The 229,829-nt window shown below is 39.5% G+C and overlaps 19 protein-coding genes, 1 long non-coding RNA gene and 1 other non-coding gene across 31 annotated transcripts; 11 read left to right on the top strand and 10 right to left on the bottom strand.

Moving 5' to 3' along the window:
• The first annotated feature begins 8,395 nt into the window (after positions 1 to 8,395).
• On the top strand, positions 8,396 to 14,116 carry aamp (angio-associated, migratory cell protein). The gene is made up of 11 exons (XM_084713961.1): positions 8,396 to 8,726; positions 8,886 to 9,023; positions 9,119 to 9,238; positions 10,277 to 10,416; positions 10,781 to 10,925; positions 11,808 to 11,891; positions 12,301 to 12,416; positions 12,586 to 12,680; positions 13,303 to 13,393; positions 13,516 to 13,670; positions 13,779 to 14,116. The coding sequence occupies exons 1-11, from the start codon at positions 8,636 to 8,638 to the stop codon at positions 13,852 to 13,854; spliced, it is 1,251 nt and encodes a 416-aa protein (XP_084570087.1). The 5' UTR covers positions 8,396 to 8,635; the 3' UTR covers positions 13,855 to 14,116.
• A 5,138-nt stretch (positions 14,117 to 19,254) lies between these two features.
• On the top strand, positions 19,255 to 23,362 carry gpbar1 (G protein-coupled bile acid receptor 1). Its single transcript, XM_084713720.1, has 2 exons — positions 19,255 to 19,497; positions 22,254 to 23,362. Exon 2 carries the CDS (start codon positions 22,292 to 22,294, stop codon positions 23,339 to 23,341), a length of 1,050 nt encoding a protein of 349 aa, XP_084569846.1. The 5' UTR covers positions 19,255 to 19,497; positions 22,254 to 22,291; the 3' UTR covers positions 23,342 to 23,362.
• Positions 23,363 to 25,585: 2,223 nt separating this feature from the next.
• On the bottom strand, positions 25,586 to 31,537 carry LOC146304633 (keratin, type II cytoskeletal 8-like). Of its 2 annotated transcripts, none has more exons than XM_084713673.1 (9): positions 31,312 to 31,537; positions 29,793 to 30,001; positions 29,162 to 29,222; positions 28,882 to 28,977; positions 28,234 to 28,398; positions 27,973 to 28,098; positions 27,658 to 27,878; positions 27,503 to 27,524; positions 25,586 to 26,602 (listed from the first exon to the last, which is right to left on the bottom strand). In XM_084713673.1, exons 1-9 carry the CDS (start codon positions 31,465 to 31,467, stop codon positions 26,372 to 26,374), a joined length of 1,287 nt encoding a protein of 428 aa, XP_084569799.1. In that variant the 5' UTR covers positions 31,468 to 31,537; the 3' UTR covers positions 25,586 to 26,371. The 2 variants fall into 2 exon arrangements, with proteins under 2 accessions (XP_084569799.1, XP_084569798.1); XM_084713672.1 differs by having other exon boundaries at positions 26,460 to 26,602; positions 27,499 to 27,524; positions 31,312 to 31,535.
• Positions 31,538 to 31,774: 237 nt separating this feature from the next.
• On the top strand, positions 31,775 to 36,743 carry LOC146304632 (keratin, type I cytoskeletal 18-like). Its single transcript, XM_084713671.1, has 8 exons — positions 31,775 to 32,200; positions 32,402 to 32,484; positions 32,906 to 33,062; positions 33,153 to 33,314; positions 33,399 to 33,524; positions 34,065 to 34,294; positions 34,716 to 34,750; positions 36,257 to 36,743. Exons 1-8 carry the CDS (start codon positions 31,823 to 31,825, stop codon positions 36,598 to 36,600), a joined length of 1,515 nt encoding a protein of 504 aa, XP_084569797.1. The 5' UTR covers positions 31,775 to 31,822; the 3' UTR covers positions 36,601 to 36,743.
• Positions 36,744 to 37,823: 1,080 nt separating this feature from the next.
• Positions 37,824 to 48,967, bottom strand: arpc2 (actin related protein 2/3 complex, subunit 2). Its single transcript, XM_084713620.1, has 10 exons — positions 48,746 to 48,967; positions 45,893 to 45,927; positions 45,322 to 45,434; positions 42,762 to 42,807; positions 42,284 to 42,470; positions 42,075 to 42,168; positions 41,572 to 41,698; positions 41,372 to 41,472; positions 40,491 to 40,591; positions 37,824 to 38,334 (listed from the first exon to the last, which is right to left on the bottom strand). Exons 1-10 carry the CDS (start codon positions 48,817 to 48,819, stop codon positions 38,313 to 38,315), a joined length of 900 nt encoding a protein of 299 aa, XP_084569746.1. The 5' UTR covers positions 48,820 to 48,967; the 3' UTR covers positions 37,824 to 38,312.
• On the top strand, positions 47,518 to 53,765 carry LOC146304630 (uncharacterized). Its single transcript, XR_014769278.1, has 3 exons — positions 47,518 to 48,543; positions 50,536 to 50,602; positions 52,899 to 53,765. It is a non-coding gene; the product is annotated as an uncharacterized LOC146304630 (long non-coding RNA).
• Positions 53,766 to 57,426: 3,661 nt separating this feature from the next.
• LOC146304629 (C-X-C chemokine receptor type 2-like) lies at positions 57,427 to 58,632 on the top strand. The gene has a single exon (XM_084713532.1). It carries the CDS (start codon positions 57,442 to 57,444, stop codon positions 58,519 to 58,521), a length of 1,080 nt encoding a protein of 359 aa, XP_084569658.1. The 5' UTR covers positions 57,427 to 57,441; the 3' UTR covers positions 58,522 to 58,632.
• Positions 58,633 to 60,546: 1,914 nt separating this feature from the next.
• slc19a1 (solute carrier family 19 member 1) lies at positions 60,547 to 70,818 on the top strand. The gene is made up of 6 exons (XM_084713976.1): positions 60,547 to 60,680; positions 61,934 to 62,566; positions 64,322 to 65,105; positions 67,053 to 67,245; positions 68,958 to 69,099; positions 70,078 to 70,818. Exons 2-6 carry the CDS (start codon positions 62,282 to 62,284, stop codon positions 70,276 to 70,278), a joined length of 1,605 nt encoding a protein of 534 aa, XP_084570102.1. The 5' UTR covers positions 60,547 to 60,680; positions 61,934 to 62,281; the 3' UTR covers positions 70,279 to 70,818.
• A 4,091-nt stretch (positions 70,819 to 74,909) lies between these two features.
• Positions 74,910 to 78,829, bottom strand: LOC146304627 (uncharacterized). Its single transcript, XM_084713232.1, has 11 exons — positions 78,775 to 78,829; positions 77,438 to 77,620; positions 77,223 to 77,348; positions 76,958 to 77,121; positions 76,357 to 76,450; positions 76,143 to 76,259; positions 76,004 to 76,024; positions 75,626 to 75,646; positions 75,493 to 75,519; positions 75,335 to 75,394; positions 74,910 to 75,253 (listed from the first exon to the last, which is right to left on the bottom strand). Exons 1-11 carry the CDS (start codon positions 78,827 to 78,829, stop codon positions 75,234 to 75,236), a joined length of 888 nt encoding a protein of 295 aa, XP_084569358.1. The 3' UTR covers positions 74,910 to 75,233.
• Positions 78,830 to 80,232: 1,403 nt separating this feature from the next.
• cyp4f3 (cytochrome P450, family 4, subfamily F, polypeptide 3) lies at positions 80,233 to 88,389 on the bottom strand. 4 transcript variants are annotated; one of them, XM_084713655.1, is made up of 13 exons: positions 87,978 to 88,389; positions 85,227 to 85,477; positions 84,282 to 84,432; positions 84,073 to 84,126; positions 83,695 to 83,822; positions 82,926 to 83,047; positions 82,691 to 82,837; positions 82,282 to 82,387; positions 82,126 to 82,192; positions 81,250 to 81,609; positions 80,721 to 80,785; positions 80,550 to 80,632; positions 80,233 to 80,473 (listed from the first exon to the last, which is right to left on the bottom strand). In XM_084713655.1, the coding sequence occupies exons 2-13, from the start codon at positions 85,428 to 85,430 to the stop codon at positions 80,272 to 80,274; spliced, it is 1,689 nt and encodes a 562-aa protein (XP_084569781.1). In that variant the 5' UTR covers positions 85,431 to 85,477; positions 87,978 to 88,389; the 3' UTR covers positions 80,233 to 80,271. The 4 variants fall into 4 exon arrangements, with proteins under 4 accessions (XP_084569781.1, XP_084569782.1, XP_084569783.1 ...); XM_084713656.1 differs by having other exon boundaries at positions 85,227 to 85,431; XM_084713657.1 differs by lacking the exon at positions 87,978 to 88,389 and having other exon boundaries at positions 81,250 to 81,383; positions 81,480 to 81,609; positions 85,227 to 85,551.
• On the top strand, positions 82,757 to 92,285 carry LOC146304625 (uncharacterized). 2 transcript variants are annotated; one of them, XM_084713652.1, is made up of 6 exons: positions 82,757 to 82,882; positions 88,762 to 89,249; positions 89,725 to 89,965; positions 90,565 to 90,814; positions 90,905 to 91,523; positions 91,697 to 92,285. In XM_084713652.1, the coding sequence occupies exons 2-6, from the start codon at positions 88,789 to 88,791 to the stop codon at positions 92,103 to 92,105; spliced, it is 1,980 nt and encodes a 659-aa protein (XP_084569778.1). In that variant the 5' UTR covers positions 82,757 to 82,882; positions 88,762 to 88,788; the 3' UTR covers positions 92,106 to 92,285. The 2 variants fall into 2 exon arrangements, with proteins under 2 accessions (XP_084569778.1, XP_084569779.1); XM_084713653.1 differs by lacking the exon at positions 82,757 to 82,882 and having other exon boundaries at positions 88,592 to 89,249.
• Positions 92,286 to 92,965: 680 nt separating this feature from the next.
• LOC146304624 (OX-2 membrane glycoprotein-like) lies at positions 92,966 to 96,802 on the top strand. The gene is made up of 4 exons (XM_084713608.1): positions 92,966 to 93,123; positions 94,396 to 94,737; positions 95,181 to 95,489; positions 95,667 to 96,802. The coding sequence occupies exons 1-4, from the start codon at positions 93,069 to 93,071 to the stop codon at positions 95,879 to 95,881; spliced, it is 921 nt and encodes a 306-aa protein (XP_084569734.1). The 5' UTR covers positions 92,966 to 93,068; the 3' UTR covers positions 95,882 to 96,802.
• Positions 96,803 to 106,401: 9,599 nt separating this feature from the next.
• On the top strand, positions 106,402 to 108,948 carry LOC146304623 (protein jagunal homolog 1-B). The gene is made up of 4 exons (XM_084713995.1): positions 106,402 to 106,541; positions 107,410 to 107,507; positions 107,959 to 108,031; positions 108,136 to 108,948. Exons 2-4 carry the CDS (start codon positions 107,419 to 107,421, stop codon positions 108,523 to 108,525), a joined length of 552 nt encoding a protein of 183 aa, XP_084570121.1. The 5' UTR covers positions 106,402 to 106,541; positions 107,410 to 107,418; the 3' UTR covers positions 108,526 to 108,948.
• A 2,807-nt stretch (positions 108,949 to 111,755) lies between these two features.
• nfkbiz (nuclear factor of kappa light polypeptide gene enhancer in B-cells inhibitor, zeta) lies at positions 111,756 to 116,373 on the bottom strand. The gene is made up of 10 exons (XM_084713621.1): positions 115,708 to 116,373; positions 114,881 to 114,972; positions 114,249 to 114,571; positions 114,056 to 114,161; positions 113,806 to 113,952; positions 113,321 to 113,384; positions 113,062 to 113,231; positions 112,633 to 112,743; positions 112,385 to 112,552; positions 111,756 to 112,016 (listed from the first exon to the last, which is right to left on the bottom strand). The coding sequence occupies exons 1-10, from the start codon at positions 115,781 to 115,783 to the stop codon at positions 111,978 to 111,980; spliced, it is 1,296 nt and encodes a 431-aa protein (XP_084569747.1). The 5' UTR covers positions 115,784 to 116,373; the 3' UTR covers positions 111,756 to 111,977.
• Positions 116,374 to 118,845: 2,472 nt separating this feature from the next.
• LOC146304621 (glycerol kinase) lies at positions 118,846 to 129,414 on the bottom strand. The gene is made up of 21 exons (XM_084713954.1): positions 129,157 to 129,414; positions 127,101 to 127,174; positions 126,890 to 126,996; positions 126,725 to 126,802; positions 126,563 to 126,642; positions 125,488 to 125,625; positions 125,283 to 125,392; positions 125,097 to 125,163; positions 124,762 to 124,779; positions 122,993 to 123,028; positions 122,843 to 122,910; positions 122,690 to 122,732; positions 122,439 to 122,519; positions 122,215 to 122,293; positions 122,019 to 122,115; positions 121,844 to 121,928; positions 121,597 to 121,717; positions 120,584 to 120,727; positions 120,399 to 120,485; positions 119,687 to 119,773; positions 118,846 to 119,465 (listed from the first exon to the last, which is right to left on the bottom strand). The coding sequence occupies exons 1-21, from the start codon at positions 129,247 to 129,249 to the stop codon at positions 119,455 to 119,457; spliced, it is 1,704 nt and encodes a 567-aa protein (XP_084570080.1). The 5' UTR covers positions 129,250 to 129,414; the 3' UTR covers positions 118,846 to 119,454.
• A 418-nt stretch (positions 129,415 to 129,832) lies between these two features.
• trnae-uuc (transfer RNA glutamic acid (anticodon UUC)) lies at positions 129,833 to 129,904 on the bottom strand. The gene has a single exon. It is a non-coding gene; the product is annotated as a tRNA-Glu (tRNA).
• Positions 129,905 to 131,067: 1,163 nt separating this feature from the next.
• inha (inhibin subunit alpha) lies at positions 131,068 to 133,932 on the top strand. Its single transcript, XM_084713953.1, has 2 exons — positions 131,068 to 131,626; positions 132,960 to 133,932. Exons 1-2 carry the CDS (start codon positions 131,338 to 131,340, stop codon positions 133,706 to 133,708), a joined length of 1,038 nt encoding a protein of 345 aa, XP_084570079.1. The 5' UTR covers positions 131,068 to 131,337; the 3' UTR covers positions 133,709 to 133,932.
• A 1,439-nt stretch (positions 133,933 to 135,371) lies between these two features.
• LOC146304618 (gap junction gamma-1 protein-like) lies at positions 135,372 to 145,960 on the bottom strand. Of its 2 annotated transcripts, none has more exons than XM_084713951.1 (5): positions 145,707 to 145,960; positions 138,466 to 138,737; positions 138,033 to 138,258; positions 137,260 to 137,937; positions 135,372 to 136,961 (listed from the first exon to the last, which is right to left on the bottom strand). In XM_084713951.1, exons 2-5 carry the CDS (start codon positions 138,703 to 138,705, stop codon positions 136,948 to 136,950), a joined length of 1,158 nt encoding a protein of 385 aa, XP_084570077.1. In that variant the 5' UTR covers positions 138,706 to 138,737; positions 145,707 to 145,960; the 3' UTR covers positions 135,372 to 136,947. The 2 variants fall into 2 exon arrangements, with proteins under 2 accessions (XP_084570077.1, XP_084570078.1); XM_084713952.1 differs by lacking the exon at positions 145,707 to 145,960 and adding an exon at positions 145,526 to 145,689.
• Positions 145,961 to 152,744: 6,784 nt separating this feature from the next.
• On the bottom strand, positions 152,745 to 184,896 carry stk11ip (serine/threonine kinase 11 interacting protein). 4 transcript variants are annotated; one of them, XM_084713479.1, is made up of 26 exons: positions 184,735 to 184,896; positions 184,395 to 184,462; positions 183,042 to 183,244; positions 182,610 to 182,684; positions 182,375 to 182,470; positions 182,140 to 182,247; positions 181,738 to 181,809; positions 181,505 to 181,634; positions 180,042 to 180,145; positions 179,839 to 179,928; positions 179,490 to 179,531; positions 179,024 to 179,191; positions 178,795 to 178,876; positions 178,120 to 178,632; positions 177,812 to 178,035; positions 177,454 to 177,564; positions 175,280 to 175,517; positions 171,993 to 172,150; positions 171,660 to 171,909; positions 168,759 to 168,868; positions 166,969 to 167,066; positions 164,526 to 164,707; positions 158,269 to 158,353; positions 156,659 to 156,741; positions 155,287 to 155,513; positions 152,745 to 153,957 (listed from the first exon to the last, which is right to left on the bottom strand). In XM_084713479.1, exons 2-26 carry the CDS (start codon positions 184,459 to 184,461, stop codon positions 153,817 to 153,819), a joined length of 3,657 nt encoding a protein of 1,218 aa, XP_084569605.1. In that variant the 5' UTR covers position 184,462; positions 184,735 to 184,896; the 3' UTR covers positions 152,745 to 153,816. The 4 variants fall into 4 exon arrangements, with proteins under 4 accessions (XP_084569605.1, XP_084569606.1, XP_084569609.1 ...); XM_084713480.1 differs by having other exon boundaries at positions 164,526 to 164,704; XM_084713483.1 differs by lacking the exons at positions 152,745 to 153,957; positions 155,287 to 155,513; positions 156,659 to 156,741; positions 158,269 to 158,353 and adding an exon at positions 167,315 to 167,376 and having other exon boundaries at positions 164,564 to 164,704.
• Positions 184,897 to 191,926: 7,030 nt separating this feature from the next.
• igfbp2a (insulin-like growth factor binding protein 2a) lies at positions 191,927 to 213,178 on the top strand. 2 transcript variants are annotated; one of them, XM_084713611.1, is made up of 4 exons: positions 191,927 to 192,432; positions 209,278 to 209,459; positions 211,757 to 211,982; positions 212,515 to 212,650. In XM_084713611.1, the coding sequence occupies exons 1-3, from the start codon at positions 192,033 to 192,035 to the stop codon at positions 211,952 to 211,954; spliced, it is 780 nt and encodes a 259-aa protein (XP_084569737.1). In that variant the 5' UTR covers positions 191,927 to 192,032; the 3' UTR covers positions 211,955 to 211,982; positions 212,515 to 212,650. The 2 variants fall into 2 exon arrangements, with proteins under 2 accessions (XP_084569737.1, XP_084569738.1); XM_084713612.1 differs by having other exon boundaries at positions 192,011 to 192,432; positions 211,757 to 211,897; positions 212,515 to 213,178.
• A 1,846-nt stretch (positions 213,179 to 215,024) lies between these two features.
• On the bottom strand, positions 215,025 to 225,734 carry igfbp5a (insulin-like growth factor binding protein 5a). The gene is made up of 4 exons (XM_084713472.1): positions 224,929 to 225,734; positions 217,358 to 217,578; positions 216,787 to 216,906; positions 215,025 to 216,677 (listed from the first exon to the last, which is right to left on the bottom strand). Exons 1-4 carry the CDS (start codon positions 225,260 to 225,262, stop codon positions 216,540 to 216,542), a joined length of 813 nt encoding a protein of 270 aa, XP_084569598.1. The 5' UTR covers positions 225,263 to 225,734; the 3' UTR covers positions 215,025 to 216,539.
• Between the last annotated feature and the right edge of the window lie 4,095 nt (positions 225,735 to 229,829).

Genomic DNA, 229,829 nt, shown 5'->3' with positions numbered 1-229,829 from the left:
GACTTTCCATAACCAGCAGTGGCAAAATGAAACAAACGTTTTTATCCAATTCTTGCTCATTGCAACATGAAACGCCTTCCACACTGCCTCCTCTAATCCAATATGCTTTTATTTCCATTACTTTAGATTTGATTTTGCGTCTCAGCAGCCACCCACAGGCAAAACTGCGACACCACCGCCTGGTTTAGCTGACTTGATTACTGTAATATGCTAACCAGTTTCTATATGGGCTACATCTGCAGGCAGAGACTGTTATTATTCACCGAGCGCAGGTAGACTACACAGCCCTGCCATGAGTTAAGTCTGCTCTCACCGGTTCCTCTCAAACCCCCCGGGCTCCTTTGACGGCTCAGCGAAGTTCACAGAGAAATTTTGGAAGGACGAGATTGTGGGCCTGAATGGACCGGGCCAACCCACCAAAGAGCAGAAATGGTTAAAACATGAGTAACCTTCATCACTGCCAAGATTTGTGTTACAGCATAGAAGAGAGAGCTTCAACAAACAGTTGTAGCTGAAGGGGAAATATTACCTTCATTTTTGTCAAAGATCAGGTGCACTGTAGTACTATACTACCCTTAGACTATTTATAGTAATATTCTATTATCTACTGCATTATCTAGTTTGTTGGTGTATTTTATCACATTACTTCCATGGGCTCCTGCAGCTCAACAAACTCAACTACCGACATTTCTCCACTGCGTTCAGCTTATTTTCACCCTTTCATCCAATAACTAGGGATGTTAATGATAAATTATTGATTAACTAACAGTGTAGGTTTTGTGTAGCATTTCTACAGAGTTTTTCACAGTCTAGTTTAGTCTGCCTTGTTACTCTAGAAATTGCAATAATTAAATCCAATTTTACATTGTTTGTTATTTTATTATACTGTTTGTTTAAATTGTTTGTGCTTTATGAATTTCACACAACTAATGTACTGCTAGAATTGTTTAAATAAGTCTTAAACTGAGAACTTAAACATGCATGCTGTATCTTTTTAATTATTAATGAGTTATCAATTATTGATTGTGAATGTGTTCAACTATTTATTGATTAATTGCAGCCCCATTTTTAGCTATTTATTCATGTCTTGCAATGCACTGTATTTTTATTCTCCTGTTTTTGTTTTATTCTGTTTTAAGATATGTTTATTCTTATTTTTTAAATACCATTTGAATGTACCTTTTTACAATGTTTTGTGTATGTTATGCCTTTTTATCTTATGTAAAGCACTTTGCTTTTTTTTCAAACGTTAAATTTTTTATTACTATTTTCCTGTATTAGTTCAGCTAGCTACCCCGCAAACTTTCCATGAAATCTTAGCTTAGCTAACATAACGCAACGATAGAAAAAGCGAGGTTAGCTACTTAGACACTCTGGGTTGAGAACCACTGTTTTTGGCTCATACCATTATTATAATATTAGTTTTCACATAGTTCATCATCATTTCTTCTATTCCAGGGCAAACGCCACATTTTCACTGACCCTCCTTCTGTACAGGGAGATCAGTCATCATGCTAAAGGGCGCCTTGGTAGGCCGACTGTCGCCCCCCCCCGCCCCTCAGGTCACTATCATCACTTTTTACTACTGTAACTCTCCCTTTTTTCGTTATTTTTAGTTCACTCGGCCCTGCCATTTTTGTGCTGCTCGGGTACAAGTTGCATTTATTAATCGAGGTCGTTCCTCTTTTGGAGTACAGGGGAGGCCCGTTGGGACAGCCGTATCCATGGCAACAGAGGATTATAATTTCTGTGGATGAGCTACGGAGCCTTGGTTACGTAAGGCGGTCGGTCTTGGAGGCATCTCTGATGTTGTTGTGTTTGAGTAAGCTCTTTAGGCCTAAACCCCATATGACTACAGACCTTACTGCTCCGTATGACTTGTGTATAAATGCAATCATAAAATACATACTTGAGAATCCTTCTGTTTACATGAAGGACATCATTTTCATGTGTTTGTGAGGGCTCGAAAAAACCCAGAAAAGTAATTTACTAACTTCCAGTGGTGGAAGAAGTATTCAGAGATTTCACTTCAGCAAAAGTAGCAAGAGATCACACCACTCTCCAAAATAAAAAAACAATAAAACAGAATAAAAGATGTATTAAAGTGAAGACTCGTGTTGCTACAGATAAGTTACAAATTGTTAAACAACTGACATAATCCTTTCATCATATTCAAAAAGCCATATGCGTCATTGTTACTTTCACTCTATACAAACGCGCAAAGTTTACACTTGTTCTGTCAGGGAGCACGGATCGGTCTTGGACATCTGCATCTGCATTGTTTGTCTATGGGCTTTTGCTGACGCAGACATGCATAAAACACTCAAATGTGTGTATACGTGCGTGTGTGTGAGTGAGTGTGTCCAGAGCAGTGATGTCAAAGCAGGGATTAGATTGGCTTATATTGCCCAGAGCAGCACATTTGCAATTCAGTGAACATCACACTCGGGTTGCCAAATCGCTGATTATGTTAGTTTAACTATTTTGCATCCAGGGGAGTGACCATCCCCTCCTTCCATTTCAGGTTTATATCCAGATATTATTTAGAGCATGATGCCTTTAAAAGCATCTGCACCAAAGTACCTTACATGGCTCTGGCTAAAAACACAGATCCTGAGTAATGATGTTCCAAAAATACACCATGTTTTCTGGCCAGTGGCTGGAAAAAGGAGCAGCAATCAGGCTAGAAAGTCAACAGGCAAGAGCGTGTACAGCCTGCGCAAACTACCGCTCTGCTACCACAGCAGACACATCACACACAGGCTGTGGACCAGACCTCTTGCAGTACACACACAACTGGCTGTTAGTGGTTTGAGAAGGGAAGCCGTCATCTCACCCAACGCGGTCCCACATGAGTCAGACGCAGCGTGCAGACAAAGCAGGCCGACCTCAGCGTCATAAAGAGGCTTCTGCTTTGCCAGCAAGAAAGAAAACACTTATAAACATCTCACAGAGCGTTTGACAGCACAGAGATGGATAGTACTTTGATTACATGTATTTAAAATACACACTTAATTACATGTACTTTTGAGCACTTTGCAATTCATACTTTGCAGGGCAGAGAAAAGTCAAAAAGTCAGTTGTAACAAAATATTTGAATTACATTTATTTACTTGATTCTTAAATAAAACACATTTTTATGCCCAGATCTAGTCTTTGGCTAAATTTAAGCGAATCACACAACACTTCCTGTTGAGTATTTTGTTCATTGTGAACAGAAATGGTCCTCCTCATAGGAAGTAGCTTAGAGAGAGAAGCTGCTTTGGTGTTTGGGGCAAATTTCCTCTAAGATAAAAGTAGGCACACTTACTAAATTACACTGAAATACAACAGAAGAGAAGAGCAATTAGCAAACACATGTTCGACAACTGTTAAATATACTTTCTAGCTTGCAACTAACACGTCCTCATACCTAAATGACAGAACAGTTGATTGCCAATGACTCCTAAAACGACATACATGACCGTTAGAAAGTACCAACAAAAAACGGACCCTACTGGACCTTAGAAAAATTTGGACCTTAAAGGACCAGCCATCCACATGGCTAGTCACATCGCCATGGCAATTGCAGGCGCCCTGTTTGAAGGTGCAGTGAGAAAAAAAAGCACTGGTGATGGGAAATCAGCTCAAATTACCCAGAATCTATTTTTGAATGAATCTGTGAAAAATTAGCAGATGTGATCTTTTCAGTGTCAAATTACCTGTACTTTAATTATTTGTTTCTACATTTCATGTATTTGTAATTTGTAATAATTTGATGTATTTGTGCCCATCTGTATCACTGCATGGGATTGTGCAGCAGCAGCCTCCAGCATTAATCAGTGTTATTATGCGAATTAAGCTCTTTTCTTACATGTTTGCTCGGTTATATTTAAAAAAGAGACATAAAATCTTTCCAGGATGCCATGAAACCGGAGCATTTAAGAGAGAAAAGAGAGCAAAAAGGAGCCATAAAGAGTTCTTGTTAAAAAGAAGCAGAGTCAAGGCTTCTTACAGTCGAGCCAGTTAGTCTAAAACTTTCCATCAAAGCCTCGCTGAGCTGCATGGAGTAATTACCTCTCACACAGCAACAGCTCCCAGGCCTTATTAATGATACTGTTTGTGTGTGCGTGCGTGTGTGTGTGTGTGCGTGCAAAGGTGCATGTCGTGCACGCGCACACACACACACACACACACAATGTCGATGAACATGCCTCCATGTCGTGGTCAGGCAGGCAGAGTGTGTGTGTTTCCATGTGTGTGTGCCTATAAAGTAACAGCACCCCAGAGTGTCCTGCTTTTCAGACATAAACCAGCTTGCCGGAGTGATAAACCGAGAAATGTTGTTATGACGGGTCGCTCCTGGTCTCTGCTGTCCCGATGACGGCAGAGAGAAGCCCACCCAATGTGCTGTTCCAGAGCGTCTGGGTAAAAATAGGCAGATTCAAAAGACTGAGACAAAACCAAACCGGAAATCGCCCAGAGAAAGAAAACCTCCACTGGTGCTGAACAATCCTCCAGTCTGCTGCTACACCTGAAGGCATCATTCCTATCCCCTTTAAATGAAGGTTAAAATGATTTCCTGCCCTGCAAACACATTTTTACACTTGCAAATCAGCTCTCTGTCTGTGATAACAGAATTGTAAATTTGACTAAAATTTGACTGGAAGAAGTACTCAGATCATTTTCTTATTTCGGACCAAAACAACACTGTAAATTCTCCATTAACAGTAAACGTAATGCAAAATCCTACTGAAATAGAATAACAGAAATATATTCAGCAAAATGTACTATTGTAAGTAGCATTTCATAGATGTAGCCAGCTAGTTTTAGGCTTGTTAATGAAGTGGCTTCCTTCAAGGGGTCACAACTTACCAGAGGTGGGACTGGGTCACACATGTGCAAGTCACAAGCGAGTCTCAAGTCTTCACCTTCAAGCCTCAAGCAAGTCTCAAGTTACTGTGGCGACAATCAAAACAAGTCGAGTCGAGTCATCGCTGAGGTCAAGAAAGTCACAAGTCAAGTCATAAGAAATTGAGTTTTATTTTTGTTCATTATCAGCCAAAAGTGTTGTTGCGTTCTTACACTTCTGTCTAGCTAAAGTTTGATCAGCCAGTAAGTTACAAAAAGACCGGTTAACTGGTTAATGGTTAACTCAGTCTAAATGCATTACATTCTCATTCATGTGGTGTCAAGTTAATAAAAGGTGATGCTGAAACGGCTCTAAAAATGATCAGGAATGTTCATTTTCTGCCCAAATGATCTCTTCCCAAGATTTACTGATAAGGCCTATTGTAAATTGGATCACAATGATTTATCATTTTTAAAAAGCGAGTCCCTAGGAAAAAAAAGTTCGGGATAATAATCTGTGACATAATTCTTGAATCCAAATTTTATTATTTTTGGAATAGCACCCTCCGGGATCAGGCCTCGTGTGTGAGCCTCTACTGGTCAGTCGTGCCTCAGTTGGTTGCCAGGTTTGCGCACATTGCACTACAAAAAATATAAAAATAATAAAAAATATAGCACTAAAAAAGTCAAATCCTGTCAGGACTGTCTTTACCAAATTGTTGAAATATTTCAATCTGAAAAACAAAGTTCTGCTATGCAAATTTGTTGTCACTTTTTGGACTTTTGTCATTTCCACAGTGAAATAATAACAACCTGCTAATCTGTGAACATTATGTTCCTGAAAATCTGTTCATATCCTCAAAAAAGATCATAATCACAGAGGAGAACACAAATCAAATAACTGAAAGGGGTGAAATAAGTTCTTTTTAGCTCATGATGTCAGTTTCACTGGGTGTCCTGGTTGCTCAGGGGGGTGAATCACATGTTTTCTCAGGTCATACCAGCTCATGATCTCTGCTGCATATATGGTATTTCCTGTTACTCCCGACCAGACACTGTATATACAGTCTGAGCTCCTGACTAGGATTACACCTGTGTATCTGCCTGACTTTGGTCAGTTATGTTTGATGTGACCGGAGAAGTTTTATTTTTATTTTTGTGGACATTTTTTGAATTTTATTTGTGAACCACGTCGCCTCGAGCAGCCACTAAGCCGAAAAGAATTCCCTAAGTCAGGGTTTTAGTGTCTCATGATGGTCTCATTGCTGTTTCAAAGGCTTTTTCTTGGAAAACAGCGGCATTACTTACCATGTTATGGTATGAAAATGAGCTAATTTAATTAGAAATAAAAAGATCAGCTCTTGGATTCATATTTGTATCATCCTTCAAAATAAACCCTCACCGCTGTAGTAAAAATGTCCAAAAGCTTGATGGATATTCCCAAATTAATCCAACAATGTTAGATGCTTTTAAGTTATGTGAACAGGAGCTGAATGAAGTCCTTTGCTGGCACGATGGCCAGAAGAAAAAAAAACAAAAACGACAGAAACGGATTGATGAAATAAAGCGTCTGTAACCAGCGTTGTAACTAATGTCATCTAACTTTCCAGCGTCGAAGTTCAACGGCCTCTTCCAGCGTTACTCATAACCGAGCGGAGAGTTTATAAATCTCTCACTCACTGCAGATTTAAAATGTCTAAATAACGTACACCCCGATGTTTCCACATCTCACCACATCATGAGATGGTTGTATTTTTCCAGGGGAAGGCTTGAAATGGAGGGCCCGAGCAGCCAGTAAAACTTATTTGGGCATGCAGTCCCTGAGCCCTGCCAGCAGCATATAGCAAGAGACATAAAACCCCCAAAACCTGAAGTAGACAAACTGTGTTAAGTGTTCATAAAATATCTCTGGCCGGGGAACTTTTGAAGGAGAGATTAAGGGAGAGAGGAGGGCTCCTTTTAAATGGAGAACGACTCCGCTTCTAATGTTATTCCTGTGGTTTTACTGCAGCCTCACAAATATCTGTAAATGTGAGCTTATAGAAACTTTATCATCTCATTCCCTCCTGCACAGGGAGGTCAGAGGTCAAGCTCAGCGAACCTGGAGCTGGCAGGGATTCATTCTGGACGGGATATTTGCTTGAGGACACTACAGGAGTGTGGAGCTGAGGTGGTGGAAATTGAAAACCGGCCCTTGGTTTGATTTGACAGAGGTGATGGGGAGGACGTGTCACCCTCACTTTTCAAAAATCCTGCTTTCATCCACCCAGCAGTTTCATCTGAGTGTCCAAGTGGGGTCAGATTTGGGGGAGCATGGACTTTTTTCAGCTTCTGAAGGGGGGGTATGACAGAAGAAATATAGGGAAATTTGTCTTGGACTCATGTGCCAGACACAGAGCTGCCTTTATCGTAATTATAAACACACATACAAAATAAAAAAATGCATTATAGCCAATTTTATCAACTTTCTGCCACTAAATTTGTGTGTCTGAGTCCTCATTCACTTAGGAATCAGACACTTTTATGCACTATAGTGGCTTCAAGAATTCCTGCAATGGAATGAGAGTGGAACGCCTCAATAACACTCTTTTAACTTAAAAATCCCACAATGCATTACTTAACCTCTGCCGTGTTAATAACAGGCGTGTAATTGCAGTTATGTGACAGAATGATGATTATTCATAAGTGTCTGAACTCTCAGTTTACTACAGTGAAGGCCGCTGAGAGTTAATAAAAGAGATGTGATTTATGCAACATAATTACATTGTAAGCGAAAGGAGAGTATGGTGATCAGGCAGAAAAGGGACACGTTATTACCAAAACACAATGAGGAACAAGTGGCAGCGATATTCTAAGACTGAGTGACTGACCAGAAAATTTTGCACATGCAAGGATTTTTGCTTCCTGGGCTAAAAATAGCACAAAAATAGAAACTGCATGAAAAGAAAACGCATCACCCGTGTAATGCTCGTAATGGCGATGATGGAATTGACTATTATTATCACTAATAGCTGTGGAAGGACTTTTCTTTATCCCACAATGATGCTGTGAGGATGTATGTGGACAGTGACACTTGAAATCAACAGGGGCAAATACTGTACAACACATTAAAGAAAAAAATTATAAGTAGATATACAAACAAATATACAAAATGAGCAATTAAGCATACTCTGGTAACTTACTCTGATATTGTTAGTATTGTATAACGTTTTGTATAATTTATTTGGACTTATACCATAGCTTAACAAATCTATTTCTCTCCTTGTGAAAGCTAATACAAAACAACCTGTAGTGTCATAGTATTAGCAGGTTTGGACTCGTATTAGGCCTATGATTTGACATATCTTGTTATAACATCCTGTTATATCCTGTTAGTGTTAATAACAATGTGTAAGATGATAAATAACATAGTAAGGGGTCAAAACATATTTATAAATTAGCTCCAGCTATTGAAACACACACACTCTGTACTTTTTAGCAGTATTTTCATGTATTCACTATTGTAAAACGCCGCCATCTAGTGGACACTGAGGTAAACGACGCTGACGCTGTGACCTACGTCATCATTTTGCGTCCGTCTCTCCAGTCGTCGCAACGTGAGGAAAACATGGGCAGGCAGATAGTTTGACATTTAAATACTGTTTATCTAAATTCACAGAACACTAAACGAGACGTTTGTGAGCGAAAGTGTAACTTTTAACCACGTTAGGACTCAAAGCGAGGTCGGCTAAACCAAAGTTAGCTACTAGCTTTGCGAGCGCGGTTACTTTTCTGTTGTTTTACTAGCTTTTAGCCTGCTAACAGCATGGATAACACGGAGGAAAATGCGATTGAACTCCATGGAGATGAGGAAATTATTGAAGTCATCGACCTGAACGAGGCGGAACCTGGTCCAGGTGGGTAGAAAAATGTTTATGGTCACTTTTACACCCAACCATACCTGTGACAGCCAGTATCAGGACATGTATTTGTTTTTGATAGCTGGAATTAGACATGAATTCAATTGAGTACTCACCTTCCATCTTCGTTGTCTTTCTTTTTTCTGCCGCTGTCAGATGACTTGGCTGATGACCTGGGGGACGTTGACTTTGAAGACGCTGCAAACGCAGATGATGAAGGCTGGGAGACAGAGGACGAGATGGAGGCTGAGGCTGAGCAAGATGACAGCGAGCTCACCTTCTCCAAACACACTGGTAACCCAGTGCCTTGCCTTGTGTTTACTTGTGCTTTGTCCTCGCGGAGATTCAGTCTGTTGAACTGTTGAATTGTTTCCCCCTCCTCTGTCCAGGCTCAGTGTTTTGTGTGAGTCTGGATCCTGCGACAAACAGCATGGCAGTGACAGGAGGAGAGGATGACAAGGCCTATGTTTGGAGGGTGAGCGATGGAGAAGTGCTGTTGGAGTGCACAGGTGAGTGTTAAATGCAGACTGAGGGCTGGGTTACACTTATGGTCACTTTATTTTGCCAGAAGATGAAAACTGTAGACGTGACAGAAAGCCACACTGAGAATGAAATTATAAGACTTTATGTTTTGGTAACAATAAATATAGGAAGAGGAAAATATAAAGAAATAAATAAGCAAGTATTGTAAGTCAAAATGTATTAATAGAAAACTGACACTAAAATATGGAAAAATATTATAAAAAATATATACAGTATCTGGTTAGGAGTTTACTTTGCTGAGTTTCAGCAGTTTAAACAACTTCCCTCTGTCCTCCAGCTCTGTGTGATCACCTGAATTACATCTTGATGCAACTAAACTGACTAAATAAAGGTAGCTACAGGTTGTTGAATCCAGTTTTGTCGTGTGATAGACTACATATTTGAAATGACAGAGTTTAATAGTGGCAACAGAGAGTTTCTGACTGTGACTGAGAAGACTTGCCTCACCGATCTCCAAACATTCAGTTTTCCTTGTTTGTGCAAACAACGAAAGGTTTGCATCTGAATTAGATGCAAATGCAAGGGTTTATCTTTAATAGAAAACTGAATGTAATAGAAACCTTTGTACTTTTATTGTTTCTCTCAGGTTGGAATAAATATATTCTTTCTGTGCATGTCAGCCCCACATGGGGGTAAATAATGTGGAATAAACAAGGTTCTGTGAGGAACAGGAACATGACAGAAACTTAAAAGATTTAAAGACGCTAATATTGTTCCCAGGATTTGATGTGGGTCCACCTTGAAAGTTACTGGTGGTTGGCAAACTCTGACCACTTCTTCTTTTATATTTCTGGCTGATTAGATGTTTCACAGCCAGTTTGAACTGACACTTAAGGGCATCTAAACTGATAAACTGATCAGTTTATGTAGCATCCATGTAATTGGTTAAGTTGGAGTTTCTAATCATAATCATTTCAGTTGGATTGAAGAAATATTTTATTCTGAAATAAATCACAAAACTCTACAGAATCTACAAAAGCATTTGCTCCTCTTTGTCTCCGCAGGTCACAAAGACTCTGTGACGTGCGCCGTGTTCAGCCACGACTCCTCCATGGTGGCTTCGGGCGACATGAGCGGCCTGATTAAAGTCTGGAAAGTGGGAACCAAAGAGGAGATCTGGTCCTTCGAAGTGGGAGATCTGGAGGTAAGAGCTTCAGCAGAGAGAGAGTGTATCCAAAAATGCTGCATCAGCCCGAGTGTGTGTTTGTGTGTCTCTTTAGTTTGTGCATCTGTTAGCACTTGTGTGAAGTTTTTTTTATTGGGCCTGAAGGAATTTATGAGGAAATTAGGGAGGATGACCGCTAAGGCTGAGAATTTGTGGTCTTATGGAGGAAGCGAACGATCAGACTTTCTCGACCACGACTGCTGAGCTGCCCTCTAGCAAGGCACGTGATTATAATAAGATCTGCTCGTTTGCTTTTAGTAGAAATGTGCAGTGGAAATTAGAGGGAAATAATGTGTGTAAAGTATCTGTTAATTTGCGGTCGTCTGCCCTGCTTCCTCCTCAGTGGTTGGAGTGGCATCCCTGCGCTCCGGTGCTGCTGGCAGGAACAGACGACGGCAACGTGTGGATGTGGAAGATCCCCTCAGGAGACTGTAAAACCTTCCAGAGCTCTGCGTGCCAGGCCACCAGCGGCAAAGTCCTGCCTGACGGTGAGAGATGGCAAAACAAGACACAAGCTCACTCACAGAAAGAAAAAAAATGGAGCTACAGGATGATTTACAGGTTTTAAAACTAACACATGATTATATACACAATACATACAAAAAACGCAGGACAACGTGCACAAAAGCAAGCAATAAATTCTTAATATAGCTAATTTTTTTTTCTTCAAACAAAGAAACCTTGAGCATCTTCATCAATTACACCAGGGAGTTTGAATTTCACCTCACTGTATCCCACAATCCCTCTGGACTTTTTTTTATGAAATTGATAGTGATACAATACAACTTTTTTTTTTTTCAGGTGTACCTCATCTAGCTAAAGTAGATTTATATAATTTTATTTATATAGCACTTTTCAAGCTTAAGCACCAAGAATCTTCTAGATTAAAGGATTTACAGAACAAAAATTCAACGCAGATAGAAGTGAAAGTGCAAAATATATTACATGTAAATCACTAAAATGTGGATAGAGAAATAAGCTCATATAAAGCAGGTTAAATTTAAGTAAAGCAGAAACATGCAGGATGTAAACAAACACAAATCTTATATATGGCCAACTGAGTGCCAATAAAAGAACAAACTCTTCCATTAAAAACAGATAAAAATGCAAAATATATTGAAGTGCATAAAAAGAAGTACGAAAACGATGATACGAAAACAAGCACAGTTCAAATATGCAGTGACAATTAAGTTAAAATAAATGCTATAAAACAGAAAATAAAAGAAGTAATAAAAGAAAATATGAAAGCGGTAATAGAAAACAAAAACATCAAAACACCTGCTAAAACAGAACTTAATTTCAAATATTAAAACCTCAAAAGTAAAAAATTAGCCTATTTTTCTGGAATTATTATTATTTTTTTTTTACAGGTAAGCGGGCTGTGGTGGGTTATGAGGATGGAACGGTACGTGTGTGGGATTTGAAGCAGGGAAACGCTATCCACGTCATTAAAGGTGAGTCTTGCAGCTTCATCTTGCTGGGAGCTTTGCTCCAAACACCTATTTTTTCCTCAGAATTTTTCCCATAAGTCTTTTAAAAAATACTGAATCCTGCACTCACTTTCCAAATGGTCATTTTCAGCCAAGAGTGCTGAATATGTCTTCAGGTTGGTCTTTTAAATCACTAGCTGCTGCCGCCGACTGGTGGTGTGAAGGCTGTACAGCTACTGAGGCACACAGACACAGTCCCACCTGAGCTGTAACTGATGACTCGTCTGGATTCACAGATCTTGGAGCAAAATAATTACTTTACATTTAAGCTACAGACTGTATCAGAGCTTATGTTGTGTTTGCTCATTAAGAATGAAGTGTGAGTGACAAAATACACATCACTGTTACGTTAAAGTTTTGTCTCATTCAACAGGTCAGGACGGACACCAGGGGGCGCTGACCTGCCTGACCTGCAACAAGGACGGCTCTCTGGTGCTGACGGGTTCAGTGGACGGTTGTGCCAAACTCATTAATACCGTCACAGGCAAGGTGGGTGTCAGAGCCTGTCGTCACTGATACGGCCTCATGTTGTTCTGCTTGGTTCAGTAGTCTGACAGCTAAACACAGGAACAATCTGCAGATGGTGCAAAATATTATTATCCGTTTTTGTTTTTTTTAATGAAATGCATTTCCTCAAAAACGCACTGTGTGTGTGAAGGTGGTGGGATCGTTCTCTGCAGAGGGAGGCAAAGCCAAAGGATCGAAAGACGAAGAAGAGTCCAACTCTGTTGAATCTGTGGGATTCTGCAACGTGTGAGTTGTAAAGGATTGTAAACATGAGAAAGTCACCTGCTACGTAAAGTAATTAGACCTCACGTGTCGCTATTTGGACAGGAAATTGACTTTAAAACTGCAGATAAGAGTCCATATTATTGTTACCAGGTCAATCCAGGTTACATTATGTAATCATTTTAAATCCAACAAAACAAAACAAGTAGAAACATTTGCAGCTTAGTGGTTACAAATTCTCAAAGTTCAGGATTTGCTGCTAATTTATGCATCGTACATAATATGCATTTTGTGACCGTGACTTTGAGCATCAAGCTTCAAATCAGGTTGATTAAACTGCTGATCTAGTCCCCTGCCTTTGTCTCATCTGAATCAGGAACTTCTTTCACTTAAGTGCTGACAGGCAGGTGTGTGAATCGAGCATCTGTAATGCCTTTTTATAACGGTTTGAATGATACAAAAGTCCATGCAGTGGTTATAAAACGTGTTTCCCCCGACAGCTGAGTCCTTGGCTGTAATTCAAGCTGGAGTTGCAGTTTATTTTGGAGTCACCTATTACGGAAAATGAACCCGTGACTCTGCAAATACGCGTGCCGGGCATCTGCGACATTTTTTTGCATGTTTCATCCGTCTTGTCCCTCTCCAGCCTGCCTCTCATCGCTGTAGCGTACCTGGAGGGGACTCTGGCCATATACGACCTCTCCACACAGGTCCTGAGGCACAGGTGCCAACATGAGGTAAAGCACAAGAGTTTGTGTTTTTGTCTCAATTCCTGCACATATTATCACCTCTCGCGTTTGAAATGTCAGCTTTTTGCAGCTGCTGTTGACACCTAAAAACCTTCTCCGCGTCCCTCCAGGCTGGCATCGTTCACCTGCAGTGGGAGGAATCTTCTTCTGTGGTGTCCACTTGCTGCTTAGACGGAGCGCTGCGCTTATGGGACGCTCGATCTGGCAACATGGTGTCCGAGTACCGCGGTCACACTGCAGAGATCCTCGACTTCACCATCAACAGGTCAGACTTTGCTACAAAGCTCCGTCTGTCCTTAAATTGAGGTATTGGTCCATTATTGTGACCAAAATACCACTAAATTATATTGATTTCTCTCTTGATCTCTTTCAGAGAAGCGTCTGTCGCAGTCACCGCTTCAGGAGACAACCAGGCAAAAGTCTTCTGCCTCCAGAGACCTGATCGATAAAGAGCGCAGAAAGAAGAGAAGATATTTCAGGAGAAACAGCAGCAGAGACTTTCATTGAGCAGACTTTTTTACTCTCCAAATACTGGAGAACGTGTGTCCTCTTTCCTCAGGATTTTAAAATCTTACACCGTCTGTCCTGTGTCTCACATCTGATTCTTTAAAACAAGCTCGATCCTTCAAGAATCTGAGCGTAAACAGAGAAAAAAATCAAAGAGTGATACGTTACAGTGCTTCGATTATGACATCCCTTTTAATGATCTGTCCAAAATGTTTCAGCGATAACTCATAAGACAGAAAATTCATTCAGCTTCCTTTAATTTTTCTGTTTGTTTGATTAAAAGAAGTCATACTTTACCATTTGCCAAAGTACGTGTGGTCTTCCAGCTCTCAGACAGATTGTTCAGTCAGAAATAATCTCCAAATGTTTTGATGTAAACTCAAGTGTAAATACCAAATAATAAATAATATACCTCCTTCTGGGAAAGCACAGAGTTTCATTTTCAAGCGAGGTCTGGTTCGTTCGTGACTCATGTCCACCCCCACCCTTTTAAAACACTTAAACCTCAGAGAAAATAGTTTATCGTTGCATCTATTTCCGTCTCTGTGCATCAGCTCAGACCAGAGGAAGCAGTGAAGTGGTCATTTTGTCGGTCATGGCTGAGAAAACAAAAATGCAATCTACTGTAAAATCTTTCTAAATTCAAGTGAGCTCCCTCCTTGTTTAGACTGCGGTTTGATTCTTTTTTTTTTTTTTTAAACTCAGATCTGTTTAATTTATTTTGTCAGATAGATAATGGGCAAAGGGAGGAGATGAGTCAGTCTGGAGACGACAGGACTCTTAAGGAAGTAAATCTTCCAAAACTGCAGCAGAGATATGATTAAAGGTAGAAAATTGTGAACCTGAGGATTTGGTCAGTAAAATCAATTGATCCTATGTAACACAGTGTTATTGCTGCTGTCTGTTTTCCTGACAGGTCTGACTTGGCGCCATGGACATAGAAATGATGATTAAGATGTGTGGGTATATAGGCACCAGTCGTATGGAGCCACAAAACTATAAACTAAAATAAAACGTAAGAAAAACGTCTGAAAGTCACGAAATAAAGCTTCCACCAATCACAGCACTCCCCTCTCCCGATTCAGTGTTTTGTTTTATTATTCATTACTTTTTTACATTTAGATTTTTTTCATTTTGTCACAGGTACTGAGAAGAGCACATCTGTCATTGTTATTGACATTCATCAATTTTAGAATTATTTTCTGTTTTGACTGTCTGAGCTCCAAAAAGCTTTTGCTTGTTTGTGGAATACCGCCCACGAGCACTTCTTCATCTAGAAATAAAGCAGTGTTTTGTTTTTTTAAAAATAATTTTTGTAATCCTGAGCCTTTTTGGTAAGGTTAGTCAGAACACAGAGGGTGGTTTTATTCTCCCACGAACAAGTTGCCTTTGAAGTCAGGCAGCAGTCTCAAAAATGGCCAACGAAATCCTGGAGGGACTGAAAATAGAGCAACCAGGACACTGTCTCACTTTTCCTACCATCAGGAAAAACCAGCCACTCGTCTTTTACACAGACTAAGCTGCAGGTCATATTTATGTGTGACTCAGTGTTTGTTAACATATATAGTTATGTATGTTAAAGAATAAGAATCTAATGAATGGCTTCACTGCTGTTTCAAGGCTAAACCTTGTCCTCTTTTGTTGCTGTTCTGCTATTTTTCTGTCCTCCTTGTCCTCTTGTCTCTCTGTTAGGTTGAGGACAAACATTGGTTTCCTGTGCACAAGTGCTTCTTCCTTGTACCTGGATTCTCAGATACACATCTTAATGTGCACATGCACCACTCGCACACACAGGAAGGCGTTAATACACCGGCACGCACAAACATGGTGTGTGCTTCTCTCAAGCATTGCAAAAACATTTAGTCTTGTGGGGATGAAGCAAATAAAAGCACAGCTGAGATGGAGCTCAACCAGGGGAACATAACACCTGTCAAGTGTGGCGTTCAGTGGCAGCGGGATATTTTCCTCATCTGTCACAGCGGCGGCGTGTTTGGCCTCAAAGGTCAGTGTGTGTGAGGACAAAGGCTAGGAGTGGCTTAAAGGATTATCACCTTTATACCTCGACGGGGCCAAAAACCCGATCCATTAAATAGCAGCTCATATTCTGAGAGGGCTGCCGCGCTGACAACCGAGGCCGAACAAATCGGCTGAGCAGAGAGGGAGACGGGTGCTGGTGCCAAGGTAAACATGTCTGGAGGAAGAGGAGGTGAAGCCATTAACAATGCATCTGTTTCAGAGAAAAATCACTCAGGAGGAAACATTTTGCAACATTTGCAGAGAGATCAGGATAATAACTGATTTAAAAAAATATATATTAGTAAGAGATTCAGTTGGTGCTTAAAGTGAATAATACCATTTTAATCATTTTAAAGTGAATTTTTTTTTTTTTAAGTTGTAACTTTCAGCTTGCTTTCTGACATGTTTGGGGGAAAAGAACTAATGCAGACTGTTTTAATTCTTTCTAATTCTTTTATTCATGTTGGTGGCATTTAATGTATAATTATATTAATTAAAATTTAACATATTTTTTTTATTATCTATTTTATTTTCCTTTTTTTTTTAGCCTCATATTGTGATCATTATTGGCCCAGTATTGCTCAGGCTGTATTGTTGATTTAAAAAAAGAAAGTAAAAGTAAAAGAAGCTGTAGTGGCTGTTAAATGGATTTGCTACAGGAAGTTCAAACACTGCATGAAGCTGAAATGTCACTTTTAATTTTAATGCAGTAAAACTGAAGTATCCACTGAAATTAAAGTACTGAAATGAGCTGAAATGCCACACAAATAAAGTCAAATTAAAATGGAAGTCCTGCAAGAAATTATTGACACTTCAAGTGTAAAAACTGACAAAAAAATGTCAGTAAAAGTGTCAGCAATCTGTCTTTTTCTCTGCAGCTATATTGACATGACATAGCAGAGTAAATACAGGTGATACTAATTAAGATCCTGTTATAATTAGAGTAGCAGAGATTTTCCAGTGAGCCAACATGACTCTGAGCAGAAACTTCATTAGTGTCACTGGTAACACCTGTGTTTACACCACTAATTATGACTGCTGTGAAAAAGGTCTGTTAAAGCAGGAGCAGGAACAAATGTGGAAGTCAGAGGAGACGAACAAGTCTGTTGTTATTCGGTGAAGACCTGATACCTGAAAAGGTGTTTATTACAGCAAGCTAAAAAGCTGAGATTATACTTCCCATGTCCGTGATGTAAACTACAAGATTACTACAAAAGATTACCATCTGTGCATTTGTGTAAGACATCTGTCAAGTGTACTAATATTCAGATATTCATGCGGTCTAATACAACAGTCCTTCACTAAATCTGTGAAGGTGGCAGTGTTTCATTTTAGAGACATGTCAGTTTTATCAGCATTTTGTTGGATGTGATGGTGTTGAATTGCAAATACAAAGAGGTGTGTATGTTTTTTAGGCTGAACTCAAAAATATTACTTTTATATATTAGCACCAGTATGCACCAAACTGCCAAATGAGTCTATATAATTTTTTCATTTTTATTTATTTATTAATTAATTTGTTTATTTATTTTTATGCTATTTTTTTAAATCAAGTTCATGTGAAGTCGGACCTGCAGTGTTCCAACAAGGGAATGGTGTCACATGTTTTGGCTAACATTAGCTAGCTTGACTAAAATGCTTTGATCTTGGCCTGCTGAGGTCTGTTGATGACTGAATGTACCTTTAATTAATCATATTACATTCAGTCTTTCGACTGTGTTTAAACAAATCAAGATAATATCACTGATGTGAAGTGGGACTCGCTGTCTTCCAGGAAAGCCGCGATGCTCCGTCTCCTCTTTTGTAATGTGAAGATGTTGTGGTTTCATGTCCAGCCAAGTCCTCCCTGTGTAGTGTCTTCCCAGATGTTCCCAGGCTTCAGGAACATTTGTGTTTAGAACCATTATCTGACTGGAGCTCGTCCATCTCAACCAGCACCACATCTACTCCAGACTATCGGGGAAGGAGTCTTGCGTGTTTGGCTAACAAAACAGATCACCACCGACCCTCCGTCCAACACTGTGTTTAAATAGGAGACGTGTGTGACGGCTGTTATGAATTCAGACGTACACACTGTTGTATGTATATGTGTAGGTCAGTCCCGGGTCAAATAAAAGGAGCAAATACATCTTAGCATTTGTTTTAACCTTGAGTATGGTAGCTGTAACTGTCATGCTGTATAAAAAGTGCCAGGTACTTTTCAGAATTAGAGTAATGAAGTGAGATTATTGTGTCATGTGATTCTAAAAATTTAAATAAAAATGGTGACATTTTCAAACTCAAAACAGCAGCTTAGCTTGTGTTAAATTAAATAAGTTAATTCCTCTACTTGTCGGTATAATATGTCTAAAACTTCCTGGGCTTAAACATTATACACCCTGGAGAATAAATTAACGGGCAATAAACAAATAAGGGACACGTGATTATTTTATATTTATGATAAGGAGTTTATGTTGTCGGTGGTGTTTGTGTGTCTGTTCGTCAGCAGGATTATGGAAAAACTATTGGCCCAATTTTCATGAAACTTGGTGGAAGTGTGTAGCATGGGTGAAAAATGAACCCATTAAAATTTTGGAGCATTTCCAAATACAGTTATTTAAATTATTGCTCACTTTAATTAACATAGAGAGAGAAGGCATTGCTTTGGTGATGGTCTGCATGCACCAGTACCCTGAGTTAATTAATTTCATCATTTATTTGTCTATGTATTTCTGGATGTATTTCCCCACATATCTTGCATATTTATTTATTCATTTATTTATTAATTCCCCATGTCACTTTTGTGCCCCAATATGTTTTCACTGTTGCTGGGAAATTTAATAATAATAATAAGTATTTGTTAACTTTTTTAGGATTTAGAGACATTAATATAGACACAATATAGACACTCTTTCTTGGCTTATAAATGTGTAATATTGTGTAAATCAGCTTCATACAGTGTGCTCATCCATTAAACCTCTCATATCTGTGATGCAGAAGCTGTCTTGAGGCGTCTGGAGGCCATCATGCAGGGTGTGAAACCACAGCACATGCCAGGCTGACTGATGTTACCCTGGAATGTTCTTATCATGTTCAGGCTGCGGTGATAACTCAGCTTTCAATCCTCTTCCATTCATGGACGCACGCTGCAGCCCTGGACGGTGATAAAAGAAAAAATCTGCAAGGGACTGATGGACGAAAGAGAGGAAGAGACAAAGAAGAAGAGGTAAAAAAAGGAAGTAGGTAAAGAGTTAGTGAATGCTGCTGCCTCATCAGCATGACCGGTGACCCCCCTGCAGGAAAAGACAGACAGGGAGGACAGCTGCTGCCGCCACCTCCTCCCTCCTCCTCCTTCAGGCTGCACTTCCCCTTTAAAGTATCTGAGAGGAACAGTCTCACACTTGGCTGCTCGTCTCTGTCTCTCCTGTAGTTTGTGGTGACGGTTTGCTGTGGCTGAATTAACTGAAAAGATAAAAAGCTTGAGGACATGTCATGCAGGGGAACAGGCTTAATTTATCAGGAGAGTGATCAGTGTATTTTATTTGCATTTCCTTTGTCAAAGGATACATGACTGGACTGTCCATCCCAAGGTAAAAGTCTATTTCTTAATCTAAAAGTTTTGCAACAAATAATCATGTTTTTCTGGTGATGTGTTTTCAGTTGTATAAAATACCTTTGTACATTACATACATAGCAGGATTACAAATTATATGAGCTATTTATATTGCGATAAACCATTTTAATGCATGAAAAACTGTGCATTTGTCCTTTTGCAGACACTTCTTGTTCCAGAAAATGGCTTTCAAAGACATCTGAGTAAAAGAAAAACTTTAAAAGTTATTGAAATCCTGCATGACCAGACTGAAATCATAAAATAAGGACAAATTTCATTTGAAAAGCCGATGAGTTTCTGTGTGTTTAAAGACCTTTTAAAGACAGTTACTGCTGAACTGTAGTAGGACTTTGATACCGTAAAACCCCCTTCATTGAGCTCGTTTGTTTGCAGATTTCATGTAATGTATGTGGACAATGGAAATACTGGCATGTTGCAATGTTTATTTCTAACATCATTACTCTACATAATGTTCACTTTGGCGTGTAAGTGGTTGTTGCACATTTGCAAATAAATCTTAAGCTAAACATCTATCATAAAGCACCTTCACTGACACAAACAGGGAGACAACCAGATGGAATAACACATACTCATAAAGCTTAATGTGAAATATAAAAGTGTGGTTTGTTGTAGTTTATCTGTGAACGTTTCCCCTGACTTCTTTCCAGAACATGCATCACTTTCTAAAATATAATAGACACAAAAGGAGGTGTAACTGCAGAGTCCCAGCTGATGAATTATTGAATGACAGTGGCCTCATGTCCATTAACGTGTGCTCTTATCTGAGCTGTTTGCCTACAAAGAGGTTAAATTTGTCTCAGTGGTCAAGAGATGGCAGAAAGGAACACTGGAGGCTATCGCTGTGGTGTTTGTCTTTATTGGCTCTACGCCTCGAGCAAGTTTCTTTTTCTCAGACAAAGATACCAGATTAACAAGAGAGAAAGGATTAATTTGGTGGAATAAACGCCTGGCCAAGCAGCAAATGTATGGAACTGTATTGGGGCCAAATTGCAATTTATTTATTTATTTACATTTCCACAGTAAAGTTGAAATATCAAGAATAAAGTTGAGCTTTCGGTATAAGTATAAGAATTAAGTTATATTGCGCATAAAGTCAAAATGTTGAGAATAATGTTGAAATGCTGAGAATGAAGTAAAACTGTCATGAATAAAGTTGAAATATTGTGTATAATCAAACTTTAAGTATTAGTGTTAGGAGAAGCAGGAGGAGGAAGTTTTTTTTGCAGTTTGACAATTAAAAATGTTGAGAATAAAGTGGAAATACAATCTCGACTTTATTCTCGACATTTCAGTTTTATTCTCCACATTTATCTGAACTCTCCAAATGCAATACTGAAGCTATCAAATATGTGCATTTGAAAATTTGATCACAATCTTAACTGTGCTTAACTTTTTGTGCTTCTTGTTTGTTGCTGAGACAGTGAAGTGATAAAATATTGGCAGGAGAGTTTTTTTGGTCTTTAATGTCAATGATTTACCTAATTTGGCCATAACACACTTGTGAGACAGAATGAGTGTGTGTTACTAAACTGAAACAGAAATATTCCTCCATTTATCCAAACCCTTTCTCCTCCACTCTGTCTCCATCTTGTCCATCTTTTGCGATGCTAAATATGCCCAGTTTCATCTTTTTATCTGCACACTAAGATCCTGGCTATGATCACATATTTTTAGTTATTTAGTCATAGTTTTGAGAATCTTGGATTCTGCCTTAAGAAACCAAGATAGTGTGGCTGTAAACACTTTATCCACATTTCTATTCCATCTCATACTGGCTGAAATGTCAAGAAATCAAGACACACCTGCAGGCAGACAATCTGAAAACTGGATACTGTTATGATCATGGATACAGGGATATGAATAACCAGGTTTTTCACGTTCCAAGTCAACACTATATGATCAAAAACAGGATAAGACCTCATATACATCTAAGATCCTGGCTGCGCTGTGGTCAGTCTTCTTCCTTTGTGTCCTTGACACTGACTTCCTCCTCGTACACTGAGACGCAGTGAACATTAATCATCTAAAATATTCTTCTTTCCACTCTCCACTTGAGAATGCTCTGAAATCTGGATCTGTCCTTGGACACATGCTCCATTTATTTAAAGGAGGACAGTCTCTCTGTCTTTGTACCCGGTGATGGTTGTTTATAGTGGGCTGTGATTGTTGCATGACTTGGCTTGAGTTGACTGTTGAACCGCTTGATCTCAGCTGAAAACTGTGAGACTGTCGCTTTTATTCACTTCAGTCAGAAGCGTGAACGGACATATCTTTTTCAACCAATAACATCTTTTTCCTGTTGAATATGAGAAGTATTCTGAGCCTCATAGTTTCTCCTTTCTTTCTGGTTTGGTTTGATGACACAATCCATTTCTGATAATCCACTCTGCTCCTCTGCCTGCTACATTTTCTACTGAATCTCTTTTTTCATCTCCGCTCAATTGCATTTCCTCTCCAAGACTTGTTTATGCAAGTTGAGCAATAAAAATAAACTACATGTTCACAAAAGAGGTCAAATCTCACACCCGCTACAGCTACACTGTTAGAAATAAAGGTGCTAACTAGAACCATATGAGGTTATTTGGCTTGTTGTCATAGCAGAACCTTTTTTGGTTCCTGGTATAATCTTTTTGAAAGGTTCCAACTGGCGCCCTTACAAAGAACCCTCATTTCTAAGAGTGAAACTTTAACTTTGTGTCTCCTTCCCTTCAGGGTAGCTGTGCCTTGATGGGTGTGGAGCCGGGCTGCAAATGGGAGGAAGTCTGCAGATTTCACACAAGATGGACTGCAACGACTCCCACGCTCTGCTCTCTGGTGAGCAGCTCATCTACGCCATCACCATACCTCTGTCGACCTCCATCATCCTCGCCAACCTCTTCATCATCCTGGGCATCGCCTGGAACCGCCAGCTGCACAACACGCCCAACTACTTCTTCCTGAGCCTGTTGGTGGCAGACTTGTGCACGGGCGTGGCGCTGCCTTTCATACCATTAATGGGCGTGAACCGGGAGTTGAGTTTTAACTCCTGCATGGTGGCGCACATTTTCCCAAACTTCCTCTTCCTGGCGTTCCTTTTAAACTTGGTAATGGTCCACTTTGAGCGCTACATTTGCATCGTTGACCCACTGCATTACAATAACTTGTGGATGCACCGCAGTTTTCCTCTGGCGTTGCTTGTGGTGTGGGCGCCACCTCTTCTGTACGCGTCTCTACCTGCTTTTGGGTGGAATAACTGGACTGGACCAGATTGGAACGACTGCTGTAGCCAAAAGATAACGCCGTTTTCAAACTGTTCAACAAACAGAACCAGCTGCTGCTCGTACAGGCGAGTGTTTCCCAACGCTTTTATCTTCCTGGAGGTGTACGGACTCGTCTTACCTGCAATTCTCACCATTGCTGGCATGACTGGACGTGTTTTATGGATCACGCGCGGTCAGCTGAAGGACATCTGTCGCCTCCATCGTTCAGTGGAGCGGGGTAGTCAGGCCTCAGACTGCGAGCAGAGGCTGAACCTGCGGTACACTCGTTGCGTGGTGGCCGTGTCGCTGACCTTTCTCGCGTGCTGGGTCCCCTACCTCATTTACATGCACGTCTGCATCGCGTTCCTGGTCAGTGACACCAAGTGGAGCTCCACCACTCACATCGTGCTGTCGTGCACTGGCATCGGAAGCATGGCAGTGGTGCCGCTTGTGCTCGGCCTCGCTAACAGGCAGTATACAGAACCTGCATACAAACTTCTGCAGAAGCTCCGGGACAGATGGAGGCGAAGGACGCAAGGATCAGAGGAGGTGGCAGTCTGAGGAAATACTGATGAATATGAATATTTATGAAGATCAGTCTCTTAGAAATGATATTGTCAGGGTTGGTGAGCATCATGGCCACAGTATTGATTAAAACAATCAGGAGGAGATATTGCATTACAACAGACAGTGGGGAAAGAAGGAGGAAGAAGGAAAAGTCTTGGAGAGGAAGAAAACTTAAAATACAAGGCTGTGATAATTATTACTGGGGTGTAAATTGCCAAAAGTTATACCCAAGTTGTGCTTACTGCAGAGCAAAATGGGTGCAGCTTGACCCAGTCCAGCTCCATATCTCTGGACTTAGTGAAGCTCCTGTACTCTGGGGTGACACAGGAGCATCCAGTTCTTGTTTTCTTTGTTATGAAAAGCTGCACAGCTAACCAAGCTAACTAGCTAATGACACTACAGTTAGCAGTTAACAACTTTAGGAACGTGTAAAGCTATCTCACCATGAGGAAACTCTGTAAACTCTGTAAACTCTGTAAACTACCTTGGTACTGTATTCCCTGTCATCAAACCGGCCTCCATCGGTCTTGGGGTGTGACCGGACCTCGGCACGGACCAGGCCGAGCTCCGCCCACTGGCTCTGCAGTCCGAGTGGTCCTAAAGTCTGCAGCCATGCTTGCAGCTCTGTGAGGCTAGAAACAGCAGTGCTAATATGTTCACAATGATGTTGCTAATATTTAGGTATAATAATACAGTTTCTTTTGAATCTGATTGCTATAAACACTTACAACCTGCTAAATATGAAAGCTATGTAAATTCTCACTACAATAACATTATGGAGAAGAGTTAAATAAATCAACACTTTTATCAGCATTGTACAGCCGATAAATAAAGCTCAAGGAGGTACAGTATACCTTTTTTTCTCTTGTGCTGCCTGCTCTGGACATCATTAACCGGTTGTAGATTTTCTCCATCTGTCACCCCTGTGCTTGCAATATTTATTCCAACTTCCCTCCCCGGTGGTGTTTATCTATATACTGGTATGCAGGCTGAAGAGGGAGAGGGATGCATTCATAGTCCTTGATGCATCTGCAAGACATGAGGAGATTAGGGCTTCAGCAAGAACATATAGGAAAGAGATGTGAGGTGAAAACCATGTTTGCTAGTCGGAAATGAAAATCTGCAAAGTTACGAGTTTCTGCTGTATTTAAATAATAGTTACGTGAAGGTTAAATACTGTAAAACAGGTGTGGGATTCAGAGAGTCGTTGCTTGCAAAGTGTATTTGAAGAGCAAAAGTTTTATTTGCTGTAAAGATTCATTGAAGGGAAATTAGATTTTTATTTGAAACTTGTTAAACACAGAGAACTAGTCAGACAATTTGTTTCCCTTATCAAAATGTGGTTTTAAATGTGTTCTGTGTGTGGGTGGAAAAGAGAACGCCAGTAAAAGCGAGCAGAGAAGGAAAATCAGACTTTAATCAAATTAAAGAGCAAACAAGGTCTGACTTGTTGTGGGACATTAGGAGAGATGGGATATCATCACGGGGTCAGGGTACACATGTCTTTTGTCTTTCGTCTCTCTGTGGAGCCATGTTCCTGTATGTTTTCCACATCAGAATATCATGTACGTTCGGTGTGTCTTGAAGACAGAGGAGAACCGGGAGACGAGGAGGAGGAAGGACAAATGAAGACAGGATGAGACTGTTGGGCTCCAGCTCCTAATGACTGACTCTTATCTTCATAAAGTGACTGACCTGTTTTATTTAACAAACACAATTGAGTCTGGAATTCAACATTTCGGGAAATACACTTGTTCGCTTTCATTCAGAGAGTGAAATAATAAGATTGATACCACTTCAATGTTTACATGAGGGGACTGACTGTTGTTCTGAGGGCCCATCACTGCAAAAACCCAACAGTCTGAAAAATGTCCCATTGGACCAAAAGCCCAACAGCCCATTATCCCAAAAGCAAAAGCTCACTGCCCCAAAGACTTGTTGTTCTAAAAGAAGACACTGTGAGTCTCACTGGAGTTTTTTTGCCCATAATATCTTGTGTGTAACAAGTTTATGACCCAATTTAAAAAATGTACTAAAAACTAAACCAGACAAAAAACATATTATCTATATTCTCTCTATATATTTACTGTACATCAGAGTGGTATCAGTGTTCTCATCTTACTCTGGGCAAGAAAACACATCAGTGTATTTACCAAAATGTAGAAATACTGGACAATATTTCACCAAATAACTACTGTACTCCGTGTGTGTTTGTATGAAAGAAAGAGACAGTGGACATATTGCTCATGTTGTTTTATTTATTGATTGTACTGAATGTAAATACTTGTCACCATAACAGTAAACTCTGTAATGTCTTGTGATTTCCTTGTCATTAATTTCACACGTTTGAGGTAAAAAGCTGCAGACACACGAGAGAAGGAGAACAAGTAAAAAACATTTCAGGCCTGCAAACCAACATTTCCTTTTGCCACATTTTGCAAAGATGCAGATGCAGTTTAGCAACACACCAGATAAAAAAAAGAACAGTTTTTTGAGTTTTTGTATTCAAAGGTATTTCAAGCATACAGTTGCAGTTACAGATCCTTGCTTCCCCTTAATGTAATCTCTTGAGATTGTAGGAAACATCTTTTTGTTATATCCTTCCTGATGTGGACCAGCAGACAAGAACACTACTTTAGCCACCTGCACCACAAGTTCCTCATTTTTTGTGTACTGTTAAAAAACTTGGTCATGTTTAGCGCAAAAAATATGAGAGAAACAACTGCAAGGAAGCTGAAAATACACTGGTGGTACCATGAACATTACACGTATTTGCACCCGCAAACAAAGATGAGAAAACCTTTTTAAAAACACTGCTTGATGTAAACAAAAAGTCTCATACTTCAAGCACGGATTTGCAGAAAAAAAATGCTGCCAAGAAGCAATTGTTAGACTGTTCACTCTACCAGAAAGCACACAGATGAAAGACGATGATCACTGCGTTAAATTTAACTTAATTTGAATAATTTTAAATTCACATTTTCTGGATAAGGCTGAATAGAGAGGCGTGATGGGCAGTGCCAGTCACTCCTCAGTGTAATGGGAGCTTTCGGACACGACTTTGCCCGCCTCCACTTCCACCCGGATGAGCAGGCGTTTCTTGGAAGCGGGGTACTCTGGTGGAATAGCAGTGGTTACTGGCATAATGGTGGATGCCGGGACGACGGTGGGTTCTGGGGCTCGTGGCTTCTTCTCCGGAAGGTGAACGTCTGCGTGCAAGTAAGGACTTGGATTGGTTGGTTTGTTTTTAGAAATCTGAGCGAAAGAGAGGTTTGATTTTAGTGGTGCACAAAACATGAATCAGTCATGAGAATGCTGGTAGGTATGATGCAGTTTTTGTGTGTGCATGTTTTTTTTTTGACAGTGTCCATATTTTTTTAAATGCTATTTTATATAACTATATTAAATTTCAACCTCTCAGTGTTTGTCTACTGCTACAAGTGAAATTTTTGACCCAGAACCTTTACTTATTAAAGGGTATCTTGGTTGAGTATTGAGGGAGAGCGCTGCAGCCATAAGAAGCTAAACTAAGCTACAATGTAATCCTTAGGGGCAACTACGACCTGTCAAAGTATGTCCACTAAAAGTGTTTATTTTTGACACTGACAGGCTCAGATTGTTATTCTAAGTGTTGGACAACATTATGGAAAGGACCCTTACAGAGATGGAGCTTTTCAAAAAGTCAAATGTGTTCTGTCTAACTGGAAACAGCTGTTTTATTACTCTAACCAGACTCTATTTGCAAAATAGGTCATTTTAACACTGTCATCTTCATTTAAACTTGACAGAAACAAAAGAAAACTCACCAAAAACATTTTGGTTCGTCTTTTCACTGCTTCAGAAAGACACTAACTCTGATTTTTTTTTTGTTAAAATAAGCCTGTGTTGTGTGTTTTTACAGTTTAAAAACTGTTGTCTCCACTCATAATTATCATTACATTACTCATAATATAACAAGTAACATGAAAATAGGGTCCAGGTCGATAGTAGTAGTACAATTTTGAGGTACTTGTACATTACTTAAGTTACTTACTTAACCATTGCACTTTTCACTCTGCACCATTTATTTGATAAATTTAATGAAGACGTTACTTTACAAATTCAGATTATGAACAAATAGTTTCAGCTTAAAGTAAGAAAATGGTTCTCACCTGCGTTGCGCATGAGGTCATTCATTCTTCACAGAGATGAAGCAGAGACAGTTGTTAGAGTGAGCATTAATGCATCATGGGATATTCCAGTAAACAACAACATGAGTGAATACAGATGCATACTGTTGTGCCCTCACCCCTGAATCTGCACTCACATACCTCTGCTCCTCGCCCTCCAGCAGCTTGCGGTAGGTGGCGATCTCGATGTCCAGGGCCAGCTTGAGGTTCATCAGCTCTTGGTATTCACGGATCTGCCCAGCCAAGTCCTGCTTGGCCCGCCTCAAGGCCTCCTCCAGCTGGGCGATGTCCTCACGGGCCTTCTCCAGGTTTTCGTCGCCGTCTGCCCTCAAATCATTGATTTCCTTCACCAGGGACTCCTCCTAACAGGAAAACAGAGAGAAAAAGAGGCGGTCAGAGGCTGGGTGGATGGATGAGACCTGTTCCTCTGGGAGTGTTTATTTCTGTGATCCTAACCTTCCTTATGAGAGCTTCCAGGTCCCCATTGAGCCTCTGGATGTGGCGCACCAAGTCTGAGATCTCCCTCCTCAAATCGCGCACTTCCTGCTCACGCTGTCCTGCATTCAAGACCAAAGCATCCATCTAAGAAGGAGAGATGGGAAAAAAGGAAAAATGTGAAAAATACTGAGAATCCATGCTTTTTTTTCAACAATATCTGCTTGCTTTCTGCAAGCTCAAAAAAGACAAATACTATGTCTTTAGCCTCCTTTTCCTCACCTTTTTCTGGTTCCACTGCTCGGCTTCCTCCCTGGAGCGGGCGGCCATGTTGGCATACTGATTCTTGACACTCTCGATGATCTCGTCCATGTCCAGAGAGCGCTTACTGTTGTCACGCAAGATCACTGTCTGGTTCTGGACTTGCGACTCCAGCTCCTTGATCTCCTGCAGGGAGCACAAACAACAGAGTTTGAGGGAAACTTTTTTTTTCATGCACTTTGTTTGAAATTTATTTTCCTCCTTAACACACCAGCACAATACGTGGATATATTTATTATTTATTCATATACTGTTGTGTTACTAAGTAAGTTATTGTTGTGAAGAGCAGGTGTGGAGGAGGAGGAGACAGTAGGTGGAGCTTGACTTGATGAGTTCTGGTGTGAGTCTTTTCCACACAACCTGCAGCAGCACCCAGAGCTCAGCAACTGTTTGACTAAGTCAAAAATGTGAGTTCCTTTGCTCCTATTGGCTACACTCATGTTTGTAGCACCTTGATGTGTAGTTATGTACAGTCACAGTAGCTGGAATCAGCTTAATTTCCTGATTATCAAATATTTTATTTATGGTGCCTCCTTCATGTCACATCCAGTGTAGAAAGAACAAAACAAAGGAGAGAATACTAAAAATGAAAATAAACCCCATCATCACCTCGTCATATGCGACCCTGTGGAAGTCCAGTTTCCCCATCAGGTCCTCCAGCTCCAGAGCCAGATCTACTGCCGCCAAGTGACCCTCATCTACATCCTGGTACCCACACGCATGAGACACACACACATGCACACATAAAGCAAAAGAAATTGCTTCAACAATATCATATTGTAAAAGTTTCACTGCTTTAAAATACAGCACAGTATGCAGTACAGTTGATTTCAATTGCCAGAAATTCTATATTTGACAGTTTCTAAATGGTTGAAGAGGCTTACGGTACCTTCTTGGTGACAACAAACTCATTCTCCAGGTCAGATTTCTTTTGAATTTCATCCTCATAGCTGAAACCAAGAAAAAATAAAAAGTTTGTGTCAATAATGAAATAACTAACATAGTTTTTGAGTACTTTTTTTTTTTTATTTATAAAGGAATAGTTATCACCAAAATGAAAAAATACTTATTTTTCCTCTGGCAGTGCTATTTATCCAACAACACAGTTTTGGTATGAATTTTAGATTTTCAGCTGGAGAGATGTCTGCTTCCTCACAGCAGCAAAATCTACTGGAACTACTTTACTTTTACTAGAGAGAAAATAGTTCCTATATGCTCCCACTGCTCACAGCAAGTTCTGTTAATTATCTTGAGTAACCGGGTCATAATATTTGGAAAGAGACACTAGTTCTGAATTTCGCAAATATACTTTTGCACAAGCTGAGTGCCATTTAGTTTCATAATATTGGAGAGAAGGCAGACATCTCTACGGTCGATATCTCCAAAGCTCTGCAACTAAGACCACAAAAATTCAGATGAATAAATAGCTCTAAAGACCAGGGGGAAAACATGTACTGTTAATTTCTTTGTGAACTGTCCCCTAAGACATATTCAAATCAAAAACACCATGATCCACTAACTTCCTCTTTGTGTCCACCACCTCCTCCTGGTTCTTGAGCAGCTCGGCCTTCAGTTTTTCTTGGTCGCGGAGCAAGTTCTCGATCTGCTCCTCCATCTCGTTCGCCAGCTGCTTGACAATGTCGTCGACTTTGCCGTCGTAGTCCTCCTGCTCCTTGAGGATCTTCAGCTTCGTGTCCAGCTTTTTGTTCTCATCCTCCAGGTGTTTCACCTGAGGCAGGGACAGACAGAGTTGGGGACATAAAGAGACAGAATGTGTTGGTGCAAAGAGGAAAACAACAGCAGAGACAAACGAATACCTAGTCTCTAAATATATACTGTCAGGTTATACATGTCATGTGGTTCATGTTTATAATGACAGGTGAACATTTTTTGTGCACTACAAATATGTACTGAATGTGTAACCTACTATTATGTTTTATTAGGGAAAAAGACTGTGCAGAAATTATGGTGAGTCTTATGTCACTGTCTCCATATATTGACAGACTGACGGCCCTTATAGACCTCAGATGTTAAGTTGTGTAATTGTCCACAAGGTGGCGTCCTGCATGTATCTCCACTACTCTTTACCTGAAATGAAGGCTGCAAAAACACTTTTCATGGCCTCAGGTCACAGAATTAGTTAGAGCAGACAGAGGCTGGTCTAAGTCATGCTCCAGGAGGTGAAACAAGTTTTACAATATTGAATATTTATGTGTGTTTATGTCTGATTATGACATTTTGCATTGGTTCAAGTGATTGAATGTAAAAGTAAACAAATACAGCAAACAAAATAAATTACTAATGCCTTGAAAAAGAATTTAAAATGGCCAAACAGAAATAAATCCAATATATTAAATAGAATATTTATCTGAATGAAAGCCTGCTTAAATCCAACACCAAAAGGAGGGAAAAATTAAATACTGTTCTTAAGTTTTTTCTCCACTATTTAGAATATTTGTCAATTTATACATAGATTTATTTAGCTAGTTATAACCTGTGTCCTTTAAGGAAGTGTGTCATAAAAAACAAATGTTGAAATTTAAAAAGAAAAGAAATAAAATAATAAATACATGTGGAAATATAAAGGCAAATGAGATATGTGTGAGTATTTTAATTGCTTTGCACATATATTTGTTTATTAATTTTGTATATATTTCTTTAGGCTATATGCTTTATAAAAATATTTTTTGCACATAAATTAGTGTTGCAGCGATTGATTGCTTTTTAATTAATGACTAAATTAATCAGCAACTATTTTGACAGTCAGTGAGTCAATTTGGAATAATTTTTGAGGAAAAAAGTCAAACCAAAATTCTCCGATTCCAGCTTCTTGGATGTGAATATTTTCTTTCTTTCTTTTTAAACTCCTTTACGTCATCTTGAGTTTTAGGAAACACTGATCGACCTTCTTCATCATTCACAGATTAATTGAAAATGAAAATAATTGTTAGTTCCTGTCACTCAATGTTAATAATAATAAAAATAATAATAATAATAATAAGAATAATAATGATGATGATGATGATGTAATTTACAAACCTTGTCAATCAGCCTGACGAACTTGTCGTTGAGTCCCACCATGTCGTCCTTCTCTCTGGACTTGCCGGTCGGGTCGACCTTGGTCGGGACGCTCTTGGTGGGTCCTGTGGAGCCTGGAGAGTAGGACTGGCTGCTGTAATCTCTTGGTTTAGACATTTTGCAGCTTGTAAACAGAGAGCTGAGATGTGGAGGCCGGACAGGTGAGCGGTGATCCTACCTGCAGCCCTCCGGATCAGCTGCTTTTAAGGTGGTCAGGGACCACCCATCACCTCCCCAAAACTCTGCATGCGTCCAATCAAGAGAGGACAAGTGCAACGTTTCAGTAAGAAAAATAAAAAAGTCAACATGAAATACTTGAATTTCGACTCTGCACCGGTTTGTCCAGGAGCGGTGAGCCAATGGCGCGTCTGGGGGAGGATTGATGCGTAAAGGACAGGTATAAAACCCACCTGTACCTCCATCACAGCCCTCAGGTGACTCCAGCCTGAAACACTCTCATCCAGCAGCAGTCATGCCTTCAAACACCGCCGCCAGCATGTTCGGTGGAGCCGGGGGAAGAGGCTCCAGGGCGTCCGTGTCGAGCCTGGAGGGGCTGAGGAACGTGATGCGCAACGACACGGAGAAAGACTCCGCTCCCGCCGCTCGTGCCGCTCCTGCGAAACCTGTCGCTGCCGCAGCTCCGGCCGCTCCTGCCGCCCCCGCGGACGACAAGCAGACACTGCGCGGCCTGAACGACCGGCTGTCCGGTTACCTGGGCAGGGTGAGGCAGCTGGAGAAGGAAAACGCCGATCTGCAGAAACAGATCGATGATATTCTGGCCAAGAGGAAAGCACCTGAGGGAAGAGACTGGGATGAGGTGGAGAAACCCCTGGAGGACCTCAAGAAGAAGGTAGGTCATCACATTTATTTCTTTATTTATCTATTTATTTACTGGGGGGAAAAAAACCTTTGGTCTTTAATTCTGAGCATATTTTCTCAGGAAATATGATGAAATGATCAGATTATTTCCCAAATGATGCTATGATGATGATGATGATGATGATGATACCATAAAATATTACTCTTAATAAACATGTCTTCCTCTCTTCAGATCAAAGACATCACCATGGAAAATGCCAATCTGCTGCTGCACATTGACAACACCAAACTGGCCAATGATGACTTCAAGAACAAGTAAGTGCAATGTAATCTAAATAAAAAAAAACAACAAAAACATTATTTCTGAAATTATATCATATTAATATATTAATGTATTAATCATATTAATACAATTCAGATCACAATTTAGAGAGTAAACAATCTTTTATTTGTTTGATAGCTAGCAAAAAAGTTAATAACACATTAATTGTTTGCTAGGTAACTAAAGAATTAACAAAATGTTGTTCGCTTGTTTGTTTGCTCAATCCAACCTAAAAAGGCAGCCAGTTTAAAAGTTAAACCTCAAGTTCAAGTTTTTTTTTGAGTAAAAACTGACCTGAGGTTCAAAAAGATATTTTTAAAACAGTTAAAAAGTTTTGTACAATATAATTTAAAGTTAAAGCATGATTTAATCAGGTTTAAATGCTCATTGTTGGGTTGTTCTTCCTGTGTGCAGGTTGGAGGATGAGAAAAAGGCCCGTAAGGAGTTAGAAAAAGATCTGGAGGATCTGAAGAAGATCATTGAGGACACCAAGCTGAACCGCATTCAGACGCAGAAGGAGATTGATATGGTGAAGGAGGAGCTCGCTCGCCTTGAGCAGGAGCACAAACAGGTAAGACTGCAAAGGAAAAAAAAACATGACAAGATTAAACTTAAGGCATTGTCTTGTGCGGAATCTGATGCAAACTTGTAATGGTTGTAGGAGGTGGACATCCTGCGTGAGAAGATCAAGGACTCCGAGGTGGTAGTTGAGATCGAGTCTCAGGACTCCAACCTGGCTGAGATGCTCGACAAGGTCCGCGTCGAGTATGAAAAGCTAGGCAAGAAGAACCTGAGGGAGACTGAGGATTGGTATCAGAGCAAGGTAGATTACCTGCAGGATCCTAAAATAATCCAAACTCCCCTCACTCCTCTGTCATCTCAACATTTTGTCTTCTTCCCTCTCCAGTTTGAGACCATCAAGGTGGTGGAGGCCCAGAACACCGAGGTCTTGACTTCTGGAAAGTCGGAGCTGAAGGAGCTGATCAAACAGAGACAAAATCTGGAAATTAAGATCCACAGTGTGCGCAGCACGGTAACCAAAAACACACCCACGAACCCTGATAATACATCAAAATAAAATCAGCTGGAACATCAGCCTTTTGCAGAGCAACAGTTGAGCTTTGTAGTGAGTTTGAAGAGGGACCACATTCCTGAGACAAGTTTGAAGATGCCTTTTTTTACTGAAAGGATCAACATTTGCCGTGTTTTCAGATAATCACACTGCGGCTTTTGCAAAACACGGTGACATGAGACAAACAGTAGGTCCCTCTCAGACCTGAAGTAAAGTCCTAAAACCCTTGAAGCAATTTTCCATAGATGTATGGATTAAAATTTTTCACAAAATCTTTCTTTTGTCATTCAGGAATGAAAAACCCACCCGCGGGGGAGTTAGTCAACCTGACCTTTTCATGAGCATTCCTGACTGCCCTGTCATTATACTGTAAACCTGCCACTTTACAGACAGACAGACTCTTACGTCTGTCTGTCAGATGAGCTACCTCGATCTGCTCTTGCGTAACAAAAACTACAAACATGAAAAATGTCAAGATTTAGGTCTCATGTCCTCTTTCAGATCCACAATCTGGAGGAAACCCTGACGGTCACCAAAGTGGAGTACGGCCAACACCTGGCCCCCCTCAACAAGTTGATAGTCGACCTGGAGGCAGAGCTGAGAGAGGTGAGGTCACAGGTGGAGCGTCAAGTTGAAGTCAACAACAACCTGCTGTGCGTTAAGATGAAGCTGGAGGCGGAGATCAATAACTACCAGCAACTGATTCACGGCATTACGGCTGACACTGAAAGGTGAGGGCAATATACTTCACGATGGTTGTAGTTGTATGATGTGTTCATATAATAATAATATTTGGCAAAGAAATCAGCAGAAAAGTCTGCAGATTTTTCACTTCCCTTGTCCCTTTAGTGAAAACATGAGCATCTGTAGTGTATTAATATGACATTACTGCATTAAAAGGATATTATTGTTCAAATTTGTGATTTGTAACTCACCCATTACTAGCATTTTGAAAATACTAAGTCATTATATTGAGATACTGAGTCACAATTTTTCTCATCTAACTCCAGGCAAGAAAGCTAATAAATGTATTTCATGAAATATCAAACTAGGTCTTTAAAATGTTTAAAGGAATACCACAAAACACAGAAGCATGGTGTACCTGTTTCCCTCTCAGTTAGTTAGCATACTTATCCTCCTCTTCCCTGACAGCTCGGAGCTTACTTTAGAGGACGCGTTGCAGAGCGGTAAGTTCTGGATCCAGCTGGAAAAAACATCACCATGACGCCACCATTTGTGCTGTGACCTGATCAAGAAGTTTATCTCTGCTGCTAAGAAAGACCCGGCTCAATTACTGACTGAGATGCTTTCGGTTTGATTCTGCTATCTGATTGGCTCCTTAACAACAAAAAAATCAACTATCTGTAGATGAGAAAGCGCAAGAAAGGTATAAAACAATGTGGTTTATGACATTCCCCGCTGAAAATTGTTGTAATGTGGAGGCAATAACCACGTGGTTTACACCTTTATTTTCTTTTAAAGCCAGCAGCAGAGCTAAAACACGAAATCTAACCCTCACATCAGTTTTTGATGATCACATTATTTTTTTTTTTTGCCCTGAGTAAGATGAGAAGATTGATACCAGTCTCATGTTTGTCTGTTAAATATGAGGCCAACAGCTGGTTAGCTTAGCATAAAGAGTGGAAACGGGGAAACAGCTAGTTCAAACAAAATCCACTGAGAAATGCTCTGAAGCTTCCCTGTTCCTCTACGCTACAAGCTGCTCGCTCTGGCTTCATGTTTCACAGACAAACTATGAGAGTGATATCAATCGTCTCATCGTTCTTTTTATTTTCTGAAATGTCAAACGTTGAAGCAAGTCGTATATGACAGAGTGTTGTTGCCATGTGCCGTAAAAGAAAAATCAGTCTGAGTATCATGTTATGAAAAGTTACAACAAGATGTGTTTCACATTATAACAACAACATATTTACAACATGCAAATTATCTTAACAAGAAACTTTATATTATATATCCTGTTATAACAAAAACATTTCATGTTATAACTTAAATTGCTGTAACATGATAACTTATATCTTTATAATGTCATGTTTTAACAATAACAATAGTTAAGTAAAGGGTAATGTACGGTGAGTAGGTCAATATTGCGAAATAAGCCCCTGACTGTACATTATCATGCTTATTACACAGCTACTGACTTAAAAACATCAATTTGTAAATATACTTTAAAAATTATTTTATTGATTTAAAAAATTTGTTTATTGCTCCTCCAGAGTCTATGATCAAACTGCGTCCATAGCAGCGATTTGTTTTTCATAGCAACCATCTGCTATAAAGAAATGCTGCAATTGTCCAATCAGAATCAAGTATTTAACAGAGCTGTGTAATAATATGTGCTAATATGGAACTTTAGATTTTTTTACCAAGACTCTTCTTATGACAATATGTCGTTGCAATCTGAAAAACTTTTCATCTCAACATGATACTGGTCCGTTTTTCTTTTTCTGTAAGTCGTGTCACTAAACTGCACTCAGCTGTCACATTGCACCCTGTAACTGCATGAAATCACACCAGATTTTAACACCACAAGCAAATCAATCAAAAAAGAAAATATAATTTCTTTGAGCTGTATTTTTGACACTGGTGATTTTGACACACAGATTAAAAGAAATCTGAAAGTCCAGAATGATGCTAAACACATTTATAAACCTCTAAAATCCTCTTATTTCCAGACCAGCAAAAGCCTAACCAAAAGGAGCCCAAGCAGAAGAAAGAAGTGAAAGAAGAAGCAAGCGTGAAGCAACAAAGTGCCCCCACTAACCAATCTGCTGCCCCAAAAGCCCCTGAAGTGGTGGATGGAGACGTCATCAAGGCCGAGAAGGCTGCTACCGAGAAGGCAGAGAGCAACGGCCCCGCTAAAAAGAAAAAACCCAAGAGCAAAACTAAGGAGGGTTCATCCTCTTCTTCCTCATCCTCCTCCTCATCTTCCTCCTCCTCCTCCTCCTCCTCCTCTTCCTCCGAGAATGAAGATAAAAAGCCCAAGAAGAAGAAGGAGGGCGAAGAAGCCAAAGCCTGATGTTTAACAGCTTTTTTTCTGTCACAGTTTCATATCAAACTGTCTGCTGCTGTTGCTGCCAAATCTGTAAATCTGCTTTGACCTTGTGACGGTGTATTTTCTCACAAAAGTCAGCTAATAAATACATTTGATTGTGAAAGAAAGTTCTCTTTTGGTTCATTAATTATGTTGCAATTGTTTATTTATTTCTTTTTTAACATTAATTTCCATTTATACAGTATCCCTTAATAATCACAAAATGCAGTGATTCCCAACCAGGGATACTTGGAAAAAAGTTAAATAAATTGGGCTGCTTTCCAAAAGATTGGCATGAGGCTGCAACTAAGACAGAAATTTATTTATCCCAAAGGAAATTCTTATGCCAGATATTGCTCAAACACTACGGTAACATATGAATAAAACAACGTAGTAATAAATATAAAGTGTATAAAGAGTAAATGCAAAAAACAGTGTCTAACAAAACAGAAGTAATAAAGGCTAAATAAATAAGTAAACTAATTTAAAGTAAAAAAAAATAAAAGAATATTTCTTTTGATCGACTGATTAATCGAAATTTATTGTCACAAGAACCATTTAGCTACCATCTATCATGGGGCGGCTGCACAATAAATCCCTCTAACCCTGTGAAATGTAACGCATGCAAGCAGTAAAGACAAAACAGACTGATAGAAACAACAGATTATTCAAGTGTGGTATTTGAATGCAACCTTCAGTACATACAGTACAACACAATGTGGCAGAGCATCCACTTTGATCTGCTTTAAAGGCAAGTGGATGAAATAAAACATAAGTATTTCCTATATGAGGAATTGCTGATATATTTTCCTTGAATATGGCTGGGAAATGTATGCAGCCATTCTGACATGAAGAAGTAAACACAGGTGTTACTAATAATATTAATTATCAGGGTGCTGCTACTGTGCATGTTGGCTGCTACACTAACTGCCTTTAATTAGCATCATTGGTAACACCTGTGTTCTCCTACTGTTTCATATCAATATGGCTGCTGTGAAAAAGGTCCCAGAGTTGAGGATTCCCACCACACAGGTCAGTTTTTGTGATCTCTTTTCTGAGAAAATGTCATTTGTCTCTTAAAACTGTGACAGGAGATAGAAGAGTCAATAGAAATATCAAGTAACTGTTCAACAAAAGTGTTCTGCGTGGATTGGTGAAGTTGAGAAAAGAAAAAGTTCTACACAAAGTGAGTACACGCGACAGAGAGCTGCTTTTTTTTGTAAGAGTGATTTATTTTATTTTTTTAAATGACAATGATACAGACGACATTAAAGCACAGGTAGGAGGAAGGAAGGAAGAGGGGATTGAAATCATCCAACACATGGATATCTGCATGGTGAGGGTTGAGAGGCAAGCAAGAGTACCAAATGGAGTAAAAGATATCGTATCAAAAATTTCAATTTTTTCATATATATATTTATATAGGACTAATAATTCTCTTTAACTATGCAAAGCAAGGAATGCCCTTTTTTCCATTTATCTTGAGCCTTGGCTTTCCCTAAGTAGAGCCAACATTATTATTCATTCAAAAAAAACAAAAAAACAAACTGGACACGTTTCTTTCTTTTTTTTATTAGGGTTGGGCGGGGGCATTATTTAGAGGCTTCCTGGAGTCCTGTCCGATGTGGCGTTGAGTCTCAGTGTAGCGCGTTTGGGCGTGTCCACGGGGGTTTGAATTTATCTGGTGACGGTCAGCCTCAGCGGGAGAAGGTCTTTCCACTAAAAAAAAAAAACAAAAAAAAACAACATTGGGTTAGCTGACACACAAAGGAGATAAAACTGGTTATTGTCTTTCCTGGTACCCGCACACATCTCAAACAATTCAGGAGGAAGTTAGGTTTGTAAACTGCTTCAACCACATCTAAAAATTGTTTTTAAAAGAAGAGTTTGGGCAATATTCATCACGCCTTGCAGTAAATATGATGCTACAGCCAGCAGGCACTTAGCTTAGCTTAGCACAAAGGGAAGAAACAGGTAAAAACAGCTAGCCTGGTTCTGTTCATGGGTGAAAAAAATGCCTACCTGCACATCTAAAGGTCACTAATTCAGAGGGTTAGGGTTAGGGTTAGGGTTCCACAGTTTTAAGTTATCTACCCTAGAAATTCTAGACACCTCTCTAAATTGTGATAAGGCAGATTTGGAAAACTGAAAAAAATTTGGCGCCTGCTCCATGTCTGGTGTGAGATGCCAGAAGACAACAAAAAAATATGTCAACTGAAGGTACACAGACATGTTATTATCTGTATCTGATTCCAGACAGAAGACCAGAAGTGGACATGGCTTATACCAAGTCACATAAAGTCAAGCAAATACTGTATTATCTAACCTGATATTCATTTGCGATGCAACTGCTGTGCCTTCATAGTGTCAAGCTGATTTAATGTACAGGTGTTGTGATTTTGCAATCCATTTCCCCCTGTCTCTAGTCTTTATGCTAAGCTAAGCTAATCAGCTGCAGGCTCCAGCTTCATATTTACTGCACAGACATGAGGGTGGTATCAATCTTCTCATCTAACTCTTGACAACAAAACAAAGACAAACAACTATTCCTTTAAAGTTAAAAACAAAAGCTTTAAACTGCTAAACTAAATCGATGCCGGTCCTCTTGTTTGGTTGTTTTGGCACTCAGAGAGCTACCATGAAATTCCTTTCATGTGAAGATACTTGTCAATTTACTTTGCTGGCGATACTGATAAGTGCAATATGTGTGGTATGCTTTGATCTTCATCTCTTTGTCAAACAAACAAAACAACATGTGATTGACATTTCGGTTCTATATTCCTCAGAATTTCTTAGCTGACGAAATCTGTTTTTTGTACCTTGCTTCCACACCCAGGGTTCATGTGAAACATTTAAATACACTTGAAGATAATGGCTATGGGGGTTCTCTCTTTATTCCAGTTACACGTTAACCACAGAACAAAGACTCACTTTGCTCCAGCAGGCTGTATTTTCCAAATATGTCAGTGCTAAAAGGCGAAAAAACAGCTTATGTGCAGCTGTTGGAGGTTTTAGCGAAGCGGAGATCTGTAAAAATTCCTTTCTGACTCACTGCAGAAACAGTGGGATCAAACACAGCCACACACCTCAAAAACACACAAAAGATACAACGCAGCAGACTGCAGTCAACTCACAGAGACAGAAGACAAATAATCTCAGAAAATACAGATTTAGTCAGGGTTTGAACAGCTTTTTAAAAGTGAAATTAAAGCCCCTTTTCTAGCACATTCAAGGTACCTAAATCAAAAACTAAAATCAAAGAAAAGCAAGTGCAAAATCCTTTATATGCATGATTATTTAATCTAGCTAATTTCCAGAGTCAGGGATCAACAGAAAAAAATCATGGTACTGAAGCAAATCCATTTTTTCTCCCACAACTAGTTGAAACAACATTTTCAGGGAGTATGTTTAAACTCAAACATCTTCTTATCCCTATAATTAAGCAATTTACATGATTATAAGAACCCTGTATTATGTCTTTCAAGAATGAATCTGGTTGTATTTTGCTTTAAACTGCAAAAACTATTCATGAATGATCTTAAATGAGGACGGCAATGCTTCATGAACATTACTACAGGTCTTAATTTAGGATCTGAACAGTGAAATAAACAGAGGAGACTTAAAACACTGTGATTAAGGAAAAAAGAAACACGTCAAGCCTACTGAGTCATGGTGGCATAAAAAAAAAACACCACAAACAACTTTTTGATCCCAGAATCATGTGGAAAAAGAGTTAACTACAGCACAAACTTCAGTCTTTATCTTGTTTTTCTAACATAAATGCTTTAAATCAGTCATGATGACGCTGAATCTGAACAATAGTGTAGAAAGGAAAGGCAGCAGTCGACTAGAAAAAGAGAGAAGCGAATACTTACGAGATGGTCTTCATCTCCTTCTTCTCAGCGTCGGGTCGAGCGCGGTTCAGCACCTTGAGGAAGTCTGACGTCTTGGCCCTCATACGTGTGTGAATGTAGGCCTGCAGAGAAAAAAACCCCCAACAACAACCAATTATTATTTTCATTGTTGATTATTCTCTCAAATAATCAGTAAGTTGTTTGGTCTATAAAATGTAAAAGTAAAGAAACAAGAAAATATTCTCATTTTGGAAGCTGGAATCAGAGAATTTTGACTATTTTTTTGTTAAAAAATGACTCAAACTGATTTTTTGTGAAGAATAAACATGTCAACAACAGGGACAATAGAACAGTTGTTCTGTGTCTTTCTCAAGCTGAACCCACCCACAACTATCCATAAATCCATCTGACGTGTCACCCACGTATAATCCCCGCTGTCACATCCAACATCCAGCTCTAAATATCACAAAAGCTCAACGCATCCCTCTGAAATGTCAGTCATCCAAAAAATGGCATTGATTAGGGTTTACAGACGAGAAGAGTCCATTTGAGGACACACTTGAAAGGTGTCTCATTCTGTTTAATGTGCAAACAAACGCCCAAAAACTGCCTTAAAAACCGGAATGATCACAGAGAGTGGCAGAGCAGGTCGTCCTCAGCTATGGTCTTTGTTTGATCTCATTTATGTCCGGACTTTCTATTGTGGAGGAGGTACTGACAGGCACAAAAAAGACGTATCATTACAGAGGAAGACTCGTCTGTAGACTGTAATTAAAGCAGACTTTCAGCTCCTCCAACTGGTGCCTTCTAAATACTCAGGTAGCCGTGGTGGACCCTGCAAAATGTAGCTCAACCTCAAGCCTTTTGTTGAAAATCAAGCATATATTTTCAGTTGAACTGACCTTGGAGCACTTTATGTGGTAGTGCAGGTAGTCCCTGAAGGTGTGGATGAGGTTGATGGTGTTGTCTCTGGCATTGGCATTGGTGTGACGAGGGAACAGGACTGGAAAGATCAAAACAGCGCGTACGGATCAGTTAAATAATCACAAGTGGTTCAGCTGCAACGCAGGCAAAGAAGGTCCGAGCCAGAGCAGGTACTGACCAAAGGTGATGTATCCGATGTTGTCCCCGACGGCGGCGTCGGTGTCCTTCAGCTCCAGTGGGGGCTCCCTGTGGCTGAACAGCACCTGGGGGGCTGTGTGGCTGGCTCGCCGACCCTCTTTGAACTCCTACACACACAACAAGCGAGGGAACAGCACCAGTTTAGAGCGGTTTGTTTACTTTGTTAAGGTTAAAGTCGAGTTGTGAACAAGTGAAACCAGGAACTAGTGAATCCTGAATAGGTCCTTTTTACATCTACTTTTACTTTAGCTGAATCGACCAAAATAAGAGCTGAAACTAGATTTTATTTCAGTGTAACTTGAAGCTATTTTGTCACTTCCTGATATCTCTGACTCTGCATTACCCCGAGAAGGATGATTTGAACATTTTTTATTGTTGGGACACAGCAGTTGTCTCTCAGTAGGCTTCAGTCTCATATAACCTCAAAATATACAAGTAGTAAACACAAATGAAGGACTTTTATGTACATGTGGCCTCACACACCTGCATGAAGACTTTGCCGATGATGACGTCATCGTCGTCTTTGAACACTGTGCTGAAAACCACTGTCACTCTGTCTTTCTTGGCCTCCACATACCTGAGAAGACAGGAGACATGTCAAGGGTTTGAGACCTCCGGAGACATGAGGATTACCACAAATATGAAGGCGAAATCCTGTGAGGTTTTCAAACCCCCCCCCCCCCTCCACGTACATGGACTCATCGTCTCTATAGTGGACCACGGCCCTCTGCTCGCCCTCTTTGCCCTCTTCCTGGAACTTGAAGTACTTTTCAAACACTGAGGCGAAGCAGTTCCTCTTCAGCATCCCTGCCTGGTGGATGACCTCATCTTTATTGGCTGGTAGTGCGTCCAAGTCATAGAGGAGGGACACGTTGTAGCCTGGAAGGAAATCGATCAGAAACTGATTCGACAAAAATCTACAGCGAGCAAATCCTCAAAAATCAGCTACCACTGTTACTTTTACAGTTAACTTTTTAAAGAACGATAAATATTAGCAAAATTTCCTTTAGAAATGTGGAAAAATAAAAACCCTGACATTTGAGACTGCTGTGTTGAGACTGTCTAGTTTTGACATCTTTAAAATGATCTGATTTCAAAGTTTTCAATATCTCATGCAATAAAGGAAGCTTTGGGTTGTCAGTAAAAAAAAAAAGAAGATCAGTAACTTACCAGCCTCTGCTGAAACCAGGAAAGTCCCATAGACCCTTTTGAGCAGCTGAAATTAAAAATACAACCATTATTTTCATCACACTTCTCTAAATAGTTTTCAAAAGAAGTACTTCACAAAAAAAACACAACACAAAGACAAAAAAAACAGGAACTTAACAGAAAAAAAACATAGGTCACAGCAGAGAATCTGTAATTAATCTTAAATAAATGATTAAAAATCTGATGTATTCTGTATATTTTGCAAGACCAAGCTCTTAAAGTAGTCTCTGATGCTGTTACTTTGATGCCAGAACAGAGAAATGGTCCCAAGAGTTGAAGGATTGACGATTATGTGCTTTTGTTTAATTAAACAATATCTAACAGGTACTTTCAAAGCCAGTGTTTGATTTGCAAGATTATTAACACTTCAGTGGTTTTCATAGCCTGTGGGAATCCCCACGAGACCGAGCAGGCCGTTTAAGAACAGAGAAGAAATAAGCAGGAAATGTCAACACCAATAAAAGCTGAAAAAGAAAGAATCAAACAAACTTGCTGTACAACATGAGCCAGGAAGGAGGTGTGTGAGGGGGGCCTCCTCTCTAATGGATACCTGTCAGTGTGGAATGAAGTGAGGTGGACTCAGCGAGGATATGCAAATATGGCGAGAACAGACGGTGCCTGGGTTAATTTGATGTAAATTCCGATCAAAGTTTCGCAAAACTAGGTTTAACATGAGGAAATCCTGATTTAAAATTAAGCAAAGCTCTGTTGCACGACTAAAAACTAATCTCAGTTTAGTAAATCCAAGTTTAGTGCCATGTAAACTGAAAAATAGTGTTGAAACAATACAGAGATGCTTGCTAACCCCATTAAAATATATAAATAATTCATTTGTTGGCTGTTAAGATCTAGTCAGTATAAAAGAGGGGGACAGAACTTAACAACTTCCTTAACAAAATGTTACATTGTTTGTTTGCTAAATAAAAAAAGTCAAAATGCTATACTGTTGTTTGCTAGGTAGATATAAACAAAATGTTACACTGTTTACTAGCTAAATAAAAAGTTAAAATGTTACAGTCTGCTACACATTTAAAATTAACAAAATGTTACATTGTTTGCTCGCAACTGGTAGACTTTCAATGGCTCAACTGAGTCTGGCTGAAGAGATGCATCATAACTTAACTTTCTTTGAGGAACTTAAATATTTTGCTTTAACCATTGCAAAAAGGCAGACATTTTAAAAGTTAAACCTACTTATCTGTAAGTTTAACATTAATGCTGGGTTGTGTTTTAACTTACGGTTTCTAGTTCTGGTGCAACATAATAAACTTTAACCTAGGTCTACAGTAAAAACTTACAAGGGTTTTAAGAGAGGTTTGAATTTTATCTTTCTTAATTTTAAATTAGTTTAAAAAAATCATGACTTCTTCTGGTTTAAAAATGAATCCTTGTTTGTGAAACCCAGCCCATGAGAAGAAAAGACAGTAGTGTACTATTAGCTCCCTGATTTAAATCTGCATCTTAGCAAAGCCAAATATGTCAAAGGAAAAACAGATAAGGATGTGTGAGAATTAACAAGCCCTTAAACACAATACGGCTCCCTCCCTCCGACCGCTCTCCAAATAGACTTTTCACGGGCTGAATCACTGACTGTGACACTGCTGGACCATTCACTAATCCCTCTGCTCTTGAGTTTTCAGGGAACAAGGAGGGAAATGGCTGGACCGCAGCCAAGACATTCACACACAGTGGCTGCTGCTCGCAGTCAGCACTTCCTCGCCCGGGGTGACTCACACAAACTCACTTCCTGTTTCTAGCAGAGGCCTCTGCCGCTGCTTTCTTCCTTACATGGCAACAGAGCTCTTGTGGTGGAGATGTGTGTGTGCAGTCGGCAATCATAACCTCAATCAGCTTTATTTTGACACATTTGTCATCTCAAATTGACACCAAAACCACACGGAAAGCAAACTGCTTTAGGTCATGGACTTATCTATGACTGTGTTAACAGCATTTATGCGGGTCTAAACACATTAAATTTCCTTTTTAAAGCCATTATAATCGCAATTTAAGACCTATTTTACATTGATACTGACAAAAAATCACGGGCAAAGTTGGCGTGAGTGGTTATTGGTTCCATATTGGTTTCATTTTGGAGTTTGGAGCGTGATCAATACAGCTATTTTCCCAAAAAACACATTTCAAAGTGAAATTGAAGTTAATCCAATTTGTAAAAATCAATTTTCAAGACTTCTTAAGGATCTGCAGAAACCCTGTTTTAGAAAAGTGGGCCAGAAAATCAGCACCACTTTTTAAAAAGACTTTTACTCCAAGTTTAAACACCTAAGAAAAAAAAAAAAAATCAGTTCTTATATGGTACCATAATTTGGGAAACCTTAAGGTTTTTCCAGGACTTGCACACACTCTGGTTTGTGTTAGATGTTTATATAAAGTATGTTAACACATGTTGAAAGATGTGAAAATGAAACCAGCCAAAATTCACTGTTGGTGAGGCTCATGTTTCTGTCTGGGCACACAGAGACAAACATTTTCCAGACTTTCCATTTGTGTTTTCAGGTCATACCTCGTCAGCCCCATGCTCCTGCAGCTCCTTGTAGAACTTCAGGGAGATGCTGACCATCACTTTGGTCTTGTCCCCGTTGGGGTTGGAGATGTGGTACAAGACGCCATCGAAGTCTGCGGCAGAGATGAACAACATTAAAGCCCCGGCAGGTGATGAATGAGGGACCACCTGACCCTTTACTTCTGGCAAACTTTGACACACTGACACATTTTGTACTTGGACAAATGCGCCATCTTAATTAGTAAATCAAATTCATGCATTAAGAGTATTTCAGTCAATTTCACACATGAGACGTGACACTTTGAGTCATCTAGCAGCGATTACTGGCAGCACTGACCATGTGCAACAGGTTAATTACATAACAGGAAAATAACTGGTGTGATGACGGCAGCAGGAGCAGCAAGCACAGATAATAATCAGTATCACCTCCTGCATCATTTGTAGGACGAAAAACTGATATCTACAACTAAATCATTAAGCAACTGTGTAATCAGATCTAAACAAGGACATTCATTCAAATTAACTATCTACTGTGCAGCAAGCCGTTAGATAAGATGCCATTTAATCTCACCTGCAAACGTCACATCGACAGCCTCTGGCTTGGTTCTGCAAGGAGAAAATTAAGTTAAAAGATGCATGAGGCATAAATACATATCTCTGTATGGCTCAGTCTGACTTAAATTAGTGAATGTGACCAAAATCTTCCTCTTATGAAGAGAAAATGACACACTGGAGGAGAGCTGTCACAACGCCAGAATTTTAAAACACTGACAAATACTAATTTAAAAAAATGATACTCTGTAACTATTTCAATCCTGCAGCAAAAGGAAAAAAAGTCTTATGCACACAGCACAAGATAATTTTTATTTTAGTTTTTTTTTATTGTTAACAACCTGCATACAGTGCTGATACAGAAAAAAGACAACAGTGTCTGGTTTTGCTAAAAGCCAAATTTCAAGCAGGTCAATAAAGACTAAACTAAACTAAAAGTTTTCGTACTTTTGACACAATAATTAAAAAAGATATTATATTGTTTTTAACAGAATATCAATGCTTCTGACAACCTTACATTTTAGTAATGATATCACCAATCAGTTAGTTATTATTAATTGATAATTCACTTGTTCTCAAGCTTCTGAATTGTGAGGATTTGATCCTTTGCTTGATAATATGTAACATTAAATTTAGTATGTTTTGGTTTTGCACTGTTGGCTCGACAAAGCATGCAATTTGAAGGCATCAACCTGGACTGCAGGAAAGCTTGATAAGCATTTTTTAACTATTTTCCGACATTTTATAGATTAAACAATCAGTAGTTCATCAAGAGAATGATCTGCAAATTAATGAGTAACAAAAACAATTATCAGTTGATTAATCCATCAGCCATTTTCCCAATTAACTGATTTGCTGTTTGGCCTATAAAAAGTCAGAAAATGGTGAAAGATGTTTCCCAAAGTCCAAGCCAACATCCTCAAATGTCTTGTTTTGTCCTTAACCCAAGGATGTTCAGTTTAATGTTATAGAAGATTAAAGAAACTAGAAAATATTCAAATTTGAGAGGCTGAAATCAGAGAATTTGAACATTTAAAGTGATTAATCAATTAGCAAAGAGTGAATTTAACAGCTGACAGCTCTAGCTCCAATGTCTAATTATTGGTTACAGCCATACTTAAAATCATCATCAAAAAATAACAACATCACCACATTATCTGATGAAAACATAAGTCTTTTATTCCCCGATTTCAAGCTAAGACTGTCTCTGTTTGGTAATATTAATTAGGGTTTGGTTTTTCATGGTATGATAACAGTCTGACAAAATATCACAGTTTAATGTTATACAGTATTACATAATTATTAGGAGTCACAATGATCCTTAAATTAATGAAAACAGAAGCATGTTTTGGCTGAACAAATGCTTTAACTGTAGTTGTACAAAATATTAATGTTAACGTTTTTGTTTGTTTTTTACATTTTATTTTATATATGCAGCAAATTCATCATATCTCTAACATGCAATTATCCTGTGCAATAACATCTATCCATAATGTCAAACCATCCTGTGAATTTGCTGCTTGTATCCTGTGCTACCGAATCTCTGTATCTGTGCAGTTATCCATTTTACAAGGCCATACTATTTTTTCTCTTAGTATAAGGCTACATACCATGTGTGTATTACAGCATGTGTACAGTTATCCTGCACTATTATCCATATGCATATATCTGTATACATGAAGGGTTATTAATATAATATTTTTTTATATTTATCTATCATTCTTTTGTCTACCTGTGCTTTCACTCCTTGAGCTGAGTGAATTTCCCCGGCGTAGGATCAATAACAACAAACATCTCAGAAAGCAGAATCAATACAATAGATAAGTGAATGTACCTGGCATGATACCTGTACATTTTCATGTCATGGTATACCACTGCAACAATACGGTTTTCTATCCAAAAACATGGAGATTCTTCTTTAAAGAATCGCCTTGAATGTGTTATCCTTTCTTAAACCAGCAAACCACTACACTGAATTCTTTTAAGGTGGATGCTGCAGCAGCTTGTCCAGGCTGCATACTCTGCATGCTGCAGGGAGCTGCTACTGGCTGTGAGTTCAGACTTGACTCAGCCTGACTACAGGAATGCGGAAGCTGGAAACAGGGGCGATGGTTAGCTAACAAGGAGTAGCCGCTAACTGGTGATATAGTAAGCAAATAAATGGGCTTTTATGAGGTGGAAACCCCAGCTTTAATGTAATATAATCAGCCCTGTGTTGTTACACCGTGGTTGATGAGTAATGACGAGGGGTGATGACAGCGGATATGAGCAGTTTTTAATATCTTGACAGATCTGTTGTGCGGAAAACTGCAACTAAGGGTGGTTAATGTGGGTTAAATGTCTTTAATAAATGGCTAGTTTATGGTTTGACATCAGGATATCCTACAGTACAACCATCAATTACCAAGAAGCTAGCAACAAGCATCAGCTGTTTAGCGCACAGCTAGCAACTTTTTATGCTACTGAACCCTGTAAAGCATTTTAAAATGATTTATTTAATAATGATCAGGCCAGTGATTGGAAAATAATATGAAATGCATTGTTATTTCATTTGCACAGACAGTGGGAGAGCCGCCACGGGGGATAAAATTCATTGGGGTTACGAATTCTGGCACTACACGTACCGTGCAGACACACCCCAGCTTCAGGCGAACCAGTCACGGCGGAGCAGTAAGCTAATTCAATGAATATATTATCATTTTGTCAATAAAATAAGACTATTTAGCTATTTTGCTCAAAGCTGCAAACGCTTATCAGCTGCATTAGAAGCCGTCTCTGCTTCATTAAGTGCAGCCATCATCTTCAGTCAGACGCTAAAGGGGAAGCTAGCTGACGTTAGCATTGTTAGCCAGGTGTAACAATGATTTCTCACCCGTTGGAAGCGCCGTCGAACTTCAACGACAGCGTCTCTTCTATGATGCGGTTATTGATTTCTAACAGGATCATCGCAGCGGACGCCGGTGTCGAGGAAAAGGGGGGATGATCGGTGTTATTCGGTGGGATTAACCTCTTTGTGTCAAATTCTGCAAATTTTTTCCTCCCTTGACAAACCAAACCGCTTCCGCCGAGGCTCCTTCCGCCTGTCGCTTCCGCGTATTTTACACTAAGGACCCCAAAAGATGGGGCTGCCCGCGATTATGCCGGTAATAAATTTGTAATGACTATTGATAATTGCGCCAGATTGGATGGATTGATTGGCTTTAATGCATTATAGAGGTTATCTATTCAGTTAAGCATCAGACACAGCTTAGGCCCATATATATAAAGTATACTATACAACGGAATACTTGTTCCTTATTAAAAACGCCAGTAATGACCATGAATTATCTTGCAACACAAGACAAATTTTAAACAAAGATTTGGGATAGTACATACAACCTGTTAAATCTTGTTATAATAAAAAGGCCATAAAGACTGTATGGGCAGTCAAGTATGTATGTAAATATGCAATTACAAATCTTTAAGATTCATTCATTTAAAAAAAAGTTTAAGTGTATTTATGTTTTATGTATTTATTTCCCTCTCACCTGCAGTTGCCCCTTTGCACTTTTGCATGTATAAATTGTGTAGAAATATTTTTATTGTTAAAATGAACAATTTGTTTTAAAAAACCTCTCAGCTGAAGGTATCATGCCTCTTGACAGAAACATGTCAAAATTATTTAATACATAATATAGAGAATTGTATTTCTTTTTTCTTTTTATTTTACTTTTATATAACCAGGCAAGTCATTAAGAACAAATTCTTATTTACAATGTTATTATTTTGTTTACTTATCCAGGTAAACAAAATAACAATGACATTATCTTAGCACTTAATTATTATAAAAAATAATCTAAGAGCCTACAATTTCTGCTCTGCTTTAATTTCTTATTTTGTAATGGTCCCATATGTTTATACTTGTATATTAATATTATGATAATAATATGTGTAGAATAACTGCAATTTTAAGGTTAATAAGATACTTTTCTAACATGTTAAATATGCACCAATTGTTTCTATTAGAAATCTGGAGAGGAAAGGAATAAACCAATCTCTGGGGCATGGAATATGAAAATGAATTTATTGAATTTCCCATTTCAGTCGCCTCCTTATAGTAACCCTGCTTAAAAGAAAAACAAAGGCATTTAGGCATCATTTAGATAAATGTAATTTCTTATTTATGCGTGTAATTCTGCAATAGATGTCATATCACGTCAGTGAGGCAGCTGCCCCAGTGCTCCAGATTCCTATGGACTCTGAACGCCCCAAGTTCACTGTCACTTGTTTTTTAGTAATTTGATTAACTGCAAATTTTGTCAGGGAATTTGCACAAAGAAATGCACATATACACTCTGTACTAACAGGAGAATGAAATGTGTGGGTTTACTGATATTTTTTACTGAATACTGAATATCATCCAGCCCTGTATGATGCCCACAGTCTAATAATAATAACAGTCTGCAAAACATGAAATAACATCAAAATTTCCTTGCACCTTTTCAGTATTCACTCTTTTTTCCATCAGTGTTCCATGTAAAGGCATTTTAAGATTTCCTTGCCGTCTTATTTCTCTTTTAATGATCTACTACGTGTCACCATGCTGGTGGCTCTGACCAGTTTTGTTAAGTTGAATCATTTCATTTTAAAATCTCATCTCAGATGTTTTCTATCTGTTGTCAGGTGCTGGAGTGAGAGGGGTTACAGGGAAACAAGACTCATACCAGCATGAACTTGTGAAGGAATTCAGGTAAGACATTCGCTAAGTGCAACAAGCCTCGTGATTGTATAAATCTGATTTAGATTAGTAACACTGTGCATGTGCAGCAAAGTAATTAAGCACATTAAGAGGAGTGATGTAAAATCTTTGCTTGTTTTAGTGTCTGTTTATTAGTAAGTGTGTTAGGATGCGGCTTCGACTTCAGCTGGAGTAATCAATGCATATTTAAAAAAGGCAGAGCCAAATATTCAACCTTTATTTGTTTTGACTTAATGTTCATATGTACACAACATCATAACATTAAATTAACAGATGCTGATGATTTACTGTTTATTCTGTGGTTCCCACCTGTCAAACAAAACAGCATTAACGTCATAAATATTCCTTTAACATGAGGAAGAATGAGGTGTAATAAAACAAAACATGTAGTTGTCATTTTAATTACAAGGTTTGTCAAAATAAGTCTCAGTAATGGTCGTAAATCCTGTCAACACCAACACAATAGAGGACAGTTTGACTGATATATACGTGACAGCTCAGCAGTCAGACACTCGACTGAGCATTCTGGTAGAAGAGGAAGTTCAAGAATGTAATAAAGAAACTACTGTGGTGTTAACAACAAAAATAAATACTTTCAATCCAGTAGCCAACAAAACTGTACAAAAGCCTGTGTGAATTTAACCATTAACCATAAATATTTAGTTAATTAGTTTATGAGAAGATTAATCAGCAACTGTTTTAATTTTTCCCATGATGATTGCTCTTAAGATTGATAAAAAGCCCTGTTTTAATTGGTTTAAAAGATTAAAAAAAAATAAAGGGTTGGAATGTGGTAGCAGCAGGCTTTCTGGAGTTTTTACAAAACATTGTGCAGGAACTAAAAAAGTCAGTTATGTGAATAAAGATAAGAAGCGACCTGTTGATAAGGAAATGAAAAAATAAACATCATCATTGACAGGTGCTCAGCTATGATTGAAAGCTAATCCATCTTCAGAGGTTTTTAATCAGTAAGATCTTATCTCAACTCAGATCTGGAGCTCAATACTGAAACTGTTTTAAATGCCTCTCGGCAATCATGCACGTGAACTTAAAGGGCACATTTTGATCTGTTTGTATTTGAGAGCTGTCGTTTAATAATGAACGTAAATCAGGATAAAAAGGATTATTGAACTGAATAACAAACCAACATATTCCTGCATTTTGGAAAATATTCATGCACCAATTTGTGTCAAGGAAAAAGCTACATTCAGTTGCCAGGTGTTAATTCAAAATATAAGGCTGGTGGTTCATCAATTTATGCTGCTTTATGCTCCACAACACTTCGGGAGGGAAATATTTTAGTTACTCCAGCAGTAGTTACAAATTACTTGTCACGTTAAATCAGAAATCTGTAATATATTTACCGTAATAAATCATAAAATGACCCTAGAGATCAAGAAAATCAAGTTGCCAAGTTGAAACACTTTGACAACAACACTCCAGCTGCCCTGTCCTCCTTTGAAATTTCTATTCCAGGCTGGAGTAACTTTTTGTTCGCTTGTTTCATGTTAATCAGAGCTCAAATTAATTAGTCATAACAACTTTTAGGAGTAGGTGTTAATGGTTAAATTGATCAAAATGTTAATGGAGTCCGGCAGGCAGTGACTGAACTCAAGCTTCAGATTGTGCATTTTTATTTGCAGTGGAGTTTTGTTTTCAGGATAACCGGCTTAACTTAACATTGACAGACAACTCAAAGTTGTTAACAGCTTATTGTCTGTTGATGATACTGCACACGTCTAGCCTGAGCTTCCTCAGGTCTGGGGAGGAGGAGGTGGTGGCGGGAAACTACTCACTTCAACCAGAGAATGCATGTTAAATTAATTATATTATTATATAGCAGAAAAGCAGAATAGTACTTTTACATTTGAAGTACATTTTTTCAATAATACTTTTGTTTTATGTAGGACTTTGACTTGTAATGGAGTATTTTGACATTGAGTTTATACCTCAAATCTGTGTGCGTGTTCTTAATGATTATCTTTTGTTTTAATGTCTGTTAAGTTCCATATTTTTGTGTCTGAGGACCTCCTTGAAAACAGGATGGTCCATTTCAAAGCCTTTATCCTCAAATTGAAGCGAGGACATCAGGGTGAAACTCATAAAAAGTGTTATCTTATAGAAAAACAGATGCACACTCCCAACATAAACTAAATTCCAAGCATGGTTAGTCACTTTAAAGGGATTACAGGTTTATGATTTGCTGGAATCACCTCCAGTCTGCAGTATAACTTCACAAATACGTCGATGAGAAGATGAATACGATATTTACCCACTCTGACCTCAGCAGGTGGAGGAATGAAGACAACAAGCTTCCCGCTGCAGAGCAAATATTTCCTCTTCACTGGAACAAGGTGAACAAAGAATCCAGATGTCGGTCGAGTATTTCCATAGAAGGGGGCTGAGCCTCGGGTTCCCAAGAAGATTCATATCTGCGCCAAGTTTCACATCATTGTTGACATGTTTTGTTCAAAGAAACACAAAGTCTGACATGTTTGTGAGGGGAGATTCAGTTATCAAGCAGTTGGCACAACAAACCTGGTATCCAACTGTCGGACTTTCTAAAGAACTGTAGGAACTGGTTTTGTACTGTGTTGCAAATAATACCAGTGTCACTCATTAGCAGACTACTCATGTTAGTTTTTACTAGTTTCTGGCCTTTTTGGATTAATGTTTATTGTTAATCAGATATTTTAAAATAATTTTGCTGCAGCACTTAAAAAAACATTCAGGAATTCAGTGGAATCAACTGATCTTTTCTCATTAAGTGAGATTTTATCTGGTTATGTAACAGTCTCATTTCATTACAGATGCCTCCGTATGATTTCTTTAAGTCAACAAGAGAAGATGTTTGCATGTTTACATTTTCCCAGACAAAGTTAAAGTGAGCAGTACGTTAGCCAGTTAAAAAGAAGCAGCATTATTTTATTTTTGATGTTATATTTTGTGGTTATTATGATAGAAACAGTTTTGTCCATGGGGGCCTCCAAAATCAACAAAATATAAAAGTTCATTGTAGCATAAATATTCAAATTTTTGGTTAGTCTATTCTTTGTTGTGCAAACAGTATATTGTCATTTCATATTAATCTATTCTATATTAAAATATTTGCATACATATTCTGTGTTTTATATTTGTGGCATGATACTGTGTTGCAAAATGACAAATAAATTGCCATAATTTCTTGATTCTTTCATGTTTGTAGAGGAATTTGGACATTTAAACAATAAATCCTGACTTCTTCATTAATTTATTCACAAATATATATAGATTTTTTTATTCCAAAAGCAAGAGAAGAAATTAAACTATAACAGCTCAAGAAAATACCAAAACATTATTTACTTTTGCTTAATGCTAGTGATTTTTTTCTGTCTTTATTAAAGGAACAGTTCACCCCAAAATGATAAATCCATATTTTTCCTCTGGCCTGTAGTGTGATGAATCACTCTAGATTGTTTTGGTGTGAGTTAAACGGTTTTGGAGATATCGGCTGTAGAGATGTCTGCCTTTTCTTGAACATAACGAACCAGTTTGGTGCTCAAACCACCAAAAAATAAAATCAATAAACTCACTTTGTTGTGAGCAGGTTTTCTTTCTGCCATGCAACACTTGCCAACCATATCACAACACAGAAGGAAGCGTGCATCTACTCATAGACTGGGCAGGATGTAAACACTGGCGTCATCCTCCATTGATCTGTCACGTTAGCGCCACTGAGCTGCAGCAAGCGCAGTGATACGGTTGGTGTGAGTCATACAATAGAAAGAAAAGTAATAATCCCATCATGAAACCGCTCATGACAAAGTGTAACACAACACAAACTGTTGACCCAAACAGTGTTTGCCAAAATAACCAGAAACTAAAAACAGGCCGTTCTTGTTAGGGGACCTTCACGCTTCCTGAATGGAGGCTGACGACAAGACATTACTGTCATTTTTTAGCGGTGTGGAGCCTTTATGTCTCTGTTTACTTCCAGGTATGTGACAGCTGCAGGGCCTGCAGCACTGATGCAACATCCTGCTATGTTGATAATTGTGCATCTTTAGCTCTCAGAAGCTGAATGAAGTGATTTATGGAGACAAAGGGGAGGCGGGGGGAGACTCTTTTGTGTTTGGATGCGCATTAACTTCACTTTAAGATGGAAAGGAGGAGGTATGAGACAGCGAGGCACTTCTATCAGCTCGGGCCCCTGTCATTACTGACATTTTTTCTCTGCACGCTCACTGATGTTTGATCCCACGGTCTTGTCCATGTCCACAAAATCACAAAAATGACAACATTATCAACTTTTTTTTTTTTTTTGGTTTGGTTTTTTTTTTCACATTAGACACAATGTGGGAACAAAACGGGGGGATTTTTGCAACAGCAAGAATGGGAACAAAGTGTTTCATTTCCAGAAAGTGCCACTGCTGACACCCTGACCTGCTGATGCGTAAAACACCTTACCACATATCCCTGATTACAACATGACTTGCAACAGGGTCACAAATCTAAAAGAGTTAAAACTCCAAAACACGCATTTCGTATAGCTGCTTTATTTTCTGTGCTGTTGAGGCAGGTGCGTTTTTTCTATGTTAGGAGCTTTATTTTGAAGGAAAATCTAATTAGTTGTGGACATATCAAGTCTGATGGTGGTCTTGAGAGACATATTGATATTCTGAACAGTTAAATCAGTGCTAACTCTCTTGAAATCAAATGGGACCCATTTTATTTTATTTTTGCTGAAAAGTATGACTGTAAGCCAGGGGTTCACAACCTTTTTTTTTTTTTTAGCTTGTGGCCTCTTAAAGCAAATTAATGGCTACTAGTTTAATTAACTAATTAATCAATAATTTTTTTGTTCCTGAAAAGGTCAAATGATCCATTAATTTACAATAAAAAAAAGAAAAGCTTGATGATGATTTTGTTTCACAGTGATTTGATTTATTTTTGGCTTTTCTTCACTTTAATCATCTAGTGACCCTCGTCCGTGTTTCAATGGTCCCCTTAACAGTTTTATTGTGGAATATAATTTAATATTTTTATCTGTGTGTTTATCTTATTTTTATGAATTTATTTCCCATATTCATTAGAATGGGAGCCCTGTAATTTCCATGTTTTTTGAGAAAATTAAACTAAATTCCAGTAATACACTGGAATAAGGTAACATATTGTGATTTAATAAATAACACAAATAAATCAATGCTGTCCCCTTTTTTGTGTTTTTTATCTTTTATGTCTTATAATTCTCATCATACTGGTGATAGAAAGAAAAGCACAGGTGTTACTAATAAGACTACCAATGCTAACAATATTACTGTCAGTATTAGTATTATTATAACGACCCTGAGCCTGCAACAGCTAAATGGAATTCTGCCATCATTCATGCTATTTCATACACTTGCGCTTTTCACACCATCACATGCGGAAATGTCGTCTGTTATTGCTGCAAAAACGTTTGATGACACACGCTCGTGCAGGAACAAAGTGGGGACGGAAACAGGAGATTGAGTCAATTCCCCATATTGAATCACACTTAAAGGGATGCTGTTTGGCAAAGATTCACTTGGGTGTGAAGCTGCTGTCATCTTTGAAATCTGCGGCCAAGCCAGTACAGAAGGTGAGTGTCCGAACCTGTTTGTTCTCACGGAGGGATGGCCCATTGAAAAAAAATGATTACATTTGTGTGAAATGAAGAGAAACTGTGTAGCTTCTGAAAAACAAAATAAGTCGAACAATTTGAGTTCAATTTGTTAACTAACTTAAAAAGTACTCTTACTCAAATCAATACTTTCAGGCTTAATTGGTCTGATGTGACCAGTGGTTCATGGTGGCTACTGTTAGTTGATGATAGCAAACTTTAGTTAGACAATTGTGCTACTGTTTCTATACATTCTAATTTTCACTAAAGTACCCTAGGCTCGCTTTAAAGCTGCATAATGCAAATTTGGCTGCCCCAAACTCTGGGAACCATAGTTTATCATTTTCATAACTTTAAAAAAAAGTGCTGTAATATCATGAATGCTCTTGCTGTCGTTTCCCACTGTTTTTTGTAGTAATTTTGTGCAGTTCTAGGCAGAATATACAGGGTTTCATATGGACTCTTCCCAAGTGCTGCTCTTTTTTCACTCGGTACCTGCAAGCTTGGTTCTCGTTTCTGTTCTTTGCTATGAAAACTGTTCAGTGGTGCACAAGGTCAATTTCTGTGCTGGATTTTCGTTGTGCAGCCTTTAGAGCAAGTGCATCAGAGACTTCCACCAACCGAGTGGCTAACTTCTTGTTTAGCCCTCCTCTAACTTAACTGATAATTCAGTTATTTAATTGTGTGGCTCTTCTAGACTTTTCAAATGTTATTAAGCGCTTCTTTCGTAATGGGAAAAAGTCTTTTCTTGCATCACAAGACGTAGTCACGACACCATTTGACCACTAGGTTATGTCAAACAGACTTCAAAACCTCATGCACTTCCTGGAGGCCACAACTTCGGTCAACTTCCTCTGTCTTTTTTCTTGTACTTAGATATGCTAAGTACTAGACTTCCTGTTGCAACCAGCAGTCGCCCCCTGCTTGCCATTAGAAAGAATGCAGGTTTAAGGCACTTTTACTTTTCACTTATTCTACTGTCTATGCTAACACATATCTAAGTACAGGAACGGAGAGAACTGACTGAGGGCTTCCTGGGTATCAAGCTCGCTAAACTGTTATTGGAGTGAAGAGCAAAAAGGGGACTTGGGAAGAGTTAATAGTACTTGCTTTTTGAAGGTTAAAATCTTAAACATTGCTGAAGCTGAATCAAGTTTTGTTTTACTGCTATGATAGTGAACTAATATCAGTCTGTTTTCCTTCCAGAGTCATGTCGATCATCTATGAGTTTGACTATGACAATTTTTCGGGACAGCAGAATGAGACCAGCTATGACAATCACACACCCTACATTGTGAATCCAAACACGTTACCATGTGAGAGACAACCTCTAGATCCTACAACAGCTTTTACGCTGTGTATCGTTATCGTCATCATCTTTTTACTAGCAGTACCAGGGAACCTGTTGGTGGGGTGGGTGATCGGCACCAGCAAGCAGGCGCTGACTCCATCGGATGTGTACTTGTTTCATCTGACGATAGCAGACGGTCTGATGGCCCTGGCCCTCCCGTTCTGGGCTGTATCACTGATGAGAGGGTGGATCTTTGGAGACTTCATGTGCAAATTCGTCAACATCGTCATCGAAGCAAACTTCTTCACCAGCATCCTCTTCCTGGCCTGTATCAGCATCGACCGTTACCTTGTGATTGTGCGTGCCAGTGATAGTCTGAGGGGTCGTCAGAGGATGTGCAGCTGGATCCTGTGTGCAGCAGTGTGGGCCTTTGGCGGGGCCCTCGCTCTGCCTGCACTTTTCAATGATGCCATGAAGCTGGAACAGGACTCACAGTGGATAATTTGCGCTGAAAACTTTGACATCGGCATGGCTGTCAAATGGAGGATTGCCACCCGCATGTTCCGCCATGTTTTTGGCTTCATTCTCCCCCTGGTTGTCATGATAACCTGCTACAGCGTCACCATCGCAAGGCTGCTGCGCACTCGAGGTTTCCAGAAGCACCGGGCCATGAAGGTGATCATCGCCGTGGTGATTGCATTTCTGCTGTGCTGGACGCCGTATCATGTAACCATGATGGTGGACACCTTCCTGAGGGCTGACCTGGTGCCGCACGACTGTGCTATGAGGACATCGGTGACCGTGGCTTTGAGTATAACCAACAGCCTGGCTCTGTCCCACAGCTGCATCAACCCAGTCCTCTACGCCTTTGTGGGAGCAAAGTTCAGGAGAAATATGGCGCTGCTTCTTCAGAGGAAAGTCAGACAGGAGAGGATGTCACAGTCAAGGTTCAGCAGGTCAACATCTCAGACCTCAGACAGCAATGGAGCTGTTCTCTGAAACCTACTGGACATTTTTCTACATACATATCAGAGACTGTATACAGAAATCAACAACATGAGAGCTCCCCAAAAGTTAAACCAAAAGATCTTGATCGCTCCCTTTTGGCTGGCTGCATACATCTACATCTAAAACATCAAAGTACACGTTCAAGTGTTCATTTTCTTGATCAATGTGGTTTTAATTAGTTATTTTGCAGGGTTGTGACTGAGCAGGTACAGTCATGATTTATGTTTTTAGAATTTCACTATGAAATAGCCAGTTGGGTGCCTTGGATGGTTCCTCTTTTCATAAAAGAAAGTATTGGACAAATAAATATTTTAGCCTGAAGATGGCGCTCAATCAACACTCAGAGGATTTACAAAATAAATGTCTGTGCAGTCTGTCACATCAAACCAGCCAACAGCTTTCCCTCCAAGACCCCATGGTGGGAACACGAATGTTTTCACAAAATTCTCATCTTGATGCATCAAATAGTTGTTGGGATATCTCAGTCTTGACCAAAGAGCCACCATGAGACTTGCATGACAGTAATTACCTGCAGGGCTTTGTGTGGACTTAAGTGCTTAATGAAAGGACTTATCTGAAGTATGAAATTGTGAAGCTTATGAGGGTTAAAGTGAGAGATAAAATGGATTTTTAAAAAATGACTTCACACATTGTCAATCAACTCCAGCTCATTCATGGTTTCCACTTGCCAGAAACTCTAAAAGCATCACATTTTAAAACATATCTCAACTGTAGAAAAATATCTGAGAGTATTTTCTACTGGGGCCGAGCCTATAATTTATCTTAGTGTATGTCCTTTTGTATTCATTGTCTCTCGTTCTCTGCTTATGATTTTTGAGGCTCGCTACTGCCATCTATTGAATCTACTGCTGCCTACAGCCTGACACCGCTCAGATTCCCAAACTGATGGGATCAAGTTAATTTTTCTCAATCAAGAGCAAGTGGTGACACATAAAATGGATGCTTTGCAGTTTTTGTCATTTTAAACTGCATTTATTTTAGATGTATAGTAGGTGCATTTATCATCCTGCTGATGTTCCTGTGGTTATTTATATATGCTACACATTTATATGCTATAACATTTGTACAAACTTCATATACTGCTGTCTTTCAGTGAAATGTTTCAAAGGCAATTCACTTGTGAATCAATGAAATAAAAGGTTTTGAAATATTCACTGCTCTGACTGATTTAATCTTCTAACTGTGGTTGGTTAGTTTTCACAGGCTCCTTTTAACCACAAAGATAATTAATAATCTATCTGTCTTATATGGACACAATCATTTGATTTTTTTTGCTTAACAAAATATCAAAATTTGTGACAAACTTTTAATAATTGAAACAGGACAAAAAATTTGAATATTTCAAAATTTACAATTCTTTTTCAACTTGCCAAATTCCATCTGCTGAGGAAGATTGTGTGATGAAATCAAAGGCTCCAGAACAGCCACTAATAAACTTGGCAAGACTGTTTTATTGTCAAATTTTACCATTTTTATGCCACTGAAGCATGTACTGTCACTTCAAATACAGAAACAAAATATAATTGGTATTTTACATTTTATTTTCAGTAAAATTTTAAACAGTGTGGACCAGCTCAATGGTCATTGAAAAATGAACTAAACACTAAGTAATTAATCAATTAATTAACCATTGTTAATTATTGTAAAGGTAGTCTTTTCTGTTTTTCAAATTACAAAAACTTACATTAGCAACAAAAATATTTAATACCCTTTTTTCAGGTACACTTAATGTGGGATATAATATGCTTTATATTGTTGTTATACAATATTTTATGTATATTTTATGACAACATGTATCTGCATGTACCTATTGTGGGGAAAAAAGCGCTGTGACATTATTTGTCCAGCAGATGGCGAGCATAAGGCACAAAGAACGGGCTAAAGATGAGAATGTGAAATAAAATTGCAGGAACCAGGTCCAGATGTTAAGTTAAATAAAGGTTTACGTCCGTGGAGCACATGTTTGGTCTAATGGAAAGAATATAAACTAAAATGCAACCCCAAGCGGCGATAATGCCCCATCTGGTGGCGGAGCTAAGTCTGCAGGACTCCATTTCCCAGAAGCCAATGTGGCGCGAGACCAGCGGCGTTGCGAATTAACCAGTTCGGCTTTAGATGGACTTCACGAGGTATGTAACGTTTACTCATTTTTATGTCCCCTCGAAAATACAAGTGATATTTCAGGTTGCTGTATAAACTCAATGCCAGGTTGTTGTCGTGTAAACAGAATGTTAGTCACTTGCTATAAAGGTTATGTCATTATTTTTTGCTAACTAAAGCTACAAGAATGCATTATTTCTTACACTTCTACACTGTTAGCCAGCTTGCTAGCTAGCCCTAACTTCGCACCTGTATGATAATTTGTGCGATGGAGGGATTTCACGCACGTCTGTGTGTTTGTCCCGCACAGTGAGCCCAAACACAGCCAGTTTTAGCACAGTGGCAGCAAACTTAACATTCAGTGAGAGTGAGTGTGAGACTCAGGCATGTTAAAACACAGTGTTGCTCAATGAAAGGCTTGTTTAACTTGTTTGCATTGCCCCTTAAAATCTAGACACGTAACTCAAGCCCTGTCATTCATTCCTAAAGAGCACACGGTGTGTTATGCCACGTTTTGACGTACACAACATGGTTTAGAAAGTACTACAGTGTCCCAGCATGCCTTGCCTTATCTAGCAGATAACCTCATTTGTTTCAGTTTAGAGCTAAAAGTGGTCTTTCTTCCCTCTGAATATTTTTATTTTGTCCTGAATATGGCCTGAGCCAGCGCCTTGGTCAAAGGTACTGACAGGAGAATTGACCTATGATGTGATATTTGAGGGATCTGTACCAAACAAAGATGTTTTTTTTAAGTCTCTAATGTAATGTGTCGGCCAGGACATCTCTGCAACATGATAATATTGAATTTAAAATTGGTATTTTGACATATTTCTTCTCGTGTGATTTGAAAATTGCAGTTTCAGTAAGACCCTAGCTAGTGTGGTGATACAGTTTGAGGGTGTAGTTCAGGGCAAAGAAAATAGTTCATCTGAGGTCTGTGGATTATCTTGTGGAACTGGGTCATGATTTCTGCTCTTAAGATTATCAAATATATTTTTTCATCACTTTGAGCACCAAAAGGAGAGTTTCTTGTTTGATTATATTCAAGAGAAGTCAGACATCTATATGGCCACCGTCTCCAAAACTCTGCAACTCACATCAAACCTATTTAGATGGATAAATAGCTCTACAGGTTAGAGGGAAAATATGTATTCTGGGGTAAATTGTCAGGGTGTTATAGTCTGCTGCAGTTTTGCTTCCAATGTAAATAACCCAGCCGTGCCCTAACCGCTGCTCACTGTCAAAATAGTCTGACTAACTGACAACATTGTTATCTTTTCAGGTTAACAATGACACCAGACTCGCCTGCTGGATAGCTTGCTGTCTGAAAATGTCACAGTGTGGAATGGAGCAAAGGTCAACGTTTTCTCTTACATGTGAAACGCAGCATGTAGCATTTTAACTACACTGTCATCACCCTGTTAAAGAGTTCATTCTCACCGTTTCAGTATTCTCTGGCATGGAGATGCAGACGAACAGAGACACAATTTGATTGAAGTTTTCAACCCAAACAGCTGGGTTTGTTTATTCATTTTAAGTGGGGAGTCGAGGTCAAAACAAGTCCTTACCTGGTGATTTTACAGAGCGAAAAGCTCAGCATCACAGAGCGGTCTGTAAACCAGCTGAAACAATGGTAGGTGATGACACAGCAGGAAGTGGAGACAGATCAGAGGGGGAGAAAGAGATGGACCTGCAGGTGCCTGCATCTGAAGATGGAGACATCGATACGGCTGTCTCTGCATCTGAGGTCCCGTCTCCCTCCGACGGTCCCCCAGAGGAAGGCAGGGAGCCCAGAAAGTGGAAGTGGGCCGTGATGTTCTTGTGTTTCTACGGGTTTATGGCATCGATTAAGCCCGGAGAGCCCTTCATTACCCCGTACCTGCTCAGCCCTGAGAAGAACTTCACCCGGGAGGAGGTTAGTGGTGTCCTCACTCTGAAATGTGTTGGTTTTCATGCAGGTATATTTGTCTTTGTGTGAAGGAAAATAACATTTGGAATATTTTATTATTACTGACAAAAAAAAAAAATCAGACCCTCCAGCTGGATTCATATACAGGAGACAGTCCAGAAAGCAAAGAACCCGTCAGACTGTACGTTTTTCTCACTCATTATTACTCAAGAGAAGTAATGAGTGCCACTGTGGGGAGTTTGCTGATCCATCTTAGTGTGGTCAAAGTTCACATTCCTCCACAGTGGGTCGGTGAGTTTGCAGTCAAGGACTGGCTATGAAATCATCAGTGGACTGTGACTTGTAGATTGTGATTGGATCATGATTTTGTTGGCTAGGTTTGGTCTCTTTTTTGTGAATTGACCATGACCTAGTTAGCCTGACACTGCCAAACTAATTGGCAGTTGTGAATTATTTGCCAGAGCAAATGAAAACATGACCTTGGAAGAGCTGTCATGGCCATGACCTTATACCAAGAGTCGAGTCACAGATTTGTTATGTTGAACATGTCTTTCAGCTTAATGTCTGTTTATATCCAAGCGTCATCCCATGTCCCATAAATTCCTGAATCAGATTCCAGGGAATAAGCTCCCCTTCATTTAAGTTATCCTTCATCATCTTCACAACATTATCTACCACAACTGTACTTAGATGTGTATCCCAAAATTGTCATGGATCTAAAGCTGGTTTACATGATACTTGAGTCAAATAGAGAGTAAACAGTAAACAGTAATGAATTTAAAACATTTTGTCCCTAATTAATACGATGTCATGTTTTATCTATGGCTGTGATGTCTATAAAATGTCAAAAAAAATTATGAAAATGTCCATGTTTGAGAAGCTGAAAACAGCATTTTTCTACCATTTGTACATTGAATATTACTTACTGTTAATCACCTAACAAAATACTTTTCCTAGCCCAACAAGACATTTGAGTTTTTAGTTTTACAAGTAATTGATTTTGCATTTGTAATATATTTGTAATGATGCTGTGATATTGATTCCATTTATGTTACCCAGCCTTATATTGATATGTGTATTGATATCATGGTAATCATTATCCAGGTCTACTGGTTGTTATATGATATTAATTTATTTCTCCATCACCACGTCCTGATTAATTATTTAGGAATTTGGAGAGATAAGGCCTCATATTTCCTGATCACGCCACCAAGTTGTTAATGGTCATATTTATTATCATCAGCAGGAGGAATAAGTGCTGTTCCTGCAAGACTTAAATCATAAGAGAGCTGCACTTAGTTTCATGAACTTCTTTGTCATCTTATTTGTTTTTTTAGATTGTCTAGTCACTATTTTTTTGAGTCCACCATTGTTAGTCCTAATTGATACGATCCCCCTGTGTTTTTTATTGCAAGTGTATTGCTCACAGTGGTTTGAGTTTGGTTGAGCAATATGGTCTAAAAATGTGTATATGCAAAATGTAGACATTCAAACTGACTCATGTTTCACTATTATTTGTTAAGATGTCAAACTTATGCTAGTTTTTAATTTGAATTTTGGTCAAAATGCCACACTGTAGTCCCTGAAAAGTTGACAAATTGTAATATTGAATTTTTTCCCAGCCCTAGTTGTGAGAGTAAGTATCCAACCAGCAGAGAAAAGCTGGTATATTTCATATTTTGTGATCTAAGACTGGAGCTTTCATCCACCTCACTGATAACTTGTTTACAAATTAATTAAATTGACTTTTGTCATTTCCAGGTGACCAATGAGATCACTCCGGTGCTGACGTACTCGTACATGGTCGTGCTGGTGCCAGCCTTCTTGCTGACGGATCTTCTGCGCTACAAGCCAGTCCTGATCATCCAGGGCATCAGCCAGGTGGTCATCTGGCTCATCCTTCTCCTGGGCACCACCCTTTTGGAGATGCAGTTCATGGAGTTCTTCTATGGCATCACCATGGCCTGCCGCGTGGCGTACTCCTCCTACATCTTCTCCCTGGTCAGTCCATCCCTCTACCAGCGCGTGGCCGGATACTCGCGCTCCTCAGTCCTCTTGGGCGTGTTCTCCAGCTCTGTGGTGGGCCAGATGTGCATGTCCTTTGGCAACATCAGTTTCTATACCCTCAACGCTATTTCTTTAAGCGTCGTCAGTTTTAGCCTGCTGCTTTCGCTGTGCCTTCCGTGGCCCAAACGCTCCCTGTTCTTCAACCGGATGAGGAATCAGGAGCAAAAGGAGCTGACAGCAGTAGCCACCAAATCTGAACTGGACAGAATGAATCCGAAAGACAGCGTGGTGTCCTCTGCGGCCGACCCGTGCTCTAGGTCACGCTGGAAAGACTCTGTCTTGGTGCAGATGCTGCTCGAGGTGAGAAACGTGGTGAGGAGGCCAAACCTGAGGCTCTGGTCCCTGTGGTGGGTGTTCAACTCCACCGGGTACTACCTGGTGCTGTTCTACGTTCACATCCTGTGGAACAAAGTCTACCCGGCAACTGAGAACAAGCACGTTTACAACGGGGGAGTGGAGGCAGCTTCGACCCTGCTAAGTGAGACTTTGCTTAGTTTTTAAAGGAATAGTGCTGTGTTCTTGAAATCTTATCTGTGCTTATGTTCAGGGCTCAGACACCAGTTGGGTTTCTGTTTCACAGTCCTCCATGTTTTTGTTCACATCGGCATGCGACTCCAGCTTGCTGTCTAAATTTAGATGTGAGTAATACAGCTCCTCTGTGCTCAACAACAACAATATAGCTTCTTCATTGATAGTGACTTTCTTGCACAAAGTTGTTTGGAAAACTCACAAATACATCTTAATCTGAGTTTTTTTCCCATATTGGTTTCAGTGTACGCTATATTTAGAATATTTTCACCAATTTACTTCACTTTCACTTCCCCTTCTGATGGGAAACTGGTATTGCACAAGGCAGAAATTGCCCTCTTCCAAACTATAAATGGGATTAGTGCTTTCTAGTGGCTGATTGTGAATGCTGACACATTGATGACACAAAAATGATGATGCTATTGATGAGACAAAAACTTGAACCGGTTTTCTGCTGAGTTGGTGTTGGTGTGCATGCTAATGAGGCAAAAGCAGCACTTCACCCCGTGGTGCTCTGTGAAAATTTGGAGACCTGAAACTCCATTTAGGAGTGGCAGAGTAACCTCAGTGGTAAAATTTGCTATTTCTAAATATCAAACTGACCACCAAATACTGTGATAGCTTTCCAGCTGCTATAACAAAAAAAAAAACCCAACAACAAACAAGAAATATCAATCAATATGGCTTATAGAAGATCGACAAAAAATGTGATCAAGACATCCCTATTTAAAATCTCCAAACTCCTTTGGCAAAAACAGTCATTTCATCCTGCAAAACATGTGCGTTGCTGGTCTGCTGTTGCCTTGAACTAACCTTTTTAAGCACCAAATTCACACAGTAACACAAACAAGCAGAGCAAAGCAGGTAGACCACCAACACCACCTGTGTTCTGTGAGGTAAAATTACTGTTTTTGCCAAAGGAGCCTGTTTGCTTTGAAGAGATGGCAAGGTAAAATGGTGAAAATATCTTAAATATAGTGTATACTGGAACTGGTATTAATTTTTCTTGGGTGGCTAAAATATGTTTTCCTGCTGACCCTGACCACAGCAGTTCATTGTTTAGCTTCCTTCGATAGTACTTATGCTGCCTCTCTAAACTGGGAACACGTCGACTGTCATCTCCTTTAGGTATCACACTGACTATGGATAAGTACCTCACACAAACAGATCCAAGAAAAACCCAAAACTATCTCTTTAATGACAATTTAAAGGATTAATATTAGCTGCATACTGTGTTAAACATACCAAATGTATACTTAGTTCTGATATAAATATAGCTATCAATCAAAGAACAATGATAAACTGAGAGCTGATTCATTTTCAGCCAGTTTATATCCAGTACCAAAGTCTCAAAAAGTCTGGAGAAAGCAAAATATTTGCACATATGTGATGCACAATGTAAACTGACCATGCACTTCTGTCCCCTGTAGTTCAGTTTGAGCAGTTTATCTGCAGCTTTATTCGGTCAAGTGATTACATCAGGTTTATAGATCAGCGGTCACCCTTTAAACAGCTGTAAAGCACAAAGGTAGAGGTTTGTTTAAATAACCTGGACATCATGTGCAAGCAGTAAAAGTTGGGTTGTAAAACAAAATCTGATAGTAGCTGAATGATGACAGAAGTAACTTGGCAGATTACGTAGTTGTTAGTATTAGTTGCAGGAGAACAGATTGAGTATATCCTTAAAGTATAGCACACTCATGTTAGGATTTTTGTAGTCAAATAACATAATTTCCACCATGAAAAAGTGTCAAAATTAATAGAATAAAACACACAGGAGTAGTAGTGATTAATTGCCAGGTTTATATGATATCTGTCAGTGTACAAACCATGTGTTTTATGAAACCCAGATGAATAAGATTTAAGGAAATTTTTAACCTTGTGTATATTTCGGCAGGTGCGTTGACGTCCTTTTGCGCTGGTTTTGTGAAGATTCGGTGGACGGTCTGGTCAGAGGTGGTCATCGGTGTGATCACTGCAGTGCAGGCAGGTCTGCTGCTCCTCATGGGCACCACAGACAACATTTGGGTCTGTTACATGGCCTACGTCCTCTTCAGAGGCTTCTACCAGTTCCTGGTGCCCATTGCCACGTAAGTGCTGAATTAAATATATTATTTAGTTCCTGAATGTGAAACTAGAAAATTTACTTCCTATTATATTACTAATCGTGAGGTGAAACTGGAAATTGTATTCTCTATGCCAAAATCCATTTACTTCAGAACTGAACATTTGACCTCATGTTATAGTTTCACCACAATTTGAGAAAAAAAGTGTCTCATCTAAAGTAAAGATGCAACAATTAGTTTGTCGTAATTAATCTGTAGCTATTTTGATCACTTTTAAGCAAAAAATGTCCAGTTCCAGATACTCTAATATGAGAATTTCCTTCTTTTCTTGGTCTGATAATATAGTAAATGTAATGTTTTTGGTTTTCAGTAACACTTTTTTCCTTTTTTTTTTTTTGAGATAAAACAGCTGTTCTATTAGTCAAGAAAATAACAATAATTCAAATAATTGTTAGCTGCTGCCTTAAACACTTAATGAAGGTAATCTTTTTAACTAGATCAGACTGGGAGCTTTAAAGGCCAAGAGTCCTGCTAGAATTGTTAATTTCCATTTTCCATTAATGTACATTTTTATTAGTTTCACCACATTAAAAACATTTACATTAACTGCAATTTGGAGTCAAAATTTAAAACATACAAAAGCAAAAAAAAAAACATTCAAATAGCAATACGCAAGAGATAATGCACAAGAAAGTGTCCGTTATCAGGAATTAAAGGCAAATTCTGTAATATGTTCCATCAGAGAGGAAGGAAACATGTTAAGTTGAAATATTTGCTTTTCTGGCAACACAGCTGCAGCTGCAGTGTCCTACTTTGCAATTTCTATTCCAGCACAGAATAATTGTTTGTTTGTCTGTTTCATGTTAAGCAGAGTTCAAATTAATTCCGAATAACTAAGTGTCTGTTTGGAGTTACAAGATAATTAATGATTTCTCACAACTCAGAGTGTGTATTTTCAGACCTGTGAGCTTTTGTTTTCAAGACAACAGGCTTAACTTTACGTCAAGAGACAGTTTACAATTATGGACAGCTGGTCAACTTACAGTGTGGGACTCATTGTTAAGGTCATTATACAACGTTACACGTGCCTTATGCTCCTGTGGCTACGGGGAAGCAAACTCGCATCAACCATAGATGATATGTTAAATAGGATGTCAACCTATTTCATATAATGTGAATGGCTCCAACTCACTATTTGGACAGTGGTGGCAGTACTCACTTTTGCATGTGCAGTCGCTACATATTGCTCCAACAATGGGGAAACCAGAAGTCACTACAGTGCAGCGGCCGCAGGATGAAGGAGCGAGTTAAGTCGCAAATCAGATGTGAGTTGATTGTGTATGAGATATAAAGTGTCAGTGACTTAAAAGGGGCAGTAACTTCCTGTAGTCACCATCCTGTGGTGTTCAGAGGATGAGGCACTGAGTGCTGTAAATAGCTGGAGCTTGTTAAGGTGTTGCAATAATTTGTAAATGGAGGCTTTGACTGCATCCCTGTTGCTATGGTTACTCATTTTGGATACAGGCGGCATGTAAATTTAGAACAGTGCAGACATTTTCACTGGAATTCAGGAAATAATGGACACCCTGCAGCCAATCGGAGCCGATCAAGTGTTATACCCAGACCATGGTGTAATAAGGTTTCGGCCTCTTTCAGCTGAGCGTGACTACAGTAGAAACCGGAGCGTCGTCCTCGTCTGTCTGCTCTGTGGTGATCATCTTATCATCTCTCCATAGTTTCCAGATTGCCTCGTCGCTCACCAAGGAGCTCTGCGCGTTAGTGTTTGGCATCAACACCTTTTTGGGGACCATACTGAAGAGCATCATAAACCTGATATTTGCTGACAAGAGAGGCCTGGCGTTGGACGTGCACTCTCAGGTAAAACAGTCATTTAATTCCTCAGAAGATTATGAAAATATAACAAAGCTTGCAACTTGACTTTGTTATACCTTGGGTGTATTTCATGCTATTTATATATCACAACAATAGTCATATATTTAGCGCTTTATATGAAGAAATAACTTTTTAAAAGGCACAGTGTGGCAACACTGTTAACACTGTGGTTTGTGTTGTACAATTATGTGTCGAGGGTAGGGTGTAGGTGGTGTGGGTTTTCTGCTCCGGAAATGACAATCATTAATGAACAAAGTTAGCAAATGGTTGTTATAGTGAATCCACAGAAGGTTAATGCATAGACATAATGAAAGTAGAGCACTTCCTGTTCAGTGGGGCTGCGTATTTGACTCGCTGTTGCATGTTTATTGTAATTTAATTCTTGAAATATATAGATTTCCAGGCATCAGATGCAGATCCTTTGATGCATATTGTATCTGTCCCTATCATATAAACATTCATTGAAATGAAATGAAATTAATTCGGCAAAACCTCACTCCTCAACGGCTTCACACCTCCTGTCCCCACCTGAACTTGAACATGACCTCATTGTCCCCTGAGTCGGAGTCCTGTTTAGAGCCACTTGAAATCACCTCAGTATTATATACCTGCATGTCATTGTCCTCAGAAATGTCCTCGTCTGGGCTGGAGCTCCACAAGAATCTCATGCTGTTCAGATTTCTCAGAGTGATGCTCCTTTGGTTACTTAAAAAGCACAGGATTTTTCTATTTTTTAGCAATTTAAGCAAGAAAAGTGTTGTTATCACCTCCATGTTTTAGGACAACTTCAGTGCTGTTTTTACCTTTGTAAGAGTTCCCAAAAAGTGGCAAAAACAAACATTTAAGTAGATGTAAAGATACAGAATAAAGGCATTCGTATTTTGTAATATTTAATGATTTTCACTAAATCTGACTTGCATGTCTTTAATCTGATTTTAAGATATCTCTCTTTCTCTCTTTCAGTTCCTGGTGTACTTCATTTACTTCACCATACTTACCGTCGCGTACTTTATCGGCGCTGCTGTCGTCCTTTGCCGTCACTATGGAAACACGCAAAGGGGAGGAGACGGGGCCAATGAACAAGCCACACCCACAGAGCTGAATCCCGTGGCTTCAAGTTCAGAGGCAGAACCTTTGTCTAACGGCAAAAGTGCCAAAGCATAATGATAAGAAATGTGTCTTTCTGTCAACATGTAGGTCCCAGTTTTTGGGAATAAGCTCTTCAGACTCAGCGGGATCAATCATTTTAACCTTCTGTTGTCGTTGAAGGTGTCTGTACAGTGTTAGCTCCTGAGCCTTAATCATAGAAGTGCCTCCTCTGCATAAAAACTCCTGCACTGCAGCGCTCAGACGGGCTGCAGGGGTCTGACAGAAAGTAAATTCTAATTTCATTTTTTTTAAATACAAAGCATGAAGTGGCACTATTGTGACAAATCATCTTCAGCACAGAGAGGGACCATTAATTTAATGGATAGAATTTTGTTTGTTTTTTTTGGTATTTTGTGCAGGAAACAAACATGGAAAAGTAGCAGTTGTAACATGCTGAACTGTCCTGTTTCAGTGACAGTGATTTTCCCTTCAGAGGTTCATGATTACTGTGTGATCACTGAATGTGACTTAAAAACAGATATTACATGTTTTATCTTTCTCATTGACACTCCTATTGTAATATTAAAGCTCCATGATTATGTTATTTGAAAAAAACTGACCATATCAGTATACTTACATAATTTTCTTTCTGCATTGATAATCACATCACTTTATGTCATCACATTATGAGGGGTGTCTTCTAGGTCTGTACCACATAGTTCGGAGCTTTCAACCTGCTCCAACCCGTTATTTCTGCACAGTTGTGGATAAAGAATCAGCTACAACAATATTATCAGTATTATAATAGTTGTAGATGTGCAGGATTGTTTCTGGCTTGTGCGATCCAAAATATCCAATAACTCCAGAGAGTAAAATTTACAACATTTCCAATAATGTTTTACAATGTTTTTACATTGCACACACCTGTATTAACAAGGCGATCTAGCTGAAATCTAACAGCACCATAATTTACATTTATGTTGACGAAACTGAGGAGTAATACTCATTAAAGATAGTTTATGTAATTTTAAAAAGGCTGAGATGAATCGCTTTACTCAAATTGAGCATTTTGCAAGTTGTTGTTTTTTCCCCAGGGTGATGATATCATAAAATAGGATGTCAGACATTGGAAGCTTCATTTGAAAACATCCGGTACAGCCCTAGTATCTTCTTACGCAGCCTTTGTATCAGTTTATTTGAAGTTGTAAACTGCAGGCTGTATGCAGTGTCTTATATAACAATTTAATGATTTAATTGTTGCTGTAATTCAGTTGAAGTTGCGCTTTCTAATGTAGAAGCAGCAGAATATCTGAAATAATCCTGCAGCAGCAATCCTACAGAATGTATTGCTTTTGAGAAATGATATGTGAAAGTAACATTTTCATAAAGATATCCACTTATTTGTCCATTACTCTATTTACACAAGTGACGTCGATAATTAAAAATGTGATGTGTCTTTTTACTGTTAATTTTCAGTGGTATCTTTAGGTGAAAACACTGCCTGACAGGATGGAAAACAAAGCACTAGTCAACATTCTTGCTGCTAATTCGCTGCCTTTGACTCTACCTGACATTTTGGCAAACAGGCAACCCTCAAGAAGTGCTCCAACTCCTAAATCCTGTCTGTTTTTAGTTTCAGTCCACCAACATCTGGTTTTACATTCATCAAAAGCTGCAGAAGGCTTTATCTTGGCCCTGCAGAGAACATAGGAACACAGTGTTACGTGATACAACAGGAGCTACCGTGCAAAACATTTAGTAGCTTTTTAAAATGTCCATTTGCTTACTTAAAAAAAGCAAGTGTGGCAAGATGATCTTTCTTACAATACAACAGTAGTTCCATAGTTTTGAGTTGGATTGTACTTAAATTCAGAATGTATAGATATTTTTTAAAGTTTTGATTGAAGTCATTGCTGAGAAATAACTGTGAACCTGTCTGAATGCTGTAAAAAAGGACAATGCTGATGTTAATCAGATGTTTATTTTTTATTCACAAATAAATTTCGTTTGATGGATTAAAAAGTTCATTGATCATGTTTTTTGTAGTCAGCACTAAAAAAAAAAAAACCCTTGTTCATCATAACTTATTTATTTATTGGGACATGCGTTTGTGATTGTGAGCTGTTTGGTCAGCTGTAGTTGCTGCTCCCAGCATGCCGCTTTGACTCTTATTTGTTTTCCTGCATTTCTTAGTAGGAGACCATTTTTTTTAATGTGGACACGTTTTCACAGCTGAACACAGTGACATGATGAACCCACACCCTGGTTAAATCTCACTGTTTTAGCCTGACAACGTGATCAAAAGCTGGTTCCTCCTTCTGCTGTGTTTAACTTCATGTTTTCAAGTCGAACATGTGACAGAGAAAAATAAACGTGGGAGACTGTCAGGCGTTCGTTGAAATGAGAAGTGTAATTAGTTGTTTGCAGTTGGACGGACAGCGGTCTTGCCCTTTGGCCCTGAAGTCCTTTGAGTAAGCGATGACTCAGCAGTTCACTCAGACAGTCAGTCATTCACTTCAGTGTTGCGTTTACACCAGATTCATATTTCCTTTAACTCTGAAATGAGTTGATTGGCTGCCATTTTATTTTAACAATATTGAAATCTGATTAATTTTACTCTCTATGGAAACATCATGAAATTTATTCCCAAACACCTCAACACCCATTTAATAGGAGCAAACAAAGTGAATTTGAAGCTGTAGATGTTAGTTCGGTCTGCCTCGCTGCTTGTTGTTAGATATATCTAAGCATCCTGTGCTGTAATAATGTGATTACGGGGACCAGAAAGTGACATAAAGCTTTTTGAAGAGATATTGTTCTGCTAGATTGTACAAAATGTTGCTGCTCACTGAAATTCTCAAAAACAAATTGAATTTACTGCCTTAATGTGCAAGACAGCAAGTTTAATCTGGGGCCAGTCGCATAAACTTAGTTAAGGTCTAGTCTTGGCCTTAGACTAGTCTTAAATGGTTGAGTTAGAGAGGTTCCTAGTACTTCAGAAACAACATCTGCATGGTTATATTTATCACTTTGCAGCAAAAAAAAGGACAAGACTGGAGTAAATTTTACATTAGTGAGAGTGTAACTGTCTTTTCTTCTTATTTTCTGAGTCTGATAGTTATACACAAACAAAATGCTTTAACCAAACAACATGAGCGCTTTTGCACTGCGTGTTGGCATATATCAGAATATATACAGTATATATAAAATCAGAGAAATGTTGCCATTGTTGCTGTGAAAGGCTGCAGCTCCTGTTTTCTACATGCAGTTGTATAACAGTGATCAAACCCACAGGACACACAACTCCTGCCTGTTATCAGTGAGTGAAATATGCCGACTTGCTGCCCTCAAGTGGTGGAAACGAGGCAAGTAAATTAAAGAAATTTCAGGGTTGATATTCTGTTGCTTTTATTGAATATAGCCCATATAAAAACACATTTATATATCTACATGCATTCTTTATAGTGTCAAACACTGCGACAAACCACAGTAAATGCTAAGCTAACAGCGTATGAATATGTCAGTGCCTTTTGTCTAAAAAAATATCTTTGGAGTGTTGAAAAGGTTTTATAATTTAAAAATGAATGAATCAATGGAGTAGTGCTGCTTCACATGTTAAAAACTAGTTTCATAAATTAAAACTCTCCAGTTAGGTGAGGTGAAAGGCTCATTTGATTGTTAAAAGTTGCACTACTTTCAGCTTTATTGTATTTTAAACTAAAAAAAAAAAAAACAACCCAAACCTAAGAATAAGGGCAATAAGTGCAAAAACAAATGTGTAATCCATTTTTAACGCACATACAGTATATTGCATGTACACAGCGCATCGGAAAGCCACAATCCTTCATGCATACACATTAAAATACAATCAAAGATCAGGATGAGTTAAATATACAGAAGGCATATCAGAAAACATGAGGGGAGGTCAAAATGTCAAGACTACAACCCGAAACTTTGAGAATAAAATCAGTGTTGAGCATAAATTTTACATTTCAAAAAAAAAAAAATTAGGACAAACAAACAGAGTCAAAACATTGAGAATAACGTTGAAGGTCAGAATGTGAAGAATAAAGTTGATCCTAAGTATTTCGACTTTGTTGAAATGCTAAAAACTTCATTTTTTCCGTGCCTGTTTCTAATAATCCTCTGTATAAATAAAAGCAGGGAAATGACAATAAACCCAAAACACCCCAAACAAGACAAGTAAAAACATATGATTGACTCGGTTCAAGCTTTAAGTCTCGTAATATTTTGTTCACATATTTTTGACACGTGTGCGTACACACACAGACACACACACACAGGGTAAGTGTTGCTCAGGAGTCAGCAGTAAAGTCCTGTACAAAGCCCCGCTTGTTGGTCGAGCTGGCAGCCGACACCAAACAATGGTGTCTCTTTTTCCTCCTCCGCTCTCAGTCCAGTTCCTCCCCACACGGTCTCCTCTCTGACAACCGTGAGGCTGCACACCAGACGCGCCTCCGCTAACAAGTCATCCTCATCCTCCTCGGCGGGTTAATGACTTGCGGTATCAGGTACCGACAGGAAAGCACACTTTGCTGGGCTTCCTGGTATTGTCTGTCTAAACTTTAAGGCCCCTCGTTGCCTCTTTGGAAAATCTGGACAGCAACATCAGGAAGACATGAGGTCCAAAGCTTGTCTCTTTGTCAGTTACATACTGGGCTGTTTATCTCTACACAGTACCTGTAGTGCAGTTTAATTTCATGCTAGATAACTTTAATATTTCCCTTTTAGTGTCTTTTAAATGTATTCTGTTTAAAATGTACAGTTCAGGCTGATTTTGTGGCCTCAAAAGGCATAAAAAAATGATCAAAAACCTACTTCTTTTTAGATTATTTTAAATATTTATATTTTAGAATTAAAAACCGTACTGCACTGTAAACACAGGACAGACCAATCCAGACGTACATGTGAACTTCCGGATTTCCTGAAACATTCCAGCTTCACTCTGAAGCTTCTTAGATCGTCTTGTTTTATACTTGACAGGTCCTGACTTGGCGTTGTTTGACCGTCTATGTCATGGGTGTTTCCTCTGCAAAGAAATACATGTAAATAAATCCAGTAAAGAGGCGACAGAAACACAAGCAGGTGATGATTTTCAGTATTATCTTACCCTCCTTTTGTTCCCTCTCCTGACGAGCAGTGGTGCCATTTGATTCAGCAGATTCTCTTGCTGTATTAACGATACGCACATATGGATGTCATCGTTTTCATTTAACAAAAAAAAAGTTTAAATAAAAATACTGAGAACAAACTGTGGCTGAAACTTACGTTGCCTCTCATCCTTTTGCCAGAACGCTAGTGGTGGACAACAAGAGATCAGCAGGAAATACAGCACAGAAGAAGTTTGTTTGAATTTAAGGCATGAATATGGATAATAATATAAGTAATTTTAGTAACTGACCTGCTTCCCAAGGCATGGATTCTGCAGGGAGAGAGTTACAGCAGAGAATATGTGTATTATTATTATTGTAGTATAAAATGTAGGTGTGATCACATGACTTCGCCTGCTAAATTAACTAGAGGACATTTTCAAACTTTAGTCCAGTCTCTGATTTCCAGTGTTACAATACTTCATGCTGGAATATCCTACGTTTCCCAGCATGCCTTTCGCACAGCCCCTAGAGAACAGGCATAAACTTGTAGAATTCCTTTTTTTTTTTCTTTAGAAACATGATGTTGTGGTTTGACTTGATTCAACTTGTTCAGCACAGCTCTGCTGGTCTGCCACCAGCAACTGTGATGTGTTTTGAGACAACGGAGGCGCCACAGGACTTCTCACCTTTTTGGAAGAACCACATTCCTGCAGGAAATTAACAGAACGGTTAGAAGACTAACTTAAAATAAACAGATAAATCATTCATAAACTCATTTGGATCATAGGAAACATTTACTCGATTTGACCTCATTATTATTCTCACCTGCTTTCCATCTGTGAATTAAGACCAGCAGCAGCACGGCTGTCAGCAGAGAGATAAAGACTGTGAGTCCTGTGGAAATCTTCAGACCTTCTGTGGGTTCTGCAGGAGTTTCGGGTTCTGGGAAAAGCAGCGATAAGTGGGCGTTATGGTTTATCACACATCAGAGGACATTTTGGGTCGCAGTGAAATTCTACAAGGGAGAGAAGTGACTCACTTGTGATGAAGGGGTTGGGCATCGGTTGGCTGCTCTCTTGACTGACTGGATTTTCAAGCTCACAGCTGAACTGTTTTATACTTGAATGGTCCTCCTGTATTAGCAAACATTTCAGGAAAATAAATTGCACAAACTTGGCTTAAATCTCACATTTCAGCCTAAAATCGCCACATGAGGCTGCCTGTCCTGCTTCGTTTCATTCACAAAAATGTCACAAGATTTAAAACAAGACTTCATGTACATTAATCAACTAGAAAATATTAATAGTAAGCTGTTGATGCTGTGACTGATACACAGACTGAATGATTTTACAGCAAGTTACACTCTAAATAACGTCTTTCTAAGTCAAAGCGGTCCGTGACTGATATGAGAGACGGTCATGTGATATTAGACATTAAAACCTGCAGCTGGCGTCACACTGTCAGTGCAACAGATGATCAAACTGTACACAGAACAGTTGAAACAACCCGCAGAGAGTGAAACAGCACGCATCTGACTCGTCTTTTCACTGCAACTCTGCATCAAGATTTCAGGAGTTATTACTTTTACTTATTACTATTATCACTGCTTAGGTTCCGTGCTGTTACACAGTATTCAGTACCTTTGTGATGCGTCGCTCCTTCGATGAATCTGCCAACACTTTGTCGTCTGCCTTCCACCTGTAGGTGGCGGGTTCAGCGTTGGCGGTGTTTCCATCGCAGGTCAAAACACAGCTGGTCTCCTCATCATTACACGTTTTATTAACGTTCGGTGTCGGGACAGGAACTGTTGTTAGTGACATAAAAGAATAGAATTATGTCACATTTTCTTACCCTGATTTCTTTAAGCTTCTTAACCTCTTTACTGCGTGTGAATGATCCACTCACAGATGACGACGAGGTGAATTTGAGAGCCTTTGACTTCGTCGATTTCTGCTGTGTACTTTCCACTGTCGGCTAGAGTCAGTCCTGTGATGGTCATCTCTCCGGTTTTGTTGTTCAGGCGACCACGAACTGTAAACACACAACAATAATTAAAAAAAAAAAACTCATATCTGATCCGACAGACACCAAAGAACTGAGCTAAAATCGTCTCAGTATACCGTTAAACTGACGAAAACCATCAGTTTCTGTTCCGTCCCACTGCATGGCGATGTCAGAACCCACTTTCCATATGATGCTTTTGACGGGCGTAGAGGTGATGCCTGGCTGGAGAACGACGTCATCGCCCACCTTCTTGTACAGTTGCCCTGCAAGGACAAAAACAAGCTCAGCGTGACGTTGTTCTTGTGAAAACGTCTTTTAAATTTCTATTCACTTGACTGGTCAATCGAACTGGTTGTCTAATTAAGATCAAACTTTAGTCTTTTAGCAACAATCTAGTTATTATTTAAACCAGCTTCACATTAAAGTCCCATAATTAGTGTTAAAGTTTGACTCAAACTGGAGCCGTACTGCCAGCATCAGAGACAGAGAGACAAATACAAACTTGGATTATTTGTTTTTATATGAAACAGTGAGCAGATAACAGTAGTCAGGGTTAGTTTTTACAAACACAGACACTGTGGGTTTTCTAAAGGATGATTCCACTATTTTGAGACTAGCAAATGCATATTTATAAAGCATATTTGTGAGTGCTTATAACTATAAATATACAGTGTTTCCATTCCATTCTTTTATTCTCCTCCTATAACTTCTCTTTTGCTTGAGTTGGTTTTACTTTTCTGATGTTTTCTGCTCTCTTACTAACTTCAGCTCTTAAATGCAACTGTTCTATTGTATTCTACTCTCTTTTAATCTGTCCTGCAGTATTCAGCTGCTGACTGTTCTGTGATGTACAACTATTTTTCTATTCCACACATTTCACTTCTGTTCAGCCCTGTTTTTTAGGTTTAAAAAAATGTTATAGTCAATCAATGATCAAACTAGGATTACCATGAATTACAAAAAAACAGCCAACCCTAGTTCTTCCCTTGTTTTTTCAACTTCCAAATGAAGTTATAAAAGTTACTATTAATATTCTCAATATTATCATGTTGCAGGGGCTCCTACTGGTCCCCTGACCCCAGTTTGAAAACATCTGTCACAGTATATCTATTGTATTCTATTCGATTCTATGATGGACAACATGTTTTCTGTTCTACAAATCTCAGTTCTATTCAATTCCTACATAATCTCTCCTGCTCTGTTCTGTCCCATCCTGCAGCATTATGCTCTATTTTACTCTACTGTAGTTTATCAGAGGTGTGAGACTTCAGTTCCCAGCAGTAACTTCTTATTAGTAACGTTCACACAGCAGATCTGTGGTTTTATCAGCATGCTGGTTTACACTGGGTGGGGCCGTGGATATGGAAAATTACACTGCGACACAACCTGCACAAATGCACGCGTTTAATCCACATAAAACATTATTTTTCAGCGTTTAAAAACTTGAGCTTACCGGACTGTGCGGACGCAGCAGACAGTAAAACACACAGCAAACCGACCGCTGACATCATGGATACAGACGGACACATCTTCACCGTGACGCGTTCAAAAAAGAGGGGAAAATTAAACTTCTGCTATTCTGAACCGAGACAAACATGTCAAATAACCTTATTTACGAAATTAAAATATTACAGAGTAAAATTAGAGCGCTAGGCTGAGAAATACTGATCGGTAAGTGTTGAGAAAAACAGCCGATGGCTGAAAGAGGCTGAAAGTGAAACTTAAAAGAGGCTGTCTGTCTCCGCCTACACTGTCTTATATTACTTATTGTTATAATAATATATACTTACATTTATAAATCTACTTAAATTTGTTTGACACTCACCATTGATAAGACACTGGCTAAAAACTCAACGAATACTTCTGGAAAAGTGAATAAAAAACAGTACTAATAAAATAATAATAAATAAAACGGGTTTTCCGCCCCCTACTGTCCATAAGTTGTTACTGCAGCCAGTTAACTAAAAGCATTTTCTCTAAATCACTGCGATAAACATCTAATTTAAAAGGCTCACTTATGTAAGCAGAGCACATTTAGAAATGACAAACAACCCAGCAAGACATTTGTATGAACAGGACTGCAATAAGTGCATCAGATCTCATAAAGATTCCTTAAATCAAATCACATGCAGTGATTTGATGCACCAGACTGTCTTTAATGTATGTGGTATCTCATTTCTGACATTATGATGACAAATTACATAATATCATGAAAATGTTCTCAATATAATAAGTTAAATAATAAGAAACTTTAAAATTTGAGATAGTATTGTAAAATAATGAGAAACTCAAAATAATGCATTAGATTTTTATTATTTAAATTTATTATAGGTACTAAGTTGTTATTTTGAGAAAGTTTTTCATTATAATTACATGATCTTTTTTCATCATATTGGTGGAACTGGGCTTCCATATTACAGATTAATATGTTTCATTCCTTTAATTTATTTTATATACAGAAAAGAGTAATGCACTTATGTGAAACTTTAAACCAGTAAAGATGTTAAAGATGAGGATCCTTAAAAAAAAAAAAAAAAATCAGGATTTATTTAAACCAAAGCAAAAACATAGTCATGTCATTTGAAAAATAATAAACGTTACAACAGTAAATAGCGTATTGCATTATGCAGTATTACATTAAATTGCATTAAAGTTATAGTAAAAGAATCATGAAGCCTAACAAATTTGTCGTGTTTGTAGAAAACAAAAATTAAAAATGTATAGAAATGTATTATGGCCAGGCATTAGGGAAAAAAATGAAAAATTAAAAAAATATATATTGGTCTATTTAATTATTTTTTTTCTTATGCCTACCACTACTAATACTCTTCTGTACAAATAAATCAGAAACAACACATGACATGAACAGAACTAATCTCCCAGGTCAGAGACGGGAGCTTCTGTGTTTTTTTTTTTTTTGTTTTTTTTTACCAGGTGTCATCTTGTTGAATCATTCATTTTGTGGGGTCAGAGGCTCCACCTGCAGCCACAAACCTCCCTCCACACGTAGGACAAGCTGAGGGAGTCGGCGAACTCCCCCAGAGCCGGTCCCGAGTTCAGGGTCCGCTCCCAGGGTCAGACGAAACCTGAGCAGGGTCAACGCCACAACCACCCGAAGCTCTGCCAGGGCGAATTTCTGACCGATGCAGTTCCTGTGAACACATGCAGGTTCTTATCAGATCTTATTTATCTTGAGTGTTAATCTCTGGTGAGGATGCGGTACTGTACCTCGGGCCCGAGGAAAAGGGGATGAAGGCATGAGAAGCCCGTCCTTCTTGGTTTGCAGGGTCAAAACGCTGAGGATCAAACTCCTAAAAGAAGTAAACACGACAGGTCAAACATGACAAAACTGTGCAAAAGTGAAAAGAAAATTAAAGACTTTTCTTCCTCATTTCTTACATGTGGATTTGTCCAAACATCGGGGTTGTGGTGTGTTCCATAAATACTGACCAAACAGATGGCACCTTGGGAAGAATCAGAAAAACTATTATGAGAAAATTCAGGGCTTCACTCTCTAAAGGTTGTCACGACCTGACTAACTAGCTGATGCCATATTACAGCAACATCCTCATTTGCAGATCCCTTCCTGGTACTGTTTGGTAACCATGAGAAATAAGGTTAGGACCTGATAAATTGAGTATTCAGGATTTCCTAACCTGGGATAAAATGGGATTAAGTATGATAACATTGAATAAGTAAGTTAAGATTTTCCTCTGTTATACCAAATTGAGGAAAATGCAATATTAGACTCTTCCTACCTGAACTTAAGTTTTAAGTTAAGGAGTTTCTGTAACAGTCAGTAATTTCACTTCCTTGTTGAGGCTGGCAAATCCCTGAAAGTACTGTATGTGGTCTAAAGTGGGTTGCTGACATTTAAAAATATGGTTTGAAAAAACAACACGAGACAGTTAAAGTTTTTTCCTCTCACCCTGTGGTACTGTACAGTCCCCTGGCAGTGCCATGTCCTCAGTGTACGTCCTCGTCACAGCCTGCACAGGAGAGTGCAGCCTCAGAGACTCTCTGATGCACATGGTGGTGAAGGGAAGGTTGGACAGATCCTCCCTTTCGATAAAAAAAACATGTGAATGCACGCTCACTTTTATATTACTATCAAATGTCTCACGATGCGGCGGCTTGTGTGTGTGTGTTTTGTCTGACCACTCGATTTCGTGTCCATCTCGTCCTTGCATCAGGTCCATCACTTCTTGCCTGCATTTCTCCTGGTAGTGGTCGTGGCGCGCTAAATTATACAGTGTCCAGCAAATCGCACTGGCTGTTGTGTCATGACCTGTGGAAAAAAACAGGAGGGTTCAATTTAATTTTTAAGCGTTGATGCACTCATATTGGGTGTCATATCATGATTTTTTGAGTATTTTTAAATTGCTATTAATTGCAATTTAGCTTGTTTTCCACTTGCTAAATGCTACGCAGTAGGACTATATAATATAACTGTGGAGGACGTAAACTGTCAAAATCTGCAATAAATATGCAATTAAATGCACCAAAACCAATACTGAAAATAAATATAAGCATTAATTAATTTACAAAATGTGATATAAACTGATATTTCTGTGCTTCTGTGTTTATTTACCTTTGTATTAATTCCACTATTTATTTTCCTTTCTATTAAATTTTCCCTTACTTGCAAAATGAAGCAGAAATGCATAAAGAAATGTTAAATTAAAATATAGAGATAAAATAGATCTTAAGCCATCTATTTATTTATATTTGATTATGGCAGAACTGTTACTGTTACTTATATAACTGTAAAAAAAAAAAAAAGTGTCACTTTAAAGTGTCTGACCTGCAAACATGAAGGTGTTGGCCTCAGCCTGTATCTCCTCGTCCGTCAGGCCTTGTCCATCCTCATCCTGCAACAGTACAGACTTACAGTGCAATCCTTGATATTTTAAAGCTTTTCCATTTCTGTCATGAATGCTTATTTCTTCTTCTCTCCTACCTTTGTCAGCAGTATGATGTCCACAAAGTCTTTCTTTCTCTGTGGTGGTCTCTCGCTCTGCTGGCCGATCAGGGCGCGGCGCTTCTGAACCACCTCCATGGTAAACCTGCACACACCACAAAATTACCATTAACATTCTGCTATACTCTGTACTGATGGAGAAAATGACAATACAGCATCTGAAACTTGCAGCATAAAGGGACTTAGGATGGACCACTTCAATTGTTACAACAAAATTTACAATATATTATGATCTAATGGAAAGTAACACAGTTGATACAGACAAAATTTCATCAGAGATGTTACAGCAACAGTTTGGTTTTTACCATTTTGCAGTAAATCTGTGTCATCAGACTTGAAGGTTCTTGTATTGTTTGTGTTATTCTGCTACATAAAAGTCAGGAGGTACCCGTGCACGATGCTTAAGGCCTTTTTGAATCGTTTCCCCTCCTTTGTTTTCCAGTAAATCCAGTCCCAGTGGTGTAAAATCTTCTGGCGACGGTCTATGAGCAGGTCGCTCAGCTCCACGATGGCTGACACGTACTCGCTGGAGGACCTGGGAGGGACAGGGGCATTTTCATGAGACCAAGGCGCAACAGAGGTAGGATGTATTTGTGTAAAAATATTAAAAGTGGTGTCCTCACTGCTGACAGTTGCTGTTGTAGCTAAAGGCACATTTCAGTAAACTGTCCAGAGTCATCAGAGTGACCTGGTCAAACATCTCTATGTTCGTTGTGCCTTCTGCCACCAGGCGGCGCCACTTCTCCTGAAAAACAGAAAAACAAGAGAAAAAGAAGGGACAGGTATACATTTTATTATATTTATTTTGTATTTTGCTTTTTATGTCATCTACATATTATATTTGACAGATATGTATTACACATTACTGTATTTTATATGGCAGATTTTTTTTTTTTACTTGAAAATATGGCACTTGCAACTGTAGGGACGAGCAATATTAAAAAAACAAATATTCTCAATTTGTTCAAATAACAGATTTTTGTATTTTAAAATATAAAATTTAACCAGAGTGTTTTAGGTGTATTTTTTCTTTTAATAGTAGGGACAAAAATTGGACATTTCCGTATAAACAAGTCATAGTTTAATTCTACTTGTTTAAAAACTGTTGTCTGAATCTGGGATGTTCTTGGATGCAGTGTTTAAAATACTGAGACACAGAACATTTTAACTTTAGCTGTATCTGATCTTCAAACTTAGCTTGGAAAAACTGGTTTGTGCTCCTCACAAATAAGTAAAAAGTGATGATCAGATGAAATAAGCTAAATCATTTGAATGAAAATCTGACCATTAAAGCTTTAACTGCAGTGCCATTGAATAAATGGAACCATTTCAAGTACAGAAAATAACTGAAACACAAAATCATCCTATTAATCAACATATAGACTGTCTTACATGCATGGTGTTAGCAGAGCTGTTAAATTTGGCGACGTAGTTCTTCAGAATGTCAAAGTGGAAAGCTGGAGTCAGCAGCCGTCTCTTGCGAGACCACTTCTCCCCGTTGCTTATCAACAGACTCTGCCCTGGGATGTAAGAGAGGGAGAGCGTTTGGAGGACAGCCTGGCAGCAAATTGTAATCAATACTTATATAGCTAGTAATTATCTGACTTTATTAGACAACATGATGAAATAGGTGTTTTGTTGGGAAGCCTGAAACACCCACAGTGCTCCACAGATAAATGTGACAGAGAAGGTTTTCAGTTGGGCTGCTTTGTCATTATGAATAATGGAAACAGTGTTCAGAAACTGTGAAACTGCATCAGAACAACTCACCGAGCCATGGACGCAGATGGCCATAGATCAGCTCATCCTTCATTGTGATGCTGGCTGCATGGAGGGAAGGACAACAGAACAATAAACGTTCAACGAAGCTTTGGGAAAGTGTGGTTTTAGTTGCTCCAGTGTGAGTAAAAAGCTGATTTGTTCACGTTAATTATGCATAAATGCCTCATGTAATTTGACTGATGGGGTGTTAAGCTCACCAGGGGCCATCAGCAGAGGTTTGACGTAGTCGGGGTGGAAGACTCTGACCAGGTGATAGAAAGGGCCGAGGAACCAGCTGCAGGAGTGTTTGTACGTCTGCACCAACTCGTCCACCGCCTGGAGGCCTTCCTCTGTGCTCTGCATCTGAGGCTTAAGTAAATATTTGTTGTTCTTTTAAGCATGATGGTAACACTTTAGTTGAAGGGGCGTGCATAAGACTGTCATGGCACCGTCATAACCATGCCGCAACAGTTCAGCGGATTCTGGGGAGCCTACTTTAGCAACAAGTAAACTAGCTGTCTGTCCATCAGCTTGGTACCATCATTGTCTAAGTAGCCTTATAACATTTAATGACATCTTTACGACAAGTCCAAAGTATCCACTTTACTTGAGGTCAAGGAAAATATTCATGACACACTTCTCACGACGGCCAGTGTTACAACCAACTATATATGACAGTTAAATATAATTTTTTAATATAAAGCAGTAAAAATAAAAAGCATAAACAGTTTATTTAAGCTTAATAATGTCAAGGTGTAATAACAAAGGCATTATTAGCTTGGTTAATGTCAAGGTCTCATATCAAAGACATGAGACATATGTCAGCTTTGCACTAAAAATGAAATAACTGACCAAATGTCACAGTGACAACATTCATTAAAGTGTCAAATAAAGTGTTACCTGGTTAACTATCTTTGATATTAAAAGGTGGGTAAAGTGAGTTTTGATTGGTTTATCTTCACTGCTGATTTGTCTTACAGAGTTTTAAAGGAAATTTAGCACAGTAAGGACATTTTGCAACTCTGAGGACATCCTTTATCGTGATGAGAAATTTACAGTTAGATTTCAACAACAAACGAGGGGATTATCGCTCCCTGAGACAACTGAGGCAGTAAACCCATGTCAGTGTGTGTTTTCCCGGCCGTGCTGTGTGTGTATCCTACCTGGCCCAGGTGGCCTAACAGCCAGGAGTTTGCTTGCGGTTTGCTGAAGCAGGACAACCTGTGCATGTACCAGGCGTGACGCACCAACACCCTCGCCGTCGACAGTGCAACCACAGCTCCAAATCCTGCAACGACCGCAAACAGGACCTGACAGAGGCCTGTCCAGCTGAGGACCAGAGAGAGGACACCCTGGAGGAGAGCCATCCTGGAGCAGAAGAGCAGGGAGTTCAGATGTCCTGCTCTGACAGCGGCTGCATCCACAAAGAGAAGTTGTTTATGTTGAAATGTGCAGAAACTGTTCCTCCTGATTATTTCAACAGAAAAACTGCTGTAACCTTTGAGAGACACCACTTCCTCTGGCTGTTTGAATAACCTCGTTTCACACGTTTGTCTGAAGTTGTATAGATGGCTCAGCGGTGAAGACCAAATAAGAAATGGTGTTGAGTGTTGAGCAACATCCTCTCTTTGATTATTAGATTATTCTGCGGACATGGTTTCAAATTGTGTCTTACTTTCTTGTGTTTTGGCTAAGAGTTGTTTTGCAGTCCATTCCACTTTCCTTCTGTTTTGCTGAATGTCTTTTAATATGCACAATTTATGCTACAGCAAATAATTTCACTTATTTATTTATTGGAAACCTTATAGATCACTTGAATGTAAACTTCTTTTGTTTAATTTTATTTATTCATCCACATATGTATAGACTTCTTTGTTTATCTCTTTGTTATAGTTATTGTAGCCTTGCTGTTGTTTTTATTTATTTATTTATTTTATTTATTTATTTTTTTCTTGTTAGGGACGTAACAATATATTGAATATTGCAATAAAAAATGTCTTGATACCATACTGGACTGTCACGATATGCACTATGATATTACATGATTAATTAGTTTAATTTATTTTAACCAGTATTGAGACTTTTTTTTAATTGCAATATCATAATATTCCATATATTGTTACATCACTACTGGTACATAGTATTTTATTCTTAAAAAGAAATCAACACAAACCATTTTTCTTTTGGAAATTATTGCAAAGCCAGTCATTATATAGTTATTTTTTTATTTAACAATTTTTATATATTAAATTAAACTTTTGTCACAGCCCCAAGAACTAAAAAAAAATCGACTTGTTCCAACTTTTCTTTCATCGAGAGTTAGGATTTACGAGGTGCTCCTGAAGGCCTCACTGATTGGCACCGCGTACACCTGTGTTTGACGTCCGGGCTGTGACCAGGAGTCAGGAGTGTGATGGAATAACGAGTTTATTGTTTAACAGCTTGATATGAAAAGAAGGCAAACACTCTGTGTATTTCCGGGTGTGATGTTTATAACTGTCAGCTTGAGGTGAGTTTTTTTTTTTGTCCCAATGCTGTGGGAAACACGACCTAGCTAGTATACTTAGCTTTATTTCAATTAGCAAGTGGTAGTTTCTTCTGATGCCATCTTTTGCCTGTCGTGCCTAGAAGGGAAACCCAGAACCGCGGAAGATCTCGCGAGAGTTAAAATTGTACCCTAACCATTGGTTTTCTTTAGTTTTAACCAGGTGTTTTCTGTCCCTAAAACTAAGCAGATACCAACTACAGCATTGTCGCATTTAAAACATAGTTAGAATGTATGAAATGCACAATAAAGAAGCGAGTCACTCAAATTTCGCGAGAGTTTCTCAAATATTGGGTTCCCATCTAGGACAGGACAGAGGGGACCTCTTTCTAGCTTTCATGTTGACCCTTCAGGGTTTAAATTAGGCTAAAAGTGCTGCAAAAAAGAAATGTGCCTGTTGATTAATGTTTTAATAAGAAGTAATTGTGACACACAGTGTATTTATCTCTTTAGAGTGTCATTCATCTATATATATTTAATTCTCATGTTTGGGGCAGTTGTTAGACACTTAAACAATTTAACATATGTGAATATAATTTGGCGTTATTTCCTGCTGAGAAATGAATCACAATTAATGTAAAGTATCCCTAAAAACTCAATGCATTGCACCAAAACATATGCAAATGGACAAAACACAAGCAAATTAAACTTCTCAGCCAACAGGGGCAACATTTAGAAAAATTCTGTCAACTGAGTAAACACAAACAAATACAGTGCATGTGTTGACAAATTGGTGAAGATTTTTTCTTCATTTACTTGTCGATTTGCATCTGTGAAGCTGAAGTGCACTGAGCTTTGGGGCCACCATACTTTTGGCAGTAATTATCTTGACTCACAAAAGAATAACAACTCAGTTTGAATATATTTTCCTTTTTAAGTATAATTGAAAATGTTTTTTTTGTTTTGCTATCTGCAAATTAAGAGAAAATGTAAAAGTAGCAGCTAAATGCATAAAGCTCCAGCAAAAAATACTCCATCATTTATTTATTTATTCATTTGTGAAGTTTAGTCAAACTTTGTAACCGGCTTGTCAAATCATAGTATGGATTTTATGTCTTTAGCAAGAGGAAATGCTTAGACTGGTGGCTGTCAGTTTATTTTGGCGCCATTGACTAAAGCTTACATAATAACCTCCAAGCATAATGTAATTCAAGTGGTCTGAGAGAAAACTAGACCTTCACTATCATTCTCAAAACAACAATAAACAATCTTTATCCAGAATTGCTTAGTGCACCTTTTAATCTAGTGATTATAACCAACACAACAGGCTTAACTTGTACTGGCACTGATATATTTGAAAAGGATGATCAGCGTGCAATGAACTGATGAATTTTGACCGTTGGAAGTTTGTCTGTTGCAGAACACTTACCTCAGAACAATTTTCCAGCTGCAGTAGGAAGTCCAAGTTGAAGTTTATTAAAGGAGTGACCTAAATTGTGAAGCAGGTGTTATATCTGATAAAGATAAAAAAAAAAAAAATGCTTGTGGCTCTTTTATTGGTCGCTGCCTCCCAAATAAAAAAAATCTTCAAATATAAACAGCTATTATTTTCAGTGTGAAGTCTGTAAAATGCTGCACAAACCTCCCGTCCAGTTTTGGATCTGAAACCAAGTGGATCTCACAGGATGACTGGTTCAGGAGACATGGGAGATTACAGCTTTCATCAAACAGAGAGAAGCTCCAGATAGAGATCTGTGATTTGCATTGCAGCCAGTTTATTTTGCTGTTGTTTCTTTAAGGTCTGGCCCCAAATTATATATCTGTCATTCCTGGTAGACTGTTCACCTTATTTTATGTGTAACTGTAGACATTTTGTTTTGCTTACGTTCATACGTCATTAGGCTATTATTTTTCCTTCTGTGGATTGTGGCATGCGTGTGCATGCATGTTGTGTTCCTGCACATGTTATATTTATTTTTCTATCATTTTGTCATACTATAAAGCACTTTGAATCACTTCAGTGTGATTCAGTTAACTTGAACAGCACTTAGGAGCCACTCCAATATATATCAGTCTGTTGTGTTACTAAACAAACCAGACAATATAAAAAGTTAGAAATAGGCTGAGGATTTTTTTTTTACATCTGTGGAAAATGAAGCAATGAAAGGTAACTGCACTAACAATGTTAATTTATCCAGCTTTATCTTTGTCAGTGTGTTTGTGGCAGGTTTCAGCTGGAAATGGATGAAAATGTAGAAGGACAGAACAGGCGTACCAACCAAATGAGATGTCTACCTGCTTCCAGCTCCCCTCTGTCGTCCCCCAGCTGCACCTCCACCCCAACATGGCTGCCAGGCGAATCACCTCTTCGGCCTCCCTGGAAGAGCGATCGTCCAGTGGACGCTGGGATGCGATCGAGTCCTCCGTCTCGCTTCTACGAGGAACTCTTCTGCACCAGCCAGGCTTCCAACACTCTGGTCCCTCTGGCCGGCGCCCTCATGACCTCCTCTGTGCCACAAAGTGATGTGGTGAAACAAGGTTACCTGGGGAAGCTGGAGCAGAGCCAGAAAAGATACTTTGCCCTGAGAGCAGGAAGTCACACCGGGCCGAGCCGACTCGAGTGGTACAAGAGTCAGGAGAAGTTCACAGCGATGGAGAAGTCTGCTGGTAAAGCTGCGCTGTTTGGCTCAAGCAAGCAAGGGTTGGTTTAAAGAGCTTCTTGTAATGTTTTTCATTTTAGGAATGCAATCATTTAAAATTTGTATCTTTATATTTTAAAAGGATGGTCATGTCACCTGTAATTTCTGCACACTTGCACTGCAGGGTGTGAAGGCTCAGATGAAGTGAGCAAAGATGGATGATTAAATATTCCATAGCTCAGGCCCAACAAAATCTAACTGACAGATTTATTGCCAGTAATTTCATAATCAGAATAAAAAATAATAATGTGTTTCTCATTATCTGCCCTATTTAAGGAGACAGAACTCATCTCACTCTCAGCAAAAATGCGAATAAGCTTGATTCCTAAAATGTCAAACTTAAATTGAAAATTAAAATAAATAAAGTCACTGCATTAGTATTTACTTTTGACCTTGACCTCCTAACTGGTAATTAGTCCTACACAGTAGAGAAGCATCACAGTCCAAGATAAATTTCAATTAAGTCCTCCTCCCCAGGGTGATTTACCTGAGGTGCTGTCTCGGTGTGAGTCGGGTTGGCGGTTCCAGGAAAAGCCACACGGTGGCGTTGTATGCCAAGGATCAGACCGTTGTGCTGGTGATGGAGGATCAGCGGGAACAAGAGGAGTGGTATCTGGCCATTAAGAAACTGATGGAGGAGGAGCAGAAGGATGAAGAAGGGTTTGATGAAGAGGATGATGGGTACTGTACTTTGCCGCCTGCTGCTTTCTTCAAAGAGGTTAGACCAGATTTATATTGTTCATTTTTTTCTGTCACGTGCAGCAGATTTTAAAACTAAAAGATGTTTAAGTTGAGACTTTTTACAAATTCTGTTTTTTCCTAATTTTCTTTATTTCTGTTGTGTCTGTTGGTCAGAAAATTACATTAAATCAAGTCATAGAGTAATATGATCTCTGTCATATTATTCTTAAATTTCACAAAACAATATTACATGATGTAAGGGTTTACTAAAATGACACTTCCATTTTAATAACACCCGATCACCCAAAAAGTAAAAAGGAAATCCAAAGCACTGACAGTCCGTTCACACTTCTCTTTTTGCCAAGACCACAAAAACTCCGCTGTATTGTGCTGAACTCTCTGTGGTCTTACGTCAGTCAAGTGTCTTTGTAGTTTTAGTGTCTTCTGAACTGAATCATAAGTGTACAACTAGATATTATACCTCAACTTACACTTCCAGACAGTGTTTACAAGAGTAATATCACCCCGTTACTGAATTTTAAAATAGTTTATTTGACTTTTCAATTACAAAGGTATATAAAAATATAAATATCCCTGCTTGATCTTCGTCCCTGCTCACCTTCACCTTCATCTAAGGTGTGGCCCGTCACCGTGAAGCCCAGAGGTCTGGGCTGTTCCAAGTCCCTGACAGGGGAGAGCCGGCTCTGCCTCACAGCGACGTCTCTCATCTTGGTCAGAGTGGGTGCGTGCAGCGATTTGCCGTCTGTTACAATACCGTTGCTGAGTGTCCGGCGCTTCGGCCACCTGGACGGCTCGTTCTTCGTGGAGCTGGGCAGGTCGGCACCGAATGGTCCTGGAGAGATCTGGATGGAAGCAAGAGACCAAGGTGATTAAGGATAAAAAAGAAGTGATGATTTTGTAATTTCTGCCTTATCACAGCACTGTGACCTCTCCTCTTTGTGTCTGGTCTGAACAGGAAGCCCATCAGCAGCGCAGCACATTCATGAGCTGGTCCGTGAGACCGTGAAGGCACTTAGAGCTCTTCCTGACTTCAGCTGGTCACCAACCTCCAGCCACAGCCAGCTTCAAACCCTCCTGTCCTCAAAGCGCTGCAGAACCAAACCCAAGCTGCTGAATGTGAGACCTCTTGGTTCTCGCCCGGTGCTGCCGCCCAGAAACATTGAAATCCAGACAAGTCCGACACAGTGTCACCTCGAGCCCCACAAACAAGACCAAGCAGAGCATGAAACCCCTCTGAGCTCCACCTCACATCTCAGCCCAGTCAGATCCCATCAGAGCTCCACGTCTGAGACCAACAGCTACATGGAGATGAAGGTGGACCAAAGAGGGAGGGAAGACAACTGTGAAAGAGTTACCACGGTGACTGGGGACCACTGCAGTGTCGCAGCCTTTGGGGTGGAGGGCTGGGAGGCAGGTGAGAAGGAGGAAGAAGGGGAGGGGCCGGGATATATGATGATGTCACCACAGGTGAGCCACAGTTCATCTGTGCTGCCTCAGGATGATTATGTGACCATGGAGAGTCCACAGAAACACAACTGGACAGCCTCCTCTTCACTTCAGACGTCATTCAACAGGTGAGTTTAACACAGCCGTCAGGTAGGAGGCTTATGTTAGAGATTTTATTTAGGATTTCCTGTAATTTATGTTGATAAATTCAGTGTAATGTTTATTTTCATCCTAATGCGTACCATAAGAATCACACATTTTTCTTTGAAGTAAAATTTAGAAAACTTTCTGCTCTTTGTAGCTCCAGCTGTGACGGCTCCCCTCCTCTGCGCCCGTCACATCATCAGACCAACAGTCGGCCACACTGGCTGCTGACCCCACTCCAGCAGTCAGAAACAGACGCTGACCAATCGCAGACGAGCATCACCAGCTCCACCCGACCACGGGATGACGCGGGAACGACCAGACGACTCACAGCAGAGACCAGCACCTCCTCGTCTCCTGTGAGCAGCGCTGATGGGTCCGCCGTGGTCATTCCTTTTGTCACCAGTGATCCGGTTTGGACCAGACCAGTCCAGACTGGTCTGAACTCCCGTACAGGTTGGTCCGGCCAACTTCGAGCTGCATCAGACCAATCTGTGAGAAGACACCGGCTGTCACTGTGTCTGCCTTCATGCCTGCAGACTGAGGACAGATCAGAGTGTTTATAATACCTCACTGTTTTGTTTACATAAATAATTTAAGCAGGAGCTGCTTATTTATTCTGCTGTTGTCCATGTTGTCCTGTTTTGTTTGGACTGAATCAAGTGTTTGGTTTTGGTCCAAAACACACAGTACTGGAAGCTGCTCCACTGTGATATGAAAGAATTAAAAGAATAAAGTCACATGAATGCAATTAATTCTTTAACTCTTCATTTGCAACATTCACACAGCAAAATTATACTGTTTAGTCAAGAGCACAAGTGTAAGAAAACAGGTGATTGTCTTAGCCTACTTTAATTGATAGAAACTGACAAAATAATAGATAGATAATAGATAGATCATTATAATGATGATGAGAGGATTTATGGCAGTACTGTAAGACTTCTTTAGTTTTAGCTAAAGATCAGTCTTCGTGACAAAGTTGTTCTGGACCATGATCTACTGTTTGCTTTTGTTGTACTAAAACCATTTTGTAAATTTATGTTGCTTTTAGATAAACTTGTCAATCAGTTATCATCTGGAGCTGACAGACTCTGATTGGCTCTTAATTTTGACAACACCACATGTATAAAATATTTAACACTAGATATAAAGTACTAATATATTTTCGATATAATATCCCTGGAGGAAAAATCACCAGCTGCCACTTCATATAAGTCTTATGTTCACTGACGTTGTAGAAGTCTGTTAACAATCATATACTGTGTGTTGTGTGTAGTAATCATAAAGGTACTGCACAGCTGATGTAATAAGATCTTAGTGGACCTTCCTGCTTTTCTAAGAAAGTTTTGTCTCCACCCCCTGCTGCTAGTTTATCAGTACGAGGCGAGGCGAAGTTTGTGTCGAAGGAGCCTTTTCTTTCTTTCTTCTTCAAACCAACTTTCCTCGAAGTTACCTGTTGAATATTTGGGTGCGCGGCGCTCCGTGGCGTTTCTCTTGAATGTTGGTGCGAGATACAGTTCGCGGCAAAGATGACATACCGTGCAGTTATGTCTGTACTTTGTGTGTTGGGACTGTTTCATAAAGGTAAGAAAGAGTTTCTCCGTGTCCATGACATACAGTGAGTCTTAACAGTTCGCTGAAAACAAATGAAATGTTTATCACCCAAGGCTTTCATCATAGATTGCGGTCGACTTTGTAATATCATCACAAAATAATGAATCGATTTTTTGTTTTATACTTTTTAATTACCCTTTCTGTGGTACATACGCAACTTTTTGTGACGTCCACAAAGAAAATGAAACATTTATTATTATTATTTATTCTATTTATGAATAAATAGAAATATGCCTTCATTGAGTAATTATAAATATATATCAATACAAACCTTAATTATTTATTATTTTTAGCATTTACTGTGTGTACTTGAAAGCGCGTTCCACCCTGTTAGTTTGTATTTTTGCTTCGTGAACAACAAAAAAAAAAAAACCCTATGATACTTTTACCAAGTTTTCGGATGTTAACCTGCATGTCCTACTACTATATTTCCACCCTGGTAGGCTTTTTTTTTTTTTTTATGAAGAATTAAACCACAAAAACATTCAAATATATGTGATATATATGGACATACTGTTTACACAGGGTAGAAAATCTATCACAAAATGTAAGGAAATGCATATAAATATATAAAGTTGTCATTTAACTGCTTATGCATTTTACCAATATGTATAAAAGGTAACATGTTGTAATTATAATCAGTTATAAGGCAATTTATTTGGCTGTACCTCTGACCTGCTGCAAGTTTTACCAACTAATAATGTTGTGTTGAGTTGATTTCATTGAATCTTGGAGTTTTAGACACCTCCAACAAATGTTTTCCAAAATTATTGAGTAAACTCACGGAAGTGAAAGTGATTAATGGTTAATCATTTATTTTCTATTGCAACCATGGTCAGCTGGAACAGTTGGAGCACTTCTGTTTTTAGGGAGAGTCAGTGGTTTGTTAGTGTGTTTAATGGTAAGTATTCCTGGATTGTATTTAATATTATGTCTTTTCAATAAACGCTAAATGTTAGTGAATTTAAACAGTAATTGTAGTATTAACTCACATGAGTCATCGTTGATAATTCCATCCTGTTAGGGTCCTTTTCATCCTGTCAGTCACATTATTTTTTAAAACAACAAAACATTTTAGGTATTTAATTTAGAAAATACTCTTTCATTAGTAGTTGAATGTTTAATGTTTAAATTAATATTTTATATCATATTTTGCAAAGAAAAAATGCCTTATTATTATCAGTTAAATCACAGTACACAGACTCTCAGCTGCAGCTACACCTCTGATGTCATTTCCTGCAGGTCTAACATCTCTGATACAGACACAGCAGACTGTGATGGCAGCAGCAGGAGAAGAGGCTCTCTTAAACTGTCAGCTGATTCAATCCAAAGATGTTCTTCAGGTCACATGGCAGAAACTTTTATCAGAGGGGATGAAGAAGGATATTGCCACCAACAGCAAATACTTTGGTCAAAGAGTGAATGCTGACTTCAGAGATAAAGTGAATTTTGAAGATGCTGGACTGCAGAGCAGCTCCATAGTCATCATAAATGTGATGGAGAAGGATGAAGGCTGCTATCAGTGTCTGTTTAACACCTACCCTGATGGTGCTCTGACTGGTACAACCTGCCTCAAAATCTATGGTAAGAAACCTTACAGCATTATCAGAGAGATTTTAATAACACTCAGGCTGACTTTACACAGTGAATTCTAATGCAAATAGTTGCAGGTTGCAAAGTGCATGAAACATAATTTAGTAATTCAAAGTATTCAAATACAAACAAAGTGTCATATAACACAATTTAAAAGGTAATTTCACTAAAATTAGCTGGCTAGATGGGTCATTTTTTAATATCAAGTGGGAAGTCATTGTAACCACATTTGAATCTTATTTTGTAAATTTATTTCATATAATTTTCTCACTGGATGTTATCAATTTAGACACGTAAAAAAAAAAAAAAACAGCACTCCTGGTAAGTTTGGCCAGTAGCAGGTTATGTTTCTGTTACGAACTAACATCACAGACAAAATGCGTCATGTCAGAAGCTGATGCCATGTTGTATTTTTAACTGTGTTTTCTCTGCAGAGCTGCATGAACCTGCTCTACATGTGACAGAATCAAACTCTCCTGAAGAGACAGTTGTGTCCTGCTCGGCCACAGGTCGACCTCCTCCCACTGTAACATTACGTGTCCTGAAACAAGACCTCAACTTCTCACGCTACAGCTCTGTCAATGTCACCAACACCAACGGTACAGTCACTGTCACCGCTACAGCTGTGCTGCCTGGTTTCCGTGACAACAGCATACAGGTTGGATGTGCAGTGCGAGTTTTCTCTGGTCCTCAGATAGAGAGATTTATGATGATCCCTGAGGTCAAACAGACGTCTGCTGATGGTGAGAAACACTTTCAAAGACACAGATTTAAAGATTGATAAATACTTTATAAATCTGATGTTCAAGTTTCTTCTGATTTGGAATCTGGATCAAATAACAGTAGTGTCAGTCAGTTAATGGTCAGATGGTCTCAATTCAGTATCCCTTTTTTGCTTTATTAATGTTCTTTTCTCCCAGACCCCAACTTTGTGCGTATATTGGTGGTGATAGTGTTTGCTTATTGTGTTGCTGGCCTCATAATCGCCTTGTGTGTACGAAAATATGGAAACAGGTCAGTTCTCCACCAACAATTAATATTTGTTGTTGTAATAGCTGTTTACATGGTAACTGTTTATGAAAGACAATTGTGGCAACCTGAAAACAGATCTGTTTTTTATGGCATCTATGTATAAAAGATTAATAAAAGTTTATTGGCTGTAACTTTTCTAAAATCCTGCTGCCTGTCATACAGGATCTCTGCGGACAAGGCAGACTGAACAACCAAAAATGCTCAAGTAAGAATCTTAACACTGTCACGATTATTGCTAGAATTTATTTTTCTACCTACAATCGTGTCTACATACATCCTGAATTCATCGGTTCAGCATGACTGTTATCCAGAGGATTTAAGTTACAAAAATATTGCATAATGTAATAATGTGTCTCTTTTTACCTTAAGGGCCAGAACAAGTTCATGCAGGAGAACAAACAGACACTTACTGAGAAAAATGAAACGGGCAACAATCCCGTCTTCCTACAGCTTGTAAGAAGACTTCATTGTTACTGGTATCCTCAAGACTTTAGTGCCAGAATGAAGTTGGAGGCAACATACAGTCACATTTATAAAGACACTGACCCTGAAAGAACTCTTCGAGATTCATCTTTCAGTACGACATAGAGAACATGTCTCAACTCATGACCGATAAAAGGAGATCAAAAACAATGTTTGTACTTTTTATATGTAAGTACTCATCTTTCCTATCACTTATACCTAAAAAATATTTCTGAATCTAAATAATCTCTCAAAGTGACACATGCCTGCAGTATTTGTAAACCCGAACTTGAATGAGAGACAAGTGGACCTCATAATAGGATTGGGAGTTCATCCACTGAGTTTAGTCATTTTGGACAAAATTTTGTACTGATTTTGTTGTAATCTGCACATCACAGACCTCTGTGCAAAGATACTAGTGTGATCAAGATGGTTATTCATTATTGTCTAAAGGCTAACACCATTACAGAGACATGGCAACAGGAACACAGACCTCTCTTTAAGTTACTTCTAGGGATAAGACAAGAATGGGATGACCTGAAAACAAAATGCTTCTGGTCACAGGTGAGGAAGCATAAAAAAAGTGTTTTTCAAAAGCTGTGAATTGAAGAAGTTCAGCAGCATACAGTCATGAACGTGCACAAAAAATGGCTGATCGGTCCAGCAATATACTGAATTATTGTCACACAAACTTCAATTATTTCTGTTTATTTATTTTTTTATTTAAATTCTTTTTTTTTTTTTTAAATAAAAATATTTTTGTTTGTCTGCTTTGTTCATGTGTGTTTGACCCTTGAATAATATGGAAAATGTGTAGGTGTGTGTGTGTATATATCTATATCTATATATATCTATAACTGACACTATTGTGACCGTACTTCAATGTAAAGAAGTCAGGAAAGTTCTTAAAAGTCAACCTGTGAGGACTGAAAGGCTTTGAGGGAAGCACTGCGGTAAGTCAGAGGTCTTAGTGTGCTGGGTTAGGCACTGGACTCTGAACTACAAGGTTCTGGGTTCAAACCTGAAGTCTAACAGAGTTTTTTGAAAGCAGATGTCTCTTTACCAACTTTAAAAGAATCCACAACCACAACATCAAAACTTCAGGAGAGTTCTCTATCAGCCCAAGCTGTTGACTCAGACAGACAACTGATGTTTCTTGAAGCTTTTCTACCTTTCTGAACTAACAGATGGACTTTAAACACAGTATTTGAGAGCTTTTCACTCTTTCTTTTGGACACCAACTTTTAAAAGTAAGTGAGACAAGTGAGATTTGAAACTACAACCTCAACTTTTCCAAGAAACAGCACTCTAACAGAGTGAGCTATTTCCTCAGACAGAGCAACTTTCTGTCTTAGGGGTCTTTGTTTTTGACAGCAGCCTTGAAAACTAAAATAATCACTGATAGATGGATCCCATAACATTAAAACACTGGCAGTGCTTCAACACTCTGAGCCAGTGTTTCTCAGTCCTAGTCCTCAGAGCTCACTCATGTTTTACATGTTGCATGTTTTAGATGTTTCTCTGCTCCAACACACCTGATTCACATGATCAGGTTGATGATGAGCTGATCATCTGAATCAGGTGTGTTGGAGCAGAGAAACATCTAAAACATGCAGGGCAGTGAGCTCTGAGGACCAGGGCTGAAAAACACTGTACCATGACTGTACCCAACAAAGTTTTTTAAAAAAAAAAAAAAGGAAAAAAAAGTGTCAAGAAGGAGCAACACAGATCACATTAAGATTTGTTGTTCTTCCGATGACATCGTGCCAGCAGCATAAACATGTACAAATTCTATGTTGTGCCTCTGTTTATCGTATTACATCTGTAAAATATATATGACGGTAATCCTAATGCATTAAGGAAAGGGGGGCTTAAGTCGCAGAAGGGGGGAATTGAACTGGAAACCTCATGACAACAAACCCAGGAAGGAAACCACTACACTAATCCAACCGCGCCACCCACCCCCGCATTTTTTTTTTTTCTTAAATGTAAGAAACTCGGTGGACTCGGCAGACTCTTGCTGACGTGGGACCGACATGGCTGTGCTACACTTGGTAGACTTGGTGCACCTACTAGACCTGCACACTTATGAACACCAGCCATGTCACTACCACGTCAGCAGGGGGCAGCACAGTCTCCACCACTTGGACTGGCCTATCACAGTCGAGGAAATTGTGGCTGGTGGTTAGACTCCAGAGTTCAGTGTCTGACGATTGGAAGATTGGAGGAGAACATTTATCACCATTGTATTATTATTTGATATGATTCAATCCAACTGTGTCTGTGTTCCCAAGAGTTATTCTTCATTTTTAATTATCATACAAGAATCACAATCACAGAGAACTCTTATTGATCACTTTTATGACATTTTTGTTTATTTTTTACACTTGAGATAACTCAGATTGTCTACCTATGTGATCTAGTTATGGTCTTCATGTTTATGGAGTCCACAGATGATTTTACCTTAAAAAAAAAAGTTGAAAGGATCAAAATAAAGTGTGAAAAATAGGCCAGTCCAAGTGGTGGAGACTGTGCTGCCCCCTGCTGACGTGGTAGTGACATGGCTGGCGTTCATAAGTGTGCAGGTCTAGTAGGTGCACCAATTCTACCAAGTGTAGCATAGCCATGTCGGTCCCACGTCAGCAAGAGTCTGCCGAGTCCACCGAGTTTCTTACATTTAAGAAAAAAAAAAAATGCGGGGGTGGGTGGCGCGGTTGGATTAGTGTAGTGGTTTCCTTCCTGGGTTTGTTGTCGTGAGGTTTCCAGTTCAATTCCCCCCTTCTGCGACTTAAGCCCCCCTTTCCTTAATGCATTAGGATTACCGTCATGTATATTTTACAGATGTAATATGATAAACAGATGCACAACATAGACTTTGTACATGTTTATGCTGCTGGCACGATGTCATCGGAAGAACAACAAATCTTAATGTGATCTGTGTTGGTCATTCTTGACACTTTTTTTCTTCTTTTCTTTTTTTTTTAAACTTTGTTGGATCTTTATGTTTGGGTACAGCCATGGTACAGTGTTTTTCAGCCCTGGTCCTCAGAGTTCACTGCCCTGCATGTTTTAGATGTTTCTCTGCTCCAACACACCTGATTCAAATGATCAGGTTGATGATCAGCTGATCATTTGAATGAGGTGTGTTGGAGCAGAGAAACGTCTAAAACATGCAACATGAAAAACATGAGTGAGCTCTGAGGACCAGGGCTGAAAAACACTGTACCATGACTGTACTCAAACGTAAAGATGCAACAAAGTTTAAAAAAAAAAAAAAAAGTGTCAAGAAGGACCAACACAGATCACATTATGATTTGTTGTTCTTCCGATGACATGGTGCCAGCAGCATAAACATGTACAAATTCTATGTTGTGCCTCTGTTTATCATATTACATCTGTAAAATATACATGATAGTCATCCTAATGCATTGAGGGAAGGGGGCTGAAGTCGCAGAAGGGGGGAATTGAACTGGAAACCTCATGACAACAAACCCAGGAAGGAAACCACTACACTAATCCAACCGCGCCACCCACCCCCGCATTTTTTTTTTTTCTTAAATGTAAGAAACTCGGTGGACTCGGCAGACTCTTGCTGACGTGGAACCGACATGGCTGTGCTACACTTGGTAGACTTGGTGCACCTACTAGACCTGCACACTTATGAACACCAGCCATGTCACTACCACGTCAGCAGGGGGCAGCACAGTCTCCACCACTTGGACCTATTTTTCACACTGTTTTTCACACTGGCCTATTTTTCACACTATATTTTGATCCTTTCAACTTTTTTTTTTAAAGGTAAAATCATCTGTGGACTCCATAAACATGAAGACCATAACTAGATCACATAGGTAGACAATCTGAGTTATCTCAAGTGTAAAAAAATAAACAAAAATGTCATAAAAGTGATCAATAAGAGTTCTCTGTGATTGTGATTCTTGTATGATAATTAAAAATGAAGAATAACTCTTGGGAACACAGACACAGTTGGATTGAATCATATCAAATAATAATACAATGGTGATAAATGTTCTCCTCCAATCTTCCAATCTTCAGACACTGAACTCTGGAGTCTAACCACCAGCCACAATTCCCTCGACTGTGATAGGCCAGTCCAAGTGGTGGAGACTGTGCTGCCCCCTGCTGACGGGGTGGTGACATGGCTGGTGTTCATAAGTGTGCAGGTCTAGTAGGTGCACCAAGTCTACCAAGTGTAGCACAGCCATGTCGGTCCCACGTCAGCAAGAGTCTGCCGAGTCCACCGAGTTTCTTACATTTAAGAAAAAAAAAAAATGCGGGGGTGGGTGGCGCGGTTGGATTAGTGTAGTGGTTTCCTTCCTGGGTTTGTTGTCATGAGGTTTCCAGTTCAATTCCCCCTTCTGCGACTTAAGCCCCCCTTTCCCTTAATGCATTAGGATGACTGTCATATATATTTTACACATATAATACGATAAACAGAGGCACAACATAGAATTTGTACATGTTTATGCTGCTGGCACCATGTCATCGGAAGAACAACAAATCTTAATGTGATCTGTGTTGGTCCTTCTTAACACTTTTTTTTTTTTTTTTTAAACTTTGTTGCATCTTTACATTTGAGTACAGTCATGGTACAGTGTTTTTCAGCCCTGGTCCTCAGAGCTCACTCATGTTTTTCATGTCGCATGTTTAAGATGTTTCTCTGCTCCAACACACCTCATTCAAATGATCAGCTGATCATCAACCTGATCATTTGAATCAGGTGTGTTGGAGCAGAGAAACATCTAAAACATGCAGGGCAGTGAGCTCTGAGGACCAGGGCTGAAAAACACTGTACCATGACTGTACCCAAACGTAAAGATCCAACAAAGTTTAAAAAAAAAAAGAAAAGAAGAAAAAAAGTGTCAAGAATGACCAACACAGATCACATTAAGATTTGTTGTTCTTCCGATGACATGGTGCCAGCAACATAAACATGTACAAATTCTATGTTGTGCCTCTGTTTATCGTATTATATGTGTAAAATATATATGACAGTGATCCTAATGCATTAAGGAAAGGGGGCTTAAGTCGCAGAAGGGGGGAATTGAACTGGAAACCTCATGACAACAAACCCAGGAAGGAAACCACTACACTAATCCAACCGCGCCACCCACCCCCGCATTTTTTTTTTTTCTTAAATGTAAGAAACTCGGTGGACTCGGCAGACTCTTGCTGACGTGGGACCGACATGGCTGTGCTACACTTGGTAGACTTGGTGCACCAACTACACCTGCACACTTAGGAACACCAGCCATGTCACCACCACGTCAGCAGGGGGCAGCACAGTCTCCACCACTTGGACTGGCCTATCACAGTTGAGGGAATTGTGGCTGGTGGTTAGACTCCAGAGTTCAGTGTCTGAAGATTGGACGATTGGAGGAGAACATTTATCACCATTGTATTATTATTTGATATGATTCAATCCAACTGTGTCTGTGTTCCCAAGAGTTCTTCTTCATTTTTAATTATCATACAAGAATCACAACCACAGAGAACTCTTATTGATCACTTTTATGACATTTTTGTTTATTTTTTACACTTGAGATAACTCAGATTGTCTACCTATGTGATCTAGTTATGGTCTTCATGTTTATGGAGTCCACAGATGATTTTACCTTAAAAAAAAAAAAGTTGAAAGGATCAAAATAAAGTGTGAAAAATAGGCCAGTCCAAGTGGTGGAGACTGTGCTGCCCCCTGCTGACGTGGTAGTGACATGGTTGGCGTTCATAAGTGTGCAGGTCTAGTAGGTGCACCAAGTCTACCAAGTGTAGCACAGCCATGTCGGTCCCACGTCAGCAAGAGTCTGCCGAGTCCACCGAGTTTCTGACATTTAAGAAAAAAAAAAAATGCGGGGGTGGGTGGCGCGGTTGGATTAGTGTAGTGGTTTCCTTCCTGGGTTTGTTGTCATGAGGTTTCCAGTTCAATTCCGCCCTTCTGCGACTTCAGCCCCCCTTCCCTCAACGCATTAGGATTACCATCATGTATATTTTACACATATAATATGATAAACAGAGGCACAACATAGAATTTGTACATGTTTATGTTGCTGGCACCATGTCATCGGAAGAACAACAAATCTTAATGTGATCTGTGTTGCTCCTTCTTGACACTTTTTTTTTCTTTTTTTTTTTTTTTTTTAAACTTTGTTGCATCTTTACCCCACAACACCAAAATAAGCTACCTCCAGATCCGACCCGCGCCCAACCCACCTCACCACCACCAGCAGCACCCCCCCCCCCCCCCATCACCAGCAGCACCACCCCCCCGCTTTTGCTTTTACAAGGGAAATAATTCAAATTTACAACCACACTTAAGAACACCACACGTACCAATAAAAAATAAAAAACAAAAAAAAACAAATGCAGGAATAGCTCAACAAGATAAGCAGCTAATGTCTGAAACCTGAGGTGGGTGGATCAAATCCAAGCTCCCCAGTCCTAAACTTTTCAAAGTATTAGTATTGTCACTAATAAAAACAAATTGGAATAAGTATGTAAAGGTCCTTATAAGGATAATAAATGATGAGATAAAGCGGAAAAATCAAATCCAATCCAATCCAATCAGTTTTCCACTTTTTCTTGTCTAATATGTGAAGAAAATCTTTTAAAAAACAGTTCAAACCTGTCTGATCCAATAGCTCAGGTTGTAAGACAATGGCTTGAGAGTTTGAGGTTGTGAGTTCGATTCTTATCCTCCTCAGTGACTTTTGAAGGCCCGAGTCCAAAGAATTAAATGAAAACCTCTAAGAACCGACAAATAACATGATAACATGTTTTTGGGTGTTGGACCTCAAAAATTCACTGAGGAGGATAAGGATCGAACACACGACCTCAAGCTCCCCAACCATCCTCTTACAGCCTGAACTATTGGATCAGATAGTTAGGTTTAGTTTCTCAGAGGTTTTCAATTTTTTCTCTGGACTCTGGTCTTCAAAAGTCACTGAGGAGGATAAGAATCAAACTCACATATCAAATATGATACAAACGAAATATCATACGTGTTAATTATATAGTTTTATTGTTATTACTATTATTATTTGATGTGTTGAGCTTTGATGAATCTGTGATATGGTTTCAGGATGAGCAGTGTCTCCCCCGTGTGGTACAGAGAGGTCATTGCAGATAGATGTGGCAGTTAATGTACACAGGGGGTGTGAAAAAATAACTACAAATAAAGTTCGTGATACTTGTCCTCAATGAAGGAAATGTCCACAGCTGTTCCAGGCCTGAGTAGAAGCAAAGTTTAATATTTTATAGTTTTATTGCTGAAAATGGTTAGAAAAGGCTGTTGACATGCAAAAACTTTCATTAGTAAAATTAGTCAAGACAAGGTGTGTCGCTGTCAGTGGTTCACTGTATTTTTTTAACAGACAAAGACAAAATGCCATAACAAAAGCCATAAAGACATAACAAGAAAAAAAGTAACAAGACAAAAATCAATGTAAAATACATAACAAGACAAAAAAGACATAAGAAGAAAAAAGGAACAAGACAAAAATCGATATAAAAGACATAGCAAGACAAAAATAAAATTTAATTTAGTCAACATTTATCTAAAACCATAATAATAACATAGTTTGTTTTACATAGGGTTTTTTTTCCAGTAAAATCATAAAATGTAAAAACTGGCTCATGTTACTCCATTCTCCTATACTCAGGCCTATAATTCTGCCAAGATTAGTGTGTTTGGATGGGATAAGGGGTATCTAAGGCTAATTAAGTTTTTTCTCTACACACATACTGTTGTAAAGTGTAACTTACTTTCACATAGTCATTTTCCTTTGTGCAAATCACACCACTATTTATTTATAATGTACTCTGAAATTTATTATAAGACAAATGATTTTTCTGTCTAACTTATAATTAGTGGACACAAATCTGATCATATATTTTTATTGAACCTCTAAAACACACAGAGCAACATGGAGCTGTTTAACACTCAGCTCATCAGACTGAACTACACGTGGAAACAACACTGATGAGACATGTTTCCTTCCAGCAAACCAGGACTGAGGGGGTGCTGGTGGTGGTGAATCACCTGCAGAGTTGAACAGACAACCTCAAACCCACCAAGCAATACTCTGACAGCATGAGCCATTGCCTCAGATACCTGTGCTTCCTTTCTTAGAGCTTATGAGTTTTTGCTTTGGACAGAGGCCTTCAAAACTCAAGGAACGACTGATGGCTCGACTCTATGACCTCAAAACTTCATGATAGTGCTTCAGTGCACTAAGCTATTGAGTTTGAGACATGGGGAAAAATTTCTTGGAGCCTGTCGCTCTTTCCGTTGGACACAAGTCTTAAAAGTGACACAAGTCTTTACCTTTCTTAGCTAACAGGTTGACTTAAACTTTCTTTTTTTTAGAGCTTTTCATATTAACCTTTGGAGATCAGCTTCCAAAATTGACTGACTTATCAGAGGATTTAACCTTAAAACCTCAAACCTCCCAAGCATCAGCACTGTAACAGGGTGAGCCATTTCCTCAGATGTTTGGATTGTCTTTCTCAGAGCTTATGAGTCTTAGCTTTGGACAGTGGCCTTCAAAACTCTGCCTGATGGATCGACCTCAAAACCTGATGGCAGTGCTTCAACGCATGTATCTATTGGGTCAGAGATATTAGAATGGTCTTTCTTGGAACTTTTTCATCAGACACTGCCTTTAAAAGTCAGATATCCTCAAAACTTTCAATCAGCGCTCTACCTTAGTGAGCTAACAGGTGGACCAGAGCTCTTTTTGTTAGCTTTTCACTCTGTTAACTTTCAAAGTTGTGTGATTTTATACTTTATACTTCCAAAAAGCAGCATTATGACAGTGTGATCCTCAAGCAACAATTCATGGAGTTATGTTAGGATTTTGTTTCTGAGTGGCATGAAGGGAACTACAGCTAGCATCTCATTATATGACTCTGTGTTGCAAAATTATCAGTGAATTGACCTTGTACCTGGAAAAATATCCAGAGTCATCCGGACTCTGGTGCAGATTTTTCTTGCACAGATCATGATTCACCCTAAACACCTATTCTGCAGTGGAACTCTGAGCAAGTAATTGTCTATAAATTCATCAGATCAGCATTATTTTGTCATTTCAGAGGCTGATCCACCTTTTGTCTTTGTCTGTGCGTAACATTTCAAGATGAATTTACGAGTCATTAAAGTATGACTGTACGGATGACAACTTTACACCAGCGTTTGTATCGTCTCTCCACTTTTAAGCTAGCTGCAGTGCATTTACTGTTGAGTAAAAAGTAAAAACAAATAAGAAGCAACAGTGCATAGACAAACATTTATGGCTGAATCCTATTCAGATATCTGTACATCAGTTTATTTGTTTGTTTACTGTGTGCACAAACTTTACGGTATATCATTGAGAAACTTGTCCCATCACTGTTTTCAATAAGCACTACACATCCCTGTGTAGGGTTCGCACATTTGCTTGAAGTATTTGTTATTCTTTTGTGAAAGCATTCACATCACACATTAATATAGTTGAACTAGAAAATGCATGGTTTATAAAAAATAAATATCCCTTTGTTATTGCTAAAAATACAAATTGAAAATATCTTCCCATGTAAGACAGTCGCAAAATTAAAAAACAGGCTATTACTCAAGTGCTATGGGTTACAGGTAACATCAGTGTAAAGGAAAAGAAGTTAAAAAAAACATACATTTCATATACAATAACTCTTATCTGGCATTTTGGACGCTGAAATGTGTTGATGACTGCACCATTTTAAGAGATATTGACAGATAAACAGCTTTAACTGACAATTACTCCATTTTCTACTCAAGTACAGACAAATGCTGTAAATAAGAAGTGAATGTGGCATTTAAGGCACAGGAGACATTGTTGAAAACATTGTTAACATATCTGTAATGACAAACCCCATACACATGAATGGGGAAAGTGACGTCATTTGTCCTAGTAAAAATTACATTGTGGATATCTGAAATGATAATTGTGTATAGGAAGAATTACTTTGTGGATATCTGAAATGTTATTTTTGAATAGGAAGAAATGAATTACAGATATCTGCAATACATATCCAGCCTAGCTATTAAATGTTAAAACGGCTTGCCATAAATTTGTTAATACAAATAAAGTTATTTGAATTAAGAGAAAGTGGGAGTGTCTTGACCAATCAGAGTTTGAGGTGTCATATTTCCTGTCCTTCCGTCACTCTTCCAACGTATGGATCCAGTCAGCTAGCAGCAGGTCTCTCAGTGTCAACCTGCATCTTTATGTGTTTTATACCTACCGTCTATGAGCAGCAAATAAAAAGTACGTATTACCATTAATCTGTCATATGTTTTCGCGAACGTTACGTGACAGTTTAGCAACTTCCTGTTTATCTTAAGCTACACTAGCTTAGCCAGCACGTACATCTGTATGAGTTACAGTAGCTAACAGCGTAGCTAGCATTAGCTTGTTAGCTCAGCTCTTTGCCCGGAGTGAATTGAGGCTTTTACCGATTCATATGCACTGGCATGTTTATCGAGGGGACCTGGCAAGATTGGAGTATCTTTAAAATCCAGGCATCTGCTAAATATGACCCATGCTATCTTAGCAACTTTAGCTAATGACAAATGAATGGACGTACCCCGAGTATCATACAAAATCGCTGCAACTGTGAAGATTACAGTGGTTAGATTTAACAAAGTACGATTACTTCGGTACTGTACTTAAGTATTATTTTGAGGTACTTCTTCTTGACTGTAGTCTTTTCTTCATTTTAGTACGTCACAACATTTCAGAGGGAAATGGTGTACTTTTTACTGCACTTCATTTAACTGACATTTTTTTTAAATTTACTTTACAAATTAATATTTTGTAACACAAAACAAAGGTAGAAATGTTTTGCTTTAAAATAAAACTACCCAACAGTATACAAGTACAGCTGAAATGTTTAATCAATGGATTAGATGATCAATAGAAAATCAGTCTATAATGAAAATTATCATTAATTGCAGTAGTATGCAAAGCCTAGACAGTCAAATTGAGCATTTATCCGCACTGAATACCAGTATATTCTGATATAAGGACCAGCGTCCTTTAGAATTGAATCAACCACTTGTCCCTGAAAATAGCTTATTGATTGATTTTTAATAGGACGTGAAACTCTTCTGTTAAATGTGTGTTTTGCTTTCAGATATTCACAATGGCTTCTCGAGCAGGTCCGAGAGCAGCAGGCACAGATGGCAGTGACTTTCAGCACCGGGAGAGGGTGGCTTCTCACTATCAGATGAGGTATGTTCTTATACTGTTAATGTAATTGAGTATACATGGTACAGGTTAGATTTACTCATCATTGTACAACACAGGGTTTAAGAGTGTGATTAATTTTTTGTTTCCTTTTTGCAGCTCAACATTGTTAAATATGTATACAGTATTGGTTGAATAAATAAACTCCCCGTCATATCCATGAAATAAAATGTATAATGATGTCTGCCATTACCCATTTAGTTATTGATCAAAAATCATATTGTGTTAATATTTCCTGAAAGCACTAATAATCAACTCTACAGTATTGTCAGACTATCAATAAATATTTTGAGGTATTTGTTCAAAAATATTGTGATATTTGATTTTGTCAATATCATCCACCACAATTCTGAAATGAATACATCGTTGACTTTGATTAACTCTTTATCTACTTGTTGTGTGTGTGACTGTTCCCATCTGTCTCTATTTGGCGCAGTGTTGCCTTGAAGTCTGAAATCCGTAAACTCAACATTGTCCACCTGCTGATTTGGGTGCTGATAGCAGCTCAGGTAATGACAAACCTTTAGAAACTGACACAAACCTTAAAATAAATTTGTTTTTGACAGACGGTTCAGAGCTCATTGTGACTCTGTGTTGTCTTTTTCGTTCTCAGGTGACAGTGAGCCAGCTCAGCCTGGTCTCCCACAAGGTAGTAGCCTCTCCGTACCAGTGGGAGTATCCTTACCTCCTGAGCATCATCCCCACAGTCTTCTGTTTCTTGGCACTGCCTCGTAACAACATTAGCTACCTGGTCATCTCCATGATCAGTGCTGGGCTCTTCTGCGTGGCTCCACTCATCTATGGCTCCATGGAGATGTTCCCCGTTGCGCAGCAGCTCTACCGGCATGGCAAAGCATACCGCTTCATCTTTGGCTTCTCCGCTGTGTCCGTCATGTACCTGGTGATCGTCATCGCTGTTCAGGTGCATGGCTGGCAGATCTACTACAGCAAGAAGCTGCTGGACCAGTGGTTCACTGGCACGCAGGAGAAAAAGAAGAAATAAGGTCACCTAAAAGACTGGTGTGTGGACAAAGAGGATCCAAGATCACATTTTTATTTTTATTTTTATTTTATTTTTTTGAGGGGGAAGCAGTCACTGAACTGGTGGATTGAGCCAGCAAAGACCAAGAGAAGAGCCACCCAAACATATTGTGGTCTTTTGTCATCTTTTTCTATCTATATTTATATTTAATGGTTATAAAGTATATTTTGCAGAATATTAGTCCCTGGACTGTATGTGACTGCTACCACCGTTCTGTACATTAATCCTCCTCACATTTCTGTAATTTCTGTTTGTCTGTACCTCGTTATTTCAGGTACTGACAGTGTTCAATAAATAATTGTAACTGGAAGAAGAAGACTGTAAAATCGTATAAGTTGATGTTTTGGAAATAAATGCAAAAATAAATTTGAATACTGTGTTAAATATGGATTGTCATCAGTTATAAATATCTTTTAATTAGTGATTTAAACCTTTTCATTTAGTTTTATTTGGTAAATGTTTATTATTATTACGGTTTACAACACAGTCCCTGGGTTTTCTGTGTGTGCAGTAAAAACACTCCCTGTAGGGCGAGGCATGTATGACAAAGGGAAGTGGGAGTTAGAGGAGACAAAGTAAAATTAAGGTCACAGCTGACAAAGTGCATGAGGACAGAGAAGCAGTGTTTTTGAAATATGTACTGTAAGTCTAGACAGTTGAATATGTGCTCAATCAATTGGTTGTTTGGTATATAAAATGCCAGAAAATAGTGTAAAATGTGGATCAAAGCTCAAGATGACATCCTCAAATGTCTTGTTCTGCCCACAACCCAAAAATATTAAGTTTACTGTCATAAAAAAAGTAAAGAAGTCCAGCCAAGAATTTATGAGATGCTGTCAACTTTGCTGCTTAACTCTGAGAAAGGGAAGATAATCACCCAGTCTTTCATGGACATTGTATATTAACCTACAAAACATGGCAATATCTCACGAAATGCTTCACCTGTTCAGACCGAAAAGGATCACAGTGTCTGGGGGTAAACAACATGGTTTAGCTTACCTGGTGCTCACGTTAGCTGCCACGGTGGCTAATATTAGCAGAGCTAGCAGGCAGCAGCTGCTCTGTCTGTAGGTTAATGTCCGTGTCTGTGCTTAATGTGGTCACACATCACTGCAGCCCAGTGGCAATTTATCAGATTATTCTGTCACAGTTTACACTCAAATTTATTTCTATTTTTTATATCAGAACACTGCGAAGCCACGCTGGTTTTACGAGCTCTCATCTGTCCGGCTTTACTGATTAAAAACATCCGGGATTGGCTGCTGTCTGATGCGGCTGCAGCCCCGACTAGTGGCCGGCGGCTGCATAACACCTTTAAGGCAATCTGTTAACTGGCATTGTGCATGATTAAAATATTGATAAATAGTTAAACCGACTAATATTTCTGCTGCTGACTAGCGAGGTGTGTTCTGTGGTAAGGCTGCAACGAACAATTATTTTCATCACAGGTTTGGTCTGTAAAATGGAGAAAAATATTGAGCATTGTTTTCCAAAACCCATGTCGACATCCTCAAATGTCTTATGTCCAGAACACAAAAATATTCAGTTTACTGTCATAAGATGACTCAAATCAGACAATATTTACATTTGAGAGGCTAGAATCAGAAGATTTGGACACTTGGACATTAGAAAATGACTCAAAACCACTAATCAATTATCAAAATAGTTGGTGATTAATTTAATAATGGATTAATAATTTATTAATCGTTGCAGCTTTATTACCAGTTACTTTTGAAGATGGAACAATTTCACACAAATACAGAGAGGCTAGACTTATACAATTTATTTATTTATTTATCTTACAATTTAATTTTAAAACTTTTATGCTATTGGTTTCTGAAGCACTTTCTGAACAGTAAAAAAGGGAGTTCATATTTATCTGACTGCTTGTATTAATTGATGAAAAAGTAGCCATGTGCCATAATATAGAGAATAGAGGATGTAATGCATCATGATGCATCGTGAAATTGGATCAAATCAAATCGGTTACAGGATAATCGTAATTGATTTTAATCGTGAGATCAATGAAGACGCACTACTACTAAGAAGCTGAAATCAGAGAATTTAGACTTTTCTTTTTTTAAAGTACTCAAACTGATTAATCAGTTGTCCCAATACTTGGCAATTGTTTCAGCCCTAAACTGTGGTCCTGGTTTGAAATAAAATAAATACTTTGAGACATTCACATTAAACAAACAATGGTACATGTGGGAAAAGTTAATACTCAAAAGTTCAAAATCAAATTCAACACTTTATTTTTAAATTTACAGTCACACACACCCTTATTACACAATTACATTGTTAAAAGTGTCAACATAATATATACACTAATGTTTTCTCTAATCAACATTATTTCGCCTTAATAGACACCAAAAAACATTTTCATACCCTTTAACTGAAATAAAATGAACATTTAAAAATACACAGAAAATGTGGAATATTGAAATAAAAGAAATTTCATGATATAACCTCACACAACAGCCCTTTCAGAATAAAATGTAGTTCAGTAATGAATCAGAATGTGTCCAAATCAGAATCAGATTTATTACCAACTACATTTTCATATATTAGGAATTTGTTGAGGCACATAACAATAAACATAATAAAATACAAAGAAAGCAATTACAACATACCAAGGCAGCGAACCATGGTACCATCTTGAATTTAATTTCTACAGAGAACGGAGAAAACGCATGCATTTTTGGCAAACACACAAATTTTAAGATAATCTACAACATGTTAACTCTTGATGTATTTCCAAGTACAATGATATGAAGCCTAACATTTACATTCCTTACATTCTGCTAAACCAAGTAAACAAACAAACAAAAAAAAAATCAAACTATTTTAATACAATAAAAATATGATAGAATCCATAAATCTAAGGGGGAAAAATCATCACCCAAAACTCAACATATGCCTGCAGATTTACATGTTCACTCATCGTATGTCAATCTTAAAATATCACCTTAATGCTTAAAACATGAAAAATAAAACAGAACAATGTGGCCACATGTACAATAATAATCTGTATTTTAACAACTGTATGATATACAACAAATAATTCCAAAAAAGACCAAATGTATTATACTTTTGCCAAGTCAGTCGACCCAAAACAACATTTTGTCAATATGTGTATCCTGGCCCCTCTCCAGGATGTTTCATTATATATGATAGTTTGTGTTAAAAAAAATAAATAAATATTTTTTAAAATCACAGTAAAAAAAAATATTGCTGTATTTTCCATCTGGCAACACTGAAACAGAAACGGCAAATCAAAACTTTTTTCAACTGGCATTACATGGTAATGAACAATTGGCATGTTTCACTGAAACAACCTGAATCTGCCTTGTTTTTGGCAAATACTATGTAATAAACTGGACTGTCTGACTGACAGTGTTCTTGAGCTTCACTTAAGCATGAAAATATTTCCCTTTCAGGATCTGTCGCACCTGTAAAACACAACAAAAAACAATAATTCAGTCATTTAGATTAAGTGACTTATTTTTTGGGGCTTAAAGGTCCAAACATACCTGTATAAACTTTTATACAAGAGAAATATTATTGCATAAAAAAATTTAGTTCCTATTTTTGCGTTCGTCTTTGACTCTAAATAACACTTCCTCACACTGTAAAAAAAAAAAAAAATGAAGCGAATAGATATGGGCATGTACCTGGATGTTTTAATTTGGCCCGTGTCCCATATGCTAACATGGAGGGGGCGGGGATTATGACCTGTACTGCTGCCACCAGGGGCAATTGAGATCTTTTGCCTTCACTTTTGGGGAGCTCTCATGTCTATATATGTCACACAGCCTACCTTTTCACCAATGGGTCCTTCAGGCACCAGCTGAGACGGCAGCTCATTTTCAAAGTTCCTGCTCCCAGGGTCGGCTCCTTTCCTCATCAGCAGCTTCACCGCCTCCACTTGAGTTTTATGATTTTGCAAAGAGCTGGCGACGTGCAGGGCTGTGTTCCCGTTGAACGTCTGAAACGTACAGACACAGAGCCGCATGTTACGGCGCAGGCATTTTCACTCCAATTTTTCGTCACCGCAAGACAACTCACCTTAACGTTCACGATCGAGAGCGAAGTTGGCTGGTCGAGGAAAAGTTTCAGCAGCTCCACATTTGCCTCCTCAGAGGCCATGTGAAGACACGTCCGTCCACTTTTTAGATCCTGCAGAAATGAAAAATCTCAAGCAGTTGTCTTTTCAGATTCAGTCAACTTCAGTCAAATTTAAAGCCCAACCTGGACACTTAACTTTTTTAAGTTAAAACAAACAGAGAAAAGAAAGTATGTGGGACTTTTTAACATTTTGATTCAAAAGTCACTGCTAATATTTCTGTTACACTTGAGTTTGGACTGCTGATTGTTTTTAAGAAGGAAGACGATTTTTAAAAATGATTGCAGGAAATCTGCATGTAAACTAAACCACAAATGAAGTAGCTGACACGTTTATTTGAACAAAAGTCAAATGCTTGCAAATAGATTCACCTTTGTCCCGAGGGAGGCGCCCATGAGCAGCAGAATCTTCATACAGTCAACATAAATCTTCTTCCTCTGTACCAGCTCCGTAGTCATGTAAGAGCAAGGATTTTCCAGAGTCCTCAGCTCTTTAACGGCAGCGTTGTGAGACAGGACTGCTCTCTGCAGCGGGGTTAAACCTCCAGACAGAGAAAAGGAATATTTCATTATAAAGACGTGTTTCAGGAGCATCAGAAATGAAGTTTTCAGCTAAATAAAACATGCTCACCATCATAATTGGACATTTCGATGTCAATCAGCTGCCCGCTTCCCATTAGGGTCTTCCAGATGCTCTGGAAAGAAATGAAGATAGAAAGAAACAATATTGCCTGTATTTGGGATGATTACATTTGACTGTTAAGACACAATTTAACTTCTTTTAATCGGATGAGAGCACAGACTTCTAAGAGATGTGAGCAAAATGTAAAGTCCAGCTCTGTTTGCAGTTTTCCTCATCATGTGAACAGTCAAAGGTCTATGGCAAAGAAACAGGCCCAAACAGATGATTCACATTAACTGCACTAAGTACAGTTACACAGTTACAAATTAACAAGCCGGATACGCTGCACACAGCCCAGCATTGTAACAAGTGCAGTTTTTGATTTACATACTGATAATCAGTTTCCTGATAGCAAAGTGGCACTAGGTGAGAGTTTATTATTGAGACTACACTGAGAGAGCTAGTGGTGATGCATTAACAATCAAATCTGATACCTGAAGACTGAGAAAGTGGCCTTTTTCAGCACACACATGCAAAGGAGAGCGGCCCCACAGGTCTTGAGTGTTTACTTGCGCTCCATGTGTCAGCAGGTCTTGGACAATCAGGTGCTGATTGGTGGCGACCGCGATCTGAAGAGCTGTCTGTGCACAGAGAGCCAAGGACGAACGATTTAGGCTTTCAGCGAAGATCAGCATGAATCTTAAGCTATGCTGCTGTGATATTAACAACATTACGTGTTTGTACCTGCCCGTTGTGTTCTTTTAAGTCCAGGGAGCCACATGTGGACATTTTAGTGGCGAGCACATAAGCCAGAGCCCGTCTACCTTGTGCCACTGCTATGTGAAGAAATCTGGCACATGGGGAGAAATAAGGGCAATTACAGCACATCCACGTACAAAATCTACTCAATATTTTGATGACATTTGTCAATACATACGTGTCACCATCTGCATCTTGCATGTTCAGCATCTCAGGGGAAAGTCCTCCCACCTTATGTGCCTCTTGTTGTATTTGCCAGTGAAATAAAGTAATTCTGCCGTCAGCAGGCGGAGACCCTTGTTCCTGCAGAGCTGGATGTTGCGTTTGTTGTGGGGCGATGACATGACCATTTCCAGGAGCAAACAGATTTGTGATATTGGGATCCACTGGTGCCGGAGGCCCCGACAGATGAAGCGGACTCACGTCGCTGGAAATATCGTCGGATTTTGCAGATTTAAATTTATGCTCCAAGTTGCTGTCATCCTGCGAGCAGTTCCATCTCTGAAAGAGAATTATTTCCCAGCTGTAATTTTTGTAAAATGGTTTGCATACTAAGGACTTATCTCATCAGTGAAGTAGAAAAATATTTAACCGCTTCCTCATACTGAAGGAACTCATAAATCTAAATATAAATACTTATCCTCGTAAACAAAGTAGACAGGTGAACACATTTCTGACTAAATAAAAACATAATATGCACAAAATATTCATATAAAACATTGCATCATTTCATGGGAAATCCAAACCCTGCAGTAAGACTTGTCATATCTTGTCCTTGTCCATGTTCATTGCCTAATACTTGTGACTAACCTGTCGTCTCATCTTCAGCATTTCTTTCACCGTGTTCTTCTTCTGTATAGCTTGGGTGTATTCTGGTGGCCTCGACTCAGTGGCAAAAAAGCCTGAGGGGAAAAAAAAACACAGTATGCACTGAGTTTTGATCAAACGAAATCACATAGGTGAAAGTTACATTAGACAAAGACTGTAGGAAGGAAAGGTTTTTTGAGTCTGGATAAGAGAAAAAATAATATATATAGATTAAAGTGGAAATATCTGACAACCAAACAGTGGTGGAACAAGTATTCGTGTCCTTTACCATTGTACTTAAGCAAAAGTACAGAAGTATTATCATCTAAATATACTTCAAGTATCAAAAAAGCAAGGTAACTAATAACTAGATAAATGTATTGGGGTAAAAGGCTCAATATTAAATTCTGAGACATAATGGAAAAGAAGTACAAAGTGGCATCGAATGGAAAGACTCAAGTAAAGTACAGTATATAAAGTGGTTAAAATAAGCTCAGCCTTAATCGTAAAATGCAACATACACATTAATGCAGTTAATTAACACTCACAAGAACCAGTTTATAGCTCAATCAGTTTTTTTAAACTTGATTTTAGGTAAGATTTTGACTGCAGGTCTTTTACTGCACTTGAGTATTTACACAGTAATGTCAATGGTGACAAATTCAACACACACACACGTTACTTCCTCGTTCCCCTGCGTCCTCAAAACAACACAAGTGGAATCAAGTGTTCAGGAACGAGACGATTAGAGAGATGACGTGTGGTTAGAGTTTCATACTTATCAAAGAGCTGAGTAGTTGTATCCGATTACCATAACTATAAAAACTGACCTTTATTGTTCATGAAGCTGGTCCCCATTGTCAGACTCTGGCTCCAGCTGCCTTCACTTACTCTTGGATCCAGCATGGTCAAGGAGTCATTTATTAATGCTAAACTCCACTTGGAACTGAGGTTTTTCTGCTTTCACACACCTGGAATGGAAAAGATGTGGCCAAGAGTCAACAACACGGTGTAACACTACAAACATGTATGACTGACAGACACACCTTACTGCTCTTCTCTGCTTGTCACAGCGATATAAGAAATGAGGAAAAACTGCCAAACCAAATGCCCCATGCACCTGGCTTCGCTTAACTTCCTGGTTGACAGGTTACTCAGGTGGGGTCTCATGTCAGCTTCAAAATAAAAGTATTAATCATTGTGTGCTGGAATTAATCCAAGACGGCAAATGCAGCCACATTTAGTTTAATCATTTCTTCTTTGCAGATACATTTGATTTAAATTCAAAGTTTATTCAGAGATAAAGTAAATCCTTATCTGAAAAGAGTCCTCAAACAGAGTAATAAGGTTCAGTTAACATGCAAATTAGGCCAGTGTGCTGCAAACCACTGAACAATCAGCTTTTGTAAGTGAATCAGTAACTAAACTGCAGGTCAAACATTAAAAAGAAACCTGGAAACATTTACAGTTTAGTTTTTCTGACATTTCTGAGTGACATTTTGTTAACAGATACAAAGTAAGGTGAAAGAAATAAAGAAAAAACAAAGCAAAACTAATATTTTTTTTGGTTTACACACCTGTACCACTGGAACATCTGCAGGTTGAAGTCTGTCGCTCCGGTGGTAAAAAGGGAAGTGTAGGTACAGAGCAATTTTTTGTTGTGTGAAGCTGCTGGTTGCACAAACCACTCCCATGTTTAACAGCTCAGATTTCCCCTGAAAGAAAGGCACGTTGTACTTGGCGTCGGTCCACATACAGTGTGTTCTAGTGCGAGAATAACTCTGGCAGTGATAGCAGAGGAAAAGAAGTCCTCATTTTATATATTATAATAATATCATATATGCATATAATAATATGATATTAATATCATATTATTATATGCATAAACTGGAAAGTAATACCAATAAAGTAGAATAATAAGTAGAATGCAGGACTTTTACTTTACTAATGGAGTATTTCTACATTACTGTTGTGGTAGTTACGATTACTTTAATTATGGATTCATCTGCTGATTATTTTATCAATTAATCGATTGACTGTTTGGTTTGTAAAAATGAAAAAAAATGAGAGAAATGTCGTCACGATAATCCAATGTTGTTGTTGTTTTTTGTCCAGTGGTGGAATATATGTACATTTACTCAAGAACTTTACTTAAGTACTTGAATATTTCCATTTTATGCTCCTTAATACTCCTTCTCAACTACACTTCAGAGGGAAATATTGTACTTTTTACTCTGCTACAATTGTTTCATAGCTTTAGTTTCTAGCTACTTTTGCAGATTTGAAAATAAATAAATAGATTAAATAAAAGCTATCAAATGTAGTAAACAGAATATTTACCTCTTATGGTGGAGTAGACATAGGAAGTGGTACTTGAGTACTTAGTTGCACCATTTTTATTACGATTTTGACAGTTTGCACCACAGAAAACCAAAAAAACAGTAAACTTCAGAACTAAATGAGTTTATTTTGGTGACATTTATTCTCCCGTGAAACCTGTAACGTTACATAAGAGGTGATGACATTGTTTCCTCATTTCGAAGCCATTACACAATCCAGTCAGCACATCTGGAACATCACATTTCGGGTTAAAGAACAGGACTGTGCATGTTTTATATTGAATCCACTGTGAGGGAGCTGAAGGGAATGACGTGCAGAGCGAGTAACACATTTTCACTCCTCGGTATGAAACAATTCATCATTAAAAGAAACAATTTCACAGTTGAAGGTCAGACATGAGAACTGGCAGCACACTTTGCTTCATGCTTAAGTCTGTCTCTCATTTTACTTTATATATCCATTTTGTAAGTAGTGTTTTATATCCCAAAAGCATTTTGAGTCTTTCAATGCAGTGATTTCATGAATTCAGTTTAAGAAATAACTGCATGACTACACAGAGCAGACATTAAACCATTCCTCACTAAATCAAATACCCGTCCCGCCTCCATCTGAAGGGAAACACTGGTTTTATGTTTGTTTCAGTAAATACTGACATTAATTTACTGGCTTCTACTTTCTCTTCAATCCTTCTCTATAGAGCAAAAGCAACTAGTTTAAGAATGTGGGTTTTTCAGGTTTACAAACCTCCTTTTGAATAAAGAATTAATTTAAATAACTTTATCAGGATGCAGATAAGCAGAGTGCAGCTCCTCCTTGGAATTGTGACCACAGAATCAATATTACAAGATCTGCGAAAAGTAAAGTTCTTTACCTTTTTTCTTAATTTAAATCATTTAATCACAGAAATTTTAACATTTTAGTGCAATAAAGCTTCATCATTGAGAGTGATCTTTTCATCTCAGCAGTTTATGACAAGATTTTTGCATTATTTGAAAGTTAATTTAACTTTTAAGCAGGCAGCTTGAATGACAGATATCAAAAAATTGTCAAGTCAACTTGTGACTAGAGGAACAATACTGCCTTGAAGTTAGATGACACCACTTACACGTGGAGGACCAGAGAAGTGCATTTTTACATTTAAAGTTACAGTGAGTCGTATGTTAGCCAGTTCAAAATAAGCAGGATGAGATTTTCCTGCAGATAATTTTTGTTTTTGACGTAATATTTTGTGGTTGTGGTGGCAGAAACGCTTTTGTCCACAGGGGGCTACAAAATCAACAAATATGAAAGTTCCTCGTAGCTGATTTAAATAAGATTCCCCTGATTAAAAACTAAAGAATGATCACATTAATTTGTGACTGGAGGAATAATATTGCCAGTTATGTTGATCAGATGCAAACGGAAGAACAACATTTTGATCTAAAAAAAATAAATAAATTATGAACAACTGCTCAAGATGTTCTTAGTTGGTTTCTAGCTTTGGGAGATTTCTAAAGTGTCCAATTTACTTTTTATTTCTCTGTCTTAATGCATTCTGCGCCAACACAGAAATACAAAAATTGTCTGCCAATTCATCATGTGTTCACCCACATTACACAACAGAAAAAGCACGCGCACCTCAGTTCACCAACTTTCCTCCCTTCTTTGTTTTCATCTCACAACAAACTCAAACCTTCTGTGTTGTAATCCCAACTGTTAGAAAAAATATATATATTAGACTCTGTTAGAACACAGCTCCCACAGGACAAAACAAAAATATAAAGTGCTCTAAAAATGTCCTCTGTGGCTCATAGTGGAGGGTCTTGAACAACAAAACATCACAAGATGACCGTGAGTCGACTGTTCAAGGGTAACAGTAAAGTGACAAACGACAGGTAATGCAAATTAGCCTGTGAACTTCACTTGACACCTGAACTACATAATTTCTACATAAATAAGCTCATGAATTCAAACCATATCAACATCGTAGAAAAAGAAATACTGCATGCACACCCCTGCTAAAATTAATCTAATGTACCGCGTGATTAAATGCATTAAATAAAAAAAAGGGGGGGAATAATGAAGAAAAAGTCCCGTTCGTCAGTTCAAACTTGTCCTGATTTTCCAGTCGGATTCAGCAGGAGTGTCTTTCTCCCAGAATTCCTCCTGGAACAGAGTGCAACCGAGAGGACGAGTGGTGGTCCAGCGTGAAGAGTTTCCACTTTCCTCTTTGCTTCAATGCCTCCGGGAGTCGGAGTCTAGTTGTGGCCTGACGAGGACGGAGAAATAAGAAAAGCAGGAAGTGTTTTATTTCACCATCACTGATGTCAATCAAATATGACACATCTAATGACAAGCTAGATGCATTTGCTTTATTTTACCACGGAAACCTTAAAAATCTCATGCATTTCCATCTAAAGAAACAGAAACAGTGCATCAGTCTTTCAAAAGAATATGATGTTTCGATCACATACTGAAGGAGACACTGACCTGCGAGGTATTTTGCACCAATTAACATCAGCATGCTGCCCATGATGTAGAACCCCAGCGGGGCGCTGCTGAAGATGCTAGTTTCACCTTTTGGTCATCAGAGCAAATAAGAGGGAAAGACAGAAGACCGATGAGTCCAAACAGCAAACAAAGAAACCAACCTACAGCTTCACCAGCTTTATTTAATATCAATAGTCTGGTATCGACAAACTCATTCACATATATGAATTAACCCAGAATCTCTCATTTAAGTTACGATTTACGGCGTGTGCAGACGAAAATGCATCTGGTTGAAACTGGATAAACCGTCAACCAGTCAGAGCAGCGAAGTGTGTGACATGGTGCTGAGAGACACGCGCAAGCTACAGCGGGACTTGGTCCGTTTCCAAGCGGAAAGAAACATTTTTATTAGAGTTTTGTGAGCTTGGTGCGTTGTGCTTGACATGACGTGACTTCTCAGATATGGGCTGAAAATTACATCACTTTACTGCAATGCAGCCTTTAAAACCACAAAAAAGACAAGACTGATGCCATATCAAAATATCACAGTGTCCAAAATCTAATCTCATGTCAAAATATCAATATAATATTTATTTTTTTCCAGTCCTAACCTGGACCAGTGATGCTCGTCTGTCAATCATCTTATAAAACCCGCCCTGTATTTACGAGTAAATGAACCAGGATGAGTGGAAACCTGTCCGGTCCAGCCTACCGTTTCCATTACAAACAGGCTCTGTCGTCTCCCAGTTCATGGATTTCTGCACCGCCTTCTTCCATCGAGCGTAACGAAACTCGCTCTCTGCAGAGCACACGGACAGAAACACCTTTACTTTTAAAGCAGCAGCTAACACAGGCACGAGAGACATAACATGAAGAGACAGCAGCAGCTCAGCGCACCTTCAGGGTTGATCTGAGGCTCGAACTTCTCGGAGGTGACTTCAGTCAGGTCCTCTGGGCACAGACTCCACACGCTGACCCCCTCTGCTGCTCCGGCCGCCATCGCTGCACCCAGAGCTGTGGTCTCAGGCATGGATGGCTTCACTGAAAAGAACAACACACAGCATACAGAGAAATACATGAATACGAGGCATTTTTATGCGGTCATGCTAACAGTCTTTTATTTGCTTTTTAGAGGGTTTGGTCGGCTTTGTGAAACAATGAAATTATGTTTCTTTTGTGTGTCATCACTCTTCTACTGTGCATTTTGTCATATGTACAGAAAGCTCACATGTCAACTTATAAACCACAGGTGTTGTTACTCGTGCCGATGGTTGAAGAACCAGTTTGGTCACCGTCTTGGTTTGTTTATGATGACTGCCGACACTTTCTCTTTCCCTTTTAACTCAGACATCAAATAAATTTAAAACATGATAAGAAATCCCCACACTTTTCCCGAAGCTAAACTTAGAGCTTGGATAGAGAATTTACAGGAAGACGTCTCATTTGTCGAGCGGGAAGGTGCAAGAAAACTCCCAACATGAACAGGAAATACCTATCTTAAGGTTTCACAATAAAATTAGCAGATGCACACATTACTGTCGTAGATTTGTGTTTTAAATGTGAACAATCCAAGGGAACATTTTCCATTCTGTTTGAAGAGGTAAAATATATGACAGAAGACATTTTATCAATGTAATTAACTTTGGAGCCTAAGCTTTTCTAACATAATATAATCTGAGAAAGACAGAAGGTAAATGTCTAGAACTGTCTGCGTGTATATCCTTAAAAATAAATACCTATTCTGTCAAAGGAAACCACAGCATTACATTTATTTTATTTTATTTCTTTAGGGTTTACTTATTTTTCATTTCTATTTTTATCCCTTCTATTTGTCTTACATATTATATATAGTTGTGAATTGTTTTTTTTATTGACAAACTAGAACAATAAGACACGAGTGGAAATCTTACCAACAGGGATACAGAGGATGTCTGCTTGCAGCTGCATCAGCAGCCTGTTGGACGTCATCCCTCCATCCACCTGGAGCTGAGTGAGCGGGATGCCGCTGTCCTGATTCATGGCGTCCAGAATCTGCATCCAAACAAAATTACAATAATCGTACAAATGCCTGCCTCTAATCACAGGACATAGCAATTTTGTGAATTATATTGCAAAAACTTAAACTTGTGACCAGTGTCCATTTTTTTTTGCTCTTACCTCTCGTGTCTGGAAGCAAACAGCTTCCAGTGCAGCAAACGCGAGGTGACTCTTGTTAGTAAACTGAGTTAAGCCACAAATGATCCTGTGACACAGAGAGAGTCATGTCAGACAGCAGGCCATGAGAATAATTTTAGATGTTATTGTGACACTACAGAGCAGTTTGTGGTCTTACCCTCTCGCACTGGGCTCCCAGTAAGGTGCATAAAGACCCGAAAACGCAGGAACGAAATAACAACCGTAGGATGTACCGACTGATGCAGCCAACTTCTCTGCACAGAAAGACAAATATTAATTAATATTAATATTCTGGAGGTTAAATAACACCACAGTCCAGAAGATGTCACTCGTCACATTTTGTTCAAACATACCGAGCTCTTCAGACGATCCGATGATCCCCAGATTGTCCTGCAGCCAACGAACCACCGCTCCTGCAATAGCCACAGAGCCCTGGAGGGAAGAACCAAAAATAAAAGAGCGAATCAGCTCAAAGATCCTCACACAACACTACTTTAATTATACAGTATATTGTGAAATGAATGGCAGGTGTGGTTGTTTTTAGAAAGGGGATGTTAGTGTATTTAAGTTACTGTACCTCTAGTGCGTAACAGGCAGGTTTGTCCCGGCCGAGTTTGTACGCCACAGTGGTCAGAAGACCGTGATCAGACATTACAGGCTGCAACAGAAACAAGAAAAAGTTAAGATTATTTTACACCAGTACTCCTGATGTTTGTCCAAACTGTAGGTGTGCCGATCGCATCTACTGTAAGTAATACACTGAATATGGAGGAGTACCTCATACAGCCACAAACTGTTCATTTAAAATACAAATCTTCAGTGACGTACCTTCGGCCCAGTGTTTCGCAGGAGAAAGCAGCCAGTTCCATACCTGAAAAACAACAAATCAAACTTTTAGTTGAGTGAAGACATTTGTAGAGACAGACATAAAAAAAAAAAAAAAAACACCATGCAAACCTAAGAAAACACAAAGCCACTCACGTGTTTTTCGCTTGCCCGTCCTGAAAACACATCTGTCCAACAAGCGCTGCCGACTGATCCCCGAGACACTGTTTAAAGAAAACATAAATAAATTTATCAGGAAACTTGACAATGAGGCAATGTTGGAGAGCAAAATACAGATAAACTTACCCCTGAAATGGGAATACCAGATAGAGCTCCAGATTTCTGTCAAAAGAGAAAATCAAATTGTTTAATAAGCAAACTGTCTATTTTAAAATTAAAATTACATTAAAAGAGCTTTTTGAGTGTTTTGTTTCCTCTGAAATTTGCTGTATTTCTGTTTGTAGCAGTATCTGAGACATTGTCAATTTAAAAAGTTGACATTATTACAAACATATTTATGCTAAAATATCAAATCAACAGAAATTCCAAATACAATTAGTCATCAAAGGAAAAACATCATTTTTAATCACAGCCTTGCCCTGACAAAAACACTGAAAACAAAAGGGAATCACTCATTATTTGACTACATGAAGCCAAATAACTAAAATGTACAGATTTGAATTCTACCACAATGTTTTTACAATAAAGCACACTGTAACAGTGAAGGGAAACGAGGGCAAGTGTGACCCTGTGTAAATCAAAATGTCTTCACTCCTATGTGGTTTTGGTTAGATGTTAAAAACACACAAGATAAAGTTGGTTAAATCAAACAAACTGTGGCAAAAGAGTGAAGAGATTTAGGAGACGTGATGGGACGTTGCAGATGGTCTGTCGGGGAAAGCTGTGGGCGTTAATGACAACCAGCTGAGCAGCATGCCACAACCGAAGCAATGAGGGACAGGAGCCATCCAGCACATTTCCAATAGAGACCGTCCTGTGTGTACGCCCTCGTGTTTGTGCATGCGTGGGTCCAAAATCACTGAACAAAGGCTGCTCAATTTTGTCTTCAATACCGTAAAGAGAATAAATAACAATAAATAAGCCGCCAAAAATCTGTTTCCCTGCTGTTTAAAAGGGTTAAACCTGCAATTTGCCACTTGGGGGCAGCAGGAGAGAAAAAACTGACATGAAAAGATGGGGAAAGATTTAAAAGTTATTTTATTGTTACTTCCTTTGCAGAAGAAACAGGTTAAACTGTTTCCTGACTTTGTGCACGCAGCTGCATTTTCATCAGATTTAGCGTTATTTGTCCTGGACCTTAAGACAGATTTTTGGTACTAACCAGTCAGGAAGCCGTACTGGTTTAGCACCAGGTCTTGATCCCCATTCCTTTTACTGCTTCACCAGCTAGTCACTTAACTTTGTCTCTCTGCTGTGTGATGATGTGGCAGGCAGCATACATTTGGTTTCTGGGGAGCAGTGAGACTGAGCTAAAAAATGCAGGCTGGAACAGCAAAACAAAGTTGCTATGAAGCTCCACGGAGCTCTACAACCTACAGAGTCACATAATAGCTGCTTTAAATAGCCTAATGTCAACAAAGACAACAGAAAGACTATTATATCAAAACTTGAAATCTGCTTGAATACCATATTTAGTCTCTTGTCTTTAAATGAAGTTTTTGTGTGTTAAACATCTCCTTTTACCCACATCTAAATGGTGTTAATACTAAATTTGGTAATTCTGCAGCGGCAAGGATATATAAGAGCAAATGTATCAGGTTAGTAAGGAGTTAGTTTCAACAAAGCAAGTGAGTGATGTGCACCAAAGGCTAAACATCTACTGTATATATTTCTAAATGTGCGTCAAATCTGCCGAATTTCAACAATGAGACAGACACTATGTGGCAGAAAAAGACCAAACTGTCCTACAAACAGCAGCGTTTCAGCGACTGAAACGTCAGCCTTCGTGTGAGCGTTGGAAATGCGCTGTGTGATGGCCTGTAATTCACCACGGAGAAGCAGGACGGGTTAACGTTGCATGGTGAGGAAAAATAGTGATGGCGAGTATTACTTACCCTGCTAGAACATATTTTCTACCAGTGAGAGAAGAGAGACAATGGCACACAAAGAAAATGCCTAAAAGAATTTCTCAGTCAACCTTCAACATGCACTTAGAAACAGTCTGAACGCACGTTAACTGAAAAAAAAAACCAACACAAACAAAAACAAACCTCGATTTTATCTTATTAGTGGCCTGATGCACAAGACATTCCACTGTTTCAACACAACACTAGAGTCACACTACACACAGCAATGAAATCAGTAGGATAAAAAAGTAATATAAACACTTAGAGTGAATTTTAATGTGGTATAGACTTTACGTGATACTGAGGGATTTATGCACGCTTACCATGAGACCGTATATTTCTGAAGAACTCCTCACTCTGGGCAAAATCTCCATGGGAATACCAAAATATCTGACGGGAATCAAAAGAATAATTTTCTCAGTCCTGTGCTTTACATTATATTTGCAATCCGCATTATTTGGTGCAGTCAAATAAATTTAAAATCAGTAAAAATGAGGCAGCTGTCGTACTTGCAAAGTTCTGGGTCCCAGTCCATCGTGTGAATGTTAAACAGCATGGTTCTGCTGGCGTTGGTCACATCTGTACAGTGGACTCCGCCTGACTTCCCTCCTGTCAAACACTGTCGCACACACATCAGGCGAAAACATAAAGAGTCAGTTCTGCAGATATTAAATTTAATTGTTTCAAGTGTGGAAGCAGGGAGTCTTTTCCCACCCAGATGAGCCAGGAGTCGACGGTGCCGAACATGGCGCGGTGAGACACGACGGCATCGCGGACCTCGTCGACGTTGTCCATCAGCCAGCGGAGTTTCACCGCGCTGAAGTACGTGCTGATCGGGAGCCCCGTTTTATGCTGCAGGATGACGACAACAACAACAACGTAAACAAGAGGCATAAAAAAGTATAAATCTGTTAAAGATTAATAAAATAAATGTGCAAATATAAAGAGAAGTAAATAAAAGAATAAATAAGTAAATAAAATTTGTGAAAATATAAGGAGAATATAGGAGTAATAATTCTAAGCACTTCCTTTTATTTTCACATTCATGTGTTCATTTGTACATTTATTTATACATTTTAAATTTATGTGTTGATTCAAGGAAAAAAGCAATAGCAAAAAAATAAGGAAAAATAAACACAGAATCAACAAATTATATTACATTAAAAATGAATTTATTTTATTATTAATTTCACTATATTTTTGTGTTTTATATTTATTTAAAACTTAAATTACTCTGTTTTTCTGTACATTTCTTTACATTATTTCTTTAGTTATTTTTTTCCAATATAATGTATTTTATTTATTTTTATTCCTTTATCTTTTTCCCATTTTTCTCCCCTATTAATTTTTGCCTTAAATGAACCCTGTCATGCATAACAAAAAATATCACTGATAAAGTAAATTATATTTTGTATTTTGTTATTTACCTTGATATTTCAACATTTATTTATTTAATTTCTCTCTATTTTTTTTAACTTACTATAACTATTCTCTTAATTATTTCTCTCCGTATTTCCACATTTTTATATTTTTCATGATTCATTCTTTTTTATGGCACTCTTATTACTCCATAGAAACGATATCAACAGTCTGCATTTCAAAATCCATATCAAATATATTGGAATAAAATATGATATATTGATAAATAGGAAGTAAGAAGGATTAGATAACAGTAATTTCTAAAGAGCAAAAATTACAAAAGCAGCTGCAGAGTCAACAAAAACATCCAGTAAGAATTAACTGAAACAAAACTAAAGTGCCAAATTACACAAAAAAGAGCAGATCTCACCTTCAAGTGGTTTTTATTCCGTCCTGGAGTTTTGTTGATGAGACGTTCGACTGTTGATTGCGTCCGCAGGTCCAACCAAACTGAACAAAAACACAGTCAGTTCACAGCAGTGATGAAGGACACACAACAAACTGTACAGAGTGCAAAGATTCAAAACTTTACCGATTGCATTGTAGAGGGGCTCCCCTGTCTCTTTGTCCCAAACCAGTGTGGTCTCTCTTTGGTTGGTTACTCCGATAGCTGGACAAATTCACGAAAAGATATCTGGAGATTTTAGATAATTAAAACACGCCTAGCTAAAATAAAATGACGTTCAAGTGTGAATACCTTTAATGTTTGAGATGTCGATGTTGAGCTGGGTGAGTTTCTCGCATGTCCGCTCCATGCACTCGTACACCGACTGCAGGATTTCTTTGGGGTCCTCCTCCACCCATCTGAAAATTAAGACAAAAAAAAAAATCACAACAAATACAATCTAAACATTTCTCCTCTTATGCATGTGCATCTTTTAGGAAGTGTGTCAGATCTGTTTGCTCACCCTTCTTTGGGGAAGCTCTGTTTGATCTCCACCTGATGGTGGCTGAGGAGCTCTGCTGTCTTTGAATTAAACACCTGCAAAGAGAGAGTTTCAGTGAACTAAACATCACATACAAATACACATTATACAGTTCCTAGCTGATTTTTAAGTTATTTTGTCACACATTCAATAATTATGGATGCAAATGGGAGAAATAATGGCTGAAAATTAACAATAATGCAACCAGATATTAAACAGTACAGACAGAGCAATGCAAACCTCTGTGAGACTTTATAATCTGCTGAAGTGCTGCAGTGTTTTCACTCTGCAGACTTTCTGCACACAACAGCAGTGTTGGATCTGTACATAACCTGTGTCACCTTTTCACCCAATTATCACAGCTAAAAATATCTCTGCACGTCTTTTGGCATTTATCAAATTTCAATGAGAACTCACAGTTAGCGCTAAAGTGTTTTAAGATTACAAAAAACAAGATAAATATCCATTGAAGAAAATGGAAATCGATACTTCTGTCAAATGACATCCCATATTTTCATCTAAAGTCATGAGAATACAATACAAAAATCACTTCAGTCATCTGTGTCAGCCATGTGTCTTGTTTTAGGTTTCTTCTGGTAGTTTGAGGCGACCGCTGCCAATAAAACTCTTGGCTCTCGACTATCAGCCACACCCAGAAAATAAAGCAAAACATCTGAACTTCTTTCTGCGCCATGTGTTCGAAAAACAAAGTGAGAATTCTGCATTTATCAGAGAAGTGAATATCTTAAATTTTCTTTAGGGTTACAAATACAGATTGTCTTCATTATCAATAAACCTGACCACACTTATCGATTGATCTGTCAGTCATTTCCTTGATTAATCAATCGGTTGTTTGGTCCATGAAATGTCAGGAAATGATGAAAAACGTTGATCACTGTTTCCAGAAGCCAAAGGTGACGCCCTCAAATGTTGTTTTGTCCACAACCCAAAGATACTCAGTTTACTTTCACAGAGGAATAAAGAAATGGAAAATATTCACATTTAGGGAGCTGAAATTAGACAATTTGGACATTTTTTCTTAAAAAAAAAAAAAAAAGAAAAAGAAAGAATACTCTCATACAAATTTGAGAACTGGATCCAGCGTTTTCTTTTTCTTTTCCATTTTTGCAATGAAAATTATTTAAATTATTAATTTGAGTTCCAACGATTACTCAATTATTTTGCTCTACTAGATCAAAAGAAAATTAGTTGAAAATTAGTTTGATAATCAGTTAATCATTTCAGTCTTTTATCAAGCAGAAAATGTCAAACACATTTTCTTGATATTTTATAGACTAAATAATCAATCGAGAAAACAATTTTCAGTTTTATTAATAATAAAAATAATTGTCTGCTGCAGCCCTAGTTTAAGTTTCTTCCTGTTCAGTGAAAGGCATTTCCATCTCTTCATTTAGTCTGTTTTGAAGAAAATACCAAATTGTCAGATTTTGTTCTCTCTATACTAAAATAAAAATACTCTATTGCTGCCTTCAGGTACTGTTGGAAATATGACTACAATGTGTTGCAGCAAAAAGGTAAACAGTATTTTACTGATCCTTGTGTTTTTTACTATAATTGTCATGGAGTTAAAAATAACTGCAGTCATCTCTATTTATCTGGTCATTGTAGGCAGAATTCAGAAATCTAGGGAGCCTTGATGCTTTAAAATAGCAATACAGCAATTTTAAATGCTGTATGGCGAAATTAAACTATTGGTCTCTAATGTAAAAAAGCTGCAACCAGAGGGCGACTCCTCCTTATCCTCCTCCTCCCGTGGGCTTACAAAGAGCACTTAAGGTAACATTATGGAGAGATATCATTTGCAGCTTTTTTGACCAACAACACAGCTCATTTAAAGACATTACAAAGGAACAAACACCTGTTAAAAACGGTCACTGTGGCTGCAAGATTACATGCTCAATAATGAAAACACAAGGTGGACAATCCACCCAAGGACACAACCAGCTTTAAGGCGTTTATGAGCCAGAAATTAAATGTAATACAGCTAATAGCTAACACTTAAAGGAGTTTGTCTCACCAGAAACCGAGTGGAGCTCGTCCCCTGGTCGATGGCAGCAACCAGCGGGCCCAGCATGATCCGGTGTGAGGACGCGGCCATGGTGCCGTTCATGGGCAGCCCCGGAGCTTCAGCACCGAACAACTGGATAGAAACCGATTACCACCACCGGTAAAGCGGCTCAGGCTCAACCAAAGACAGACGGGCAGTGGGTCAGTCGTGGAATTCAGACGTAACGGTTGAATCTGGCCCTCAGTGATGACGCAACCAGTGTCGATGTTGCAAGGGTCGTGTCGCGATGTAAAAGAGAACCCCAAACATGCCAAAGATCTCGCGAGATTATTAATTTTAACCAAAATTATGATCTATCTGTAACCCTAATCAAAGGTTTATTGTCCCTAAACCTACCGCTATTTTAACTGCATATTATAAAATAGAAATTGCTTGTACATGGTGGACTATAGAAAACAGCGTCTATAAATCTCGCGAGAGTTTCACAAATTTAGTTTCCCTTTCGAGACACGATCGTAAAAAACATTTCATATCCTTTTCTCACAAACCTTTTCAGTAACATATACCAATTGTCACTGATGCGTTAACATATGGGTATTTAACATAATAATAATAATGTATTCCAAACTTTCGTTTTTTATTTTATTTGTCACATATTGTATAGTCAAGGGGACAAAAACAGTAGTTCCCATACCGGGAGTCGAACCCGGGCCGCCTGGGTGAAAACCAGGAATCCTAACCGCTAGACCATATGGGAAGTTGTTTTCAGAGTTGCAATCAAGGGGTTTTGTATTAGACATTGTTTAGTTCTTATTATTATTGTGCATATAGTGACATAAAACAAGAGAGAGGAAGTATAAAAATACACAGGAGGGAAAAACAATGAATTATTTACAAACAACATAAATAATGTACACAGAAATAACATTTATACGTTTTTATGGCACTCCTGTGAAAAAATAACAGCCTATTAAATATATCAAATCATTACTAGTCATTAGTTATCTGTTGAACATCATCTTGTGCCATTTTACAAAATATTCTGTTGTAATTTAATTTTTACTTTAACCAAGAAAATGTTCTTTTTCTTCAAAGAAATTTTGGTTTGCAAGCAGATGGAACAAGCTAATGAGAATGAACAATAAGGTCAAAGACATAAAAGTAATATAGTGTCTGAGGATGTTCGTGTTATTTTTTCTCCATGACAGCTAAGCGAATTCTACCTCCTGTTGAATGCTGTGAAATTCAGTTTAAAGCTGTGAAAATAACTAATGAAGTGGACTTTGATTGAAGGCTGTTGGGTTGGCTCAAAACAAAGCTTATGTGAACATCTGGTCTTTGGTCTGATAGTTATATGATAAAATGTCCTTGCACAGAAACACACGTTATGAAAAGTAATGAAGACACATTCAAGGATTCAAGGCCAGTCAGATAAAGACAGCACAGGGAAGTTTCCCTTACAGTAGACAAAGGCTTCTTGTTTAGTGGGAAACCAGGTGTGTGTGTGTGTGTGTGTGTGTGTGTGTGTGTGTGTGTGTGTGTGTTAGATGGCTGTCATGATGTCAAAGTGTGCAGGATACTAATTCACATTTTTGCAATACAGGTCAGGAACAATGAGGCTCTACAGCTAATACAAACACAAAGAGATCTCTATTTTAGTGTGAAACATTTTTGTTTAATTACAGTAAGAAATTATGATCCACATATTTTGGTGATAATCAAAATAGAAGATGTATTGGGGGAGACTCTGGACAGTTGCAACACTCGTTTCATTTCTCTGCATGTTGTGATGTTTGTCTACCCTATTTTATTAGACTAACTTGATCAAGAATTATGAAACAAAAGAAAAACATAGTATGGAAACTCTACAACACAGTGTGATTTTTTTCAGTTATGCAAAACAAAAACAACTCTGCAGGACACAAAAATCAAAGAAATACTTATAAAATATTCAGACACGTTCCCTTGATACTGTGTGAAACAGCCAGAGAAACAGATAATGCAACATCCCAACTGTCAAGGTCATTCTTTGCTATCTTCTATTTGTGTGCTGGCAGCAGGCTTCACTGCAGAGCCAAACAAAAATGTGTGAGAATAAGGGAAGTCACAGAGGAGAGTCAGTGCTCTGGAGCTGACTGGACTTCCATCTTCATAGAAACTGTGCCCAGCAGTGTCAGGTCAAACACAGTCATGGTGTCCTGCGCTCTCCTCATCCTGGGCCCTTTGTGGATCCTGACACCAGCCTGTGGGGCAGAGGAGCTGGCCCGGGAGGCGGTGGTGTCCTGGTTCAGAGAGCGGGTTCTGGAGGGCCTCGGGCTGGAGGAGCCTCCTCCATCCACGGCGCAGGGTCCTGATGGAGGCGCAGTGCCGCCAGTGCACGCTCACAGGAGGGTCCCCAGGATGAGCAGGACAACCTGGGTCAACCATCAACCCAGCCGGACCCAGGAAACCTCTCAAATTATTCTCTTCCCCAGTTCTGGTGAGAAGCTTTGTTGTTGTTTTGTTTACCTGAATAAAACTCAATCCAAAAACATTACATTTTCGATGGTTAAGTCAAAAAGCAAGTTGAGTTTTTGGAATTATCTAATTTTCTGGGGGAGAATCTGATTTTTTAAAGCTAATCATCAATCCAGTCGATCATATTTTACTTGCAACTGCTCAATAAAACTGATCGATTAGGGTTTTTTGATCATAGATGATGAAATAATAATAAATAAAACAATTTAGGTTGAGCACTCAGTGGGGGGATGATTTTTGTCTAAAATTACAATTATTTTAGATTTTTTAGCTTTTTTTTTATAGGCCACTTCATCAGAAGACTAAAAATAAAAGTCTAAAAGACTAAAAGTGCTGTTAAGTGCTTCCATACATATTTTGTAGTCATTTGATATTTATTTCTTCTTTTAAACTATGCCACAAATGTGTGAATATATATTGCAGTAAACTCACTATATGCATGCTGCAGTTTTGAAACAAATAAAGCCAAACAGTTGTACTTTATATTAGTTTTCTTTTGTCAAAAAATAGTAGGAATAAAATAAACCTGTGAAAATAAATAAATGTGTAGGCAGGTGTCTGTGCAGTTCATGGAAATAATGGAAAAGGCCTCACATTAAAGACACTGTAAATAGATTGTTTCTGTGATTACAGCGGCTGTAAAGAGTAACTTCACACCGGGATAAAAAACAGCATTTCACTGACCTTTCTGGTTAGAAGTGTGTTTCAGTTCTGTTGGGTGTGGTCAAAAATGTGGTTTGTTGTACCTGTAAACACCCCACAGTGAAGTCACATTGTCCTGGGGCTCTACTGCAGAAATTTGCAGATCTTATCTTAACTGTTTGGTAGTAAAGTTTAGGATCTGATTTAGAAAGAAAAAAAAAACAGATCAAATGAACAGCTGACTGTTCATATCCTAACCTAAGTTAGGATCTGCTTGTGGAATACCAAAACTGGGGAATCCTATCTTAGACTCTTCCTTTCTCAACTTAAGCCTTAAGATGGGAATTTTCTGTAATTTTGGGTACATCTGGAGTATAGCTGTGCAACAGTGCAGCAGGATGAGAAGTTGCCAGAGGTCAGCCAGAACAAGATTTCATATGATGTTAAGTTCATTTTGTAAAATTATTTTGATGGTACGACTTTGACTGTAAATGTCAGTAAAAAGTAGTGTGTTTATTTGAGTAACTTGAGTCTATACACACTGAAGTCTCTTCTACATAACAGCAGGACTCAAAGGAAGCCCCAAATGATCCAATAAAAAGTAAAGAAACCCGCTGAACTTCACTGACTGCTCTCTAATCTCTCCTTGGCAGACGCAGCCTGTGCCACATCTGACTCAGCTCCTGGAGAAACCACCAACAGCCACTTCACATATTGCTTCCAGCCTTCCATGAACAACCTCGAGACCCTGGTCACATCTGCCCACTTCTGGTTCTATGCAGGGGAGGGAGCCACAGCCAACTCCTCCGCCCAGCTCTTCGCCCTCACTTCAGCTCAGCGGCTCCTTCAGGCGGCGGAGGCTCCATCGACCGTCAGCTCGGACGGGTGGACCACCTACCAGCTGAATCAGGACCTGCTGGCCCCTGTGGCTGAGGGGCCCTTTGTGCTGCAGGTCCGCTGTCCATCCTGTCAGTGCCACGCTGACCAACCAGACAAGACGCCCTTCCTTCACCTCCACGCTCGGCCTCATCATCCTGTCCGTTTACCCCGCCGAGCACCAGTGACCATCCCCTGGTCGCCCTCTGCCATTGACCTGCTCCAGCGGCCCTCGCAGGAGAGGCCCCAGCACAGTGACTGCCACCGAGCGGAGATCGAGATCAGCTTCGAGGAGCTGGGCTGGGACAACTGGATCGTCCACCCAAAGATGCTCACGTTCTACTATTGTCATGGCAACTGCTCGGCCTGGGATCGAGCCACCGTCACGCTGGGGATCACGCAGTGCTGCGCTCCGGTCCCTGGGACCATGAGGTCCCTGAGGATCACCACCACATCTGACGGCGGGTACTCGTTCAAGTATGAGACCTTGCCCAACATTATACCTGAAGAGTGTACCTGTATCTGAACATTCAAGCTTAAAGGGCCAGTTCACCCAAAATATAAAAGAACATGAACCCTTTTTTTTGTCATGATTTTAGGAATAAAATGTTACATAAATTAGGCTATGGGTGATACATGAACTAACCGCTTTGTAAACACCTTCAGAATATAGATATGAATTTAAAAAAAGAAAAAGAAAAATATGTATCACAAAATTTCAAACATAGGTGAATAGGGTAAAAAATTCTAACTAATGATAGCATGATCAAGCAAGCCAAATTTGAGGTATATGTAAATATGCAAACAAGGCATTATCTGATTAAATATGTACTAATTAAATTCATAATGTAATTTATTATTAACTATCTAGAACAGAAATGTGAATGCGAGTGCTACTGCAGAGAAGATTTATGGTGTATGAGAAAAAATATAATTGAGAAAAATATGTATTGAAAAATGCCAAACATGGGTGAAAAGTTTTTTAAATAAACGAACTAATAAAGATTAAACTTTCCTAAGTGGATTAGTTACATTGACATTTTTGTATTACAAGTTTTCTAAAGTTCTGTTGTGCAAATACACATGCAAATTTGATGCCAACCCTTGGTGGATTTAGGAGAAATCTACAGATGCAAATAGACAAATGTAATAAAATAAACACCCACAATGTATTTTGGATGTTTTCTCTCCTCTAGTTTGAAAGAAGACTCAAATTTAATCACTGCATGAAACTTTTTTTTAGTGTCTTACCTTATATGTATGGATGAACATAAATGATAGTTTCACCACCATTGTTAGAAAATAAATTAGAAAATAAATTGTGAACAAACCCTTTAACTCAACTTTAATTTTACTTTATGAAATACAGTCTCTCTAACCAGACTGTTATTTTTTTTTTTTGTCATTTTTATTCTACAATCTGTAAGTAAAATGTTTTACGGCATTGTATTACATTTGTTTGTGATTCTCTCCTCTAGATGGCAGTGTAGTCTGACATTTAAACTGCATCATTTCACGTCAATACCTTCACACGTCTGACTTCTCCTGCTAACTGAACTGATGTACAGTCATCAGGATTTCTGCAAGCGAACAAATCAAAGACTTTCAAAGACCAACATGAATGCAATCGAGGATGTTTCATGTTAATCTCTCGTTAATATCCACATGAAACCTGCCAGTCCACATTGTGTCATGTCCTTTCTACACCTGAAGGTCATTAGTGGTTATTGGTTCCATGTTGGTTTCGTTTTGTTGCCGTTTCAGTGCGATAAATACGCATTTTTGCCAAAAACACATTTAAAAGCAAGACTGAAGTTAATGCAACTTTACAAAAGTAACATTAAGTTCATAATTCAAGACCTAAAAAAAGGATTTAAGATTTTTTAAAAGTGTAAAATTTAAAGATTTAGACTTTTTAAAGGCCTGCAGAAACCCTGAGTAATGTGTGGTATTAAATCACTGATTTAAAATGTTCTAGAACAACATTTGACACAAAATCCACATTTCCCTTTAGTCCACATGCCAGTTTTTGGTGTTAATAAAATACTTGTCTTTACAAATCCACCGTTTTAGCTCCTGTTTTTCATTCTTATGACATTTTAAAAGCTGATCAGTTGACTGACTGTTTTGTCGGTTGATTCACGGAGAAACATTAACAAGATTTCACAGAGAGTCCGAAGCCCAAAACATACCATTCAAATATATTTATTTACTCTGAAGACAAAATAATCTCTACAGTTACAAAAACTACAAAACTTGCAATAGAAACAAAAAGTATAAACCGCTGAAGTACCATATTTTCAAAATGGAATGTCGTACCTTGCAATACGTAGCAAAACTGAAGTGAGATGATTACTAAATACAGCATCGAACAGCTCTTTGGCAAATCTGTAGTGTCATTATTTCAACCAAAGATCATAAAAACCAACTGACAGGCTAGGAAGAAAGTATGAACTCTGTATGAACACGGAAAAAAGCTATTGATCAAAAGTTCCCATGATGGATTGAAGATTATATGTGTTTACATGGCACCGGGCCGTGCGTCAGCAGCCAACTGTCATCCTTTCCTCGGCCGGGTTTGTGTGTTTTCCAGGACGCATGAAAGCGTCCGTGTTTCAGCACGGTGGAGGGGTAGTGGTGCATGTCAAGGATGGAAAAATATGTCTCACCAAATAGGAATGTAAATTTTCAAAAGACAAGGATGGAATTTCTTTGTTGACAGTAGCCCAGAAGACAGATGTTTCCAGCTGTTTAGCAGAAAAAAAAATGCAAAAAAAAGTGATATTTTTTAACTTTCTGCATGAACTTTGAGAATCGCTTTTATTATAGTACATAATTTAGGGAAGAAAGGGATTAACCAGCGCTTCCTTCTAGGCAAATCTAGATCTTTGGTCAAGACATTATTATTATTAAAAGGTAAAATTTTAAATGAATTGATTGTACAAAAATGATTATTGGAAATTCCTTGGAACATTTCCTGTCGATATAGAATTCAAGCATTTCCCAGGTAAACATTTTGGCCGATTGAAGTAAATATACAGGTTTCAAAGTTCCAATATTGTGGAAATGGAGTGGCTTCTGGCTAAAAAACACCAATAATCCCCAACATCAAATCTGTTTAAATTAAACATGACTAATCTAGCACAGGTTAAGCCGCCCTCATTACAAAAAAAAAAAAGACAAGAAAAAACTCTGCTCCACACGCTCCAAAAATTACATAACCCAAGGCTGTGTTGTTTGAGATTCTCTCTGTGGCCAAATGAAATGAGACGTTAACTTTCGGCGACATCTTCTAAACAGAGAGCCTTCTCTTTTGTGAGGAAGACAAGAGAAGTAAACTTGGCCGGCGGAGTTTAAAGCTTTCGATAATCCGTGGAAGGTCTGAAATGGATGAGCCACAAAAACACAGAGTGGGTGCAAAAGAACAGGGTGTTGACTTTGTAGCCGACGGCGCAGTCGAGGTTTGGACGCGGTTCGGCAAGTAGAAACTTGAGATGGAGCAGGCTTTCAAGTTTAGAGTCGTGGAGATGAAACCATTTGTCACACAGCAAAGCTCAGTCAGCATTTTTCTTTTCTTTCTGACTGACCTCTAATACTGAAAGGCATTTTTCCTCTCACTCACACACATACACACAAACAAACACACACACACACACACACGCTCTGGTCTCCCTCAGTGGTCTGACTGCACTCCCATATGTGCTTCCCCCATGTGTTTAAGGCCAGTAGGAATGGAAGGGCAGACGTTTGAGGCAGGAAGCACGCTCAGGCATGTATCCCTGTGAGAGAAACAGAGAAAACAGAGGAATATTCAGCACACGTTCATATAAAACTTGGTTTTTAAAGGGTTCTTCCATGGGTAACATGATAGCTTCTGACTGGTTTAATTGGTTCCTACTGTAATTGATTTTAGGTGGTAAATCTCCAAATATATTAAGTTTATTATCTGAAGAAGTATTTTTTATACTAAATGTTTTGTGCAAAAATCTAGCATAAGAAAAAAAACGTGCTCTTTTCTTTTTTCCCCACTGTGCAACTAGTCAACTCACACAGCCAAAGTTCAATAATAATAATTACCTTTCTCGCTCGCCTCGCCCTGCTTTTCCTGGGCGAAGTTGAGGCGGTTCTGCTCGGCAGCCGTCTGTGCAGCCGTGTTGACCTCGGGGCTGCTGCTTCGTGAAGGGCTTCCTTCATCTGCCTGGTAGGCCAGGTCCAGGTGCTGCTGGGCCAGCTTCAGGTGCCTCCTCAACCGCTCCAGCTCTCTGGACGACGGCCCCTCGTCCCCGAAGCTCTCCCGCCCGGAGTCGCCCATCGGCGAGTCCCTCAGCGCTTTCAGTTTCTCCTTCTTCATGGTGGCATGGTACCCTGGTGGGGCCGTGGGCATGGCGCGTGATGAGGGTGGACGGGGGCCGCGCGAGCTGAGGGTGGCCCGCCTGCGGAATGTGTCGCGGATGCCACCGATCCCCAAGTGGATGATTTCTAAGATGGTGAGGATCAGGCAGAGGAAAGACACGACGTACATCACCAGCAGGAAGATGGTCTTCTCCGTGGGGCGGGACACAAAGCAGTCCACAGTGTGCGGGCACGGCGAGCGTGTGCACACGTAGGAGGGTATCACCTCAAAGCCATAGAGGATGTACTGGCCGAAAAGGAAGGAGATCTCAAAGGCGGAGCGCCACAGCAGCTGGCACACGTAGACTTTCATCAGCCCGTCACGCAGGATCCGCCGGCGACCGTCATGCTTTTTCTCTGAGCCTTACAAACAGAAAAACACTGGTTAGAATCTGATTTATTCAGCATCTCAACGGGATCAAACTGCTTTGTGATCGCTGCTCAAATCTCCACCTTACTTTTGTCTGCCTTGTCAGGCTTGTCTTGTTCAATCTCTTCAGCGATCATGGGGTCTTCCTCTCCGTTATCCTCTGCCTCCTCGTAGTCTCGGACCGCCCCGCGGCTGACGATGGGCATCCTCTTCTTCTGGGGCCGGACGGGCCGGTACTCGCTGTCATCCATGCGGGCAATTTTGTGCATGGCGAAGCCCAGGTACATAATGGTGGGGGTGGTGATCAGAATCACCTGGACAGAAAAAAAAAAAATAAAAAATCACGTGCATGTTGGACAAATTTAGCTCAACTTAAAGATTAATTTTGATATTTTTCAACCTGAACTCTATTTTTGAATGTGTTGTGACTAATGAGGGCAACAATTTTTGACATTGGTCCAGTATTGTGGGCTAAAAGTGCTTGGTTCTCACTGTAGATTTAAATGTGATCTGCAGCTCACCTGAAAGATCCAGAATCGTACGTGTGACAGCGGCGCAAACGCATCGTAGCACACGTTCTCACATCCGGGCTGTTGCGTGTTGCACACAAATTTACTCTGTTCATCGTAGTAGATGGTCTCGCCGCCAACGGCTGTCAGCACGATGCGGAAGATGATGAGCACCGTCAGCCAAATCTTCCCCACGAAGGTGGAGTGGTTGGAGATCTCATCCAGCAGACGAGTTAGGAAGCTCCAACTCATGGTGCCGAGGTGACCGGGGAGCTAAATAAGCTCTGGAGGAAAGAGGAAAGACATCATGAGCTTCTTAGATCTAAAAGAAGTAATTCATTTGTGAAATCTGAAACTAAATCACATTCAAAAATGTTTTAAAGTCAAGAATCAGCCACTAAAAACCATATTGATTCTTGGTGGTGGGAATGGTTACTCGCTGATCCTGAAATAAAATCTGATACATGACCAAGTACAGCTGTGAGATAACATCTGTTCTACCTCAAAATATAATTACAAACCACACCTGAATGGCACAGGTGTTCAGCAGAAGTGTACAACAAAATGCATGGAAAAGAGCACTTTGAATCACTGAAAATCCCAAACAATCCTAATAAAAACAGGGACACTTTAATACTGTGTTAAATGGAGATGCTACACTGTGACAGCCTGTAAAAAGAACATTTTTAGAAATAAAGTTTTAACCAGTTGAGGCGAGCATTGCAACAGTTAATGAAATGAAAATCATTCCCTAGTATTGTGATGATTAGTAAGATGCAAAAGTTTCACGTGTTTGCTGGCTTCACCTTCTTTAATGTAAGGAAGTTTTGTTTTTCTTTGTTATTTATGAATATAAATGAAGAGTTTTGGACTGTTTTTTGGACAAAAGAAGCAACTTTAAGAGGTCATTTTTGGCTCTGGGAAGTTTTGACGCATATTCTACACATTTTTTTTGACATTTTATAGACTAAATGATTAATCATGGAAATTATCTACAGATTAATCTTAAAAGAAAATACTTGTTAGTTGCAGATCTATTCAGTACCGATAAAAGATGCAGCCAATGACCTTTAAAAAGCCTCTAATTATTCCTCAAACACTTCTAATTGGATTAATACAAAGTGCACACATGCATCAAAACTACCAGCTTTACACGTCCACACAATGATTAAAGAATGCATGAGCAAATACTGCATGCAAGTATTTCATGTAGACCTGAACCACAGGGCCAGAGACATAAACACAGCCACATGTTTGGCTTTAATCAGACACAGATCTCTCAGACACGCAGGTATCCATGCGTAAACTACGCAGCAACACACTGTGAACCAGTCCTGTCGGCGAGAGCTCGCCAGTCGTCTTGGTAGCGGTTTGGTAAACCTGCATTCTTACAGCTCGCCGCCATGCCGAGCCTGAGCCGCTTAATCAAACATCAAAGTGTCGGCTGGCAGGTTGCAGCTAGCTGAGAGGAGACCTGCTGGGGCTTTGGACTGCAGGAATTATGATGCTAAAGCGGTGAATGGAGTCAGGAATTTATTTCCTCCCAGAAGTTGCCAGAAGTTATCCCTTTAAACTCTTTAAACCACTATTTGATAGCATAACATGGCCAAGACATAAAGAAAACAAAAGAACAGAGGGAGCTAGTGTTTTTTCACTTCACTGAACATTACAGGAGATTGCTAAAGCAGATCGCTTAACATGTACAGAAAAGCTTGACTGGAGACAAAATTCAGACTTTGTACAGTGGTTTGATAACTTCAAGAACTAGATGTAAAGCTGTGGTAGAATCTAACTAAACAGATTCCCTAAAGTACTGTACTTAGTACATATTTGAGGTACTTAGACTTGAGTCTTCCTACATTTGTCTGTCACCACTTATTTTTCAGCAGAGCTGCAGTGATTAGTTGATTTATCGATGAGTTAAAATATCCAAATTCTCAGATTTCAGCTTCTCAAATGTGAATATTTTCTGGTTTCTTTTGTCCTCTGGGACAGGACACTGAATATTTTCAGGGTGTGGACAAAACGAGACATTTGAGGGAGTAATTTGGGGTTTTGGTAAACATTGATCAATTTTCTTTGCCATTTTGTGGACCAAACAGCCAACTGATTAATCAAGAAAATCATCAACTATTTAACAAACAATTTTTCATACCATTCCTATCCAGTGGAAACTGAGTATCTCTGAATTTGAGGTTTTGGAATCGTTCCCTTATGGGTTGAGAAAATTCTCCAACTTCTTAAAATGAACTATCCATTTAAAAACCCTCTTGGATTAGGATTAGGTAAAAAATGTCTTGTCAAAAAGATGAAAACAGGGCTGTTTTGAGCATTAAAAAGTCGACTTTTTACAGATTTGTGGTTTTCACAGGACAGCAATGCTTCAACCTTCTGATGATCTAGAAAGATGCATTGCTGTAGCTAAAATTAACTACATGCACATTAATATTAATCCAAAAACTTCATATATGATGGAAAAACACTGCACTTCAATGGTGGCAGAAGTTGATGCCTTTTCTCAATGCTAGAGTCTCCCTCTCTCAGTTTCAGACGTCTTTTTCGTCATGTTAGATTGTTTCTTCCATCGTCTTTTCTCTGTGTTTTCCTTTTGCTCATGTTGTGCGTGATATGCACGGACGGATACACCAAGAATCATGTTTTCTATCTGTTATTGTCCGGCCCATTTAGGTTGAAATCAGCCTCAATGTTGGACAGGCGGAGTGCAAAGATGCAAAATAAAAATAATCCATAATTCCCCTCAAAACGACCCATTTTGAAAAGGAGTAGAAAGAGTTAAACACTGAAAATTCTACTCAAGTACAGTAACAAAGTATCTGTACTTACATCTTCTGGTACTTTAAGTAAATTTAACTGAAAACCTACCACACTTAAGGTTTTGAATGCAGCAGTAAGAGTATTTTCACACTATAGCACTGATACTTTTACAGAAGTAAAACGTCTGAATACTTCTGCCACCTCTGCTTTAAGCCTATTTGAACACTTACATTAAATGTCACACCCAAGTCGAAGATCAGCACCACAATTAAAGCTCAAGCAGACTTAAGACCTAGACAACCTTTAGGACTCCTTCAGTCTACCTTCTCTACATTTCTACTTTCATAAAACAGGGTGCAGCAAAGAAAATAAGCAGCATTTCATGACTCATTGAAACAGGACAGGGCTTCAGCCATTACAAGCATCTTTAGGCATGTCTCCTCAGATTAGCGCACTACACTCAAGCCATGCCTCGCCAGGTTACTCATCCATTCCTTTAAGAAATCCTTTCCCCGAACTGGCACCTTCCTCAGATGCTTACAAATGGTGAGGCAGGCTCGACTTGTCTGAGCCTGACCAGAAAATATTCGACCGAATGCAGAACCTCCGTGTTAAAGTTCTGGGACTACACCAACGCAATGAAAACATGTTCGGAGCTTGCCTGTCTTTGCTACGGCCAAGTGAAATTATGGGCTTCTCAGATTTAAATGTAAGCCTAAAAGTTTAAAACTGAGAATTAAATCAGACCAAAAAGGTTTTTTAAAAAAAAGCAAGAATCACCCACTACAGGGATGTTACACATCATCTCCGAAAAACATTTTGATTCTCAGTGGTGGGAATGTTAATTGTTGGGAAAAACAGACAACTCTGTGACCCTGAAACGAGGTCTGAGAAAGGAACAAGTACAGCTGTGAGTGACATCTGTTTTCCCCAACATACAATTACAAGCCCCACCTAAATGGCAGAGGTGTTCAGCAGAGGTTTTTAACAAATTACACGGAAAAAAAAAACACTTTGCAAAGATGTTTACCTGCTTTCGTGTCTTGGTTAAATCCCTTTCCAGACACGCGCATTGGTTTATCGCAGCTAAAACCCAAATTGCAGCTAAGATCTTCTCAATGAGGCGGATTGTCCCTTTAAACATCATCTGTCCCAGTTACCGCCTTGTTCTTCATGCGATCTGATATTCAGTTCAAACTGTGCTTTGAGGACACGACCCGCTATGCAAAATACTGCACACACTGACCAAAAGCATCTTGGGAGAAATGAGAGGCATTACAATTGGTCATGAATCCACAGCCGCCCGACCACTAATGGATATCTAATACCAGTATAATTAAATAATACTTCAAAACAAACTCAACTGCCAAAACAAGAAGCTCGAGGCTGACATTTAAATGTGACCTCCAAGACCTTCTCCCTCCGTTTGTACCATTTTATCAACATTTAAACAAACTTATCTCTACACTGCAGTCACCTGTGCAGCACAAGACCCACCTGGAAACTTCACACCTACCGACTGTTAGGTAACTTTTGCAACACAGAGGTTACAAATGCAATTTTCTGACCTCAGATAAAAATAGACTGATGAGTCACTACCAGTCAAAGTGGTGTGATATTCTCTAGAGATGCAAACAACTATTCATGTCTTGTACCTCCACAAAAGATGCACATTAGACCTCAGATGCCCAGTTTGAGAGGATTTTATAGACAATGAAAGTCAACTATAAACTCAAACTTACAAAAAATATGATAAAAGTTCAAACACTGTATTCCTTTTTTGCTGGGGACCCACTACAGCCCAATCAAGGACCCTAAAAAAAAAAAAGAAAAATGCTCATCGGAGTTTTCAGGAGGCCAAAGTGACGTCTCGAACTTGCTTGTTTTGTCCAACCGACGGTCTACAACACAAAGCATATTCATTTACAATCATCAGTGACCACAAAAGCAACAAATTCTTGCATTTAAGAAGCTGGAAACAGAAAAATTGGCATTTTCTAATGCCACATTTAGATACTCCTATAATGCTTTCCTCCTGCACCACAATAATGAAATGTTTTTGACGTAAACTTCCTTAATTGGGGGCTTTTCCAAGCAAATATTAATATAGGATTGTTTACAATGCCACGAAATGAGTATTTCTCTAGAACTGGTCAAATGTGCACATTGTTGGTATATTGGGAACACTAAACATTTTTCTTGTAAGTTTTCTTTCAGCCTGATCTCCACTGCATCTACTATAAAAAGCAAATTTTCAAGTTTCCCTTACTGCACGATGTCTATTGCATGAAATGTCACTGAAACATCACAGTCTGGGTGGTAAACTTCTTTATACAAAGTGTGTCTGCTAAGTAGAGCTGCAATGATCAGATGATCAAAAGAATGTTTGCAAACTATTTTGATAATCGATTAATCGTTGCTGTTCCCGGCTTCTCAAATGTGACAATTTGCTGCTTTTCTTTGTCATTTATGATAATAAATGACTGCTGGTTGGACAAAAGAAGCAATCTGAGGACGTCACTTTCAGCTCTGACACTGTGATGAGCATTTTTCACACTCTATTTTTATATTCTTTAGACTAAATGGTTCACGATGAAGGAAAAAAAGACATCAGTTGCAGCAAACAGTTTTGCATGAAAGATAAGGGAAAAAACAAAAATAGCTGCAGATTATTTTTTTTGTCCACAAAGTGCCAAATAACTCAGTGAGGTGTAAAAATTGTTGGTATGTTTGATTCATGTTACTTTAGGCTGTTTTCTTGCAGTCCGTTCATTTTTTGTGGTTCCAGCCTCTTGAGGGTTCGTTGTTTTTCTGTTTTCTGCGATGAATGATTCTTTTCATTATTGATGAATCCGCCGGTCATTTTGTTCATTAGTTGATTAGTTGTTTGGTCCATAACAAAGAGTCATCCTGAAATGTCTTATTTTGTCCACAAAGCAAAGATGTAGTTTACTGTCAGAGGAGTACAGATTGCAGAAAATAATCACATTTGACAGGCATCAATGAGAGAATTTGAGCTTTTTTCCTTAGTCAATTACCAAAATAGTTGCATATTCATCTAATACTTGACAATTAATTGATTACTCAAGCAATCCTTGCAGGTTTACACTGAAAGAACACAGTCTGGGTGGTATATTCCTGAATACAAAGTGGCAGGAGAGCCAAAAATGACTAATTTCAGACACTAATGGGTCAAAATGTAGTTTTGATTCTTAGCTATGATATAAACTGTGTGCAGCAGGTGTTCATGCTCCAAAGAGGAACCCATGAAACGTCTCCAGAAGTGCAGAAGCAGACAAAATTTACTCTTTAAAGCAACACCTCTTGTTAGCACACTGTTAAATACCCTCACTGCTATCCTCCTCTTTACATCACCAAACAATCTATTTAACTTAGGCTTCCTTGCTCGAGTAAACGCAAACATTTTTGCAGTGCCACCCTCCCAACAGTTAACCAAAGACAGCTTTCAAACAGTAGCTTATTTGCTCATGTGGGCTAAACCCAGCTCAACTGATTTAATGGCTTTTCTGCTTCAGGAGTCACTCTGCTCCAGGAGGAGATGGAGGGGGTTGGAGAGGTTTTTTGGGCAAAGGATCTGGACAAAGCAGAAGGCGAGTTAACATTCCTGCCTAACCAAAAGCAGAGAGCTGGATTTTAGGGTTCAGGGAGCAGACAGAGGGCATATGAAATCCCAACTGAGGAAGGAACACAGCACCTACAAATGTCAATCACTGCTCCTCTGTGGTGAAATAAAAAAAACAAAACACAAAAGTACAGTTTCTGACTTGGCAAAAGACAGTCAGAGGGCAACAGGAGTTTATCCACAACACAGATCTCCTCTTCTGCGTCAAAAAGGAGTTGAAAGCAGAGCTGTTGAGGGCTATGGACGCGCTTTGCTGAGTCAGACTGAACTGTTTTGGAAATTGTGGCATTTCTACAGGAAAACAAAGTGCTGCCAAGTTTCAGTGGGGAAACAAAAATCCGGTGAATTAGAAGATGAAGCCATCATTTCAAAGAAGCAGACGCACACATTAGTTTGGAAAGTTAAAACCACTATTAGTCGGAGAATTACTCATTAAAAAAACAAAGGAAAATCACTGTAACGCGTATAGTCTGGTGGTGTGAGAGGATTTGGCCAGTCTGATGTGGCAGCTGGTGTTAAAAATAGACTTTTTGGCAGTTTTATACAAACTAATGACCCTTTAACAGTTTAAGTTGAACAAACACCGACTTTTACAGAGTGTAACAGGTTAATCTCTTCTCATTTAAACTTTAAACGGACAAAAACAGGACTCACCGCTCTCCGGTACGCACAGATCCAAAAAACGCGTTACGTGGAACCCACTTTGCAAATTTAGACTCAACCCTGCTCGTAAAACACAACTCCTGGGTGTCAAAAACTCCGCAGAGGTTTAATTAAGTTATAAAAAAAGAAACTTAAGTGTCCTAACAGACTTTTCTCGGTGCCAAACACCCACCTTGTGCGCTCCAATCCGCGCGTCTTCTCTCCTCCTCGTGCTTAATTGCTCAACCAGGTTTTCCTAATTAGCGCGCGCTCTCATCGGCGTCTGCGTGCGTCCGACCGAGGCAGTCCCTCTTCTTCAGTCTGAACCCATCCAGCCCGTGTTGACCCCATGTGTCAGGGTCCCGAACAAGAGAACGCACAAAAGAAAAGGTCTCTGGTTCCTCAGGCTGGCTCCTGCTCCCCTCCTTCTCCTCCTCCCGCACCTCCTCCACGTAAACTCGGCCCCATTCAACAGGAGGAGGCCCCTCTCGCCTGAAACCTGAGCTCCATGATGCTGGCTACCGTTCTGCCCCTCGTGACAAAGGATTATGGGAGTCCTACTATACATTTTATACTATCATGATGCTATGAAACTGTCACAGTAAAAAACTCAGGTCTCCACAGGGAGTTTATAGGAATTTCATAGGGGATAAAAATACCATGAGGCATAATAAAGCCTCTATAACCTCCCTGCTGCACATCTATTCCATTAGGAATTGATGTTTGGGTCCCAAATAAAGAGCATCTGATAACAAAGTATTTATATATTCAAATAAATTCCATATAAATACAATTAAAAGTTGTTCTTCACTGAAGGCTGTGATAATAGGCAGAAAAAACTACCACAGAGACACAAAAGTGCCACAAGAAGACAAAACACAAACTATAAGAGGACATAAAACTGCCACAAGGAGACAAAAAACAACTACAAGGAGGCAGAAACTGCCAAAAAGTGACACAAAATGACTATACAGACACAAGTATGCATAAAACTACCATAAAGAGACAACAAAATGTCAAAGAAGAGACACAAAACTACCACAAGAAGTCATAAAACTACCACATGAGGACATAAAAGACAAAGACACACACAGAGAGACAAAAAACAACTACAAGGAGACACAAAACTACCAAAAGGAGACATAAAACCATGACAAGGAGACAAAAAGTGACTACAAAGAGACACAAAACTGCCACATGGAGACAAAACTACCATACAGAGAAAAAAACAACCATGAGGAGACACAAAATGTTGACATGGAAACTACCACAAAGAGACAGAAAACTACTACATGGAGACAAAAAGCAATGAGACACCAAACTACCACAAAGGGACACAAGACTACCATACCAAAACCTTCACAAGGAGACAAGACATCACAAGGAGACAAAAAGCAACTACAAGGAGACAACTTCAGTGTGAACCCATCCAGCCTGCATTGACCCCATGTGTCTGGGTCCCACACTAGAAGAAAGACACTAGAAAAGTCTCTGGTTCCTCAGGCTGGCTCCTTCTCCTCCTCCTGCATCTTCTCCACGTAAACTCGGCCCCATTCAACAGGAGGAGGCCCCTCTCTCCTGAAACCTGAGCTCCATGATGCTGGCCCTCGTGACAAAGGACAACGCGAGTCCTATTATACATTTTATAATATGATGATGCTATGAAAGTGTCACAGTAAAAATCTCAGGTCTCCACAGGAGTTTATAGCAGTTTCATAGGAGATACACATCTACTCCTTCAGTCATGGTGTTTGGGTCCCAAATATAGACGATATACTCGATGAAATATAACAATTAAAATTAAATTATTAAAATTAAAATACTTCAATCTCAGATGCCACTACAGCCTCAAAAATGGCCCTTAAGCATGGATGGATTACTGTGAAGACGTACTGGACACAGGCCCAGGGGCCCGAGGTGACAGGGGCACTATGCCAGAGCATCTGTTTGAAGTGACTGTTCACATTTCTTTGTGAAAGTCAACCATCAGTCATCAAAATAACCACAAAGTGACATGAAACTATTACAGAATACACAAGACTACCACAAATAGACGTAAAAGACAAAAAGACACACAGAGAAACAAAAAAACAACTATGAGGAGACACAAAACTGCCACAAGGAGACAAAAAACTGTCAAAAGGAGACAACAGAAAACTACAAGAGCACATAAAACTATCATGAAGAGACACAAAATTAACATAGAGACACAAAAATATCTCTACAAAACAACTATAAAGGGAGACAAAACTATCATGAAGAGACAAGAGTACAAGGAGACAGAAGGAGGAGACAAAAAATGACTACAAAGTGACACAAAAGTACCAAAAAGAAAGACAAAAGCACTACAAAGAGACACAAAACCATCACGAAGAGAGGCAAAACTATTGGAGACTCTGTGTCTCTTTCAATCTGGGTGTGCTCCGATGAAGGAGGGGTGGCACATGTCTTTGGCACATGTCTCTGCTCAGGGGCCTGTTGTCTCATAATCCGTCCATGCCCTGAAGTTGAATTCAACAAATCTACCTAAACAGTTTCAACAACGAGCTGTATTAGACTGCATTAGTCTCAGTGAGGTGGACCTATTTATCTGCCTGTGGAGTGGATGTTTCAAAAGCATGTAACACATAAAACTACCCACAAGGAGACACAAAGATACCACAAGGAGAAACAACACAACCAAGAAAGTGACTATAAGGAGATTCAAAACTATTACAAAGACATTAAACTAACAAATGGAGACAAAAGGGGAACTATGAGGGGACACAAAACTACTACAAATGACTACAGAGACACAAACGTACCACAAAAAGACACCAAATGACAACAGAGAGATAAACATAGACATGAAAGTATCACAAATAGGCACAAAAGTACCACAAAGAGCCATAACAGTACTACAAAGAAACATAAAAGTACAGCAAAGAGACATGGAGGACATTATAAATCAGTTTTCCCAGGCTGAATACTTTGATCTTGATGTTTAAATTCTTAGAGTGCCCCTTTAAACACTTCCATGTCCAAAGGATCTCCACCTGAGAGGATTCATGCATCCAAAAATCTGTTTACATTCTTGTTTTTTTTTATGCTAAAAAGTACACTGAGTGCAACAACACAGTAATCGAATCATTCCTGTTTCTGCCGCGGACCCCGTGTTATCCCCTGGACCACGGTTTGGCAGCTCACCGGGCCTGACAGAGCGCTGCGTGACTGCAGCTTTTAGACAAGAAGGCCCACCATCCAAGAATTTAGTTGACTCGAGCGCTCAGCAAAACAACAGATTTCTTGCTGTCATGCACAACGCAGCTGTAGTGCTCCTGATTTACCAGAGGACCCGAAAATGTTTGGAGGAGGCTGTGGGAAGTCGAGTCAGGCCAGATGTCTGCGCCGGGCCAAATCGCCATGGCTGCATCCCAGCTTCCTCTAATACTAACTATCCTCTCTGCTTTCCTCTGCTGCGCTAATCTAGACCAAGTGAGACATGAACTCATTCACCTGCACCTTTTTATCCTCACTCATTTACACACAAAGATAATGAGTCTCTTTGCACTGGGAGGACGTCTTAATTTTTCATTTCTACTCGTGGATTCTTGTAAGAACAAGCTTTTTTTCATATTAGGTCTGGTAGCTTTGGCAGTCCATTTCCTCCAGTGTGATGGGAAAAAAAACATGTAGGTGATAATGAGAAACCTGCACTTATCTTAAAATAATGCGTTAATATCACAAAATAGTTATTATTTTGAGAATGTTTCTCATTATTTGGAGATGCAAACTCATTTTCTTGTTAGTTTCTCAGTATTTTGCAATTCAAACTCAACATTTTTACAAAGTTTCTTATTTTGATTATGCTATTTTGAGTTTCATTATCTCATTATTAGAAAGTTTCTCATTATTTCGAGAAAGTTTCTCAATATTTTGAGATACTAACTCCTAACTAAGCTTAACTTAAACACTACTGAATTCATGTAGTTGTAGGGGTCAGAGGTGTGACAATCGGGCCTGTAGCTGGACAGGGGCCAAAAAATGACACTAGGATTATGCAATTCACGCCAAAATGGGTGCAGGGGTGGGGTGAGTCTCTCTCTGGGCTTGAAATTCCTTCCTACACCCCTGCGGTGAATATATTAACTGCTTGAATAAAGGAGGGACTCACTGGTGTGGAGCACTTTTGATTTTTGCCCACCTGCAAAGCCCACAGCTATTTTATACTGAACGTACACGTGTTGTGGTTGTGTTTTAGCATCAGGCTCGATTGCTTATTTCCTCCCCTAATAAAAAACCTTTGTGACATCAATTCGTGGTGCACAATCGTTATGACTCATGGATTTTTTAGGGCTGAGTTTCTGGGCTCATTAATTTGACCATAGTTTAGGCCAAAAATTTTATTCCTGGCAGCACGGATGAGGCTACAGAAAATACAAGAGAGAATGGACAATTAACACATGGAGGAGGATAATAAAAATCGAAAATACGTGGGTATATGAGAGTGAGGAAAATGGTCCCAGATGCCATATCAGATCCATAAAATAGAATTAATGATGCACAATGTACTTCACCATTAACTCAGTTTTATGTACCCTTCTTCCCTTCTTCAAGCCAGGCTTTTAGGGAGCAAATTGCACTTTTAGACACGTCTTTAATCCCCAGCTTTCCCTAACAACAGAAAAACATGACGTGATCATGATGTGAAATACAAATTTGATTATTCCAAGACAAAAAGTTCACACCAATAAGTGTCTTAAATGATTTTTCCCCTAAAGCTTGCAAACCGCCTCACCCCACCGCTGTTTTATGCACAGTGGTAAAAGTACACAAGCAGAAGTACAGATTCAACTTCTTTACTCAAGTAAAACCTGCTACCTGCTGTAGCATATTTGGACAGGACAAATATCTGTTTCCATCACATTATATATGCTTGCACAAATAACATATTCAGATTTGGGTGCATCGCTATTAACTGATGATAATTTAAAATCTAAGTAACTTTGTAAATCAATGAGGAAAACTTTTGTCACACCATGACTTGTTTGGGACTTGAAAGTCAAAGTTTAGGACTTGAGACTTACTTGTAACTTGCAAAACAATGACTTGGTCCCACATCTGGAAATGACCACTTTCATACACTTCTTTAACTCCCTGAAGAGCTCCTACAAAGAAACAACAGAAAAAGAGTAATTTAAAGAAAAAGAGTCTGAAGTGTTCTATTTTTTTGTTTCAAAGTGATTTACTTACTATATATATTTATTGTTGGCTTATTGTACGAGCAAAATGAAATCCTAAAATCCTGACAAAGGCAGCTGAAGCTGAGATGCATGACTTCCTAATTGGAAAGCTTTGTCCACTTTTTCTACTCATATCCTGGAAGAGCTTTGCTTTTTTTTGGATTCATTCACCGTGAACAACGTGCGTTAACAAAAACCCTGACCTTTTTTTTTTTCAAGCAGCAAGGATCCGTACTGGGTGACGTTCTGCACCTGAACCTGACCTTTGACTTCCATCTGCAAAAGTGAAAAAGAGAATCAGCCACAAAATGTTCTGTTGATTGTAGTGTGAATCAGATTTATGTGAAGAATATTAAAACCAGGCACTAGTTCGCACTCAGTGTTTGGAGAATCGGGTCTTTGTCAGCCACGTGGGTGCAATTGAAGGTGATCCAGGTCTCTCCAACAAGCATGTGCACAACACATGCAGAGCACTGGTGGCTAAAGAAATATTTACACTGTGAAATTGGTTAACGTACCTTTCACAGCTGAGCACGGACTCGAACGGAGCCTCACTTTAGAGGAGTGGGACGGGCAGGTTGGTGTTAAGAGGCAAACAGAACATCATGTAACCAAACAGCCAAAATTTTGATCCAATAATCAAACATCCACGACGACTTCTTCTGCAGATTTTTAGCATTCCTTCACTGCTGCTGCTTTTAACTGGAGCCAGAAATAATGGAGTGATTAAGTTGCCCAATAAAGCAGCCATGGCTGGTGAAGACAGCAGCCCTACAAGCTATTATTCATTATGATTTCTTCAAGCTTAGGCTGGGCTGCACCCTCAAGGATTAATTCACCTCTCTTTAAACCTCAGTTTAGTTCTTACTGTGAACCCAGATTAACCAGATTAAATTAGATTAAATACCACTGAGTTTAAAAAAGTTTTTCAGCTCATTAGGAAATGATATACCATAAAAAAAAGAAGTTTTTTAGCTAGCAAGCAAACAAACAATGTAATATTTTACCAACTTCTTAGCCAGCACACTATCTATTTTTTATTTATTTAATCTTTGTTGGTGCAACGCAGTCTTAGTCACCTTTTTAGAGAGAATAACCTTGACTGCAGAAAAACAAGAGTCACCAATCATCTGTCACTGATTCACAGACACGAGTTATTTTTTAAAACAATGACTAATAGCTGACAGGTTTATTCAGGTTTAATATTCCTGGTAACATCTCTTCATTTAAACTGTAATTACAACTTTCACTGACGCACAAATGAATCATATTACAAAGAAAAGTAAACATTTTTTTAGGGCCTTCGCGACTCTCAGTTATTGACATGTAGGGAAACATGAAGAAACTTTTGCTGCTCAAGCACCACATTTGCTACACTTCATGTACGGCTTCCAGTTGTGTGGTTTGCATCACCACAAGACCAATGGGATGAAGTGTAATTTAGATGTGCAGACTTTGTTACATAAAACCGCACATACTTTTGTTGACGTGGGCACCAATATTTGGTGCCAGTCTGTCATTTTAAGAGAAAAGGAATGCATTTTTCTTAAGAACAGAAACTGATGCATTTTGTTGGAATGCATCTTTGTAATTAGACGCGGAATCAGGTTGCAAAACACGTCCATTAAGTATTTTCTGAAAATTCGACTGTGGGGAAAGAGCTCTTCATACGTCCATGTTGAAACACCTGACTCTTGAAATTACAACAAAAGAATGAAAATATTGTTGCTAAGTTTAAGCAATTTTTTGAAAAGTACAGTAAATTAGCAACAGATGAAGTTAGTTTTACGGCACCCTGTAAAAAGTTCAGTTAAATTTAAAATGGAGGTTTCCTTCTGTCTATAAAAAGAAATGTATGCAACTTTTTTTGGCAATAACAACGGCCTTTTATATGCATTTGTTTGTTGGATTTCATGTCTTCTTACACATATTTTATTATCGTACTTTTGTAATGGTGCCTCATGAAGCTATTTCAGTTTCTGAAAAAGAAACCACACAAAAAACACAAATGAACACATCACTTTTATATCCAATAATACAGAGCATTCATCACATTTTCCCTTATTTATATAAAAATAAAATAACTTTTTTTGCATCAACCCATAATGAAAAATAAATTAAGTTAGACTGGCTAATCTAAATTAACAGTGCGGAGTTCATTTTGTTGCATGACGAGAATACACACAGATGGCTACAAGAAGTTCTGCATTACGTTTTAGACCCATATGTAAACTAGATAAACAGATGTTGATGAGATATTTAGGAATGTAAACCCACTTATCGCATGATGACAGTACTGAACAGATGTTTTCTCAATCAGACCAGAAACAAAAAATGCGCCCAGGTTACAAAATAACAAAATAAACTTCTGAAAAAGTTTTAAAGAGGCAACCCGCTACTGTTCATCTTTGAGAGGTTCACAGGATTTCTGCAGATTTGCACTTCTGGTATCCCGTTTCCGTTCACATGACACTGCGCTCAGACACATCATGAGACCCTAATTGGGGCAGAAAGGTGTGAGGTGACCCTAGATGGCAGCGTCTTGACCCTTGGCCTTTCGGGAGCACCCCCTGCCTCGTGTTGAGCGCGTGATGTCACAACTCACTGCACTCTAAGACGGCGAGGAAGGGGGATGGATAAAAGAATGTCCTCTCTCCAACTTAATGCTCTCTTGGCTCCCATGACCCAAATCTGCTCCGTATCAGCTCGATGCTACGGGGATCGAAGAGCACAAGGAGACGCACTGAGGTGGATTTCAACTTTAAAACACGGCAGCTGACAAAGAAACAAGGCACACTCCATTTCAGCTGTACAAAAGTTGGTATCTGGAGGGAAAAAATTATGCAACCGGTGCTTTTACAGGCTTGTCTGCCACATGAATGAGTGCAATCATGTCCAAGTTCTTGGCTGAAAAGACAACGAAAGCAGCGAGCGTAATGGGAGCAGACTGACTGCAGACTGTGCGGAGAGAAAATAAAGACAAACCCGCTCACGTTAAACATTTCCCAGTACCAATGCTCACAAAACACACACGTACACACAGTCTGCAACTTGTGTTTTCATGCGCCCCCTCCTCCCCCGTTATGCTGTTTTGTCTTGCAGGCTTGTGTGCAGTTTTACTCCGAACATGGCCTCCCACTGTGCTCTGACCCAGGCCAGCAGACCCTGGAGGAGCTCCGTGCTCTCTGAGCGCACACACCACGTCTTCTCCTGTTTCACAGTCTGCAGGAGTGAAAAAAAATTGTAAAATCAAAGCAGTTAATTACAAAGAAAATTCAGCTTGACAACACATGCAACAGGCTGCTACTGAATGAATGTTTGCATGTTATTTAATCGGATGTCTCATCATTTAAAACATGCATTTTGGTCAACAAGTTCTAAGTGTACACATTATTATTTAATTAATTATGTTCGATTACAGTGAAATTCTTCTTTGTAGCGACAAGTAAACAAATTGTGTGGTTGTGTTTGTAGATGACGGTGAAAAGAGGAACAATTAGACAGAATCAGTCAGCTTAGTGTTCTACTGTAACGACTGTATGCACATGTGGGACAGATTAGCACCAAACATGGCTCTATAAATACCTGTTTTTACAGTTTTATTCAGGGGCTTACAGCTGAGACATGGAGGAGCAGAGAGGGAGATGATGGGAATAGTCAACAGAATACCCCAAATACCAGACTTCATATGCAAATACTCATTTCTGCTGACTTTATTTATCTAGGGAGCTAAATTAAAAATTGATTTTGTGGTTTGTTTTTGTAACCATTTCCTTATGATGTCTGAAAGAAGAGAATTTAATTTGACTTTTTTATTCTTTTCTAACTGAAAAACTGAACTGAATTACTTGTTTTTCTATTACAACCCCGATTAAAAAAAAACTGTGTAAAACGTAAATAAAAACAGAATGCAACAATTTTCAAGTCATTATCAACAGAATACATACAAACACAATATATTTAATGCTTAAACTGATAAACTTTAGTGTTCTTTGTAAATATATTCTCATTCTGCCTGCAATATCTTCCAAAAAAGTTGGGACAGGGGCAGGTTTACCTCTATAATACTTCACCTTTTCTTTTAACAAGCGTTTGGGAACTGACGACACTAATTGTTCAAGTTTTGAAAGTAAAATTCGATCTCCTTCTTGCTTGACGAAGCAGATGCAGAATGTGTCTCGGCATTGTCTTTCTGAAATAAGCAGGGGTCTCTCTGAAAGAGATGTCGTCTGCGTGGCAGGATATGTTGCCCCAAAACCTCTGTGTACCTTTCAGGGTGTCTTTGTTGGCCTTGACGCCATGGACACAAGCAAAAATGTCAAATATTTGCTGGTTCCAGCTTCTTAAATGTGAGAATTTCCTGCCTTTCAAATAAAGAGTCTTTGGGTTTTTGACCAAAGAAGCAGTTTGAGGACTTCACCTAACACTCTGGGGAATTAATTACTTTATTTTAATGAGTTAAAGATGAGATCAATCAGTATTGAATACAGTGATTAGTTGCAGCCCTAACCATGACTCCCAGTTGTTGCCAAAACGCTGCTGTGTCCTCACCTCATTGTAAAGCTTGATATCCATCCTGCACTGATCTGAAGGCCACAGGTGGATGGAGCTCACGCAGCTGATCGGCAGCGTTTCTAAAATGGTTACGCTGCCGCTGCTCGGTTCTTTGTTTTCGTTCACTGTCAGGCCGTTCGAGCTTTTCCTCCACTGGTGATCCTCTCTGAGCAGGTACAGGGTTTCCCGGGTCGCCAGGACAGTCAGGGGCGTCCAACAGTCCTCTGAGAACAAAATATGAGCCGTTTTCACGTCATTTAAATGGTCAAAGATGCACTTGGTGTGTGATGTGTCCTTATCCTGGTTTTATATTTGTATGTTATTATATCACTTTGAGTTTTAAGTCTCTATAGGTAACAGTCATGCTTGAAAAGCTTTACAAAGCACTTTTCTGCTACAAAAATGAACTTTGACATTATATTTTCATGTTAAAATGCTCTGTCTTTAGAGGAGCAAGCGGAGAGAAAAGGCAGATCTAGGCACGCTCAAATTATGGCACTTGAAATTCCACGGCCGTGCACAGCTGTATGTAGCCTGCAGCTACCTTTGCTTTAAATGCGTCTGCTGGAGCACGGACAGCACAGAGGCATTCTTGCAGCACCAGCACACGTGCACGGACCACATGCATACCAGTACAGTCGTCTGTCTGTCACCCAGTCCGCCTAAACCAACAGATTTGTGCCTCATTTCATGGAGAAGGTTGTTAACATGGATGTTTGACAGGCGCCTCATGTCAGCAACTTCCCCACAAATCACATCCTCCTCTTCTTTCACATTTTCCTCTTCCTGCTATTATCTGGTTTTATCTTGAAGGAAATAAATTCTTGCATCAATTTTCTTATTATTTCTCCTATTTTGCATATTTTCCTGGCACTCCTTTTTATTTGTAGCATTGCAGGAATATTATGAGGGCTTTTATTGTGGCATTAACTCTTGGCTTTCTTCCTGCTGCTTAAAATGAATATTTATGATCTGGCTTATTCTACTTTTATTCTTTTTTCACTGCAAACTAAATAACCTTATTACAAATAAAAATAGCTTTATTTGCATTTATACATAAACAACACCAGTGTAAATCCAGAAAGGGAGACAGGGATGTTGCATATTATGTAACTGGCATTTATAGCACTGCTCTTTGCATTGAGCAAGACATTATACATGACATGATGATACATGTCTTGAAATCTTATCTTTGTACTTGCAAATGAGCATCAAGAAAAGCAGGACTCAGTGAGATGAAATAACGCAGGTGGAAACAGACTCCTCGACAGATATTAGATGGATATTTGGCAAAGAATGTAAAGATCCTCAACCCTAAAATGGGATGCATAATGAAGTTTTTTTTTTGCAGAGTGAGTGGACATATCACCTTGCAGTACAAAGGCCAGAATGTAGAAGAACTGCAGCTGGCCGTCCTCCACATCTGCCTGGATGTCGTCACACACCAGAGGCCTAAGAGAAGAAAAGAAATGGAGAATATTTAACAGGGTTCCTTCATCTTTTCTGAAGTCAAATTCAAGCCGGTAAGTGTATTTTCAAGCCTTTCCAGCTGTGGTAAGTAACATACTATATTCATAAAAGATTATAAACTTCAGTTTGGTAAGTCTAAATTTATTGATGCAAACTAAAATCAGGAAAAATTAAAATTAAATTAGAGTGCTGCTGGTAGCTAGTAAGTATGGAAACACTCTAATTTCTCCTCCTTTAAGAAAATCTTGTTTGCTGAATTATCAACTAGAGTCAAAGAAAAAAAAGAGATGCATCATAAAACTGAATTGGGTCAAGTCTTTTCTTTGAGCAGCTTCTCAATCCATCTCAAAAAGACAGAACTAAATCACATTTTCAGCTGGAGTTTAAAGTTTTGAAGCAAGAGAGTAAAAACTAAACTGAGGTTTCATTTGAATATTTCTTCATTTTGACATAGTTTAAAAGTTTGGTGCAACATAATTTAAAGTTAAACCATTCACAGGTTTTCAAGGTTTTCCAGCATCCACACAAACCCTGATTACATGAACACACACAGGCACAAAATTCTCAAATCACACCTAAACTGGCTGCTGTGTTTTCATAAAGATAACACAGTGCTGTGGCAGGTGGAAGCACTTCAGCATCACGGGGTGAATTTCACAGTAACTGTGAAGCAAAGGGGATAATTGACATAATAATAGCTGACAGGTTCGCCTGGATTGCGAAAACAGAGCAAGTGTGTTTCAAGACTGTGGTTAGCTGCCTCACAAACACATGAAGGGGCTGCTTTGATTTGTTTTTGATTATTGAGCTGTGCAGTCTGTTGTTGCCTCGGGACAGATTACAAATTTAGAGATTTGAGGTATTTGTGGGCGTTGGGACCTGGATGTGCTGCTCTACTCTTCATCATAATACATCATTTGTCATTTCCTAATCCAAGCCAAAGGGCAACTGCTGTACATTTGACTTCTGCTTGTTGGATGGAGCATGTTCAGCTGAAATGTTTGATTACTCACAGCATGTTTTTTGCCCATTTTGCACTTGTTCGTGAGAGATGTTAGCCACTTCCCTCTCTGAAATAATACTTTGGTTGAGATAACCACATTCCTTTTCAGTGAGAACCTAGAGAAAGCTACTATCTTCAGTTCTGGGAGGAAAAACAAACAAGAAAAGGGCGTATTAAAAACTACTGGAGGTGACACGACATGACAAGCATGCTTTGGGATTTGTAGCGCAACACATGTTGCAAATTAAGACGTGGTTTACCAGCTAATTTAGTGGCGCAGTTTTATAAAAAAAACTGATTGTAATCAAGTAAAGATGTGTCAGAAATGTGCAGTGTTAGAATTCCCTTTAACTTACACCTCCCAACCACATACAAATGTGCACAACACGGTTTAGACCACATCTTTCAGTACATGGACAAATAAAATCATGTCTGCCATTTTCCGACTGCATCCACGGGTTAGTTCCCCCGACGGAGGAGGTGTGTGGAGGCTGTGCGGAGCGTACCAGAGATGGTGCTGAGGGTTGAGTCTCGTGGTGGAGATGGACTTCAGCTTGCTGTCTGATTTGTGGGCCATTTCACGCACAATTCCTGAAGAAATCAAAACAGACTAAATGAAAAACAGCATCAAAACTGTGACCAACTGTGAAGTTAAAGATCCAGTGTGTGAGATTATATATAAGATTATATCCAAATTGCAACAGCTGCAATCTTTTGATGAAACTAAAATGTGGCACAACATACCATACCAATATACCAAAGTCACATCAACATCATAGTCATCTTTTTTTTTTTTTTTAGTGGAAATGAAACAATTTTGACAATAATGTTACTTAAATAAATCATAAATAAATCATAAATTGCATATATTTGGGTTATAATTTTTTTTTTTTTTTGACTAATCCGAACTGTTCTTTTACATTTACACACAAATAATTGATCAGTCAGTCAGAGAGGTAATCAACCAATGAACCGCAAGTCATTAACTACAACATCTAAAAAGGAAGAAAGATAGATAAAGACCATACTGTTTTTATTCTTATGTTACTGTAACTTTTGAGCAATCTCTGGCACAATGATGTCCTGGGATTAATAAAGTTCTATATTTTATAATCATATTAAAATGTTTCCAGCTTCTCAAATGAGAAAACTGGTTGATTTCCTCAGTTTTATATAATTATAAATTGCATATATTTGTACGTTTGACTTTTGGTGTAACAAAATGAGCAATGTGAAGACGAAGAAGTTTTGATGGTTATTTTTTACATTTACATACAAATAATTGACCTTAATCACAGGAGTATTCAACTGATGAACTGATACTCATTAACTGCAATATCTGTCTATGAAAAATGAAAAAAAAAAACATCAACACAAGGAAGGAAGATTAAGATCAGGAAAGCTTTCCTGCCAAGCAAAGAAGCATTAGACAACTAATTTATCACCAGAATTCAATGCATATTTCCAAGATTGAATTGAAAGTTGATGCAGATTATGTAGTCAGAGAAAACAGCTCACTCCCTCTCACCTTTAAAGGACAGAAAAGCTACAGTAGCCTAAAAATGTCACGCCCAAATATTCATGGAAAAGAGGTCTACGCACAAAAGCCAAACTCAATCTGAGACTACTTCTTCTGCTATTGTAGCGCCGATAAGAAAGCCAAAAGTTCTCCAGTTGCAGGTGTAAGATTTCAGCCCCATAGAATCGGTGGGTGAGAAAACGCCGGGAACACAATGCGCTGGGTCACGCTCACATCCACGAATTGTAGCGTGTCATTGAGCGTGACAACAATACAGGGCAAGGAGCATTTCTGCTGTGTGGCTTCACAGTCAAGTTTGAATAGATGGACTTCAAAAGGATTTAAAGGGACACTGAGGAGGAGTGGGGAAGACAGAGGACAATGATGGGTGAAGAGCCTTATCAATGCCCTTCTTTAAAATATCAGTTTTCCACATGGGTCACATGATAAATCACCACCCATAAGCGTGTCTGTAATTGTGTAAAGGGGCAAATGTTCGACCACTAAATCTGTAGAATCTGATTTGTAGGACAACATCCATTAATTTAAAGTTTTTTTTTGCCTTCAACAAATATTGCACCTCCTGCAATTTGAAAATTGTGGAAAGCCATATTGCAATTTCAATTGCACAGCCTTTGTACAGACACTAAAATATTTTTCTACAAAACAGTCATTTTTTTTATAGTAACAATGGCTTCAAGGAACTTTCATCTTTTGTTGATTTTGGAGGCCCCTGTGGATAAAGTGGTAGTGTTTCAAACACCATAACCACAAAATATCATATCAAAAACAAAATTATTTCAAGAAAAATCTCCTCTTGTCTCCTTTTAACTTGTGAGAAAATGCAAACATTGGTTCTTCTGGTGTGCATGCTCCAAATCGCTTCATCTGATTTCAGTGAGCATTAAGAATAACTCACAAAAATAACTGATCTTCTCAGTGATGGTCTCATTTACTTCACTGTGCAGAGCCATCAGTGTTAAATTTGAGCTGAAAACTCCTTGAAGTATATTTAACAAAATATGTTGTGTTCTAAAAATCCATCAGTGTTTAATTTTGCCAGCGACACAAGGAATTTGACCTAAAATACTGTCTAAATGTGCAAAATTATGATTTAAACAAGAACTATCTGATCAAAGATTTGTCTGCAAAAACATTTTTCCTATTTAATAAAATAATCAGTGCATCAGAGTTTAATTTTGTCTTAACAAAACACAGCCCTGTGATGACTGTTCCAGACTACAATACAGGAACTATCTGATCAAAGAATAAGTAAACAAGACAGGGAGTCTCACCAAGCATTCAATGCCAACTTTTGGCTCATTTGACAGTTTCCGAAGCCCAGGGCTACGAAACATTTCGCTCAGTAGTCAGAGAGTATTGGGGCTTATATTAGATGGGAACATGACTAAACATGCACCCTGTAACAGGGGTCATAAGCAGACATTTCTTCTTCAGTTCACCACTGCACAAACTAACTATTTTCATATTAATGCCCTGAAGAGAGTTGGTCCACACATGTTGTATGCACCGTAAGAATTTAAAGGGATAGTCTGGACTTTCTGAGTTGGCATTGCATGAGGTACTTATCCACAGTCGGTGTATTAGCTACAGTAGATTGCGGTCGACACGCTCACAGATTGGAGACGCAGCAGGAGTTTGAGTGTAGGAAGCTAAGCAATGTACTGCTGTGGACAAGATCAGCAGCAAGGCATATTTTAACCTCCAAAAAGTCATATATATGTGTTAGTTTAAGTGTTAACTATATTTTGAATATTTTCACTGCTTTACACAACAATTCGGAGTAGAACTGCTGGTCCTTTGTGTCAAAAGGAGCAGGAAAGCGTTGTGGAGGAAAGGGACGTCATGGTCGGCCTACTATAAGTGGAAGAAAATGGATGAACAACTATCAACTATCAGAACAGCGTGCGTGTAAACTGCAGGAATACTGTCCTGGCCGAGACTGGTCATAAAACAAAAAGCTTTTATAACGTCAGCTGCTTCCACCTTTCAGAGTACACAACACACCATCAGTCACAAACATTGTTGCTGTTGGATGAAAAAGGTAACGTTCTTGCCCTGTTCTCCGTCATCTTTCTGCTGTTTTTAAATTAAAAAAACGTCAGATTTAATCAGATTCATTTCTGTTTTTTAGTCTTGTAATATTTCCCTTTTGAAAGTTAAATGTTCAGTAAAAAAAAAGCCAATTTCAGTCTGGCTCAAAATATTTTGGACAAAAATGACAGACGGCTCCACCGCCTTCATGAAAAACTGTCACATTGTTGGCGGAACATTTGCACATGCTGAGGAGAAACAGCGGGTGTCAGACTAACGACAAGATCAAATAATGTGTTAACGTGGACAGTTTCAGTGAGGTGCCATCCAAGAGCGCAATCACGAGTAAGCAAAGGCGACGGGCCGAGCGTGTTAAGAGCCGGACTCTGGTTGGTGCTCTGGTCTGTGTCTTGTTTCAGTCCAAGACTCTTTGGCTGCCTCCGACACCAACACAATGCCCCTGATGATTTTCACATGAAATCCAATACAATACCACTGTTTGATATATTGGACAGCTCAGACGAGACAGTGTGAAATAGGTTAAGATTAGATTTTCCATTTCCGAGCAACAGCTAAAGCAGCATTTCAACCCAAACCACACTATCAACACGTCGGGGTAATGGACCTATCAGTCAAATCTCCTTTAACACAAATTGAGTCCAACAACGAAAACTGACAAATTCCTCTATGTGAGAGAAAACGACCAGCCAACAAAAACAGAAGATCAGTAACAGGGTCTTTCTTTTTGTCTCTTTTGGCTGCACATCCCAGAAGTCTCATGTTATCTCTCATGTTTCAATAAAGTTGTATCAGACTCGGTTAGTTTCTCAGCTCCAGAAAACTGTCCCAGTTATAACCACATCCTTTCTTTCTCTGTCTCTCTCTGTTCCAGCCAGCGACTCCTTCGTCATTCCAGTTGCGGTTTTTCGACTTTGTCCACATGATTGGAGCCAGCTTGGACGATAGACAGGGTTTGTTATGGTTAAGCTTTTCCGTGCTTCTTCAAACAGCTGTTTTTGGGTTAATTTGGCATCAGGAAAAGGTTTGCCATGATAGCGACTTAGTTATTGTCTTCAAGGAATATAAACATCATAAACTTTATGTGTACTTATTTGGCGCCTAAACACTGATTTCTACAACAAGAACATCAGATTTTCATGCTTCTTTTTTAAGATGCACCTGGAAGGTTACAACAAACCATTATTTTCAATTGTCTGTTCGTTCTTGGACAATCTCCGTGGTCTTCCTGAAAACAATCTGGAATCATTTTCAGCCATGAAGAACACAAAAACGCACTAAATGAGCTGTTTATGAAATTAGACAGAAGGAAAAAAATTCTCAGAGGACTTAAAAGAAAAAGAGAGAAAAGATATGAAAGAAAAAGCAAAATATGTGTTGGAAAATGCATCTTGCAGCAAACTGAAAAAAAGCGAGACTGTCGTGAGATGGTTGATTACTCTCAGTGAATTCAAGCATCAAATTTTACTGTCTAATGTAATACTAATTATGATAATAATTGATTTTATTTTATTCAAAATTATATAAACTCATAGCGCTTAATCCATCATAACTAGGGACGTGCAATTCAAGTAACATCACATGAGAGAAAGTGCTGCTGGACTGAATATCATCACGGCTGTGAGCAGCCGCAGGCCGCAGGCAGTCTGTCAAAGGTAATGCTTAGCAGATAATTGCTTTTAAACTACAGCTCTACAAGTGCCATTTATCAGTTAACGGTTATAACTGACAACAGATTATGATCATTTTGTTTATTTACTCATTTTTTGCCTCTCCTACAAAAAATAGTTCTGCCACTGCACTGTTGCTAAGCAACACAAACAATTTCCTGCATACTAAAGTTAGCTTGCTGGGTACTTTGTGTGGGTCTACGCGTTACTGCAGTAGGGCTCCCCAGCTTAGTTGTCTGGATGGCTCAATGAAACTGCCTCAAGGCTGTCTTCAGCTCAGACATCTTTAGAGACTGAATGTCCATGTTTATTTTCTGATTTTTGTTCAAGACTGCATGAAAAGTTGGGTCTCTCTCCTCTTCTACATGGACTCTGGTGTAGTTTGCTTGTCGTCTGACAGCACTGACGGCAATGAAAAGTCGTGAAAATACCCCAAACATAGCATTCACTTTAACTGACATTGATTTATGTAGGTGGCTTAAGTACGTTTTGCTGCTGACTTTGTCCACAGCAGCACATTGCTTAGTTTCCACACTGATCCTCCTGTCAATCAGAAAGTGATTTGTGCCTACACAGTCTTGTCTTTCGGTGGATGCTAAATGATGCATCATATGTATTTTTTACTATTTCAAGCCAAATTTCCAGAGGCAAGAACATCACAAAATGACACTTTTTATGTGCTTCCAAAAATATTTCCTTGATTGTGTTTGAGCGAAAGCTGGACAGAAACAGAGTTGTGGAAAAAGTGGGACTGCGCTTCTAATCAGCATGTCTGTTTTTTTTCCCCTTACGTTCAGTATCTTGTGCCCTCAAACTGATAATATGAAACAGTAATTACTAAAAAAAAATACCTCCAAACATTCTCTATTACAAATTTACCTAAGATATGGAATTATATGTATTGGAACTGAGCAGCAACAATGCTTTTCTTACATATGCCAAGATGTTTTCCTGTTTTCTCCGCACGTTTAGGGGCTGGCTATTGTCAAATTCATTTTCCATATTTTTCCAGACATTCCAGGCCCGAGCAGGAGCCCCCTCTAATAAAAGGTTTTCCTCTCAGCCGCTAGTCCTCCCCTCGCAGACAAGTTGGTCTGGGCAGGATGTACTCAAGTCTGTGTGAACCCAATACAGGGGGGGACGGGGGCAGAAATTTGCGTCACATAGCACACATATGGTATAGTATTAGTTTGTGAGGGGAGTAGGTTGGGTTTCTGTGGTACGATGCCTGCGAGAGGAACATGTTGTTCCAATACCTGCCTCAGGGATTCAGCAGCACAGCTCTTTTTCACATCTAAATTAGTCTGTGGTTTATTTTGCGGCATCTTCCCTCAAAGCACCCCGAGGAAAGCGTGAAACCAGTGTAACCAGTAAGTACAGAGAGAGCAGGGTCAGTGAGTTTCTCTCTTGAGAAAATAAAAACTTCCCTTTATGTGTTTTTCCATACGTTAAACACAAACCACTTTCCACTTTGCTTCTATTTGGCAGCCTTTCCTCTTACCTGTCAAGAGGCCAAAGAACCTTTTGCAACGTAAGCTGTCCCTGACGAGTAGTGTGTAGGCCACGCCCCCGTCTCCGAACTCCATGTGGATGCTCTGAGACCCAAGCCCCACCTCCAGGTAGCTCAGCTCCATGATAGGGTGGCTGTCCCTCTTCTGCAGCCAATTGGAGAGCTGGCCTCTGCTGGGAGGAAAAGGACGGTTAGGCATCAAAAAGAGCAGAAAATGTGCTGTCATGATCAGACGGATTAAACTGTTTACTTGATCTCTGACACTCTGAGGTGTGACTGCCAGAACAACAATTTAAAATGTGTTTGTTAAAGCCAGAGTTTACTCGGTACAATCCCAGTAATAACTCATGTAATACCCCATTCTTCATGGCTGAAGATCTAAAGGTCAGAATAATAGTTTCTTGCACAGTGCCTAAAACAAGAGGAGCCACAGCAACTTTTCAAAGCCATCGCAGCGTGGGCTCATGTCTGAGGGAAATCGATCTTGTTTTGGTGAGAGAGGAGAAGCTTTTCATCCGTCTGACGGAGGAGAGGAAGGATAACAAAGGGGGCTCAGACGACCAGGAGGAGAAAAGACTCCGCAGACACTCTGCGAGGTCAATGTGTTCTCAAGATGTGACCCAGAAACCTGGGCAGGCAGGCAGGTTATGCAATATAATCCACATCCTAAACGGAGGGTGTGGAGCGAAACACCAGCGTCAGAAGTCCTAATTGTTAACTGCAGTGTGGCGCCCTCTTTTGAATCGCTGTCCACACCAGCAGGATTTGATTACTCTTTTGATAAATTGGAATGTCTTGCGTCAATATCTCACTGATTTAGCTTTACACATCCAAGTTATCTTCACGAGTCCCACATAAACTTAAGCATTCATTTATTTCATCTTTTTTTTTTTGATTACTTTTTAATTATATCCAAAACCTTTCATGGTCAAGGTCCACCTGCTCTTGGTGACACATAGAAGTTGCTTGACATCATATTATTGTCAATGTTCCACTTCATTTAATTCTGTTTAATCTGTATATGTGGCACATATGGTATTGCGTGTCTGTTTGTCCTCAGTTTTTCCCCCAATCAAGGGTAATTTGTGGAGGTTTTCCTTCTATGGATGAGAGCAACTCAAGGTTTGTTCCACAGAACCATCTCAGAAGTCGTCCTTAGAAGCTGTTTGGAAAGGGGCAGGCACTGTCTATCACATCTAACACAGGCTAACTTCAACCAATCAGATCAAACTCTTGCTGAAGAGTGAAAACATCTGCTGTCCTTTGCTCTTCTTCAAGGAAGCAATACTCTCCAGTTCTGATATAAATGATGCTAACACAGTAGCAGCCTCTGACAATTTCTGAATGTGGGCTGTATTAGACGACTAAATTGAAAAGGGAATTGAATAATTTAGCGTACTTTTTTCTGCACATTTTCTTTTTCCTTGCAAAAAATTGCATACTGTTATATAAACATATATGTGATTAATGTAAAAATACTGCAAGATGCAAACAGCTACGCAGTGTAAGCAGGGCTCAACACTTTTAAAAGTGGTTGCCAGTGACCAGCTTTTGATTACCGAAACTGCAAATATGGTTGTTGTTGTTTTTAGCTACTTTATATTTTGAGTAATTAAGATATTATGCAATTGTCAGCTTAAAATTGAATGTTCATGAGCCCATCAGTGGGTGTGGCAGCTCTTTCAGCCTCCACCTCATTATGTGGTTGAGCTGCCCACTCCTGTTGAGTTCCAGTGCTTGTCTCGTCCTGTGGCTCTCGAGGACGTGCTCCCTTGAACTAGTGAGTCTGATGTGCGACTTATTGACGTGTGTGATTTACTCTCTTTGCAGTATAAATTGCTGTCCAGCTCAAAGATGCCAGGATAATTCATCAACCAAGGCGTGTCATCATCACAAAGAATTTGTGATTTTTCGCATCCAGACTCCAGACAGATTTTACTTCTGCTTCTGTTTTTTCTCATTGGAAAGTGTTAAGGTTACAACAGCAAAGTTGTTCTCCTGTGTCCTTCTTCATTGTTTACATGTGCTCCACCATGAAATCACGCAAGTTCACATTCTTCATGAAATCATCCAAGATTGTGCTCCTTCTGGCACGACAATCTTCATAATATCCCGTGATGTGTGTTGTGCCATTATTTTCAAAACTCTGAGTGAGTGGGTGTTTGAGATCAGAGAGAAGAGAATCTGTAAAGTTTCTCCTGATGTGTGTATTGCAGCCAGATTTTTAAACTCCTCCAGCGTGCGGCCAGCCTTAGTCGAACTTTTCACCCCCCTGTCAAACAACTCAATTTGGAGCGCACATTTTGCTGTCCCTATTTTTTAGATGTTAAAAAGGCAACCAGAGGGCAGGAATTGGTTGTCAATTTCTCAAAAAGGTGGTGAGCAATTTAAAATGAATCAAGTTCTAGTAATCCTGTTAAGTTGCTGTACTCACTGGGTTTCTGATGTCACTTCCAGGAAATAAATTCGCTGATTGGACACCACCAGCACAGAGGGAATCTCCCCTGGCTCCCCAAATTTGACAGCTGACATCTGAAGGCACACAGAACAAAGGAAACATGACATAAAGCATAATAATGAGCATCGTCAGGCTATAAATTCAATATTGAACTATTAACGACACTTTTTCTCAAGCTCTGCAGGGGATTTAAATCAAACCTCTAGACCAAAGTCTTGCTTAATTTCCTCCAAAACAAAACAAGGAGTAAAAGCACATGTGAACCAGCGAGCAGCCCCTGTCACTGGATAAATAAACAGAACTAAGATGAATGGAGCGGGACCTCCTGTTTCCAGCTGTGGTGTGCTCGGCCCTGTTCCGCTCTTTGCTCCTCGTCCAGGTGTCCTACGGAGAAAAGCATTAGCCTGCTGATTTGAAGAGCTCCCAGGATGCATTGCATATTAAAAAGGTCTTAGAGAACGCTGAGGGACAGCGGGACTCGTCAAAGAAGCTACGAAAGAAGAAGAAGAGGATGATCGGGGGTTGAATGGGCTCCCGGGAGGTTTACTGACTGCGTTCATCTTGGCTGACTGAGATGAAACCGCAGCTGAAGTGTTGTAGGTCTTAAAGCTGTCACCACAAATTAAGCTGGAGTCTTTGGGCCAACAGGGAGATATGTTAGAGAACTCTTTAAAACCGCAATCACAAAAGAAACAATAACAGCAACATAAAAACATTACACTGCTAAATTTGAGCAATCAGTCACAAGATGCTGTCACAAAAAAAAAAATTTTGCTTAAACAGCAGAGTCTGGTAATAATACAGTTTCCTGCCTTAATATTAGCTCCAGTAAAGATTTAAAGACCCTAAGAACCTGTTTTCTCAATTTGCTTTTTACTGTGTGTGATGGAGTCTGACATGAATACAATATTTTCTGCCAAAGCCAGAAGAGTGTTGGTTATTTCACATGAAAGGTTTCAGAATTTGCTGGTTTAATAAGACTTATATTGTCAAAACTGATCAAACCACAGACACAGAGCCCTGAATTTTGAGTGTTAAGCATAAGCATAAAGACTCTAAACAGATGATAACAGTTAGCTGTGCTCTGTCAGAAGCTGCTAACCCTCTATTTTTATGGGTGTTTATATTGTTTGTTAGAAGATCATCATTTTATTAGAAGCCCATTCACTGGTTACATCTGTTGTTAAAAACAGACACTTATTTTATTAGAAAGTTTTAACTCGGGTCGTTGAATCTGGGAGAGTCAAACTGAATAAAAAAAAGTTAAATGCAACACTGTGTTCTAATCTTGATTCTTTTCCAATTGTGAAGACTAATTAAGTGGAGAAAAAATGCATTGTTTTACACATTTAAACAACTAACTCTCCAGGTCAGACATAGGAAATGTAAACATTCGGCTCCTTAGCACTTTTTTCATGTGCAGCCCTTCTAAAAAATGTAATTGGATACGCCTGGTGTGAAGAAATCCAAGTTTTTTAAGTCCAGACGAAATGGCATTTCAAAAGCAGCCATGTTTGAACTGGACAGTTGAATAATTTGACAAACACAGCAGTCCACTTCTATGTTTCGGTATAGCCGTTTTCACATGTGATGTGCATCGTATCGAGTACACATAAACCACACTTGTGGCCACTTTTTCAAGTGAAGCTGGAAAAGATTTGCTGACTCGATACACAGCATTCACACTAATGAAACAAACTAGACTTTGGGGTCAAGTTTACTCAAATCTGGGCCCCGGTCCCTGATGTGAAAGCCTCCCATCATACCTTGAGGAAAGAGTGAAGCTCCTCTTCCTCCTCGAAGACCTCCACATCCAGGAAAAGCTGTAGCCGATGGTCTACCGCCTCATAGTCCTTAGACAGGAGGTCCAAATCATCTACAGACACATCCACAGTTGGTCAAAGTGAATACATCTTGTTTTTTTTTTAGCATTTAATACTTTATTTAATCCCTCAAAATGATATCTTGCACTAAAAAGCTGACATATTTTTGGTTTTCTTGCAACCTAGGCCAGACTGTAGAATTAGCCAATAACCCTTTTGCAGAAAGGGATTAAAGAGCAATAAATGCAGCAATGGAAGCATTATGAGCATTGATGAATGGTTACAGCTATGCAAAAATGACAGGGCTCGGACCTTCAGGGGCCAAAACAAACCCAACGTCTTTCATTTGAGGAGAGCGCAAACAGAGATCAGATTAAAAAAGCCTTTGAACCTTCAGACAGTGTTCCTCGTAGAGGTGGAAGACAAAGCACGTCTTCAGGGCCTCTGCCCCACAACAATGGGCGCACTGTGTCACCAAAAAAAGACACTATATTCAGTGTCAGTGCTTTAGGATGAGTTTGTTGTCTCCAGTGTGAGACTGTGGTTTCAGAGGGACAGATTACATGGTATTGGCAGTGCGACTACAGCATTATAAAAAAAAAAGAGAACAGATACAGAAAGCTATTATTACGACTTCAGCCCTCCCTCTCTTCGGCTTTCATTCCTCTCCCATCACTTCAAGTAATGATTCCAATCTGTCTTGTTGCACATGTGGTTCATCTAAAAATGGCAGACATATGTGGGAGAAATCGGATGCTGTCGCAGAGATACAGGGCGAAGGATTTCTGTACCACACAGTATCCACAAAATTCAAACACTTCCCATCTCTGTTCACTTTCAATTAAGACATGAATGTATCTTTAGAAGAGGCAATGAAGCTGACGTAAACAGTTTATACCGCACGCCACAGTCGATGCGTTTTACAATGACCATCTGAGCTGCAGAATTCACATCAAGTAATAAGATACCATTTATATTTTACTGCCGTTTGGGCTCTCCTCCAATAAACCTCTATCCCTGCCAACTTCACAATGTTATTTTGGATGTAAAAAGTATATGGCAGACAAGATTTGTCTACTGATTGAATTCTTTAACTGTTTCAGTTGGCGGCTTGTCGGTTCCAGCTTCTAAAATAAGAGGATTTGCTGCTTTCCTGTGTAATTCACAGCTGGTGGGATGCAAATGAAAGGTGGAATATGGCTCCATAAGCATTGCTCTGAAAATTTAGCAAATTTCCAGAGTAGTGCTTTTATTTTGAAGCACAATTTCATTTTTGCAAGCTGCAGGCCTACTTACATGTCATGCTGCAAAAATAGTTTAAGTAGACTGAATTAGAAGGAACTTCTACTGCAATTAGAGATGCACCGATTGCAATTTCCTAGGCCAATTCTGAATTTATAAGACGTCTGAACTGCTGATTCTGATTTTCCTTCTTTAAATTGACAGCATACACAGTCATTTTTGCAGGTGACAGGTAACTTCTCTCACATTTTCTTGCCCTCTCTACTTGTGTACTCTTCTCTGTTTCTCCCTATCTTCTTTCCCTCACTCGTCTTTTTATCCTGTTAGTGGCAGCACATCTCACGCATGGCTGCAGCAACTCTTCATCTAGAGATTCAGCGTTTCGCCCGTTTTTTCAGCGTGGTTCGTGCGGTTCTGAGCAAAAACAGAAAATTATCTATTGATTGTCATAATGACATCATACGAGCAACATGTCACCGTTCAATACAGTTTCAATGTCTGTATCTTGAGAGTATTGTCACAGAGACATGAAATAAAATTGGGTAAATGTCTGAATCTGTCTAAATGACAGGTACATTTAAGGGCAGCACAATAGTTAACACCGTCTCCTCACAGTAAGAAGGACGTGGGTATGAATCCACTCACAGGCAGAACAGACAAATGGAAAAATACTGATCTGTGTTAAGATGGTCTGTGTGTGGGCCATGACCTGATGACGGCTGGTTCCCTCTACATGCATGTACCTGTGTGTGACAGCTACCTCGCTGAACTGCTGCGCCTGTGGTGCCCATACAAGCAGTGTTTCTGTTGCGGGGCAACTGCTGAATGCCTTAACTTTCTACATTGAGTTTGCAGAAGAGATCTGAAGAGAAGAAAAGAGCTGCAAACACAAGGCAATCAGTGATTTTACAACTCGTACAGAGAGAGGAGGAGGGAGGGAGGGACAGAGAGAAAAGAGACAAAGAACAAGAAAGGGTTTTTTCGTACAGATTTATACAATAAAACTGTTGTAAAATAGGTCATATTGCTGATATAATGTCAGTAGGACTACTTCACTGTGTATTTTTGCTGAGAACTGCACGTGTCACATGGAAAAAAATAGGCGAAACTCCAACTCTCTAGATGAAGTGTGGCTGCAGCCATGCAGGACATGCACGTGAGCAGCACTGCTCCAGCAAGCGGTGCGGCCACTCTAACTTGTTATTATGTGTGCCGAAATAAAAGCCAAAAGGTAACACCATGTACACCCATTGCACAACCATGTAGTGTGAAATGGCTGTAAAAAAAACCCTGAGGCTCGACCAGTTTGGTCTAGTTTATCTGCAGACCTAAAAAAAAATGTTTCTGCAGGGCTCACCAAGTTAAATTTAATACTTTGTAAAACATTTTAAATCACATCAAATGCAATTTAATACCTGGAATTACAATGGAAAATAATGGAACAGTACAGCCAAAAATTATTAATAATTATATTACATTTTTTTCGGTACTTCCCAGCAGAACACAACAGTAACTCTCTATGTTATAGTTCATTGGATGGATAATTTAAGTATGGTAAATACTTCAGACCCTGAGAACAGTGCTGACAGAGCACAAACCTACCATTCGAGGTGGATCTTCCTGTGGGCTGGGCTTGGACATCAGGTGGTGTAGCCTCTGCAGAGTAGTGGTAGCTCCCAGCCAGATCCTCTTTACTTTGGCAGCCTGTGTTGTAGGAGAGGCTGGAGGTGTCGCCCGGACCCTCCCCGATGAAGAAGGAGCTTCCCTGGGCAGTGACGAAGGTGGGATCTTCTGTTGTGGCAGTAGCTTGAAGGATGGGACTGCTGCTGATGCTGGCATCTGTGTAGTCATCCTGGATGAAACACGAACATGATGAGAAATAACTGACAGACAAAAGGGGACAACAGACAGGAGAGAGTGCGTTACTGTTCAGACCTTAGTCACACTCCGAGTACTGTGGGTCACATCGAGATGATCGTCCTCACTGTCCGGCCTCGATGAGTGGCGGATGGGGGTACTGCTGTAGGGAGTTGATTGGCCAGCCAGTTGGACCACATGACCGCTCCCGCACTCTGGACAAATATCTAAATTTCCTGAAAGAAACAGAAATATATACAGGAAGTTATTTCCAAAAAGCTACAAATTGGTGATGGTGAAAACATCTCAGTGACTGACAAAGAACAGGAGGTGCTCCCCCTCATGGCCTTAATCAGTTAAAACAACCAAGATAATCAGATTGATCATTTAACATCTCGTCTTTGTACTGCTTTCAATCGAACACGAGTAAAAAAGGATTTACAAATCATTACATCCTGTTTTTATTTAGTTTACATCACAACTTGGAATTGGAGTTGTACAGTGATAAATGGCAAACGTTTGGGAACCAGTGAGGATCAGGTCGAGTGATTCATCAAGCGGGGGACTCATCAAGTACACAGGATATGTTTATAGTGACATTTGTGTGTCACAACATGCTGTTGTATGCATTTGTAAACATACAGAGACACTCTCCCCGTAGTGTATACAGCTCTTGTTGAAACCTTCATGAACACAGGAGGGTGGATGTGGTGATTACACGGCAGAAGGAAACACAGGGACACTATTACATGCACACTAAACACTATGAGTGGACATACAACAGTGGCATGGCAGACATCTGACAAATTTACTTATTATCTTCACTTTCCTTAGCTTATTGTCTGTTTTGTTATTGTCTAGCTGTCTTTATTTATTTTTTTTTAGCATTAGTCAATCTTTACATATTATTCTATTATTATTCTTTCTCCCTCTGTCTGTTTGGGGATTGTGGAGAAATCCAATAAAGTATTTGTAAAATGGTACACATGTAGATAATGCATCTTTTCATTTAATGATAGAAAGTGAAAATGTTAAATCAAGAGCTATACAATGTGTGGAATTTGAAAAAAATGCAAAGGGTTTAGGGTGTATCTGTGTCCATGTCTGCTCAAGAACATGACAGGACAGTTTAAGGACTCTGACAACCAAATGACCTAGAATGCAAGGAGGCAGACAGAAACCATACATGCCTTCACTCCAAATAAGTTTCATATGAGGGAGAAGCATTTTTTTGTATCTGCGGGGGATGTATTTCTGTTACCCACAGGCAAACAGGCAGCTAAGTTCAGACGCGTGCAAGTGAAAAAGGTATTTATTGCAGACTAAGCACACTAACAAAGGAGCAGGGTTCCAAGAAATCCCCAAAGCATCTGTCAAACAAAGCCTGTGCGTGCCCGAGCAGGTCTTAATGTTGGGTTTGGTCAGAGCACTGGGAGGTGGCTGCTGGAGCGAAAGGGTACTATCTGTCTGCAGCTGATTATAGAGGTGGGAACTCAGTGGAGCGGGCTGCTTGGAAATAAAAGAGATGAGATAACTCCTGGGATGCTTCACATGAACCCATCTGTAACCAAAATTTTGTTTTGGGAAAATATGCGGGCTAGCAAAGGGAGCCTGATAGTTGAGGAGGAGTCACAAAGTGCTTTGACGTCAAACGATAAACATTTTCTTTTGCATGATGTGGCAACGTGGCAGGTGAAACAAATAGCCTCCTTTTGTGTCTTTCCTATCCAAACTTTAATTTTCAACAATAGACACAGCTGACAATCATGAAATAAGTGTGAAAGTTCTGTTTTAAGGGAAAAAAAAATAAAAATGCATGTAGTGTTTTATTTTTTAGGATGTGAGGCGGAGTATGACTCATCTGAGACTGTGCGTGACTCAATTAGGGGGATGATTCAGAGTTAAGGCTGTGGTGTGTGTGCGTAGGATTCGTTGACATCTAAGGTTGACAGATGAAGATATAAACTGAAGCCAAACATCTTGTTGCTCTGGCAACTTTTTCACCTATGAGCTGACTTTTTTTTTTTTGCTACTGTCAAATGCAGATTTTATTCTGTTTGAAGATCTGGTGATTTTTTAAACCCCTTTTTTGATTCCCCTTTTTTTTGTGCCTGTGTTCTGTCTTGTATTTGTTGTGTGCTGCTTTGTTTCTCTGTGCATGTAATCTTTGCGAATGTCATTTTAATTTTTTGGGTGACTTTAAGGGTAACTTTCCATGTTTCTGTATCTAAGTGACTAATGGGGACAACAATTTTTGAGGCTGTTCCAGTACTGATCCAGACCACTGCAGCCCAGCCACAGAAAACAGGCTGCAACGTCATATTTATGGGAAATTGTGCCCCGTCAAAGTATATCCACTAAAAGCATTTTTTTCAGCCACTGTTATTTTAAGAGTGTGACAACATTATGGAACGAATCACTGCACAGAAAGACCTTTTTTTAAAGAGGAAGATAGGTTTTGTTTTTCCAGAGACAGACGATTTACTGTTCTCGTCAAACTAACCAAACTCCATTTACAGAAACAGTAATTTTGACGCTGTCATCTTTATTCAAACCGGACAGAAACAAAATAAATCTCACCAGAAACATCTTGGCTCGTCTTTCCACTGTTACAACAATCACCCGCTCCGGTTTGGTTGAAATAAACCCCAAATTCACTGAGGTAAATGTGAAAATATGAAGAGGACGGGGTGTACAGCCAGAATATTTTCACATCTAACAAGGTGAATTAAGGGTTTATTTCAACCAAACCAGAGAAGGTGATGGCTGGAACAGTGGCGAGACGAGCCAAGATGTTTTTGTTGGGTTTTTATTTTATTTCAGTTGAGTTTGAATTAAGTGTATTTTACATTAATAAAATTACTGTTCCTCTAAATTGAGTCTGGTTAGTTTGGCGAGAACAATAAAACAGCTGTTTCTGGTTTAACAAAAAGAATCTTATTCTTTTAAAATGGTCTATCTCTGAAGTGATCCTTTCCACAATGTTGTCAGACACTTTGATGGGTGCAATTTCCCCTAAGGATTACATTACAGGCCTTTCACAGCTGATGGCTGCAGCAGTTTTGCTCAGCACTGGACCAATTTTAAAAATTGTTGTCTCCTTTAGTCACTTATACACAAACACATGGGACAATAGGGTCGAGGTTGAAAAATAAGTTACTCTTCAACATCTCACCATGCCTATAGATGTAATTTAGTTGAAAATTTAGTTTTTTTGCTGATCAGTAGGTACTGACCCCACCAAATAAACATAAAGGAAAACAAAAAAGGAAATTAAAATTTACAGATAGCTTTCATAAATTTGAAATTAACACAACAATAAGTATTTAAGAGATACAAGTCAATTTCACTTTCATCACTCTCACCTTTGCCATCATCATTGCACTCTGTCGGCTCCTCTTGCTCCTGCTCTTCCTCATCGTCTCGTAGCATTGCAGCCCCTCTCCTCTTCGCTCTGCCCCCCGCCTCCTCCTCACTGCCCTCTCTCCGCCGTGTGAACTCCGACCTGCAGCGAAGGCACTGCAGGCGAACACAGCTGGGCCGGAGTTCTGAGTCACGCCGCTGGTTTTCCTTCGCCACGTGTGACAGCATGTCGGTCAGAGCCTAGTCAGCAAAAAGTCACATATTTACATGGCAATAGTTTCTAGACACCGCGAGCAATATTTTAAAAAAGCCTGTTCATGTCATCGACCAAGAAAAGTTGGCGAAGTCAGCTGTCAACAGCTCATCTGTTATGGGACTTTCTTTTTTCATCATCATTTATTTATTTAAATCCTCAGAAAACACACTGAGGGAAGACCCTCATTTTCAATGGGTACAGACGTACAAAAAGAAGGACACAACTGAAATCATCAAGGAAGGTCTGAAGCAACTGCAAATAACAATTAGCAATTTAATCAGAATTGTCTCAGTGGAATTAATGAAGACATCTTCAATTTTTTCTGGAGCAAATTCCAGGTATGCGGGGCACAATAACAGAAAACAGATTTTCATAAAACTTATTTGCATGTTCAAAACTTTGCAGCTGCAAACCAAGAACAATAGGAGCTACACTGAGCTTCTCAAAAAGGCACAAATCAACAGAGCACGAGGATAATTTGACAGGATATATCATCGGGACATAATGTGTGAGTGGTTCTGTAAACACAAGAACAATCTGTCTGACTTCAAGGTGTTTGTTGGGGTTTTATCCTCGTTACTTCAGCTATTCATAAAATATAATTCAAGTCTCTGACTGCTCACCGCAAATCTAAAAAAACAACATCGCATACTGGAACTGGTGTTGGCTTTCTGTGTTAAAATTAAAACTGGCAGAGAATCCACGTTGCACAATGTGACCAAAGTCGTTAACAGGGTAGTAAACATGGTACACAGTGTGCTGCTGCTGCCGACGTCGCGCTTGAAAAACAAAAGGTAACAGCAGAGGGCAGCCTGCGAGCATGACCAGACTTGTAAATAGATGTCCAAAAAGTCAATGTGTGGGTGTTCTCATTCATGTGCATATGCCTTGTACGTATATCAAGCATTTGTGTGTGTGTGTACAGATGAATATCTCTTCATTCTTGTTTGTCCGACAGGAATCAGACACTCCCCTGCCAACAGGGCTCAGGGGTCTGTGTGTATGAATCATGAAAACTGCTTAGGAGTCAAAAAAGGGAGAAGGATGTGAGCAGAGAAAACATGTTTATCAGCTGCTGCAAGATTGCGAGCTGGTTGCTGTAACCGTGCAACATTATTCTGTTGAGGGGTAAAGTTATATTACAACCAGGCCACTGTTCTTCATATATGAGCAGGTACTTAGCTGGCTTGCTAAGAATTCTCGATTCCCCCAACTGGCAGGTATTTTTCACAGGAGAGACCGAGTTACTGCGTGAGAGACTAGATTGTGCTCAAATAATAAAGCTGTTACAAAGAAGTTTTATTCCTTAAAAGCCCAACCAGGGACAAAGACTGCAACTTAGCTATGGCTAGAGGTCATTCATCAAGACACTGCATCCGTTATATTGTTTACTTAATTGTAACAATGTCCACATGTATCGTCCCTGTCAAATACACAAATAAAATGAAATAATTCTGCAGCAGGCAGTCATCAATTTATGACAACCTTTCAATGTACTGCTTCAAAAAACAATGGCTGAGCTCAAGATTATCATAACAGCTTGTTTTCACACTCAAACAGCACACGGGCTTTAATTCCAGTGAAATACTGCTGCGAATTATTGCATTTCTTGTGAAACCCCGTCCGTGCACACTTCTCTGCCTTTACTGGACAGAGAATTGGAATGAATAAACAGAAGCACTTCATCATGGCTAAGGCTCTGCTGTTCCACCCTTCACAAGAACTAAATTGTTCATCAGCCTCTCTCACACACATTAATAACCCGGTCTCTCTCGCATGATAACTCTTGTTAATTTCATTCTTTTTTTATTAGTGTTCTTAGTGGTCTTCTTTATTACTTACTATTACTTCACTTAGTCATTATGTCTACATAACTGATGATTATCTATCTTATCTAAATTTCTGAGCGTGTGTTTTAACCTGCAACGCCTGCTGTGGGTCATCATCAAGCACAACATAGCGCCTCCTCCTTTTCTCCTCGTTGATGTAGTCGAACTGAAGGTCCACGGCTGGAAGCATCTCTTCTGTCTCCTGAGAGGAAGAAAAGAAAGTCTAAATGCCAATTTGTTGAAACATTTTTCAAGTTACCTACGCCTTCATGAATAGAGCTGAGTGATATAATGGAAATTAACATCACAATATCAATGCGGCGTTTCACTGTAGTGCACCTAACCTTATCTATTTTCTCATCCTCTATTTTTTCTTTTGCCTCACTTGCTTAATTCTAAAACTTTTAATTGTATTCCATTTGAATATTCCATTCCCTTCCTCCTCTTACCCCTCGTGTCCAGGTAGCCTCCGTGGTCTCCACCCGAGCCAGGCTGCTGAGCTCCAAGCGGCATCTCTCCCTGCCGTGCTGCATGTCCACCTCCTGCAGGAGACCCTGTTTGATTCTCAGGAACACCTCGCTCCTCCTCCTGCTCGTCCTCTCCGCCTGACCCTCAGCATCTTCTCCCTCTTTGTCAGATAAGACACCCACGAGTAGAGGGAGACAAAGGTCCACTAATGACAGAAAAGAGAGAAAAAGGAGATCAGAGGAGAAAATATTTTGATTCTATTGATGCTTCATCTTTTTGGCTACCCTACCTCCCAGATCCTCCTCTTCTTCTTCCTCCTTAGTGTCTACGCTCCCGCCTCTAGCCGACCTTTGGGACTCTGGACTTGGCTGAGGTGAGTTCACCGCTCCCTGGCTCACCACCGCCCCGTCCACCACGCTGTCCTCCAGGGTGGACTCTGTTAGCTGCGAGCTGTGACCAGGCCAATGCAAGGTCGACTCTGTTTCCTGCTCTGCTTCCAAATCGATGGATGTGTCCACCCTTGGCTCAGATGAGAACAGCGGTGGAGGGAGGACCTCTGGCACTTCTAGGGATGTGGATGGAGACGGTTGATGGCCAGGGCTGACGGATGGACATGGGGTGGCGTTGAGGCCGTTGGAGAGGGGCTGGTGGGGAGGAGTTGGCTGGTTGGTAGTGACAGCAGTGGTGACGGTGGAGGGAGCAGCGCCATCTAGATGATGTTGGTACCTCAGCCAATCCTCACCCAGCTGCTCTCTGAAGCTGGACATGCGCTCGATCTCCTGCTGGTGCGGAAGGACAATGCCTGATGGAGAAATAACAGATTTACATTTATGTTCAACAAAATTAAAAAAAAACTTGGATAAAAGGACAAAAGTCTGCAAGAAAAGATAGATAGGTTTTAGATATTTGGTAGGATGTGACACAAATCTAGAATCACACAGACAGACATGCTTTTAAAACTCACTCTGAGTGGAGGAAAGCAGTCTGGGCTCGTAATCTGTGTCACTGGGCTCAGATATGCTCGCCCTCCGTACTTTCACCTTACTCTGAAACACAAAATGGTTAGAAAGAAGAAAAACTCAGTCTGTTAAATATTCATCAGGCCAGATAGATCAGTGAAATCATGTTGTGAGTGACTTATGAAGAATATGCAGTTATCATACAGGGAATATATACAGCGAGCAATTTCTTACTCTTGATTTCTTCTTTCGAAGATGTGACACTCCCACTTCTGGAACTGACATGCTGTCACTGAGCTCCCCAGCACCACTGGACACTTCCTGGTTAGTGCGTTCTGACTGCACAGCAAATGGAGGTGTAGTCTGTACCTGGCTGATCAGCTGGCCCGGTTTTGGCAAAACCTGCAGAAGAGATTTTTCTAATATTAGACTATTATTAATTCAGAGAAACCAGAAAGACAAAAAATATGCTGTAAAATATGTATTTTCACAATAGCATGATACATCAACATCATCCAAAGACAGACATAAACATAATTCTAACATAATAACCCTCTTTACAAATATTTCTCCAGGAGACCCTAATTATCACTGTACTGTAAAATCTTTCTGTAACATCGTGGACTGTACCTTACAATACTGCACTCATTTACTCATAAACACGTACTATTACATTTATTCATCAAGAAGAGAGACTTACTGATAACTCAGATGAGGACAGCGGGGTACCATCAAGTTTGAGCTAGAGGAAAAAAAAAAGGAACATTGTTATGTGAAAGAAAAACATGACATGCCACATTTGTCTCTACTAATTCTCCCTAAGTTTCCACTTGTGCCTGTTGATAATTTTCAACCCAGTATGGCAGAAGACCACAGGCCATTTGGAGCCTGTCATGTAGAAACACCTTGAAATTCACACATGGTAGATAGAAAGCTGTTCTTCAGCTGTTCTGTTCGTGTAGATAACTCAAGAGTTGCTGTTTTGTGTGTCTAAAACACATGTCTACACAGGACACTTTTTAATGCTTCTAGCAACAATTCTTACTCACTCTAAGGTTTGCAGCTTTTGGCGAGAGATGCCGGACGGTACAGTGGCGGTGGGTCTTCTGGAAGTACAGCGGGTTTCCCTCCAGGTTCAGCTGAAAGAAGACGGTACATATTACAGGCCACTGGTCGCACATATTCCTAAAGAAAATAAGCGTGTCCACTAAATGACAGACTGGGCTCTTTGAGCGTGCATGTGTCGCCTTACTGTGTTGAGGCAGTGCAGCAGGGACAGAGGAGCCAGCTGGGAGTGCTCCAGCAGCAGGTTGTAGGCCAGGTCTAAGTGCTGGAGTGAAGACAACTGCTCAACACCTGCAAATTAAATGTTATTACATTTTAAGACTTCTTAAGACTTTTTAAGGACATCATTTAATTAATTTAAGGCCAATTTTGCAATAAATCTAAACTTACTTAATTTGTCAGTTCAGGTAAGATAAGAATACTTGGTTGAATAAAGTAAAATTTGACAACAACATGCAACAAGCCCCTTAATCTGAAAACAAAAGCCCACTGCTCTGAAAATTCACCCTCTGGACTTTGAGTAAAGTGGCTTCCTGTCTTGCTGCCTGCCAGATCCCATTAACATATTGCTCAATTTAAATGTTATGAACACCTTTCACCTTCTACAAGATGATAAATGATTTCTTACAACTCTTAAACAGAAACTTACTCACCCAGCGATCATACAGCATTAACTGAACTCTGATTAATGTGAAACAGACAAACAAAAGTCCCAGCCCGTAATGGAAATTTCAACGGAGGAAGCCACAGCTGTTGTTGTTAGAGAAGTGAGTATTTCAACTTAGCATGTTTTCTTGATCTCTGATGACATGTCATGGTCATTGCATGATTTATTACAGTAAATATATTACAGATTTCTCCTTTTAGGACCTGTAGCCACCCTGTCTGACAGCACAGCAATGCAGAGAAAAACTCTCTCAGACATGGTATCAATAACATACAGTATAAACAACATACGTGCACAAATACATGGAATAAAAACAAACCTGCGGCTCAAATATTTAATTTGAATCTCATGTTATTCTTCCCTCCCATCCAAACAGACATAATAAACAGGCAGGTGTAAGGTTATCTAATGCCTCGCTTTGTGATGATAAACAATATCCAAGACAAACAGAAAGACTTCCAAAACAGCAGCAGGCGGGGGTCACTCTCTGAGAAAGTCTGCTCGCTCATAACACATTCAAGTGTCGAGTTTATCTGCATGGTGGTTCAGGGTGTCTGCAGGCTTCAACAAGTTTAATTTAGGACTTTTTAAGACAAATTGGAATGCATTTTAATACCTTCTTTAAGTCCATAATGGCAAAAAAGTACATGCACAGTTTGTATTAGTAGTTCTCTGCTCAATATTAGTTTGTAGGAAGGAAAGGAAGAAAGGAAGACTTAAGTTAACGAAACTTAGTAATAATAATGATAACTGAATCACTTTTAAGGCCTTTCAAAATTTTATTTAAGACATTTTATGATATTTTAAAGGACTAAATTTAGAAACCCTGAGATTCCTGTTTTTCCAAGGGTTTTTTTTTCGCTCTCATTGACTCTGTGAAGGGATTGGCTGACTTCTCAGTCTGATTTAATCAGTGACTGATTGTCCGTGTTTAAAAGAACAAGGTAAGACACTATGTGACTGCCTATGTCTGTCTGTTTTACCGTTTATAGTCTCCAGTTCATTATTCCTGAGGTTGAGTGTGAGGAGTTTGGCCCTGGCACTCAGGCCCAGCGTTGGCGCCCTCTGCAGGCAGTTGTAGCCCAGGTTCAAGTGCTCCAGCTCACTCAAGGGCTGCAAGACAGCAACGACACAATCAGGACAAGGGATCACGAGAAAGAAAAGGGATGAACATATGTTTTGAATAAAATCTAATTGTAATTAAACAAATACAAACCTTTAGAAATTCAGCACACTCTTGAATCTTGTTATGGCTTAAATCTAAAGACTTAAGGACGTTCAGTAAACTCTACAAAACAAGAGAAGAGAAGGTTGAATTCAGGTGAAGAAAATGTCAGCTAATACGGGGTTTCTGCAGGTTTCAACAAGTTGAATTGAAGACTTTTTAGGACATTTTAGAGACTTATTTAATAGCATAACTCACTTTAAATCCAACTTAATAAACGTAGTATTAACTTAGTACATAATTCAATCATTTTAAAGACTTGTCAAAAATTTACTGATGACATTTTAAGGCCTAAAATTAAGTAGAAATTTAGACTTGTGAAGTCTTTTTAAGGGCCTGCAGACACCTAGTAATAATTTAGTAATGATGCATCTGCGTGTATGTTGGTCTCACAAGTGACTGGTCAAGGCAGACGATGGAGTTATAGCTAAAGTTGAGGGTGTGCAGTTCCAGCCAAGGCAGTGCAGAGCTCAGGTCACCTCCACACAGGGAGAGCAGCTCCTAAAAAAAAAAAAAAAAACACAGAGAGACATATATCACTCAGGCCTTGACTCTTTTTTTGTAGGCAGACATACCACACATGCACTCAGTGACACTTCCTGACAAATAGACTGCAGACAGACAGTACCTCCAGGGAGCTGAGGCTCTTTGAACATGTGAAGACCTCCAACTGGGAGTAAACCCGTCGCAGTCCCTCTAGACAGTGTGGAGGGATTCGCTTCAGCTGTTAAGGAAAAGACAAAAAGATTAATGTTTCCAGGACAGGACAGGACAGAATGTGGTTTAATTTTGGAAACTGAGGAACAAGCAGGCATGAAATAAAAAAGTCTAAGGAAAAAATGATGTCAGTGATCATACTCTACCTCCAAACACTTCAAAGACTTGAATGGGAAGATTTTCACCACAGACTCAAGTCTGGCGCCTGGAGGGTTGATGAGCTGTGTTTAAAAATTAAGACACACAACATGTCAAAAATAAGAAGTCCAGAAGGGGTGTTAGTAAATAAATAAGGAAGAAACTACCAGGCAAGACATTAAAGAAGGCTGAGGGTACGACAACTCTCAGGAAAGTTAACAAACATTTTTAGCTGTGCAAGTCAAAACTTCCCTCCCGAAGAACACCTGACCAAATATTGGGGGTCATGGCCCCAAAGGAAGGTCTCCTAAAGCTTACAAAAAGGTCAAATGTACACCTGGAAAAAATGTTAAGCCTTTTCCCCATATAGCTGAGATAGACACAAGTAAAAATAGGTCAAGTGGAGACCACCGTGACCTGACCCAGTTTCAGTGGCTCACCTTGAGGGAGATGGTCTTCTGCAGGACGTCAAACAGGAACTGCAGCTGCAGCAGTGAAGCAGTGTCAGCAGGGTGGGAGGGAAGTGCGAGGAACCCATGCTGCTGGCTCCTGGACAGCAAGTACTGTTCAAACAGCCTAGTGAGCTGCTGCAGGCTGGCTGCTGGCAAGGTCAGCGTGCTGCTACCATCCAGAACTATGTCACCTGGAGGTCGGGAGACCCAAATCAGTTAACTCTTAGGGAATGTGGCAGCCAGTTTCAATCCTCAACAAATTGACCTTAAATTTAACAATCAAATTGAATGTTATCTATTGCACATATGGTGGAAAGGCATGTAGGAAAATGAAGTGATAGCTGCTGTGCAGCAGTAAGTCAGGGCGGGGCATTTTGAGGAGGTAGAAGAAGAAAAAGCAAGAAGACAAAAGAGAAATATGTGACAGTCAGTCTGTAGAATTGCCCAAGTATAATTATTTAAAGCTTAAATTCACTTCAACTTCAAAATCATGTATTTATTTGCATCACCTGGGACTAGAACTCTCAACAATAGATGACAAGGACAAAATTCTGATATTTTGTGTACTTCATCTAGACAACACAGGGATAATATGAAATTTATTTCTTAATCTGTCTGTAGTTTATTTTCAAAATTGGTTGCTCCATATATGAGAAACCTTTGTTTCAAGATGCTCTGTTTTTCTTGACTGCAATAGTGTATTTGAGTCTAGAATTAAATTTATTAAAAAAAAAAAAAAAAAAAAAAGGGATATAAGTTTAATTAGTTAATTCTAGTAAAACACTAGTGATGGACTTCCTGCCAGCATGAATGAATGACAGTTTCTGGACCACAATCCGGATTATTAGCCCAGAATGTCAGAAGAGGACGTTTGGCAATGTACTGGACTTATTTGTTAAGATTTGTCTATTTTCATTGATCAGAGGGCCGATTTAACGATAGGAAGAAGACAAAGAAGAAGAAATAAGAATGACAAATATTATCATGTAAAGAAAAAGGTAACAGACAAGAAAGGTTGCAGATAAACACTGTGACTCCTTTTTTCACATGAACAACAAAATCACAGTTATCATAACTTTGGCAAAGCTCAGACTACTTCAATAACAACATCACTTTTAATCTTGAACTGAGTGGAGACATCAACAACAAATCCACTGTGAAGCCATTTCATTCACCTATCACTTGTACAGATCAGATAAATCCATATCTGAGCAGATATCTTTGAGCAACATGCAACCGCTGACAAAAAGCAGTTTGCTATTTCTTTGGTTGAATTTGCGCTGACGTGCAAGTTTGGTTTTCCTTACAGAGTGAGTGTCTGTGTAATAAACTCTGACATACCATCATTTCGGAGGAGAGTGGCCAGGCTCTGAACGAGTGATGACTGGCCACTGTGAGATACAGCCATCCTAAAACATTACAAATAAGGTAGTTAACAAGACTTTTAGCACGACAATATATGAACAAAAAATAAAATAAAACTCCGTCTTTAATAGCTGATATATGACCGTTAGATAACACTGAAACGTGTTAATATAATTCGTGTAGCTGTCAAAGCATTAATAGCAACGTTAGCTAACATTAGCATTCAAAACTGTGCAGGTGCAGCAACTAACGTTAGACGAGCTAATGTAAACTAGCTAACCAATTTCCTGGTTGCTAACAGCTAAAAACGCCCTACCTGCGCAGTGACAGCCAGAAAATTGACAGTTAACATAAAGTCCTGCTTCTTGAAGCCAGTTCTGAAATATTTTTGTCTTTGAACAACGGCGTTTCAGTGGTAATTTGGTGGTTTCATAGTGCAGTCAGTGCCCAGTGATGTTGACATTTTTTTTTGGGTCACATGACGAACTGCCTGAAGTCTGTACGGTGGCCTCGACATACCAAAAAGGATACTCAGCCAAATGTCCAGCAAAAGAAAAAAGAAAGAAATTACTGTATGTTACTTATAATTAGAGCTTCATTATCCTCTGCTTGAAAGAGAATAAAGGAGGAGTTATTTTTGACTATTATTATATATATGTATTTTATCTATATGTATATTATCTGTATATATACTTCTATGCTTTGCTCCAAACTCACAGTTCTTCTGTTTATGCACATTTTTCTTTTGTTCTTTCTTTTGTTCTTTTTTTAATTTCACGGCTCCTAAGTAAAAAGTCAAAGTTTCCCATGCCAATAAAGCCCCTGTAAACTTGGAATTGACTTTGAGTAGAAACTATTTTTTTTATGTATGTATTTTCCACCTCCTGATACAACAAAACTGCTTGACAAAGGCTGTTTCATGTTAGAAAATGTATTTCTATGGTACCCAAGTGAAATTTAAACATTTAGCATTAGCTTACTCTTAAATTCACACTAAACAATCACATTACTGTGCAACTTTTTCATTGCGGGTTGATGGTATTGCTCTGGTATGATTATTATTTCCTTCACAGACATCTGGAAAGGCTGTCAAAAGTGTTTTACTGGTGGGTATTCACAAAATGCAAATAAATAAATTAATAAATAACCAAAATCACAAACTAAAACCTATCAAAAGCAGGTACAAATAAGAAGAAAATGGTAAAAGCTACACCTAACTTAAAAATTTGAAAAAAAAAAAAATGAAAGAGATGGTACTGCTCTTGAGTAATTACTGCAGTTGACCACAGGGTGGCGCACTTTAGCAAGGATAACAGCTAATTCATACACATGACAACATGCATGGAAATTAAACCATCAAATAGAGTCCTCCTTACAACCAACAAAGACAGTGAATCCATTCAATCATTCATACCTTATAAAAGCTGACCATTTGCACAGAACTTGCTGTTGGTGTACATGACAGTATTTTGTTATTTTTTGCAGCCTGAAGCAAATATTAGGTGTATGCTGCAGCCCTATATTTCATATCTTTAATGCATGGACTTAACTGAGGCCAGTACTGTAGCTTCTGTGCTTCCTAGTCTTTCAGATCCAAGCACTAAGGCACAGGCTTCGTGGTAGCTGAGGTTTTTTAATAAATGCCAGCTGTCAAATTTACCAACCTGAGCCTCACACCACATCTGCCTGTTGGCAGATGTTGGGCAAACCATTTCCGAGTCATGGCACCAATAAAAAAAAAAGGGGGGGTATTTTGCACACAGTTAAAAATCATACAGGAATTTAGTGTAATCAACTAAACTTTTCTCAATGAAAGAAACATGATCAGAATTTTAGCAGACTTCCCATCATGCATTATTTGAGAGTTAAAATTTACTTAAGACCCTTTGTTTGAAGCAAAATGTAATAATGCTGTGTGGATACGTTTTGAGATAAATCATGGTTGCTTGTTTACAAAATGATGACAACACTATAAGTTCTATTTTTAAGTTATTATCTACTATTAAGTTCTTTGTCTGAAATGAAGAGCAAACTTCAAAATGTAGATGGAAATCATTTTTTTTGGTAATGTTCATCAGTGAGATTGAACTAAATATCTTAAGCTTAATGAACATGTTTACTCACACACACCTGAATTAATATCACGTGCATTTGGATAGAAAAGTTTAAAAATTACCTCAACTTGTCTTTTCAAATTCAGTTAACTTCATATTTTAAGGTAGCCCGGATGGTAACTTTTAAAAACAAATAGTTTATTTTTACAGTGCATAACTGCAGAGAGTGCAGATTAAACAGATTAAGTTTCATTTCAATTTGTGCTGCAAACAGGAAATGTATTGTTTTAATGTTTCATGTAAGAGAGACGCTTGTGTGACCTGAGGCGTCTATTAGATGCTATTGCTTACTTTAATAAAGGAAAAACAGTAATGTCAGTGTAATGCTGACATCAGCATACAACCCGGCTGAGAGCTTCAGCTCGACACATTAGGAGAGTGGTTTGCAGCAGGTCTTTATTTTGTTTCATTGGGGAATACGTAAGACTGTGGCTCCATAAAACAGATACTCCACAAAGATTTGCATGACCAAATAAAGCAAAAAACTTTCCTAATTTGCACATGCATCACTTGTTGCTAGGCAGCGAACAAACACACTCACATGTAGCACAAAAAACACACGCACACACATAAGCATTTTTCCATTTGGGACCTGTGATGCGAACATTTCCATGTAAGGATTTATGTACTGTAATTTGGTAAACATTTCCATTCAGTGAGATGTTGCACCAGTTTGGTTAACTGTGCACGCATGAGGAGAGCTTGTTTTGACAGTTTTCTTACCCATGTGAACTCTTTCTTGTGCAGTATTGCGTTCAAATAAAAATGCAGCCTTTTAGTTCAGGATATAAACACACAATCCGGCTGTTTAGTGTAACCAGTGTAACTTTGTTTTATGCAGGCCCATTACTCAGATGATAAATTACTTTTAAACCCCCCCTACTCATTGCCTCTTCTTATCTAATCAGTAGTCCAAGCAAAGGGAGTCTTAATTAAGTGTACTCAGTGTCAAACACTAAAAAGTGCACTCAGTCATTATCAAAGTCTGAAAAATGAACACATGGATGTCTTTAGGGACTTACTTCAGTTGATAAGGACCCCAAATTAGTAATACTATACTTCATTTTGTTTGGTTTAGGATTTGTGATTTAGCGACAGTTGTGAAATTATTGGTTTAAGTCTTATAATGCGAGATAAAGAGGGTTTAGGACACAATAGTCAACTTTCTTTAAAACCAGGCTGCTGCCATTGTTGCAACCGTCTTCCAGAAGGCCCGCTGTGAGGCTTAGCAGCTCAGAATTAGGCTGGATGAAGTGCAGCGTTGCAAACATTAATTGCCTATTTAGCGGTTTATGTCACCACTGGACTGATTAGGATTTAAATTTTTGCCCCATTTTCAGGGGTTGTTTTGGGCTGAGGTGTAAAGTGGAACTTGTTAATGTTTCCAGCTGAGTATTTGGGTGCTAATTGGTTAAAACTCAGTCATTTAGTGTAAGCAAATGCTTGCTTCTGACTCATGAGGGGTTAGATATACATTGTAAAGACATTTAAGAACATTTTAAAGTGTTTATCAATGTATTTCTTATCAACTATTGTTATATACTATTGTTCCCTCTGCCGCCTCCTCCCCTGACAGGAGGATAGTCATGGAGGCTGCAGGAGTGTAACACAACATTATAATTTTAATCGTGAAGTCCTACACTGTTATCTAAATAACAAAAGCCCACTGCTCCAAAAAGACACACTCTGGAGATGGAGTTCAGTCACTGCCTGCCAGACTCCATTAACATTTTGCTCAATTTAACTGTTACAAACATCTACTCCTTCTAAAAGATGATTAATGACATCTTACCACTCATAAACAAACACTTACTCATGTGGCGAACATTCGGCATTAATTTGAACTCTTATTAACATGAAACGGGCAAACTAAAATAGAAGTTACAGATCAGAATATACATTTAAAAGGAGGACTCCCTGGCTGTATTGTTGTTGTCAGAGAAGCATGTGTTTATCTATTTATGTTTGGTATGTTTCCTTAATCTTTGATGACATATGGTCATTTTAGGATTTAATTCATTAAACATATTACAGATTTCTCCGTCAGTAAAGCTGTGTAATAACGCCTCTTAATGACCTGCTGCTCTCCAGCTGACCCCTGACCTCTTCATGCTGATTATTTCAAAGGGAAAAAAAAACTTCCTAAAAGAAATTCTAAGTAAAAGTGCTTCCCTGATTATAACACAGAATTTATAAAAAAGAGAAGTAGATGTGAAACTTGAACTCCAGCATCAAAAACAAGGCAGTAAATCATAGCTGCCCTGGCTGAAAAGACTCTACATTAATATACATACTGTGGCATGTTTGTTTCAATCAGCACAGTCTGCCCCGACTCCCAGAATGCATGAATAAATAAACAAACAAACAAAAGGACTATGTGCAGAGCATTCCTTACATGGAAAGACCTCCCCACCGTGGCAGACATGTCCATTGACACTCAATTAAAACTCGCCAGCTGCTACCAGCTTATATGCCCGTGTACAGTAATGCTACTGTGCACATGTACAGCAATGTTTCCTATCGATCGGTGAGGCCAAGCCTTGAGGTGTCGTGCTAACAAGCTCCTATTAACCCTGTCCAGTGCGGTAGACTAATCGGTGTTTATCCAAGGGCCCAGAAATAGAAGTGGCATGTGTAACCTTACTCCGCAGATATAAATGCAGATTATTTTGTTTTGTGGGTGCCCCCTGATTTAATACTATTTGGCCCCATTCACGTTCGGCATCCTAGCTCGCTGTGGGGGCGTGGGGAGGGAGAAAGGGCACATTTGAAGCTGCCTTGCATCTCAGGGGGTGTGAGTCAGGAGGATGCCCAGAGGGCTGTTTGCACATAGAACCTCATATGTCATTTTATGAAACCGTGGATGGAAAAGCAGCGGGATGGCCACTAGCTAATAGGCCTAACAGGCCGCAGTATCTGCCCATGTGTGCAAAGTAATCCCCACCAAGGTCAGTTACTTAAATTCCTCCCCATGGAGCTGTTAAGCAAACACAAACTCTGGATAAACTTCACATTGACACAGGAAGGTATGGGATCACTGATGGGCTGAAGACACATACAGTACATGTGCCTCAGCAACAGGTATACAGAGAGAGGTTTGTATGCAAGAGGTCATCTTCTTAATTACAGCACAGTAAGTCCCTAAACTCTACCCGGCCTTTTAACCATATCACACTTTATTTCATCCGTCTATATGGCAAAATAAGCAGTATACAAAAACATAATTAATGATTAAACACACAAAAATGTAGCTGTAAGCAAAAAGTACTCAGATCTTTTATTTGCAGTAAAAGTAGACATACTCTTATCTAAAAGTACTGTTACAAGTAAAATTCCTGGATTCAAAAATGTTACTTAAAGGGATAGTTCACCCAAAAATAAGAGGACCAAGAGCAAGAGGCGCGATATTTGTTAAAATGACCTGGCCCGCACATCATATTCTACAGACTTTAGAAATCGTCTTTGTTCAATTCTTTTATGAGCATAGTATGAACTGCAGGGGATCTTGGGGGATCAGAGACCCCCTGATTGACATGAGACCCTTTGAATGACTCGAGAGTGAAATTTGGATCGGTTCATTTTGAAAGTAGTGTGAACATCCAAACAAACAAACAAAAAAAAAGAAGCTTGCAGTGTGAACATAGCCTTACTGTACAGTGGTACCATGAAAATCTGGGTGACAAGATATTTGAGCACAGGGGAGGATCGATATAAGTATCCTATTACAGAAAGTAAAAACCCATTAAAGGCTGGTTTAAGCAGACGAGGTTGTAATTTTGTCCAATCAGGCAGCTTCATTCATCCATGTAGCCAATTCACTTAAACTTTTAAGACCATTATTCTCATTCTGGGCAACGTGAGCCAGTTCGAGGATAAACTATACGGAAGTAGGATCAAGTTAATCTTCTCTGGAGCAGTCTGTGTAATTCACTGCCATTATTTCTGCAGGTCTAAAAGATGACAGTGGATCTAAATACCATATTCTACTCGATACGATTATTCCAAATTAACACAAATATGTGGCCCCAAGAGGAAATCTGGGAATTTGTAGGACCCAGCAGAGCTCCCAGCCCCCAGCCTCACCTGTTCACATGCACATTTCTCCCCCAGTTTTTTCACTTGGGATTGCCTTCCGTCGCCCCATGATAATGACCAAAAACTGCATGCCAGTAACAAAAATGACCTGACACTTTAATCCCCTCGTGTGTTGTCCTTTAATAAATGCCTTGTCAAAAGAAGCAAAAGTAGGTCAAAGAAATTCTGCTGAGAATCACATAATTTCACTTTAACCAGTTTGTATCAAGCACGTTTTTGGGAGACAACGTGGAAAAATAAATGAGGACATGGACGAGGGTATTTGTTCAAGATGATAAATTATGTGACTGTCTCTTAAGAGAACATTTGCCCCTGTTGTGATTTCCTTCAGTGTCGTGGTTCCCAACCTGGGGGTCACGGCCCACCCAAAGGGTCGCTTGATAAATCTTAGGCAAGGTTTGGATGGTTATTTTACAAATGTATTCTGATACAATTACTAATTACCTGTTAAAACATGCAATCACTAAGATAATCCAAGTATCACAATATCAAAGTAATGTAACTCAGTTCTGTATTTTCGAATTGCAATCCTGCTAATAATCCCTATTTTTACTAAATGTAACTGTAATCAGATTATGCCTTATTTTTTTTGTAACTGTCATGGAATACAGCTGCAAAAATTAGTATTCTAATTATGTAATCCTGTTACATATAATGTGATACTCCTCAAGTTTGATCTTGAGGGTTGCAAGATTGTTAAAGGAACATTAAAGCAGAAACAAATAATTTCCAATATGCAAAATTAGGTTTATTGTTTCCAGAATTTCTACTTTTCTGGCTCTTAAAAAGTGTGTGCATGAAACAATCTTGGAGAGAAAAGTCAGTGTTTGGTTGGACTGCTCACAACTTTTGTTTTATTAAAAGCTCACAAGTTAAAAAGGCTGGGAACCAGAGGTATAAGATGCAATTAAGATATTTATAAGAATGGTCATCTGGCGTGGTAATATTTTGCAAAGGGGAGGATCTATAGGCAATAAAAATACCTTGGTCTTTCAATATAGCCCTATTACTGGCAGTTGCATGAAGTGAAAATCCATTAACCGCTGGTGTAACTGGAGGGGGTTTGTAATTCGTCCAATCAGGCATGCTGTTTTAATCAATTTAGCCATTTCATCTCAACTTTTAAGACCATCACGGTCCATGTGAGCAAAATTGAGGATAAAGTATAAAGGAAGAATCACACATGAATCTTTCCTGTGGAGCAAGTCTGTGTAATTTGCTGCCAGTATTTCCGCAGATCTAAAAGATGACAACATTTGAACAAAATCCTGTATCTTCTAACATGTGGCCCCAAGAGCAAACCTGGGAATTTGTAGGACCCAGCAGACCTCCCAGCCCCCGGCTTCACCTGTTCGCATGCACATTTCTTCCCCTTTTTTCACTTGGGATTGCCTTCCATCGCCCCATGATAATGACCAAAAACCTCATGCCTATAACAATGCTGTCGTACGCTGGCTGCAGCTTGCTGATCCTCTCCGCGTCCCTCGCCGGCGCCTCCTTGGCCGAGATGGTGTTCCGCTGCCCGGGCTGCACCGCGGAGCGCCAGGCGCTGTGCCCAAAGCTCACCGAGACTTGCGCGGAGATAGTGCGCGAACCGGGCTGCGGGTGCTGCCCCGTGTGCGCCCGGCAAGAGGGAGAGATGTGCGGCGTGTACACCCCGAGGTGCTCCACCGGTCTGCGGTGCTACCCGACGCCCGACTCGGAGCTTCCTCTGGAGCAACTGGTGCAGGGCCAGGGCCAGTGCCGGCGCAAAGTGGACACCGAGACGACCACTTACAGCCAGGAGCACCGGGAGCAAACCAGCGGTCAGTCAGTTTACTGGAAACCTGGTTTTCTTCTATCAATTTTTAATGACACTGTCTAGACTGCAGCATGAGGAATAGTGTAGGAATATTGCATTGTCATGAAGGCTAAATCTGTGTCAAACAGGGGCTGTTACTCAATAGTGAAGTTCTTGTGACCATTTCGCACTTTAGTGGATGATATCCTAAGATATTTTCATCATATTACGCGTAGTTTTGCTTTGATGTCTGCAGTGCATCCTGTTAAACATTTATTTGACAATTATGTACCCCTTAGAGCCCCCATTAACCCATTAACCATCAGGATTTACCTACAGACTGGAAATAATCTGGAACTTATTTGTTCTACCAGCACTTGGTGTATTAGTGGGTTGCACTTTATTTTACAACACAAAAATAAGACGTAATGAGTTGTACTTTAAATTAGACAAAAAATATAAATAAGATGTTATTTATTAGACAGTATTAGACCCTTTATTAGAGCCTTGTTAGACTTTATTATAGTGTAATTAGAGACACATTACAACAGAACTGTACTGTAAACTAAACTGCATTATTTTCCACCTTTAGATCCTTATGAATCTTTTTCATAGGGTTAATTAGAGACATACAGCAACAGAAATGTACTGTAAACTAAAGTGTATCCTAAGTCTAATAAGGGTCTAATAGTGTGAAATAATACACCTAAGTTTACAGTACAGTTCTGGTGCAATGTGTCCCTAATTACCCCTTAATAAGGGTCTAACAATGAAAAACAATACACTGTGGTTTACTCTATAGTTCTGCTGTAATTTGTACCTAATTACCTTCTAAGAAAGTCTAATAAGGGTCTAACAGTTGGAAATAATACACTTTAGTTTACAGTGCAGTTCTGGTGCCAAATAACCCTCTAATAGAGGCTAACAGGGGTCTAATAAAGGCTCTAATACTGTGTAATAAAGAAAGTATTATTTCTTGTTTTTGTCTAATTTGATAAAAAAAAGTATGGCTTGTTACATCTTAATAATGTACTGTCAAATAAAGTGCAACTCATTAGTATCTTGCTAATGTCATTTGCTACGCCAGTGGTTTCCAAGGTGGGGCCTGGGGATCAACAGGGGTCCTTGAGAGGGCTGTAGGGAGACCCCACCTAAAGGAGGCGTAGATATACTTTTATGGCATTTTTTTGGAAGTCAGAACAAAAAAAGAAAGAAATAGGGTTGGTTGTTTTGATTGATTATAATTTATAGTGATCCTTTAATTATATTAAAACTTATAAATAAAATGAAAAATACTCAGAGTGGGTTTCTTAAGATAAAGTCCTCTCAGACTAATGGTCTGTGGTCTAATGTGCATCTGTTGTTATGGTCTTTAAACTAAAAAAGTCAGGGATCCCCTGTTCTATGCAGTGGATTTGTCTAATTTCTTAACTTCTGCTGCAGGATTGACCTATTTTACGCTTGTTGCATGAGGTTTTCCTGCACTCCTGTTGACGTCTGTGTTGCATAGACCTGTTTAAAGTGTTGTGAATCATCATGCATGTGTGCATGGGGAGAGAGAAACAAAAGGAACAGTCACTCTGCCCAAGTTAACCTCAGCTATGCTCCAAACAGCTGGCCCCTCCAGCTCCAGCCTTTCCCAATACACCCCCCACCTCCACCTCCACTCCAGAAAAAAAAAAGCCTTTAAAGCACTGTAACAGAGAACAAGGTAGTGGCTTGCAAAATTCCCAGAAGTTATGGTGGGATGGACACAGAAAACATCATAGTATTGATGTTGACATTTCCACAGGGGAGTGGAGAGAAAGAAACAGAGAGAGGCAGCAGGAGGAATGCTGCTGCATTGATTGGAAACGTGGACTTTAGGCTTTGACCAGAAGTAACTATAAACTGCTGTTGACAGTGACTACATTAACGGGGGTTGTATCCACCTGGATGTATGTGCGGGAGGATCACAATGCGGCTCGGCGCGGCCTGGAGCCAGCGCGGCTCATGTGGTTTGTGTTTAAACAGGGACAGGTCACGGCGAAGAAGAAGAAAAGCAAACAGCCTCATTAATTGGCTGATTTTGACGCCACAAACACACACGCACACAGTCAATGAGTGTCCAGTGGAGCCTGCCGGGGTGTGATTTCTACTCATTTCCAAATCCGTGCTTTGTCAGAGTTTACCTCCAGACTGACACGTGTTTGTTTTGGCACCGAACTCCTGGAACGTTAGAGAAACTACCGGAGACGGCCTGTTCTCTGCAAGGACTCTCCGGCACCCCGACAAAAGGTCAAAACGACACATTTGCAATCTCTCAATCAGCCATCGGAATGACTTAACTCCTCATTTATGTAACCTTACACAGCAAAACAATAAAGAGTCGAGTCATAAAACAGGCATGACTTGCAGAGTTACATAAGAGCAAAACAAGAGAAGCTAATACATGGAGTCGTCATGTAAAGGCTTGCTGCTTGCAAGAAGGCAATTTGTTAGATGTCACAGATTTTTTTCCCCTCAGGTTTGGGCTCTGTCTTGCACCTTGAAAGCTCTCAGGCTCAGTCAGATGTGTCCAAAAAACAGTAAAAGCTTAGAAATTGTCTCTAAAGGCTGAATTTGCGGAGTCGTTTCGGATAAAAGCCTCGCTGCGGCAGACAGGAGAGTGATTTCTGACAAAGACCAAGGTGCAGAGTGTTACAGTGAGTGGTCTAAGTGAAGTGTGCGGTTTTCTCAAGGTCAAGAGATGAAAGGATTTTTTTTCTTAAATCAGAAAGAAGCATCTTGTCTTTAAAGGGATAGTTCGGATTATTTGAAGACAGAGTTGCTGGTCTGCCATTGCCTCAATCTCAGTCTTTATTGAATGCAAACTAACCGGTTAAAACCCCAAAGTCAGACATTAACACAAAAAACTGATTGAGACCAGCAATGCTTGCATTCTGCATGGTAAATTCCTGCACACACTTATCACCTCTGCATTTATGTATAAAAAAAAAAAGAAAAAAAGTGCTGTCATTTGGGTCACATGCACCTTTCTCAAGACAGCTCAATCATAAAGTAACATGACGCTCAAATACAGCTCATCAATGCTTTTTTTTTTTAGTTATAGCTGTGTTGGAGGTGTGTCCATAGTCACATGCAGCAGCTCAATGCAACTGTCAAAACACAAAATGCGCACAAACCTCTTAACACTGCTAAAAAGGAAAAAATACATTTTCAAGATAGTGGTATATATACACAAGACAGCAGTGTATAAATGCGGATCCTAAACTTAAAATTCATCCATTTACAAAAATTATATTTAAAAAAAAAAAGGCCCACCCAAGGGAAAGATACATATGCCAAATTTAGTAGTAGTGTAGGCCGGGGTTTTAAAGGCTCAGAGTCAAAATGATCACTTATTTAAGAGGAAAAAAGAGGCAGGATGTATACCAACTCTCAACAATCCCACAAAACAAGAAGTCCATCTCTATATCAAATAGTTTATACCGTAAAAGAAAAAAATATTCTGTGCAAAAAAACAAAAAACAAACTGCAGGTCAGTTGTAAAAGGTCTATTTCGAAGCTTGGCAGGAGGTTCGGTTTGTTTCACAGGACATTTCACAAGAAGAGTCTGAGATCCAGGTGCAAGAATGTCTTATTCAGAAATCCAATATGTTCCCTGCACCGCTCAAAGAGACTAAACAAGTGTCCCACTCAGAATGACTGATTTTGACTATGTAGTTTGGTTGGTTTGGTGTGAGTGATATTTGGTTTATATAACAGAGGTTTTCTGTGAGAAAAAGCTGTCTGACACCAAGATAAAGCAGTGAAAATATTCTAAATATAGCGTACACTTAAATTGATATTGTCATTTTTTGGTGGAGCACCATCTACTGATGGTAATACACTGACTATGGATAAATACCTCATACAACCCCACTTTAAATAATCCGCAATATTCCTTTAATTCAACCTGCAGCTAAACCATGCCTGTCCATCCACTTCTCCTCTATTTATTACATTATTTTTCTTGCAAACTAACTTAAAAAAAACTCACTGTTGCTGTCACTGCGTACTGGAGTTACTGTCAGTCTCCTGCTTTTCATTTGGCCCAGTTTGAGACTACACAGACTTGATTTCCTGTCATAAATTCTTCTCAGATACGCAGCAAAAAGAGGAAGTCATGAAATCCATGATAGGAATCAGCTCACTGGGGCTGTTGGAAGATCGAGAGCAAACCTTAACCAGCTGGCTACCGTCCCTTGCCTCTCCTTTGTTCCAGGAATTAATCTGTAAATTACCGAAAAAAAGGCTGATTATAATCGAATAATTCAGCGGTTGTATTAGGTTGAGCGGCGACTCTCTCGGGCTCATTCGACACCCTGGGCAGAGAATCAAAGGATGAAATACTGCAGCTGCTTTATTTGGATGTTTGTGAGCCGCAACATCCTGGCATCCGGTTTTTCTTGCTTATTTTATTCAAATTAAATGGCACGGACACAAATACCACATCCTAAACCTCATCACTGGACACAACACAGCTGTAATAGGATTATGTTACATTTTTAAATCAGGATAATTTGGGATGATTTAGTGTCCGCAGCTAAAATCTGATTAGAAACAACAGGATTAATCAGCATTACTAAGAATTCAAAAAGCTTGACTTCCTGATGTCATCCCTTATCAAGTTAAAGGGATAGTTCAGATTATTAGAGGTGGGTTTGCAGAGAAGCAGAGAGGAACTGTTGTGGACAGGGTTGCCAACTAAATGCATATTAAAAAAAGGTTCACCTAAAAAAATCAGTATGAGTTTAAGAGTATGCTATATGTAAGGATATTTTCACCACTTTTTCAATGGGAAATTGCTATTGCCGTCCACCAAACTCCATTGGCAAAAACAGTAATTTTACCTCACACAGCACTGGAGTTGCTAGTCTACCGCTGCCTCAATCTTTTAGTTTGTCTGTATTATTGTGTGACTCTGGTGTTCTAAAGAGTTAGCTCATTTTACAATCACATCATAGTCCTCTGTATCAAATCGAATCATGAGATGCCAGAGATTCCCACCCCTAACTGTAGGCTGTCTATGCATAAGCACCACACGCAACCCTTCAAATAATCCAAACTATCCCTTTAACATACAACCCTCTAACAAATAAAGCAATGGCTGCCCCTTGTTAAATGACACTCATAGAGGTTTTAAGGTCTTATCCACTGCGACTTGCAGTTCGGTCCCTGTAAACTCCTGGATCAGCACAAACAACTAACAGCAAAGAGGTCAAAGGTAAGGGGCAATATTCCTTTGACCCTAGAATGATCATGTAAGAGAGGAGACCTGAGGGGAAAGAGGAAAAATGTAGGAAAGTGAATGGGAGATCAAACGTGGAGGGTACAAATTCTCTTTTGGTTTCGTTATATTGCACGTGAAAAACCGACATTGCAGTTCCTGTCTTGTTTAAATAACAGCAAAAACACCTTCGAGAGGGAATCTCTGAGCTACTGTGAAGTGAAGCCTGCAGTGACGCTTCCACAAAAAGTGGGGCAATGAACTAATTTAGGTTTTTGTTTGTTTTTAATGAAACTGATTGGATTAAATGTACTGGCACTGCTCCGGCTTATTATTTTCCTCTCCGGTTTGGACCACAGGCGATTTTTGTTCGCTGTTTTAAATTATCGAAGCACCTAATTACAGCACATTAGTAATTCAGTAAGGAATAAACAGATATTGCCTCATAAATCTGTTAGAGACAAACTCCCCAGAGGGCAAAGAGCAATTTCAGAATGTTCTAGGACGGTTATTAGGCCTGGGCCACACTGAAAATTAACTTATGAGAGACTTACTTTGCTAGATTTTCTAGATCAAAAGAGCGGAAATGCAGGAAATAAGTTTGAGTTAGTGGTATTGTAAGGAGGACTGTAACTAACAATTACCTTTGACTGATTATTTTCCAGATTGTTTTGTCCATAAAATGTCTGGAAATTGTGAACATTGACTATAATGATATCCAACAGTCCAAGTTAGGGTATTGTTAGGATTTTATTGATACAGATAATGATGCTTTTCAGTGCTCTTATTAATACTCTCCATAATTTGATGCAAAAAGTGAGACCACACTTCTGTGCGTTTTGCCCTTCTATCAGTGTTTCGCCATGGACCAATCAGGAGCTGGTACTGATTTAGCACTGGTTCTCCATGCCCATCTCACGTTCAAGCTCTTCAAATGTTGTGTTTTGTCCAACAAACAGTCTACAACTCAAAAGATATTCAGTTCACAATCATGTATGACAAAGAAAAGCATGAAATCTGACATGCTGGAACCTGCAAATATTTGGCATCTTCGCTTAAAAGATGAGTAGCGATCATTGCAAATTAATTCTCTCTCCATTTTCAGATTGTTGCATTCCTATTTTGCACAATATGTCAAAGATCTGCTAATTAATTTTAAAGACCTACTTATGCGCTTTATCTGAAGCTGCAGAAATAGAGTTACAGATGATGAGAGACGTTACTGACAGCCTGTGATGTTTATATGGTTCCCGGCTTGCACCAGCTTAATTGAAAACATGAAATTGAAATTGCACTTGGTTAAAGTTGAAGAGGAGCAAAACCAAATCCTGTGCTCTGATTTCCCCCCTTTTTGCCTGTAGCATCTCTGTGTGATCTGTGTGTTTGTGTGTTCTGCACAAGTGATTGTCTGCATGTGTTGCACTGCAGGCAACTACTGTACGTTGGGAATTTGATGCCACTTGAAGTGAAGTTCTGACTTCACTCTGTGCCAGAAGTACCTCAAACATGTGCATATTTTAAATTAGACTAATATAGACAGTATTATCTCTTTATAACTCTTTGTACCAAAGCTGAAACCAGATTAAGAGCAACATATTGTACACCTTTCCCTCTGATCCCTTTCTGCTGTCTGTCAGAAATTCACAGGCTGTAATGGCAACTTAAAATCTACAAGTTAACTTGAAGTATGGAGCGTCCTAGACAGAGATTACTTGAGGCAAAATATATATAATGATGGTTAAAGTACACTTTCTTTTTATTGTCGGCACAATGTTGTACCATTGCCACAATGCATTTACAGAATTATTACAACACAGGGGAGAGGCTGCATTGTGATAACAAATTACACCAAAGTATTATAGGGACAGTTCACCTCAAAATCAAATACATATTTTTCCTCTGGCCTATCTATACAATTTTGATGTCAGATGCAAAGTTTTGGAGATATTTGACTGTATAAAGTTCTTCATTCTGTCTAATATAATCAAACTAATGGAACTACTTTCTTTCTGCAGTAGAATTCCACTGGAACTACTATAGAAACTACTTTCTATCTAATAGAAAGAAAGTAGTTCCTGCATGAAACTGCTCACGACGAGGTCTTTGAATTCTCTTGACTTGTGCCTATACTAGAGAGAGAGGGCAGACATCTCTATGACTGATATCTCCAAAACTCTGCAACACACACCAAAAAAATCTAGATGGACAAACAGCACTGCATGCCAGAGGTAAAATATGTATTTTTGATTTTGGGGTGGACTGCCTCTTTAGTCAGTAACATGAACTCTGCAGAGCAAATGCATAAAAATTTGTCGGCATTGGTGACATTTTTATGCACAAAACAGAAGAAACGTTTAATGTTACGAGTCTTTCTTCATTTCAAAAGTCTCAAGCATGGACTTCACATATGGCAGTGGGTGATCTGGTGAGGAATCGTCATCTTTATCTGCTGTAGCATCATTATCACAGCTGACTGACAGCTTAGGAGGTGTTTTCTATCACATTTCAGTAAAGAAAACTTCCAAATTATAGGTACAGTATAGATTGTCAAGTAAATATACTTAGATACTGTGCAGCCCTGGTCCTGGGATGGATCCAATAAGATGAAAATTTGATGGTGATAAACTAGAGATGATTGAAGATTAATAAAACATTTTAAATCTTCTGTGATGTGGTCAAAATAAGAGGATAAAAATGACATCAACCCTCTTAGAAGAACCGTGGTGCTCAGTAAATAAACATCAGACAAGAAATGATTGAAATGTGTAATTGTAAGATTTTCATGATACAATATACTGTAGATAAAATCTCAAGTATGTTTTATTTAAATTTCAGACTAAACAAAAAGATTTCATGTTTCATTCATTTTGAGCTGAAATGTCTCCCTATTCAAAACTAACACCCACATCTTTCCCCCTACAGTGTCTGTTTATGCACAGTATCACTTGATATTCTGTTCCCACAGAAACCTGGACCCAAATAAAGGTTCCTTTAATCAGATTGGATGGGCGTTTGGTTGTTATGACTGGGATCACACACCATATATGACCTCCAGACTGTACAAGTTGATTAACACAACCCAAATAGAGCCCAAAGCCGAGTGCTTGAATGCCACATGAATTAGTAAAACTGATGTGGTCAGTCTTTATAATGAGATGTTGGTCATTTTGGAATTAATCTCCAAAACAGCCTTTTGTTTATGTGCTGATTTTGCGTAACCAGAGTGACGACAATGAGATGGGGAAAGACGTCGCTTGTGTTTTATCAACACTGTTATAAAAGTTGTTATGGTGAGGGAAAATTAGGGCAAAAGAAAACTCCCGTGCCATCTGGTCGCTGAAATAACATTGTTAGCTAACAAGGGGCATTCCTGTGTACCTGCGGGGGCATCCAGACGGAGCCCACAGGACTGAAATAGCTCCGAGATAATCCACCCCACCCCAGGCTTCTCCAAAAACAGGGGCATTTGTGCCATCTCCCCCCCAGGCGTCAACTTCACGTGTACCCGTGCCAAGAATCTCCTCGTGCCTATTGAGATCCAGAATAACTTCCCACCCTCCCCTTTGGTCAGGGGTGACTTAAGACAATACAAACACTGTCTGAAATGCTACTGACACTGGAGGTGAACGGAACACGGGGCGCTGCAGGGAAGGGGGACAGTTTCTGGGTAGTTCTGCACGTAAAAATGTGGCCTACAGTCTTTTTCATTCCCATTGTTCATGTAGTGTGGTGTATTTGAGAATGCATATATGTAAATTTACCCAATCAAATGGGTTGATAAGCTAAGTGGTGGTTGTGGTTGAAGTGATCAGTTGTCCCTTGTCCTCGTCCTGACAATGGAGGTGAGGAGGGTGGAGTTAAACCGTCTACAGTTTTTAAGATATGCTTATGTATATATCCAGTTGCACAACCCTTATGTCAACCTAATGGTGGAGAAATGTTTGGGGATCACCGTCCATGGATGCATCCTTTGTGCAGCACCATCTTTGAGCTTGACTTACACACTACACACATGTGAAGTTTTGTGACTGCATCTTGCACACTAGTGATGCAAACACAGTGACAAAATCTGTCCCCAGACAGACACATGAACACCTGGTAAGGTACTACAAACTGCTTCTGTGTTGGTTCTTGCTCCACTGTGTGTCTGCAGGATCACATTTTGCCATGATTACACACACAGACGCACATCGTCATCATGTCTGTGGACAGGATTGACTGAAACAGGGGGACAGTTACTAAAAACCAGGGGCGTAACGTCAGGGGCAATGGTCCCTTCCCAAATTCCTTGCTTGGACCACACCCATCCTCAAACTCGACCTTCATTTTGATCACAAGAACATCTTTTGTGATTGCATTTTGCACCACTGTGACGCTGTCATGTAGGCAAAATCTGTGCAAAGACAGACATAAACACCTTGCAAAGTACTTAAAACCTCTTCTGTGGCAATTCCCCTACAGTAGGTGTTTCCAGGACCACATTCTGCCATTATCACACACACACACGGACTCAAAAGGTGAAAACAATACAAGCTTGTAAAAATACACACCTCTTTCTTTGGGGATCAAAAGGTTAAGTAAGGTTAAACATGTAAATGTGTAAACTGTTTATTAGCTGCTTGCTTTATAGATAGAAATATTAATATTTTTGCAAAATAGGACCCAGTCTCTCCACTAATGTGTTAATATTTTAGAAATTAAATGCATGACAAATTGAATGTTTTTTGCTAAACACTGGATCAGGACAAAATGCAAACAAAATCTTTCTCTGCTTCTTTTGTTCAGTGGTTTTCAAAGACTGGCTGGCAACACTGTCTCCGACTCCAGCCATGTCCTGAGCAGTGAATATAAATAGTTACCATCAAACCGGAGATACATGGTTCCACGATTTAATAAGGTTAGACTGAAGCACTCCTCTCTAAATCAGTCAGTGCTCAAACTAAACATGGAGCTTGATTCCAGATCAGGTATATTATATTGTTATGTTAAATGTATCTTTGTTTCTTATCTTAATTTTTGTCTTTGGAGCTCCTGTGGTCCAAGAAAATATGGATCTGATAATAAAATGTTCTAATCTTCATCATCATCATTGTGCATAAATTCAGCGAAATTCTACTTTAAGTTAAAAGTTATGATGCAGATCCCCTCCCACCTAATCTCTTTTCATTTCCAAGTAAAAAAGGGAGGGAAATTTTTGATCCCTGATCTAATTCTTATGTTGTTCTTGTTGTCTTCATCACCCTCATGCTGTTGTTGACTTCATCATTTTCAGTAAAACCATGCAATCTCAATTTAAGACCATATTCCAAACCTCAGAGGTCATCACATTAAAAACATGGATATTTTTCTCGTAAAACGCTGGAATTTGTCCAGGTGCAGCCACCAAAACTTCACCATTGTAATAAAATTGTTGCTGTAACTCAAGACTTTTTAAACCGAAGAGAATTCGTGCTCTCTGTCCACTCATATCCCTCATGTTTCTCTCAGCCGTTGAGAGTGACTGTCAGTTGTAGCTGCATGTGATGCCCTACACGTTCGATGTGTTGCAGCTTGCCTCAGTTCGTGTCCTAGTTTAGGTCCCGTACAATCGCCCCAGAGTTCACCCAGCAGTGCCGGTAGCGAGCAAGATGCCTGGCCTTGGATGCCGCGGTGTGTACGTACGTGCCAGAGCTTGTCCAGTGCCTGCTTTTAGATGACTATTGCGGGCCAGAAAGCCTGGAAGGTAAACATATCTGCACTTTGCTGAGTTTGTGTTTCTAGGAAAACAGTCCCACCAGGCTTTGCAATGGATGATGGAGTGTAGCTACTCTTCGTAGTGCCTTTCATCAACTTCTTACATGACCCATTTCACACCTCAGAGCTGCGTTAAAAGCCATATTGAGAGAGAAGACTGACTTTTTTTTCTTCTTCTTCTTTTTTTCAAGATTTTTTCAAGATTTTCACATTCCAGCGTTTAAAGGGGTAGTTCAGTTTGGGTGAATATTAGGTTGGATTTGTCACTGGATGTCTATGGAATCAAGTAGCAGCTCAGTTTAAGAAATGAATGTAAGCTGTTAAACTTCTGAGAACATGAACAAAAAATAAATCATATTTCACAATTTATGCCTAACTATAAACGAAGGAATCTGTCTGTCTGTATGTCCTTTAATTTTTCTCAACAACTCTTCATCCAATTGACCTCACACTAGGCGGGTCTATTGCTGAGGTTCCAAGGGAGTGCACTGTTGAATTTGGTGCCATTTGACCAGATGGTGGCGCTATAATAACAAACTTTATGTTTCACACACAATCTTTTTTTCCTTGATTCTCTGGGTCTAGATGAATCTATCCATACAAGCCACACCCATTTGTTTCTAGACCAGTTTTCCACCATTTAATTTTTATTCCTGGATTGCATCAAGCCAGAAAAAGTCCTGTCCTTTGCATTTCTGGAGAATCATTCATCTGATTGACTTCACACTTGGTGGATGTATTGTTTTTTAACCCAAGGCAGTGCGGCATTGAGTGTGAAATCGAGTGTGACCAGTTCTTGAAGACGCTTCAAACAGCAATGCTGATGGCCAAGCAATCAGCCCGTTCCGAGCGAGCACGTTATGAACGGCCACGCCACAAACAGGAACTGCACTAGTATTTATAAAGATGTTATTTCATATTTGGCAAGTGTTAATTTTTGTGATAAGGTGTTTCATTAGTTATTTGATGCTATAAAAAGGGTATTCACATCATAATTGGCAGCTGAGCTCTGCTCGCGATTGAGTCAGCCAGGTGGGACCTTGATACCTCTGCTCCAACCCTGATCACGACTCCGGCGCCAAAGAACGTCACCAGCACGATATTGCAGTGCTTGTATCTGTGATATTTTCATTGTTATGCAGTGGGAGGAAGAGAAGAGGCATCGTCCATCTTTATTTACAGTTACAGACGTAAGAAAGACATCACATCTACGAGTTTGTGTGACAATTCAACAAGGGTTTATTTGTATCCATGGAAAGAGGATGGAGCAGGAACACTGGTGTGCTGGGATCTTTCCTTTTTCAACCTTTCCACTCTCCACGACCCGGCCAAGTCTGCCATTTGCTCAGTTGACCAGAATCTGGACAATCAGACATGACACTTCTGGCCTGCGTGCCATCTGGGAATTCGACATGGATCAGATATAGAAAGGAAGCCTCTCAGGCCATTGTGCGAGGATTAACTCAAGCAGTAGACTGGACAGTAGGCCTGCTGCTCTGTTGATACTGCTGATCCCAAGCCCACCGCTGTGGAACAGCTTGGACTGCAGAGGCCTAGTGCCCCCTAAAAGTGGGGTCCTGACCCTGTGTGTTTGTGTGTGTGCGTGTACACTTGAGAGGGAGATCGCTGCTTATAAATCGTGTGTGCATGTGCACGCCAAGACTGTGTATTTGCGTGAAGATCTCAGGTTTCCTCAGAAGACAGGGAGTGATGGTATTGCACTTGGATACTGCAGGGATTATGTAAGACAGCAAAACAAAAGGCACCCCAGCCGCCAATATTCTTGAGTGTGTCGTGTGTTTATGTGCGCACACACACACACATGCGAGCACACACCTGATTTCAGTTGACTTTTGCCCCTTTTTTGCGAAGAAACTCAGCCTTCAAAGAGCAGCCAGAGCGAGCATGGCGGAGCGTCGTAGGGGGAACTGAAGTCCAACAACACCAGATCTATCTGATGGCAAAAGGCGCCAGCACCTTGTTATTGCTTCGTTTGGAATTTCCTTTCTCCCGTTCTCTCTTAGGCCTTTTGTAATCATATTCTACAACCGGATGTCAAATTTACCTCTTGCAGAGAGCAGAGAATGCCTCTGCAGTCCACCACCACCACCACCAGAAACACACACTCCGCTTTCATTCTCTGTCCTACAAAACGCCTTTTCCACAAGTCTGCACGTTACAGCTTGGCCCTTGCATAACTGTGATCCACTTACTGGCCGACTATTTGACCTTCTCTACTGTCTGTGCTTATTTCCCCTCATTCCTTCTGGTGTCAAATGAAGTCCTGCGTAGGTGAAATACATGCTATCCTGCAAGAATTCAGTGAAAAGAAACAGCCTCCTGGCATTCACGGTCTGAGATATTCTGTTGAGATGTAACCATGTTGCTTTCTGAGGAATTTGCATCATGTAACTTTTTTTTTCATCTAAAATCAGCTGGTTTGGAGTGACACTCCTTTTCCACTCCCTCCCCGTCAACCCTTAACCCCTAAGTATGCTCTGTTGTCAGAAACAACATGTTGGGTTGGACCTGATGGCCTCTCACATTGTTTGCTCCATCTGTTTGAAGAGAGAGGGGTTTTTTTTTAGGTTGATGTTTAACAAGACTCCAAGGAGAGAGGAGACGGTCAAACTCAATGAAAACCGCCTGGAGGAATCACTCGATGGCCACGGGGACTCTGGTGTTTGGTCAAAGGCAGTGGGAAGTTTGCTCCATGACTCAATATAAATTCCTTCAAATCCTTGGACAACTGGCCTTCTTTTTTTATTGTTGTGCTGTGATGGAATTTGTCCTCATCCTTGCAGTTTTTAATAGTCAGGTGGCATTCAGGACGCTGAAGTGCTCAAGTTATTGTGTCACATGGGTCCAAACTACTGAAGAAAGATTCAGATCCTTTACTCAAGTAATGTATTAATGTGAAGATACTTCGTTAGTCCTGCATTCACAAGCATATTTATCAAAAGCAGAGGTCCTTGTTTTACAGTAAAATGATCCCTGTGACTGTATATTATTATTATTACATTAGATTGTTAATGCAGATGCATTTTTGGGTTGTTTGGGGTCAGGAGATGATTAATGGGAGAATTTATTTTGTGGACTTTTTACAAAATTTTGGATAATTTGACCTCCTTAAGCCTAAAACAGTTATTTAAATGAAACCATCTCATATGTTACACATGTAACTGTAGTTTTATGAATTCTGGTTTACTGGCAGGGGCAGTGCGTAACACTGAGTGATGTCTGGCGGTCAAGAAGAATGAAATGACACCGGTTTGTAATCTCACTCCAGTTGCAACACCCCCAACCCAGTCTTTGGCTGTATTGATCATTGTTTCAAAAAGTCAATGAAGCCCCCCCAGATAATTTCAAGAACTCCCAACTGGTCGTCACAGTGGTGTAGTACTTAGCTCTTTTGCCTCACAGCAGGAAGGTCACAGGTCAAATCACCTCCACCTTTCTGTGTGCAGTTTGCATGTTTGCTCTGCTTTCTCCTGTCATCAAAAACATGTACGCTAGGTCAGACATCTCAGTGTTTTCTAAGCCAAGGACCCCCTCATCCCCTCATGTCAAATGCACAGACTAAATCTGACTGTGTAACTGTAAGTCGGCCTTTACCTTTATATTTTTTAAATGTAAAATCTCACAAATAAAAGCAACAAGAGCTTGTAAGAAGAGATTGCCCTACTATTGAATGCACTGGACAGACCTGCAATTCCTTCTTTAGTTCTAATTAAATTTCTTCTGGTCATTTTTCAAGGCACAACTCAAACGCACATGTAAATAGTTCGAATCAAACCAGTGATTCAGCCGAAGCATGTTTGATCCCTTCCTTCATCCAGCAACTATAGCTGTCAGATGGAGTATACAGTGCAATGGAGCGAAAGGTACAATATTTCAGAATAAAATGCAGTGAAGTTGAAGTAGAACTCCGGCAAGTACTGCAAAATTGTACTTAAGGACATGAACTTAGTTACTTTCCACCACTTTGGCGATGTTAAATGCGCAACTTTCATTTATGCAGCGCTCCTAAACTCAGAAATAATGTATTAGCTATATAGCTAACAGGTGGCGTTCAGGTTGGAGGTTTTCACAGCTCCATAATTAAGAGTCATATTTGTCATTTTCCCTGCACTTCACGAATCACACTCTCTGTTTGACTGTGATGCGCCAGGCGATCAGAGGTGATAACTTGAATTAGATGTTTTGATGCCCCATGAGACTGAAGACAGTCCTGACCGGCGGAGACCTCCACTGAACTCATCATCTAATCTTCCAAAGACAAGTTTCAGAAAAGTGTAAAACTTTGATTTTGCTCATTTATCACCACTTTTAACATCTGCTCATGAAATTAAATCACACTAGTGAGGAAAAAAAGCAACCATGGAAACCCGACTGTGACTAAGGTTCAGCAGTGGCCAACTTCTCTCAGCCCACAAGCTTGTTAACGGAGCTGCATGTGGTTGCTTCGCTCCATGAGAAAGGAAAGGATTGTAGTGACTCATTGATTGTGCTGATGCATTTCAGAGCACTTTAACAGTGGTTTGGACACTTCAGAGCTCATTTTCCCCCCAAACATTATCTTTAGACAAAATGTCAATTGTGACAATGAGGAAAATTGTCACAAACACAAGAAATATACTTGCACAAAATTGGAACCTAAACCAAATAAACAATAGGGAGGGGAAATTAGCAAAGTCAGCAATGAAAGCAAAGCATGGTTCTTGCTGTGGAGGCCTTGAATTGTGCCAAAATGAAAAGAAAGAAGTGCAGTGACAGCCAGCTGAAGGAAAAGTTGAACTCATTGGCTAACTTTAAATCCTGGGGGGTCCAGGTGAGCTAAATCAGCTGACGACCTTCCCCGAGTTGGCCGTTCGCCTCCTGAATTTAATTAGGGCTGATCACCGAACACCATGGGAGGGATGTCGGAAAACTGAGAAGGTTATACTTCTTTATGTCCCCCCTTTCTCCAACAAAAATAAATAAGTAAATAAATAAAATGGAAAAATCGCGCTAACATCCAAACCATAAGTCTGTTTGTCTCGCATTCCTCTCTGGTCTATCGAAAAGGAGAGAGTTTTCATTTTATTCCCATCAAGGAGCAAAGAGTGCCGGGTCAGCGTCACCTCTGCCGTTTCCAGAAACCTTTTTAGCAGAGCAGACCTCTAACTTTGCCACTCTGACAAATGATCTGTGCAATTTGAAGCTTATTTCAGTCCCACTTCCAGCATCTAAAAAGCCCAATCCATTATCGAAATGACAGCAGGAGTGCAACACAGCGGCTTACAGCATGGAGAGGCTGTCCTGAAAAGTCACAGGTTAAATGCTTTTAGCAGCCAATGTGTCCATCAAAGTGTCCTTGAGCAAGACACCAAAGTCCTTTCGTGCTCAGTTCATTTTCTACTCTGCAGTATGCTCTTTTTGTGCACTCTTTCTGGCAACAGCTGTGGCCAGAGGCGTTATGTTTCCAGGTTATCCATCCGTTTCAATGGACAAAGGTCAAAGCTCAAGGTCACTGACCTGATTTCTGTACCATCCTTGTGAATATCTCAAGAAGGCCTCAACAGAAATTTGGCACAAATGTCCACTCGGACTTGAGGATGAACTCTTAGATTTTTCAAGCTCACAGCTCAAAGGGAAAGGTCACTGTGGTCTCATTTCTAAACCATTCTTGTGAACATGATCATCCAACATCCACTTTGACTCGAGGATGAGGATGATTAGACTTTTGAGGTCAAAGGTCAAGATCACTGTGAAAACACAAAACATGTTTTTGGCCAAAACTCTGTGACTCATAAGCTGTGACACCACAATGTTCGGCTCTCTCTCTCTATATAAAGATATATTGGATCTTTACATTTGAATTTTTTTTTTTATTTATGCGCGCAGGCGAGGCCGTGGAGCCGCTGCCCGAGCAGGGGGTGAGTGACATCCCGGCCATCCGGAAGCCCAGCAAAGACGCCACCTGGCTGGGACCCAAAGAGAGCGCCGTGCGCCAGCACAGACAGGAGATGAAGACCAAGATGAAGACCAATAAGGTGGAAGAGGTGAAACCTGCTCGGCCCAAGCAGGTGAATTTTTATGGAAGAGTATTTGATAAACTCCACTAAGGATGCATCAACACACATTTTCCAATTAAATTAAAAATCCATTTCATATTTATTTGTAATGTATATTTTAAAACAAGTTTTCATCAAAGTACCATATAATCTAAAATAGCAAAAACCATGAAGCAGCCCAATACAAACACAAAACAATAAGAGAAGACCATAAGAAAAGTGAAGAGACCATAAGAAAGCTGAACAGCAACTCTCATAGAAATGATTCTGATAACTATATTAAGGTATTGGGCAATAATGTATCAAGAGCACTTTTTCCTTTTTTTTTTTTTTTACCCCCTTTAAATCCTTGTTTGCACAAGATTTGCATCATTAAATAACAACAGTGACAATAAAAACTGATTGGGAAACATTCACATGTTTTCCATCACTCACTCTGTCCTGCTGATCGTTTCATTCGGGACTCTGTTCCAATGCCTCCACTTTGAGTCTTGTGTAATGCCCATGTTTGCTTCGTGTCGTCTCAATATATGCGTCAGTTTTTCCATGAAAAGGATTCTTCGACAATAGACTTTCACTTTTTGTTAAAAGTCTTAAACCAAATATCAGTTGGTTTATAGTACAAAAGAACCATACCGCTCATAGGGGCTGTATATTTAAAAATTAGTATTTCTTGTAGCACTTCGATCCACACTCTCTGAAAACAGATCTGGCACTTTTTTTTATTTTGAATTGTGCGGAATTTAAAAATGAGAAATTTTGTTATTGTGGAAGTTTTAGAAAGTTGCACTGAGAGCAACCTTGACTGAGAAACACCATTTAATTTGATGGGTTATATCTTTCTGAAAGTTGGAGAGAGCGAGTTGGAGCCATAGACTCATAAACAGACACTTAATCGAACTTAATGGGCAAATGATAACACAAGTTATGGACCGGAATGGAAAATAGTGTTGTGAATTTGTTGTGTGTGTTGTTTCCTTAATCTCTGATTACATATCATGGTCATTTTATGATTTATTTTTAGTAAATATTGCAGATTTCTCCTTTAATTATCAGTATCAGAACAGATCCACCATCTGGGATCATCCCAAGACTGAAAAGCTGGTAGAATTATTGCAGTTACCACTTTACCAATAAGTAAAGGAGCCCAAGATAATCAGAAATAGCACTGTATGACCTGACTGCAAGTACATTTGAATTTCCCAAGATTCCCCATCAATTAAGAGGATTGCAACCCAGAACAAGGCACAGCCACAGCACCAGTTCTGGAGTTAAACACAAAGCACGGCGTGGATGACAAGAGGGGTGTGTTTTACTGTGAAAAAAAAATTATGCTTTGCCCTACATGGCATAATAATTGCCCTAAATTACTGACAATAACAATGTGTAAGTAGTGCAGCTGGTAAGACGACTGAAGACAGAAAAAAGCAGTGCAGTGCCGCCTCCCTCTGGTGCAGCAGCTGTTGATGTTTGGTTGCTGCACTGAAAACTGTTTTACTGCCATGTTTATGATCATTTAAAGTACAGATTATGCTTTAAGGAGATTAAAACAGCGCAGGGATGAATAAAAGGCTTATTTCTCCATTTTCTTCCGTTCAACACTCCCACTAGCCGCTGCCCTTTAATCAAACAGCAGAAGTTTACTGGCCTTAAATACACCTGACCCGCTCTGCATCCCGGAGCTGGGCATTTCTCACCGCCAATGTGGTATTTTCCATCCGCCATAAAAATCACTTAAAGGTTATTGCTCTACCAGAAGCTTATAACCGTCTCAACAAGACATTTGGCTCCTTGAAATTGTGAGGTAAACCCGAGGTCACTGGCAGGAGTTATTATTCATTACTGGCAAGGAAACATGATTCATTTGCTCATTACAGAAAGCCCCTTTGGCTTTATTGTGTGTGTGTGCGCGTGAATATGTGTGTGTTTGCCTTTTATATGAGATTTTATGTAGCATAGCAAGTCAAAAATGTGCTGATTGCCTTGCAAACACATCTTGGTGTTGATCCTGGAAGAGTTTTCTGTTGTGTGCAAAATCAGATTTCTGAAAAAAAAACCAAAAAAAACAAAAACAAAAAAAACTCCCCAAATTAAAGATGAGTTTAGATTTTTAAACAAAAAAAATCTAACTGGAAAAACTTAAATTTCTCTGCACTGAAGTTAGAATGAAATTTGTACAGAACGTTTTTTGCCACAGGCTTGTAAGATTTTACCCAACTGTCACAGAAACCTAGTGACTCTGACACACCCAAATGCGGCTATACGGGCCCGTGTGCCTGACCAGTGTTGTTGTTTTTGCTCTTTTCAAGACTCAGTGTCAGCAGGAGCTCGACCAGATCCTGGAGAGGATATCCAAGATGCCCTTCAGAGATAACCGAGGTCCCCTGGAAGACCTGTACGCCCTGCACATCCCCAACTGTGACAAGAGGGGGCAGTATAACCTCAAACAGGTGACTCCAGGCACTTTGGCAAAGAGGGTGGGAGATGGAGAGGGTGTAGCCACCTGATAATATGCACATAATTATAGGAGAAAAGGTGGGTAAAGCATCATAACCAAATCAAACAAAATGTGTTGTATTTTCACAGCAAAAATCATGTTTATACTTTAAAGTACTTTATCCTCAGAGATTTGTCAGACTAAAGTGAATTTATGTCATTTTATCTTCTACTACAGCCTTCATAATGATAGAAAAGCATTTATAGTGCATTTAGTTTTGTTAAAACTCTTAATACAGTATCTTATTTCAAATATATTTATTTGAATACTGGTGCATAAATGCCAAATAATTGTCAAATTCCATAAAATGTGTTGTATTTTCATAGTAAAAAACTTTTAAATCATCTTTTTAACTCTGGTAGCACTGCATTCTCACACATTCATCAGGTTAAACCAGATTTAAAGACATTTAATTATTGTTGCTTGTAGAAAAGATCTAAATGAAATACATGCACTGTATAACTGATAACACACACTTTTGTTGTATATGTTTTTGCACAAACAGCACATAAAAATGCATAAAATGACACAAAAACAAGCAAAAATAACGGCTGATTTTTTTTGTTTCAGTGCAAGATGTCTCTCCATGGTCAGAGGGGCGAGTGCTGGTGCGTCAACCCTCACACCGGCCGACCTATCCCATCAGCCCCCACTGTGAGGGGCGACCCCAACTGCAGCCAGTACCTCAGAGAGCTGGAGCTGGAGCTCCCTGACATGGCCCAGATATAGTGTGGCATGAAACACAAAAAACAAAACAAAAAAAAAAACTGTAAAGTACTTGGGAACAAAGAACAACTGAGTAAGCTATATATTATCTGTCTGTGTGTATGTGTCTCTAGTTCATTTGATGACAGTGACATTTGAAATCGTAACCACCAAAAAGGATTAAATGATAGAATCCAGCTTGCTGCGTAGGATGTAACTGCAGATTATTTCTTAGGAGAAGTAAAGATAAGACTCCTTATTTCCTCATAGGTATTCAGTAGATGTCAGCTGGAGTGTCGGTGACTTTGCTTTACTAATTGTGACTTTGCTCAGAGTTGCTCTGTTATCTGTGTTTTGTACTGTATGTGTTGGAAAATGAAAAGCCTTCAACATGTTTGGTGTTTTTAGGTGTGTTTTCGTGTCGTAGCTTGCAGACTACTGTTCAGCCTCATTAACAGATAACGCCATTAAATGATAATAAATTCAATTTGTGCCTGTTTGTCTTTTAATTTGAAGACACATTTTGAATTTGGTACACTGGAAGCAGGGAACAGAGGATAAATTCATCAATAAGTCTCATTCACATTGTTAGGCAGAATATATTTTTTAAAATTAGCTCATCATTCGTTCAGATTCGTTCAGGTTATTGAGATATTTCAGTGTGGGTGTCGCTGTACTGCCCTCTATGGGCTGAATCTTTCAAAACCTAACCTTTTGTTCCCAGTTAGTACATGTTATGTCATACAAAGCAGTTTTGCCTTTGACAGCAGAGGGAAACAACCTGCATGGAGAACCACAAGAGTGTCTTTAACAGTGTGAAGGTCATAGAGATAGCAGCCACAAAAAACACAACCACTGACTCGACAATTTACCATCCCTCACACGTCTAAGACAAAAGTGCAGACATGCATTTTTGTGAGTACATGAACTTTATTTAAATAGTGATTTATAATTACAAAATAACGAGTACATCAATTACACGCCTGATAAATATTTCACCATAATGTTCACATTAATCTTTATTTCTAACTGAGATTCTGAAATGTTCAAAGTGTCACTGTGTTTACATGTGTGCTAGAATCAGCATGAGAGAGGTGAGTCATTGGGAAGAATTGGCTGATGAGCCCCTGTCAACGCTCTCCTAATATCACAATATAGTGATGAGGCATTAGGAATGTCTGAGATTATAACTCAACATTGAGATTATAACAACCAAAAAAAAAAAAAAGAGTACAAAAATCTGTTCAGCTGCGCTTGACCGGGAGATCGTGACCATCTTCGTCAACTGAAAATCAAATAAGAAATCTTTCAGACCACATCCGCACCTAAAATTGTTTTCCTCTTTTGTGCTGTCCCTCATTCAGCGAGACGATGGGTCCACATGCAAAGCAAAATTCAAAGTGGCGTGGGGCAGAAGGCACTTGAATTTACATACAAACTCAGCGACCTTGCTCTTTGCAGGATGAAGGACCCGATAAACCCTGAGGGCAAGTCACCATCGGGCGGCAGATTTGCCTGTGTGGTGGCAGTGGAGACCCTACACGTGGAAACTTAAAAACATAAACAACGCGGGGCCTTTGCATACAATTTGTGTGTGATGGAACATGCACATTTGTCGGACAGTAGCTTGGGTAGGCTGGGCTCGTGAGAATTTAAACCAGAGCTTCTTTGTAGTTGAGAACTACACATACAGTACAGTACACACACGCACACACTTACAGACACACTCAGGGGCATGCACACACACACTGTACATACATTTACAAACAGTGGACGCAGTTATCTTGACTGGAAATAGGCGAGTGGCGAGTGGCGAGTGCTAAATATCCAACCTTTTACAGTACAATACAGTACATTTTATCCTCATTTCTTGTTCATGAAAGTACTGTGGGTCTGTGTGAGGTGGTTAAGCCAGAATATCACTTGCTTGATTGCCTGAAATACAACAAAGATTGACAAACTGAGGCACACAAGAGACATGTGAATGGCAGAATAATGAGCTACAGTTACGGCTTAGTGCACAGCGAGGATGAAGGTTTAGTTAGTTTTATGGATTTTCTTGAGTTTTGAACACAGGGGCCACATTACAGAAACGTCCTAACTTGCAGACCCCATCTTCACTGTTTGGTAACCATAGTAATTTGGGTTAGGATTGAGGAAAAATGTTCCTATCTTAACTTAAGATAGCAAAAGTGTATTGCACAAGCATCCTAACTTCCCAAAAATCTTAAATGAAACTTCAGGATAACTGTTGCTGTGGTGGCTAACTTGCTAGCTAGCCAATAATAGTGTTCACTAACAGCATCTAATGGTAGTTTTAGCTAAGAGTAGCTAACGGAAGATTTCAGCCAGGAGTAGCTAAAGGATGCTTCAGCTAAGAGCAGCTAACGGTAGTGTAGCCTAGACTTATTTTCTTAAGGCCTAAGATTGGACGTTTCTGTAATATGACCCCAGGTTTCTATTTCTTGGCTTTGAGCAGTTGCAACCAACAGAGACAGTCAATGGTCCCGCCCACAAAATAGGCTGGCACATAATCCCCCTATAAAAAAAACAAACTGTTGGTTTTACAGTTTTTCTACAGATTTAACAAACAACATATCATGGGTTAATAAGTGAGATTTAGAGGTGCTGGTACGTAGATTTTGTTACATTTGAAGAGAGCCAAGTTAACTGTTTTCCGTCTTTGTACTAAGCTGAGCTAACTTAAGCTAAGCTAACCACCTGCTAGTTTGCAAGTTGTGATGTATGCTGATATTTTTTCAGTGGATGCTAAGTTTATGAATCATAATTTAATTTCTAGAGATTTTCTGAGGGGACTGTTGATATTCCCAACAGCCTCATCTTTTTGTTATGCCTTTGCTTTTCCCGTATTATGTTACCCGCTCGCTAGGTTGCTAAATTGTTCACTTTCGTGGTATCTAGACACCAAGAGTTTTGGCGTCCACGTTGCTGCTGTCTGGCACTGGTGTTCTCAGGACTTAACCACTTGAACACCAAGCAAATTGTGCACACAGCTTCTCACGTTGCAACTTCAGGCTCACCAAAGTATTCTTACCAACCGATTTAACTCCAATTAGAGAACAGAGGCCAATAAGTTGCTGAATCTATGCTGCGCAAACAATGATAGCAATCTTGCTGACATGACATATGAAAGGGCTGTCAGCTGATTCTGCCTGTCTCCTGCCCACTGGTTCCCCATGTGATGACAATATAATAAAGCCAGCCACCTGCAGGAATCCTGCAGAATGCTTCCCCTCAGTTCCTGCTCAGCAAAGTTGCCTACATGTGGGATAGAGTCCAATGACAGCAGGATTAAACAGCTGAAGTCATTATTTGATATATTAAAAAAAATGCCTCTTGAATCAGGACGTCATTCACACGATTAACAATTTGTTAAACATTGCTAATTTAGACAAGAACTGACTCACTCTTCGATGATGTCTCATATTTGTCAGTCTTTCATGTTGATCACCATGATAAAAATGAGAAAAATATTGATTTTTAGCCACATTTAAAATATGTCTTGTCTTTCTTGGACTAAATTTAGCAACAGACTTATAAGTACACAACATATTATCAATATCATACAAATATATATAATCCTCTATTATCTATGGATATAAAGAGGTGAGGTGTTAGCTAACCTCAAACATAGTACACAGTCAGTGGGGAGCCAAAGTTAACACCAGATTTTCACCCAAGCAAGCTTCTCAGTTCAGCTCCCCTTGGAAATAAACGAAACAAAACAAAGACAATGCAGTCCATCACACCTGACCATATATATAAGCATTTGTGCCATATTTTCCTGATTGGCAGTCATGAAGTGTGCTAGCTTGACTGGCAGGTTTTAAAGAAGATCAGGGCTCAAACGGGTTACGATCAGTTCACTCTCATTCGTTGCTGTTGCTGCTGCTGTCGAGGTCTTTGCACTGCAGGTCTCCTTGGGCGTAGTTGATGTCGGGGATTTTCACGCCGAACCGGTCGACGCACCAGCAGATCCCCCTCCTCCGACCACGAGACGGCTTACACTGCGAGTAAAAAGCAAACAGAAAGGGATTAGTGTCTCTTAGTTCATAGTTTTGTGTCTCTTTGTCTCTTTTGTACCTCTGTTGTAACTTTGTGTTTCTGTATCCGTACCTGTTTGCGCTTGAAGAAGCCCTTCTTGTCACAGTTGGGGATGTACAGAGCGAAAGCCACAACCCTGGAAGTGTCCTTCATGCTCTGAATAAGATTATCCAGTCTTCTCCTGCAGGGCCCCTGCAGTACACACACAGACACAGGTGTGAGTGTTTGCATGATATGATGAAAATTTGTGTTTGTGCACCAGACTTAAAAAGATATATGATTACGGTTTAAAAGGGCATTGAAAGTTTGTGAAAATGCCAATAAATCAAGAATAAGGAGGTGGGAAATACCTCCACTGCTGAGGATTTTAGTAATTTGGCATTTCACTCTGTTCACACCATGTTGTCACGTGTAAAAAGTGGCCCTGCGGGGCATCTTGGCTGATTTGTCAGAACTGGTTTCTTTCTAAAGCCTGGCGCAGTAGGATGCAGCAGCTGAGATTTTTATGATTTAAAGCAAAGCAAATGTCTATTCGTTTGCCAATATCCAAACAAAATATCATCATAATCAGTGAGGCAAAAACTTCCCTCTAAGCTGAGTCAGCTTTTCACTCTGTACTTCTGTATTTCTGTAATTCACTTACAAACTCAGGCTCCAGTCTATCCATGCTGAGCGGGGTGAAGTCCAGGTTGCTGGTGGGTCCCAGCCTGGCCAGCTGCTTCTTGCGGTCCTTGGCCTGCTTCATGGCGTGCACCTTCCGACTGCTGATGTGGTCTCTTCCATATAAGGGCATCTTGGTTTCCTTGGTCTGTGGCGGCATGGACTCGGGGACGGGTAGCATGGCGCCATCATGAGATTCTCCATCTGATAGGGAAGCAAAAGAGGCGAGATCATTTGCATGCATGTTTGAGATTTATTAAAGGTACCCTGCAATGCTTTCTTCTGCACAGTAAGTTATATGTAAACTCAGTTTTGCTCTTTGAAGAAGAGAGAAACTGAAGCTGATCACTTTTTTTGTTATCGATCCTGTTGAGGCCAAAATCGATCTTCAAAAATGAGACGTGGTATTGGAAGTAGCTATATTATGGGATCAATCTGCCCACCTCTAGTTAGTGGATGCAAACAAACCTTTACACCTTTAGCCTTTTTCATAGTGTTATCGCGCAATGTCTCACTAGTGGCAGCCCTGCATGGCTGTCAGGAGTGGGGGTGGGCTTTGCCTGGTCACACAGCAAGCGGCAGTTTGACAGGGGTGTGGCAAAGTAATTAAGTGACAACAGGGTGCAGCTGAGAGATCCCAAAGTGAAGAGACATTGTTTGAGTGCTGCATTGTGAAAGTTTCCCCCTTTTTCATTATTTAACATACGTATGGGCAGCCAAGCTCTGGTAGCCAAGTTTTCCAACTAGCCTAGTGGTCAAAAACTATAGTGCCTTTAATTCTCATTTTGTGGGTCACTAGAACTAGAATTAAAGCACATGTTTAGCAGAGACTTAATGTATTAAACATCAAGTCTCTGCTAAACATGTGCTTTAATTTGAAACTCAATTTGCCCTAAATAGTCACTCAAAACCGTCCTTTTCCATTCTGCCATCGCTTAAATCTAAATATTTCTGCATGCTGGCATAAAGCTGCTGATTCAGGATTTACCACTTTCTAAATTCTAATCAGTTGCACGTCTGCATAAATTAATGGAAACATGGTATGAAATGATAGAACTACAAAAGGAAGAACAAGAATGTGGAGTAAAAAAGGTCCAGCTGCAGTTGGCTGAATCTTGATCCACACAGGATTACTGTTATCAGAGAGAGAACTGTCTTCACCACAGCGTGGTCGGTAATTTACACCGGAACTTTACAAATTACAGACATGGAGGATTAAAATAACCAATGATACCAATTATTACAAATGTCCACGGGTGTAATATTAGTCCTGCGCGAACACGGCTTCAAAGCATTTTTCTCCTGCTTTCAAGAGTGTTTGAAGATGGGTTCAGAATCGAGAGCGCTGTGTCTGCTGCCACCTGGAAATGCACCTATTTGCTCGGTTTAACTGAAAAAGTAACGCCACAATGTGACATGATGATTTCACTGCACCAGCTGAATGCTTATTTAGCACAGTTAGTGGCTAGTATCCAGCTTCAGATTGGATGTGTTGACATACGGGACAACATAGCCTACATTTATGGCAAGTTAGGTTGCCAGTTTGGGGTATATGCAGACCAGGGGTTTTAAAACTTTTATAGCCGGTGACCTAAATGAGATATTTAGTCTCACCCTGGCACCCAGGCCCATGAAAACATACTATTACACTTGTCATGTGGCAAGCCACCAGAAACAGCCGCAGCCCATTTTGGGTCCCAACCCCCACAGAAGCCCTCATGTACATGCATCTTTCATCTGTGCAAAAATACAGCTCCTTGCTAAATTTTGGGGAGTCGCACACAGTTGCTCAAACCTCAGCCCCTCTCCCTCCTCGTCCCACCCTCTATTCATACGACCACAGCCAGTGTGTGCTGTGGCTTTCTCTCCCATGAGGCACTTTAAACTGATATTTCACTTCATTTATAGCTTTAAACATGCATTAGTCTTGTACGTGTCCTAAGCCACAGCTGGCCCATTTCCACTGCTGTGTCACGCACTTGTTTCCGTTTCATTTTGGCAGATTGCAAATTCTGCATATAAACCCCTTTCCATTTCTGCACTGACGTGATCGCTAAGCTACTAAGCTAACTGGGCGGTGAAACAAGGTCACCGCCACGTTGCAGATGACGCTTAAGCCCCTCAACCCCCCAGTGATGATGAAGATCACGATGATGTCATCCATCCACATAATGACAGGTTCTTGGAAAAAGCAAAGAGAGAGATTCCCCCATCCTCCAGTTTTCTGCTGACACCATTTATTTCCCTCTCCTGCCAGAGAAAGCTGAAGCAGATCAGCAGCCGGTGTAAGTCCAATCAAGTCCTCACTTGCTAATCCTCGAGCTTGTCTAATCTGACCTGTGCTGACTGATCACGTCTTTCATTTCCTTTCTCTTCCTCTCCCTTTTCCTCATGTTTAAATTGTAAGACGTGGTGATCCTGGAGAGCTCAATCCCTGACAGAGCACTCCTTCCTTGCTTCTTTCCTTCCTTTTTTTTTTTTACTCTTGACAAGCAATTTCCTTTCTTGCTTCATCTGGAAAATCAACCTGAAGGTATCTGTCCAGATAAAGGCATATGTATCAAGTAAGTTTCATTATGCTGCAACTTGCACTTGCAAATATGATAAAAAGGCAAATAAATACTCTTCTTTCTCCTCTGTTACTCTTTAGGCACATGATAAATGTGAAAATGCTGAAAATTCACACATGAATATAGTGATGCTGAATCATACTACACATTAAGCATTGTACTGCTGCGGACAGGGTCAGCAATAAATGTATTTTAGCCACTTAAAGGTAGAATCAGTAGGATTTAAAGGAACAAAAAGGGATGGAGCACAACTGATCAATTTACAGCATGAATAATTGCAAACAGACGTTTTGCTGTGTCTTTGTCAGAATCAGGAGCCAGGGGTAAATTCATCAGCTGATGTCCTCAAGCTGAGAAGGACCTGACTTCAGCTTCATTTTGCTGAAAGATATATGAAGGACTCTTTTTCTAATTAGTAGCATTTGTTTGTAGGATTTGATTTGCTGTCATAAACTCATCAGCACGTTCCAGGATGTCAAATACCCAGGTTTTGTGTTGATTATGATTATAAGTCTATGCAGTTTTTTTAGGAGAATGTTGCATATTATGTCTTTAAAAATGCCAGCCTAATAAAATCAATATCACTTTAAGTGTATGCTATATTTAGAATATTTCCACTACTTTACCTATGGGCATCAGACAGTCTTTTCCAAGCCTGATATCACCTTGTCTCACTCAACCAAAGCTTCCAACACTGGTACTCCTGCTGCTTCTCCAAACTGGGGACGTGTTGACCACCATCTATTGTAGGTAATACACTGACTATGGATAAGTACCTCATACACCCACACTTCAAGTAATCCAAACTATCCCTTTAAAAATGCACCTTTCATTTTGTCGACTTTCTCAAGTGGGTATAAGATGTAATTCTTGTTTGAGGGTGCGTATTATCAGCGCGCTTAAGGGTTTTAGTTCAATTTATGCGATGAGAGCAAGCGCCCAGCAGGAGATGTGGAGTTAATGGAGAAGCTGCCTAACGGGCAGACAGATGGGGGATCAGTAACCCACGCTCAGCCTGCATTCTGCTGAATCACTGCACAGCCTGGGCCTGCCTGCAGCGCTGAGATGGACAGAGAGAGGGGGGGGAGGGAGAGGAGAGGGACGGGGGAGATAGATGAAGGGACCAGGGTGGGACTGACAAAGAGGGGTGGGAGGGAGCAGAGGATAGTGTGGGAAAGGGGAGATGAATAGAGGATTGGGAGGGCTTTTTTTTTTTTGTTATACAACAATTTCTAAGGCTGAAATTATCTTAAATTGACTAACAGAAAAAAATATGGTCAAAAGGGAAATCCTGACTGTAAATGTCAGATTGCTGGCAAGGCAACAAGCTTATCTTTGCTTAGGCTAATTTGAATGTGACACTGATAAGTTTTCAGAGCTTCCCCATTCCTTATCTTCTGCCTTTTGTTACTGGACTTCACTCTACTTAGCCAGAAAAACTGCGGTTCTCCGCCTCAACCCACTGAGGTTTAACACAGCCAGTGTGGGATTATTTATGTTTCCAGAGTGGCTTTGCTTCTACACTAAAACTCCAATCTGCAGGAAAATAAAGCACAAGACAGAATGGAAAAGGGTGAAACTGGGTATGAGGGGGGGAGAGGAGAAGAAGAATAGGGTGGAAAAAGATGAAGAGGGACAGTAGCCAGGCCGGGAAAGAGGAGAAGAGGCAGAGAATAGAGAGACGGAGACAAAAAGCTGGGTTAGGTGTGGGAAAAGGCACAGGTGGTGGACGAAGGAGCGGACAAAAGAACGGCTAAAAGACAAAAAAAAGAGGGAAAGAAAAGAAAAGAAACTGTAGATTGAAGGGAAGAGGGCAGAAAAATATGATTTCACCTCTTGACGAGGGTGAGCAAGGTCCAGCATTTCCCACAAAGCTCTGCAGACATGGTGACTGTCCCTGAACTGCCATTCAAAGGAGCCAACGAGGAGCCTTCGCCGAGCACCACCTGTAATCTTCTCCCTTGTTTTATGTCGGCTGGGGGGCCCCCCGAGGCGACGAAACCTGCTGATTTACGGCTCGTAGCCCCACAAGGGCCTTTCAGACCCGAGATGACAGGTTGATTGGCGCTCAGCGCCAATTGTTGACAGAGTTCACAGGGTCACGGCGCACGGGGTCTTTTGAGTCGTGTGCCTCGATAATGACAGGTGTCAACCCGTCTTAAAGGGGGCTGTCAGTTGACCCACATCAGCCTCGCTGGCTCCCAAAGAGACAAGGACACAAGGAGGACACCTAAACTCACTTCACCGTCTTTTCTTTAATAGACAGATAGATGAACAGATAAATAGACTTAGACTATAATATAAATTCATTGCATGCATGTTGGATTAAAGTTTTATGACAGGGTGTGAAATGGTCTAATAGTGGCCATCTATTTTTTTCATTCACCACTGCATCACTGGCTGACTCTGTGTGTATGTGTCACTTGAGGGCCTCATTAAAATTCCTGCATTGACAAGGGAGGAGTAACATCTCTATCCAGCTGTTTGCTATTTCTTTGCGCCAGAGCCCTTTAGATCTTGGGCTGAAACAGAATCTCTGTAAATGCAACCAATGTTTAGTTGTCTTTGTTTTAAAGCACTTTTTGTGTGTGTCGTCATGTGTACAGTATTGCTGTTCCCGTTTGAAGGGATAGTTAGAAATTCTCAAATGAACTGACTGGGGTTGTATGAGGTATCTATATGGTGTAGGGCGGTCAGCATGCCCCCAGTTAGGAGAAGCACAGAGGGGCACCAGCACTGAAGCTAAGTAAAGTACTAGTGGTAGAAGTATGCACTTAAACTGATATTGGCCTTTTTTAAGTGGCTAAAATACATTTTGTTACTGACCCTGACCACAACAGTGCATTTTTTAGCTTTTGCGCTGCTCTCTGCTTCTCCAGTGTGTCAACGGCCATCAGTAGCTAATAAACTGACTATTAATAAGGACGTCCACATCAAATAATCCAAACTGTCCCTTTAAACAGGGACAGTGATAATGTACATATAGCAGGTGCTTTAAAAAACACACATGCTTAAGGTCATTTGGGTGACAAATTAACTGACTTTATTTCTTTATCTAAAAAGCAAACTTTTCAGTCAGGTAGTGATTTATTATGAAAGTAGTGCAAAAGTAATTTCAAGCAGTTTCCAGCACTCTCAGGGCTCAACTCTGATTCATTTACTTAAAGATTAAAGGTGACCATTTTTGTAAAGGTGCAAGAAAAAACTGACTGTGGGCTACAAGATTTCAAACTCACTTGCCCTTCCGAGCAAGTGAAAGAAATCATTTATGTTGAACCCTGACTTTATCCAGAATCCAACCACTTTCCAAACCTAGGAAACAAAACATTAAAATTCAAGTGTTTTAAAGGATTTCTAGCACCTGTTCAAACCCTGAAAAATAAAATGCTACCTATAAAACTAAAATAAACAAGACCAATCGACATTATGTTCTGTAAAAACAAATGTTGGACATCATATATGCTGATACAGTTGCGCTAGGCTAAAATCGACCGACCGATATATCTGTTAAGGAAGGTTATTACATCACTACAAGACTGTGGTGCAGTTCTATTGAAGCTTATGGTAGATGCAAGGTCAATCATGTGATTTGGAGACTGACTGCAAAAAATTGAATAGACATTTGGAAAAATCAGTCAGTATGTTATCCGGTGAAGTGTGTGTTTTTAGTGTTTTTGGGGTATTTCTTCATTAAAGGTCGTACAACGTACAAATGTGAGGTTTAGTGTGGTTCTTCATGCATCTTCCATTGACTTCAGTAGATCTTGAACAAAGTCTGGCACCAAGCAAAGCATAGAATGTTCTACAGTGACGTCATGACCACAGCTGCAGTGATTAATTGATTAATCGATTAGTTGCCAAATATTTTGATAGCTGATTAATTGGCCCGAGTCATTTTTTTAAAAGAAAAAAAGTCAAAATTTTCTGATTCCAGCTTCTTAAATGTGAATGTGTTCTGGTTTCTTTACTCCTCCGTGACAGAATAATGAATATCTTTGGGTTGCGGACAAAACAAGACATTTGAGGACGTCATCTTGGGCTTTGGGAAACACCGATCAACATTTTTCAACATTTTCTGACGTTTTATGGGCCAGACAACTAGGGCTGGGAATTGTTCAAAAATGTCCGATACCTTGGCTTTGACACCGATTCCTGAAAGACACTTTTTTTGATACCAACTTTATGAACTCCAAATTACAAAAAAGAAAATGACCTTACACATTAGAGTACAATTACCCACTTTGAGGGAGGAAGTGGTCCATTAAATGTCAAACTCTCCTTAGCTATCAAAATTTGGTATCGAATGACAAGGCATTTTTCCATACTTAATAGTACTGAACCATAAAAGTTTCCTCAGAACCCTCTGACAGAAATACTTTCAGAGCTGACAAAAATCATAGAAGCATTTAGGTTATTTAAAGCTACTATAAGGAAATCTCATACAAGGTTGATTTTTGAGGCCCCTGTGGACAAAAGTGTAGGTGTTTCCATAACAGTGGCAAAATATAGCACCAAAAGTAAAATTATCTAAAGACAAACATCCTCCTGCTTCTTTGTAACTGTAACTTTGCCTGAGAACAAGTAAACACAGGCTCATTTCGTCTGATTTCACAACTGACCCGGTGGCATACATTAACAATACCTACATAGATATAGTCAGTCTTCTCAAGTGTGGTTTCCTTAATTTATTCAGGTCCAATAGGGGCGTCAGAAAATACAATGAGACTGTTTCATAACCAGTTATAAATTCCTTACAGTAGCTTTAATCAACACATTTAGGGCTTTAATTTGACTTTTCAAGTCCTACAGTGGGAGGAAAGAAGATTAAAGACTGTTTAACCACCTTTAATGAATAAAAAATGAAGCTGCCATCAATTAATGACTCAGTTAATCCAGTTAAATAATGTTCCATTAGACTCAGTGACCTGTTTAAGTAATTCCAGCCTGATGTGATCTGAATCAGTCATCTCTCCACAGGCCTTACCTTTTGACGGATGCAGCAGTTTGTACGACTTCTCGTTCCTGCACACCCCCCGGCCGTGCAGCAGCGCGTGCAGCGGCTTCTCCTCGCCGTTCTTGGGCAGACAGCGGAGCCCGCGCGTGCACGGCCCGGTGTACACGCCGCACGGCTGGCCCTCCTCGAGCGCGCACGTCAGGCAGCAGCCGCAGCCGGGCTCCTTCACCAGCTGACAGCCCACCGGCACCGGCGGACACAGGGACAGGGCCTTCTGATCGCACGGCTGGCACGGCACGTAAGACGAGCCGCAGCGGGTTACGCTCAGCAGGGGAACCAGCAGGAGGGAAACGCTCAGCAGCATGGCGCGCTGATCTCGACTAAAAACTGAAGGGTGTGTGTGTATGAGCGAAACCGCAGCGATTATCAACTAAACCTCGTGGTGGATCGTTTCTTTGCAAAAGGTTTGAGTCCACACATCAGGGGGAGTGTTGCATCCACAGGTGCCTTCCTTGAGCGCTCAAGTCCCAAATGTCATCCGATGCTCGCAATCCACTCTGATCCCTCTGCGCTGTTCTTCAACTGCAGAAATAAATGTTTAAAAACAAGAAAATATCCAGAAAATATCTCCCCCAGTCCCTTCAGTGATGCCCGGTGCCGTTTACGCGCAAGCTGCTCGTCTCCAAATGAGAAAGAAAAGAGCCTGATCCCCGCTGTCGCTCTCTCTGTAGGTTATTTCACCCGCACGGTTTGTGAGCTAAATGTATAATCTGTGGCTTTGAGCTTGCCTTTTAAAAAAGAAACTGCCAGAGGCGAAGCCTATAACGATGGGTATGTCAAACAACGTTTGGAGGGGGAGGCGCACTTGTCAACTCCGTGCGCTGCGATGCTGATTTCACAGGGCGGGTGCTGGCATGCCTCCAGATCTGCCAGATACGAGACGATGCTCCTGAAGGCGACTCAAGAAGACCTTGTCTCTTTCCCTGCACAGTGGTCATGTAGTATTCCCAAGCTCATGGAGGCAAAATCATCATTATTATTATTGTGTAGTTTATGCTGAAGAACAGGGCAGATCACTTCTTTCAGCCAAGAAGATTCTGGAAACTTAATTTAAATCGCTGACAGTGTTATTTGAATGACAGCCAGGGAACTTCCAAACTGCTGCACCAACAAAGATTAGTTTAGCAAAACTTGAACAAATACAGATTCAAAATTACCTAGAGCTCCGCACACAATGAAAAACAAATTTCAGTTTAGTGAATCAGAGTTTATTCATGTAAACCAAAGTAATCAATTTTGAGATCCAAATTAAAATGTATAAATGATAAAGTTGAGTGCTGTTGGGACATAGTAAGTGTAAAAGAGGGAGGAAAGCCATACTTGTTTGGCTGCTCTGCATCCCTTCACTCCAAAACATTGCATTGCCAAATTTGTAGCAAGGTAAAACTTTTTCTTTTCAAACTACATTGTTTGCTAGCCTGCTAAAAGGTAAAACAAAATGTCACACTGTTTCCTAGCTTTCTATCTAAAATGAACAAAACCTTACATTGCTCGCTTACTAGCTGAAAAGTTAGCCTACTCATGATGGCTGTGCAGAGAAGGTCTCCTTAGAGAAAAACTAATTGGTCAAATTATCAACTAGTAAAAGAAAAGAGAGATAAAACTCATTTGGGTTTGGGTCTGTCTTTCAATCTGTAACAATAAGTAAGTCAAACAATGTTTGAAAAGGGAGGCACACTTGTCAACTCTGTGCTGTGGTGCTTATTTCACAGGGCGGATGCTGGCATCCTTCCAGATCTGCCAGATATGAGAAGATGCTCCTGAAGGCAACTGAATAAGACCTTGTTTCTCTCCCTGCACTGTGGTCATGTAGTTTTCCCCAAGCTCATGAAGGCAAATGTATTATCATCACCCAGTAGTTTGTGCTTGTAAAAAAGGCAGATCACTTCTTATAAGTTGATTTTCAGCCAAAGAAGATTCTGGAAACTGAATTTAAATTGTTAACAAGGTTATTTGAATGACAGCCAGTGAACGTCCAAACCATGCTGCTTTCCAAGGGGAAAACAAGCAGTTTTAAAGAGTATACAGACCTCTTAGGAAAGAGTCACATATAAACATGGTGACAAACTGTAAACTGCGAGCGAGGCTTGGCAGAAAAACAAGAAAATGTGACATAATTCAACAGAATCCATGTCACATGTTGATTATTATGGCAAACGTGGTTTGTTCAGTTTTTAGAGGATCAACCAACTGAGTGCCTTGTTAAGATAGAGATTTAAAGGGGCAGGTCACCCCAAAATCCAAAATACATGTGTTATTCATCTATCCAGCATGTGGTGCTGTATGTGCCAAAAATAAAAATAAAAAAGCATTAGAAAAACTCAACAGCAGTACCTCTTTCAAGAAATCATATCCCGGTTACTCAAGATAATCCACAGACCTTGTGGAACTACTTTATTTCTACCAAACCACACCGATAACTGCATCACCGTGCAGAGGGAGTGTTGAGAGGGTGTTGTTCAGCAGAAATAAAGTAGTTCCTCTGTAAAACTGTTCACAACACAGTCTGTAAATTATTTTGAGTAAACGGGTCATGATTTCTGGAAAGTGACATTTCCCACTCTGCAAAGACATTTAAACAATGGATTTACCAGTCATCTGAGAACCTTTTGATTGGTTTGGTTTGGTTGATTTTGGTCGAAAGTGAAACTTGATATTTGTCTTTTTCATGTTGTTGAAAAGACAGCTATGTGAGGACACCCATCTATGTCCGGTTTAAGTTGAACTGAAGCCAATTCAACCAGAAGAAACACAGTCAAAATTTCAACATCTATTTTTGGGTTATATTTGGACGAAAAACAGATGGAATAAGCACGGTCCGCATTTCGACATCTATTGTTTGGCTATATTTTGACCAAATCAGACAAACCAAACAAAGCACAATTTTCAACGTCTATTTTTGGGCTAAATAAAGGCCACGATGGACCGACCAGATCTAGCCCAAAGACAACACTGAAATGATGTTGGGTGTTTGGTGGGTGTTGTTGAGTGAGTTTAGAAGGCAGACGGCTGATATCTCCCAACCTGGGCAAGTAACACCACAATCATCTAGATGGATAAACAACTCTACAGACAGGAAGAAAAATATGTCCTTTTCAGTGAGGGGTGAACTGCCACTGAACTGCTTTTTCTCAGATTTACAGTTTTTACAGTGTTCATCCACATACTAACGAGGGCTTTGTGGTTAAACTGAACATTAATGATCTCCTATCCTCATATCTGTCACAAGATATAAGCAGACTTGCTGATCCTCCACTTTGCTGTAGACCCAACGCTTTAAGTTCCTAGTTTGATTACTTGAAAGCAGAAATATGGTGTTCAGACTTGGAGCTGGTCTCGATCTCTGCTCATTTCCCTGGAAAAAGCAGAAATCCCAGATGCTGATCTCCATCAAAATCTAAATTCTTGTTCAACATAACCTCCTTGGAAGACGCCGTCAGATACTTATGTTGACCACAAACATGGTTTTGTTCCCCTGTGGAGCTGCCAGATGGATACATAGACCCCACTACACCCTAACATGTGTCATTTTCATCTTTCTTTGTCTATAACAGAAACCTTTTAGTGAAATTCAACCGTGTAATGGCACCAAATACACTCATTATATAACAAAACTTAAGGCTTTCAAAGCTAAGGGTGGGTTCCTGCTTGTGAAACAAGAACGCTTTTATAATTCCCCTCAGATATCTTTGGGTTTCTCTCTTTTGCCAAAGTACTGTAGCTTTAAATATTTGTGCGATGCTGTCTTAACCATAACAAATGTATTCTCCGAAGATCTGCGCAATGACTCGCTGTTAAGGTCCAGATCAGGACAGACCGCACTCGGACTTGACCTTATTTTATGACTAAGCGAGGTCAGTGTCCACCGAGATAAGTGGCCAGCTCACATGGAGTGTAACTAAGAACAAAACGCTCATAATTCACTGGATGTTTTGGCAGATACCAATATATGTCTGAGGATTGTAGATGATCAGCATATTTTTGTGTTTAGTAAACAGAGTCCCTGCAGAGTCCAAGAGGAGTTAATTTAATGCGTTTCACCCTGGTCATGTTCATCCTCTTGGAGAAGGCAGTTAGTGCTGTGTATCATTTCGTGATTATTTGGTTTTATTTACCACTTTGTTTACATCCTGTTATTCTTCATCTTGATTTTGCATGACAAGACTGGGTTGCACCAACAAAGAGGCTTAGTTTCAATCAAAGTTTAGTAAAACAGGTGTCTAGAGTTTGTACCTTAACTCAAGCAATCTCAAAAAAGGCAGACTTTTTAAAAGTTAAACCTCTGAGTGTAAGTTTAAAGTACTGTAAGTGATTAAATTTAATCCAGGTTTAGACTAAAAACTAAATTGATGTTTAAAGAGGAGTTCAAATATAATCTTTCTTCATTTTAAGCTTTAAAGATTTAAAGAGATTTAAAATGAATCCTTGTTGGTCCAACCTATCCTATGTGACATTTTAGTGTTCAGTGATAAGATAAATCCAATTTCAGATATTTGTAACATCGGGCAGTACTGAAACTGACCTTTAAAAAACGGATCAAAGCTTTTATTCTTTTGCTTGAGTTTCACTTCCTTTTCTCCCTTCCCCCTCATTGTGAAACTTTGTTAGCAAAGTCTGCTCAGATCATCCGACCCCTTGCTTGCCTTTGCCCTTGACCTTTGCGCCATATCAGGTGTCAAATGACGTCACACGTGGCGGAAAGGTCAGCTTAGCGTCACCCACACGCCCTTTTCAGCCCCTTTGTCTACCTGTCTGCATCTGAAGAAAGAGCACCATTCAGATGGTAAACCTGTGCAACACATCTGTCTTCCAAAAACCTCCCTGTCAAAGACTGTCCTGAGACTCTCCTGCTCATTTATGATTCATAAATT

The sequence above is a fragment of the Lutjanus erythropterus genome, chromosome 24 (genome assembly GCF_056507025.1).
Source record: "Lutjanus erythropterus isolate fLutEry1 chromosome 24, fLutEry1.hap2, whole genome shotgun sequence".
In the NCBI taxonomy this organism is placed as follows: domain Eukaryota; kingdom Metazoa; phylum Chordata; class Actinopteri; order Lutjaniformes; family Lutjanidae; genus Lutjanus; species Lutjanus erythropterus.
The sequence above is the reverse complement of the archived record's forward strand: the minus strand, read 5'-3'. Positions and strand labels throughout refer to the sequence as shown.

Coding starts and splice junctions, on each gene's coding strand:
- LOC146304632 (XM_084713671.1), top strand. CDS start 31,823: ATGCCTTCAAACACCGCCGCCAGCATGTTCGGTGGAGCCGGGGGAAGA. Junction 33,063..33,152: donor TTGAGCAGGAGCACAAACAG/GTAAGACTGCAA, acceptor TAATGGTTGTAG/GAGGTGGACATCCTGCGTGA. Junction 33,315..33,398: donor AGGATTGGTATCAGAGCAAG/GTAGATTACCTG, acceptor TTCCCTCTCCAG/TTTGAGACCATCAAGGTGGT.
- nfkbiz (XM_084713621.1), bottom strand. CDS start 115,783: ATGCTGGATCCAAGAGTAAGTGAAGGCAGCTGGAGCCAGAGTCTGACA. Junction 113,953..114,055: donor TAAAAGAACACAACGGGCAG/GTACAAACACGT, acceptor CTCTGTGCACAG/ACAGCTCTTCAGATCGCGGT. Junction 112,744..113,061: donor GCGCCTCCCTCGGGACAAAG/GTGAATCTATTT, acceptor TCATTTCTGCAG/GATCTAAAAAGTGGACGGAC.
- LOC146304627 (XM_084713232.1), bottom strand. CDS start 78,829: ATGTCAGCGGTCGGTTTGCTGTGTGTTTTACTGTCTGCTGCGTCCGCA. Junction 76,025..76,142: donor AATTCACAGATGGAAAGCAG/GTGAGAATAATA, acceptor AATTTCCTGCAG/GAATGTGGTTCTTCCAAAAA. Junction 75,647..76,003: donor AATGTGGTTCTTCCAAAAAG/GTGAGAAGTCCT, acceptor CTCTCCCTGCAG/AATCCATGCCTTGGGAAGCA.
- stk11ip (XM_084713479.1), bottom strand. CDS start 184,461: ATGGCTGTATCTCACAGTGGCCAGTCATCACTCGTTCAGAGCCTGGCC. Junction 178,036..178,119: donor AGAAGAGGAGGATCTGGGAG/GTAGGGTAGCCA, acceptor TTCTGTCATTAG/TGGACCTTTGTCTCCCTCTA. Junction 158,354..164,525: donor GTTCTTTGGCCTCTTGACAG/GTAAGAGGAAAG, acceptor TGATTTCTTCAG/GAATTGTGCGTGAAATGGCC.
- cyp4f3 (XM_084713655.1), bottom strand. CDS start 85,430: ATGGCTCTCCTCCAGGGTGTCCTCTCTCTGGTCCTCAGCTGGACAGGC. Junction 82,388..82,690: donor GCCTTAAGCATCGTGCACGG/GTACCTCCTGAC, acceptor TGGTGTGTGCAG/GTTTACCATGGAGGTGGTTC. Junction 81,610..82,125: donor CAACACCTTCATGTTTGCAG/GTCAGACACTTT, acceptor TTTTTTCCACAG/GTCATGACACAACAGCCAGT.
- aamp (XM_084713961.1), top strand. CDS start 8,636: ATGGATAACACGGAGGAAAATGCGATTGAACTCCATGGAGATGAGGAA. Junction 11,892..12,300: donor CGCTATCCACGTCATTAAAG/GTGAGTCTTGCA, acceptor CTCATTCAACAG/GTCAGGACGGACACCAGGGG. Junction 12,681..13,302: donor TCTGTGGGATTCTGCAACGT/GTGAGTTGTAAA, acceptor GTCCCTCTCCAG/CCTGCCTCTCATCGCTGTAG.
- LOC146304633 (XM_084713673.1), bottom strand. CDS start 31,467: ATGTCTAAACCAAGAGATTACAGCAGCCAGTCCTACTCTCCAGGCTCC. Junction 29,223..29,792: donor GTGGTGGACACAAAGAGGAA/GTTAGTGGATCA, acceptor TCTTGGTTTCAG/CTATGAGGATGAAATTCAAA. Junction 28,099..28,233: donor AGCAGTGGAACCAGAAAAAG/GTGAGGAAAAGG, acceptor TCTCCTTCTTAG/ATGGATGCTTTGGTCTTGAA.
- inha (XM_084713953.1), top strand. CDS start 131,338: ATGGTGTCCTGCGCTCTCCTCATCCTGGGCCCTTTGTGGATCCTGACA. Junction 131,627..132,959: donor TATTCTCTTCCCCAGTTCTG/GTGAGAAGCTTT, acceptor TCTCCTTGGCAG/ACGCAGCCTGTGCCACATCT.
- LOC146304623 (XM_084713995.1), top strand. CDS start 107,419: ATGGCTTCTCGAGCAGGTCCGAGAGCAGCAGGCACAGATGGCAGTGAC. Junction 107,508..107,958: donor GCTTCTCACTATCAGATGAG/GTATGTTCTTAT, acceptor TATTTGGCGCAG/TGTTGCCTTGAAGTCTGAAA. Junction 108,032..108,135: donor GGGTGCTGATAGCAGCTCAG/GTAATGACAAAC, acceptor TTTCGTTCTCAG/GTGACAGTGAGCCAGCTCAG.
- LOC146304629 (XM_084713532.1), top strand. CDS start 57,442: ATGTCGATCATCTATGAGTTTGACTATGACAATTTTTCGGGACAGCAG.
- igfbp2a (XM_084713612.1), top strand. CDS start 192,033: ATGATAATGACCAAAAACCTCATGCCTATAACAATGCTGTCGTACGCT. Junction 192,433..209,277: donor GCACCGGGAGCAAACCAGCG/GTCAGTCAGTTT, acceptor TTATGCGCGCAG/GCGAGGCCGTGGAGCCGCTG. Junction 211,898..212,514: donor GGCAGTATAACCTCAAACAG/GTGACTCCAGGC, acceptor TTTTTGTTTCAG/TGCAAGATGTCTCTCCATGG.
- LOC146304625 (XM_084713652.1), top strand. CDS start 88,789: ATGGATGAAAATGTAGAAGGACAGAACAGGCGTACCAACCAAATGAGA. Junction 89,966..90,564: donor CTGCTGCTTTCTTCAAAGAG/GTTAGACCAGAT, acceptor CCTTCATCTAAG/GTGTGGCCCGTCACCGTGAA. Junction 90,815..90,904: donor GATGGAAGCAAGAGACCAAG/GTGATTAAGGAT, acceptor TGGTCTGAACAG/GAAGCCCATCAGCAGCGCAG.
- LOC146304621 (XM_084713954.1), bottom strand. CDS start 129,249: ATGAACGGCACCATGGCCGCGTCCTCACACCGGATCATGCTGGGCCCG. Junction 127,175..129,156: donor CGAGCTCCACTCGGTTTCTG/GTGAGACAAACT, acceptor CTCTCTTTGCAG/GTGTTTAATTCAAAGACAGC. Junction 121,929..122,018: donor TGGGAGCCCAGTGCGAGAGG/GTAAGACCACAA, acceptor TCTGTGTCACAG/GATCATTTGTGGCTTAACTC.
- igfbp5a (XM_084713472.1), bottom strand. CDS start 225,262: ATGCTGCTGAGCGTTTCCCTCCTGCTGGTTCCCCTGCTGAGCGTAACC. Junction 217,579..224,928: donor ACTGCTGCATCCGTCAAAAG/GTAAGGCCTGTG, acceptor CTTCCCTATCAG/ATGGAGAATCTCATGATGGC. Junction 216,678..216,786: donor GCTTCTTCAAGCGCAAACAG/GTACGGATACAG, acceptor TTTTACTCGCAG/TGTAAGCCGTCTCGTGGTCG.
- arpc2 (XM_084713620.1), bottom strand. CDS start 48,819: ATGATCCTGTTAGAAATCAATAACCGCATCATAGAAGAGACGCTGTCG. Junction 42,808..45,321: donor AGGAGCATGGGGCTGACGAG/GTATGACCTGAA, acceptor TTTTAATTTCAG/CTGCTCAAAAGGGTCTATGG. Junction 41,699..42,074: donor TCGGCAAAGTCTTCATGCAG/GTGTGTGAGGCC, acceptor TTGTGTGTGTAG/GAGTTCAAAGAGGGTCGGCG.
- LOC146304618 (XM_084713951.1), bottom strand. CDS start 138,705: ATGAGTTGGAGCTTCCTAACTCGTCTGCTGGATGAGATCTCCAACCAC. Junction 138,259..138,465: donor TACGATTCTGGATCTTTCAG/GTGAGCTGCAGA, acceptor TTTTCTGTCCAG/GTGATTCTGATCACCACCCC. Junction 137,938..138,032: donor GCCTGACAAGGCAGACAAAA/GTAAGGTGGAGA, acceptor TCTGTTTGTAAG/GCTCAGAGAAAAAGCATGAC.
- slc19a1 (XM_084713976.1), top strand. CDS start 62,282: ATGGTAGGTGATGACACAGCAGGAAGTGGAGACAGATCAGAGGGGGAG. Junction 62,567..64,321: donor AGAACTTCACCCGGGAGGAG/GTTAGTGGTGTC, acceptor TGTCATTTCCAG/GTGACCAATGAGATCACTCC. Junction 69,100..70,077: donor CGTTGGACGTGCACTCTCAG/GTAAAACAGTCA, acceptor TCTCTCTTTCAG/TTCCTGGTGTACTTCATTTA.
- LOC146304624 (XM_084713608.1), top strand. CDS start 93,069: ATGACATACCGTGCAGTTATGTCTGTACTTTGTGTGTTGGGACTGTTT. Junction 93,124..94,395: donor GTTGGGACTGTTTCATAAAG/GTAAGAAAGAGT, acceptor CATTTCCTGCAG/GTCTAACATCTCTGATACAG. Junction 94,738..95,180: donor AACCTGCCTCAAAATCTATG/GTAAGAAACCTT, acceptor TTTTCTCTGCAG/AGCTGCATGAACCTGCTCTA.
- gpbar1 (XM_084713720.1), top strand. CDS start 22,292: ATGGGAGGAAGTCTGCAGATTTCACACAAGATGGACTGCAACGACTCC.